Source organism: Oenanthe melanoleuca, chromosome 5, assembly GCF_029582105.1.
Source record: "Oenanthe melanoleuca isolate GR-GAL-2019-014 chromosome 5, OMel1.0, whole genome shotgun sequence".
Taxonomy (NCBI): domain Eukaryota; kingdom Metazoa; phylum Chordata; class Aves; order Passeriformes; family Muscicapidae; genus Oenanthe; species Oenanthe melanoleuca.
Window position 1 is genome coordinate 17545511 of NC_079339.1, and position 281487 is coordinate 17826997.

At 47.5% G+C, this 281487-nt stretch overlaps 10 protein-coding genes and 1 non-coding gene across 33 annotated transcripts; 3 read left to right on the forward strand and 8 right to left on the reverse strand.

Moving 5' to 3' along the window:
* Nucleotides 1-3029: 3029 nt before the first annotated feature.
* Nucleotides 3030-35080, reverse strand: CD151 (CD151 molecule (Raph blood group)). Of its 8 annotated transcripts, none has more exons than XM_056493440.1 (10): nt 34951-35056; nt 21571-21691; nt 18844-18943; nt 16220-16323; nt 15078-15269; nt 10518-10592; nt 7921-8025; nt 6905-7060; nt 5939-6025; nt 3030-5190 (listed from the first exon to the last, which is right to left on the reverse strand). In XM_056493440.1, the coding sequence occupies exons 4-10, from the start codon at nt 16301-16303 to the stop codon at nt 5131-5133; spliced, it is 759 nt and encodes a 252-aa protein (XP_056349415.1). In that variant the 5' UTR covers nt 16304-16323; nt 18844-18943; nt 21571-21691; nt 34951-35056; the 3' UTR covers nt 3030-5130. The 8 variants fall into 8 exon arrangements, with proteins under 8 accessions (XP_056349415.1, XP_056349416.1, XP_056349409.1 ...); XM_056493441.1 differs by having other exon boundaries at nt 21571-21666; nt 34951-35054; XM_056493434.1 differs by lacking the exon at nt 18844-18943 and having other exon boundaries at nt 21571-21669; nt 34951-35080.
* Nucleotides 35081-37990: 2910 nt separating this feature from the next.
* CRACR2B (calcium release activated channel regulator 2B) lies at nt 37991-83947 on the reverse strand. Its single transcript, XM_056492410.1, has 19 exons — nt 83797-83947; nt 83599-83752; nt 64424-64676; nt 62871-62982; nt 60151-60325; nt 57867-58013; nt 57474-57564; nt 57248-57340; nt 54202-54389; nt 53478-53549; nt 53015-53069; nt 49027-49106; nt 46480-46774; nt 46164-46305; nt 45855-45936; nt 43457-43571; nt 41878-41985; nt 41079-41155; nt 37991-40097 (listed from the first exon to the last, which is right to left on the reverse strand). Exons 1-19 carry the CDS (start codon nt 83945-83947, stop codon nt 40013-40015), a joined length of 2475 nt encoding a protein of 824 aa, XP_056348385.1. The 3' UTR covers nt 37991-40012.
* Nucleotides 83948-84644: 697 nt separating this feature from the next.
* Nucleotides 84645-113667, reverse strand: PNPLA2 (patatin like phospholipase domain containing 2). The gene is made up of 9 exons (XM_056491942.1): nt 113268-113667; nt 97634-97866; nt 97393-97458; nt 93274-93483; nt 92362-92422; nt 91542-91709; nt 90978-91110; nt 90436-90558; nt 84645-89906 (listed from the first exon to the last, which is right to left on the reverse strand). The coding sequence occupies exons 1-9, from the start codon at nt 113452-113454 to the stop codon at nt 89642-89644; spliced, it is 1446 nt and encodes a 481-aa protein (XP_056347917.1). The 5' UTR covers nt 113455-113667; the 3' UTR covers nt 84645-89641.
* Nucleotides 113668-119436: 5769 nt separating this feature from the next.
* Nucleotides 119437-124053, reverse strand: RPLP2 (ribosomal protein lateral stalk subunit P2). Its single transcript, XM_056493263.1, has 5 exons — nt 123923-124053; nt 123370-123493; nt 121656-121704; nt 119979-120077; nt 119437-119554 (listed from the first exon to the last, which is right to left on the reverse strand). Exons 2-5 carry the CDS (start codon nt 123490-123492, stop codon nt 119478-119480), a joined length of 348 nt encoding a protein of 115 aa, XP_056349238.1. The 5' UTR covers nt 123493; nt 123923-124053; the 3' UTR covers nt 119437-119477.
* Nucleotides 121393-121525, reverse strand: LOC130254570 (small nucleolar RNA SNORA52). Its single transcript, XR_008840759.1, has one exon. It is a non-coding gene; the product is annotated as a small nucleolar RNA SNORA52 (small nucleolar RNA).
* Nucleotides 124054-126460: 2407 nt separating the features above from the next.
* Nucleotides 126461-140503, forward strand: PIDD1 (p53-induced death domain protein 1). Its single transcript, XM_056493264.1, has 16 exons — nt 126461-126505; nt 127848-128218; nt 129878-130291; nt 130983-131186; nt 131987-132041; nt 132241-132442; nt 133102-133230; nt 133538-133717; nt 134293-134440; nt 135428-135563; nt 135794-135944; nt 137278-137401; nt 137750-137868; nt 138273-138380; nt 139332-139537; nt 140256-140503. Exons 2-16 carry the CDS (start codon nt 127945-127947, stop codon nt 140491-140493), a joined length of 2688 nt encoding a protein of 895 aa, XP_056349239.1. The 5' UTR covers nt 126461-126505; nt 127848-127944; the 3' UTR covers nt 140494-140503.
* Nucleotides 140504-151148: 10645 nt separating this feature from the next.
* SLC25A22 (solute carrier family 25 member 22) lies at nt 151149-201846 on the forward strand. Of its 9 annotated transcripts, none has more exons than XM_056492493.1 (13): nt 151681-151910; nt 155349-155409; nt 156015-156137; nt 157090-157146; nt 173995-174101; nt 178183-178308; nt 181464-181519; nt 187081-187171; nt 195227-195345; nt 196886-197054; nt 197807-197961; nt 198770-198845; nt 199704-201523. In XM_056492493.1, the coding sequence occupies exons 5-13, from the start codon at nt 174082-174084 to the stop codon at nt 199855-199857; spliced, it is 966 nt and encodes a 321-aa protein (XP_056348468.1). In that variant the 5' UTR covers nt 151681-151910; nt 155349-155409; nt 156015-156137; nt 157090-157146; nt 173995-174081; the 3' UTR covers nt 199858-201523. The 9 variants fall into 9 exon arrangements, with proteins under 9 accessions (XP_056348465.1, XP_056348464.1, XP_056348466.1 ...); XM_056492486.1 differs by having other exon boundaries at nt 151773-151910; nt 155280-155409; XM_056492485.1 differs by lacking the exon at nt 156015-156137 and having other exon boundaries at nt 151704-151910; nt 155280-155423.
* Nucleotides 201847-202376: 530 nt separating this feature from the next.
* Nucleotides 202377-210611, forward strand: IRF7 (interferon regulatory factor 7). Of its 3 annotated transcripts, none has more exons than XM_056492482.1 (11): nt 202377-207001; nt 207087-207249; nt 207478-207640; nt 207707-207846; nt 208002-208047; nt 208154-208258; nt 208332-208520; nt 208658-208783; nt 208901-209272; nt 209433-209551; nt 210222-210611. In XM_056492482.1, the coding sequence occupies exons 1-11, from the start codon at nt 206433-206435 to the stop codon at nt 210366-210368; spliced, it is 2139 nt and encodes a 712-aa protein (XP_056348457.1). In that variant the 5' UTR covers nt 202377-206432; the 3' UTR covers nt 210369-210611. The 3 variants fall into 3 exon arrangements, with proteins under 3 accessions (XP_056348457.1, XP_056348458.1, XP_056348459.1); XM_056492483.1 differs by having other exon boundaries at nt 204948-207001; nt 207722-207846; XM_056492484.1 differs by lacking the exon at nt 208658-208783 and having other exon boundaries at nt 206880-207001.
* Nucleotides 210612-210703: 92 nt separating this feature from the next.
* Nucleotides 210704-218859, reverse strand: LOC130253701 (malignant fibrous histiocytoma-amplified sequence 1 homolog). 2 transcript variants are annotated; one of them, XM_056492481.1, is made up of 11 exons: nt 218792-218859; nt 216937-217816; nt 216143-216434; nt 215542-215728; nt 214504-214694; nt 213932-214419; nt 212549-212706; nt 211899-212058; nt 211381-211451; nt 211174-211280; nt 210704-210962 (listed from the first exon to the last, which is right to left on the reverse strand). In XM_056492481.1, the coding sequence occupies exons 1-11, from the start codon at nt 218808-218810 to the stop codon at nt 210945-210947; spliced, it is 2571 nt and encodes an 856-aa protein (XP_056348456.1). In that variant the 5' UTR covers nt 218811-218859; the 3' UTR covers nt 210704-210944. The 2 variants fall into 2 exon arrangements, with proteins under 2 accessions (XP_056348456.1, XP_056348455.1); XM_056492480.1 differs by lacking the exon at nt 218792-218859 and having other exon boundaries at nt 216937-217883.
* Nucleotides 218860-220607: 1748 nt separating this feature from the next.
* On the reverse strand, nt 220608-248063 carry PHRF1 (PHD and ring finger domains 1). 2 transcript variants are annotated; one of them, XM_056493178.1, is made up of 18 exons: nt 247941-248063; nt 242021-242215; nt 241576-241698; nt 239901-240133; nt 238857-238940; nt 237790-237911; nt 236123-236220; nt 235408-235580; nt 233850-233979; nt 233399-233538; nt 232386-232573; nt 231130-231249; nt 229156-229310; nt 225534-228305; nt 224752-224828; nt 223946-224206; nt 222737-222865; nt 220608-221570 (listed from the first exon to the last, which is right to left on the reverse strand). In XM_056493178.1, exons 2-18 carry the CDS (start codon nt 242109-242111, stop codon nt 221436-221438), a joined length of 5031 nt encoding a protein of 1676 aa, XP_056349153.1. In that variant the 5' UTR covers nt 242112-242215; nt 247941-248063; the 3' UTR covers nt 220608-221435. The 2 variants fall into 2 exon arrangements, with proteins under 2 accessions (XP_056349153.1, XP_056349154.1); XM_056493179.1 differs by having other exon boundaries at nt 239901-240124; nt 247941-248051.
* Nucleotides 248064-257927: 9864 nt separating this feature from the next.
* Nucleotides 257928-274626, reverse strand: RASSF7 (Ras association domain family member 7). 4 transcript variants are annotated; one of them, XM_056493293.1, is made up of 6 exons: nt 274469-274626; nt 262278-262431; nt 261223-262127; nt 260010-260178; nt 259278-259388; nt 257928-258567 (listed from the first exon to the last, which is right to left on the reverse strand). In XM_056493293.1, the coding sequence occupies exons 2-6, from the start codon at nt 262378-262380 to the stop codon at nt 258536-258538; spliced, it is 1320 nt and encodes a 439-aa protein (XP_056349268.1). In that variant the 5' UTR covers nt 262381-262431; nt 274469-274626; the 3' UTR covers nt 257928-258535. The 4 variants fall into 4 exon arrangements, with proteins under 4 accessions (XP_056349268.1, XP_056349267.1, XP_056349266.1 ...); XM_056493292.1 differs by lacking the exon at nt 274469-274626 and adding an exon at nt 273637-273748; XM_056493291.1 differs by lacking the exon at nt 274469-274626 and adding an exon at nt 264109-264211.
* Between the last annotated feature and the right edge of the window lie 6861 nt (nt 274627-281487).

Sequence of the window (281487 nt, forward strand, 5' to 3'; positions counted from 1 at the left end):
CTGCAGTGTCAGTGCCTGCTTTGGTTGTCTCTGACCCCAGGGTGCAAGGGGCTCAGTGTGACCCTCACGCTGCCCCATGGCTGCCAGGGACACATGTGACAGCTGTCAAAGTCACATCTGGGACTGCAGAGGGGCAGGGTTGGCTGTTGCTCTCCCAATGTGGGGAGAGAGCAGCCAGAGGCAGGATCAGGCCCTGCCAGGGCACAGGGCTGTCCCTACACTCCATGTGGGTAGAAATTGCTCTTCTCTTCAGCAACACAGTTCACTACACAGAAAAATGAAACCTGGGAATGCCTTATGCTCAGCAGCTCATCTTTGCAGAGAGGAGCTATAATCAGAAGAGGAAAAACTGCTGATCCTGATGGCCTCCACCCATGCAGCTTCTTTTCTGTTAATGCAGGAGGAGCAGTGTCCTTTGAGGATGTTAAGAGGACTTCAGAACCCCAGAATGGGGCACTTGGAATGATGTTGGAATGAGTCACTGAATGCATTTGGGGGGCATAAGCATCCTTGCTGCTCGTGCGATTACAGCTCGTTTGAGAGCACTATGCTCCCTCCCCATAAGGAATTTGTCATCTTTGAAGGCACCACATGAATCTGCTCCCCATTGCCTCTGTGGCCTGCTGGGAAAGGAGAGAGCATTCCCCTTTGCCATTTCCCAAGCAGGATGTATTTGTCCTATCTCACCAGGGAGGAGAGTATCACTGCCTGAGCCTCAGCTTTCCACTGCTGCAGCCGTGCTCAGCCCCAGCCCATCAGGAGAACAAGGACAATACAATCACCACTGAAGGGAAGCTTCATAAATGGCAAAAGAAAGGGGCACCAAGGCCTCCCTAGGGAGAAAATTCCCCCCAGTTAAATGGCAAGAGAAGATAGGGCATATCTGTGAACTGGTTCGGGGTTAGAAGCAGCCTGGTAGGAGAGCATCAAACACTCATCTTCTTTGAAACGGCAGGAACAGAGTGACTGCCCAAAGCTGGACCCTGCAGAAGCTGCTTACCACTCCAGCTCTTTTGCCTGTCATTCCTGACAGCAAATTGTGCTGAGCACAGATCCTGGGCTGAGCTAACTGCTGCAAAGGGCAATTAGCACCGCTGAAATCCTCAGGTCCAAAGAGAGACAAGCCTGTGCTCCTGTCTCAAGAGAGACCTGAGGCTGTGGAGATGCTGTAGGATGGCAACTGCACCTTGATCACGAACTCCTCTCCAAAGAGAAAGGGAAATCGCCTTAAAGCAGTAGCTTCGTGCTTAGAAACACCGTGCTCCAGACGCCACAGACACTACCCCAGGACAGTATTGCAGAAAGGATGCTAATTTCCCTCTGGGGTGGGAAAAGGTGGCTGTGGCCTCACACAGGGAAACAGGACAGCCCCTCCTTCTCGGTTTGTGCTGCAACTCACTTCTCCTGGAAGTGGGGCTTGGGAGGAAATCTCATAAATGTACAGGGTCACATTCCTGTTTTACCCAACGCATCCCGAGCCAGCCGTGTCCGTGTTCCCGCACAGGCAAACGCGCCTGCGGGTGTTTTGGGCAGCAACCTGTGCTCAGAGCCGAGAGCGGGCCGGCTCAAGCTGCCAGCCTGTCCTGAGCAGTGCGGTGCCGCAGCCCGAGAAGCAGGCGGGTTGCCTGGGCTGGAGGCGCTTTGCTCCCTCCCGTGCGGGATTCCCGCTGCCGAGACACCGCTGTGTCCCCATCGCCGTGTCCGAGTCCCCATCGCCACTGCCGCTGTGTCCCCATCGCCACCGCCGTGTCCGGGTCCCCATCGCCACCGCCGCTGTGTCCCCATCGCCACCGCCGTGTCCGGGTCCCCATCGCCACCGCCGCTGTGTCCCCATCGCCACCGCCGTGTCCGGGTCCCCATCGCCACCGCCGCTGTGTCCCCATCGCCACCGCCGTGTCCGAGCCCCCATCGCCACCGCCGCTGTGTCCCCATGGCCACCGCCGCTGTGTCCCCATGGCCACCGCCGTGTCCGGGTCCCCATGGCCACCGCCGCTGTGTCCCCATCGCCACCGCGCGGCCGCGCCCCGCACTGCGGAGCGTGCCAATGGCATTCCCACCCGCATCCCCAAGCGTGGGCATGGAGAACGACATCGCTCTGCTCCCGCCCTGTACCTGCCCCTGCTCAGGTCAGGATCCCATGGAGGTTCCAACAGGACACACTGATACCCCTGTGTAATAATAATAATACACTAATAACTACCAATACTAATAAATCTGCTATTCATTCTAATAAATAATCAGAGCTTTAGGCTGCAATAGCTGTAGGTGATTATACTACTGGATCCTAAAACATGATATTGTAAATAGAATTTAATAGATCCCACCAGTAGAATTTTTGGTAATTGTATTATAGCTAATACCAGTACTATAAATGCTAATGTTTAAAGGAGATGATAATAAATACTAATAAAATAAACCAATCAGTACTAATTAATAATAAATATTAATAAAGCTAATAATCACCCCTCTCACTGCCCTGACAGGACAGAAGGCAAATGATGGGTGACACTGCAGGTCACTGGGTGACCCTGAGGCTTTGGGCTCTGGACTGCACTGGCAGGTTTTGATCCATCACACCAAACTGCCCCTTCTCATTAGGCCCAAACTCATAATTATTAACCCATGTCCTCATTTGATCCCTTCATCAATTATCAAAGCCTCAAATGCCCTCAAGTAAGCCCTACCAGGGACTCCAGTGACCCCAGGTAAGCCCAAATGATCTAAAGTATCCCCTCCTAGGGACTCCATGACCTCAAGTACCCCAAATGACTTTATGTAACCCCTGTGACCTCAAGAACCCCTGAGGTTCTGCACCCTGAGCCCTCAGGGGGAGCAGCCTGCAGCACCCACAGCAGCACATCATAACCAGAGGCAGGGGCAGGGATGTGAAGCAGACTCTCCCCCAGCTTCCTTCCTTCCCTGGTCCCTCCATTCATCTTCTCCAGGAGTTGGCTCCTCAGCAGCAGGATCTGAGCAAGCCAGAGAACCAACCTGGGAATGGAAGCCCTTCAGTTGTGCCACACAGTCAGTAGAGTCTTAAGCTTTATTTTTCTATTGGCCAGCAACTTAAACTGGGTTAAAAAAAAAACCAAAAGCAATGAATATTGTTACATAGAGAAAAAGTATAAAACAGCTCAGTGGACACAAGCCAACTTACTGTTCATGTCTCGTTCTTCCTGGCCTCTCCCAACCCTGTACAATGTGTTTGAAGGGAATGGGCAAAGGCTGCTGTGAAGATACGCTTAAGAAATCAGAAATATTGCTTCAAGCAACATGCTCAATATTTTCCTCTTAGTTAGTAGTCAATACTTGTTAAGGAACTTTACTATAAAACAAAAAATAATTTAGAGATTTCTCCTTTAGATCATTACAGAATAATTTAGATTTCTTTCCTCTCTTTCTTACTGTTGCAGAACCAAGGATACATCTCAGTTCCTACACCTCTCTTTCTGCATTAGCTGAGGATTATTTCATAGGACTGATAATGGAGGAGTTTCAGATTGACCTGCTCTCAATTTTAACATGTTGCCCTTTAGCTGCAGTCCACAATTTCTGCTCTGTGAACCAAAACTCCACAATGCTGCAAGACCCTTTCCTGGTCTGGATGATTCTGCTCATGTTGGCTGTCTGCTGCTGGGGACAGGGCTCAGCCAGCACTGCTAAAAGGCCAGAAGAGGGAAGAAATTCATTGAGGAAGGTCTGAGCTTTTCTTCACTGCTTAGAAACACCAAACTGCCTTTTCTGCTGCTTCATGAGTGTAACAGGCATACCAGGAAGGAGGGAACAAGACAAGAGGAACACAAGATCCTGTGAATTCAGGCTACAATCCTGAGGGCACCAAGTTTATGGCAATGTCTGTGTCCTGTATGTATCCAGGATTCCAATGCAGAGACAATATTTAATTAAAACCTATTCCTCAGCAGCAAATAGCTAACCTAGCACTATCAATTTACCAAGTACAGTGGGGCAACTGGTTGGAAGTGACTCTCCTGACTTTCTTGGCAGTAACCAGTAGTGAGGTGACCAGTAGTGAGCTTCCAGACAAAGCCAGAAAACCCTCAGCTGATTAACAAGCTCTTTGGAGGCTTAAAAAACATTGGTGTATAGTCATTTCCTGCCAAGGGAGGCAAACCTGGAGGTTTTAGTAAGGAAAATCAAACCAAGGGAACCTTTCAACATGTAACAGATGAAAAAGGTATTTCCACTAACTGAACAGTCCAAAGGTTAGCAAGATATGGCAGCCCACAAAAAGACCAGTTCTTCATCAAACCTCATCAGGGGATAGGGAGGTGGAAATAAGACTCCTCACTCATGCTGGAAACCAGTCAATAAAACAAATTTTTGGCTAGACCCAAAAAAGGCAGTCCATCATCTTTGCTCCAGAACTGCTGGGAAGCAAAAGGCCTCTTGTGGCTTCTAATGGCACTCTGTTAGAGGAGGCTTCGAGGAAGAGGAGGAAGAATTGTTGAGAAATCCTAAGGTACCCACAACATCTTGTCAACATCGGTGTCACAACTAGATTTCAGCTGCACCAAGTTGTGCTCCCAATCAGCTGGGCAAGTAGCTCCTGCCTCCAGGCAGTCCTCCTCTCTGGTGGAGAAGAGCTGTGCTAGGACACTGGTGCACACTTGGGAGTAGGGAGAGAGCAAAATCTTCTGTGTATGAGAAACTCAGCTCTGTCTCCAGCTCAGTGCAGAACCATCATCTGGCCTCACAGTCAATGCCTGAGCCACTTCTCAAGAGAGCAAACCATAATTCTTGTACAGCATCCTGATGGCTTCATGTTGGCCTGGGAAAGCCTCAAGGGAAGTGGCCTTGGATAAATCTGGCTTTGTAGTTATATCAAGGGACTGTTGTGATAAAGCTTCTAGCAGAAGATCCACAGCTCTTTTGTTTCTTCACACTGAAAAGGACCTGCTGAACTCCTGGCTGCCTTGTACACAACAAGGAGGGGGACTTTCCCCAGAGGGGCAGATAAGGCAGTGCATGGTTCTAAAGGCATTCAATTATAGAGCCAAGTCCTCAAGTTACAGACACTTTTGGTGGTGGTAGTGGTGGTGGTGGAGAGTGGTCAGGTTGGCAGGTGCTAAGGGAAGTGGCAGAGGGGGAGCAACAGAGCTCTCACAGCTATTAATACGGTTCTGATTTTAAACTCTTGTACAAGCAGCAGGTGAAAATCATCCCAAAGATCTACAGGGTGAAGACAAGAAAGAAATACATGAAAACCACAGAAAGGATGCAGTGGAGTCAGCAACTTGAAAACTAACAGTTCAGACCCACTCTGGAGTGTCAGCCAGCTCCTGCCTGGGGATAACATACTCCAGCTTGCAATAGGCAGCAGGAAAAAACAATCTGTGCTAATCCTTGTAATTAATCAGAAGCTTCCTGGGGTGTAATCTGGCTGCTTGCCAGAACAAAAGGGAAGATGAGGAACTCTCAGATACATCTGCATCATAAAAAAAGAATATCCTGTGCCCTCCCCTCTCCAAATGTGAGTGCAAGCCATTCCCATTCCACATCATTATTCATCACCCTCTTGCAAATCATCACAGACCCACAGGGCTGTTCCTCAACATGACACAGCTGAAGGTAAGATTCTGGGATAAGTGGGGATAATCCCTAGGATCCCGGGTGGGAAGGTCCCTGCTGAAGGGAGGGCAGTTACAGGACACAGCCACAGGAGGGCTTCCTCAGGCTGCCGAGCCACGGCCTCCCACAGCCCCGGAGCTCAACTCCTATCCCTGCTGGACACCCACTATCACCTGCAGGGAATTCACCACACTGCCACAAGGGCTTTTTGGACCTGGTCAATCTCAGGTCCCCGAAGTACCTGGCAACTTCTTGCCAGGCAGGGAAGAGCATTACCCCATCTATTTTCCATCCCTCAGCTCAGAAGTTCCTTTACTTTTACCCCAAAACTCCCCTCAACCCTTTTTACCTGCACACAAGCAATGCTGATGCCCACTGCCCCAATAATTTTCAGATGCTCTTGAATGAAGTTTTCCAGCTTGGTAATGCAACCACTCTGCAGGGTGAAAGGAGGGACATGGAAAATCAGCTTCATTTTAACCTCTTGTTCACTTTAATCCAATGTCTGTGACCCTTGAAAGCAGCACTTTAAAAAGTGGTGTATGTAAGCAATCTCTTCCCCTGACATCTCTGGAAAAGCTAAGCAGATGATGTGAACTGCATCATGTCTGGTATTGCTCAGGACCAGCTGGCTCAGGAACCTCTGAACAAGCCCAAGGTGGCTCCTGGTAGTGCAGGAAAAATGCAGAAGAACCGACCACATCACACACAGTGTCATTCTTCTCTCATGTGTGTGGAGAAAGATTCCCTCACTCACTGCCTAGCTCCTGCCTGGAGGGGATGTTTATTCCTGTGAGGCCAAAAGGCCAAGGAAATGCTGCTAAGTGCATCCAGTACCAACAACCCTAACATAACTGAAGCCTTTTAAGAGTAAATTCTTCCCACTATTATTTATTACAGCAGTGAGTTTTGGTGTGAACCTGGAAAGCCAGGCTCTATCTCTGCCTTGCAACTGTCTATCAAGGACCAGAAGTATCTCCAATTGCACCTCATGGAGTAATTCCAACCACAAGGAGCTGTGTCAAATGTAGGACTTGCATTCAAGTCTCTTGCCAGAACCAAACCCCTCCTGCTTCCTCCCATAATTAATGTACCCAGGGTAACAAACAATTAATTATTTTCCTTTATATCTACATATTAAATAACAGTCTACAGAGCTGAACACTCAGCTAAAGAAGTGAATTGTACATTCCAAGGAATGCTACTGACTTGGAAGCCTACTGACAGTTTGCAGTAATAACCCAACACCACCACTCCCTGCCCACCTCTTTACACAATTTGTGACAGGTGGCTCTGAAGCCCTCCTGCTCTTTACCTCCTTGTAGATGTTGGAAGGATGGTCTCTCCTGCCACACAGGTCAGTGATCGTCTTACAGCAGCTGTCTGGGACTTTCCTCCCACTGGCCTCAGAAGATTTGATCCACAGGCTGTCGGCCCAGTCCGTGTAGTTGTTGCTCCCACAGCACTTGAACTGCACACACAGAGAGCAAAGGCTGAGCCTGCAAGCACTGCAACTTTTTCCTCCCTCCAGCCTCCCACATCAAGCCCTGGGCTTCACCCTCCTTTGCAGACACTCCAGCTATCTCATGGGTTTGGTTTTTTTATAATTATTACTGACTTTTGTGTTAAGAGTTTCCCAAATGTCCATTTAAATATCAAGTTCATCCATCCTTCAGCAGCTGTGACTTTTGTTTACTGCTGGGACGAACTGTAACCAAAGTGCACCTGCAGCTGCCTCAGCTCATAACTGCATGTTAATGATGGCAACAGGATAAGTTTAATTACCAGTTACCATCACAAATGCACCTGCTATGGCATTTTGCAAAGAGTAGTCCCTGTGCTTTGAAAGTGCCTATGCACAAGGGCCTTTTCTGTGGGAAAACCTGTCAGAACTGTGGCAGCCCTAACCTAAACCACCCCTGAGCCAGGCACAGCAAGCAACAGGGGCAGAAGAGCTCTTCTTTCATTACATTTTGATCTCTAGGGTACTGAAAAGCTTAATGAAAAATGTCAGCAATTTCTCCCAAGCTTTGAACTGGGAAAGTAGAAGCAGCTGTCAGAGTGACTTGGCAGCTCCAGTTCACTGGGAGCAAGTTCAGATATCATTTCCCCAGTGCTACTGGTCATGCAGTTCAATGATCACAGCATGCAATTCTGCCAGTTGCATGGCTCAGACCCTGTACCTCACCCAACTCTGTCTTGAATCAGAACATACACTCAGCCTAGAGAAGAAATACCTGTAGGTTATTTCTTCATGAAGAGATGCCTTTCGTGTGCTTGGTTTTAAGCCCTGAGGTAGCATTAGATCTCTTTGCCTTCAGAGACACCCACCTCCTGCTGCAGTTTGTCCACTGCACTGGTAACACTCTCCTCTCCCTCCCCCCGGTACTTCTGGGTCATGGTGTTCTTCAGATTTTGCTTCAGCTCCAGGCTCAGCTGAATGGAAGAGACAAGTGGGATAAAATCACAAGGCAAACTCACTCCTCAGAACGACTCAAAGCCCTGCATATATTCCACTGTCTTTGCTCCAAGAGGAGGACAGAGAACCGAGTGGAAGCTACTGCTTCCTTCAAGATCCTCCTCCAAGACTGGACTGGACAGGCTTATTTCCAAATGATTACAGATCAGGCCTCTGTTTTAATAACTGCAGGGAGCTGATTTGGGATCAAATTTCAACCTGCATTACACATCCCCACATGGCTTCTCACCTTGAATATGCAAGATTGCCAAGACATGCCTGCAATGGAAGGGAATACAAAAGTGTGCCTGCTTAAACATGAATATGCCTGTGAGACCATGTGCAGTCTTCTCCCTCTAAAGCCTGTAAAAATAATAAAACTTTATTTTTGTAAAAAATACAAATCACTCTGTCCAGGAGCAGGAAGAAATCAGAGTCCTTGGCATGATGGACTGAAGCCACATAGACCAAACAGCTCTTGTATCATCTTGAAAAAGGATGCCACAGGAGGGAATTAAGTGTGTGATTGCAAAAATCACTGCAAGGCTTTTCTTGATATTAGAGAGACAAAGTCTGATTTTGCAAGAGCAGAATTTCTGAAAGCATCATCATAAACCACTGGCATGTTCAAGTGATTGGATTCAAACTCTTACTCCTATGGAGACTCTTTTAATCGAGCTGAATTCTTCTCACCCTTTGGTGACAGCCAAGGGCCAAAGAGCCACATCCTTTTTTGTTATCCTGGTTGCGTCTCTTTTTTTTTTTTTTTCATATTGGTTCATGCAGCAACACTGCTTTAGTCCAATGCCTTTGAAATTCCAAGTTTCCTATACCAATAGACAACGCCAACATGCATTTTAGATTAGGTCAGTGGAACAACAGCTGAGTAACCTCTTTATTTACCTTTTATTCTACATAGTAAGTAGTAAATGAGAGGTCAAAAACATCTGGTTATGCTAAACTGTGCAAAATACAGTCTGGAGTTTATTCTCCCTCTAAAAACACTGCTTTCTCCAATCCCATGTGTCAGATGGGGACAACACCTACCTCACAGAGATGATATGAGGTGTCATTCATGAATATTTGCAAAATGCTTTGAGATCTTGGGCTGGGAAACTCTATGGAAATGCAAAGGATTTAGCATAAAAGGAAGAAAGGAAAAGGTTCAGCAACTGGAAGGCAGAGGCAAATGAAGAGGAGAGTCCATTAGCAGAATTATTACTTGGGAGAAAAGCAGTTACCTGTGGGCTCACGGGGAAGAACTGCAGCATGGAACAGAGATAAAAACCAGTTTAGACACACACATGCAAGCCTTAAACTCCAAAGCAATGGCTGAAATAAAAACAGTGGCAAGCAGAGCAAACAGCCTGCAACCAAGAGAGAAGCGAGATTTATCAGCCAGAGGGTAAAGGGATGTGCAGCTGTTGATCAGAGTTATACTCAAGTGATCTAAAGCACTCAAGGGTACAGTTCTGAACATGCTGTCCCGTATTTCAACCCAGGGATCAGCTCCTCCTCATCCATTGTCACATATCAACCCCATGCCTTTGCACAGATGGATGGATAGATCCTGGCTTCCTGCCATGCCTGCCAGGATTGATCTTTTCCTGTTAAATATGCACATTCATACCCCAGCTCCCTCCTGGCAGGAGCCATTGCAGCTCTTTGGCTCCTTGCAAACCACTAGTGCCCATCCAAGGCAAAGCACAGAAGGTCCAAGAGAAAATGGAATGGCAAGGAGTCCTGGCAGTGAAGTCAACAAGATGGGATGTTCAGCTGCTTTTCAGGCAGCCATTTGATAACAATCCTAATTTGCCACTTCCAATCAATTTCCAGACATAGAGCAACTTTGCAGGCTGTTTGTGCCTTGGCGGTTAAACTCCCTTTGAAAGCAAAGTGATGAATTAAGCTCTGCTCTCAGCAACTGCAAGAAGTGCCAAGCCAGACCTGCAGCTGTTGGGAGCCTGTCCTGTTTCTCCAGCCCCTCAGCTGCACTGCTTAAGTAAAGCTCTCAAAAAGTTCTTGACCTGAAAGGACCTCTCAGCTGGTCCATTCATCACCTTTGCTGGATGCAGCAGGAACTGTTCCTGTGTCCTGAACACGCTAAAGTGCCACTAATGTGGTTTCAGTTGCTTGCACTATGCCTTGGAGGCTGTTAGGAGAGTTCCTCAAAACTGAGAGAGCCTCAAAACCTGTCTTCTGTAAGAGTCTGCAGAAAAACTGAGCACTAAGTGCACCACAGGAAGGAGCCGAGCAGTAGGGCTGTGCAGCCCGTTGGGGTAACGACCATCACTTTGTCAAAACCAGTAAATAATCCAAGGTCTTCTGTATATGGAGGGGAGTGAGTAGGTGAACCACAAAATAGACCTATGTCCCAAGCACCCAGGCCAAATTTTGGCTGGAGAAATGGGATGATAATGAGCTATCCTCTCTCCCTTGTCTGAGTCTCCAAGGACTAATGTCCACTCACCTGCTGGTAGTAGATATAGGCCAGGATTCCTGCAATGATCTCCAGAAGAAAGATGCATAGCAACAATATGAAGTACTGTAAAATAATAGGAAAAATATATTAGAACAGAACATAAGGAGATGCCAAGAGGCAGCTTTTCTTTACCTGGTAAAACGCCTGACTCTGTCTTCACCAATGCTTTTCTGCAGCAGTGTTCAAAAGCTAGGCCTGGGATTAAGACTTGAATAGGGTAGGAAAGGAACAATCCCACAGATTAATTAAAAAAAAAAACCACAGAATAACTGAAGACAAGCAGAAGCAAGTGTGAGTTTAACTCACAAAGCCAGAGGGATATAGAGAATGGAAAAGTGCAGGTAACCAAGATAAGATCACTGTACAAAAGAAAGTGGTTGCTAGATAACCTAATGAATACACTCAGTACCACGGAAAATATCTGATTCTGACATCAATACAAAAAAAATTAAACTTTTGCTTGTTTTGACATTGTTTAGGGCATTTCACCAAGTTACTAAGGAGCAATGTATGTTACAAAGATGATTCAATAAAGCCACAGAGGGCTTGTTTCACCAAATAGGCAGAACAGCAGCTAAGCATAAAGCTCCCAGTGACTTCTGCAGGGCTCAGCCACAGGCTAAGAAGCACTGTTGAAGTGGATGGATTCCAGCACTGATTCACACTCAGCACTGCATGTGCTCCTGAACTGGGATCTAGATGGAAAAACTCAGCATCTCAAAACCAAAGCGAGAACTCTTAGAACACTAATAGGAGAGCATGATTATTTCTTAAAAGAGCTTAGTGGCAATGAAGTGAAAAGGGTAAGCCTTGCTAAGCACAACAAGAATCAAATGGACAGTACAGAAAACTGTTTGGGATCCCTGTTCTATTCACAAACAAGTAAGAAAGCCAAACCCATGAAGAAACCATGCAGTAGATTGAAAGGACAAGGCAGGCCTGAAGAGCCTGGGTGAAGTGTCCACTTCTGCTTAGGATCCAAGAGAGCTTTTCAGGGAGAATCCCTCTCCTGACAAGCAGCCCCTGCCTTGCTCACAGTCAGCAACAAACAGTGTCTTTACAGATCCAGGCTCTCCTGTGGCTGATATTAAATTAATCTTTCTTTAGATAAAGCTGAAGAGACTCCAGCTCCAGTCATAACAAGGACCTCAAGCTAAGTTTCTGTAAGAGCTGGCTTCTCCAGGACAGAACAGACAAAATATCTTCCATTTACTGTTTTACCCTCAGCCTTAAGAATGGTCTGTTACCAAGACACGAGGAAGCAAATGGCTCCCTACAAATGTAACTGGACATCAAACCTGCACAAAAAAGGACAGTGAAGATCTGGACAGAGTAAGGATGCTTTCTGTTGCACAAGTGTTACACCCCCACTGTGCACTTTTCTCACTAGGTATTTCCCAGCCGCTTCCGCAGGAGTAAAATGACACACTCAGGCTTCCTCTTTCACCCCTGTTGGGCTTCAGCAGCTGCAAAGCATGGACAGCTGGGTTTTATCTGCAGACCAGGCTTTAATCTGAGCACACAATCTCAGCCTTTCACTCCCCTGCCCCAGGCTCTCCCCCACAGCGATCCCAACCATCTCCAAAGCTTGTACAAGGTACCCATTCATCCCTGGGCAATGAGTCACCCACTGGAGTGCAGGATAGCTAAAGGCTGCTCCCAACATTCCTAGGAGGTTGAAAAGGGGCAAGAAAGGGTTGGCAGGCCTTGACACACGGGCTGGCTCTCTTTTGTTGGGATTTTGTTGTGCCTTAACTGACCTTAACATCATTTCTCTGCCAAGGAGGGGCAGGAGGATGGCAGGATGCTGAGAACAACCAATGGACTGGAAAGCTTGTTTATTTTTCCTTGCTCTGTGTAATGTCAGATGCGTTCAGGTAGAGCTAGAGTTATGTCACTACAAGCTCTGTGCTCACTGTGCTGGCTTACAGTGGATAGAAACAAACATGTATCCAGCAGACCTTAACAAATCTGAGTCACAAGTAAAACCTTGTGAGGAAGGTTAGTGCATCCACCACCCATGAACCCAACCTGTCTCTGCTGATACACTCCACCATTATCTTATTCCCATCGCTCCCTCTGGGCCACTTGTATGTATCATGCTGATATAGGGGAGCAGCAGCTTTCACCCTGGACACACACAGAGCACAGGGCTGCTCTCCCTGCCCTTCAGCTTTAGCTGCAGGGCTTTCTTAGAGGTCTGCTATGGGAGGAGTGGAACTGTAAGGACATGCCCTACTTGTTTCCCAAGTCAGAAATGTGCGATCACCAGAAGCTCTCTAACAAGCACATGCCTGGACCTGGGTGGGCTCTAAGCAAAATTTACCCTGGCTTTGGCTCCAAGACTGAGTCAGGGCTATTGGGTGTCTCCTCAAGATCTACAGAGTTCGAATTGCTTCCATCCAGTTTTGAGTGAGGTACTAAGTGTTAAGTGTGTTTTCTTTGAATAACACAAAAAATGGCTCAACCCCCTACAACCCAAATAATTATCTGGAGACATCTTTCTACTGCCTGAAAAAGAGATAGATGATAGCAATGATACTCCTAAATCAGCAACCTCACTTCGGTGGGAGGGTTCCGGGCTGAAATGCAGTAGGAACAGAAATCCTAATCCACATGTGCTCCCTTCTCCCTGTCCAAGGTAGGTGACTAGAAAAAAGACTGTGAGGGGCCAGGCCTGAAGAAAGTCACCTCTTTTTACAAGCAAGATCTTCTATTTGACAGGTCTTTCCCTGGGACTGCATTTTGACTGAAGTATGATATAATTGCGGTCTGTGTCCTTCTAAAGAGCTGGACTGCAGCATCACAGCTGCAGATCCACTGCCTTGCCTGCTCATGGAGCCAGAGAAACTCCACCTCTGCTGCCCAGGCCTCAGCACAGCACATGGTTAAGGAAGGCCAGTAAGAAATGACAACAGAAGTAGCACAGCTGTGAGTGATGAGCAATGAAATACTATGAAAAGCCTTGAACTGGGCTCATAAAACTAACAGTTACATACAAGGCAGTAAAAAAGTTCACGGCTTCCAAACTTTTCAAGAGAAAAACAAACTAAAAACCAGATATACATTTGACAAAGTGCATCCAAAGCTGTCAGCAATCGGTTTTTAAAAGTACCAAAGCAGCACTGGGGAGAGCAGAGCTCTGTGCTGATTATACTGCTCCCTCCCATATTTACATGGGTCTCTTGTATAGAGGGAAAGTGGGACCGGCTGGCACAGCCCCTGGGGTGACTGTGAAGCTGCCAGGATTACTGTCTGAGCTCAGAGCTGGCAAATGCCCCCAGCCAGGCTCACCCAGCCCTGGCAAGCACAGCCCTGTCTCAGATTACTCAGGGCAACCAAAGCAGAGCACAAGCAAGAAGAGACAATAGGTCTGTCACAGCCAGCCACTCTGAAAGGACACTGGTGTAAGGAGACAGAGTGACCTTTTATTCCCAAGAGACAATTATTAGTTTTCTATGGCAGAATAACAAAGAAAACCCCACTGGATTTTCATACGTAGCTTCTGGCTGAGGGAAAAAGACAAAGGGGGATCTCTTTGGCATGGAGAGTCAGCGAAGCAAGGCCAAAACCAACTGCTACAGACCAGGAGCCTACTGAACAAGAATCAGCAATGCACTCACTGTGTCTCCCTCCATAGTTGCTCTCCCTCCCTGGCCCTACTCTGCCTCTCACAGGGATTATCAGGTCTGCACAGCAGTGAAGCATCAGGCTTGCTCACAACTCTTATTTCTTCTATCCAAACTAAAGAGGAAAAATGGGGTCAGTCAGGTGAATGAGGATTTGCAAAGGGAGGAGCTGGCAGCTGAAGTATCTTTTTCTGTACCTGTGAAAGCCAAGAGCCACTGATTGTTATTTCAATCACTGCACTCACCACTGCAGCCCAGACACTAAAACAGAGTGCTGCCACACTCCAGACTGAAAGGCAGATTTGAGCAGGAGTAAGCAAAATAGAAACCTCAGGGCTGGTAAAAAACTTCAGTGTAGGTGGGTGAGCAGGGAGCTCAGGAAGTAACACAGAGAAAGCTGTAAAAGAAGCAGCAGATTATCAAAACAGCATGGCTCTTTTTCGTGGAAGCAAAACTAAAGTAATTTTTTTGCAACTGAAGGAAATATTAGAAATGTTCTGACAACCAAGTGAAAAAGTGTATTAATCTGGCTTGAACTTAATGTCATTAAAAGCTAGTTTTATTACAGGTCTGTCATATTTTCCTCCCTCTTCCCATTTTCCAAAACAGTATATAGAATGGACAAGGAAGAAGGAAGAGACAAAAGCCACAAGGTTTTGTTTTGAATAGTTTCAAACAGACATTCTCACATGAAGCTTAGGTATTACAACTACACTTTTTACTCTTGAACCATGCAGCACATTCTTTGTGTGGATGGAAGAAAATGCTCTGCAGTAAAACCTGTCCCCTGGGACATGGACAGCACTGCTGTCAGGAGCTGGAGACCTTAATGATATTTGCTCTAGGACAAACAAGTAAGGCTGGTGCACAACACAACCAAGATGCTTCCCCCCAAATATAACAACCAAGCAAAACTCACCACTCTTAGCAAATTCCGCCGCTCTTTGAAGGTGGCACAGCACCCAAGGATGCCAGTGACCATGACCACCACCCCAGCCACCACCAGGATATAAGCAGTTGCAGAGTATGTGCTGGAGGAGAGCAGGCTGATGTAGTCACTCTTCTCAGCCAGGGTCCAGGTGCCCACTGCCATCACAGCCCCACCAGCCAGCTGGGGAGAGACAGAAGCAAACAAATGAAGGGTGTCGGAAGCATGAAGTTCCTCACCTCTCACAGCTACTGGACAGGGACAGGAGGATGTACTACAGCTCCATCAGCTAGCCAAAGATGATCTACACTAAAGGATGGACTCACTGGGACTGGAGCAGGTCCTGAGCTTCAAGGCATCCAGTTCAGCACTCCAGGCTGCCTGAGACAGAAGCTATCTAAACCATCTACCTATGTACAGCAGTTCATACTCAGACCAGACTCTTCCCAAATGTAGCCACACTGGGTTTTGGGCAAATAAAACATGTCAAATCTGTATCACCAACCTGGCTGGCTAACCTCTAAGCCTTGTGGCAAGTGAACACAGAGAACCCAACCACATCCCTAACAGTTCCCTCTCTTCTAAGCCTTCAGCTTCCAGAGGGTTTTAGGCAGCATCTGGTAAACTCAGCCTTCCTTAAAGGTCTGACTTGGACACTTCATTGCTCTGTCCCATGCACCAAAGTAAAACACAGCCCTTTGGCATCAGTAACTTTCCTGGTGGAAGTATGACTCTGAGAAGCTCTAAAGTGGATCAGCTGCAAGAAGGTGTGTGTCATCTGCCAGCACTCCCTCTGCCATTTTGAGAGGAGAAATGGCAAGACAGTGGAGCCCTCAGGCTCCTGGAAAAAGTAAACCAGGTGAAAAATCAAGGCTTATTTTCAGGCTTCCTGTAATTTTCTATATCTGGTAACATGACCTAGAAACAGCCACGTGCTACAGTGTCAAACCATAACTTCTGCAGCCTGGGCAGCCAAGCCTAAGGGGTGACCTTTCATCCAACAGGACAAAGGCTGTGTCCTATTGATGTCAGCACTTCTTCCCAAAGACTTCACCATGCCCAAGATTTCTGCACCCCAACACCAAAATTGCAGTGCCATCTCATTGCCTCTGACACAGACTGAGTTTTCTTACCCAGAAAAAGAAGTTGAAGATGAAGAGAAGGTACTTCAGACAGATGGTCCCACATGTTTCCTTCTTTTCAGTATACTCACGCATCTTTCTGGTTCACCAAGCTCCTAAAAAAAAAAACAAATCCAGAAAAGCTTGAGTGAGTCAGTCATCACACCACTTCTCCCAGAAGGCCAGCATTACTACTGTCCTTCTGCAACATCTAACACTTGCAATCTTTTGCTGAAGTAAGCTGGTGAACAAGCCATTCAGCTGACTTCAGGGACCCAAGACAGTGCTGGCTCAGATAAAGAGCTCTCATATCATTTGGGTGACCTACACACAAGATCTTGCACAATCCCAGGCCTGCTCTCCAGAAAATCCCAGTGTGGCTCCTGATTACAGCCTGTAGTGGCTGTTCTGAAGGCAGCAACAGAAATCTTGGTCTCTGATATTTATGGAATAATCTGTCTCCAAAGAATATTATTTTCTCTCTGGCATTAGTTACAACTGCCTTAAATAGATCCTTCTCTAAGTTTGGGCTATTTTTGATCTTTATAATTGTAACTGGGAACACACTTATTATATGTTCAGATGTCCTATCCTTTTTGAACCTCAGCAGTCTGCTGGAGTAATTAATTCTCTTCTTCACTGCTTACTTTCCATGGCCCTTCTCACAGGCTAGCTGTCCCTCAGGGCACTAAAAGACTGTCCCAGCTACTAAGAGGAAGAAACACAACCCTTGGCTTTAGATGATCTGACAGCATAAAATGCCCCTGCAGATATGTAAGGAATGGGGTTTTGTTGTGAGTCAGTCCCAGTGCAGTGTTACAGATCTGCTACACCCTAGAGCACGTTTCTCAGAAGTGGGTCTGCAGCAAGCACAGCTCCATGCTACTTCACTGCCTGTTGTTCAGAACTCAAAGTCTGAAACCCTCAAAAAAATATTCTCATCACTGCCTGACCAGGCAGACAGGACAAAAGCACTGCTCAGGGTATTGCTGCCAGCATCACCTGTGTGAGGCAGGATACAGAAGTACAACCAAATCCTCATCACTTGCATTTAATTAAAAAATCATCCCTTTCCTCCTACACCAGCCAGCAAGGAATGATGCAAACATTGTGCACCAACATCAGAGTGCAATGTGCTCCTACACCAGCAATTTCCCTGGAAGCAGGCAGGCAAACAGCCTCTACATTTTTCCAGAGGCATGGAGTCCACACTTAGTTAAATTACAAAATTTCTTCACACAAGTGATGCAAGCTCCCTCCAGGGACCCACTGCAGCTGCACACAGCCATGCAGTATAGACTCATCTTGGCAAAACACCTGACAGCAAAGAAAGTGAGAAACAGGTACACACAGCCAGGCTGCACATCAGGTGACTATCAGCATTATCTCTGCCACCACATTTCTAATGTCTGGCTTTAAACCAGATGAACCAAGGCTGGGAACAGCAGCTGCCCATTCTGCTGCATAATTGTATTTTATTTGCAGGAAACTATTTCCTTGTCCTTCATGCCAGCCCACTCAAAAGCCCCAGCCAGGCCTGCGCTTTAGAAACTAACAAACGAAGCTAACAAGGAAAGCAAGAGTGTGAACATGCCAACAGTCCCACCCATGCCCATTCCTGTCACCATTTCACAAGAAAACATTTTTCTCCAGAATAATATCTGGCAACAGCAGTTGGCAACAGCATGCTGCTTCACTGGCAAAAGGAGCAGATGAGATGGTGGCACAGATCAAGGAGAACAACTCCTCAGAGTTATCTCCAGAAGAGATCAGAACCTCCAGCAATGCTCAGATTAATTACCATGTTGCAGCACAAAAGGGCCCCGGGCTTTGGGAAGGAATGGATGCTGCTGGTACTGCATGCATTGACCAGGGCTTGCAGATTCTCCATGAGAAAATGCCCAAGAGCACAACATTCATGGAAGGTGACAGATTTACAGTTCCCAGAGGCTTCATTAAGCCACAGAAGAAGAATGGCAGCAGCAAGGCAGCCACACACGCAGCTGCTCAACTCAGAAGAGGCACCTCACCCCAGATCTGAGAGATGCCTTCTAGTAACAGGTCTTCTGCTCACCCCTTCTACTATCAGGGCTGTAGGTAGAGGAACATGAACTGCAGGCTTGCAGAGACTGACCAGGGGATGATAACCATGCTTTCTGTCCTTAGGCTCCTTGGCCCAGTTTCCCTCTTGCTCCCAAGGATTTTAGGAATCTTTCTTCCTTCCCCTACATATTGCCATAGAGCAGGTGCTGGGCCCTAGCAAGGGATATAATCTGTCCTTCCTTCTGATCCAAAAGCTCTGAAATCCCAGTCACAGTTCCATCTTGTCCAGGGTGAGGACTGGGCAGACTACACTTGCATCAGATGACAGGCAGTCTGAAATCCCCCAAGGCAGCAGGTCCTGCTCCACCCAGCACTGGGTACAGGCAGCCTGGCTTTGCTGCTGGCAGGAGAGGATACGCCTGTTTCCAGAAAGCTGGCAGGGAACAGCTGCAGGTTTATAAAGCAGGGTGAATCACCAGGGATGGCAGACCATGAATCAGAAAACAATCAGGGCTGTCTCCTGTTTGATCTATCCTTCCTAGCCAGGAGCAGAGCTGGTGGCACTGGCTGCCTCTGCATTCTAAATGACTCACCCAGCCAACTATTCAGGGAAAAGCAGCTCTCTAGGCCCTCTTTCTAGAAGTCATGTTGTGCTCCTTGCCTCACACAGGGTGATCTGCTGCCTCCCATCACCTGCAAAGACAGGTCAGCCTTCAGGGAACTATCCTGATCGTAGGGAAAGCAAGTGAGGGCAGGAGACTACACTGAAATGTCTTCCCCACGGAGCCCCAGCAGCAGGAGGGGGAACCACATCTGCTTCCCAGGTTTATGGTCACTTCAGGCTCTGAGCCCCACAGTCCCAAAAAGCACAGAGGTGTTGATCAGTGTCACAGCACCAGGATGAAAATGGGGGCCTCATCCTGAATTCACTGACATAACCATGGTCTCCTGCCTTCAGTCATCCTTATAACAAACCCTCAGAACTGATATGAATCACTCTTGAAACCGGACAAGAAGCAGCAACAGTAATTAACACACATAATTCTGTTCTATTTTAGACACTGAGGCAAAAACCTGTTCTGAATCATTATCAATAATTACAAATGAGCTCTCTGATGAATAGGAAATGGCAAGCTCTACCACAGGGCTATATTTACAAATACATAAAAACATATTAATTAAACATGAGCTTCATAATGGGAAATACTTTGTTAACTGAAAAAGTGGTTAGAAGACTAAAAGTACTTTCATAATGAAGTTTACTTGGTCAAGTCCAACAGACAGGAGCTTCATCTGCAAGTTAAATTTCAGCAAGCAATCAAGGAATACAGGCTGTGAAATTTAGTCACACAATGGAAAGAAGTATTTTAATGGAAGTCACGAGAATCAACAAGAGGTTCCTACTATGCCCACACACACTGCAACAGAAATGACAGAGAGAAATAATTCTCTAGGGAAAACAAAATGCATTAAGCTGAGAGGAAAAAACAAGTGACAGAAACCATAGATGAAAGGGAGGAGTAACAGTCTGAAGATTAATTCAAGAAACTGGGAGTTGAACAGCTTGAATCCAGCTTTCCACTCTGACACAGACTTTGTACATAGACTTGGGCAAGTCCTTCAGTCTGACCCTTGCCTCTCCCTTCCTCCCCCATGCAAGAGCTTCATTATTCTCTCAACCCAGCGACTTTATGAGGATCTGCACTGAGAAACTCTGCTGATGGAGGAATGCCAGCTGAGAGGCATGACAGGCTCCAGGTGACTGACAAACTGGCAAAAGCCCGACAGCAACATGATTTCACAGACTCAAAAGTGCTTTTGCCAGCAAAGATTATTTCAGCCAGTGAACTGGAACAACCTCGTTCATGATTAGTAAAATACATACTTATAATGAGAGGAATGCCTGGTAAAACAATTTTGGCAGTAATTTTTGACGCTTGCTGGTTCAAATACATCAGGGATTGAGAGATGCTAATAATGAAGTATATGAGTAACAGTGAATAACAGTGAATAACAGTAGAATAACAGTGAAGCAAGGAGGAACTTATGCAGACATCTCAAAAAGATAAAAAAGGTAAAGAGTGAGCTCATCCTGCCCCGTGTGACTGCAAGCCACAACCTCCTGGGAGGGTAAGAATATACAGTGCATGACTGCCAGGCAAGGCTGGGATCACGTCAAACATGAAACTGTTTCATGGTCTGATTTTCTTGGGCTCTCATCCTGCTGTGACTGAACCGTTGGGACAAACCAGACTAAAAGTCACCAGAAGTTGAACAGTATGGCTCCAGTTCTGGGTGTTAAGTATCTGGGAACACAAGCACTGCACAGACAACTGTGAAACCTAAAATTTCAATAGCAGGACTGGCTCTGCATGTTCCACACCACACCACTGTATTTTTCTTTGCAGACCCAAAGGCACACATAGGCATGCACACACAGCCCAGCTCAGAAAGCATATGCCATGCACACACACACATACACTCCTCTGGATAGACATTCATTTAGTCATCCCAGACACTGCCTGGTACATTTGCCTCAACTTGCACTGTAACAGCACTTAATTAAACAGCAAAGAAAGCCAGGCCTGCAGGCTTTTTCTGCACAACCTGCCCTAAAGCAGCATCTGACAGATGGGGAAGAAACAATGCCAAAGCAAATGAATAGCTCCCAGGCCATTAAAAGTATCATTATTTAAAAGTATCGATTTTTGAGTGATAGCAAGCAAATTGGGATCCAAAACATCAGTGACAACTCTTCCACAGATAACTCATACACCACAACTTTCATAACTTCTAACACCTTGGCCAAAGCACACAAGAAAGACTTGCTCCAGGAAATCCCACTGCACCCATGCTGTAACGAAAGTGCAACCACTGGGCACACTGCTGGCCTGGAGGGAAATATTCCACTGGAGACTATCTGAGCTGGGCCAGATAACCCTGGCAGCCATCAGCAAACAAAGCAGACGTCCTTCCCTTGGTATGTGCAGTGCAGGTGTGGGCCAATAACTTTAATCTTCAGCAAACTCACAGACATTCTTTGTCAAGGTTGAACTCCAGCCTTTGAAAGTATGACCCCTTGAGCTCCCTCTCTGTAAGATGAAAACATCACCACTGATGCTTTACCTACCCCACTGAACATCCTCAGAAAGGGCCTCCAGCTGCTTACTGCCTGCCAGAAAGCAGCTAAAAGTAATTTAAGCAAAGCCTTCCCAGGAGAGGAATTCTAAAGCTTGCAGGTAAAGAGCTCAAATTCACACTGTGTGCCATTATCCACCCCAAATTGATAGCCAACATGGATCAGCAGTCTTGACACTGACCTTTTACCACCAAAGCAGGTGACGGCACCAGTGCAAATGTTCAGTCCTCTTCAAAGGCTTTTTCCCACTCCCTCTCGTGTTGCTGGCTCTAGTCTGCTGCTGGATTTAAAAAAGCAGAAAGCTGAAGGAAAAAAGATGAGAGATGGAGAGAAGCACGAGCTATGCCAAAGACTATTCTGAAATCAATATATGATTATATACTTCGCCATCAAGTCCTTTAAGTAGAGAGCACATGATTTCATAATACACTTGTGAATGCATTTGATTAAACTGCAAACAATGCACTGGTAACAGGGAAGATCTAAACTACAGCAGTGGGAAACATGAACATCTTCTATTGGTAGAAAGCTGTCAGAACAGGTTTGTATTTACTGCTGCATCCTGCTAATGCTGCTATCAATTCTGTTAAGGTTGTGTACACAAAATGACAGCTCATTCTGGTGCAAAAGGCCTGAAAGCAACTCCATGAGAAAGCTCAGGAAGATCCTTCTGGTGCAGTGCGAAACCCTTCTTGGAGTTAGTGCCTTGAAGTGATTAAGTTTTCAATCTGATCATGGGCAACCCCACCCTCTCTCCTTCCTCAGCTCTCCCTTCTCACGAAGCCATGTAGCCACTGATAGCCACACTCCAGTCATGGGATTCAGCCTATCAAGACTCAGTCAAGGCAAGCAGATTGTGGCTTTCCAGCAGCACAGTGCCTTCCAGCTCCTCCCGTTTGTTGCCCACACTGAGTGTACCAGTGCAGACACTTCATCTGGGCTGTCAGTCACAACACCTTTTTAGAGAGATCCTCCAGTGTATCCAGTACAAGGCAGAGCAGCAGCCTCAGGGCCCTTGCTGGCACACCATTCCTCTAACCTTGGCATGTCATCCCAAGGCTTGTCATTTCTGTGGAGGCAGCTAGGCTGCATAAGGCTGCTGTACAGGAAATTGGCCTGTAGCATCCCCTCTTTTCCCTGCTTTCCCAAGGCAGAGGGCCCCAAACTTTTTGCGACCACTTGTACTGCCACAGCCTCATCCATCTCACCTTCATCCTAGAACAGGCAGGTCTGAATCTCCCTGCAAGGCTTTCACTGGCACTGCAGGCAGCAGGAAGGGGAAGAGAATAACAAGTATTCCTCCTTAGCCTGTTTGGATACTGAATTAATGATCCTTTGATATACACCACGACACCAACTTACTTCACAAAGTAAGCCTGAGGCTTAAGCTCCTATCTACTGCCCAAAGAGAGATATGGAAGTAGTAATACTTCCTGACTTGCCTGAGTGGGATAATGGAGTGTTTGAAAACCACCTAGGAAGAGGAAAAAAAAAGATACTTTTTACTAGCAGATCAAATTTAACAATCCCTAGCCATTTTAACTTTCTCTTATGTTCAAGTAGGGGGTTCCTGCAGGCCTTTACCTAGCCCAGTATGGATGACATACCTTCATTTATAACTAGCTTGAATTACTTCTGCTTCCACTCCCTATGAAAAATGATGCCAATAAGAGCCAGGAACTTGTTAATTCACATTACTACACAGCCTCTAGGCCATAAAAACATCTCTTCAGAGAAACAAGTGAAAATTCCATTTCTTGTGCCACTGGAAAGCAGGCCAAACAAAGTTCCTGGGTTCGTTAATTAAAGGTCAGATAAAGGAACTTTCTGAAGAAATAGGGCGAGGAGAAAAGGCACAGCAATAGTTCTTAAACATCCTCCTGAGGCTGGGCTCAAACTCTCCAACACCAGCCCTAGTGCCCTGCCCTTTATTCATCTGCTTCATGCAGTTCCCTAGCTCCTAGCTTTTCAGAAGGAAAGCTGACCCAGGACACAAAGCTCAGTACTTTGCTTTCCATCTCTGCATGTTAGAACGTGCTACAAAGTCAAAGTACTTGTGCCTAGAACTGGGGAGAATGCAGAACACAAGTCAGACACCCATCGAGGAGGAAAAGCTCATTCTAAGGAACTGTCATTTAAATCTGGGGGGAAGAGGTGGAGCAGGCACACAGAACAGATTTTGGTCAAAACCCCTCCTCCTTGACATCTCTGCTTGACCCTACTCTTGACTGGGAGCGCACTTTTCCAAAGAGCTGAGAGGGGGTAAGTTCCCATTCTGGGAGTCTGGGAGGATCTCATATCAACACTCTGTGATACGCAACATCTCCACGGGCATATGACAGCCCTGCTGTCACCCCTCAGGATCTTTGCCAAATCCCTCCTTTCTTCTGACCTGGCTCAAGCTGCTGTGTTTTCCCTCAAGAGAGATGTAGCCCCCAGATTCCTGCTAATTTTGATGAGAGCCAGGTATCCAGAGAGGAGCTGCATGTCTAATACACCTGAGCAGTCACCTGCTCTGAGACAAGAGCTGTCTCTCCAGAGAAGAGCACTCAGCCCGCTCACTCATATTTTCAAGACTGTTTACTCCCCAGCGGAGGGGCTTACTGAAGCATAAATAACAATAAGCACAGATTTCAAACTCAGCAAGGATTTACATGTTCAGCACCACCCACATACCTGCAAATTAAGTGTTTTATGAGGGGTTTAGCCAAACTGGGTGAGGGATCCTTGAGGATAACAAGGACCTTGGCATAAAACAAATTTTACAACCATTAAGAAAAGAAAGCGTGAGAGAGAAAGATAAGAGTGATTGAGCGTACTTGGGACTGTGTGTCTGTACCCTAGCACTGTTTCACTACAAAGCAAACAAAAAACCCTTCCCTGACAAAACATTCTCAGTCAGCCACAAGCTGAGAGCAGAAAGCCCATGTCTCCTGCTCCCAGAAGTGGGTAAGCAGGGAAGGAAACAGCCCCTCCAAGCACCTAGCTCCCATCAGGAGCTGGAAGGCAGGCAGAGACCGGCACCCACTGTGTGACCAAGGGAAACTCCTTCTGCGTCAAACAACATCCTCTTGTATCCCATAAGGCCTCCTTTATCCCGAAGGATCCCAAAGCACTTTACGCTATTTATACACAGGAACCACTTCACTAGTCATTGAGCTGAGGAGAGGGACAATAACCCTCTCTTTTCTGTCACTGGAGGCAGCAGAAATCAGTGCCTGGCTGTGTTTGCAGAGAGCTCATAGCAATGAGGGTTTGACACAACAAGGAGCAACAGTTCAGATAGGTCAGGATCAGCCAACAGACAAGGCAAACTCTTCACTGCAGCCTATTATTGCTATTTTAAATTCTCTTTTCCCAACTCTGTTAATAGGCATTGTGGGGTTTCTTTTGTATGGGGTTTTCTTTTTTTTTTTTTTTTTTTTTTCAAGCAGGGCTTTGTCCGCTGGAGAATTTACCAGTAGCATTAAACCACATTTCTAAACAAAACATTTTGTGCCGAATCAGCTTTCTGCCTGATCCCTTCCTATTCATCCCATTCATTTAGAGCCCAGTGCTCAGAAGCGAAGCCACTGGGTTCTCAGTGTTTTCAGAGAGTGCTCACAAAACCTCCCTGCCCTGTAGCCATGCCAGTACTAGAACCAAGTCAACAAGCACTAAAAGACCTGGGAAGACAGAAATCCTCCCAGCCTCCACAAAGCCTATTCAGGCAACTCTGTACGGGAATTCAAAGCGCTCTCCAAATAATGCAGCCGTGATAACAATTTTTTCGCTCTCTACAAAGAGCTGGGTTTTTACACAGTGGTTTGAGCTGAGGGCAAAGACTAACCAAAGAACACAGGCTGCATTGTAGCTACTACACAGTCACTCAAAATTTGGCTACAGTTCTCAGTGCAGTTTTGTTCCCTACAAATCTGTACATTAAAAAGGTGCTCAGGTAAAAGCCAGTAGACTTTCTACCTCCCCACAGTATCAGGTGCATATCCCATGGCAGACTGTCATTTTCACTGCACCAAACTCACAAACAAATCATGGGGCTTAAAATCCCACTGTCAAAAATGTATGTAGCAGTTTTTGGGAGAGAGGGCAGGCAATTGATGTGTCACCACAAGGTGCATTCCTAGCCTCTCAATCACATAGTGTTCTACAATCTCACTGCCTGAAAGATCCTCTGCCTCCTCAAAGCACCCCCAATAAAGAAAACAAGAGCAGGTTATAATGGGAGCACAGAGAGATTTAAGTGCCTCTCACAGCAGACAGAAGGGGTGAATTTGCCCTCCTCAACATCCATCCTCCAGCAGCCAAGCTGTCCTGTCTGCTGGAAGACCAATGCAGAACACAAAGCTATAAACCACACAGTTTGCACGTTATTTGTTACACTGCCTTGCCTGTGCCCAAGACACCTGACTGCAAACAGCACAAAGCAAGAGGTGCACAAAAACCAACACCAGCTTTAGCTTTTGTACAAAACTTGTTTTGTTTTGAGTGAGTTGTTCCTGTTCTCACTTTCTGTAGTGCAAACAAGCAAAGTAAGTCTCTGGAGTCATCCCACACATCTTTCCCAGGCAGCCTGCCTCACTGTGAATTCCACTAAAATAATATTTTAAAAGCAGTTGACAAGGGATTTGGCAGTGGAAACCAAGGTTAACATTCTTACTGCTTCAGAACTTTGCTGATTAGCTCAGGACTGGTGCCAGCCGTGCCAGAGAAAACCTCTGAGCATGTCAGCAGTGGAGCAGGTATCTGCAGTACCAGGAAGGGGTTGATGCACTTTGCAGTGCCCTGGCACACAGACAGAAAAGAGAACATCATGCAGACACAGAATGAAGCAACAGCAGCCACAGATGCCAGTGACAACTTCAGGAGCCTCCCTTTCTACCCAGAGTATCCTCATGTGGGAGCACTCCCACCTGGAAATACCCATTTTGCTAACAGCAGCATCAGGAATGGCCAAGAAATCTCTTCTGACCATCAGTCCTCATGACCATCAGTCATCAGGTGCTCTGAAGCAGTCACAGAACAATGTGAGGAGTTATATTCCTCTCCACAGCTAAAATCACTTTATTAGACTCAGATCAAATATCAAGCACAGTCAAGGGCAATTAAATGGCATTTCATTTCCCAGAGCTGTAAGTCGAAGTTCATAGGAGCTGTCTCTCTCCTGTTGCTATAGGAGCAGCACTGGAAACAATGCTCAATCCGAGCTGCCTTGAAAAGGATCGTTCTTCCAGTAAAATTAAACAACTCCCAGCCAAAAATAAAACATTCCTCCCCCTTCCGCCCAGCCCTTGTGTAGCACGTTTTAATGACTCCACCAAAACCATTTACGCAGCTGTTTTCGGAGCAGCCTGCGAACTTGACCGGGAGGCAGCAGCATGTGGATAAACAACCGGAGGCAAGGGCTGCCTGCAGGCAATTACTTGCTGGCCCTTCACCAGGCTGGCACCAGGAGACAAGACACAAAGAACTCCCTGGTTCCAAAGCACACACACCACGAAGCTCCAAAGAAATCCCCCAGCCCCATGCCAAAAAGGTTTCTCTGAAACACCGTGATCTGCCGGTGGCACAGGAGCTGGGCTTGCTCTGGGCAAGCAAAGGCACAGGCAAAGGGCAGCTCTCCATGAAGGGGACAGAGCCACGGTCACTACAGAAACTTTGGCAAGTCTGTCTCAGTGCACATCCTGGTTCTGGCTGGCACAGAGTCAGTGTTCTCCTTAGTAGCTGGTACAGTGCTGTGGTTTGGATTTAGTATGAAGAAAATGTTGATAACATGTTTTGGTTGTTGCTAAGTACTGCTTACTCTAGATCAAGGACTTGTCCATTTCCCACGCTCTGCCATTAAGGAGGTGCACAAGAAGGGAAGGAGCACGGCCAGGAGAGCTGATCCAAACTGGCCAGAGGGATGTTCCACACCACAGAATGTCAGGCTCAGGATTTAAACTGAGGGGAGTTGGCCTGGAGCTGCTGATCACCACTGGGGAACAGGCTACAGAGTTGTGTTGTGCATCATTTGTGCTTCTTGGGGTTTATTCCTCTCTCACTGTCCATTACTACTATTGTTATAATTAAAATTATAATATTGTTATAATTAAAATTATTACTACTATCATTATATTTCACATTGGTTCACTTGCTAAACTGCTCTTATCTCAATCCATAACTTTTAATTAAATTCTTTTACTGATTCTCCACCCCATCCCACCAGGGCAGGGACAGGGAGGGGTGGCTGCTTGGTACATAATTGCTGGCTGGGGTTAAACTATGACAGTGTAATCATTCATTTCATTTAGAACCGGCAAGGAAAAGGAAGTGGGAAATGGTTCTAACAGATGCCAGCACAAAACAGCTGGACTGCAAACGAAGTAGGAAAATGCTGCAGGGGATTTCTCCACCAAACCACCCTCCTGTTAACTTAGCATTCTACGAAGAAGCTTCAATAAAGGAAAGCCTAAAATTACTTTGAAACTTAATCCTCCCCACAACCACCCCATCCACCCTGGAAGTCAATTTTCAAGTCAAGAGGAACCATTATCATCTCATCTGATCTCCTGTTATTTTAAAGGTTAGCATTTAAAGGCCAAAAGTAGCTCACTCTATATTCTACAGTAGCACATTCTAGCCTGGAATAACCCTCATATACCAAGAACACTCAAGAGCACTTCAGGAGATGGGAGAAACCATACTTTGTTCTCTCAGGAGCCTCTAAAAACCTAACTGGCACATTCCCAGCATTCAGACTTCTTTGAGCTCAGCAGAAAGCAGCAGAGCACTTTGCTCTCCATTGCTGGGCAGACTCATTATCCATCTTTCAATTCATCTAATGCCATTAGTGAGCAGAAGAGGAAAAGCAGTCCACAGCAAGGCTCTCTTGTAGATTAAGACTCTCACTAAGTCCTTATGCATTAAAAGCAAAACATACCCAAGAGAAAATCCAAGAACAACACAGTCAGAAGTTTCTGAAGAAACTGAGTCACTACCTTCAATACGAAATGCCCACTGTGAAAATGAGGTCCCCTCTAAGACAATGCTAGGAACCCAAAAAACAAAACTCATCTTTGCTTTTGAAGAATTTAGAAAAAACTCTAAAATCCATGCAGGTCGGTTCTAGCATAGAAAATATTCCTCCTATTATTCACCTCAGCCAAAAGAGTGTTCTAGCTCTGACTGTCCAGAGCAGGTTAATCAAGAGAGAGGGACCAGAGCTGGCCACACATGGTTATCAGTGTCAAAGATTATAAGGATACTGCTGATCCACAGCAGTTGTGCCCTCATACACAGGGAAATCAGTTTCCCACTTATCCCCTTGTAAATCTTGTTATTGATAAGAATCACATGGATGTAACTACAATAATTTATTTTGGATACTCTCACTGCTCTCATCTAAGTTGGCTTCCCCCTCCCCTTTTTTTTTTTTTCTTAAAAGATTGTTAAAATTCCTGATGAAGTAGCAAACTATAAAATCCTTTTTTTTCTCCAAGGCGGTTCTCTTCCACATGGAGACAATTGCAGTCAGAGTAAAGCTCATGACCAGTGAAAGCAGAGGTTTCCCTCTGCAACTGTCTGCTTTTCCCTCCCCCCAGGCTTCCAGCAGCACACCTGTGAGTCAGGATCCACACTTCCACAGTGCCTGAGGGCAAACAGCCCAGTGAAGTCAGCAACTAGGATGTTGTCCAGGTCTAAGCACAGTGGTTTAAGTTCCCTTTTTAATTACTGTCTCGGACACACTGCATGCACCAGAGGTAAGCCCTGGAGGGTGCACAATGGACAGAACAGGCTTTTGTTTGGCTCTCCAGAGCCCACTTCGGAGGCTGAGCACAGCCTCATTCCTCAAACATGAGCTCAGCCCGACACCTGCACTCTTTCCCTGCTCAGGAGAAGTAAAAAACCCAGACAACTGGGACTCAAAGGTGCAGGAACCAGCGTGATAGCTCTTCCTCCCCAAATATAGGAAGAGGTCCATCCAATAACAAGAAGTATGTCTTTTTAGAAACCCTCCAAGTGGACAAGGGACATTGGAGACCACACCAAAAGTCTCCTCCTCTCCTCACCAGACCTCTCACCTTTAGCCAAGTCTCTCAGCAAAGACAGAGGAGGGCTACTCCACACAGCAAGTGGCAACCTGAAACCAACCACAGGTCAATTCCTCAGCAAGTGGTACTTCCACACAGAACTGGACTCACCCTTTCTATGCTTCAACAGCCAAAACCACAAGCATGAAGCCCAACACTTTCCCATCCATACACTCCTTGCACACAGCACTTGACAAGACTTTCCTGCTCCCACGTGTCCCCGTGCCTGGCTTCTACACCCACTGTACATCCCTGTGATGGCACACACAGCTCCCACCACCTCCCTGGGAGCTCTGCATGGAGCTTACAGTGACCTTGGGGAAAAAGAGCCAACCATCTCTGTTCCCAGGGCAGTGTGGGGGTGAGATGTGGGATATGAATTCCTCCCTTCTGGATTCCACCAAAGCTAAGAAGAAATACTGACATTCAAAAGTCATGACTCACGCCTGCCTTGACAGGCACCACAAAAGTTCTGCTCACTGGCTGGCATGCCAGAAATGTCAGCATGGCTGCCATCTGCCAGTTGGCTCTGATAGCAGATAAACTTGACCAAAACCATCCCTCCTCCTTATTTTCTTTATTGCTGCAGCATGGTGGACACTGAGGGTCAGAGTACTCCCAAAAAAACACAGAGACATTGTGGCTGCTACTGTAGCAGATAAGAGGTCAGCAACACACTCCAGACAAAACAGAAACCTCTCCCACAGTAATTCCTACCTCAAACCACTCTTGGTCTCAGTTTTAACTGAATGCCATTAGTGAAGGAGCCAACAAATCCATTGTTCATCCTCCAGCTATGCTGATAAGTCATATGCTTGTACTGAAAGAGCTGCCAAGGACTACTTTCAGTCTGTGTTGAGCTGACTCCACTCCTGTCTGAGATGCTCCTACTGAGCTGTACAGCACTTTTCTGGCTGGGACTGGAGAGTCCAGCAAGGTCAGCAAGATCCAAATGCAGCCCAGACTCCAAAACACACCTGTTATTTCGCCATTCAATGCCAATACTGCAAAAAAAGAATCATCTTGATCTTTCTTCTGTCCACTTCTTCCCCATAGGGGCAGAAGTGTTCCAGGGTGAGGTATCAGACACGTTTTCACCTCATCCAGCACAGCAGATCTTTCTCCCACAGCATCTCAAAAAAAGGTCTCTCTTCCTTTAAACCCATCCCTCTCCTACAGTGGCAAAGACAGCTGGGAAACATGCTGCAAATTTCAGCTCAACTCCAACGTTTCTTAAGAGAGTCCATCTTCCACATCACAGCTACAAGGACAGATTTCACCAAAGCACAGGTACTCACCCTTGTAACTCTTTCCACTGCCCCAGCTCCCCACCGTTGCTTTCTTTCTTATAGAAGTAAAGAAAACCTGGGTTGAACAAGTGAACTTTGCTCCTTTTGTATTCTGGCACCAGCCACAGATAACAAACAATGGTCAGTGCCAAATATTTCATGTCACCGACTTCTGCCTCGGCTTTTCTCTATGAAGCTTCATTACTGCCGCCAGGAACAACCCGTGGGTCTGAGCAACATCCTCTCTAGCACCTCCCCTCCCACACACCTCATTTCCACCTCTCTTAAGAGTCTGTGCCACACCCCACATCCTCCACCCTCCGTCTCTGGGATGCACTCACCTCAGCAGGTAGGAGAGGCAGCTCCATGGCAGCCTGTAGGGATGCAGGCAATGCAGCATCAGTCAAGAGCTGCACAGTGTGTATTTGCATGGCTGCATCCTGCAGACAGAGCCTGTAGATCAGCACCCAATTGAATTTAAACAGCTGCCAAGGACCCTCCCTCAACTGCTGCAGAAGAGAATTCCTGATGTCCCTTATCCCACTAAACCAGTATCCTGCCTCAAACAATGTCCACCACTACTGGCATCAAAAGCATGCATGAAATACACACATACACACACAGACACATATATATAACTCCATGAAAAGCCCAGCTGGCATGTCATGGCATCAATTCATGCTTACATCCTTCTAAGGAGATGGGCACACTTTCAGTCCCACATTGAGTGTATTGCACTCTGGCCCTACAGAGCTGCACAGCAGTTTTCCAGCTTGGACTGAGGTCATAGCAACCCAACCAGCACAAGAAACTCAGGCTAGAAACATGGACCAAGCTGGTCACACCCAAATACCCAGACCCCAAAACATACCACTTACTCAGCCATGAAATTCCAGGAGTGGAAAATAGTCATCATCCTCCTGCTCATCTTGCCAAGAGTTTTATTACTGCCAGCAGCCAGGACACGGGACACAGTAGGACTCCCTAAATCCATTCCCCAGGATCCCAGGGTGCTGAGATCACAACCAGAGGAGTCTGGCAGGCAGGACAGAAAGGAGCACTGAAGGGAGATGCCCAGCAGCAGTGCTGCTACTACAGGGCAGATCCCTGCCAAGAGGGCCTGGCAGCCAACAGCTTCTGTGCTGTGGGGAGGGACGGAATGAGGCATTTCCACAGAATTCACAGAACACCTCATCTCCATTCCACACACCTGCCATCCCTCATTTCTCCCTCCACACCCTGGCTTCAGACACAGGGTAGCAGGGAAAAGCACATTTCTCACAGACTGGGAAGATGGTCACCATCCCAGGGAAAAGTTCTGTTAAAATCTACCAAAAAGTACCAAAAAGGATGGGAAAATTATTTTACAGTGACATTGTTAATTTCATTTCAACTCTGCTGTAGTAAAAGAAAAATCACATTCAGGGTCTGAAAGGCAGGATGAGCAAGTGAGAAAGAAGGAGACCTGGTCTACACCCTTAGGATCTTGAATGTTTTAAACAACTAGGGAGATTTACACTTCTGCTCCTCAAAGCCAGAGAAGCTGAGATGAGCTGTCATTTCTAGGAGCTTCCCTCCCTCAGGCTTTCCATGGCCTCAGCTGTCAGTGCACATGCTCAGGGAGAGCTGGAGATAACCCAGTGTTGAGCACAAGAGCAGAAAGCAGAGTTGAGGGATAAAACATCCTCTCAGGAGGCTTAAGGAACAAGGCTGATGAGGCCACTGGGGATAGTAACAGTAAACTGAGATGTGAAAAAGTACAGCTACCCTTTTTGTTTTACAGAGCCTGTCAATTTTTTTCTTTCTGAGCTTCTGCCTTAAACAGAAGGCATAAGAAGAACAGAGGGGCAGTGTGATTGCTTTATAAATGACCAAATTACCTGGGAATGCCAGACAGGATAGTCTGCCACAAACAGGTACACATGGTAATAGAGATATCACACAAACACACATAAATACACATTTTCCTTCCATCCATAACCAATAGTTCAATGCATTCCTGAGATAAGAAGCCAAACTATGTAGAAGGAATAAGTGAATTTGCCAGTGGGATGACCCAGCTAGAAGAGACACAGCTCTCTAATCAACCCCCTCAGGGCTGTCTCAAGAGCAAGGGCATTGCTGCCTTCTCTGTGCACGTGTGATGGAAACAGTTCAAGCCATGATACAACTTTTATTTGCTGAGAATTATATGCCTGCTGGAAAGTTCCTACGAGGAAAGAGAGCCCTTCATCAGCCACTCCCACCTAGCATTTTTGCTTGACAAGGGAATACAAGCAGCTTTCTTCCACCCCCTTATTGAAGAATGTATCACACCCAAAGAGAGAAACCTTCGGAGGCTGCACTGGAAGTAGCAAATAAAACCCCTTTAACACACTGGCCTTGAGTTAGGAGAAATAAACCCATTTAACTCTTACAAAATGTACCACAAGAGGGACTAACCAGACTCCAGAATAAAATAAAGTGTCACACATGGGACATTATTTCAAGCACTCAGTAAGGTGTTTTCTCATTGTTCCCTGGAGCCAGCATACAGTAGGGAGTGCCAGGACTTCTACCAGGCAACTGGGGGAGTCCTTCTTCCTGCAGAAGCCACAGGGCAATGAGCACAAGCAACAGTTTGGAATGAAACATGCTTTTTGCAGAAATACAGCATATGACCAGAAGTAAATACAGGCCAAGAACTCAAAGACACCATCAGCAAACCACAGAGCAAGGATGTGATCCGAGGTGAGTTACATGGAGGAGCTCCAGAGCTGCCATCTCCTCCATCTTGCAGCTCAAAGTTTCCAGCGAGGGCATCTGACACAGAAGTGCTGGCACGGCAGAGCAGCTGCAGCAAGCCAGAGCCCTCGCCCACCTGTGCAAGCCAGTGCTGTGCCTCTGACAGGGACCTGTCACCAGATGTGTCACACAGAGCGTAAGTGATGCTGCCCCAGCTTCCAACAAGACTGGGAACCGCCTGTCCTAGGCACACAAAATGCTTCAGACAATATGAAAGCACTGAAACTTTTGCACTGACTTTCTAGTTACCACGAGCTCAGCAAGAGCTCAGCCAAGTCAGGCACTCTGCTCCCTCCACCACACATAGTCCTTTGCCAGCAATGAGAGTCACCCAGGAGGACTGGGATGGAAGGACTGGGATGGACATTTGTCTGATTCTGGCACGCTAAGAGGCTCTTCAGCCTCCACAGTACCAGCTGGTAAGACCAAAAGTTTCCCTAAGAACCTTAGCAATGGCCATGAAGGTCACAAAGGAAATGTACTTTCTCTAAAGGGAACTTCTTTCAAAACTGTTTGAACAAAACTGCCTCTGATGGGTGATGCTATGTCAATCAACCCTTGTTCTAGGAGGCACCACATGAACCCTCACAGAAAGCCAGGAAGTGCTGTAGGAGGACAAAGGAAGTGAAGCAGAGCAGAATTTAAGTGATGCTATAGAGTAGCCTGAAATAAAGACATATCATCGCTAAAATTCAACAGGATACTGCAACAAGTTGATTACAAAAGCCCTCAGGAAAAGTCAGACTTTAAAAAAAAAATTACTGCAGTTTATGTTCTTCATGAGAAGACAGGAAGAAGCAGCTACTTGTAAAGATTCCTCATGGCAAGCAACAGCACGGTGCAGCAATAACCCGCTGCCATCAGCTCCCCACCTGATGCAGCTTCCAGAAAAAGACGGGATCAGGACATCGCCCGTGTGGTAAACAAGCGCTCGCTCTCTCCCTCCTCCGCCTCCAAGGGTCCTACCAGCCCATCGCAAAGGCCAACACTTTATTTGTACTACGGGGAAATCTGACCGAACAAAAGGCGGAGGGGGTAATAATCGCTTCATTTACGGCAACGTTCATAACACCTTTACTAATTCCGCGGGCTGCGCGAAGTTTATGACACCACCCGCAACAGGTTAAAGCACTTTTCTAAGGAAAAAGAAAACAGCGAAGCATGCGAGGGCCGAGCCCCTGCGAGGCTGTGCAGTGCCATAGGGCGCTGGAGGGGAAGCAGAGCAGAGCTGCGGTAGGGCCGGGTCCCCACGGGTGCGGGTGCCGGCAGGGTGAGGGAGCGCCGGGCCCGCTGCCTCACACACGGGCCGGGGGCCGCGCTCTGCCCGGCTCTGCCCCAGCCCCGGCCCCGCTCCCTCAATCCCGCCGCTCCCCGCCGCCCCGTCCCGCCGGTGCCGCCATTTCGGGCGCTCCGCCTCACCCTCGGCCGCCGCTCCGCGCCGCCGCACGCCCCGACCTGCCGCGCCGCCGGGAGGGAGCGGGCGGGCGGCGACGGGAGCTCCTCCGGAGGGGCGGGAGGGAGGCGCGGCCGGCCCGGCCCAGCCCAGCCCAACCCGGCACAGCCCAGCCCGGCCCAGCCCGGGCCACCGCCCCCGCCCCCCGGCCGGCCCCGCTCGCCCCTCAGGCCGTGGCTGCCTGCGCTCCGGGCGCCGTCCGCGGCCTCGGCTCTCGGCTCCTGCGCCTCACGTCGCCCTTTGCATTGCCGCAGGCAACACGTTACAGCCAACTCCAGCTCCAACGGAGCGGCTTTTTTTTTTTTTTTTTTTTCTTTTAAGGCGCCAGACCTGCTTGTTAAAAGTGTTCTCCATGAAACACCCTGTAAATCGAGATCAAGCCCCGACTGGCACATTGCCTTATCCCCCCATTACCTCACTGGAGCCACAGCCCGCGTACTGCTGTGCTGAGCAGCAGCCCCGTGCGAGGGATGCTCCCACGAAAAGACCCGCGCCCTCTCCACGGCTGAGTGGCCTCACATGGTTTTTCAGGAGTGGGAGGAAGAGAGGAGATCTGGGCAGGTAAGGGAAAGGCCAGTTTAGAACCTCCTAGGTGTTTGCCTTAACCCCTCCATGTGCCCAACTCAGAAATCACTTCATCCTTCCCAAGGAGTAAGCTCGTTTTAGCTCAGAGCTGTCCGAGAACCAAGTGACCGAATAGAACCGTGGGGGATCAGCTTGTTTGCACACTGATAGATTTGTGGCAGGCAATATGTAGCAGAACCTGGAAGCCGCAAGAGACACCGGCCCCTGCCCAGGTCCTGCCCTCCTTGGTGGAGCCCGGGGTAGCTACCACACTGGGCCACTGCCTCCTTGCCATGTCCAGGGATTTCATGCCCAAACAGGAAACCACATAACCCCCCCACTCTGCAGATTTGGGTCAGCAAATGGGCATGACCCGGGCACAAAAGCTTTCTTATGCTTGGGAGAGCCTGCAAGTAAAGGCGAGATGCACCACAGGACCCCCGCCTCCCTGTCCTCAGTTTATTGCTAGAGTAATAGATTTTTTTTACTGTAGATACTTGTTTACCTTGAGGAGACTAATTTTATCTGGTCGGGTCTCCCATGGACTAGTATTTTCAGAAGTAGCACAGAGCTACATTTGTGTTTGCAGCATCATATATTCATATATAAACATGCCCTGCAGACTGGAGGGGCTGGAGCCGGGTTGTTGTAGCCATGCCAACTAAAATTTCCATGTGACTCATCAACAGCCAGATAAGTAATGAGCTGAGCGCCTGCTAACAAAGCTCTGAACTGCAGGGCTGTGGGTCTATTGGCACTGAACAGGAGATTGCTAAACAGAGCATTTGAAGGTGTATTATAGGCTGTGAGATACATTATAATTGGAGATAAAGTACTTGGTCAATGTATATGTTTATAGTCTAAGCAATCAACAAGTAAAAAGATCATGAAAAGACACAAACAGAGGACGATGACAGGACAAAAAATAATGTGTGACTGCATGATCTCCATAGCAGGAACTCATTAATTGTGTGCAAATGGAAATTCCCTTGGAGTTTAGGCTGCTGGAATAAAGAAGGCAGTAGAAAACATCTCAAACCTTTGCAATTCCTGCATTTGTCCTGTGGAAAAGCTTTAAAATCAACACCGTGGCTTAATGCTCTCTTTTCAGCCCTGTTTTGGCTTTTCAAAGAGATGCTGTCAGCCTAATCCTCTTATGCTTACCCTTAGCATATTGACATGAAACAGACAAGTGAAATCAAATCAGAGTGAGGTTCCTTTGCTGGCCTGCAGAGATTTGTGGGACCATGGCTACTTATCAGAGCAGCTGGCTTTTTTGCTTTTGCCCCTACACCTGACTGTGTACACAGGTGCATTATTGCATGTGCCAGGATTAGGCTTCCCAGGCTGTAAGAAGAGTACTTTCTTGTGATGTGATTCCAAAATACCTTACAGGTTATCTGCAAAAAGTCATTTATTCACTAAGAGGCTGGAGCCAATATGGTGAATGTATAAGCCCCCAGGCAGTCTTATTTTACATCCTCCCTCATCTTATGCCTCCTCAGGATATCCCATTATTTGCATTTATGCTGCAGTTTCCAGCAGTCACTTACAGAGGATGGCTGCTCCCAGAGCTTCCATTTAGAGGCAGGAGAGATTCTGACAAAAAAAAAGGGGGAATGTAGTAAAATGAAGAACTTTTTGGAAATTCTGATCTCAGTTAGGTCTGATATCAGACAGGCTTAAAAGCCAGCCACATGCCCCTTGAGACTGTGTCTGGGTCTTCCAACAGGACATTTAATTATTGTGCTGAGAGACAACAAAAGACCTTCCAGTAATAAACTCCACCCTGCTGCTTACTGTTGTCCAAGCTCAGCCTGCTCAAATTCTGTGCCATTTTGTCATCCTTTAAACAAAAATCCACCCTTTCCTCCTTACAAAAAATATATGTTACAATTAACTACTTGTGCTATCAGTTTATAGCAGGGGAAATGAGTAATAAATTGTTTGGTCAAAACTGCAGAGTGATTAGTCCTGTAATGCACGAACATCCAGCTGGAGCCATGCCAGGGCACAAGGATTAAAAGCAGCCAAATAGCAGCTCTAGGGAAAAGGATGCATGGGACATTAATAAAATAAAGCTTTAGTTCTATGAATACAGGTAACAAGGTGAGAACCTGTTTTCTCTGAAAGCACTACACCCCCAGACATTGGGCAAGTGTCTCCCCTTTTTCTCCTCCATGCCCTGCCTTCCCTAATCAGCTGGAGTCCAGCTTCTTAAAGGAGGTTAAAAAAGGGGGTGAATTTCTCCTGAGCTGTCTCCAAGGCATGGGTTCTTGGTTAAATCTTTCCCTGTTTGTAAAACTCCCTGTGTACCTCTATAGGGGACAGGCCCCTTCCTGAGCAGTGAAAAGGGAAGGTCACACTAGGATCATCAGTGATTGAAGATGGGAGGCTGAATGTCCTGCAGCACCTGAAAAAAAGTCTCTCACCATAACCACTTGTAAGACAGCGTTTCTTTATTGCCTATACTGTTTGCACACTGAGAAAGTGTATTTAAGGTTGTACATTAAAAGAACCTGATGGTTCTTGCCATTGCAGTATGACAGCACTGATAAGGGTAATACACAGAACTAGCCCATATTTGTGTGACAGCTGTATTTCACACCTTTGACTCGGGTGTGCTGTGTACAGAGCGTGGGAGGTGCACGTTCAGAACACCTTAGCACGGATTTCCCTTCCCAAACGTCGCTTCTTGGAAACAGGAGCAGCTCCCCTGGCACCATTGCAGGTCTTACTCCAGGCTCCACACCAGCTACCCTGGTTCCTTCAGGGCCTCTTGTAGCTTTCTGATTCCCAGTCTCTGGAAGGTGTTAGTGCAGTTAAACAGTGTGAGCCACAGCCAGCCAACAGTAAGGACTGAGCAGGATCTTACTACTTTTAGCTCTTCCTTTTAGTCAGAAATCCTGCTCTTCCAGAGAAAAACTTCCTCTTTCCCATCAGAAGTAAAGGGCACCAGGAGTAACTATGGAAATTCCATGTAATACTGATTGTCTGTAGGTGACTCAGAGCACTTTTCCTGCCTGGGATTGTCCCAGCAAAATTTGTGCAATAAATAGACTTTCAGAGCAATTGCCTCATCCCAAGAGATGAAAGACCATGGGCAAAGGCTTTCCCTATACTGCAAGGTTTGGGGGTTGCATCACAGCTGCTGTATCACATCTTGTGCCTGAAATGCCAGAGTCACATACAGAAACAGCCTCGAAGACAGAAGGGGAAAGGGCACTAACAAAAATCTCACTCAATCCCCACTGAGCTGCAAAACAGAAAGCATCACACTCCAGAAGATCCATGCCCAGGGACCATGGCAGCTTTGCCGACAGGAGCACTTTTGGGGACAGCTCCCACCTCTGTCCGTGCTCCTCCTTGCCCTGCTTTGCCCTGTCCCTTAGTGACAAGAAAGCCCTTCCCAATGGGAACAGGTTCAGTTCATCCCTTTCTCAGGCCCTTCACCAGTAAAGTGAGACTGTTGTTCAAAGTCTCTGAAAGAGAAAAAGGTACATTTCACACAGGCAGCTGCCTTGTACTCCAGCCCACGGGCATTTGAAAGCACTCTGGTGGGATCTTTCATGACAGTGGGTAAGGCAGGTCTGAGTTTCTGGAGATTCTTCAGGAAAGGATAAGAGAATGGGAGGAAACAGGCAGCATTCAGCCTTAAAACAGGCTATATATGGCTCCCCTGGTTTGGACAGCACAGCTCCTGCAATGGGCTATGAATCAGCAGCACATGCCAGCGCCTGCAGGTCCCAGGGCAACTGTTCTGTGTTCTGTAAACATACACTAGGACAGTGGAAAGGTCCACAAGGGTGACAAAGCAATGAAAGCCATTGGGATGACTGTCCTATCTGTTCATACTATAATCACATATGGAATCTACAATATTGACAAGTCCAACCAAATCCCACAGTAAATCCAGATCCAGATCTTGTAGGAAGTGGTGGAAGCATTCTCACTCACCACAGCAGACTCTCAGTTGAGCACTGCTGCTGCTGAACCAAGAGGAGATGCTTCTCTCTGAGACAGATGGATCACTACTTAGAGCTAGCCCAAATTTTCTTTCTCTCTTATACTGAAATTCAATCTAATACAGACCCATTGTGTCCTCTGCTCTCTGCTGCTAGGCCACTTTTTTGCCAGAAAGAACAGGAGCGAGACTTCATCCCTTTACAGGGAACCAACAACTCCAGACAGAAGGCCCAGTCTGTGTTGCTAAGACGAGACAAAATCCCCCAAAGAAGCAGAGCCCTGAGATACCAGGGCTGCATGCAGACTTGTGAAGTAGAACAGTGCAGATAATATGCACAGTTTGGTCTGATTTATGCCTCATATTCACAGAGTGGGAAAAGCTGCACCTTCCCCAAGTCTCTAGAGAACTGATACCATCAAATTCAGCTTGCTTGAAAGGAACCCCCAGCTTCATGATACAGCATTGGCACATGTCTCTTGCTTACACATTGGTGTGCTTTATGTGCAGCACCCTTTCTTCCTGATGATATCCTCCAGTTGCAGGGCATTCTCCCTCTGCCTGTCTTCTTGTGCTGTCAGCAACCTGGAAAGAGCAGCACAGATCAAGAACACAGCCTGGTTACTGAGCATTTGCCTCTGCCCTTTGCTCTCCACCAGCCATTTAGGATTTACATTTAGGATTGCAAGAAGTGACAGGCCCAAAGACTGGACTTCTCTGGAAGTTGGGCTAGATAAACCACACACAGAGATAAGCATGAATTTCCAGGGAACAGGGAAAGAAACTGGACACAGAAAAGGAAGAGGGACCATGGCTTAGTACCAGTTTGAGTGGCCTGTGCCTTATTCCCAAGATCCCCCACTGATGTCAGAATCCTGGGTTGTTTGCTCCAGCTGACTGGGCTGTCTTGGGCAGCACCATGGTAATAAAGCATGCTGAAGGCACGTGCTATGGGAGATGTGATTCACCTAGCTGATAAATCCTCCCAGTTAATGAACAGCTGTCCTGCTGTGGCTTTAACAGAGATGATGCAGAAGGAGGTGAAGAGATAAAAGAAAACAACAGGATAATTTCCTTGCGAGATTTGAAATACTTTTTTCCAAAAACTATCTGTTTGGGTTTTTTTAACTTAAAATTTTAAAGCTAATTTCTTTCAGCTGAACATCTTACCTCCTTTTAAAACTATTGCCACTGAAAAAACTCAGTCTGTACAGTGCTTATAAAGGTAGATATTAAGAACCCTTAAAGTAGCATGAAGAATTCAAACTCAAAACACCAACTTAAAATCTGGGACAGTATGCTAGGTTTTTGTGATGAAATATTCAAATTAAACTCCTATTCTTGCAACAGCCAGTCTACCAGGTGAAGCTTTCTGTGTTAAGAGTCCAGTCTACACTTGGTGCTCTCCAGGCACAAAAGACAAGGACCTGGAGTCAAGTCTTTTTTGGGATGTGACAAGAAGTCAGCCTCTGACACCCTCTTTTTCTTGCCCCTTCCCCAGCAGAGCCCATACCAGTCACCTCCAGCTGGAAAAGCGTCCCAGAGTGACTGCTGCTGTTCACTGACCTGGCCATGTGCAGCATGGGCTCCATGATGTTGTAGCCAGTCATTGCACTGCACTCATAGAACACAGCCTTGTACTCCTGCCAGAGAGCACAGCAAGCACCCACAGTGACTGCCAGCTCTCCACCATCACCGTTCACCCACAGCCTTGGGAGCTGGCCCACCCTCATCCCCAGGAACCCTGCCAAGAGCCACTGGAGCCAGGAAGGTGGCTCTTACCCTGGGGTGCACACCCTGCTCACCAACCCAGGAGAAGGAGATGCTTGTTCAGCATTGGGGACCAAGCCAGAGTGTCCAAAAGGGAGCACTGGGGGAGTTGTTTGGGAAGAGCAAACATCTGTCCAGGGTTATTTGATTCCCTTACCTTTTTGTTGTGAATCCAGAAGGCAGGAAACACCTTTGAAACCCTGTTTCTCCCCACCCAGGGGCCAGGGTGCCAGCAGGCAGGCAGACAAAGGAGTGAGGAAAGAAGCAGGTTGATGTTGCATTAGGGAGCCCTCAAATGGGAAACCAGCCATGCATGTTCCCCTCAGAAAGACTGTGATGAAGCATCAACCCCAAGACAAATACATGAGCCTGCTCAAGGGCCATTTTCTGCTACATGCAGGCCACCACCTCATCCTCCCTTGTATCAGAGGGACATGGGTACATGTCCACATTGGAGAAACTGGGGGTGGGAGGGAGAGGGAAGGTACCATACTGGGAAATGGCTCCAAGAAGGGCTTTCTGCCAGCCAGACTGCCCTGCTCACAGCTGGAGGGTGGCTGCAGAGCAGGTAAAGCAGCAGAACACTGAGTCACACCTTCGCCAGCCTTTCCCCCTCCATCCTGGGCACATTCCGGGTCTCTCTCTGCACAGCATCCAACTTATTTCCAAGCAGAAAGACCACAGCTCCATCCTCTATACCCTCCTGCAAAAGAAATAATGACCCCCAGAGACATAGGCACTCAGAGCAGATCCTTCCACCTCAAGCAAACAAAACCTTCAGTCGCATCAGGACCAGGCTCATTAGATCATTAGAGGGCCATTATTGCTTCAATAGTCCCAGGGATTTGTGAAAGGAAGCTTGAACTAGGGAAATATTCCAAATGTTTGGTGTGTTGAACTGGGATGGTGAGAGAGGGGAGACAGGACATAAGTGCCTCTCAGGAAAATAAGAAGCCTAAAGAAAAGCAGTTTTCCCCATAGGCATTTTGGAATTTGTGATCTGGCAGATCTTCTTAATAAGCTCAGTAATTTTTGTATGTGCAGTACTGTGTCTAATATGCTGTCCTAAACTCAATGATCCCTTGCTGAAAATCCACTGGCCAAGTAAGTTAAGCAACCTTCACCCTTGTAAGCTGCCTCTGTAGGAACTGTTATTCCTAGGCAATTCCTAGAGCCCTTTACCTCTGGTCAAACTCTTTATAGTTCCATTGGCTCACTAGAACATGGTCAGAGTAAGAATAGGACTCAAAGTTTTCTCCCCACTCAAGTGCCCTGGATGACATACAGAACCTGAACAGCTCCAAGCAAAATAAATAATGGGGAGAGGGAAAGAAGAGAAAAATTAAAATATATAGATTTCATGAGGTTTGATTTTCTGTGTGCTTAGTTTAACCTTCCTCCTGAAAGGAACCTGATTTTCAGAGGCTGGTTAGTTTTGAAAACCTTAACCTGATCTTTTAGAGTCCAAAGACATAAGTGGTTGTTTGTTTGTTGTTTGTTTATTTTTCCTCAAAAGGTTTGTGGAAATTAACAATATTAGAATCCTCTAACCTATACTTATTCATTCCACTGAGATCTTGGTTTTTTGAGACTCAGTACAATCAAAACCAAACTGCCCTTGAAAATTTCCCTTCACCTCCTGATCATCTACACACAACTAATTTAAATTATAAAGAGAGGTACTTTTGTATCCCCAAGAAGATATAAGCCACAGATAAATGTGTAACAGTGAGTGTTTGGAAATAAAATACAGGGGGAAACATGACAGTATTAATACATTATTACCAAGTTTTAAAATAGAAAGAAGAAATAAAAAGGACCACCTCCCTTTCCTATGCCAGACACCAGGAGATCTCCCTGCCTGAGCACCAGTGGGATGTGACCACGTTTAGGAGATGCACACAGTGCACATGGGCTGCTTACAAACCCACACTATTGTTTTCACAGGTTCTGCCACAGAAACCTCTCTCCTTGATTTAATGGGTTACCACTGGCTTTGTTACCTTCAACACAAAGCCTCTGGTTCCAAACCGACCACCACAGGCATCTGCTTTGATAATCCAGCTCACAAGTCCAATAGGACTTCCTGACTGAAACATGTCACTTGCAGACAGACTGGAGCTGGTTGCAGCAAGGGAGCAGCAGCAGTGCTGGAGCCCAGGTCGTGCTCTCACCTGGATGCTGCTCATCCAGTTGCGCACCGCCAGGAAGGAGCACTCGGCCGTGACGTCGTACATCACCAGGATCCCGTCGGCCTTCCGGAAGTACTGCTTGGTGATGCTCCGAAACCTGAGCCCAGACACAACCAAAGCACTCTCAGAACCTCTCTGCCCAGTGGGAAGTGCCAGAGTGGGATTGTCTGTCTGTCAGTGCAGGCTCTCTGCATGGCCTGGAATGGTGTGTCCCTCAGGGCTGGTGTTTACACACAGATCCCTGCACCTCTGAGACAGGCTAGGCAGCTGTGGGTAAGCAGGAATCTTCCCAAATGCATGGTGCTGAGACAGCAAGAAAGAACACCTTTGCAGGTCAGGAAGAAAGAAGCAGAAGAATCTCTTTGGTGGGATAAGAAAAGATAATTTCCTATTAAAAAGGAAACTGATGGGGAAAATATTGTCTTTCTCTATAGTCTGGAAGAATCTGCAGACTAAGCTGTACCACAGTACAAACAAGGCATGCATAATGTCTGCCCCAGGGCTGCCAAAACAGCAATTAAGAATTCAGCATCGATACATTCTGTTTCCACTATTGAATCTATAAATCAATGCCATTATACATAAAAAATCAGGAGCTAGACACAATTTCCAAGAAAAGCTCCTATCAGATATCTAGTTTTTCCTGTCTGTACCATTTAAAACTGCAGGCTTGTATTTCGGGAATAAATTCCAACCAAATCCAACCAAACAACAAACCTGAACCTTAGAATCTGTAAGCACTTTGTGACAGAGCCATGATATAACCACACTGATTGCAAACTGATGGAATTAACAATGTAATTTGGGAATTAATAAATGTAACAAAAGTCCTGAGATCTCAGTAGAGAGCTGTGTATTTCCTGCACAGGATAACAAACTCTCCTATTGCAAGCCAAGAAAACCTATAGCTGTTATCCTCCTGTACTCTTCAGATAGTTGCCTGAAGCTGTTCTTTCTCACTACAATAAGGACAAAACATTCTGGCACCTATCCAACCGAGAAAGCACAGAGAGTATCTTTGGCAGTCAAGGCACACCTCTGGACTGCCAGCCAGGCGAGATGCTCCAGAAGAAACATCACAGATATCATGCATCAGTCTCAGGGAAGTCACCAAGGAGTTCTCCTTGCATGCTCCAAGGGGTTCTTCCATCTCTTCCTTAGATATTTACAGTTGGACACCTCTAGTTAAAAGTAATTAACATTCCTCCAGATGAAGAAAAGGCTTTTTCTTCTTCCCAGGTCTCCTATTTGGTATCAGCACTGAGCCAAGCTCTCTCTTGTGGGTACACATCTAAGACCTGCTAGTGCTGCAGGGGCCTGTGCTAAAGGTCCTTCTGCAGACACAATATCTTGAATTTGGCCTCTGCTGCAATCTGGCCTCAGTAAAATGTCACATTTTATGTCATAGCAACTCCCCTTACTGCTCAGTTTCAGCATCAAAATAACCACAGGAGTCCCCTCAGAAATAATTATTTCTTCAGCATGAAGCCTAATTTTGGAAGAGAGAATTGGTTTTCATAGATACTCCTACTCAGTACATTCCCACCAGCTTTGCATGGTCTAGAGACAGACAGCATCATTGGCACAGTTTAGGATTAGAATATTCCCATGACCTTGGCTGCCCCCTGAAGGCCTGCCCCCATAACATATTTAGCTCAAAATACCCAGTGCTTATTTTTGTGAGGCCCTTGAGGTTCATGGTCCTTTTGAAATAGCTTTTCATCTTAAGCTTCGAATTATATCCTACATAAAATGTAATTTACATGAAGGCAGTGATGAGCCTTCATCTCTAGTAGCAGATGAGGGTCAAATGTGTCCTCTACTACTCAGATCTTCACCAAGACTGCTGGTAACATCTAAAGATATCCCGTGCTTTTGATGGGGAACCAGTGTTCAGTGTCACAAAAAGCTGCACAGTCCCTCTACCAAGGATTATCATTTCCACAAGTCTGTCAGCAGAAGGGACAGTGAAAGGGGCCAATAACCTCACTGACAGAGTCCAGCAGGGTAGTTCAAACTGCCTTCCCCACAGGCTTTGTTCAGCTTTGACAGCTGAATCAGATCTGGAAAGGTTCACAGTCCTTTCCACCCCTTGAACCCCATGACGTACATCTATGGACAGACTGCTTGGAGCCACAAGAATGCAAGTCAGACACATGGAAAACTACATTTCTGTCCACCCTCAGAGCAATCTCCCCAGGCCCTGCTTCACAGTCAGGGCTTCTAGAATCCCTGGAACACACCTTTACTGCAGATTCAGTGCTGGAATAGCTGTCATGACCTGTCTGGTCCTTCTGAAGCTGATAGTTTTCCCAGGGACAGAAACCAGCTGCATGCACTCTTTCCCTTTCCTCCACTAAGCCTGGCAGGAATTGCTTACCTCTCTTGTCCAGCTGTATCCCATAGCTGTAAGGCAACCTGGGTGTTATCCACCATTAGACTCTTCACCTGATAATCGATACCTGTCAGGAAGGTGACAATGATTATGAGGTAGGATGGGGAGAGCAGCTTGCCATTACTATGGCCAGACCAACTCCATTTAGTTCAGGGAAATTGCAATATTAATTTAATACTGGGAGAGGGACCATCTTTACCTTTAGCTGGGCTATAATACAGGCAAAAAAAGCATTTGCCCAGGCTGACTTTCCCACCTTCCTTATCCAGGTGAGCCAGGCACCCTATTACTTACCAATGGTTGCATTGAGCTCAGCCAAGAACCTGTCATAGCAGAAGCGGTGGATGAAGGAACTCTTCCCAACTCCAGAATTCCCTACAAACACCACTTTAAAGATGCGATCTGGGGAACAGCTGGCTGGTTCCAGTGCTGGGAGCTACAATGGAAAAAATGCACAAGGTTTTGAAGAGCCCAGCTGCAGGCAGTGCTTTGATTTAGGGGTTGGTCCCCTGCATTGTAAATCTGTGGAGCTGGAGTTTGATGGGAAGAGAGTCAGACCCTCAAGTCCCCAGCAGGTGTTTGAGGAATAACCCCAGGTAACTGCACTCACCCTGCTTTCGGTGCCAACGGGCTGGGCTCGAGGAGGCAGCGGAGCAGCATCTAAGCCATCTGCATTTCTTCTGCACTCAGAGTCACCCTTCAAAGTTATCTTAAACCACTCAGGATCTGCTGCCAAGGGCCACCTCTCCTCATCTCTGCTGTTCCCTCCAAAGTTTGTGTTGCCTCCTTCTCCTGTCTTCATCCACACCCCATTGCCTGGGAAGTATTTACAGTTCTTTCTGCTGGGTTCTTCCACTGCCATATCCACTGGGAAGGCGAAGGGAAGGTCCGCAGAGGCCAGTTGTCTGTATTAAAGTCCACAGGCAGCACAGATAGGGTGGGAGGGGGTGAGGAGATAGGAAAAGGAGGAGGTTGCAAATTCCCAACTAACCAATGCAATCCAATTAGTGTATATGAAGCTCTTGTAGGAACTCTGTATATTCCCTCCCCACACTCCCTGTGACTAAAGCATCAGTGGCTCCCCTAGGGAAAGAGAGAGCTCACCAGAGCTGTGCTGTACTAATATGTGCTGACAAATACTTCATTAATTTTTATTAAAATTGCCTCTTTGGTTTTTCAAGAATTCTTTGCCTACCACTTCCCCTAATAGTGAAAAAATGAGGTAAAACATACAGAACAAGAGCCCCTTTAAAAATAATATTAAAAAAAGAAGAAATAATTACCCCTGTATTTTTGCTACTAAATATCATGCAAAAAGAAATAACAGACTGTACCCATACAAGAGCAGCCTGATGCACTGGGGGCAGAGCTGATGTAGTAATTGGAGGAACAACCTTCAAAAGAACACCTAAAATAACCAATTTAATCTACTGGAATCACTGCTGAAGAGCAAGGCAGCATCACTGGTTTTCTATAGTTAAAGAACTAGAGAAGGAGTGAGAACACCTAGAATTAAGCTGAAGATATTTATCTACTACAGATGTGTCCATTGCTTTCACTGCTTAACAGACTGCATTTGGAAGCAAATTTGAGCACACTACAGTCAGTCCTTTCAGAGGCAGGACATCCCACCCTGCTCTGCAACATTCTTCTCCTTCTATTAGTACAGGAATCCAGACAATTCTCCTTTCTCACTCTAGCAAGTGCACTTCATCTGCGTTGCAAAATTCACCTGCTGCCATGTTTCTATGAAAGGGAGCTCCCATTCCTGGTTGCCCTCCCTGCATTTGCCTCAAATGCCAGTCCAGCTGGAACTTCTCCTTCTTAAAAATGGGCACATAGTCTCAGGCTCTTGGGAATGGTGCCCATCTCCCAGGGCTGGCAAAATCACACAATGAGGGGTCTCAAGACCCTCTTTAGTGGGAGCAAAGGGACAAACACAAAACTCTGAACAGTAACCCCAGATCTAATGGATTTCTTTTCATGTTTCTCAATCAACGTGGTGTGACACAGCACTGGGATAGAGACAGGGCCAACAACTACTCCCCTTCTTTCATCACCTTCATTGCCAAATTTCTCCAGCTGTTAAGCCTTTCCAGGAGGTTTATTCCAGTAGCAGCTAGAAGCATCTTTGCAATAAATAATTGGGGAAGAAGATGGGAGAACTTGGTTATCTGATTCAATAGATAGAATGTGCCAATCACACAACCATGAAAGCCTCAGAGCTCTGGGCTCAAGAATCAGCCCTCCTCCACAGACTACCATAAGTCCATGAACCAAGGAGCCTTGAGCTTAAATGCTACTACCAGAATTGCAAGCATTAAGGGTGAGTTGAAGCTGGAAGAAACTGTGCCCAGACCTATGTCTCTGGCTGGCACCAGGAGAAACTGGGGAACAATGGAACTTTGCAGAGACCTGGTAAGAAACAGGGGAGCATGCTTCCTTTAAAACCTGTTTGGGGCCAGCAGTTGCAGGTGACATCCAGCTCCAAGCCAGGTCACTGCATATTCTGCATATAGAGTGGGAAAAAAAGGCCTTGGCCACACAGATGTGCTGCCTGCCCTGGCTGAGGGGAGGCCTGGTGTGCCAGGTGAGCATCTGCATAGATGTAGAGAGAGATGAGCAGGATGAACCCACCTGGAGCCAGGCCCTCTTCTAGAGGCTTTCAGCTGCCAGAAAGAACCCAATCCTTGTGCGATTTCTGCCCTCTCCCCTGCCCCAGGGATATGGACTCTGGCATGTGGCACCAGCAGACAGGATTTGTGCCCAAGGATGAACTGGCACTCTTGGGAGTTGATCCAGTCCTTTCAACAGAGCTGTCTGACTCAGAAAGAGGCAGCCTTTGTGACTCCCATCCCGTTAACAGTCCCAGACCTTCTGGTTGATATTAAGATTTCTCCCCCATTGCTGCAGGCAAGAGCAGCTGCAGGGCCACCTCCCTGTGGAAATTAGTGAACAGTATCCTCAGCTTCATGCTGAGCCAACGCCACCTGATGCCAAGAGACAGCTAGAGCCACAAAAAAGCTGCACCCCACCATGCTCCCAAAACCAGCCAGCACCAAGGTGGGAGAACCAGACACAGGACACAGCTTGACTGACAGGGTACTGCAGTGGGCACGGACTGACACCATGGACATGACACAGACACCCATCTAACCGTTTGACAGGCTTGTCCTCCAGCAGGTAACTGCCTAGCACTGACCCTTTCTTCAACAGGGGCTTTTTGTTCTGAGGCACCTGGAAGTTGAAAAGAAAAGGAATGAAGAATGTGACTACAGCCCCAGTTCAACCACTCCCTACCTCTGTAGAGCACTTTGGGGAGGTGAGGCTGGAGCCCTGGCAGCCTCATATCGAGCAGTGGTAGTGCCTCACTGGAAGGCTCGAAGAGGTGAGCAGAGGGCTTGCTTTTCTCAGTTCAAATAATTTAATTCCTGCAAGAAGCCATCACTGCTGCTGCTTTCTCCTTCACTTTAAAATCCATCAAAGTGATGATGTCCCAAACTGAATTTTCCTCTAGCCAGCCAGAGTTTTTATTTCTGAGGCTTGTTCTCCACTTGGTCTCACAGCTGAATCTCTCTTTCCCCACTTGCCTCTTTCTTATGCTGATAGGACAAACTAATTGTCCCTTCCTCAGAAGAAACTAGTACCCTTCTTCAACCTGTACTCATCTAGACATGAACCTGCACATGAACCACACGAAAGGAAGGAGGCAACTCAGGAAAGGGTGATGTACATGCTATGCCTTACACCAACATCCCTCTCCATGCTTTCCTCCTGCTTGCCACAGACACTGAACACTTCCTATAGCCACTATTTACCAGCTCCTCAGAGAAGGAGAAAGCAGGACAACATCTCTCCAACCCTCTTCCCCCCATAAGCAGCTTTGCCATCCCCAGCAGAGTCACTGCTCTGGCCACACACACAAAACATGAAGTGAGAGACAGCATGGAAAGGTGCCCATCACATCAGCACTGGGGGAATATCCCACGAATACTGGGAGATGGATTCAGTCTGCAAATCTGAAGATTTCTAACATGCACTTACAAGTTATTTCTGGGGGAAAGGCGGAGGAAGAAGGGTTTGCAGTCTGCCAGATCTGCCTCTCACAGCAGTTTTGAACTGACCAAACATCTGCAGGCAGCTCTGGACAGGCCTTCCTTCATGCTTTTCACAGCCTGGACTACAAAAATTATTTCTTCAATAACTCTTACTGAAGACTTATTTTAAAAGGCAAAAAAATTAAGAAGCTGTTCTGTTGGTCAGAACTTCCAGACCACTTTTAATGCAATGCAGTCTGACAAAAGGAGACACTCTGGACTTCACAGAGGGCCTGACCCAACTAGGAACTTTGTGGGAAAACAAACAAACAAACAACATTTTTTACACATAAAACTGATGTTCAAGAGAACCTCCAGGTACAGAAACAATCCAGCACTCAAGAGGATCACAATTGTGGAGCACAAATTTTCCAAGGCAAATGATCCCCAAGTGCATAACAACACTCCAGTTGATATAGCCAGACTGTGGTACAGACTACCAGTGGTTCTCCAGTAGGGACAGAAGGGGAAGTTTTCAGTGTTTGAGCAGCTTCATTCGAGCCACACAGAAAGAAGGAAATTGTGTTATAGGCCACTGGAGCTGAGTCACAACATTCAAGTCACCTGCAGAGTAAAAGACTCCTACACAATCTGCTCTGCCACCACCTTACCTGGAGAGGGAACAGCCTGCAGAGCTGGGTAAGAAAGGAGGAACAATGGGGCATATTTTGCCATTGGTTCTGCCATGCTTTATTGGCCTGCTAGATTTGGGTAACATTTGGCTTTTCACCAGGATGATAAAGGGATAGATGTGACATCACAGCTATGTAAAACACAACGACAAGGATTCCACAACAGCACATGTACAAGCATTTTGAATGAGAAAGATTCTGGTTTACCAGTGAAATAAAAATGCATGTCAAATGTAGTCAAAGTACCAAAACACTCTTCACAATGAACAGACATGAAATTTGCTTTGTCAACATAAAACATGCAAGCATAACTCCATAGCCAGATGGGTCATGGCTGTGAAACTGAACCTGCAACCCCTGGGTCTTAAATATACCCATATTTTTTGCACATAGAAATAGCCAATATCTGTGACCCAGCCTCTCTTGCCTGGGATAAGAGAGTGCCCCATAGTGCAGTGGGGCCAGGGTCTGGCCACCAAGGCAAGGCCAGAAACTCTTATGAAGAGCAAAGTATTAAGCTGGGAAATGAGATGAGCAAAGGAGCAGTGGCTGGGTTGCTATCAGCCACATACAGCCCAACTCCTCCTTCCAACCACTTCAAAATCTTTGCTATGAAAGAACCTTTATTTACCACACCTTCATTTCACAGAAATAACTCTTCCCAGCACTAAGAGAGGGTATTAAGGCCCGGGGTTTCTTTTTAGCCTCTAAAAGCACTGATAGTCTCTGGCAGAAAGTGTGTTGCACACTAGGGATCCCCATCAGAAGGCTGGACTCTCCATTTTGCTTCTGCAAGGAAGTATTGCCATTTTCTCTCCCCCTTACTGTGAGACAGAGTGGGGAGCAGACCTTCTGCAGGTATGCGTATGATGATAGCAGCATCTCTGCAAGCCCTTGGAGCCCTGCTTCCCTGTGGACTGACATGAGAGCAGCCAAAGGAAAAAACCTTACTCCAGTACTTCAACTGCCCAGCAAAACATAGCCTTACCAGATGAGCAATGGTGGTAGGAGGAGTTCACCCTGTGCCTCATTCCCTACTGCCAGTGCTGGGAGAAGGGAGAAAGCAGCCCCCCTCTGTGCTGTGACTCTCTCTGCTGGGCTCTCCCTTGGGTCCACCTGCAGCAGCAGGTCTTAGCAGGGGAGCAGGAGAAGAGATTAGAGAAGCAGACAAGCTTTGCACACACAGAGGTACATATCTGAGCTGTGCTCTCCACAGGCCACCTGCCCACCCATAGGAACCCACAGGCTGATGAAGCACAACACATGGAAAGAGGAGAAGAAACCATTGTCTTTGCCTGCGTGCACTGGACTCTGCTACAGAGTGACTCTGTTCATGGCTTTTCCAAGAGGGAGCAGGAAGCTCTGGTGTACGTCCATGTAGTTAGCTGCATTAAAAATGAAGATGGAAGAAAAAAGACCTTCCAGATTTTAGAAAACACATACCTCACCTCTATCCAAAATTGTTACTGGCATTATTTTACATCAATAAAGCTCTCCAGGAGCTCTCCACCTGGAAAACTCCAACCTCTGGGTTGAGCAGGGCATTTTGTCTCCTATATGAGCACAATCCCTGTGTTTCCTTCCAGAATCCTTTACACACCAGTCAGACAGGCTCTCACAGCCTTTCCTCCCTGCATGTCACCTACTTCCAGATCTTTAGGTAGAGCATGATGGCAGAGCAGGCAAAGGCATGGTGGCAGGATGGGTCCAAGAGGGCAGAGCAGCTGTGTAAGTGACATTTGGGAACACAAAAACTTTTTAATGAAAAAATAATAAGAATTAAAAATAGACCACATATCTGTGCTTATCTTGGCAACTGGGAAAGGCCAGAGGTTGTGGCAGTTCCAGATGAGAGAGATCCTGCTTTCTCGTAATTCTCTGATGCAAGGCTCACTGATGCACCCAGCAGAATTCACAGGAATGGGGAGCTCCCTAAAGGAACCTCTGAAAACATCTGCTACAAACTCAGGGTGTCAGAAAAACTCCAAAACCTTCCTGTGCCACTCCACGCCCAGTCAGCAAGCAGCACATCTGAGATTCCATCTTCTTCCTCACCACCCAGCTCCAGGATGCATCCAGCTTCTCTCCCCTCCTTGCATGTGCCCAGTGCCTGGCACAACACACAGACCCCACATGTGCAGCAGGCAGCACCCACTGCAGCCCTGCACAGGGCTGTGTGACAGTCCCCAGCCAGTCTGCCTTGGGTTAAACCCAGGCAGTTGGCAGCAGCAACCAGCAGAGCTTGCCTCCAGCACGGACACAGAGGTGCTGCAAAGTCTGTATTAAGCACAACACCAGGCCCTGAGAGCTCTTGTCATTGTCCCCCGTGGAAGTGACAGGCCCCCGAGTGGTGACAGCAACAGCAGCAGATGAAAGGAGGGTGGTTGGGAATTAAGGTTTTCTTTCTTAGACTAACCAGCTTCTTGGCTTCAAAAGCATCTCGCTCATCTCGAAGTTTCTTGTTCATTTCTCTGCTCCAAAGGAAGACACAGGAAAGACACAATGAGATGCTTGCCAAAAATTAAGTAAACCCCAACATTTGAAAGTGAGAACAGAAAGAGAGCTTGGGAACAGAGATAAAGATGTTGTTTATAGCCAGGCATGTATCCCAGCTGAGGTCATGGGTTCTACACGGTTGCCTTAGCCAGCAGGAAAGACTAAATTCCTCCAGAGGAGGGATTACCTCATGAAATAACATAGCCTGCAATGTGCCAGAGCTGGCACAAATCTGTCTGGACCTAGAAAAACAAGCAGAGTCTAAACACTGCTTGAATACAATCCTGTAGCTTTCCATGGGAGAAATGAGCACAGTGCTGAAAACTCAGCCCTCTACAGGCATAAGAGCTCAGCAGTTCCCTCCAGCCTACACCAGTTCTCACCTGAGGAGCTCCAGCTGCCGAAGGAGGCTTTGTTTCTCTTTCTGCATGTTCTTGGAGACTCTAAACACATCCCTGGGCAAAAGGTATTTTAAAATAAGGGGAAATAAATTAATGGGAGAGAAAATACAAACATCCTTCTCTCAGCGGCACTCATGGTATTCTCAAAGACAAGGGCCTGCCTTATGCTAGGAGAATTCAGAGGAAGCAGCACTGTTCTGGGAGCTGTACCAGAGCTCTCCTGCTCTCTTCCAACATGAGAGCAGGCAACTCATCCTCTCCACTTCCTCAGCTGCTAGAAATAGGAAGGATGCTCACTGCATATGGATCTGAAACCTCTCAATGTTTTATATAGGTATTATTAGACTTAACCCAAAAATGGGAACAGAATTGATTAGAAGAAGATCTTTAACGAAAGTATTATAGAGGGGATGGTGAACTGGAAAATACACGGAGAAGTCTCCTTTAGGCTGAGGAACATCTGTATTTTTGTACTGATTTCCTGGAACATTTCCCACAAAAGGTAGGCAAGAGGTACCAATATCACTCTCTGTTTAGGCTCATAAGACCATTGGGATGTTTCTTCTTTTTCTCAAAAACAATCAGGCAGTATTCTAATGAGATCAAGGCTCCTAATTAGAGATACTTTGTCTTTAACTGCTTGCCCACCTTTCCTTCTCTATACATGTCTTTGCCCTAACTCCCCCCCTTTCCTGTTTTTTCCCACCTGTCCTTCTGCTCTTGCTCAAGCTGAGCCTCTTTCTGGAGCTTCTGTAATTGCCCCTTCACTGCCTCTAGCTCCCATTTGCTTTTCTCCAGCTCCTCCAGCAGGTTTTCATTCAGGTGCCGAAGCCTTTCGTTCTGCACTCGGGTCTCCAGCTGCTCCGAGTTCAGTGACTGTAGCTGATGCTCCAGCTGCAGTGGGAGAGGAGGAAGAGGAGGGGTTAAACACAGAGGACGGGTTTTGTGCTACAATCACAACTGTAAAAACAAGCTGAAAAAGCAGATGTAAACAATGAGGCAGAAGGATGAACTGGAAGGAATTCTCTCTCCTCATGCCAGCACTGGGGAACCAAGCAATGCAATTAGGCACAGCTGAGGAAGTGCTTCAGGCAACCTGAGGAGTCTGGTGCTGTCAGGCATTGTAGGACTCAGAGTGCAAATGGGGGTCAAAAGAGGACTAGAAAAATTTGGGTGGAAGCAGGGCTGTGTCTGTTGGGACTTATTAAGCAGAGTTATTGAAATGCATCCTCTAGTTCAGGGGATTCCTGAACCCATGGCAGCTGAAAGGAGGATATGTTGAGGTGCTAGGAGCATCTCACACTACACCTGGAAAGGGGTTGGCCTTTACTAGTGCTGGAGACAAGACCTTGGGCTAGAGATGTCATTTAAATGCCATCAGGGCACAGCTGCACTCTAGGCAGCATAAGCTCCCAGCACAACTAACAAACCTGATTTGGGAAATTCAAAGCCTGCTGCCATGTACTCAGCCAGTGACTCAATTCCTTACAAATGGCTGGCATAGTCTGGGAAAGAGTCTCAGACAGATGCAGCCCCAAAGCTGCCCATCTCAGATGACAAGCAGGGCATTCCAAGAGGGATCATAGGGGCACTGCAGTATCCAGCCAGCCACACCAGCTAACCAGGGCCCTCTGCTGAAGCTGCTGCTACACAGAAACTGCAATACCCATTTGAGAACTTATAGCCCAAAATAAAAGCATACAATCCCTGTTTATAACTAGAGAGAAACACCAGGAATCAGGTCTGATCAGGGTAGCAGGTGGCAGAGTCAGCCTCCGCATTTACACCTTCAGCTTGCCTTTTCTCTCAGCCTACTTTCTCCCCCTCTCAAAAGAAAAATAAAGCAACACACCATGGCAAAAGTTAAAATGTTTTTTTTCTTGCTACCCTTCTCTCTGCCAGCACACGTGTACGAGTGTCAAGAGCAGGAATGAATAGATGTGACCTTCCCTAGGTCCCTTGAAACACAAGCCTCACCTCTCTCCTCACTGAGGCTGGAAGGACAAGTCACACCCAGCTTTGTCTGGAGTCCTTCAGTTGTGTGGACACTGGGGAATATTTCAGCACGACTACATATGCTCAGCAGTGGAGTTTAGACTGAAAACCAGCAACTCCTGCTTACAGGATCAGATATTTTAAAAAGCCAAGGAACTGGCTTTAAATAAAGCACACCTGCCCCTCCCTCAAAAACCTCCATCACACACAACTCTCTGGTTTATGAATCTGTCCTTGGCAGAGATGCTGTGGAACAGCACCATCACAGTTCTGGTCTTAGGCCACAAGAGGGACCCGATCATCCACACAGCTCCATACAAGCCTCAGAGTTAAGAGCACCACAACTATTTGAGTACCAGTAAGTGTCCATGCAGCCCAAGTATTCTGCTCTGACCCCCAGCAAGAGCAGATGCTACCTAGGAAGAAAATGCCTGAGCTCCTAATTATGGTCCATTCCCCTCATATACCCCTCCCATCTATAGTCCCTGGACTAGGGATGCTAGAGGCCACATCTCTGACTATTCCTTTCAATGAATATTTGCAAGCCTATTGTCCATTTGTTTGTCCAATTAATTTTTGAACTGCTGATATTGTCTGCTTCTTGGGGCCAGAAGTCCAGCACTAATCTCTGACTAAAGTGTGTTCTTCTAAATAAAATTCATACGGTCTCGCTGAGTGTCCCTCACCTTTTCTGTTGCAGGACTTGGGGAATAACAGCTTTGTGGACCTTATCCATCACTTTTCTGAGCTCATAAAGCTCACATGTATCTTCCTTCAGTCTCCTTCTCTCCAAAACCTAAAAGTCTAGACTTTCCTGGTTTCTCTTCCTAAGGCAAATTTTTCATTTTCTTAATAATATTAGCACTCTGTACCTTCATACTCAAGAAGGACACAGAGCAATTAGAGAAGACCAGAACTGCACACACTGAGACACATCAAAGATGTGGGCAACAGGAAAAACACATCCTCTTTCTTATTCTCAATATCATTCCTGATGGCACCTCAGTTGTGCTGGCTTTTCCAGCTGCTGGACAATGAGCTGGTGATTTCAGAGAAGTGCTGTTTCATCCACACCACAGCTAGGTATCAAGCTGGAATACCCCCTATTCTCCAGCATCTTGCAGGTACCTCCCATGACTTGTTTCTGTGGGGTCACATCTCAGTTCTTCAGACACCAAAGAAAAAGCCATCTGGAATGGATCATCCCATACAAATGTCCATGCTGGGGATGGCAGGCTGAAGGAAAGCTTGTGCTTTGATCTTTTATGTGACTGATTATTCAGTATGTCATCAAGTGTCCAAATGCAAGTACACAATATGTATCTCTCTAAGTGTCACAGAGCTGTTCACTCCAGGTCATTTTGGAGTAGCCAGAATACAAAAACTAGAGAAATCTTGCTCTGTTATGTCCATAAACATCTTCCTTACACACCACAATGAGCTTCAAATTCACAACTTTCAAGTTTTTACCCCATCTTCCTTGCCAGCATTGTAAAACTGAAAGAAAGATTGTGCTAAGAGAACATAAAGCAGCTAAGAGAATGCATGAACAAAACATTCACAGAACAGCATTACAGCTGTAGACAAACTAACTAATTGACAAACCATCTCAACACCTTCAGAGACAGGAGAGGACTTCACTAGCTAGAGCCAAATTATCTAGCGCCAAATCCTCACCATTTTGCATCAGAAAACACCTGAGCAGAAGGACAGCAGAGGAGAATGTGCTGTGTTAGAAAGGATTTGGATGCCATTACCTTCTTCTGGCGGTAGAGGATTTTCTCAAGCTCCTGCTCTTTGTTGTGCAGTTCCTTCTGGAGCAGGTTGCTCCTGTCATGCCTCAGTGCTTCCTGCAGAGGTAAAGATACACAGCTGTGTACAATGCCCAGCACAGTAAGAGCTGTTCCTTGGCCAGAAGAGACACCACCTCTCCTTCAGAACAAAGGAAGGTTGCTCTCAAGCCAAGACAGAGAGAGAAGGTACCTGGCAGACCAGCCTCTCCCTTTCTGCTTTGATCTGTTGCTCCATTTCTTCATAAAGGCACCTGACTTCTCGATCATGATCTGACTCCTTCCTACAAAACACAAGTGCACACAAGTCAGGAGAGAAAAAGAGACTACAGAAAGGAAAGAGGAGCGTGGAAACAGCTACTAACAGCTGTGTGGCACTGAGTGGGATTTTAACCAGACTAAATGTAATGGGTGGGCACCACTGCAGAGTAAACCCATGGGAACAGACCAAGATAGAGTCATTTTATTACAGCAAGAAATATCTTTTTTACTGGGGCATCCTGTAACCCAGTCTCTCCTTGCACCTGAGGCAGGATCCAAGCATCAGCTGGCTCCTGGCAGCAAATAGTCATGATGTCCTCCTTACCTCTTCAATGCTTGTTCCATAGACTCCTTCTCATGATTCACCTCCTTTATGTACGACGAAACACGCAACAGAAACTCTTCAAAATTGGATAAGAGCTCTGGACGCTCCTTTCGTAGGCGAGCCCAGAGCTCCCGAATCTCATGTGGGCTGGAGCAAGCATACAAGAGAGAAGGAAAGCAAGAGTTACTGTGTCATCATCTTATGGACTGCTAGTCCAAATCCAACATGCACTCAGGACAAACTGCCATTCTCCTGTGATGATCTCTGTTACACCATTACAGCAGAGAGGGAAATTGGACAGTGACAGAGCATGCACGTGGAGTGGGATCTATTGTGAGGCCAAAATAAAGGAAGTCATCTGAAAGAAGAAAAGAAAAATAATCTAGGAAGCAAACATGGAATGATTGCTTTTCCAAGTATTTCCAAGACTTGGAGAAATGAATATTCAGCAAATTTGCTGTGTGTTATGCTCAAACTGCTATAGCACACAGAGCTTAGCACACATCACACATCATCGGTGTTTTTCTTACACTCAGACTGTACTGGTGGCTGCTACAGTCCTCTTTTTTTTACAGGTTTGGAAACCGAGGCACAAAAAAAGATGCAAATTTGCTGAAGTGTCACATCAGGATAACAATGGAGGAAGCCCTGGAAAAGCAAAGATGTCTTTTTCTAAACCTGCAATAACGATTACACTGTTTTGACATTGCAACTTGATCATAGCACTTACAAACTTCATTCCCAAAGTGTCCTGTAAGCCTGCAAACATCACTTCATGTTTCTTTTTAGGGAAGAGCTTTTTAAATTTCTTTTTTTAATCATTAAACACTTTGGAAAAGCTGCCTTGAAAGATACAGAATAATTATACCTATAGTCAGTATCCAAATAGCTATTTTTCTTTGCCTATGTATTTGTCTCCCTTAGTATTCTAAGCAAAGCAAAACAAACCAACCAAAAAGCCTTTGATTTCCTCTGCCAGTATTGCATGACTGCCTTCTTTCCCTGTCTCAAGTTTAAAAAGTTATAGCACTTCATCAGATCTTCATATTTGAAATAAAAGAACATATTGAGTCCTGATAGGAAATGAAACTATTTCTTTCTAGAGAAAGCAGTGAAAATATTTCAGATTCCTCTTCTCACCCCAGTTAGCTTCTGTTTTATATTACTGCTTTACAACAGCTGTTTTGGCACAAAGATGTGACATGAAGTAGCTACTGAACTCATTGCATAAAACTGCCAGTAAGTGGTCAAAATAAAACACAAGACAATTCCACTTTGGGACTTCTGCTACTCAAAGCAGAGTTATAAACAGTAGACTGTTTTCCCAGAATGGTAATATGGCCTTTCACAGTGTCTGTTTTGGCCTGTTTTTTGAAGCTTAACAGCTTTCCAGATTCTTTTCCAAACATAAGCTGTTTATTGCTAAAACATGCAGGTGCTTTGTATCACAACAAAAATAAGGGGGGAAAGTCTGTTTTGTGACAGATGTGCCTCTGAAAGCAGCAAACTCCATCACTCTCAGCTTCTGTCTCCAATCCTGTCCACCTCTTTTTCTAACCTGGACTGCTCCTTGCAAAATGGCAACACAGTTGGAGGACAAAGCCTGAAAAGAAGGACAGCGCAGAAGCAGCTGGGCACCCCAGGCCCTGCAGGTGTGCATCTGTAAGAACCAGTTCATAATGCCTCATGTTGGAAAGCCTAAAAAAAGGCTGGATAACACTGGGGCCAGCAGACTCTACTGGGGCTACGTGCAAGGGCACTAATACCAAGTTCCAAGGCTCACAGGAGCACCCTTTTGCCCAGTTTAGCCTTTCACACTCTTCAAGATCAGCACAGTCCCAAGCAGCTCCTCAAACACACATCCTTAAGAGACTCTCAGAACTGATTATCTGAAAATATGTGAACAGTCACACACCATTCTGGAACAGAGAGCACTCATCCTCCTTACCTCAACTAACCCTCACATGCTTCTTTTCATTTGCTGCCTGTGCTGGACTCGAATGCCACCAGCTGTTCCATTTTACAGCTGTGTTATGAACTTGAATTTGGGAAATTGTGAAAAGCACTGAGCTAAAAGTAATTGGCACCCGATGAGAAAACCCAGACCACACTACATTTGTTACCAAGCATATGAAAATCCAAGGCAGCAGTACAGAGAGCCCAAGCAGTGCTTCAGAGAACAAGCAGGTTGGTTCACCTTTTTGGTCTTTTCTGGTACTTTGAAGCTTTGGTACTGCAAGATCAAAACAGGGTAGAAGCAATGCCATGCGACTCCCCTACTTACTCTTCAAACAACTGGGCTGCTCCAAGCTGCTCCATCATGGAACAGAATCGTTTCTCTTCATCATCATCATCTGCAGGGTCCAAGTCATCTGACCAGCCTGACTCAAAGGTCTCCTCGTGTCTGGAGTGATCCATTCTCCCAGCCCCTTGACACAATTCAATGCCTATTAACTTTCCTGAAGGGAGGTGAAGAGAAGAAGAATAAATAAAGTCAAATTGGATGTCATTGGATAAGCTGCTGTTTACATGGCAGCCTGACAGAGCTCCAGGAGAAGCCTCGTGCATGCTGCGGCTGTAGGACACAGCTCCTGGTCAGTGAAGAGCCTCCGTTCTGACGTGCTGAGTGATGTCAGTGTCCGTTCCGCAGTGCTGGGACTGAGCCTGGCTCCCAGCCCAGCCACAGGCTGCCAGGGCTCTGCTCACACGTGTGCAGATGAGCCCCCACCCACGGCCTTGGGCTGCCAGCACGGAAAGCGTGGCATGAGCTCACTGCACTCCCACAGAGCTCCGGCTTCAGCCGCCAGTGATCCCACAAGCTCTCTCCGGGACTGTGTGCTCCATGCTGCAGTGCCTCAGCTTAAAACACGGAGAGGAGGGGCTCTTTAGCCCTCCCTCCTCATGTGCTCCCTGTCCTGAGTCAAGGACTGCCTCTTGCTAGCATTGTGCAGAACAGAATGAACTCGCCCTCCAAGCACCTCCTCCTGCCCTGTCCCACGTACAGATGGCTTCCAGCTATCTGGATTCTGTTTCATGCTGGGACACTAATGCCACGAGAACCTCCTGCTATGCAAGGCATGTGACAAATGCTGGTGCTGGGAACAAATCCTTCTCCAAGAAACAAATCAAACAATCCTATCCAAAACACAGCCCCTCATCTGTATACGGAGGTCAGGCCTTCAGCAGCAGCTATTCATCCTTTCCAAAATACATCTGCTTGGTTCAAAAGGCAGAAATGACATTCCAACTACAAGACCAGGAGTCAAGGATGTTCACAGACCACAGATGAGAACATGAAGCTATTCTAAAGGAAAAAATATCCATCGCTATTACACTTCAAAGGACTCAACTTTACCTCTTCTTATCTCCATAAATCCAGAACTTAGCTGCTCTCTCCCACTCTTAAATATGCTGTAAAAAAACTTGCAGTGTGGAGGTCCAGGCCCTACTTAGTTAAAACCTGATGATCAGACAGTTAATTAAGGAAAATTATCAAGATTAGGCACTTTTGATGTCTGCTTTTGAGAAAGGGTGATTATGTCTCATTATGTCTCTTTTACAGATAGAAAATTGAGATGGAGATGGGAAAATTGAGGTAGAGAATGATCTGAAGATCGTTTTGCTTTCCTAGAAGGAGCAAGGAGCCCTCACAAGAAGCAGCCTTGATTGCAGCTTGAACTGCTTTTCCTTGATTTGCTCCTCCACACTTGATAAGAAAGACAGCCAGGCCAAACTCTTGAGTTAGGGGCAAAGTCTGAAAAGGATTTCAGTGATGCCAGACATAAAGAATAACCATAAAGAAAAGAAATGCAGAAATCAAGTGTTTTGCCTAGACTGAAGCAAGTGCCATGGAGCCAGGCTGCCACCACAGGATGGCTCCTGACACAAAGTAAAAACTTCCCCACTTCTCCAAGCAATGGCACTGAGGCATGATGCCCATCTAAGGCTGTGCCTATGGGACAAATGCCTCATACAACAAGATTTGGGAGCAACCAGTCATAACACAGAGGGCACTGTGGATGCCAATGTGCCCAAATGGTGCCTATTCACCTGCTACATACAGTGCTGGACTGGAAAGCCCCCACTCCTGACAGGACTCTTGTTTCTGCCAAAGAAGTGGAACCAGATAACAAGGACAGAGGCACAGGGCAGGAACAGGTGTAGTCAGCAGGCACTCAGTGGGATAAAACAGTCCCTGTACAAGCTGGCACAAGACACAGTTTGCTGTGTTTGTTTAGAGGAATCTTTGCAACTTCTCCTCTCATGCTGGCTGTTTCTGAGCTTTCAAATTATAGCATTAAAAAGCCCTCCCTCCCAAGCTGTTAGAAAACCAGGAGCAAACACCATCTGGACAGTCAAGACAGCAAAATTCAGGAGCCTCTTCTATCACTTCTGAAAACCCTAGACCACCTGTGTTCACTTGCTTTGACCTGATTCACTTAACACCTCTGCATGTCCAAGGAAGGTGCTGACAGGTGCAGATTTTATAACACAGGTCAGATTTTCTGACAAGGCAGATGAGCACCTGTGCTGCTGGGTGAGGACTGGCCAAAGATTAGCATTCTCCTACTGTTTGGAAAAGACAGGAGTAAGAAGGCAATAAAGGCTCATTTGCCAGTGTTCTAGCCTACCAACAAGACTCCTGCTAATGCCCTTGAACAGCACTGCTACCAGCTGGGGACAGTTGCCAAGGGGCATATTTCCATGCAGATGAACAAATTATCAGACAGCCAGGCCCAGTTTGCTGCATGCACCCTCTCCAGAAGGAGATTTTCTGTAGCTGGCTCCACCAGGCAGGCAGGGAACAGTTGTGGGACAAGGCAGCACAAACCTCCAGGAGTGGGATACACATCCACCCTCTCCAATGATGTCCACATGAGCATGAGCCATTGTCCTGCATAGCTGCTGCAGCTTGAGCAAAATCACTGCACTTTCTTTCTTACCAACAAAAAACATCCTATCACAGGTGGTTTCTTCCTTCCTCTGCCTCTGTGCAGTTCTTACCTAGACCCATGCTGAACTCCACAGGTGTCAGGTATCCTTTATTATTCTGTTCCAAGCTGTCAAAAACAGTCTCCAGCTGCTCAGGGGTTAGTGGGAGTTCACTCTGGAGCCGCTGCAAAGACAAAAGGATGAACAAACTTGAGGCAAAGCTCAAGCCTTCCTTTTGACTGTCCCTGCCATCCTCAGCTCTGGCCCACAGCAATGTGCCCTTTCAGCACTGCATCCTGCCCAGGGTGTGACAGTCTGCCAGTAGAGCTGAGTGATGATACAAATACCTGTGTGGAGCCATTGATATGTTGACTTTTGCCATTACTGGATGATTCAACCAGGACTTCATAGAGGGAATTTCAGGTTATTTTGTTTGGAGAAAGCTCAACCTGCTTCCTCCCTCACTACAGAACCACAGTCTCTAGCTCACTGCCAGCCTCCCTCCATTCCTGCTCAGAGGTGGCACTGCCAGCCTCCAGTGACCACTGCTGCTCCCAGGAGAGCTCTGGGCACACCAGGAACCAGCTCCATCTCTTTGACCAGGGAGGGAGATCAGACTTGTGGGTATCTGGATGCAGTTCCTAGCTCTTGCAGATCCTAAAGGAAATGTTCAGTTCATAAAAGCAAGTCAGCTTTCCTCTGTCACCTTTTGCCTGCTGGGACTGTATCACTACTCCCACAACATGGACAAGAAGCAAAACAATTCCCCTTCATAATATACATCCAGAGCACCTAGTGTGGAGAGGCACTCAAAGTAACAAATAATAAAGGGGTGTAGACTAAAAACCTGGTAACTGCCCATTAAACATGCAGCTTTAGGTAAAAATTTAATAAAAATTTATTAATATAACTGTAAAAATTAGGCATCACACAACCCAAAGCAAAGTGAGTCAATATTTTAAGTGGCATGGACCTGTCAAGCATTTCTTATAGATGTGGGAAGAGATGGGGCTGGAGAAAAACAATTCACATATAACCTTCCTGATAAACCTTTAAAACAAAACTCACTAAGAACTACAGAGTTTTTGTTAACAAGTACTTTTTTAACTGAAATCAGCAAAGCACATAATTGTAGAGCAAAGTTGTAGTTCAGATCTAAGGTGAGTTTTTGGATTAGGCTTTAGCTATGGTTGTATCACTTTGTTGTCTCAACTTTTTTTTGAGAGGCTGATGGATTGCTCATCATGTAGGTTTCTTTGGGGGCTTGTTTTGGGTTTTGTTTTTTTTTTTTTTTTTAGAACAAAGATTTTTTTCCCTCCAGATTTCCCATCCACTGCATGCTTGATGTTTTTAAGAACAGTCACAACTTTTTATTTTACTCATTCCTTAAAAATTTTGAATTGCAGTCCCACTTGTCTCAGGAATTCCCTGGAGGTGCAAGGCCCTCCTGGGAGTTTTACTTCCCAGCAGCTGTTTGTGCCAGAGCTTGATTCTTAGAAATCTGAGTAAGACAGAGGCCACATGCATGCTTGCCAAGAGTGAAGGCATGCCACATTGTCTCCTGTTTTTGCCACCCATTACTTTACAGATCTTCTCAGTTCAGAGGAAGAATTTTTTTCCCTCACCTGCATGTCCACCTTGGTGATAAAACCCTTCTCATCCTTGTCACACAGCTGGAAGAGCTCCCTTGCCTTCTCAAGCATCTCCACCTGCACATCTTCCAGCCTGCTCATTTGGCTGGGAGGAGAAACATGAGGAGCCACCCCATCCTCATTCCCTTCCTCTTTTCCTTCCCAGTGGACGTATCCCAAGAGCACTCCACTCTGGTTCTCCATCTTCTCAAAATCTCTTTCCCCAAGGCAGGGCCAAACAGAAGAGCTGTAGGGCAGGAAACAGAAAACCCAGTCAAACATGACCCTCCACTTCCAATCCACACATGATACAGTTAAATGCCTCAATGGTTGAAAGAACAACATTCAGCATCCGTATCTGGACAAAATAACCTTTGAAATCCACTCCAGCCCAAAATATTCCATGGTTCTTGTATGAACTGTACAGAGGGGGGAAAGGCAATTTGTGTCAGAGACACATCACACCGAGATAAACCCTGTACACAACATGGGTGTAGCTAAGCCTTCACACATCTGTAACCCTCCACCCCGCACCCAGCATGGAGGCTCTGCTGCCTTCTCCTCTGCCTCAGACCCATAGTGCAGCCCAAGTTCTTTGCTGGTGAAAGCCAGGTGCCAAGGGAAGGTTGAAGAAGGGTTGAAGGGAAGCAGAGAAGAGAGTGGAAAGGGAATATAAAAGCACACAGGTAAATCTGCATGGGAGCACAGTGACAATCCCACATCAGCTAAGACGGGCTCAAATACTGTGAGCTGCTCCTCTCTGATCTTGGTTCCTCTGGGAATAACATGTACATTTCCTTCTCTTGTTACTTTTCTGCACCATACCTTTGAGCATCAAACCTGCATTAAAACTGCAAAAACCCAGAGCAGGATGAGAGCAGATAGGAGGATGATCTGTGCAAGTGATAGAAGAAAGAAAAGAAGAAATTCACTCCTAGCCAGCTCCTCTGTCTGGCCTTCCACCTCTGACATTTTCTTGTTAACGCTTTCCAAATAGTAGCTCCATATTTATTTTTTTTTTTACAATACAAAGAAAGGTCAGACAATTCCTACACTGGGAAAAATTTAATAAGCTGGGCACTCCTGACCCCTTGCCTTCAAGCCTCTGTTTTGAGAACTCATGAGCTGCCAAACAGAATTTTAATCTGAAACATTCACCTTCAAAGGAAGGAAACCACAAAACTATGGAGACATTTCAGAGGCCAAAGAAAATATTTCCCATCACTTACAACTACCTAAAGCAAAAAGGAATGGGAGCACCCATTTAAGCTGAACATTGTGACTGTAAAAATCCCTTCAATGCATCCCTACACCAAGCCACCTTCTGACTTACTGATCTCATGGAATCAGACACCTTCTCCAGGCAACTCCTCTTCAGCAATGCCACCACATTTTTGAAGCCTTGTTGCTCTGATTGCTTTAGATTTCTCTGTCTGCAGACCTGTTTTCTGCATTGCAGGGCAGAAGTGAGCTGTGCAAGCAGGCTGAGAGCAGATTTAAACAGCGCTGGACAAAGAGGGCTTGAGGGTTGGGTTGCTTGGGTTTATTTTAACCTCCAAGAAATTAAAAGCCACGTACCGATGCCATGATAACAAACTAATTCTGTTTGCACTCTTGGTACAATGGGAGGATAAAGAGCACGATGGCCAGGAAGAATGTCACATGTGAGAACGATATGAAGCTGACACAAAAGGAGAAGGCAATTATGCCCCACGCTCTTTGACTCCGTTTATTACTGCTGGTCCATGAGCCAGTGGGTGGTTCTGCTTCACAGAACAAGCAGAACGCTTCACTCCCCCTTTCAAATCTGTGTTTTTCCAGGACACCTCTGTTTCACATAAATATCTGCTCAAGTGACACTAAACTCTGCAGAAGACTACCTATAAATGGGTACTATTATATGTTTCTAGTCCCTGGTAAGCAATAGACTCAGAGTTGGACCCAAGCTTTGTGAAATACAGCAGAGGAAAGAAAGGGAGACAGCATAAGGAGGCAGACCATGTGTTTCTCTCTTGCTCTTTCTCAAAAAAACCCTTCTACCAAGCTTTTTTTTCTGTTATGGAGTCAACACAGCAAAATTTGGAGACTAAAGTTAGATTCTATGCATTAGCTGGACAGTCACCTTGCTTCTGATGACAAGTACATGTGTGTAAGTAGTAAAGAAGTCAGAAAGAACACGAGCTTACTTTTCATATTCAAGTGAAAGTGGCAAAGCTGGCCTTGAAAGAAAAACTAAAAGGACCCAAATATCTTATGCTTCCTAGATTTCACACTGATGAATGACTATTATTGGCTTCTACAGGCAACCTTCCTTAAGGTTTTTTCCAGACCCATTCCTTTTGCAAAGATACAGCTTCAGCATAAGCAGCACCCTGTTCCAGACAGCAGCAGGGATGGAAAGCAAAAGGGATTTCAAAGTAAGAGCCATGACAGGATTGTAGAAAATAGCCAGAATAAGAGAAGGCACAAGTAAGCAGTGTTTTCTAAAACATCCCTCTAGCTGCCTAAGAGACACTGAGGACCCCAGAAGTAAGGGTGACCTTACTTTCTTCTTACCAGCTTCATCAGTTCTAGAGCAGCCCACACAGTTGAGTCTCCCCAGCTTTGTGGCAGCAAACAAAAGGTGGTGCAAGCAGGATGTTCTGTTCTCTCTCAGAGACATTTTTTTGAAGCTGAAATCCAACCCATTACATCCCTACCTCCAGCATTTCCTCATTTTATCAAAAGCCCAGCTGCACTGCAGCTCCCAAACACTGGCTGAGTTAAAAGCCTCTTAATTAGGAGAGCTGGGAGCCTGACATGAACAAAAGTCTGAAAGGATTTCACTCGTGTAAAAGACCAAGCCCATTAATTCAATGTTCAGAGCAGGAAGTCTCTTGTCCAAGCTGCTTCAAGTGGCTTCAAGCCAGATGTGGCTTTTTCAATGGTGAGACAGCACTTGTAGAGGAACAAAGCAGCAAATAAGAGAGAGCCCCAGGAAGCAAAATGCATTGCAGCTTTAATGGACTTCTCTCCCAGAAGCCTGTGACTGAGAAATTCTTCCTCTCTGTCCCTGTTTGTAAGGGCACTGCATGGTGCAGGTGGGGCACAAAGCAGATCTCAGACCAAGAAGTGCTGTCATACCTTCCCTAGTTACACATCATCAGTGAAGAGGACTAGGGCAGCATCGCCATCAGCATAATGCATGACATCACAGAAGTACCACTTTGAAAGAGGCTGAGGTCTTCGAAGTGCCAGAACTGTGGACTGGTATCCAGAAGTGAGGCAAGCAGAGCTGGCTGGAAGATCAGCTTGGGAAGAACCATGCTTTCCTAACACAAGGGGCAAAAGCAGAGAAAATATGTACAGGCAGATAATGCTTTTGGTCAGGCAAACCTGCCAGGCTCTGCCAGAGAGATGAAGCCAAGCCACCTCCAGTGACAAAGCCAATGGGTGTTACCAAAACTTATTGCCAGGTTTAGTTTTCCCAGGTCCCTTCTGGTAGGAAGAGTCAATTTCCACACCTAACCTGAAGTCAGGACAATCTCTGCATCTTGAGCTGTTGATTTCCATTATAAAAAGGTGTGCCATGGGTCACAGCAGAGTTTGTCTAGCCCAGCATCCTGGCCTCAACAGTGGTTGTGAATGGCTGGTGAAGGAAGAGTTAAAGCAGGGCAAGCAAAGAGAAAACTTCCTTAAGACATCTGCCAACTGACAGCCATTGTCAGCCTGGGGCAATTCCTGAGCCACGTGGTTCCTTCCTTATCTTCCAAGACACTTGTCCAGCCTCCCTTTGAAACTGTGTGAAAACATTCACTGTTCCCATGAACATGCTGACAGAAATGAGCTGCCTCTGCAGCCAGTGGGTGCTGACAAAGCTTCATGGGACTATTTTTGGGGTAGATGGTTTGACCAGCATCAGCTCCACAAGAGATGGAGTCCCAGCTTCAGTCCAAACGAATTCTCAGCCACCTTCACCCCTGGCAACTGTGTGGGAGGCAAAAAACTTCTTTCCCATGGCCTGGGAGATCTAATGGAGGACGGAAGTGCCAGGGATCTAGAGGGCTCCAATACATGCTCAAATAGCTCTGGTGTGTAATGTTTTTCTTCAGCCCTATCTTCCCCCATCCCACAGGTTTGGCTGCCTATGCTCAAGGTCAGCTCTGTTACCACACAGTCCAGGTTTGGGCAGTGTCCAACACCTGAAAAACCTGATACAGAGCTATGGATTACACCAGGTAACTCCTGCCATAGGATGTGCTGGGGCTTAGCAAGCAAAAATTCACCTGCTGCTGCAAGACAACTTTCCCAGAGCCTGGAAAGCAAACACAAGTCTTCTCAGACACAGCTCAGAAAAGGAAATTGCCTGCCATAAAGACAGCTAGCACCAGCTCCTGGATTTCTACACTGAGGAAACTCAGACCAGTCTTACATGACTATTTTAACTACCTAAGGCATAAGCTGAGGTTTGACCTCTGCAAAGCTGTGGCAGTAAGTCAGCTGGCTCCCATGGGCTTGGCATTATTTAGGAAAATCATATGACTTGACTTTTAATCCTGACTCAGCTGGTCATATAGCCGTGGGTAAGTCACATCACCTGCCTATGCCTATGGACTGTCAGCTCCTCCAGTTTGGTTCCTGATGCTTGTGACAGCTGGGACTTTAAGACTCAATATCTAGAGACTGATAATTACATGTGAAACTCAAGCATCCAAGTAGTTTCAAAGCCTAGAAGCTGAAGAATGAAAAGTTTGAACACAGAAACTGCAAATTTCAACAACCAGAAAGAACAAACACAATTGCTTTTCCTGGAAAAGGGAGGTACTACTTTCAAGGTAGCATTACAAGGTCATCATTTCCAATTTATTGCCTCAAAAAGCTTCTCCTCTTGTAGCAGTGTTAGAGAGGCACAGGAAAGCCACAGATAAAATGCTATCAACAGCCAAGCCCTTATCTAGGTGACCCTGACCACCATGTGCACATGACAACTTTGGGGTGCTGGTTTTTTTTTGTTTTGTTTTTTCCACAGCCCAATGACAAGGAGGAAAGTGAGGAGTGCAGCCAAATTTCCACAGCTGGTCCTTAGATGACCCTAGTCACTGCAGGGCATTGTGCATGCACTGAAAACCAGGCATTCCTAGCAGTCCTCCCCAGTGCAAGACAATGAGCCAACAGTTAATGCAGGAGGGAAAAACTAAGCACAACTGGCTGAGTGGCTTACCCAGGATTACAGAACAAGGCCAGTGCTTGGGTGCTGTAGAGGGAACCTATAAGGGAAAGCTTCCCTGCACCACTGAATTTTTGGTGACAGAGTGGCAGAAGGGAATATTAAAGAAGAATCTTTATAGGTGTACCACAAACAGAAGTGTTCAGATACTTGCTGGGAGGTTTCCCAAGAGACATCCTCCTTTATCTCTGCCTAAGACAATATTATTAGAAACAACAAAGCCACCCCCATACTAAAGCTAAATATTTAAGCCATTTATTTAAACAAATCAGAATAACACACACCCTTTCCTTTCTACTCCTGATGCAGAAAAATAAGTCTTACAACTTCAATGGAAGGAATTCACCAGGTATTTAGGCACACAGTGATCACACTCCTGGTGCATACACTGGACAAGCCAGGTTTGATCCTATACATGAGAAAATATTACACAAAGAGGAGATGAAGGGCTGGGTAAGGGATCACTGCAGCACAAGGCTGTTGCTCCAGCACATTACAAATGCCCAACAAAAGCAGGCCAGGATGCAGTAGGTACAAAGCATTTGTTGCTTGGTCATGGAATGAAAGCATCACTAGGAGCAGGTGAGCAACAGGAAAGTTTTACAAGAAAAAAGCAATAAAAACTTCACAGGTCTTCATACCATTTTATATCAAACATATGCTACTTGCTCTGTTTGTTCTACCTACCTTTTACTATAAAAAATGCTTGTTGTAGGTCACAGTCACATCTATACATCCCAGATTTTATAGGACTGTGAGATTCAGTGATCAAATATAGGTATTTACAATTATTATCCTAGTTACAGGCAAAAAGCACATATGCATTGACAAAAATCACAGCCATGCAAAACTGACCAGGTGAAGGCAGAGCAGAGCTCTTGCCAGGGAAAGTCACTGACCCCTGTGACAAACTAGCTTCCACAGATGCTAATTTCCAAAAGCTGCTCAAAGGAACTGGGTACTCACTTGGTGAAAATTATTTTTAAAGGTTCTGCCAAAGCTCAGCCTGAAAAGGCTGGGAGAAGGGCAAAAAGAAAGTAGTTATTTCTCTAGTGTACTTTGTTCAAAATTAATTTTGCTCTTTCCCTTCTCTAGGAAATTTGTTTCCGTTGTTTGGAATTTGGGTGGTTGTTGGGTTCTCCCTTCCCCCAAAGGGAATGGCAGGAAAAGAAATACACTAAAAAATGAGAAAAACATCAATTGTTTTGTGCAAGTTTTTTCTTTAAGAAAACCTAAGAAACCCATACACACCCTGGGCAGAAAGCCTGAAATCAGGTGTTCATATCTAGAGCTACACTTTACTCTCTCTCTTTTAATTGCCTGCACTTGACTGTATGCCTTTAAGGAAACAGGAACAAATCCAGGAACCTTTGTGTTGTTTATTCAGCAGGGGATTAGCCCAGCCTGATAGCCCTGAGCTAACCCGTGCTGCCGTATCTTGGATGACTTCATCACGGGATATGGCAGTAGGACACCGAGGTCTATCCCAGAAACACTGACAGGTTCAAGAGCCTTCATCATTCTAAAGAGCAACTTAAAAAGAGGTTCTGCTGCAATTCACTATTTCCCTCACCAAAACTCATCAAAGAGGAGTTTACCATTATCAACTTCTTGATCTTTGCTAAAAAAAAACTTGCCATGGGGAAAGTAGTTTGATTCAGACTCTATGCTCTTATCACCAAGCAACCTGAGAGTGGTAATGGTTCTCTTTTTCCATTTCAAGAGGTGAACAAATAAACTTGTTAAATCTGCACTCACTCATGCTTCCCGATTCAACAGCACAACAGAAACCACCGACTGTGCCAACAACATAAGAGATCTGCAACACAGATAGGTATCTACAGTGTCCCAAAACAACACCCTTCACCCCAGAAATTGCCATAAATCCACCATCACACCCTCCTGCTGCTCCCCAGCTTTGGCATTGCCAGCTAGTGGCATTTTGCAGCTCTCTCACCCTGGCACAGAACTGGCACAGTAAACAGTGAGGGAGAGTTTGCACTGGATACTCTCCTACTAATTGGGCTTTTGGCTTTGTTAGGTTGTTTTGCTTCAGGAGTGGAGAGAGAAAGCATCAGTTTTTCCTCTAATAATATTTGGGCCAAGAGTTAATTCTCAGCAATTAAAAACAAAATCCAAACCACATTTTTTCCATAAACAGCTAATGGTCTTGGATCTGTCAGTATAACTAGCACACAGCGGATTTCTCAGAAAATAAAGAGCTTGCCTGCAATAAGACATGACAAATAACAACATCTAGTTTAAAAATAAGTAATTTTCATTACTTCCTTTGCTTTATAAAAGAACAGGTTTCCTAAAACTTTTCTTTAAGGAGACAGAACAGAGTATTACATCACATAAGGATTAATCTTATGTATTGCAGCATTAACTTACCACCACTAACAGTGCTGTGAACTTGGAGGTAGACACTGCTTGGAGTTGAGCAATCAGAAATTAGATCATGCCTAACACCAAGTATGTTGAAAACAGAATATGTGCTCTGCAGGGAATACCTACAGACCAGGCAGGGGGCAAAGAACCCTTATTTGCCAGCCCAGATGAAGGAAAAAGAGGATAGAAGACAGAGGACTTGGCACTTGATATCAGATCCAGCTTAGTACTGGATCATTTTTGATTCATAGTAAACATTGAGCACTGAGAGCCCAAGATAAGCAGATCCCTGCTCTCTTCTACTCCTCTTTTCCAGGGCTGTTGAGGCAGGTAGAAATGCCCCATAAGGAAAACAGGATCCAAACGTAATCTGGCATTTAAAGCTCTTCAGGAAATGACATAAATCCAGGACAAGTCCTCAGCTTGTTTAATGGAACATGAGTGGGAACTCCCTTCCACCTCACCTGTGCCTTTAGAGAAGGGAGCACTTGCATGCAAAGCAGGTGGTACCAGAGACAACAACCAGGATTCAGCACCCTTCTGCTGGGCTCATGCCACCTTTTACTGAACAGCTAAGGTGCCATCAAGCTAAAAAGGACCTCAGCTCCTGCAGCTCAGCAGGGACACATCAGGAGAAAGGCTGCTGAGGAGACTCCTTTCACACCCTGCAAGCAGCAGAGGCACCGGATACATGAGGCTCTTCCCCAGCCCAGAAATGCAACCACACTTGGTGTCCTGCAGACAAAAATTCAGGCTGAAAGCAGGCACACCTCAGTCCTCTGCTGGTGGAGGGCCAGATACATTTTGTCACTGTTCCTGAAGTATGTCAAAGGCAAAATTATGCAGAAACAGCTTTTTGTTAAATAAATGGACTCTAAAGGATACACGAAGCTTCAAGTGCTAAAGTTTGGGGGTTGCGGAATTGCCTGTGTAACCAATTCCCAAATGGCAGAGATGGTGAAGAATTGTCATCAGTCACTGCCTCCTTTAAGAAAAGAATCCAGGAGCCTCAGATTAAGCTGGTGATGGTATTTGCACATCAGACAGGAGGAAGCACTTCTCTACAAACCCTTCAAGTGTGTCATCTCACTGACATGAGATGCTGAGAATGTCACAGGCATTCATGAGCCGCAGAAGTGGCTGTTTTGTTCTGCTCCTAGTTTGTCCCTGAAGGACTATTACAAAAAATAGCTGTTTTGGTGAAAATATTCTTTTCCACAAATAGCAAGAAGACTGTCCTAGGAGAGTATCATCCCATTTTTATGCTGGGAAGATGAGGGTATCTGCCATTAGCTGCTGTAGGACACAGCACTGGTTCAGCCTGGCTGCTCCTCACTATGAATAGAGGCTGCTCTCTCACCTGCAGAAATCCCCCTCAAAGTACCTGGAATCTTTGACCAAAAGGACCAGAGAATTTGCTGCATTTTCACCAGCAAAAAGTCTAATGAACAGGACTTGGTACTCCAACAGCCAAAGGCCAGGCTTCTCCCCACAACTGTCCTGGACATCTACTAAAATTCACCTGGTTCTTCCTTTGAGTCCTCAGATTCTAGCTGCCTATGTCATACCAGAACAAAGATTCTCCTTTCCAATAAGAAGCTGAATCTCTCCATGACAGCCTCTTACCTTGTCTGGCCTCAGCAGGGTCCCTCCTGGACTGCTGTTATGTATGCCCACTCACCCAGCAGTCACTGTTTAAGTCAGTCACCCTCTCTAGGCTTCTTTTGAGTACCTTTATTGTGAGACAGAGAAATATCTGGTGTTGCTTCATGGAGGATGAACTTTCTGCCACCCAGCCTCAGGATGCTGAACAAGAAAAGTGTTCCTGGTGTCCGCCAGGTGATTCCCAATCTTGTTTTGCCACTTCTTCATTAAATTTCCCAACAGCCACCCACTGACTTGAGCACAAGTCCCACCTGGCCAGCTGAAAGTTTTCCTCAGCCACTTCAGTGCCGTCTTTGTACAAAGGCTAAAAATCCTGTGACAATGCCACCTCACCTGGAGTACCACAGGTGTGAGCTCAGAGAAGTGCGCAAGAGCCTCACCTTTGTTGATCAAGATCCTTTGCCTTGAAATCTGCCTCACAAAAACAAAGATTCATAGCCTTATGTTGTCCTCAGATTGCTCCTCCAGCACACACAGGCACATATAAAATATCAAACCACAACATCAGACTGCCCAACCCTTTTTCTCCTTTCCCCTTCCAAAGGAAAAACTTTTTTTTGGTAAAACATTCATACTGTTTACTGTATACATGTGGTAAACAGTGATTTCTTCTCCAGCTGAGCCAGTAAGTTCTCTGCAGCACCTGAAACATCCTTACCCAGAGGGCTGGATACAGCTGCCGGGGGTATGCAAGAAATTCAAGCATATTTTCCTCATCCCAAGAAGTTATCCTCCAATATTTTGAGGACTGGACACCACTATCTCACCCCCATAATATTTTCTAGTCTACATGTTAGCAATGGAATCAATGGGAGAAGCTTTACCTTGCTGTTCTGACCCTGCAGAATGTACTTAAAAAACAAGGTTTGCAAACATTAATAAGTATGAATGAGTATAGATAGGACTTCTAGGCACCACAGCTCCCTGTACAAGTATTTCTCTGGCTGATGCTGTATTTGTTTTGCCCAGGAGGGATGCATGGACAGTTTGACCTTTCAGCAAATGTTGTTAAAATAACAAACAGAGCCAAAGAAGGTGGGCGAAGCCAATTTCCAAGAAGATGGTTAACCCATTCTCTGCCTCCCAGAGAGGAAAATTACTTTGTACACAGGTGTGTGACACAGTTACCTCTCACCTCTTGATCCACCTGCCAAGAGTGAGCATAAAGGTAAAAATTCACTCCTTCCTGTGAGCTTAGGAGGTGTTGGCTATGCCATGTAAAAACCTTTCCTGAAATACCAGTGTAACCTATGCACTGGAAAAGGGTGAAGTCCATGCCCTGAGTAGAGACACCAATTGGCTGTCAGACCATTGAGGGGAACACAGGTAGTCTCGAATCCAAAAACCACCACTACTCATTCCAAAAGAAGAAAGGATGGGTTTTTATGTTCAAGAATTCCAGGCTCTAGTACAAGGCATTAGAAATACCCTCTCCTTTTCTCATTCAGAGGGGACAATCACAACAAAATGCTAAAAGCCTCGGACTTCTACAAGACAGAAAACTAGAGAATGTTTTGAGCAGCCACAAGCCTTGAGCTTCTTCTCCACACATCAGGATAACACTGGCACATTAAGGGTACCTGTTCCTGGCATACCAGGCACAGCTTAGTGAAACCAGAGCAAACAACAGCATTTGAGGCAAAGTTGGAAGCAGATGCTGTTTGAGAGGTGCTTTTGTTTAGCATGTACAACTGTTCTAGGCAAAGTAAAATTACTGCGGTGTTGGAAGGATATTCCTCTCTTTGACAAAAGCTGTCACTGAGCGAGAAGCCCACAGCAGGAACAATGAATGATGTGGGATTACAAAATAGGGTGGAGGAGAATAGGAGAATAGCTATGTTCATGAGAGATAGTGGGAAATTTCCTGCCAAATGTTTCTAAAGAAAAATTTCTAGTTGCCTTCAGAAAGCATACAGTGGAAAAACCTTAGTTTTTAATCAGACTAGCTCAAGACATCCATTTCTTAAAAAAAAAAAAAAAAAAAAAAAAAAAAAATCACAATTTCACACATTCTAATATTCATCTGTTGCTCCAAATCAGCAGTTTCCCAAATCAGTAAGTCACTAGAATCAGTTAAGCATCTTGCAGAACCACATCAGAACTGAGAGCAAGTTTCTTGAATTCAACATTTGCAAAGATCTTGAGTGATCCAAACTGAAGCATTAATTAAGAACCCCCAGCTCTTGAAAACCAATCAACAAATTTTCCTCCTCTGTCACAAGAATAACAGCTGTTTTTTGCAGTGATATACAATGCCACTGCACTCAGTGAGCTCCAATCTGCTGCTTTAAAGCAAAAGCAGGAAGTCGGAACAGAAAATTCCTAGGGAGAAACTACTGAGACACAGCAACTCACAAACTCGTCCAGACTTCCTGCTAAAATAATTCTTTGCCCAAATGAGAGAGTTCTTCCCTCCCCTCCACCCCATTTTGTCTCTCTGCAGGTGTCCCCAAATACCTGGAGCAGCAGGCCAGTGTTGCTTCCCTTCCCTGGAAGCAGCAGTATATTCCACAGCAAAAATCTAGCGGGGGAGGAACACTGCCACTGTAAATAGAGGATCAGAGCCGGTCCAAGCCAGGAGGTGTGGTCTGCACTGCTCCCTACGCATCCCAGCCCCTTTCCAACACAGCCTAGTAGCCCTCAGCTCAGAAGGCAGCACAAGAAAACCTGCCCTTCAGCTGCCAAGGTACTTTCCTTGTAATCCTGCCTTGTGCACAGCTGTGAGGGAGAAGGGTTTGTTTCTGAGCTGCCTTAGGCAAGAGGGGAAAAGGGGTAAGAAAGCAGATGATCCTTCATCTCACGTTGAACTTACCTTCCCTGAGAAACTCTAGCTGTGTTCGTACTTAGCTTGCTGCCTCACTCCCAAGCAATTTCCACCAGGCAAGGGCTGGAAACTACTCCTGTGAATCCTGACTCAAGTTCAACTCCAGTTTTACAAGGCTGGCAACCTGTTTCACAAAGAGAAGCACAGAAAACTCAGGAAAAAGAGAGAAGCAAAGCATAAGGTAACAGGGCAAGGAGCATCAAAAGCATCATAAAACATCCACCAGGGGTGGGGTGCACACCCCAGGACTGTCTCACTAAAGCAGCCAGAAATGCCACCCTCTATCCTGCCACTGACAGAGCACCACTTTATCCACAGCATCCCCAAAAGGAAGAAAAGCTATCCCTGCCTGCTGACAGCTGGTGATGCTGATGAGGATTTGTCACTCAGTGACAGCTCCAGAGTCTCCAGGCAGGACAAAAGATGCTCTCAGCTGTGTTAAGCCTGAGGTCTTCTCAGGAAAGGTGACAAAGGAAAGAAAAAAAAGTGAATGTTGAGACCCTGCCAGGCTGGCTCTTCATCACCTGGTAAGGTTTTGTGCCCTTTTCTCAACCCTACCCCAAATACCTCTTTTGCCCAGAAAACTAGCTTTGCCATACAAGTCACGAGCAGGAAAGCCTACTCTCTACAGAGAAGAAAACCCTCTCTTCCACCAAGTTTCCACTGAGAAGACTCCAGCTGGTGCCTGAACAGCAGAGACCTCACCAATCTGCGAAGAGAGGAGCTCCAAACAGCCCCATTCCCCCAGCAACAAGCAAATGGGACCTGCAGAAGGCAAAGACGGGTCCTTCCCTACTATTTTAAGATGGTTATTTCAAAACCCAGACTAAAAAATGGACATGAAGCCTACTACAAACAATTACAACTGTTTTTAATAGAGATTTAAGAGGGTCAGTGAGCTCCCCTGAGATATCTGGGAGGTCTCTGTGCTTTCATAGGGCACAATCACCTTTCCATTCCTCACAGGCTCAGCTTTGCCTCAACTGAAGGACCCCAAAACCCCTGGGGCAGGCTCTAACAGTGCAGCTGTGGCAAAAAAACCAATAAAACCAAACAAACCCATACCAAGTGAGGTGTCTGCCTCCAAGCAGGAGAGTTTACTCACCATTTTGTTCACCTGCTACAGAAGTCTTGCTTGACACTGACCCATGGTCTTGCTTGGGATGCTGCTAGAACAGCACAAAAAAAAGAGAGCAAACTGCTTTCCTGCACCTTGCACCCTCTCCTGTCTCTAATCTCTTCCTGGGGTTCTTTATAAAGGTTCTCTTAGTACTGACCACAACAAAAAAGCTTATAAAACACACACAAAAAACGCCCAAAACCCCACACTTCGGAGGCACATTAATGAATCCTTAGTGTTATATGGATAAAGGTCAGGAAATACAAAAAAGTTATGGTTCCCATAGTAATGCTAATTCAACCATACTGCACATCCTGTGTATTTAGTGCTACACACTGAAAAGAAAAAGGCTTCATCTACCAATGCTTAAAAGGTTTTTGATTTAGTGAAGACACTTGAATACCACCCCCAACACACAACATTTATTGTTCAGAGCAGTGGATTTTCAGATCAAATTGGATTAAGCCAATCTAAGCATCACTCCAGCTCCCCATATCTAGGGCAATAGCAAGAGCTCTCAAGCATGATTACAGACTGAACATTATTTGCCCAACCTGAATAGAGGAAAGAGATCCAGGCGTCAGAGCAGCTTGAGTCACCAAATCACAGATTTGCACTGGGAGGCAGCAGAGCCTTGGCAAGGAGAGAGGTGAGACAAAAACCAACCAAGCCCCCCACACCCATAACTAGCAGGTGTCAATCTATTCCTATAAACACTCATTTATTCAATGCTGACAGCTTGGAATATCCTGCCTGGTGTCCCACCTTCCAAGTCTGGGATCAGGTAAACTACAGCCACGCTGACCTTTCTCTGACACAAATCCTTATATTGCTCTGCTCTCCCAGCTCCTGAGCATCTCCATGCTTTGCATAAAGCCCACACCACTCTTGGAGAGGGAACAGCTACAAGTGGTCCATTTGCATTTAGTGGCTTGAGCAGCCCGATTTGCATAGGAAGCAAAATACTCTTTGTGCCATAGGAAATCCATTTAATCAAAGGGGTTCAAGCACCTCTACTGGAGCACAGGATTATCCCTCTGGCAACATGTCTGTGAGAAAGGAAAGGTAGATCAGGCACCTTTCAAACTCCTTAAAGAGGCAAAGAGGATAAGGAAGAAGGAAGACAGCTCTCAAGCACAGGAGAAAAGTATGCAACAGAAGAAACACTTGTGTGGGCACCCACACGTCCCTTCTCCCTCCAATAAATCTGAATCTTTTTCCTGGTTCCCATGATCTCAGACAGAAGGACACAGTTCAGGACAACAGATACCTCAGAACTTCAAAAACCAAAGGAGAGAGACACTGCTGCTGAAGAGGTTCTCAGCCCTGCTCAGAGGGCACCAAGCTGAGGAGCCGCCATGGGGTGACATCCACACCAGAGTCTGCACAGGACACAGGCACAGGGACACACAGCAGATGTCCTTCTGCCCACAGGGTTACTGGCTGGCTGTTCCTTCACTCACACCCCTCAGATCCTTGCACTCACCTTCCCTGTTGGGCTCCAGCATTGATTTTGCCACCCTCCCTGCAGCTGAAGAGCCTGGCTATTCCTCTGAGCTGCACAAATTCCAGTCAGCATCTAGCCACACCTGCCAAGGGTAACAAGGTTTTGGTCATGCTTTATCTTATCTAAGCAATGATGATGCTTGTCTTTCTTCTTGGGCAAAGCTCAGCACCTGCTGAGGCTGGGAGCTGGGCAGGGGCCAGGAGCTTCAGCCTGCAGCAATTCACCCCAGAGCTGGATGGCTCTGCTGGCCTGCCTGTCCCACCCCACAAAAAATGGGCATTTAATCCACAAACTAGGGCTGTGAGGAAAATAAGGCTCAGCAATATGAACATTTCTCATCCCACCTTCAGCTCAGGTACTGGCACAGGCAGACAGCTCACCTTCCCTAGGAACAACACAGCCCCACTAGAACTTGCCAGGAGACAAAGCAGTACTTTACAGGGAGATAAGACTTCAACATCTGTCATGCTGTCAACCTATAGGACACCTACCACTTCAATTCCCAGCTGGAGATGAGCTTGGTTTCCTCCTCTTCATTTTCCAGGGGGAAGAAGAGGGCAAAATGAGGCAGATAAAAGCATTACTCTTACAAACGTTATGCTGAATGAAACGTAGAGGAATTCAGCTACTGTAACAACGAAGACCACCAAGTTCCTGTAGGATGTGTCAGATCTGCCTCCCTGCACTTGCACCTCTGCCCAGCTACCACATGCTCAGCCAAGGGTTTACAGCTAGCCTGCAAGATTTTTGTCTCCTTTTCCAGACACTTGACTCACCTAACTATATCCAAACATAGCTGAAATTTTCCCAAAAGGTTTGCTTTCCATAGCCTAAATTACATACTTAGACATTCTGCAACTTTATTTTTAACACCACGTGGCTACTCTTCCAAAGGTCTGCAGATATCCTGCCTGTTATTCATTGGGGGAGCTTGAAGTAGGAAGCAATAAACAGGTAGATACGTTACCTTTATAGGACAGTTACAATAATTAGGCTTTTTTCAAGCCTTCACTGCACTGCTTTACTTTCACCCAGCACATATGCTAAAGGCTAACTCTTTCAAAAAGCTGTAGGCTAGATCTTCAGAGCTTTGCCCTTATTCATAGTCTCATCTCTCCAGAAGCACAGGTTGCCTCAGCCCATGATACATTCATCACCTGCTGTGAGTAGGGACACCTTTACATCTGCCAGGATCTTGCCAAAAAAACAAGCTCAAGTCAGCCCCAAGCTGGAGCACCACAGCAAATCTTGGGAAGCTCACAGCTCCCAGGAACATTCACAGAGCTCTCCTGCCATCCCCAGAACAATACAAGCCTCTCCTGCAGGGTTTCCAGGTATGTGTAATCCTCAGGCATCCTTCTGAGGCAGGCAGTCCCTTCCACACAGATGGGGCAGTAACTGGTGCAGAAGAGTGATACAGTCTCGTACAGGAGAGACTGAAGGTACAGAAGCAGAGGCAAGAGCTCCTCCTTCAGATGACAACTCTGCTAAATTAACTGCAATCACACACTTCACTGGATAGAAAGCAGAGATGTTACAAGCCTCCTTGCTCTCACTCTTTTTACTTGACAGATTTTCTTCCAGTTATGCCAAGCAGATAAGAACACTGCACCGTTCCAAAGCCTTGCACCATATCTCATTTCCTCCAAAACAAACCTATGATTAAAGCCACAGTCTCTGAGAACACAAGACATCATTTGTTGCTGCTTTAGTGCTCTGTCACACAAGGTTAAGAGAAAAACATTTGGTTAAAGAGTCCACAGGGCTTCCCAGCCATATTACCTCAACCTGAACTAAGCACAGGAAAGCCCAGCATGGCTCCAGCCTTTATTTGAAAGTCCAAAGTACCACAACCCACGACTAAAATGGGTGTTATTTTCTCCCAAAGCTCACGATATTTGTTATCCCACTTGAGACACCTAGGTGGTCCTGCAGTCAGGTGAAATACTGAGATTCAAGCATTCCTGACAGCTTTTACAAACATGCAGAAATCTCCAAGACAATCAGAAATTAGCAAGTAAAAGAGAATAAAGAACACAATTTAAAAGAAAAAAAAATATGTTATTCCATGGTTTGGTTTTTTTAATGTGTGGCTGGTAGCATTCAAAATCTTAGGGTTGGCAAAACTTATGATCATATGGCAGAGAGGAGCACATGGTGCTCCTTGACACAGCAGAAGCCCATGGGAATACTTAGTAGATACAACCCAGAGCTCCTTGAACAGCTGCAGAGGTCAGGTTTGCTTAGCAAAATGTGCATTAGGGCCATGTGCAGGGAAATTCTTTTCAGCATCAGCCAAGAAATTAAAGTCTTGGGTGCAGGATGAGGAAAGGAGAACATTGCCAGGAAAATATTCAGAGGGTCAATGAGGACATCCACAATGTCTCTCCTTCAAGCTGCTGGGCTATGGATACCTCCAAGGACACACAGTGACAAAGGACAGAAGCTCTTACTAATTGTTGCAATTCTGCTGTTCTGGTAGGACAACAAATGAATCATGACACACTCAGACATACAGAGTAAACCGAGTATTTCCCTCTCAGACTTTACACGGACAGCAAGCCAAGGCATCTGGCAGGAAGGAGGGAGACACTGCTCCACTCAGTGGAAGATGACACATTTGCTACAGCCGAAGTTTCTCATCACTGTCCTTAAATCCAAGAGGAGCTCCTGCAAGCAGGGGAGGAGAAGAGTGAGGATTCAGTCCCCAGAGCAGCCTTGTGAAATCAAAAATATTTAGACAGCGAGTTAGCTGCATTACAGAAACAAACCTAGTTTTCTATACATGGGAATCGATTTTCCTAAAGCTCTCTGACCATGAAGAGCATTGTGCATGCAGCTGAGCCCATGTGATTTCTGTTGCTGTCAATTGTCCTCATCCCATTAGTTAATTTTCTGAGGCTGCCTGGCAAAGTCACGAGGAGCAGCAGTTCCCCAGCACCGTCTGTGTGCTGCTAAAGACAGCCCCACGTGGAGCCCTCCTTTGCAGCACCATCTTCAGGTCAGCAGACAGGATGGTCTTGATTCAGCACATGCATCAAACTGGGGTGAGGGAGAAATTCTCCTATCTGATGGTGACAAAATAACCAAGCAGACTTTCCAATTGAATCGTTCGTACTCCCCACAAGAAGCTAAGAGAAGAGTGATGCTCCAGGAAATGAGAATATTTTTTGCCCACCAAGTTAGCTTCAAAGGCATTTTATACCATTTTATGAACGATTCTAAAATTTTATATCTCAGGCTTCACATCACTCTCTGTGGTGCAGGGTGTCCTGGCAAAGAGGATTCTTCCACCGCAGCTCACTGCAGTTTTTCAGAACCTCCTCTGGACCACCTGAACCCACCAGAGAAAGGACAGACCAAACTGATTATCTGTTTGATCAAGAAAAGCAATTTCCATAGCCCTCAGGAGATGCATATGTATATATATAATATTAATCTACATATAGCTCCTTAGATGATCCTCAGGAATAAACGTAGCTCTAGAACATGAAAAATAATATACAATTGCCCTTGAGCCTGCATAAGGCAAAGCTAGAAATTAAGGTTTTCTGAGCCCCCTCTGATGCAGAACAACTATCAGAATAAGCAAGAACCCAACAGATCAGGACTAAACAAGCAAGCTGTGTTTGGATTACCCTGCCTCCTCAGGATATTCCTAGCACAGCCATCTCCCTGCATCTGAGGCTAACCTCTTTCCCCCTCAGCTGTTTTCAGGAAATCCTACAGGAAGGACTCGGGTTCAACACAAAAGTTCACCGAAGTGCATCCCGTGAGTGCAAGATATTAAAGAGAAAGACGCCGCAATCTTAGGAGAGGGAAAGCTCTGCTATTTTTTTCGTTCCAGAAAGGAGAAGCAGCACTGTAGGAACCTGCAGTATATTTATATGGTGCAGTGTCATCTGCATCTGGACCACGGCAAAAAAGAATAGTCCCTGAACAAACGATGTTGGAAAAAGGAAAAGAGAAAATACCAAGGTCTCCAGTCAGGCTCAACAAGAAAGACCGAAGTTCCGTGACCTTATATCAAAGGAGCCTGCAGACTTCACAGCGACAGAGGAGGAGAGACGGCGAAAGAGGCAGCGCTCCCCCTGCCTGTCCCCACCGGGCAGCGCTCCCCCCCTGCGGGCCGCAGCTCCGCCTCAGGAGCGCCGTGTGAGGGAGAAGGCGGCGCTGCACAGGAACGTGGATGCTCCGGACCCGTCCGGCACCGGCGGGGGACCCCGACAGCCGGGACGGGGCAGGTGTGTGGCGGTGGATCCCGCAGCACCAGGGCCCCCCGCCCTCCGCTGCCCTCTGCCCACAGCCCGGCGGGCCCTCGCTGGGGCAGCCGCTCCCCAACACCTCGGCTGCGGCTCCCGGCCGGGCAGAACCGGCAGCTGCCCCGGGGCCGGCACCGGCCCCCAGCACCGCCCCTCGCCCCGCTGCCGCCCCGGACTCCCCTCACAGCGCTTACCCGGCCCGGCGGGACCCGCGGCACCTGCGGCCGCCCTGACGGGAGCGGAGCCGCCGCTGGCGCCGCGCGGCCCCGGCCGGAAATGAGCGGGGCCGCGGCCGGGCCGGGCCCTCCGGGCGGGCGGCAGCGGGAGCCGGGCCGAGCCGGGCCGCTCCTGCCCCGGGGTGAGCGGAGTGCCCCCGCCCCGAGCGCCAGCACCGTCAGGGCCCGGCGAGCCGCGCACCCAGCCGCGCTCACGGCCACTCCCCCGGGAAAGGATCCCCTTCGCTGAGTAACAGCACCGCGCCGCCGGTTTTGCTGTTTTGCAGTCATTAGAGGTTAGGAAAGCTGTTTGCTTTACCAGCGGCATCCTGTAATGCTAATTACAGCACTTGTCCCCATCACGTGGCAGCACATAACAAAGTCTCTTCCTAAAGTTTTCGGCTGTCAAAAGCCGGGACAGAGGAGCCCGAGCTCTGCAGCGCCCAGCCCAGCCTGTGTGAGGCTCTTGTCCCGGCTCCGGGACAGCCCGTGCCCACAGCCCTGGGCTGGCACCAAGGAGAGCCCCGGCCTGCCCACAGCTGGTGCGTTCGTGCACTCCAGCTGGAGTAACCGGGCAGACCTCCGTATCTGCTGTAATAGGCAGAGACACAGCAGCCAGTGCCACCTATTGCACCAGCAAGGAAACAGACTCGCTAGAATGACGGGTCAGTTTCCTCAAGAGGTGGTCCCGTAATGGAGACGTTTCAAATTTATGAATAACTTCTTACTAATCCTTTCACAGGTGCCAAACACCTGCTATTCCCACAAGAGGGTACTTAATTTCTCCTGGAAACCTTAGTCCAATAAACTTGGGGCATTTAGGCTTGAATAAATCAGAACTGGATCAAAATGCACCCCCCTTTTCCACATCCAGATAAATGCCCCCTTTATTGTGTACTGATAAATGCTGACCCTAAGAGGAACTTGAATGGGCTTGGGCCTAGCAAAACAAACCCCCATAATCCAGCACATCCAAAAAATATTTAATAAGCCTTTAAACAGCAAGAGAAACAGAGCCAGGTAAATATATTGAGAAAGTTTTTATTAGAAGATATATTTCTGCCAAAATAAATAGTTACATTTTCTTCAGCAAAACATTAGAAAATAGAAACAGGAGGGGAAAAAGCATCAACATTTTAATACTGAACTTTTAAAGTGACTGTGAACACTACTTAGTGACATTGCCATGTAAATACATAACTTGTGTATGCTATTGCTGGTCTAGTTGCTGCTCTGACACCAGTAATTTCCACAGGACCTCCACATGTGTTGTGTGCTTAAGGGTCTTCTCAAACTCAGTGGCAACAGTGGAGTCCCAGGACACACAAAGCTCTTTGAGCTTTAGATGCTGTTTTCAAGAACAAGAGAAAACCCCAGAAATGAGAGGTATTTATTTCAAAGTTACATTTCCAAGTCTTCTGTTTGGAACTAGAGTTCCATCCTCCCTATGCAGGAGGGCTGGTCTGGATCCACAGAGAGGATGGGTGCAGTTAGGGGCTGCCCCAGTGGAACCTGCAGGCTGGAAAAGGAGCAATGTCCCACCAGCAGGCAAGGGAAGGAGGGAGACAAGAGGGGAGTGAGTCCTGCTGCAGTCAGAGGAGTGCAGACACCAGAGGGACAGGAGGCCAGAGCCCACTGTAAAGGCACAGCATGTGTTTGGCACAAACAAGCTGGCTGACATGGCAGCCAGGTGAGGTGGTCCATTCTCCCACTGATTTAAGAAGACAGAAACAAAGCTTGAGAAAACTGTTGGCAAGGCCCCCTGACTTCAGTTGCCCTGCCACCCATCACATCTAGCATATGTTTAGCAGAAATGGATCCCCCCTAAGGAATAAACACAAATAGAGTTTCAGGTATTTCTCCCACAACTGCTTTGGTGAAAATGAGAGCTCTTTTCCACAGGGAAGTAGTGAATTACTAGATAATTTTTTATAAATTAATTAAACCACTGGGGAATATAGAAGTACTAGGGATACCCCAGTGCTAGCAGACAGCAGATTCTCTTCTATTCTCTGGTCTGAGTGTTGCAGGTACACAGTCTGCCAAGAAGCCATGAGAAGACAATTCCTAGGTCCTACACATAGTGGTCAGTATTTTCTCTTATCCCTTGAAAATCAGCTTGCATCAATATTAGCAGTAGGGCAGGCAGCAAACCAAACCAATTATACTACACACTAATTGTAGGTTATAGAGTGTGCCATAGGCACAGACTGTTGTACATAGAACAACTCCACAGTGTTGTACAGGTTAGGGGCTGGTTAGATGCACAACAAGGTCACCATTAGCCTTGTTAAAAGCAGCAAGTAATAACACAGGAAGAAGAAAAAAAGTGGATTCCTGAATGCACAGACCCTTTATGTGAAAGACTGGAAATGGCAAGGGTTGGGACTCCTGCAGGAATCCAATGAATGCTGTAAGGACCATTGGACATGGACTACAAGATGAATTTTTAGCCAGGAACCTGACCTCTCACTCACCATATACTGGAGAGCAGACAGGCCCTGCTGGGCTGCCCAGCCACAAACATTTAGGAGAAGAAAGGACTGACTGCCACAGATGACCTTGCTCCTTTGGACTTGGCAGTGAGCAATGGCTGCCCAGAATATAACTTTGCACGCCATGAGGTACACACAGAACAAGGGGCTGAACAGTTCCAGTGAGCACTATCATAATAAACCCCTCCATATCCAACCCAGAGATTTCAAAAACACTGGGGTCTCATCTAGACAAGGCAGCACTGCATAACAAAAAGCTGTTCACAAGCTGACACAGCCCTTTTTCTATATCAGTGGGAAAGGTGATCTTCTTTAATTCCTTCATCCTTTGACATGTGATGGATGAGCAGCAAGAATTTCAAGCAAATGGGTGAAACTTTTTAAAAGGAAAATGAGGCTGGTTTGAGGTATTTTTAACAGATCTGCAGCTCCTTTATCAGAGCTCAAATCTATAAAGCCAACAAGCTATCACACAGTAGCCATTCTAACACTTGGGGAATAAAAACAGGGAAAAAAAGGGTTAATACAGAGTGGTATTTTATCCATTCACACCCTGCATATTAGCATAGGAAAAAAAGGAATTTCCTTGTGAAGAGTTAGACCTTTATTTTTAAAGCCAGGCTTTGATTTGTGGTTATATTTTGAAGTGTACAAAAGTTTCTCATTGAGAAGTTAATATAATAAATTAAACTACAGATGAGGTGAAACACAGAACAAAACTCAGGCCTTTTACCAGGCACAGCTGTTGGTCTCTTGAAATGCATGAACCAGAATCCCCAAGCCTTCTGGATCAGAGCAGTAGAAGACAGTGGCATCAGCCCAGTCAGCACCAGATCAGTCAGTTCTGAGGCAAAAGGCAAGGGATAAGGGTGCCAAGCTGCAACTTCTTAGCATGCTCTGTTGCCAAGAGTATTTTGTTTCATAGTTTAGTGGTTTACATAATCACTCAGTGGTTTTACCAGTCCAGGAAGAAGGGATAAAAAAAACACTTCTGTAATTTTCTCCACCCATATATTAACTCAAAAAAAAGAAGCAGAATCAAAAGGGCAGCAGCTTCTAAACACAAGATTTTCTTTATGCAGTTCTGCCTCTCTCAGATGTTTTGCTTCTGGATAAAATGCCTTAATTTGTTGCCCCTAAACAGCTCTATGTTCTTGCCAATTGCTCTGTGTGCACTAGGAATAAGAGATACGCATTTAGCAATCTAAGTAGCTGTGCATGTGCCATTCCCCCCCAAGTCCAAAACAGTGGAAGAAATCCCATACCAAACCACAAAGTGAACACCTTTTCTCAGTTCCAATTTTCATCAAATTCATCCTGCTCCCACTAAGTGACAGTAGCTTGTTGCTGGTTCACTTCCACAAGCATCTGGCATTTTTTTTCTGTGGGCTTTAAACAGTCACTAGATTGACTTGTTTTGTAATTGAATGTTCTATTCTGATTTCAGAATCCTCCAATTTTTTCTCTTCCTGTAGTGACTTCCCTGTTCCCTAACTGACTATATTATGCAAAGCTTAAGACTAAATCTGACTGCATAAGTGCAGGCCTGCTTTTTAAGCTACACAGGCCCTTGTGTTAGGTAAGTTACATTCAGCAAGGGCAGTGGGGTGACAATCTAAGTCACAAGTTCATTCTTGTGCTGGCATCTCCTGGGCAGAGGCCCACTCCATAGCCTCCCAGCTTGGCACAGCCACTGCAGGAAAATCCTGATGCTTATCAGTCTCCACACAAACACCAAACCCATGCCCAGTGCAAACTGTGCTCGTAGGAAACAGCACCCACCCTGTCACCCACACTGCTCATGCAGATTTATTACTTTCTCCAGTTATTAGCACAACTTCTGGGCTTATTTTCCTTTTCTAAATCTAAGGTGCAAAACAGAGTCTATTAAAAAAAAAAAAAAAATCACTACTCCACGTATAGGCTACAAAATCAGCTTCAGATACCCTGTCCTGCTCCCCAGCAAAGACAGCATATGTTTGCTTTGGCCATTGCACACTGTGTTAGGAGAGGTAGAAGATGCCTCATGTAGCAAGACAGGCAGCAGAAAAAGATACCTGGAGATGGGTTTGTCAGAGTGTGAAGACCTAAGCTTAAGTCTGCAATCCCCACAGGAAGCCATGTCTCACCCTGTGAAGAACTTCATACTTCTTACACAAAGCCACAACCAGATCACGCTGAGAAGGCAGTGTCTCAAGGCAGAGTCCTGCTCTGCCACAGACCCACTAGCTCTGGTCTTTTGAAGGGCAAGACAAAGAGGAGACAGTTCCAAGTGCCTGCATGTGCATCAACAGTCTTCACCTCCCATGCTCCTGCTACTGCTGGCTGCAGAACAGGACCTGTGAGCTGCAACACCAGACAGGCAAGCTGTGATGCTGATGTAGCTACAAACCTAAATCCTTCTCACTCCAAAGCCTCAACAACCAAACTTTCTGAGCAAAAGAGAGACAGAAGCCTCAGTTTGGCAGGAGATCCATTCTATATTGCCCACTTGGAATTTGCCTCAGTTGTACAGCCCCTTAAGGAGCAAAGCCCGACTGACCCTTGTTAGAGGCAGCCACTTCCCCAGCACTTGCTGTGACACTCCACCACAAGCCTCTCAAGAATAACATGCCCTGCACAATTCTCATCTTCCTAAAAGCACTTCATATTGCTTCAGCTGCTAAGCTGATCCTGAGATAGCCAGGCTGAGCTTTTTTCAGGGCAACCCCACACCAATTCCATTCACAGAGTCAGGAATAGGGCCTCAAATTCAACATTTCCCTGGAAAAAAAAAAATCCATCAAAATTACTTCTTTAAATAAGCTCTATCACTTAACATTCAGAGTTCAAGTCACAGCAGTTCCCTGAGGACCCCAATCAAATAGGGAGTGATGAGGGCAACATGAATCAGGGAAAACATGTAACTATTCTACACTTCTGCAGTTCCAGTGTAGTCTGCTGCAGGACCAGCTCTGGCTTCCAGTGTGGATGCAATTCAGGGAGAGAGGATTTCATGGTTTCAGCAAAGAAGAAAGCCAAGAAGAGATTTGAAAGCCATGAGAAAAATTGTTTTGGCAAAAGGCTACTTCATCTTTCAGTAGCACAAAGAGCTAAGGGTTGTCAGATGATTTAAGGAGAGGAATGAAGACACATGCTCTGAAAAACCAAGGGAGGTAAAAGCTGTATGAACTTGAGAGCATCATCTACATCCTGGTTATTTGGCGGTAAAAAGCCAGTGGCAATTCAAAGTGCACTATCTGGGAGAGCCCAGCTGGGTCAGCATCAGCCTGGCCACAGGCAATGGCCAGGCCTCACCACAAGTCTAGAGCAAGGAATCAGCCTGTGTGTGTCTGTGAACACAAAGGTCCCTTGCTTGGCCCAGTGGGCAACAAATGGCTACAGTCAATTCCACCAGTCTCCATCGTGGGGAAATCCCCTTTGCAACATTCAGGAGCAGGGGGCAGCCTGCTGCTGAGGGATGAGACTGGTCCCACCCTATGTCCATACCCCCTCCCACCCACCCTCATCCCTTCACAGCAGCAGGCTCAGAAGAGTGGCAGGCACTCTTTTGCACAGTCTAGAGGTGGAAGCTTTAACTGAAACCCTTCCCGAGGGAAGAGGGAAGCTTGCATGTCCACGTTGATGCAGAGCAAGCCCAGCATGAGCTGGCGCTGGTACTCCTCCCACTTCATCATGACATCAGAAACCGAGCGGTTGCTCCTAATCCACATGGGCAGTGCTTCACCACAAGGGGGCGGGGGAGAAATGGGCAGCTTCTGGGGCCCTCCGAGCTCGAGGTGGTAGTAAAGCCTGAAAGGCAAATACACACAAACTCAGTACATGGGAAGACTTTAGCAGGTCACCAGACTAGAGCTCCAGTACCACAGTCCTGTTCTGCACTAAATTGACTACATGATTTTAGTGAGAAGTCTCTGTGTGCTCATTTCTCCCCCTTACATCGCTCAGGTATTCAGACCATGAACTCTTTTGGGTAAGATTCACATCTTTGTACTAGGTTCAAATCACAGCTGGGACCCCCTGACTACTACTGAAATAAACTGGTATACTGTTTTAATCAGACTTGCATGTTCTAACCTAGAGCTATAGTGACAGCTTCATTACAGGATCTGTCCTACAATGGGACAAAGGAAGGGTACCATGTGCTGAGTCTATCCAACAGTTAAGGAAGCCACGAAACCATGGACCAGATTTGCATTTCAGCCTAAGTGGTAAATTCTTCAATTTGCTCTGCTCCAGTGGAATAGTCTCTAGAATTCAAGGGTATAAGGGGAAACAAAGGGCTCCCCCAGAACAGTGCTGTGAAGAAAAGCAGCCATACCTGGCTGAAAGATGGCTGCCCAGTTTCTTCTTGGCTTTCTTCACAAGATAGCTGCAGATTTCTGTCATCTGCTCCCTCATCCATCTTATATCCTCAGGGATATCTGGGAGCCATTCCAGCAACCTGTAAAGAGACAGGAGACAACCATTTGCTGGGCCACACAAGGGAATATGATGAAAAGAACACCAGTTCCAAAGTCTCAGAAGTCTTAAGGCTGAGTCTTAAGGCTCAGAAATTTATCACCATTTTCTGGGGCAAGTTCTAGCACACAGCAATCTTCCTTCAAGCTGGAAGTAGAGACTGTAACTAAATGACATAGGAAGATAGGAAACATTTTAGGTTCTTAATTTTTCTGGTTTTGTGGGGGTTTGTTCAGTTGTTTTTTTAATTCATGTCTGCTAATTGTCAGGAGCTCCTTTCCCAGGAACACCAGCAGTGCAGAATTAGAGAGAATCCCACCCTCTGTCCATTCAAACACCACAGCTACATCAAACTTGTCTGCACTGGGAAAAGCACCACTGAGGGATAAGCCAAAGACTTACCTGACAGTGAAGGAAACTGCAGACTCCAGAGGCAGCATGTAGGGGACCATCATGGCCGTGGCCACACGCACAGGCAGCATGTTGCTGAGGCCAGTTAAGAAACTTCTTCTTTCAGCACAAGCCTCCAGGAGAGCTGAAGGCACAAGAAAACATGGTTGAATATACCCAGTGGGACTCTCTTTTCTTGTCATACCTCAGAAGTTAGTTAGCCTGAGGCAGCTACCTCCCACTTCTTAGGAAGTGTTGCTCAGGTTAGTAATTCCCTGAGCACAGCTAAAACCCGCAGCTTTCAGCTTTATCAGACTCTAAAGGAGTGACCAGCAAGACCCCCTCCTCTCCTTACCATGCAGAACACTGTCAAATGAATCAACCTCTCCCAATCCAGCCTCCACAGTATAAGCCACAACTTTATCTGAGATCCCCAATCCATCTAACCCTCAGCAGGTGTCATTTCAATCCCTGGGCATGACCAACCCCAACTATACAAAATAACACATCCCAGTAATCTGAGGGAGACCAGGCAGCACAGGAAGATTACCTGTGATCTCTCCCTTTGAATCATACCTTGGTTCAGTCTGGGAGGCAAGTGTTCAAAGATGTGCTCTTCAACAACAGCAAGGGCAGTGTTGTCCTCTAGTTGGTCCTCAGCTTCTGTTTCTTCCTCTTTCTTCTCTCCTGGTGGTGCTTCTATAGCAAGGAGAGGACGGGCAGGACTTGGACGATGAAGGAGACCTGAGAAGAGAAGTTATACTGTGAGGATGACACAAACCAGCTGCCCTGCCTGACCTTTAGAGTGTAAGTCCTTGCTTCACCCTAACTCCCCCCTCAGTCTGAGGTCATGCCCAGCCTCTTTAGCTTACACCTCTTGTAAGACTTACCACAAGGAGATACAAACCTTGCTGGTTTAAATTCATTCTCTCCTTCCCCATCAGAAGTTCTCACATTTCCCCTTTAAGTTCTGCAAGGTGCTGTTTTGCAGAGTTTTGTTACTATAACCTGCCAGTCACCCATCATGCAGTGCAATCCCAGTTATCCCGGTCTGCATCACTGTCCATGGACACGAGGTGGCAGCAAGTGCACACCCAGCACTGCAGCGGATGGAGGCAGGAGAGCAGCGCCCAAGTGCCTGGCACAGGGGCTCTGAGCAGCAGGGTGTCTGCAGGAGGTCCAAAAGGCACTGCTGCCCAGCAACTGTGTTGGTAACTGCAAAGGTCACCTCTCCTTCCTGAAGTGCTCGAGTACACTTACTGAGAATTCCATACTCTAGTATCTGAGGCACAGTTCAGTTCCCCCCTTCCTCCTTTCATATGCACCATCAACTAATCTCAAAGCCAAGGCACAGAAGAGGCAAGTCAGTGCACCCTACAAATAGCCAGTGCCTTACCATTCTTCTTCAGGAAGTGCAGTGCATCTCGATAGCCCTGCTTGCACATATCCCGCAGCACCTGTGGCAGAGGAAGGAAATTCCATGTGGAAACTGGCTGAGCAAACATCTACCACAATGCTGGCTTCAGAGGAATTCTCCTGACTCTTGAGCTATCTCAAGAACAAGTCACATTCTTGCTAGCCTTGCTCAGGCTTTGAGCAGGAATGGGAGGTATAGCATCAATATATTGGCTATGGGAATCACAGGAAATCTAGATTGGAAGGGACACCTAGAATCCCACCGAAGTGTGGGCATAGAGTTGCAGCTACCTCATTGCCCCATCTACAGCTGATGCTGCTATGGGCAGCCTTCAGGCAGTCACTCTGACAATCAGCAGGTTCCAGGAAGGGCCATTGTATTTATAGGTAAAACCAGCTAGGACTAGAGAGGGGGTGGGAAGAAACTTGCCCAAGTAATTCAGCACATGGATGTGTGCTTATTATGTCCAAATGTCAGGGCTATCTGACACTTGCATCTTCTCAGAAGTACACAAAGTTTGCAATGCTTCACACTGGCAGCTCCATCCATACCATAAAACACTGAAGTGCACATTGGTTCTGATGGCCAATACATCTTTGTTTACAGTGAGCCTGATTTCAAGGCAGAGTGCCCTACAGAGAGCAACAAGGGAATACTTTCCAACCAACTGCTACCACTTAAATTCCAGATGTTCAAGTAGAAAAAGAAGACAAACCCTTGCGCAGGTGCTCAAGGTTTTGCGAGTCACTGGGTTGATAATGTCAGGATTAAAGCCAAAGCACAAGATACAAAACTAACAGTGTCTGCAATCTTCTCCTGCCAAAGTACACACAGTATAGCCAGTGCCTGAGATCTGTGGTCCCCAAGTTCTGGTGTGGCCAGGAAACTCACCTGTGGCTCTGGAGGAAACAGGGCCTTTGAGAGGCGGTAGAGGTTGCGAAGGTTGAACTGGATGCTTGTATTGGTGACTCTCAGCTCATGCATGTTTGTGGAACTGTCCCGTGGGCAGATATCGCTCTCTCCCGAGAAAGGAGACACCGTGATTGTGTTCTTCAGCTCATATTGGGGCAAATTGTCAGAAATCCCTCCATCAACATATCTCTGAAATCAAGACAAATGCAGCAATCTTCATTCTCGCAACTGATCAAGCAGCTTTTTTACTCTGTGTCCCTTCTCCTGCTTGTGCCAACAACTTGGGAAGAGAAAGGAATACATACACCAGCACTGGAGGAGCAAAAACTAGTGATAGCACAGTTGTGTTGTTTATAACAACTCCTTTTGCTATGTGCTTTTTCTTGGTTGAGTGCAATGCTCATAAGTGTTCAACAAGAAAGGCACATTCAGTTGTGTGACTGCTGACTTACATCTCCTATGTGGTCTGACTGCTGTCCAATTAAATAATAATACACACCAATAACCACCTGCAGTGCAAATTAGCACTGATCTAAGCTATCACGCTGTGACATTGTGCTATTTTTCACTTGTGTTTAAAATGAATAAGCTCAGACACAAGTCCCCACTGGCAGAAGGTTTGTTACCTTTGAGTAAAACCAGCTGACTTGTTGCTAGCAGACTTATTGAGCAGCAATCCCAACATATGCATATACATTGGGAATCAACTTGCTGTGGTGTGATAACAGAGCACAAGGGACTTGGGTTTTGCTATTAACAGGCACCCTCTTATCAAGAGAATGTTCTGTACTTCAGTACCATAAACACATTTTTGTTACCTTTGCAGGAATGGCAACCCCAGTAGTAAGTTCTCAAAACATTTGTTGAATACTATAATTGCACAAGGAGCTGAGCAAGAGGATCCCTATCACAGGTTTTAGCAGAGTAAGCAACATGCAAAAGATAAAAGGAAAAGAATGTTAGTCAAGCCAAAAGAAAAGAAAGCTGGGGATCTTAGCAGAGCAACAATTCCAGCTCTCGTGAACCTCAGTTACAGAAGAGTTCTGCTGATTTTGTATCAGGGTTGATCCTGCAATTTGCTGGCTGGATCCATTTCCTTCCTACTCAAATACAAATCATGATACAGGGGCTATGCAGCCTCACAACTAGCAGCTGTAAACATCTTTCAGCTCTCTGCTGGGTGAGAAGCTGAGCCATTAGAGGCTAAACCCAGGCAGAGAACAGAACTGCTGATTGAAGGAGGAGGTGCCCCATTCTGCATCCTGCTTCTTCTTGTCTCACAGGCAGACTGACCACCAACATCGTTCTTTTGCTGTGCAGTGCCTAGGAGAACACCAGATGTGTTGCCTGGAGGGTGCTTTGCACTTTCTCTTGCTCTGGATGGCAGACAAGACAGAGACCTCAAGCAGCTTCTCTGAGCCTAGGGAACAGTTGACAGGTTCACGGGCTAAAAGCAATTAAATTCAGCTATAGCAATCCAGCTGCAATTGATGCAACAGGGTCAGGGTGGACTGCACACTCCCTTCTTGGGAGGCAAACTAAACCTCAGGACTACCTTTGCATAGAGCCTACAGCTTTATGGGAGACAACTTGTGATTACAGTTGTAGGCTACAGCAGCCCAAACTCAGAGCACAGGATGTTTTACTTTCATGGCAGCCCTTGCTCACCAAACACTATGTCAAGACAAGCACTAAGAGACTCCAACACCACCTGAATTTGGACAGTGAGGAAAGTGAAAGGACAAGATAGATTAAACTCAAAGATAAGTACACCCTCTCAGAACCAGTAACACAGGTTGCTCACAAGATGTTTTCCAATAACAGAGCTGCCAGCAATCAACTGAACCCTCTCCCCCTTCTAAAGCAGGCATCAGTGTTCCCTAAGCTTAAAGCAACCACAGCAAACTCCATTTCATCCTCTTCCCAAAGCTCCTCCACTGAGAGCCAGACTAGGCACAGCTAGAGCTGGAGATATCTGCCTGACTCCCTTTGAAAGGATGAGATTCCAACACGCTGGGTGGGATGAGAACAGAGCAAAGCAGGCAACATGCACTTTAAAGGAGGTAAGCTTTAGTGCTGGATGACACTAGTTATGCAGTAAGGATGCAGAAGACACGTTTCCCTGAGGGTGGCAGCACAACTACATAGATGCCATTAGAAAAAAGGCTCAACTACAACAGACTTGACAGGCAAAGCCTTCTGACTCCATAGAAATCCAGGAGTACATGTGCACACCCCACTCTCTGGTCCACTGCTTCTAAGCAATGCTGATTAACATTCCTCTGAAAAGCTCAGCTGCCACTTCTTTGGATTTGCTTGAACCTCCAGTTACCCAAGTGTAACCACTCTCCAGCCTCCTGCAAAGCCCACAACAGCCCAAAGCCACAGGCTGGAGCCACCAGCTGCCTGCACAAGCAGCAGCAGCTTTAGGGGATGGTTCATAGACTGGGGTGCCCATTTCCATTCCCTTATCATGTCCTCCCATGCACAGGGCACCTCACTCACGTGATTTGACAATCAGCTTTGTGACCCTTGCCAGGGATTCTCTCATCCACAGGCTGCAGACAATTCACAACTATAGTGTGTGACAGGTCAGTTACTGACTTTTCCATTTCTCAATATTTAAGTTGTTGGGGGTTTTTTAACTTCCTTGCCCATCTCCATCATCTACTCTATGAGGCTACCAGGTCTTAGAGAAGTGAACAGTGGAAAAAATTTAGGAGTAAGGCAAAATATGAATTTTGCACCTTGCACAAAGTAACATGGCCTTGAAAACCAGTCCTTGTGCCAGGCCTGTCAGTTTATCCTGTGGCAAATACTGTCACCACAGGCATGCTAGGAACCATGCCCCAAGCTCATACCAACCTAGTTTAACCTCTCGCCTCATCAGCAATCCCCCTTCACAGCCATGCTTTTCTGGGGAAGAGGTAGGAATTAAATTTCCTCATCTCATATTTCCTCCCCACCTCTTCCCATGAGAAGTTATCCCTCAGTGTGCCAGGACAGCTGCACATTCCAGAAACCCTGATGTTGTACACAGTTTTGGAATTGTGAGATTTTTTCCTGATGCACACTGACCTCAATTAGCCCCAAAGAGATGTAAGGCAAAAGCCACTGCTATGGTCCCACCAGCTGAGGAGAAAAAGCCCTGCCTGCAGTTGCTGAGCAAATACCAAACCATTATTGATTCTGTCACTTTTCTGAAGGGCTTGATAACCCTGGACATCTCCTCCAGGTCATTTCCCTCAGCAACATGCTTGCACAAGACAAAACCAACCAAGTTGGGTATTATGCAGGAGCAAAACTGACCTCACTTTCAGGACAGAGGTAGCAATCAGAGCAGATTTGATGCTATGCTCTGACAGACAAAGGCACTTTGGTGAGATCACTTATGGTAAATCAGGGCACATATTTTATAAGTTCTCCCTTCTCACTTGACTGTGTAGTTTGCAAAACCTCTGCCTTTTAACATTAACCTGTGTAGCACAAGGGAGGCCAAACTCAACCAGGAGACCCTTAAAGCATGACTGCAATATCCAGAAAAGCTGCAGCTCTGCACAGCTTTCACGTTTTCATTTCTAACATGCAAACACAGAGGGATAAATTGCTCTTGAACAGCTTTGAACACAATTTAAAGAAAGATGTGGTGTGCAGCACAACATTATTCTCAGAGAAAGGACAGGAAGAACTCCATGGAAAAGAGGGCCAGTATCCACACCATTAGTTAAAGCCCAGCAGAAAGTGTCAGGCACATGTGAGAGGGACTATACTCATGACTTTTATCCTGGGCCCAACTTCTTTCCACATGCAGACAGCTGGAGCCTCAGTGATGGAAAGTGCTGTACATGCAGCCATGAGAACACTCTGTTAATCCAGACTGCTATGTATTATGATATGTTAAATCCACTGGTCTTCAGGACATTTACAGTCAGCTGCAGGCAGCAGTGGAAAGGAGGCCTATCCACTGCTGGAAGTTGTTTATTTGGGAATTTCTTGTGGCTCTTCAGTTAAATGCTGCCAGCAGGCATGCAATAATATTGTCAAAACCTTCTCATTAGTATGCAATTTAATGAAGGACCATCTTAGAATCTAACTTACCACTCCACGCAAGGTTGGAGGTATCAACCCACAGTAGACAGGGATAAAGGTGCTGCAGATACAGGCCTGAGGGAGAAATCGAAGAATCAGATCAAAGCCTACAGAAACTATTACTGTTCTCAGAACACCATGCTGGCATGTGCTGACAATTATACTCCAATACTAAGGACATCTGGAGACTAAAGCAAAACAAAACTGCATGCAGTTCCTGCCCAGCCCAATATAGTAAGAGTCCATTCACCTGGATCAGCTCCTCCTTGGAATTGAAGTCTGACAGTATCACATTTTCTCCATCAGACACCCGTGTCAGGGAAATACCCAAACGTCCTGCTGCAACCTCGTGCCCATTATCTGGCACCATCTTGGACAGGGACATCCGAATGGTCTTCACCAAGTTGAAAGAGGGGTGGAGTGGGCCCAAGAACCTCTTCCGAGCTTCTTTTGACACCCGAATAATGCTGGCACCAGCCTCACCTGCAACAAGAGAAAGACCAATGAACCATGAAATGCTACCAGAACTTGTCTTCTTTACAAAACTAGGCACAGAAAAGCCTCATACCCAGCTTTCCCCAGAGGTTTCTCCCCTGGCTAATACACAACTCAAACCAAGAGATTATTTACAGGGGGTGTTATAGAAGTCATGGAAGTTTGCTGTCTTGGCCCTCACACACCCTCATCACAAAGAGTTATCCTCCTCTAACTTATGTTTTATGTACTCAAGGAAGATCATGTGCATCTGACTAAGGCCTCACACTTTTTTTTTAGATCCTGTTGCACTGGCCAGTGCTGGGCTGGTGAAAACAGACTAAGAAAACAAGGCTGATACTTTGACAGTTTTGATCTTATGGATAAATCCACTTCAAAACATATTCCACTACCACTCTTCTAGTAAGCATCTTTTTCGTGACAGGAGAAAGAATTATCAGTCAGGAAGCAAAAGTGCCAGAACAGGAAAGCTGGTGCTTTCCAGCTAAGTGATCCCAGCTCTGCTGTGAATGTCAGCCACACCTCAAGTGAGCAAGTGGGACTAACGCTCCATCAGGGAATCAGAGACTTAGTTCTTCCTGCAGAGCCTCTGGTATCCCACCCCTTCCATGTCCAGTTCCACAGCACTAAACTAGGCCCTGATGGCAAGCAGGACTTGTGAAGGAATGCTTGCTTTACCCTTTCACAGTGACCCAGCTGGGTTTGAGGAGACATCACAGCTGCACAAAAGGGAAGGTATCTGCTAAGCCCATTATCTCAGTCACTAGGAGCTCCATCTGGCAAGCACATCAGAGCTCTCCAGTAGGAAAAAAGGGATGGGAGGAAACAAAAATACAAAATACATCTAGCATGTTGCACACACGAATGGCTGCTTCCACATACATCCAGCCATGGTGGGATACAACAGTTCCTCTAAGTACCAGCTAATCACAGCATTTCAAGGAGTGTCAGGAACATACATGTGATAAGACTGTGAGGGGAAGAATTAGAGAAGCCAGGAAAAAAGAAACATGCTCATACAAATGAAAACTCCTCTCCAATCAAACTGAAGGTCATTTTCTGGAAAAGGATGAAAGACTACCAGTTTAAGCCAACTGAAGTCCCCTCATTTCGCTCTCCCACTGAAATTTTTAACTGCACAAACAAGGCAGCAGAATGAAAGAACTCAAGTTAGACCTAGGTTAATAAATACAGTGGAGATAAGAGCAACAACCCTCAATGCTATGTTGACATCCCAATCTTTTGCAATACACGTGTGCCAGCAACATGTTTTCCATCAATGCAGCCTGGAAACGTGATTCTGGGCTTAGGAAACCCACCAACACCAGTAGCTCAAGCACGCAGAGAACTGGACCCTTGACCATGACCAGAGACTCTGAGGTCAGGATTTTAGGCACTGTGAGGTAGCAACTTAGCAGAAAAGCCAAAGTTCCCCCTCTGAAGCAATTTTTAGCCCTGTAATCCCAGTCTCCTGTCCTAGAGCAATGTTTAGCAGTCTAATTCTGATCTTACTTACTCAATTAGCAGTAAGCCATTGAGCCAGCCTGTTCCAGATAGTAGCCACATGGTTCAATATCCTTCCCAACATGAAAGAAGCTGCCCCACAGAAATACACTTTATAATCACTGTGACATTAGCACTCAAAACTCTCCCTAAGACACCTTCATGTCTACCAAGGGGAGGAAGGACACACAAACTGTGATTGAGCAAAAAATTGAAGGAATCCCAGCCCAACACCTTGGTCACACGACCCCATAATGGAAAATCTTCTGCACTGAGTGCCTTGCAGGGAAATGTTGGCTTGGTTGAAACCCCCAGTGGGAGGGTGGGTGTTGAGCATGCAGCTGAGGGGAGACCCCTGTGAGCAACAGCCGTGCTGGGGAGAGTGTGGGTTATCCAAGAAATGGTGCTTACAGAATGATGCTTTCAGGCTGGGCATCTCAGTGTGCAGAAAGACATGACAGCAATACTGAAAACAACTGTAACTAAATGGAGCTTATGACTGTTCGAACAAAAAAGTGAGCTGGAAGAGGTTTGGGTTTTTTTAAGAAAAACAGGAGAGCTAAGTCCTGACTATGTTAGGCAACAGCATTTGAGGGGATCCCCGACTTGCAGCTGCCTGCTCTTCAGTGTTTCATACCCAAGAGGGCAAAGTGAGATTATTGCTAATTACCAAGTTCATTCTTTGAATACTTTCTTGGTGTTTTTTTGGTTTGTGTTCCTTTTATACACATGTGCATATGTGCATACCCACAGGAGCTTTGAGGCACTTCTGTTTAAAGACATCTGTGATTCTGTTGGACTGGCTGAATCACGTGCACTGAAGCTTCTGTGGGAAGGCATGGGCATAGGGTGACCTGCAGTACCACTAGCTTTCTGGGAAAAAAGACCAGCTGAGGGGACAGCCAGAGAAGACAGGCTTATGTAGAAAGATCCATAATAGATGGCCAGTCCTCTTGGAAATACATCTCAGAGGAGAGAAAAGAAGTGACAGTGTCTTAATCCTGTTACTACCAGAAGTGCTATTCCAGGAAAACCAGCTCAAATTCTGCTTGCAGCCTCTCAGAGGGAGCAGCTGAATTAGAGGCAGTCAAGAGAGACAACTCCTACAGGGGTCAGCCAATAGCTCTCGATTATTTCTAGGACTAGTCCAGTGCCAAATGCAGCCCTTAGGAAAGCTTATCTTTTTTTTTTTTTTGTGATTCAGGACACAGAGTCATGTGAAAAAGCTGAACTAAATTTATATTTCCTTACTGAGGAACATACCACAGGGCAGAGGCTATCCCTAATAGTTAGCAGTGTTTGCTGTGAAAATGTTTCATTCTTCTCACACCAACCAATTAATACAACACCTTTCCCTACACAGATTTATCAATATTCCAAGCCAATATTCCTCAAAAATGTTGCATTAATATATGCAAAATATTTCATTTTCATTAGAAAACCCACATTCCCCTTTACCCCCACCCCCATCACTGCCTCACTGGGTGTTGTTATACATAAACCCAGTACTGCAGGGCTATTGTCCTTATCTAAATTTCAGCTGTGATGACGCAAAGGAGCATCATACAGCTGTGTCCTGAAACACCCCAACTTGTCCCTTGCCAGAAAAGGGGGGCGGGCAGCTGCTCTCCCCCTGCTGATTTGTCATCTGCTACAAGGGGCAAGATAGTGGCACCCATGGGAAAAGCCTGAAGGCAGCTACTAGCTCACATTTCATTTTTAAGCTGTATCAATCCAGCTTCACATGAGCTTATTGACATAGGGTTAGATTGTTCCCTTTAACAACTGACTTCCACCTCTATCAGCCATGCCCAACTCCAAAATAATCCAGTAAGTCATTCTGTACTGCTTGGCATCCCTAACCTCTAACCTGAAAAGCATTCAAGCAGCACGTGCTATTTATAACTGTAAACAAACAACCCAGCAGAGCAGCCTGCTGTTACTCTGCCTCTGGAACTGCAGAGCTGAAGATGGATCACCTAAAACTGATGTTAGCTAGGCAGTTGGGAAGACCCTTAGCTGCTGTTAAGGGCTCTGGGATGAAACAGAAAGGCTACTCCAAACCTGTGTAGTGCACAAGGGCCATCACAAAGCTTAAACACTACACAACATGAGGGGTGACAAGTGGAGAAAAAGGGGCCTCTTCAGACCCACATCTGCAGCAGCAAGGCTTTCGCACCAAGGGTGCCGTGAACCACATGTTACACCATACTGGTATCCATTTGCCAGCCAGTAAAATGACAAGATGACCCATGAAGTATCTCAAATGGAAAAAAGCACCTGAGACACAGACAAAAATAGGAGCAAGCTAAATAGGGGGAAGGGCATTCTGAATATTCAACCCTGCAGCTCACCCATGACACTGCAGGCTCCTTTGGGAGACCTCTGTGTCAGCACAAAGATCATCCTCTATGCCAGGGACATTCCCTCTCCCTGCCTAGTGCAACAGTAAACAGGATACAGACTTCAAGGAACAGTTCTCCAACAGGAATGGAGTGCAGAGAACAGCACAGAAAGCTGGTGGATACAGGGACAGCACTCTCTGTCCCTGCTGGCGGGAAGCACAGAGGTCACACCCCAGAGAGCAGATGCCATAACTTGCCTGGACTAGTGGGGCAGGCAGGAAACTGCAGATCCTCACTAAACCTGCTTCTCATTCAACACCTACAAATGGACTCCTTCTTACACATCAGCAACACTCCTCCCTCCTCATTCTCATTACCCAGTTACCCAGACTGGGCCAGCACACCAACAGCTTTGAGAGGAAGCCAACTAGCAGGAGGAAGCACAGGTACTTTTATTCTCCCCCAGGACCTTGACAGCACTATGCCTTGTTACTTTGGGATCACATGATCAAGCTATTTTGACTGTAATATTTTGAGGACAGGAGTCCTGCCAGCCCTGTGTACTATAACCAAGGACCTCATTCCAGAACTCCTTAAGTTCTGCTCAGCTCTCTGTTCCAGGGAGGTTTGTGTGATACTCAGGATAGATGTCCCTTTTAAGGGTCCCCAGCTAAAATCTTCACACTTTGCTTTCAATACAGCTGGTTGCTGAACACTGCTGGAATTGTCATTATTCCACTGATAGATCCCAGTCTGGATATGATTTCAGCATGAGTCAGAAGGGATTTATTAGCGTGATCTTCCCCAACATTAATTTATCTTGGTTGCCCATCTCTTGCCATTTCAGTTGTTCTGTGCCACATACATGGAAGAGCTAAAAGTCTCTGACAATGAACAGAGGTTTCAGGAGAGCTGCTCCATGTTCTTCCAGGGCTCAAATCCTCAAGCTGCTCCAGCTCAGCATGCACAGCTCCTGCACTTGCCTCTTTTCTAAGTACTGAGAGTAAGCAATGCACATGCTTTCCTGCCTAGCCTCTCCCAGGAGACGATATAGTCCTAATTATAACACAGTCCTGTCACCAGCCCAAAAGAAACCCACAAAGCTGTAAACAAGAGGCACCAAAAGTTCTCAAAGTGACATCTAGAAAATAATTAACAGAGAACTTTATTGGATATTTCCTCATGGGTAGCTCAGATCAAAGTGATGATCATCTTTTTGTTCATCTCAAGCAGCAGTGCACAGTAATGTGCCTGTGACCAAAGGACAACCCCAACTCTTGTGGGCAACGACAAGTTTGTGAAAAATCCCACTGCTTGTGTAGACTTCTGTTCCACTTTCCATGCTCATGCTGAAGCAACCTGATTTCCACTTACTGTCCCAAAAGAGCAAAAACCAGCCAACATTTCAGCTAAGCTGAACAAGGGCAGCTTGTCCTGAATGGGAACCAGTCCCAAGATGTTCTCTGATGGTTCATCAGAGAGGCTGAAGAGATGTCAAAGGGGGCCCCAAAGACAAATCCATGCCAGCAGGAAATAAAGAGCAATGTTTTACAACCTGCCTGTTTAAGACATGTTCAGGTGATAGAAATTAAAGAGCTATCACCAGCAGCGGAGTACACCTATCTGAAATCCTGGACAGAGACCTAAAAGCACTGATCATGGAAAGAATATCCCTCACTGGCCAGCAGTTGTAAAACACACAAACAAAAACCACCCATTTTTAAACATTTGAGGCTGAGGGGCAGCAGCTAGCAGTGAAGTCTTTAAAAGCACCAACCCTTTTCACATCTGTGCACATCTTGCTGTAAGCCAGTTTGATTGAGAAACACCATGTACCAGAACAAGCTGTTCTTCTAGGACTTCCCTAATTTTTGTTGTTCTGATATATATTTTTTATTTTATTTAAGGTTTTCACTCAATCCTCCTCTCCAACTATTCTACCATCAGGTAAGAAATTCACTTGGCTCCAGTTAAGAGATACAGGAAGGAAATTTTTTATTTTTGGTGATACATTGAGGTAAACACAACTCCCCTTGCAACCACACCCACTCCATTTGCGGACAGTTCTACTGCTTGACCAGCTGTTCCCCGTGGCAAGATTAGGGGCTCTGTGCAGGGATTTAACCTCGGTTCAACAAACAGTTTTGTAAAGGAGAGTTCTTAGAAAGCCTGGCCACCAGCTGTACATAATGGTGTTTCTCCCCCTTTGCTCGGGAATGAGAGGCACTGACACCCTGCTGGAGCAACTCCTAGGGATCCCTGCTACACTACAGTCAGCAACACCTATTCTGACCTTACAGTGAGGGAAGTGCAAACACCAGGAGAGAAAGCTTTTCAAGTAAGCCAGCTCTTGCAGTTAGAGGCAGATGCTAAAAGAAGGGCTTAGCCCACAATAATTTCAGGTTCTTCCTGCTCAGCGTTGCTTACACTAGCCACAAACTGTTTAGCCCAAGACACAGTGTGCAGCAGGAGGGCTACATAAATTCAGTTCATTTGCAACTGTTTCAGAACCAGAAGCCTCCCTCTTAACTTGTTTGTCCCAGGATGTTTGCTTTTCTATTTCAACTGGGGGGGGGGGGGGGGGCGGGAAGCTGTCAGTTACATTACCTGTTCAAATAAAGCCAAACCAAAAGGAGACATTTTTCCCGTTTGAGCCAAAAGATATGGCTAGTGTGCTCTAGATACCAGTTAATAGATGAACCAGAACTATTGCCACATGCCAGATATGAGGAACATAAGAGGAAGATCTGCTTTTAATTTGCCAGGGTTTTTACCTCTCGCACACAGCAGCTCACGAGGCAGACCCCAGTGACTGCCACATGCCCATCCATCAGCTGGTAGCTGCAGGGTAGGACCCTCGTGCAAGCCCAAGTGCTGATGCATCACTTGTACCTCCCCTTAAGACCTAGTGTTCTACTTTGTACAGAAGCAAACAGGGAGAGCAGGCATAAGAACTCAAGAGCTTGATGATGTCTTTAGCTACATTTTTGCACTGGACTTAATGAAGTGTTGGCAAACCAAAGCCTTACTAGAACTGCTGTTCTGCAAGCTGAGACTTGCATTGTTTCTGTGGTCAGGACAGGAGCACTTATTTTTGCAACACAAATCCGAAAAGAGCCAGCTGCCACTGTGAAACGATCGACAGGAAGGGCAGGAGGCAGCTCAGTGCAGGCAGCCAGCCAGGATCACTCTGTCACAATCACAACAGCAACACCCACTAGTCTAACCTTTCTCTACCATGATGCCCTAACATGGGGCTTAATGCTGCATTCCTGTTCATAGCATTAGAGAAATTAAATGATGTAACAGTGCATGAAAAGGAAAAGTTGCTCAGGACCCCCAACAAGCTGAACTGAAAACCATGTTCCATCTACATCCATGCATCAATCTCTGTCAATGCTACAGTGCAATTCAGACAACATGGGACGACAAGAAAAGTGGATTCACAGGGTAGACAAGATCAGATCCCTGCTACTCACTTGGACCAGGTAATACTGAGTTTGAAGCAATTTTTTTAAAAACAAGTACTCATTCAGAGAAAGCTAGTGGAGGGGAGAAACACGTTGTAATGAGAAATTATTTTTCTCCTCTGGTCTGTACAGAGGCAGAAGTGCAACCACATCCAAATCTCACTTTATTCACCTGTGTGAAAATGACTAACACAAAGTCTCCAGTCGCTGTTATTCTGAGAGGGAACTAGTGCAGAAAGATCAAGCTTCACCCACATGCACAATGTTGCACACACAGTTCATTTTCACTTCTCAGGTCAGTTTCCAGGATGGCATCACACACACACCACTAGGGAAAACGGAACTGTTTCCACTTCACAGGGGAGGCATTACTAGAAGAAAAATGTTTTAGAAAGAAATCAGGGCAGGAGAGTAGATAGCTTTGCCAGGCACCACAGATCCACAGAGCAAATAGCTGGAGTTAGCAGTCATGATTTCTATTTCCAGTCTGAAGAAATAGCTGTCACTCCAGCACCTTCAGCTTTATCACATACCAGCCATTACCCTCAACTGGTTCACCAACACCAGAACAAAGCCCACACACAGCTTTTGGTGGCTATCAGCCTAAGCCCTGCAAAAAGCTTTCCTGTGTGCTTACAGGTGGCAATTGTTTCATGTTCAGAGATGATACCAGAGACATGGCTGGCTCTGTCACACAGCAGCCTGCCTTTCTCCCTGTCCTTTCCATTGTACACTTGTATGACTGCTAAAATCCTGACACAGATGAGAGGAGCAGCCCTGACACCCTCCACTAGCTCTCAGCCTGCATCATGCCCAGCTCTCATGCTCACAAGGCTCACCAACTGCTCCAATCCATGCCAAGCCCCTCCCTGTGCACCTGTGAGTGCACTGCCTGCTGGGCCTGCTTTGCCCTCCCTTCTCAAGCAGGTCAAGTGTCATCTTACAGCCCAAACTCTTCCCCACCGGCCCTGGCATAAGCAGGGCAGACTCCAGCAAGGAAATGAGAATCAAAAGCTTAGTTTTCAAAGCAGTCCTCTGGATCACAAGGTTAGGCCGCATACCTTGGGAACCATGGCAAGGAAATCTAGGAACTGCTGCTACCTTTCTTCCAAAGACATCAGCAGTGGGCCCCAAGCCAAAACATGACTGGGTTCTGAAAACAACTGTGTGAGAGGACAGGAGCTGCTCACAGAGGGTTGCACAGAGCCCTGCAGGGGAAAAGCCTCTGCTCAACCCTTCCTGCAGGGCTGAGCACACAAACAAGAACAGCAACACATGCTCAGATGAACATTTGACACATGAACTCTTCTGTGTGCAAAAATAGGGCTAGTAGTTAAATACTTCCCTTAAGGAGTATTTTACCAATCCTGCTATGTAAGAACACTATAGGATAAATAAATCAATGTAAGCCTCTGAGCTGACAGCCCACTCCGAAACAGGACTCCAAGTTTTTCCATGCATAGCATAGCTATGGCAGCCTCCATAATACACTGGATTTTTATTCTTTTTTGCCAGGCCCAGCACTGAATCAGCAGCATTCAATGCAGCCAGCAAGACTGGTCCTTGTAATTAACATATCTAAAGGGATTCCTGATTCATTTACACCCTCAGCTGTCACCTGAGCTGTCATCTACTCCAGGATGCTAAACAAGATAATCCACAGGAGTGGCAAGCTCAGAGATTGCTAAAACCTCCAACGCAAAAATGATATTCAATCCTTAAGCCTAAAAAAGGCCTCCAAAACCAACATCCATCCAAACAAACTTCAGTGTATGAAGAGGAAGAGAATGGTTCATCCTCAGAAGAAAGCAGGCACAGCACACCTAAAAGCCTGGGAAACAGTGGCAGAAGATATTCCATGAAGCTTGCAGACCCCAAAGGTCTTGTCAGGCAGAAGTCATCACTGGGGATTGGGACTTCATCTGCACCACAAAGCATGACCAGTTCAGTTCTGGGAGAGTGCCAGAGGGCAGCACAAAGCCCTGGGTTCTAATAAAGTTACCAGCTCCCACACCTGATGTAACACACTGCACAGCAGAGCAGCACAACCCCAGGGACAGGATCAGGCCTGCACAAGCAGCTGTTGTATCACAGGTGACAAAAACTCTCCCTCCATTCCTCTGGCCTTTGTAGCTACAAATGGCAGGGCTACAACAATCTCCAGCAACTTTTCTACACTCCCAAGCTCACTAATTCCCTCTCTCCTATGTGCTTCTTGGAAGGGATTTTCCACTGCCTCAGACTTTACCACTTTTAGGACACATTCTGCCTTTTCCCAGGGACATGGACTTATTTAGAGGCTTCTACATGGAATCATTTCCTCTACCTCTCCTTTTCACTAGCTCTCACTCTACTTGCTTGACAAGGCACACAGCACAAGGTAAATACATATACATAGCTCTGCTGACTCCCACATAATTGAAGACACATCCTGACTTTCACTTCAAGTCCCAAGAACACTTAGCAGAAAGGAAGAGGACAAGTCTTAGAGCTTGGCAATAAAAGTGTAGAAGTGCAGAGAATTCAATGGAAAAGTGGTGGCCACTTTAGAATTCAGCCACAAGTAGGGTTTGTATTGCAAAGAGCAAGGTGAACAGGAGTCACCCACTCACACTGCTCCTTGGAGTAAGATTTCTGAGGTTTTGCAAAGGCCCTATAATTAGAAGTCCTGCCCATTCTCACCTCCAGAAAGAAGGAATGCTGACTAATTACCATTTCCAGCCCTTGCATGGTCAAATACAGTGGAAACCAAGCACAGAAGAGGTGGAAATCCTCTCCAGCCAAGTCAGGGAGTATTTCATATGTGCTTCATGGAGGGCACAGAGAGAAACATGGAGAAACCCAGAGTGAGCAGGGGCCCAACATCTGAGTACAGCCCCAAACTCACTGCACTGGAAGGTAACACAGCCTCCCTGACAGACAGGCAACAAGCACCACCAGCTACTGGACATGCAGGCAGAGCTGCTGTAACCATTGCAGCAGCAGGAGTTTGGAATTGAACAATACAGCAAGAAATTTGAGGAAGGCTTTTTGATTTATCAGGACTAAACTTCCAAACACAATCAGTAAAAGAACACAGGACACTGAAGAATTTACAACAGCTTCTCCTATTTTACAGGAAGGCCTTGCAGTTGCTTTGAAGAGTTTGGGGAGCTAAGAGGCAGGGAGAAGTGGAATAGCTCAGACATACTGCAAGTTCAAGAGATGTGCTGAGCCTATGGGTCAGAAGAATGACCAAAGATCTGTTGCCAGTGACACTGCACAGCTGCTGCCACGGCTGACAGCAAGGCTGTGCACCAAGCTGCTCTGCACACCTGCTGTCTATGTGGGGTGCCAGAAGAATAAACACATGCCTTGCTAGGACTGTTTTTTGCTAGAAGTGGCTCCTTGGCTTCCCTTGCACTCATCCAATGAGATGCCTACAAGAGCACCTTTCCTTACAGAAGCTTTCTTATTAGAGCCAGACAGACAGCAGGAACAAGCTCCTTTCCTCCCATCAAAAGGTATTGCAGAGTGCTCTGGCTGCCAGCTTACTCCTCCAGACACCTGATCCCACAGCCCTGTGACTGCTGAGGGCACTGATCCAGGCTCAGCAGCTTCTCCGCCAAGCCAGCAAACATTTCTGACTACGTCAGCACAGAACATCTCCCCTCCACCTCTATTTCCACACAGAAAAAACCTTTACCACTTCCAAGAAACACCAGAAGGTTCCCCATGAATTATATCCATATCTCCATATATGTACACAAAGGTGTCTCTCCTTCCTGGCTGGGACTATTGACCAACTTTTTCTCCAAGGAGGGCCTCTGCAGGAAGTACGAGTGCCCATCTCCTGTGTAGGAGGGACCTGACTACTGAGACACCACAGATGCTACAAAACTTTCCTTTGTGTCCCTGTGGAGATCCACAGCTCTCTTCACACAGCCACAGAAGACAGCATCACATATACTTCCCCTAGGAGAAGCATCCTGATTCATGCTTTGGCCAGCATAAACTGGCATTGATCTGAGGATTCCATAAGCTGCTTTATTTCCGTCAATCTGGGATTTGGTGCTATGATTATACAAACACAGAGAAAGTAAATCTCCACAACCAGTTCTTAAGCCTTTGCATGCAAATAATCAAATTGCAGAAGCACAACATTAAAATTCTGATATTGGTAATTATTTCAGTTTCAAAAGGTTTTGATCATTGGGCCTTTTTTTTTTTTTCTTTGCTCCTGCTATCCAATAGAAAATGTCTCTACAGTTCAGCGGCACATTTTCTGGTTGTCACATGGTGACAGCTGACAAGCAAACCCAATGTGAAATAATTGATATTTCATCTCATGTCAAGCCTGAGACAGAGTCCTGGTTAAGACAGCAATTTAAAATAATTAAATAATAAAATGCTGTAAACAACCCAGGAAGGGCTCTCCAAAGAGCATTCCCAACAATGCTACTCAATCTAGCAGATACACAGCCTCCTTTCTGTTTTGTTAGTACTAAAAGCATCTCCTCAGCTTGCTTTTTCATTTTCTGTCAACCTTGTCATGCTGTAGGAGAACAGCTAACTTCCACAGATGGGGTTTGATAGCCAGCTTTGCATTTGACAGCAGAACTTACCCCTTCCTCCCAAAATAGAAGCAATTCAGCAGTTCCAACCCATCCACAGATAGGGCTGTCTAGGACAACATTCACATGCCACGCAGACAATTGGGATGCTGTTGGTTAACTATGAGTCAGAGGGACCTTAGTACCAGCTCAAAGACAGCTTTTCAGTGATTACAGCTTCACATCTCATCACTTACTCAGGCTGCTATGTTCCAAAAGCAGGCACAAAAAAGTGAGATGATTCCAGACCTTACCAAAAATAAATTCCCCACTCAGTATCAGGGATAAATCCTACAGTAATCCTACAGTAGCTGCACTTTATCATTCCTCATGACTGAAAAAGAATGGTCTCACCATGTTGAATAAGACAGTTTTTCTCATCCAGGCCAGTGACTTTCAGATTAACACAAACAGGTAAACTCCTCAAACTTCACACCTAGAATTTGTGAAAAGCTGCAGGATTTGAGGTATGCATAAAGAGGAGACTGCAATGCCAGCATGAAAACTTTTCACTTGCTTGGCATATAAAGGTGCATTTCCTGGTGTGCTGGACTCCAAGAGCCCCAAGAGACAGTACAGGAATGACAGAGGCTGTTTTCCAGAACACCCTTGGGGGAAGAAGCTATTCATGCCACAACACTGCACTATGCACAATCAAGTAACTTGTAAACACAGGAGACTGCCCAATGCACCTTGATAGCCATACAGATTATTCTAGTGGAAAAACTGCACTGCTTTTTCCTGCCAGCAAACAGAAGAACCTCAAAACTGGAGAGAGAGCACTTCAGATGCAGGGCAAAATCACTGCTGTAACCTTGAACAATAAATCCAAGATCCCTACAACTTAATGGTAAAGTGCTTAACTAGAGTTAGGCAAGGTCATATCAGACTATAAATACCTCCTGATCTCTTATATAAATGTAAGGTGCCCTGCCTAAGTAATATGCACGCCCAATGTTGTTTTCTTTGGTATTCTCAAACACACCTTTGAAGCCCACACTGTGCTCTAAAGGCTGCAGATCACTTGGTCAGGGCTTTCAGTTCAGTGCCAGCCCATAGCAAAGTCTTCCAGTCCTACACAAATTATGACAGTGACTAGCAGAGAGGGTAGAATGAGCTCACAGACAAGCTGAACAGATGCAAAGGCCAGAGAGAAAAAGCTGGAAAAGAAACCACTAAGTGGGATCTTAAGTCTCTGAAGTCAAGGAAGATTTCTGCTCTCTCTGATTAGGATCTCAAAAGATTGGACTCAAAGAAAAACCCACAAGAGGTTTTTCCACTCCTGCCCAGCAAGTATTTGTCTCTGCACAGTGGAGTCTTCTTGCATTCACAGGAACAAGGACACTGACTTTATCTACACACAGTCAAATTAGCAAGGCTTCTGCAAAATTCCATTTGTCATTCATCATGAGACACTATTTAGCATTCCAGTTTCATGGACAACAGACAGTGCAGAGTAGCAGTTGCCATAAGATTCAAAGCCCACGGGCTACCACCTGCTCTCAGCAGCACAGCAAACACAGGTGCTCAGGACCCTACAAGAGCCTATATGAGAAAGAACCGCTCTCCTAGTTCAGGCTTAGCTGCACTTTCTGCCCTGTCCTCCTTTACCTCTATGATTTCATTCTAACCTCTGGACCTCTGCCTGGCAGCTGCACTGTCAGGAGGGTTTATGACATGGACAAGGTACGGCGATACCACAGCCCAGCCACGCACTCCGTGTGCTTTTACTTTCAGAAGTCAACTCTGTTGCCTTAGAGCTGCTCTCTACCCAAGATACATGTCAGTCACACAGGTGAGTCAGAAGAAAACAATTCCAGAGAAGTCGAACACAAGACAGAACTGGAACACTCAAGACCCAAGCCTTGGTTAGTTTCAAAGAGCATGGTTTGCCCTCCTTCAGGAGGTAGGTGAACGCTTCCCAGAAGGTGACCCCTAACCCAGTCCTCTTAATAATGCCTCCCACTGTACCTCACAGGGAGTGGGAAAACCTATTCTGATTCACAGAAAGTTCTCTATCAGGCTGGATGCCTCCCTCAGGGCAGTGCCTGGCACACCATGGATGCTCTGGACATATAAATAGCAAGGACAAAGCAGACATAATAACGGGATTGCTCAGCACTCAGGATGGCATCTGAGTAAGGCAAACGATTTGGGGACTACCGTCAGCCTGTCTCACACTTGTGCCACACCTTCCAGTGGCAGAGGGATCACCCAGTTAGGGAACTAATTGGGGAGTCAGGTTTTCAACAGAAGCAACAGCAATCAAACGACTAAATCCCTGGCAGCTACCTACAAATGGATCCCTATACAGGAAGAGATTAGGGATTTTTATCCCTTGTCCACAGTAAAAGTTGGCACCAGGGCACCACTACAACCTTTGAGATCTCAGATTGGGGTCTGAACAGCTTTTAAGAGCTCCAGAAGTTACATCTGCACTTCACTGGGCATTTCTGTAAACAAAATGCTTAGGAAGGGAAACTTCAAACCTAACTACACAGAAAATGCTAACTTTTGCTGCATCAGGGCTACATCTCAAAAAAGAGTGCTGTGGGAAAATGCCTGTCCAGGTGAGAGAACTTCAAGCAGTAAACAGCTCTGGCTGCCCTTGGCTCTCAGAGAGGCTCATAATTCTCTGAGACTAAATAGATATACCTGATTCTCTCATATCACATTCCCCTTTCAAGCTTAAGAAACTTTTCTGCATTTGTTATTCTCAACATAAAAGGTTCCAAATACAGACCCTAACACGTGTTTGTTTACTTCCTCCCATATGCAAAACGGTAAAAATCCAGGAGGCACCACAGACTGTTTTCTTCAGCTGTTCCCTAGGCATAGGGACATACTACATTATGTGCTTGCTTCATAGATAACTTTTTAAAGTTATTCCTTAACTTGAAAGCAGAGATAAAATCTAGCTAAACTGGAGCTCTTGCACAGGGCAAGAGAATTCTTCAGCACCCAAGACTCCAAGGAATAACTCTCCTCCAGAAATAAATATGCAGATTGAAGGCTGTGCTACTCCGAGATGCTGCCCAGCTCCCATCCGCACACACAAACTCAGTGTCTCCATCTCCAGCCGCTTCACCTCCATCACAGCCACCAAGGGCCGGTGCACACACGGCCTCCTTTCCTCACCCAGAGCCCCAGCAGACCTACACCCAAGCAAGGTAAACCCACACACCGAGCCCAGCAAGTCCCCGTTATGTGTGTCTGTGTGGGTGGGTGTCAGAACCAGGGCCCTGTGCTGACCTCCCGATGGTTCAGGGCCTCCTTGACCTCAGCCACCCGTCAGGGACCGGGGCGGGGGGAAAGGCCTTAAAAACAACGCGCTGCTCGCACTTCGGCAGGAGGAGGGCGCAGCGCTATTTACATGCACTTATGTATATACACCCACATCCCCTCGCTGTTGCTCCAATTAACAAATTAGCAGTAACGAAGGAACAAGCGAAGCAGCGCCGAGCCCGGCCCGCGCTTACCGAGGCAGGCGCCGCTGACGAGGGCGGTGGCGGTGAGCGCCCCGGCCGAGGCGCCGTACACCTTCTTGGCGTTGGCCACCAGGAACGGGGCATGTTCCTGCAGGCAGCTGGCCACGCCGATGTGGTAGACCCCCAGGAAGCCGCAGCCGGCGAAGGAGATATTCCAGGTGGAGTCCAGCGGGAACATGGCCTCCGCGCCCCGCTGGAGGCGGAGGGCGCCGGGGGGAAGCAGCAGCGGCCGCGGCGGAGAGCTGCAGCCGCGGGTCTGTTCTCGCACCGCCTCGGGACGGGCGGGACAGCCGGGCAGCGCTGCTGCCGAGCAGAGGCTCAGGAAACACGGCAAGACTTGCCGCTGGCAGAGCCGTGCCGGTCGCCGAGTTTATATGCGGCGGCCCGGCCCTCGGGCCCGCCCCTCGGCAGCCCCGGCCCCTCCTGCCAACCCTTCCTCCGGTGAACCCCTCTCCTCCCGGGCATTGCGGCTGCCGCAGCTACCGAGCCACTGCAGCGGCAAGGGCCCAGCCAGCTTCTCGGGGGAGAGGGCTGCTCGCTGCACCCCGCAGCTCGCCCTGTCCCGCGGCAGCAGGCTGTGCTTCCCTCACGGAACATCCCGATTCTCGGAGTCTGCTCCTTGGGGTTGCCTGTGTTTTTCAGGGATCGGGCAAGAAACGTGAGAGAACGGGGAAAGCTCTCCCCTTTCACAAAAAGGAGTCAGAAGGAGGCAGGTCGTGTGACAGCAACAGGACAAGAACTGGGAAAAAGGCAATCCTCCGTCCAGTCCCAAACAGCTTTCTCTGCCTCTTAACTCATAGAATCGTTGGAAGGGACGCACAAGAATCATGGAGTCCAGCTCGTGCTGCACAGGACGTCCCCAAGAGTCACACCTTGTGCCCAAGAGTATTGTCCAAACACTTCTTGAACTCTTGTTAAGGCTTGTGTTGTGACCACTTCCCTGAGAAACCTGTTCCAGTCCTCAACCAACCTCTGGGGGAAGAAACTTTTTCTAACACCCAGCCTAAACCTGCCCAGACACAGTTTCAGGCCATTCCCTCAAGTCCTGTCACTGGTCACCAGAGAGAGGAGATCAGTGTCTGCCCCTTCCCTTCACAAGGAAGTTGTAGACTGTTGTATGCTAATCACCAAAACACACAGAGTTATTTACCTTTGCTAAACTTTTCTCAACATTTTTTGCTCCACGTGTCTCTAAGCTCACCAAAATGTTTATATTTAATCAGGGCAACTGTGATTTTCAGCAGTACTTCTGCATAAGGTCACCACAGAGCACCACTAGGTGAGAGGCCAGTGCTAGTAGATCATCAAAATAGATTTCAGAAGTTGTAAAGATCCCCTTGCCATAAACAGTACAGACTACTATTATCCAAGTCATAAGGTAAGCATGAGAAGCTAGGAAGCAAGATCAGCAGGAGGGATGTTTGGGGGATACAAAATAAAAGGCATAAATTTTTAATGGAGCAACATAGGGTGAAAAGCACTTTCTATCAAAGTTTAAAAAACAGCTTAATTGATCTTGGCATAAAGCAATTTTAATTAGTTTTCTTGGACCTGGTCAGAAGTTTCTCACTTGGGATTGTGTTATACCTGTTCTTAACAGCTCTTTCACCTTTTATGCTAGTGGAGGTCATCCAAGTAGCCCCTCTTCCTGTTCCTTCCACTCCAAATATCCTTTCAAATTATATGAGGGAGGCTAATACCCTCCCTAAGGAGTGGCCATCCAGGTTGCAAGAACAGCTGTTTAATGCCTCACAGTCAGGTGATGGAAGCAACTAAATTCAGCAGGTAACCTTAGCATAAGTCCAATATTTGAGCTCAAGTTAGACATCATACTCCAACCTCTACAGACAGAGCACTTTTTCATTAAGTGTTTGCACTTTGCTTTCATCAGACAGGTAGGAGTACAGCTTCAGCTTTCTTTCAGGTCCTGCCCCCAAGCCCACCACCTTACCTAGCTGCCACAAACTACCCTTTTTACATATTAACATCCTGGTGTACATAAAGAATTCACCCTGCTTACATTAATCCTCTCTTTATACCCACTCTTCTCTCCCTTCCTCTCATACCTCTAGTTGCTTTTGTAATTTACTTCCTCCCTTGCATTTGTTGTGGTTACGTAACCCCTGTCAGTCCTCCACCAGGAGAGGTGAGCCTGCCTGAGCCTTGACTCTCTTACAGGCCCTTACCACCAAGGCCATCATGGAGCTTCCACCCCATGCTTCTGATGACTCAGAAAGGTATTTTCATGTACTCAAACCCAAAGGAAATATCCTGTCTCACCTTTTCCGGAACAGGGATGGTTCTACAGAAGAACTGGTCACTGGGCTGTAACTTTAGCAGAAGTCTGTGGCAAAACTGACCACTGAGCCTTGTCTGCAGATATCTCCAAACACTTGTAACTACAAGAACATCTTCATTTTGGAGCCAATGCTGCTCCCTCTTTTTCCAGCATTTCACAAGCCTTAACGTTCCTAGCACGTCTGGATAACAGAAACAACAATACTGCGACAATGTTGGAGTTAGTTTCACTTGATTTCCCAAGAGCAATCTCATCCTGAGTTGTTTACATCAGTCTCCCTTGGCCCTCAAGGTTACTTATTTGAGGAGGTTAATGCTGCCCTGTTGAAACAGGTCCATGAAACGAACCATGTGAACACTAATCTCTTGTGGAGTGCTGCCTGGGTACTGGCACTAGCAAGCTGACAAACAATTGTGCTTTTCTCAAAAATAAATTAACCCACAAAACTAATCTCTTTCCCCCCAGTAAAAAAGTGCTGTATTTCTGCTATTGCTCACAGTGCAGCAGTCAGCCAGATCAGCAAGATTTACAAGGCAGCTTTTCCTATGTGTCAAACTCCAACTGAAACTCTTCAAGTCCACTCGTGGTCCTACAAGTTGAGATGCCATGGGAGACAGCTTCACATGTAATCTCTCCTTGTTGTGTTTTTGTTTTCTAGCCTAATGAATGCTGAGCTGTTAGTACCTACGAGACAATAAGATACAAGCAATCTCTGCTTTTTCAGCCAATACCTTGTGTTTTTGCTGGCCACTGGGAATTCAAGGAAAGATGAAAGGCAGCCTGTTACCATGCTGATTCCAGAATGTTACTTTCGTGTTGTTGTCCATAGTCAGTTAGAAAGGCACGCCAGCCATGAACTGAACCCAAGTGCTTTTAACATCACTGGAAAGCTGGAGTTATATGTCTTCTTCTTACCTGTGATGTTTGTGTACTGTCATTCCATAGCAGACTCTTGGCACTTGCTTCATAGGAGCATCTCCTGAGGCAGAGGAGCGGTCCTGCCCTCTTGGGACTGGATTTTTCTTCTAGGAAAAGAAAATTAGCCATCCCTGCCCCTACATAAGTCAAACCTACTGAGTTCAGCAGGCCTGCCTGCATGTAGCAGCTTGCAAAACTGGGCCTTGGTAGTAAGAGTGAAACCAGTTGAGAGTGGCCCCAGGGAGCCATTTGTTACTGCTTTAGTGTCCAGGACATCCCCTCTGCTTTCCAAGTAGTGGAGCTGTCTCCTCCCTCTCCTTGCCCCACGATGTTTATAAGAAATGATTTTCACTGAGAGCTGATTTGAAATGGCACGGCATTTGTGCACCACTGAGGAAAGCCTCACGTTTCAACGTCAAACCTATGACTAAATCACTCTCCCCTGCTGTCAACTTGGTAATGATCAGTTACCATTGTAATCTCTAGGCACAAGATGATCCCTCCCTTTCACCTCAATGCCCTTGAGCATATCTTTTATGAAGAATTCAGGAAAAAAATCTTCTCTTGGTAAAATTTATTCTGTAAGGGGAACTAGGGACTAGGCCACAAGTCCAAGTATTAGCAGGCACTAGTCTTCTCTGAGAGAATCATGGACTACAGTGCACCCACCTCACTAGTACCCTTGCCTTTGGAAATCATTGGTAAGTCTGAAAGGGCATCACTGAGACTTGAAAATTCAGATCAGTGACTCCAGAGGAGAAGCAGGGATCCCATCTCCTTCACAGCTGAAGCTCATAGAAATCAGAATAATAGTGGTGAACTCCATGCAGAGCACCAAACAAGTGTGCAACTGATTTCCAGGCACATCACTGCTCATGTACAAAGCCATCAGGTGGCCAGTTTCATAAATAGGTAAGGAAGGGGGAAGTAAGCTTAATAGGTTTGATTTTGTATTCAGAAGAAATGTTCGCTCTGCAGGTTTTAGCAAATTCTGCAAAATGTGCATGAAATCTCAGAGCAGAGCTGAGCCATGCCCTGACCTTCTCAAGGAAAACCTACGAGGTGGTTATGTTACACTGTCTCCTTGTGGCACTGTGATGAGAGCTCTATTTTCAGTGCTTTCCCTGAGAGGTGCCCCTAGAAGTTTCTTCTCAGAACAGCTTACCAATTAGTTGTCCTCTTCCCCAGAGCAGGCTGAGTTTTCATAAAATTATGCACTTTCACAAAGGAATTTAAAGGTTTTAAGAAGACACCCACCACATATCAGGTCCATAATCCAAGGTTAAAAGGTCATATGGAGAAGATAGAGAAAAACACAGTGAAAAAAGTAGTTACTCCAGATTTAGTTGTATTCCTCCCCTATCACAGTAGCCAGCAGCTGGCACCACAGCTTTCATCCCACAAGTCTAGGCACAGCAAACTCATCAAATAACTCTGTGCCATTCAAACAAATTCCTTTGTGCATGGAAAAACCCTGAGTGGTGTGCCAGGGCAGTCCCTTCCTGTGTAAACACTGCTGGTGCTCTAGAAGCAGCAAAGCAAGGCACTACTGGGGAGGAGGAGAGGCACCTCTCAATAAAACCACATCCAAGAGACATTTTTTTTCCATGACCTGAACTGCAGAAATCTCCAAAAGCAACACAGCCCCCACCTCTCCCCGATTCCAGGGCTGAACCACTGCCACTACGAGTCTAACAGAGAACTAGAGTGAACAATGAGTGGTTTTCATTACTATCAGATCACCAGGCTGGCACTTAACAAAGTAGATGAAAGGTATTGGCACTGTTACCTCCTGTACATTTTTCTTGCAGCAGGGACAGAGGGGCAGCAAGTGTTAGTTGCTTAAATCATGGCCATTTTGAGGCTCCAGCTTCTAACTGCTCTTGCTTGACTGTCAAGTATTGGGTGTTTTCTTTCAGTACACCACAGAGTTTTTCCTACTTGGATTTCACCCACCTCTACTCCCAGAAGTACTTGCCATGCTTTGTCCAATGACTCATTTAAACACAGCTGTATCAGCCATCACTTTTCTCCAGAAACAACTACACTAGAAAAGCTCCTCAGTACAGTAGGCTGCAGGAATAGCTTTTTGACTACTTCCACAAACCTAGCACACATGCAATTTCTACTCTACCTATGTACACTGACAGATGACTTCCACAAGTCAGGGTAACCATCTTCTAGCAGAAGACACTTTATCAAACAAAGCAAAACTTACCTTCCTCTCAAGCTGATACGTTCTTCTTGGCATGCCAGAGAGGTTTCAGTTCTCCAAAAACATCATTCTCACGTTTCTTTGTTTAGATAAAGGTGCAATTTATGTCCTGATAGCGCAGAACAGCCATTCAGCTGCCAGGAAAGGCAGCTCTGCATTGATCTGTGTCCCATGAAAGCAGGATGCAGTCAGGGTTTGGTTTTTTTTTATATGCTGTTAAGCATATGGATGTAACAGGAAACCTTAACAACTCTATTGGTGTTGTCCCTAGATCTTAGAAATCTGACAGTAATGAAATTGGTGTTTTTAAATACTTAAACACCAAATTACTATAAATCTGAAATCGTGCTTCTGGACTAATTCAGGCCTGCCGTTCATTCAGTTCACATTTTGGAACTGAATAAATAGATCCTGGAAAACTAAGTCCTTTTATTGCTGAATAGATGAGCCACCTCACTGAGAAACCATGAACAAAATACTGTGGAAAAGGCTAATATCAGTAAGATTCAGTTTCCACACAATGTTCAAGAAACAGCAGTGTCAAAACAAGCATCCAGGTTTACACAAGCTTTGCCATTTCCTCAGTACTCAGAACTGAGTTCTGTGGTCTGTCAGAAAATACACACACTTACTACAGACAGAGATAAAAATCAAAGCTGTGTCAGAGCTATTTTAAGAACAGCTGAATCCAAGCTGAATCCAATGGTAATAATAACAAACACAAAAACTTTAAAACAAAGAATTTTAATAACTTCTCTATAACAAATAATTAATCAAAGAGGCCAAATCCCATGTCATCATCAGATTCTTCTGATTCCTCCTTCTTCTCTTCTTTCTTCTCCTCAGCTGAAGAAAAAAACCAAAAAACAGGAAACAAGTGAATGGTCAGTATTAACACTGCACCACAGATTTTCAAGATACAAGTTTTGGTGTTCTCAGTTCCCCTGTGTACTGGTATTGGACCCGACAGGGTTCATCATTCATTTTTCTCCAGCAACCAAATACACTGAACAGGTACAGACACTACTGTTGCAGGGATGTGCTTTATACTACCAAGTCTCTTTGATTCTCGGTTCTAAGCAAGAATCCTGAGGCAGATAAAGAGCAAATGCCTCTCACTGTCCCAAGGAAAAGTAACCTCCAAGTTGACATTTCCATCATATACTGTACTGCCAAAGTGGGGAAGCCCTGAAAGGTGGACTCAGTTGCTGAGCTGTTACCAGAGACAAAAGGAATTGCCCTGTAGCCACACCTCTCCACTCATACTCACCAGCAGCAGGGGCAGCAGCTGCAGCAGGAGCAGCAGAGCCCCCTCCAGCAGAGACTGCTACTGCTCCCCCAGCCGGCATGCTGGCAAGTTTTCCATTACCTGAATGGGACACAAGAGAAGGTATTTATTTACATGCTCATCCCAAGCACAAATACTAGGGGAAATGGAAGAGTGCAGAAAAAACAGATCCTGTCTCATGGATTGAACCTGTCACTATTTGCTCTAAGGAACAAGAGGCTGTATCCATGGTACATAAAAACTGCTCTGTGGAAAACACTCAGGCGTTGTAAGATTCACAAAGACTTATCCCAAGAATACTGGCAGCATATTATTAAGTTTTCTTCTGTACACAAAGTCTGTCTTTTTTCCAAAAGCTGTCATAAAAATAGCAGCAAACACATCCAATTTTGCACACCCACATTGTTCTCTAAATACCACATAGTAGCCCAGAAAGTGATAATGTACCTCAAAAGTAACATATCAGGAGCACTGCTCCTTTTTTGTTCCCCTTTAAGGGTAAAGAGAACTCAGAGCATAACTGGATCACACTTACAGGAGAGAAAGGGAAAGATTGATTTATTTTCTGGCAAAGAGTACAGTTTTTTAAACAAATTTCTCAGCGCTCTACGAACCCTATTGCATCTCCTTTGAGACTTCTGATTTCTGCTCATATTTGGAAAGCCAGCTAGCTCTCTGGCCTCTTGTCTTTCACATACCAAGGCTCCCTTGGCATTCAAAGGTGACGTACCCACTATGTTTGCCTGTATTCCAGTTTCTGGGAATCAGTTTCTAAATAATTCCCTGTTACTTCATGATCTAATTAAACTAGCAAAGTAAACAAACATGTTTCATATGCATGTATGTTCTAAGAAACAATTTATTTAAAGTATTACAGAAAGAGACAGTGTGTGTTGCAACCTCGTGTATAATAGCTCTCTTAGGTCTTTCAAACCACAGATAGAAATGTCCAGTGCCTGCTCCTGACCACAAGGCCAGGCAAAGTCCTGGCAACCTTTGAGCAAAAATATGCCTGCCAATTCCCTTGTGCCTATACACTTTAAAAAATTAAATAAATAATTATTCAGAAACCTTTGCACAACCTCAGTTCTGCTTTACTTCAGCCCTATGACCCAGTCAATTCATGTGAAAAGTTCCAGCTTCAGTAAGAGCACAAGTTTCTGTGGAAATTAGCCCTTAAGAGTTCTGTCTCAGGGAAAAGGAAATGCTGGACTCTGAGAGCTCTACAAGAGCTCTCAAGGATATGCACTGGAGAGGCTTGTGCTCATTGCAGAGGGTGGAGCTGCACCCCAGTGCCAACGGTCTGTTCTTCATGCTTTACATCACTGGTGCACACAAGTGGGTAAAACACAAAACATCTCCTAGAGAACCCGAAGGACAGCTCAGTCTCTTATCAACATGTCCAGAAAACTAGGTCATGAGCAGACTATCAGTAAGCTCATACATGCTTAAGTTCTCTGGTTTAATGTGGTCCACAAGCGAAACCCAGCAGGTACTGGCACTGGCCTGCAGGGAATTAGAATGGACCTGATTCCACTCAATTCAGCTGTGATCCATGATGCTGAACAGTCAGTGACTTGGCAGCAATTCTACACTCTCAGGTCTAGGTTATCCAAGAAACAGAGGCAATTACCTGGGTCACTCAGAGACTCTACTTACCCTGGGCAATTACATCTTCAATGTTTTTTCCATTCAGCTCACTAATAACCTGTAAAATTTAGAATGTTAGAGTTCCCAAATATGAGAATAAGCTACACATAATCATCATATGCAGCACCCCCATCCTGCTGCTTATATAGCCCCAAAATTCCCTACTTCTCAGTGCCAGGAACAGAACACTGACATGAAAACTTCAGTTAAGTTTTAAGCATTTGTACTTTAAACATTTTCATGAAATCTGTTACTGAATTCATAATTAATCCAACGACCTTGAAAAAAATAGGATACAGAGATGTTGTGGAACCAATTAAGAAGCCCCACCAACAGTGTAAGCCACTGAGGGACTGTTTACATTTCTTGCTTAATGCCCCCTGGGAGGCTCTGAGTTCTGAACCCAAAACCACTGTCCCATTCCTAGCCCTACTAAATGTTAAAAGCCAAGCTATTATAACCTTGCCCTGGAACACAGAGTTTCAACTTTAATTTTACTACCAGTGTTATATAAACAGGGATGACAAAAGCAAAACACAAACCCCAAAATTTCTAAAGCACTTAAAAATAATGCTCCAGAACTTACTGGCAAGTCCCAGCTATCAGGAGTCAGTGGCCAAAGCCAAAGGACTTTAGTCAAGAGCTTTTTAACAGGCACCTTCTGCTTACACAGAGCACAGGATGTGTGAAACTATGTGCCTGCATGACTGCTCCATCCAGGAGAAAGGTGCTTTTAAGACCTCACTACATTTAAACAGGCTTAAGATAAGACAATGCAAAAATGAATTACGACCAAAACAGATTCCAGAACATCTTTCCAAATACTGAAGGATCAGAGAAAGCAATCCATTCATTAAGATATTAAACCTAAAGGAGCAAAAGGCCTGGCTCTTAAACAGGAGCACCAAGAGTTCAAACCAATATCCCAAACCACAGTAAGGATGCTGTCAGCTCAGCCAACCCGCTGTCACATTGGGCCTACAGTAAAACACTGGGGAAGCAGTTTCTCTTACCTCTCTGGAAACACTTCACATACGAGTAGGGGACAGGCGGTAGGATCATTTTATTGGCTCTTGGATTTTTCCCCGCCATGCCTAATTATTTTTAGGTCCACAAGGCTAAACACTTATTGTATCACAATAAAATATTCTAATTAAGATACTCTTAAAAGTCTGTTGTTCAACACAACCACTTTGATATTAATTTCCAAGATCTTCTTATATATTATCCTCAAATACCTTTAATCTCGATGTTAGCATTTGCCTACACTTCTTGGTGAGGAAACAAATGCTCCTTTGCAGCATACTAAATAAGAATGTATTACTGAGTATCAAGCCTTCAAAAGTATTAGGTCTGAATTGATACTGATCAAAAATAAGAAGTGAACCTTCAGTGCAGACTGTACATGATGTTCAAACATTTTCAATGTATCCTTACATGCAGCCACCATCTCAATGAGGATGATTAGACTGAACTACCAGAAGTCAGCAACAAATGAGAGAGATCTTTGCAGAGGATAGGTGTTGAATGACAAAGACTTTTAACAAAAGTAAAAACTTATGACTGGCTCAGCAATATTTAGAAATCACACTGGTAAGAATCAGCAAATGTCTGAACAACGTAAGAGAAGATCAACAGGGAGCCACCGGGAACATTGAAGCCAAGGAAACAGCTCCAATGTCTGATGCTGGCTGGAACACCTGGAATTAAGAAACAACACCACCTTGTTCATGCGTTCATCGTCCGTCTCGATGCCGACACTGTCGAGGATCTTTTTCAAGTCCTTGGACGTGGGGGACTCATTGCCTCCGAGCACAGCGAGCAAATAAGCTGCGACGTAACGCATCCTGCAGACAGGAGCAGAGTTTCAGCATAGCCAAGTTACATATGCTTGGAGGGAGCTCATCCCTTCTCCCTCCGAGCCGTAATTCTTTGACTCCGCTTCTAAACGAGAGCCCGCGGCCCGCGAGGCCACGCTCCCCAGACTGTGCCAGCGCGGGGCCCGCATGCGGCGGCCCGGGCCACGCTCCCGCCCGCGCCGGCACCGCGCCCCTCTCCCGAAGCAAAGCGACACCGCGGCATTGCCGCCCAGGCGTTCGCGTCAGCCCGCCCAGCGCAGGCCGCGAAAGCACATGGCCGCCATTCTCCCCTCCTGCCCCCCCGCCCCGAATGATCTCGCCCGAGCCCCGCGGGCGGCGGCGGCCTGGCGCGAGTGGGCCGGACGCCACCATTCCCGCACAGGGGGGGAAAGCGGGGAGGGCGCAGCGCGCGCTTACTTGGGCGGCGGCGGCGGCGCGGGACAGCGGCCTGGGACGTGCGCTCGCGAGGGACGGCGGCGGCGAAAGGAAGAGGCGGGACCTCGGCAACGCCTTCTTCCCGCCACCCCTCAACAACGAGCGCTGCCATTGGGCCGGACCGGCGGGCAGCGCGCAAGCCAATGGGGAGCCGCGCGTGGGGCCCCCGTCAGGGCGGCCCGTGGCGCATGCGCACAGCGTGGGCTTGACGTTTGTGTTGGGGTGGTTGTGATTCCCCAGAATCACGAGTCACAGAGTGAATGAGATTAGAAAACACCTCTGAGATCATCGAGTCCAACCTGTGACCGAATATCGTTCTGTCAACTAGAACATGGCACTGAGTGCCACATTCAGGCTTTCCTTAGACACCTCCAGGAACGGTGACTGCACCACCAGTCCGGGCAGCCTGTTCCAACGCCTGACCACTCTTTCTGTGGAGAAATTGCTCCTGATGTTCAACCTAAACCTCCCTTGGCACAGCTTAATACTGTCCTCCAGCTCTGGAATCCTGCCCTGCCTTGCCCTGGCCTGGTAGGGTCAGCACAGTCCCCTCCGCTTGTCCCATAAGTTTAGTTGTGCCACCAGGTGCGTGTGAGGCAGATCCACACACAGAGTCCTCATATTTGTTAATTTTGTATCAGTACAGAGATGGGCAGTGGGTGATGAATCCAGAAAGCCAGAGTCTGTGCATTTCTTCGTGGAAAGGGTGGTCAGCCATTGGAACAAGCTCAGGGAGGTGGTGGAATCACCGTCCCTGGAGGTGTTCTGGGAACAACTGGACATATCAAAACTTTGGTCTAGCTGTCATGGTGGTGTTTGGTCAGTGGTAGAACTCGATGATCTTGGAGTGGCAGGCAGGGAAGTGATTGTCCCTTGTACTTGGCCCAAGTGAGGCCAAACCTCAAGCCCTGTGTCCACTTCTGAGCCACTCACTTCAATACTGATATTGAGGTGCTGGAATGTGTCCAGAGAACGGCAATGGAACTGGTGAAGGGTCTGGAGCACAAGCCTTGTGAGGAGTAGCTGAGGGAGCTGGGGATTCAGCCTGGGGAAAAGGAGGCTCAGCAGTGACCTTACTGCTCTCTACAACCAGGGGCAGGGGTTGGCCTCTTCTCCCAGGCAATTAGCAACAGGACAAGAGGACATAGCCTCAAACTGTGTCAGGGAAGGTTCAGCTTATACATTTCTGTGAATTTGTTCACAGAAAGGGTGATTAGACATTGGAATGGACTGCCCAAGGCAATGGTGGAGTCACTCTCCCTAGAAAGTGTTTAAGGAAAAACAGGATGTGGTACTTAGAGCCATGTCTAGTTGACATGGTGGTGTTTGGTTATGGGTTGGACTGAATGACCTGGGAGGTCTTTTCCAACCCAAATAACTTTGTGGTTCTGTGAAATATCTCACCTCCATGTGTGGATTAGCTTCTTGCACGCTGGGTGACAGAACCCACTTGTGGAACAGCACACTGAGGCAAGGGTCTCTGCAGGAGGGACAGGGCTGCTCTCCTGTGCTGGGAGGCTGGGACGTGGTAATCCTGTGGCAAGGTCTAGCCATGGGATTATGGGAGTCACCACCTATGCTTGTTCACTTGATTTCCTGCATTAGGGAAATTAATAGAAGTAAAAAGCTAAGATTGGACCCATAAACCCATTGGACACAAACAAGCCAGGAGTGCTGGTTCAGCAGCAGGGCTGTGTGTGGGCTGTGGCTATCCTTGCCTCCTGCCCTGGGGGTGCCCCAGACACCCCCAGTGTGATGTGGCTTCTGTGGTAGCTCAGTTGCTCCCAGAAAACAACCAGGCTCACAGTGAGCCAGAGCTTGGAGCAGTAGTCAGTGGTTACTGTCTACTCTCTACCTGAGAGAATTTCCCTCAGGGCCTTGTGCAGCTTGCATCCAGAGTCCCAGAATCAATTAGGTTGGGAAAGACTTCTGAGATCATCAAGTCCAACCTGTGATCACACACCACCCTGTCAACTAGACCTTAGCACTAAGTGCGACATCCAGTCTTTCCTTAAGCGCTTCCAGAGACTCCACCACTTCCCTGGGCATCTCATTCCAATGCCTGACCACCCTTTCTGCTAAGAAATTCTTCCCGATGTCCAGCCCGAAACTGGACATCAGCTGGCGATCATGTCCTCTTGTCCTGTCACTTGTTGCCTGGGAGAAGAGGCTGTCCCCCACCTGGCTACAAACTCCTTTCAGGGCAGTCGCAGCCCCGCGTCCTCTTTGGCTCGCAGCCCCTGCTCCATTTCTCTCCCTGGATCTGTATGGAATGCGCACGGAGCTGCCCGTGCCTCCCGCTCCCTTGGAGCCCAGGGGAGCCGCACCGGGCCCGGCTGCGGTGCCGTGACCATGTCGGGTAAATCTTTCGTGCCCTTGCTGCGGCAGCAGGACCCTGGCTGCGGCTCCCCACGGCATCCGGCCCATGTCCCGCTGCCGCTGGCACCTCCCCGTCCCGTCCCGCCCCGGATCGCGGCGCAGCTCCCGACAACTTTTCAGGAAGTGGCGGCAGAGCCCTGCCCTGCCCAGCCCCGGCTGCCGAGCGCCCGGGGCCGGTGCGGAGCGGTGAGACCGGCGGGGCCGTGCTGGGCCGGGCACGGGGCGCGGCGTGGGGTGTCGGGGCCAGGGCACAGGGGACAGCCCGGGCCCGGCTGTGTGTGTGTGTGTGTGTGTGTGTGTGTGCGTGTGTGTGTGTGTGTGTGAGACTGAGTGTGCGTGCGTGTGTCCGTATGCGGGGCTGTGCGTCCATGTGCAGGTGTGTGTCCATGTGAAGGGCTGTATGTCCGTGTACTGGTGTGTGTTTCGGAGTGTCAGTGCCGCCACAGGTCTGTCCGTGTCTGTTCGCCCCGAGGCTGCCTCTGTGGCTTCCGGAGTTGCCCTCTGGTTCCTTCACCACTGAGTTTTACAAAGCTGTAGCAGATGGACTTTTTTCTTACACGTGTGTAAGGGGGCTGTGTACATGTGCACAATGTCTTTGTAAGGAGTGCTCACTTTTATACTAAAGCAGTAGTTTCACTTTTATCCCATTGGCACTCAGTTTCAGGTTCAGCGAGGACCCAGCACAGTTTGTGAGCTGCCTCTGGGCTCTGCTTCCTGTTCTTGTCCTGACATTTCTGTTCTTTCAGAGTGAAGCATTCCTGCTCTTGCGGGGGGTGACACCTCCCCCAGACTGTTCCTTGGGAACATCAGTGCTGCCATGTCTCACAGGCTAGCAATAAAAGCACTGCTCCCTTAGGGTGTTGCTGGGGCACTCGCTTGTTTCTGCTGACCTCAGACAGCAGCCAAGTTTGTTCTAATTCTGCATCAATCAAAAGAAACTTCTATTTACCAGCTTGATCCAGGGGAGTTTACAAAGAGCTCCTGATGTTCACACCATGAGCTAGTATAATTGCCAAACTCAGGAGGTGTTGCTCCTGCACCACTTTTCCCTGTCCCTGACATATTTTCTTTGTTGCCCTTTGTCCACTTGCTTTTATCCCATTTGACACTGGGTTTCACAACCAGGTTTGATGAGGGCCTGTCACAGCCTGTGAGCCACCTCTGGGCTCTGCTTCTGGCTCAGGTCTCCCTGGCCCAGTTTTCTTCTCCACTTGTAATGCTTCCCACTAGGACACTTTGAAATCTGCATCAGGCAGTAGGCATTTAAATTTGTATCTTTTAAAGTTAATATTGGTCTTTATTTTGATGGTGTGTAATTGCTCCATTCTCTGCTGAGAAATTCAGAGGTTTCCCCTAGGAGGAGAAGCCTCTATGATATGTGTCACACTGCATTTCTGTGCTCTCTGCCTCCAAAGCTTTCAGTAACATGCATGTAATCTTTCCTACCATCTTACTGTGATTATGAACTGTTTCCAGCCACTCTGGACTGGGGCAGGAGCCTTCATCATGCACCTGTGTTCTTTTTCAGAGCCGTCTTTCCTCCTCTCCTTGTCCCAGCTGCCTTGTGGTGCTGCCAGTGCCTGCCTGCCTGGCAAGTCAGAGCATGTCTGGACCCTGTGGATGAGATGCAGAAGATGGCAGAGCTGCTGGGGCTCAGGGATGAGTGTGGGGAGGGGACTTCAGGGGCTCCTGCCCTCGCTGGCTCCTGCCTTGCAGACAACAGACTGAACCTGGATGTTTATCCTGACGGCTGCCTCCGTTTCCTCCAGCTGTTCAAGGAGCAACAGGGAGAGGTGGTCCAGGTGGAGTTCCTCCGGCTCAGCAGCAACGATTGCCTCCTTGACACCACACTGGGCAGCCTTCCTCATCTGAAGCACCTGAAATCCCTTGTGCTTAAAGGTAAATCCCAGGACCTATCACCATTTAGTTTTCCTAGGCTCAGCTTTTTGTTAATCCTTCTATCCACATCTGCAGGACAAACTGCCCTTGGAAGTGTTTTGTTCCAGTGCTCCTTACCTCAGCTTTGGCTCAGCTTTGTTCAGAGCTGAATGCAGATTTCAACAAGATACAGCTTCTGGACTCTTATTTCCTCCCTTTGTTTCTACAGCTGCCTGGGGACTGGGTTTTTGGAGTCTAGTTGGGTTGATGCTGCAGCATTTTCTATAGCATTCTCTAGACAAAGAGCATTTTTTTGCAGTTATGCAAGAAGAGAGGGATTGAAAGATGTTGAATCTTTTGGTGAATGTTCAGCCCTTTTCATTTTTGAGAGTATAATAAGCTGTCTTTGCTGTGTTTCTATCTGAATCAATCCATGCTTAATCCTTGCTTACCGTCAGTGACTGCAGGTTTAGCAAAGTTCAAGACAGACCAAAAGAGGTTGTTCAACATTTTATCTAAAGTAGGACACAGGGTGTACATGCAATTTGGCAAAGCATAATAAGTTTTAGGGCTATAAATATTAGATCATTCTTGACTGTCTCATCTATTTATTGTGGGAGGATCTCAATACAATTTGTATAATTTCTATATCAGCCTGAATAATTTGCTCTTTGTGAGGTAGAATTTTAAAAATAAATGAGAAAGAAGGGAGTTTGGGAGCAGAATTCAGGGTTCCAGCTGAAAACTGAAAAGTCTGAAGTTTGTTTCTATATCTGTCACAAATTTCTCATGTGAATAATTTGATTTGTCTTTTCCTTCTTTAGTAAGGTGGCAATAACAGCAGTACCTTTTATCAGTCTTGTTTTATGAGATGTACACGCACTCGGAACATCCTGGACTGCAATAAAGTAGTTCACCAAGATCTTACGTAAAAAGTGCAAGGTGCACTGTTAGTTTGGTTGTTCTCATTTTGTACCATTATGCAGCATAAAAAACTATTTGGTGCCCTCTGCTGTATATGGGTATAAATAGAAAACAGTGGAGAGTGAGTATGAAACAATCAACAAGTGGAAAAATTTGAAGGTTTCGTTTTGTTTGCTCAAGTTGTTTTCCAGGCGTGCAGCCCTTCTCCAATTTGAGTATCACAAGCTGGGATATGGAACTTTCATTCTTCCCTCTCTGTCCTGTCTGCCCTACCAAATACTGAATTGTCTACTTTTCCCCCCACATTTTCACTGCTTTCCTCACACCTGCCTACAAAATACTGAATTACCTACTTTTTCCTCTCACATTTTCACTGCTCTTTTCTCATGTGTGCCCTCCAGTCTTGCAAGGGCAGATTTCAGTTCTCAGGGCTGTTTGCTTCTCAGTAGCATGGATAAAGCCTTGAGGGCAAGGACTATTTCCTTCGTTCTGAGCTTTGACTCCAGATGTGTTTAGCAGAGCTGCATTGGTTCACTGTGGCATCTCCTGATTTTCTCTTCACTGTTATACCACTTTCACTGATCGGGAAACTGAGGCATGGAACAGAAAACTCACTTCTCTAGGTACTTTGTGATTAGTGCTGCTCATTGTGGTCAGTAACTCCCAGTTTTGTGGATCTCTGTGTCAAGTCTCACATGAGGCTGGTGAGGTCTCCTGGTGGCATTCTGACCTCTTCCTCTGCTTCCTTCCACCCAGGTGGCCATGCTAGGGATGAGTTTGGTTCCTGTCAGCATGGGTCCCTGACAAGCTTGCCACCAGATTTTGGGAACCTCAGCTGTCTCACTCACCTGGATCTCAGCTTCAACAGACTCTCCACCTTGCCCAGCTGCATTCTCCACCTCCCCAGCCTCAGTGTGCTCCTGGTGAGCCACAACAGCCTGGTGACACTTCCTGAGGACTTTGGCCGTCTGAGCAAACTGACTTTCTTCTCTGCAATGAAAAATCAGCTCAAAGACTTACCTCAGAGCATTGGGGAGCTGTCAATGCTGCAGGACCTGGATGTCTCAGAAAATGCTTTGGAATTGCTCCCTGAAGAAGTTGGGAATCTGCACAACTGCACAGAGCTGGATCTCTCTGGGAATCGCTTATTGAGCATCCCTGACTCCCTAGGTATGTATTTTATTGAGGAAGAGAAGGACATGGGCCTGCCAAGCATTTGGTGCAACCTCTGAGACCCTTGGTCTCTACCCTCAGAGTTGTTAGTATAAACCATGTTATACAGGAGCCAAATGGAAGGGGTGTCTAGAAGGATCGTGCTTGGTTCAGTCAGTGCCTTTGAGCATTAACAGCTCTCTAGACCACACTTTGTGTTTCTGTGAATCAGCGACTGAGGATATGGCCTGGCTGGTTTTGGGTAGCACCTGGGACTGGTAGCAGAAGAGCTGAGGTTTGATGGGATACAAATCTGGGCTTGAAATCACACTGCCACTGTGGACCAGTCCATAGAACCGGGCTCTGACTTCAGCCGCCCAGCTTCCTGGGTCCTGTATTACTTTGTGACCGAGGTTGCTTTTGATGCTGTTACAGCAGTGTTACTTGTAGCTGAAAAGCAGAGGTTGTTTCTGATGCTGTTACAGAAGTGTTACTTGTAGCTGAAAAGCAGAGGACAGAGGAGATTGCATTGCCTCCCAGCTAGTTCCTAGCACTCCTTTATTTTGTGAGCTAAAGGGATGCTAAGCTTTTGTGCTTTTCCCTCATTATGTGTGTGTTTACATGGGCTAAGGAGAGAGGAAGGGCTGGAGCTGATGTGCAATGCAATTAACAGCACGGATGGGGGGCCACTTCTTGTTCTAACCTGCAGCCAATTTGAAGTCTCTGCGTCGGCTGCATCTCCACAGCAATCTCCTGGTGACAGTCCCTGCCTCACTTGCCAGCCTGCCCAACTTGTCCAGACTTGATCTGCAGAACAACTGCCTCCGTGCTATCCCTGCTGAGATCCAGACCTTGCCATTCGTTCACATCCGAGGCAATCCCTTGGGAGAAACTGAGCCATCCCCGCAGGCTGGTAATTGCAAGGCTTCTGCTGCTGTGTGTTCTGCCCAGCTGTTCCCTCACTCAGCCCAGCATGGTGTAGATGGGTTTGGATTAGAGAAGGCAAGCAGGGGGGAATCAGATCAGCATTTGTTTCTCTGGAATAATTATTAAGTTGTATGATACAGAGAGTACTAGTTATGTTTTTGTGAGGCCTATCCCAGTCTGAAGGGCTCACTGGTCCCTGTAATTGGGTTTTACAGTGGAAGTGAAAATGGGACTCCGGGGAAACAAATCAGGAGAGGTCCCTAAAGGGGTCCGGCCTTTTTAGCAGAGGCCACCACCAGTTCGTGGACTTGCTGCATGGCCTAAGGCTGTGGTGACTCATGCTAGAACCTCAGAGAGCAGCCATGCTCCTGTGCACTTACCTCCCACTTTTCTGAGGTTCACAGGCTGCAGAGGAGCAGCTCTTTGTCCAAGAGGAAGGTGATGAAATGAGCAGGAATCTGAGCAGGGTTTCTCAGTGGTGCTCACGTTCACAAGAGCAAGCGCAGAGGGTCCTGGGAGCTGCAGGGGTAAACTGAAATATTTTCTAATTCCCTCTGCTTCTGAATTTCCCTGGGGGAGAGTCAGCATTTTCAGTATATCTTGGAACCTCAAGGCCTCATGCCATCCTCTTGCTGCAGTGTTTTCTGGAGCCCATTGCAGTGTGACCAGGATTCCATTAGTGACTTCTGTCAGATTAGGATTAAGCCAAAACTGTTCAGCCTTTCTTGTGTACCTTGGTTTAAGTAACCTCTGTCTCCTTCCCCTACCCAAATCTTACTGACACAGATAAATCCGGTACCAGAAGGCTAAAAAGACTCTTCCTTGCATCAGGAGAGGGCAGGTAAGCCTCTGTTACTAAGAATTTCTACTAGTGTGGTGTAAAAAGGCCCCAGACAAGGTGCATGGTGGGTATTGCAGGAATGTATAGGAACCTATAGCCTCAGTACGCCAGTCAAACACAAGTATGAGATTCTTCTGTTGATTTTTGGAGGGCTGAAGTCACTGCATAATGTATTAACTTCATGCATTTCTTCTGGAAGCTTTACTGTGACCTCTGAAGGCTGCAGAGTGGTCCTGGCCTGTGGCATCCATTTCTACTTTCCGCCGGGGGCTGCCTCTGATCCCCTGCACATCCACTTCCGATCCCTCCCACCGGATCCTCAGTGGGTAAAGCTGAGACACCACGATGTCCTGCTGAGCAGAGTCCTGGAGCTGCAGCCTCATGGGGTCCAATTCCAGCAGGTGAGGATACACCCAGGTCACCTCCTGAAGAATCTGCTTTGCAGTAGCTCAGTAGAGTCTTCTGAGAGCGCCTTTTGGGGCCTGTGAGACAGTTATACCTATCCCTGGTGTATCCACTAGCTGCAGGACCGCCTCTCAAGGAGGCCCTTCTGCAGAGAATTAGGAAGGACACAGCCAGCTTCTCTGATGCTGTGCTGGCCTGGCATCTTTGCCTTCACCACTGCTCCTGATTGAGCTGAGCTATAGCCTTTCTCACTCACAACCCCCCTGCTCTACCGGAGGTTAAGTCCAGCATTTGGCCTTAGCCTGAAAGGAGAATGGTTTGCATCCTTCTCTAAAAGTCTGATTGTGTGGTTTTCATTCAAGCTGGGGAGTGTCATACCACTTACCAGCCCCGTCATGGCTGACAGCAGCTCACTGCAAAAGTTGCTTTGCCCTTTCTGCTCAGAAGCTGCTGAACTTTTCCTGCCATCAGAGTCCATAGCAGACGTGACACTTCCTGTCACCTCCCCAGAGACTGCAGGGCAGAGCAGGTTCTTTGATTCCCTGAAAAGAGGCCATGCTCTGCCCTCCCTCTTCTTGTGTGCAGAAGTCACAGAGCAGAGCTGGGCTTGGTTTTATCCTTTCAATTGGTGTCTCATGGGAATGCTTTTTGCCAGGAGGTGCAGATCTGGATGCCGTATACTTCACCTCAAACCCCTCACCAGCATGAGGTGGTAGTTCGCACCTTCAGTGGGCAGAGCTGGAGTGATCTGAAAACAAGAGTGAAGTGGAAGAGAAAATCAAAGGTGAGCAGATTGAAATGACCAGTGACACACTTTATTCTTGTTCCCCTCTTTGGTTGTGCCCAGCCAAGAGTGAACCTATTTGAAACATCTCATGAGCTGTGTTTTGACTGGCTGCTATAAAATGTAGTGGATTTCAGCTCCAGGTTTCCTCTCTCATGGAGGGGTGTCTCCTGAAGCTGATGAGTCACAGCCTGCCATGCTTCATCCCTGATCTAGTACTTTCTTCTGCTTGGCTGGTACTCATTTTCCTGCCTTTATTGCATTAAGTTACATGCCTCTATATTTTCTTCTTTGTCCTCTGTTACAGAAGTGTGTGGCCCACTGTTGTGTCCTTCACTTCTCTTGGTTCCTTGTTGTGTCGCGACTTGTGCAAAATGAATGCAGAGTGCCAGCAGAGGGGACATTGCTCTTTTCCAGTGTGGATCCAAATATCAAAGTGATCTTTCCTCCTGGAGTCACCAAAGAGCCTCGTAGTGTCAAGCTGCAGGTATGCATGCTTTTTGGTGGGCTCTGGTGCAGCTGTTTTCTCGTGTTCAGTACAGGACCAAACAGAGATGTCTGCCCTAGGGTAATTCATGTCTAGCCATGGTTGCTTCATGGGCTGCCCCATCTCAGATCACCTTCTCTCTTGACTCCTCTGCCTGCAACATGGGCTGTGCTCTGTGCTGCCCTGTGTGGGAAAGGGATTTCCAGAAGATCAGTGGATAGCTGCTGTGAAGGGAACACAAGAAGGTTTTGCTGCTTTTTCCCTTGCAAAACTGACCCTAGCAAAACAGCTCAGTGAGAATTAGAGGTGGTGGGGGAATCTAATATGGATCTAATTGTAAAATCACCCCACTAAAATGAGTTATTCCATAAAGCTGCTAGATGCATTTGTAATACTTTAAGTCTATTCCAGCCTGACAGGTTGCCAGACTTCAGCCAAAGTTCACTGTGCTTTATTTCTCAATGAACCCTGCAGCTAGAGCAGCATTTTCCTGCTGGGTGCTGGAGGAACTGAGTGAGCAGTGTGGGAATTTGGTGCCTGACTGCTCTGCTCACTTTGCTATCTGCCACATCCAGGTGCTGCCAGTCTCTGCAGAAGACATACAGGAAATCACAGCCAATGCAGGGTGCAGAGCCAGTCCCCTGCTCTACCTCTCCCAGGACTCCACAGTGGATTTTCTCAAGCCAGTGAGAATTCAGCTGCCTCTTCCACCTGGGATCACAGGTCAGCTTATTCCCAAAATTGACAAAAGGAAATACCGTATTTGGAAAACCACAAATGGCAAGAGAGAATTTTGCCTCTCCTGTTGTTAATAAAGCTTGATGCTTTTCATGCAGGAAACAGCAGGTGTGTCTGCTGACCATGTGGTGGTGCAGAGTGGTGGGAGCTGAAGGTAGTTCAGGTCCATCGGATCAGGGCTGGGGTTCACAGACTACACAAGCTGGAAAAATGATCTTAGCAAAAGGATTTCTTTGCCAAGCCACATGTGTATTTAAATTGCTGGTTTTACTGTTGGATTGGAAAGGCACTCCTGCCCACTGAGGAGATGCATTGTAAAAGGGCTTTGATTCATGACTTGGAATAGCTTGAAGCAGGAAATTAGCATGCTGCCTCCAAGGGTCTGCCTTCTCATTTCCTTGCATATGAATCAGCTCCTGAGCCACTGCATTAAAAAATGTATGATTGTATGCTAAGCCACATCCCACACTGAAAGCTGCTAAAACCAGCCTCAGCCGTGCCAGAGATTCCTCTGTTTGCTGAGTTTCCTTAATCCTATTTTCTTTGACCTCTCCTGGTTTTCTGGTGAAGAAATACATGACCTTCTTATAACACTACCTGATATTTGTATGCCTGAAGTGCATCAGGATTGAAAAAATCTGTGAGATGTACATTAGAAAGAGATAGAACTTAATTAATAACCTTAGATTTTAGAGATGAGTATCATCTAATGAATCTGTTGGTAAGAATGACCACACTATCATTTTAACTCTGCATATTTTGCCAGAATATCCCAAAAGCAATGGGGTAGCCTGGTCCTTTTATTGCTGGTCTTCTTTGACTAAAGTTCAGTCCTGGAGGCCAAAGAGAAGGCCATGAACCCTTATTTGGTGGCTTCAAAAAGTAAATCACCCAAACCTGTGGCTGGTTTTGTAAAGCCATTAATAAAGACTTCTGCTGCATATAGCATCTCTTGATCATTGGTGTCTTTAGGGCTAAATTTGGATCAGTCAAGGCTGCATATTCTCCATGGTGACCTGGAGGGCCAAACCTGGAATGACATTACCAGTGAGGTGATGCTGGAATTCACCCATCTTTATGCAGTGTTTGAAGTCACTCACTTCTCCTGGTAAGTATGGGATTTGTCCTGAGAAAAAGATGGGAGGTTCCTCTGCCTTGCTTTTCCCACACTCTGACCAAAGCCCATGACATTAAATCTATCTGTTCCCTTTTCCTTTTGCAATTCAGGCCCAGCGTAGCACTTTGTCTCTACCTGTCATTCTTTCCAGTCAGGTGGGTGTGACACTGGCACCTTTCTCTGGGCAGGGTCTCTCCTTTTTTAAAATTCCTTGTCTCCAGGTACTGGCTGTGGTACACCACCAAGACCTACATTGGAGGCATTGCCAAGAAGGTCTATGAGCGGCTGCGCCTGTACCAGGTGAACTTCATTGCACTGCAGAGGAAGAAGGATCCCGAGCAAGTCCTGCTACAGTGTGTCCCCAAGCACAAGGTCTGATCTGGGTTGCACTGCCTTGCTCCTGAGCTTCCCAGACTTCCCTTTGTAGGATGTAAAGGCAGCAGTGCACCAAATGGTCCTGTTCACCACCCCAGAGTCATGGCTGGGGTGTGCTGTCACCAGATCGTTGGTGGTGTGATAGGGACTCACAGGGAGCTGGGGGAAGAAAAAAACCTCATTCTGTGCAGTGATAGATGCCATGTACTGATTTCCTTTCCTGCAAACCCTGAGGACTGGGCTGCTAAAACCAGCTGAACTACAGTTACTGGCCATGTATATGCTATTATCATCCAGCAAATATGAGGCAAAACATGTTGGCTTGAATTTAAGTCAAAGTTTGTACATCACTTGTCTGACATGGGCTAAGGGTGTGGGCAGCAGCACTGCCTTGTTTTCAGCTGGTGTGGTTAGAAATGGTGCTTTTCCTTATCTTCCTTGATGTTTTCAGTTCAAGCACTGGAATAGAACATATGAGCACTCCTTAATCTGCTTCAGTGCAAATCAGATTAGTTTGTGCTATGAGTGTGAGCTAATCTGGCTGACTTTGTAAAGAAGGAGATGGGAAGTGCTCACACATTCTCTTCTGCTGCCTCTTCCTAGGAGTATCAGCCCTCAGCAGTGTTGTTTCAGATTAGTGTGAGTATGAGTGTGCAGCTGTGGAGAACATGTCCCTTGGCAGGCAGTGCAGCTTGGTGAGGTGAGGGTTATTTTATCAGACTGCCACTACTGGGCTGCATATCCTGCTCTGCATAATTCTCTGCTCTGGTTGCTCCTTCTCGTGCCTGTGCTCCTGTATTAAAGTGATCTGTGGATACAAATATCTGCAAGGATTTTTTATATTGGGTTCTGGGCTAAAACTGTCTCTAGATGAGATAGCAATGACACTCAGAGTGAGATTATTGTCTGGGTGTGTCTGTAATCCTGCTGGGAATGGTCATGGAGTGAGAGAGGTTTACTGTTAACCAATAGAAAGAAGAATCTAACCTGACTCTTGCACTGTGATCACATGCTACAAAGTCAAAATGAGCTTTCTGGTGTCCTCGGCTGTGTGCTATTGTAGCATGTGTCTTTTTGCAGAGAAAATGTATTTGAATAGTGGGTGGTATATGGGAGCAAGTAAATCCCTCCTCGTCTTTGAAGTTAAAAAGACTTGTTAAAAAGATAGAGACACTGCTGAAAATGTTTTTTAATGGGTATTTGTTCATTTGTTTACATCCTTTTCATGTAAAATAGTTTTCCATGTTGAAGGTGAGTGGAACTTCATGGGTATAGAAACATGGGTCAGGGGACAGATGTGCTTCAGACCAAACACTGTTGTCCTTGTCAGGTTGACCCAGTGCTGAAGAAGCTGCAGGACCGCTATCGAGGACCTGAGCCATCCGACATGGTGGAGATGTTTGAGGGGGAGCAATTTTTTGCAGCTTTTGAGCGAGGCATCAGCATTGATATGGGTATGGCAGTACTGGGCTTGTTCTGCTCCTATCTACCTACCTCTTGTCCTGCTCTGGCCCTAGACATGTTTCTGCTATGTGTTGTACTCCTCCATGGCATTCTTTTCTGTCTCCAGCTTGCCCACTACTCACAGCAGCCAACCCCTGGACATTGAACTTGTCACATTCTCTGGTCACACAACTTTTCTGTCTACTTTTTCTTGTGAAAGTGCTGTTTGCAGACTTTAATTTCTTCTCATGCTCTTGTAAACCTGCAGAAGGCAATAGCCAGGTGGGTTTATTTTTATGACTGATCTGCTTCTGCACACTTTTCTCCACAACTTGAATTCTTCCTGCTTCTCTGCGCAGATCGCCCTGACTGTGTGGGTGGACGTCTCTCATTTATTTTTTACTCCCACTTGAAGAACATGAAGGAAATCTATGTGACCTCCCCTGTGGACAGAAAAGGCCAAGCTGTCAAAGGCCAGGTGAACAACCAGTTACACTGACTTCTTGTTTCCTCCTTCATTGTTGCTTTTACAGTACTCATCATAATAATCTCTGAGTGCTGGGCACGACTCTTTTCCTACCCTCTTTCTCTGGCTTTGCATTTCACTGACTAAACTCTGAATAATCAAGAAGTGTAATCTTGAAGGATCACTCATCACTAACTGACTTACATTCCTGCTATTAATTTTTGGGGTGCTGGCAGAAAGTCCAGCCTTTATGGCAGAACCTCAGTGCTCCTTCCAGTTACACGTAATTGAGAGGCCATATTTATAGGCTGAGGATAGGTGAGAATGCTGAATTCATTCTTTCCCAAGTGGAAAAGACATGGGCTGGGCCACTGTGCTTGAATCAGAGCCTCACTGCATGCTTTCTCTTTGCAAAGGTCTCTTTCTACCGAGGGGCAGTTCCAGACAGCATCCCTGAAGATGCCAGCAGGAGGAGAAAAGGTCCAGACTCCCTCTGGCTTGCTACTCTGCCCATCAAACTGCCTGTGAGTTATCTCCTATAGAAAAATTAATCTAGATGGTGCAAGAGCATGGCATTCCTGCTCAGCTAATTTTAATGAGAAGGCACACAATGAATGACCACAAGAAATAGCTGCCCAGCCATGTCATGGTGGAGATTTTATACTCCCTGTGAGGGAGCTCTTCTGAAACAAGAACCTGAGGAGCTGGGAGTGGTCTCCACCTCTCCTGCTCATCTTGCCTGTCAAGCACAGGCTTGTTGGATGGGTGGTCAGAAAGTCAGAGAGGGTGGATCCTTTGAATAAATGAGAAAGTAGTATGCAAGGAAGCTCACTGTAATTAAGGGAAGTGTCTGTTTATAAATTTCTTAGTCACACAGCTCATGCAGCAGGAAAAAAGAAAGGAATAGGATGAGGTAGTTATGCTGGATTTGAACATAGACCTTGAGTGTAGGTATTCTGATGTTAGCTTTAAAGACTAGGCTCTATGTTACACTGAGAAATGCAACTTTTGCTTATGGAATTTAAGTGACATTTGAGAAGCCTAAAACAATAAATACCTTGGTAGGCTGAATGCTTCCCTTCCGATCACGTGTGATGATCTCACATCCCTTCCTGACACATGCAACCTCAACTACAAACCTAGACTAAGTGCTCTTACTGCTGAGGCAAACTATGCTCCAGGGATGTGGCTTATTTTAAGCTGCTCAGTAAATGCAAGAAAGGAAATTTTCCAAGTGAGCTATGACTGTGAGCACTACGATTCGATATTTTCCTGGGGCAGTGAGCATTGCTGGCCACTGCCAGTGTGAGTCCTCTTTGCTTCTTACAGCCTGACCCTTCAGCCCCAAGAACTTCCTTTCTCCCCAGTAGAAGGAAGGAGATTTCACAGTGGAGACTGAATGGGCAGACACTGTCCTCTGTGTAAACAGATGGTAGAGGAAAGAATGTTCTTTCTGTCTCTTCTTTGTGACACAGCAACTGAAACCCCGCTGGGATGAGAACCCAGGTCCCCTGTATGGCTTCTCCTTCCCTCCCTTGAACCTGGGCAACGCTGAGACTGGGTACCTGACACAGGCAAACCTGCTGAGCATTGCCAGACGCGTGGGAGCCGACTGGCAGAGCATCGGCCTCAACCTGGGCCTGACCTACCAGCAGATTGAGCGCATAGGATACAATAACAGGTGAGATAGGACACAGTAATCAACAGGGATGCATTATATCTCTCTGTCCATCTGTCTGCAGTGTCATAGTATAAATCAATACTTGGCTGCTTGAAAGTTCTTCCACTGTAATTGTTTCACTGGATTAATGGTTCTTCTGAAAATAATACCTTTTATAATGGGAAACTGATTATTTTCCTTTGCCATTATAAAATAAAGCTTTTTTTTTGTTTGAAAAAAAAAAAAGAAGTGGGAAATAACAAACCTGATGAGCTTTGTAATTCAGCTGAGTTGCATTCCTGTTTTGTTCTATGATCGGATTCCTGGCCAGACTCCATCTCTTACAAAGAGAAATGATCTATGGCTTTAATTGTGAATATCATCGTTATTCAAAAAGAGCTTGTGGTACATCATGGGACATGCAGCCTGACCAAAAAGCCAAAGCAGTAGGAGAGAATTAGACTTGTTATGATCAAACTAGTGTTCCTGTAAGGAAATGATATTCAAAAGCAGGATGCCTTAATTTGATACTTTTATTAGGAAAATATTTTATAGAGAAATGTTCATGCAGGAACTGCAGCTCCCCTATGCTGGGTGGGGAAGAGGCAGGCCCACTGAGTGCTTTGTGTGTCTGGATGGCTTCTTTAAGGCTCTAGCCATGGCTGGGACTTAGGTAAGGTCTCTTGGTTTGCTGCTCTGGAGAGCATGTGGGTTATTCTGTCTTCCCTCCTTTCTTCAGAGAGGACCTCAATAAGCAGATCCTGGACATGCTTTTCTCGTGGGCTCAGCAGAACTCAGAGGATCCTGGCTGTGTGAGCAAGCTGATTACAGCCATGAAGGAGAGTGGCCGCCAGGACATCGCTGATGAGGTGGAAGCCATCATTGAGCTGGGGCGGCAGAAATACAGCGAGTCCATCCGCAGGGTGGGGCTGGAGCAGGAGAGCAGCACTGAGGACTCTGCAATAGCCATGATGTAGCACCCAGCAGGGGTTTGTATGGGACCCCTCTGTGTACCCAGAGTGATGGTGCCTGGGGGCTGCTCCCTCCTCAAGGACCAGTGTGTTCCTGGGGAGCTGGGCATTGATTCTCTTGGGTCTGTACTCACATGCCGTTTCTGCCAGTCCCAGGAAGTTTAGAGTGCATTTGTGAACCCTTTTTTCTACTTCCACTTTGTGAGCTTCAGCTTTAGCTTTCAGAAATGTGGAGAAATTTAGAGACTGAAGTGAATGTCTGTCAGCTGAGTAGTGGCTTATGTAGTGTTTGATGAATTAATACTCGTGTTGCATGTATTTATTCATAACTTATTCCTGAAACTGGAAACACTGCTGGAAACACTGGGTGTAAGCATTTGGGTTCATTTGTGCTCCAGTGCTTGATAGGAGAGTGGAGGTGCAGTCATGTTATGAAGGCCTGTGATGTGATGAAGATTGTTCAGCCATTTCTGTTAATGATGTGTTCTGCTCACATGAAAATGTGAACTGTATCCCCCATGAAAATGTTTTCTTTCTTTTTCCAAATCTCTTCCAGTTCCCTTAAGTCCAAACAAAACCTAAGCATTTGTGGGGAAGAAAGAAGAAACTGATTTCTAGAAAAATTTATCTATTTTTTGTTTTGTTTTGCTCCAAAAGCTATCATGAAACAAATAGCCTGCTGCACCTGCAAGCACCTTTTCAGATGACACCTACACACTGCTGATCTTTGACGAAGTCCCAGTTTTAATTTATTTAAAAAAAAAAAAAGTAAAAATCCATGACCTATTCTGGGAGAGATTCTGATTTAAGTGAAATTAAAATTTACCTTGCAGTTTCCAAGGGGTAGTCCTCACATTCCCCCAGTGAAATGTGACTGTGTAGCAGTGAAGGTGTGACCCCTCCTGAAGTTTGGTGAAAAGCATGGCTTAAATTTGGATTTTATAAACTGGTCTGACCAGCTGTGAAATAAGGCACTGTTGTGGGTTTGGCATGAACCATGCTGAGCTAATTTCTCAGTTTTTCAGCCTGAGTATCTTGTGTAAGGCTGGAAGCACTTACTGCTTCTCTAACTGCTCAATCATTTATTATTGAGGTGCCTTTCTCTTCCTGTTCCCCGTCTCATCATGGCCCTCAGTTAATGACCCACTAATGACAGTAGAAAATTACATGCTAGCTTTTGGGAAGACTACTGTCATTTAAGTAAATTCAAGTCTTTCAAGACAGGTTTATTCAGCCTAACTCAACATTATTTAAAGGGCTGCTCTTAGTCTGAAAAAACAGAAGTGTGTTTAAAAATGCCAGGTTGCACCACCTGAAGTCAACAGGCAGTTGGAGGTTGGATAAATCCTGGCTTTCTTCCCCTTGTGAAGAATCATTGGTGGCTTCCCTGATGCTGCTGCAGACCTGCCATCAGTATTATTGAAGGAGAGGCATAAAATTGTTCTGCTTTTTCTCTCATTTAAGGCTGTTCTAACATCTCAGGCTACAGACTGCTTACTATTCAGTCCAGAGCACTGGACAAGGACTTGAGACAAGGACAACACATTTGAGTTGTCACCTTGAGCCTAGGGACTTCCACAGATCTGATTTCTTAGGTTGTGGTGCCCCAAGTCTCATGTTATGTTCCAGTCAGTTCAAGCAGTGCTCTTTTGAATGTACATTTTCTCTTGTATTGTGTCATGTGTTATTGTTTGTAATTTTCATGGATACCAGCTAGGTATTTGTTCTTTCCTCCAGTTTTGGAGAGATGCATTTGAGCATATTGCTCTCACTGGGAATAAAATCAGCACTTAACTGTTTCACAGCCTGGTCTGCTATTCCATAAACGCCTTGAGTTAGATGGAGACTGGTGCCTTTAAACCTGCTGGCAAGAGAACACAGGTGAGCTTGGCTGTGCGGTGCAGAAGTGAGACAAGACCTCCTGTTTGGATACTGCTGGTTGCAAAGCACAGGACAGACTGCAGCTGAGCTAATGGTGTCCCTGGAGGATGGCTTTGCTGCAGTGGGGCTAAGCCAGGAAACACAAGGTTCAGGGAATGAACTGGGGCTCAGGTGGAGCAAATCTAGAGACCAATAAGGCTAATCTAGAAGGGACACTGTGTAGGGTAAGCCTGTCCATTGGTGAAGGTGAGGGAGAAGTCTACAGGAAGCACAAGGTAGCATCCACAGCCACAACAGGATGAAGCTCGGCTGCACTTAGCTTTCTGTTTGTGATTGTCAGGCCAGACCTGAGCTAGGCAATGCTGGAACAAAGGATAGGTAGGCTGGACCCTGTGGAGGGATCATCCAGTCATCAGCAGAGCTACAGGTCTTCCAGAAAGCAGCTTGGTGCCAAGAGAGAGAAAGGTTAGTGCCAAGAGTTCAGGTTACTCTCGTAATGGACTGCAGCCAGGCCAGGGGACAGCAGATACCAAAGCCCAAAGAGTTTCATCAGTAGAACAGCTCTTCAGGATTTGGGCTGATAACTTAGGGAAAGGTAAGTACTGTACCCCAGACAAGGACTGTTATCTCCCTGCTGAGTCATAGCCACTGGGCTGGGCCTCCTTGCATGGGTTCAGCTTTCTCCTTGAAGTGACACCAAAGCAAGCACCCAGCTGGGGCCACCGAGGTGCTGGCGGGGAATCAGAGCAACTGTTCAACGGCTCTTTCCTCAGCTGACTTGGCAACAAATATTTGAGCTGGATGAGAGTCAATGGAAAACATTATTTTGAGGTGTGTTATCTTTATCAATAATCTCTTTGAGGCACAGTAAGTCTTTTATAAGCCTGTAGCTGCTATGGCTGATAACAGTTGCAGGAGGTGGCTGAAACAGAAAAATAACTAAACTGGCATTTATATTTTGAATCAAAATATGGCATTCCTTTCTGACTTCTGTCATGAATTCATCACATACTGGAGTAGTATCTTTCCCTTTCCAGCTATCTGTCTTTTCCTGGTGCCTAATATGCACCTTATAGTGTCCTACAGATGATCTGGCAGATTTTATGGTTTTTACTGTGCATGATCCTGTTGTGTCCAAAATTCTCCCAGATAAGTTTTTACCAGGAAAACTGGGGAAAAAAAAAAAAAAAAAAAAAAAAAAAAAAAAAAGCCTACTTACAAAAAATTTTAAAAGTAAAACAATAAATTGTCTGAGAGTACAAACTTTTTTTCTCCTTTTTTTTTTGGCTGAAACATTTATAGCTCTTTAACTCTCATAATTAAGCCCTTTTCTACTTTGTAAACTTGCAGATCCTCAGCAAAATGACCTGGGTGTTTCCCAGATACCACTTTAAGTTTCTTCTTACCATGATAGTCCTCTAGCTACCAGGAGACAGATCCAAGTAAGATGCTTCCAGCTCCTACAGATATTAATAAAAAAAAACCCGCTGAGAAGTGAAAAAATGAAAACCCAGGCAAAGCTCAAATCAGTTTATTAATTCCATAAAAAAATACAAGGGAAAGCCTGATTATGTTCTGCAGGGGGTTAAACTGTTTACACAGTCCTGTGAGTAAAATGCTCTATAATTCCCAGTAAAAGACCTGACTGAAATACGAAATTAAGAGTGAACCCACAGGGGCTGTATTCAGCTTCTCTGTTTACTGTGGCCAGGCACCAATACTAAAACTCAGCACATCTGTAGGATTGCTCTGATAAGGGAAAGGAGATTGCTGTGCACAGAAGTGCACTGAGGACTGGATGGTTCAGCCATGAACCTACTGAGCTTGACGCCAAAACTGAAAGAGTGTTAGAAGATACCCAGTTTGTAAGATTTCCTGCTGCTTGTGACACATCTATGTCCATACTTGACAATGTCATACTGCTATTTTTTTTTTAAAGAGAAAGAAAACATGATGGCCCTTAAATTCACTGTTTCCCTCCCAAGGCAGGATCACCCCATGTTTTCAGCCTTTAAAGCAAGAGTAGCTTTCACTAGGAAAGGGAGTGAGAGTTCCAGTCACTGATGCATCAGGACCCCAGCCCAGGGCTGTGTCAAAGTGAGCCCACCATGCTCATCAGTTGGTATTGTTAAAAGGAAGAAAACAGCATTCTCTGCAGTTAAGTGTGTGTTCATTTCCTGAACTCTGCAGAAATGAACTGTGTATCCTTAAAGCACCATTTTTCTGTAAATCTGTGTCTTGAAAATCCATGAGGAGAGTTTGACCCTTGTTCCAGTTTCCAGCTTCCTCGAAAGAATTCAGTGACTGGGAAATATAGAAACTTGATAGGTAATATGACCATGCCTTTATTTTTCCTACCTCACAGTAGGTTGAACCCATCCAGAAGTTAGTTTTGGGAGGCTGGAGCTAAGATCCTTCTGCTTGGTTTGCTCATTGAACACCAGTGCAGTTCTTATCTTTTCTAGACAGGAGATGGTAGAACAGGAAAATGTGCAAGGGGCAGGAGGGATGCTCAGAGATGAGTCCTGAGAGCATTTTAAACTCTTTTCTTACAGCAAAGTATTGCATTTCCTGGGAAAGAACAAAGACTGTGAATACGTGGTTGCCATCCACTGTTTCTCAACTAGGTGGCACCAAACGAAATAGTCCAGTATCACCTGCAAATCAGCAAAAGTGGGTACTTTTTTCCCCCACTATGTGTAGTTCTACTGCTGACTCTTTGCTGTGAGATGTTTGAGGACAAAACATAAATGTTGTGTTCAAAAAGTGATTGGTGGGGAAGCAAATCCTCTAAAAAGCAAACAAATACATAAAGCTGAATGCATTCCCACATAGAAGAACCAAGAGATTTGGGGCTGCCTTTCTCAGGCAAAAGTTGAATCAGAAGCAGCAGCTGAGCATGTGGAGAAACAGAGCAGGTGGAGGAAGCTGATCAGACATCCCTACCTGCTTTCTCTAGAAAAGCAAGATGGCTGGAGATTGTTTTTCTGCTGAAGCCCTGTGGATAAGAGGAGATCACACTTGAAAGGGTCAGAGGAGGCAGCTGTTGCTTGAATCTCTCCTCAGAGCCATGTGGCTGAGCTTCACTCCTGGGCTGAGAATTCCAGTTGTGACCCAAAACAAACCAGGAAGCACAGTTCAAAGGGGAGACAGGATTTCTAATCTGGACATGTCAAGCTTGAAAACATCTGCTCTGCCCTGTTTTCACTCTGTCTCAGGCTGAGTACACAAAGATCCATGTGCTGGGTCACCTGGTGGAGCCACATCTTGGGGCAGGCCCTGCAAGGTCACCCTGCTGGGTTGCAGGAGGCCAGGGAAGATAGATTGAGCACAACCCAGAACAGCCTGGTCAGCTGGAAGGTGTTCCTGCTCATGCTGGGTGAGTTGGATCTTTAAAGTCCCTTCTAACCCAAACCATTGTATGATTCCATGAAGCTGAGCAGGTTTGATTAAGCTAACAGGACACAGAGCTTAAGGGAGGCTGTCTGCAGACATTTAGTGAGTGACTTGGGGAAACAGCAAGATAATATTCATCATCTCTTAGCTGTCATGCTGTCCTAAGTTTCCATGCTTCTACAACCCTGTCAGCCCTCTGCTTGAAGTAGCAAGAGTAAGGCTTGGAATTTCTAAAAGACCCTTCAAATAGCTTAAGAAATTATTTGAGTTTTCCATTCTTATGCATTCTTTTTCCTGATCAAATGAGGTACAGGGCAGGCCCATGTGTAGCAACAAGGTTCCAAGGCAACAGCAAGAACCTAAAGCTTTGGGTATGAACAGGAGCACACAGTGATCTGAGTAACCCCAGATATGTCCCAGCCACATTGTCTCTGCCAGGTTTCTGCCACAGGCCAGGCCTGGTATTCTGATGATTGTTAGCATCACCAGGTTTAGAAACAGCAAATCTGCACACCCTGAAGAGAGCAGGATTTTTGCAGAGGGTGGCTGCAACCTCTGTGGGGCCACCCATCTCTCCCTATCATGTGAAGAAGAGACCTGGCTGATGAGCCTAGCTGGTTAGGCTTTTAATTCTGCTTTGTTGGGCTGATGGAGAGAAGCTTTAGATTACAGTGAGAAGTAGGACAGGAAAACTGGATGAGGGAGGTAGTAACAGGATAGCTCAGGGAGGACATGAGCTTAGGTATGACTCTTCACCTTGCTGCTTCTTCAGCCACATCCTCAGAAGATTTTATTTTCTCTGGAAGCAGCAATGGCACAGGACAAATGTTTTTGGGTTTTTTCCCGCCAGGTTGGAGAAGAATGGAAATCCTTGTGATTCTTAGCATCTCCCCAAGACCAGAGTTGAGAACAAGCATGGCTTGTGGTATTGATTGTAGCTGCTCCCTCTCAACATAGCAAGTTTCTACTCCTTGTGCCTGCACAGTCTTCATGTGTTGCAGGAGCATCAGGTCGTGTGACAGTCCTGGTGAGGCTTTCATCCTGATTCATTGAGAGGAGCAAGAACACATGGTGTCTCCCCCTCAAAAGTCCCTCACAAGAGACAATTTCTTTGCAGTCTGGGCAGAGTAAAGAAAATCCTGCTGCTTAAACAGGCTATTTTGTGACAACTGCAGTGCACGAATGATGGCTGGAAGGCAGAGGCAGTCACAAATGGATCCATCAGCTTTTTTGGGGTCCTAAAATAACATGGCCCTGGAGGAGCTGGCTGCAGCTCTTGGTGAGGCAGCAAGTCTGGGAACTGTGTCTCTCCCTGAGGTGCAGCTGTTTCATGTGTAGCAGGGTGACAGTGTCCTCAGCATCCACCTCATCCTCCATCCTGGCAGCACAGAGCCATCTCAACTTTCTGCCCCCAAGAAACAGCCAATGCAGATTCTACACAATTGTCAGCTGCTGAGAGGGGAGACAAACAAACAAGCTGTGGAGAGTAAGGAATATTGAAAAATTCTGGAGCAAACTGATTCTGTGGCACTCATCTGCACTCTTGGGCCATACACCCCAGGGAAAGGAGTGACCAGTTCCCCAGAAATATGATGCTACCTCTGCATAGGGACAGATGCATATAGTGGGATGCTGTGGGTCATTTTCTCCCTGGGTTGAGGGGAATGCCCTGCTGAAAGGTTCCCAAGGCAATAGGTGGCTGCAGCTGCAGGCTCCCTGCCAGCAGCTGTGCCCAGAGTGGGATCTGAAGGCCGATCTCACAGCCAAGACAGCGCCATTCATCGGCACTCAATAAACAAAAGTGCCTCACTGTTTTATCCTGGAGATAAGCATGGAGGGCATGAGATTGCTTTCCCTTGTGCTGTCTGTGCTGAGCGTGGGAGCCTGGGTTGGCTGCCAAGGGAGCAGAGGCACTGCTGCTGTGGCACACATTGGGGACAGGCAGGGAATGGGGCTGCGGATGTCAGACAGCCCCAAGGCTGGAGCCTCACAGGCACTGGGCACTGTGAGATGCTGGTGCTCACTGGAGGCAGCCAGCCCTGCAGGATGTGTTGCATGAGCTGGGCCATTGTTTAAGCCAGCTCATGACATATTAGTCATTAGAATTCCAGGTCAACCCAGCTGCTTTAAAAGTCACTTTAAAAAGGAAGAAAATTATTATTTTATTTATTTATTTAATGTTTTTTTTTTTACACACACTTGTGTGCTTTGAGCATCCAGGACTTTATTCCCACTTATTGTTCAGCATTTGAATCAAATAGGTACTAAGAAGATGTCTGCAGCTTCTTTTCAAGGAATAATGGGCAGGGAGGACAGACAGACCACATACACTGCGTTCAGCAGTGTGGTTTTTCAGCTTTGAGCTCTTGGGGACAACAGAGCTGGGTTTGGGATTAAGCTGCCCCCTTCTCGCACTCTCCAGCTGCATCCACATCCTCTCTCACTTCTGTAATGTCAAGTATCTGCACAGAAAATGAAACCAGATCTGCTGGGTCAGAGGTATCTGGGTGCTTCCTGCCATCCAAGCTGATGGCCAGCTGTGAATCTGCTCATTTTACTCATTCTATTTGACTATGCCTCTCCTAACATCTCTGTGCTGTTACCTTTGGCAACACATCCCATGGTCTCAGTGGAGAACAAGATCAGGCTTGGTTGGGATTGATTTTTCCAGAAAATAATGTTGACTGGTGGTAATTACATTACTGCCTCTTCAATATTTATCAGTTAAATTGTCTGCCAGTGCTCTGAGAATCATGTCCAGAATGCCCACCAGGCCAAGGGAGCAGTGACCAAGCTTGCCCAATTTTGCTTTTTTAAGCATTGGTTTAATAACCACACTCATCAGGCACTTGGGAATTCACTGGCAGTCCACAATTTATTAACAGAAAAAAATACAAATGGGGAAGGAAACTGCAAAGCGAGACCTCGTGAAAAGCTCTTGCTCTGCAGCTGACTGAACTTGACCCATGTCCTTACAGGGCTGAAGCAGCCCACAGCCCTTCTGGGAGGCAGGCTGAAAGCAGTGCAGGATTTTGAGCCTCACACAGGACAAGCCTTGCAACAAGCCTAGCACAGACCTGGTACAATGCTCTCATGAGCACCATGATGACAACAACGTTGCCTTGTACAGGAGATCCTGCGCTGTGCTCTTCACCTTGTATCAGACACAGACAGTGCTACTTTTGAAGCTCCATTTTGTACCAAACAGTTTTCAATCTCTTTTGTGTCTGTCAGGAAAAAAAAAATTTCAGGTCTGAGAGCAGAGGAAACCTTGACAACCTGGCACTCACTGAATGCGAACTTTCTTCCTCTGCTTCTTTTTTTTATCCCGTCTCTTAAATGCTGCCGGAAGAAACAGGTCCTTTGTGCCATGCAGGTTACAAAGAGCAGTTGTTCTAATGCAGCAGAACCAAAAATAAAAATGTGTGCTTGCAGTCCTCCTGAGAGGCAGCACAAAGATGGGCAGTGTTAACCTCTTCTTTGCCAGGGGATGGTAATGTCCTGCTAGCACATCTACACTGTGATAAACTGTAGCATCTATACTTCAAGCCACACTGAGTTCAGTTCAGCTTTTGAGAGGCTACAGCACAGTAAAACCCACTGTTGCCTTTACAAAACAGGGCAGAGTGGGGATATGCCACAACCAAGGAGAGGAGTGGGAAGCAGTTTTGCAGCTGGGGAGTGAGAAGATCACAGTTCCCCCACACTGTTTTGCTGTTCCCCAAACTGGGAATTCCCACAGCAGTGCCTACCACAGCAGCATGCCTGCAATCCAGGCCTTGCTGCCTGTTTTTCCAAGGACATGATGGAGATAAGACTGTGGGATTGGATAGACTATTCTGGCATCTCCCTGCTCACTGCACTTGCATTTTTCTCTTGTGCTGGATGCTCATCGAATATACGCCCATAAAATGGCCACAGTGCACAGGTCTCCTTCCTTTGCCAGGCACCACCCTTCTGGAGGGAGTTTCCACCTCCTCATCTTCTCATGTTTTGCTCAGCCCAGGTTGAAAAGCCCATGAGAAAAACTGATCCCCTTTTCACCTGTAGCCAACTCATTAGCAGTGGCATCTGATGCTTTACTGGCCTCTGGTTTACATCTTCTCACCTTGGGTTCCAGGTCCCTGACTGTGATAACAAGCTCCTCTTGTTTTCAGGTGTCTGAACAACTGTGATGTTTCTGGACTGTTAGCACCTGACTCCATATAATTGTCACTCTCCTGTGTGCACAATGTCCTCATTAGCCCTACACACTCTTGGGAGCATCCTCATAAGCACTCTTTTCTAGTCACCTCTGATTCATTGCACAGGATAACTGTGCACTGATGCTCTGCTGGTTTCCAGGGGCCCTTGGTACAAACTGGTAATCCCACACTCACCTAGGGCCTGGCGTGTGTGAGCAATGAGGGAGGCTCTTAGAGATGTATTCCCCTGGAGACCTTGCCCTCTTACCTGGGCAGTATCACACCTGTGGATGTTACAGAATCACAGAATGGTTTGGGTTGGAAGAGACCTTAAAAATTATCTCATTCTAACCTCCTCTAGTGGACACCTTCCTGTAGACCAGGCTGCTCAGAGCCCCATCCAGCCTGGTCCTGAGTACTGCTGGGGATGCTTCTCTGGGCAACCTGTCCCAGTGCCTCTACACAAAGAACTTGGTCATCCTAAGAGGCACAGAGATGTCTGGCTGCTGCTTTTCTCCTCACCTTCATGCTTAATTTCCAAGGCCTGATGAAACAGCCTCTGTGGATGTTTTGTCTCAGCAAGGACTTATGTACCATGCTACTGAGAACTCCAGGTCCACAGCGGAGCCTGCTAACCCCAAAAATCAGTGCCCGCCAGTGGTATGGTGGCTTTCCTGAGGGGTTGCAGGCAGCACAGCATGGTGACCCAATGGGTACAGTGGGCCTGGTATCCTGGAGGGAATTACAGAATCACAGAATATGCTGAGTTGGAAGGGCCCCCAAGGATTACGGAATCCAGCTCCTTGCCCTGCACAGGACACCCTCTGCCTCAGAGCATTGTCCAAACACTTCTTGTGCTCTGTGAGGCTTGGTGCTGTGACCCTTCCCCGGGGAGCCTGTTCCAGTGCCCAGGCACCCTTTGGGTGAAGAACCTTCTCCTTATGCCCAACCTAAAGCTGCCCTGTCAGCCTCAGGCCGTTCCCTCGGGTACAGCCTCAGACACATTATTCGTGCCCCGCTGTGGCTCGGCCCGTGCCCTGCCGTGTGCGGGCCCGGGGTGCTCGGGGCCCGGCGGGGCTCTCGGGGGAGCGGCGGCGGCGATCCCGGCGCCCCGGCCCCGTTGCCATGGGGACGCGGCGGCCGCCCCGGCGGGGAGGGCCGGGCGCGGCGGTTCCTGCGCCGAGCGCGGCCGGAGGGGGCAGAGCTGAGCCGGGCCGGGCCGCGCCGCGCCAGGAGCTCCGCACCCCGCGCCGCACCGTCCCCGGCCCCGGCGGGAGCCGCCGCCGCCGCCGCCGCCGCCCGGTAAGTGTGGGCACGGCCCCTCTCCGGCCGCCCGGAGGCGCCGCTGGGGGTGCCGACACCCCTCCTGCCGCCGGGATGCAGCTCTCGTACCCCGGCCTGGCTCCTGCTGCTCCGGCCCCGCCGCCGCTCCCCCGGCCCCTCATCCCGGGGGTGCGCCGCCGCCTTTGCTGCGCCCCCGGGCCCTGCAGGGCCGTCCCCTCCCCCCGGAGGGCTGCGGGCTCCCCATGTACCCCGACCCGGGGCTGCGGGCTCCCGTACCCGCCGCCTCTTCCCTCCTCACCCTGGGGGTTTTATCTCTCCCCAGCCCCTCCCCTGCTCCCCGGGCCGGTCCCTGTGCCTGCGTGGGGCCGAGCCGATGCCCGCTTGCCGCGGTGCGGGGCTGTGCTCGCCGGCGCGGGGGCTGCAGCCGCGGCGCGCCTTCCCCTGCCCTGCCCGCGCCGGGGAAAGCGCTGGCGACACGTGTGCGGCTCCGCCGAGCCCTTCAGTGCCCCGCAGCTGCAGCTTTTTATCTCGAAAGCGATTTCAGAGTTTCTCCGGGCTTCTGATTGCTGGGGCGATTCCTAGGATTCCCTGACCGCCCTGCCTGCAGCGCAGGTCCTCCATCTAAGCCCCTCTGAGCTCCTTCCAGACTCTCCTAAGCCAGATCCTTGCCTCTTTGAGGTAGGTCAAGGTTATTGTGCTCTTCATACAGTGGATGGGGAAAGTGGAAATGTGGATAGACTGGGATTTCCTCAAGGTCACCCTGGGAATTGGACCCTAAGCATCCTCTCTCTTGCTGTACCCTGTGCAGCTGCTGGGTGACGGTGAAGTTGTGGAAATCGGATTTTCCAGTGCCCCAGCCTCTTTCCTGAAAGGCTTCTCAGCTTTTAGTTTATACACCTTGCCAGGTGTCAGGGCAGGATCCCAGCTATGTTTATTTTGCCTAATGTCTTTTAGCTATTAGATGTTTACAGTTAAATAGTGGGTGTTTTTACCATAGTATGTTAATCTCTGCCAGTCTCGCTGTTATTAGGATCTGACTTCGTGTTGCTGCTGTTGGGATGGTATCTGCAGTGATTTTGATCACTGCAAGTAACTGTGGCTTTGCTTCTCAAGAACTCACTTCTTGGCAATGCCAAGCAAAAGGCAGCTGAACTAGAGTGGTACTGATAAGGATGTATCATGAAGGACTTGGGTGGTGATTGTCTTCTTGTCTTCTATTTTGCTTTGCTGGCTGTTATAAACAAAGGAGTAGGCAAGATTTAATAGGAGGAGTTCCTCTAACCTCTTCCTCAGAAAATAAACACCAGGATTTAATGAGGGTTTACCCCTTTGAATGTCTTGCCTGTAGGATTTTTAACTGCGTGCTACTACTTGTAGTGGTTGATACAGGTGCAGTTTTTCTCCTGGTGCTGTGCCCTTGGGCTCATCTGTTCACCGAGTGCCTGTCGTAGTAAGGAGGGTTATGTTTTGAGGATAGTGGTGATCTCTGGCACAGATGGATGGCTGAGATGGAAAAGGGATCAAATCTGTGTTGTAAACTGAAGCCCTGCTCTGCTCTGAAAGAAGGTCTGCAGTCCTGTTTGATGCCCAGCAATCTTGTTAATGTCTTACTGGGATGCCAGAGCACATTGAGCATCTTCCTGCTGCTGTTTTGGGAAGGGGTTGTGTGCTGTATTAAGTTACTAAAAGGTAGAAATCACTGACAGCCTGTCAAGGCCATTTGCTCCCCTTTTCCTGCCAAGATTTAAATTTAGTGGGTAAGATGGGGAAAATAGCTACCTGGCTGGCCAAGGTGACAGCAGCATGTCCGTGTGGAAGCAGCTCCCTGCTTGCTTGTGCGTCATGTTTTGTCTTGTAGGTCTCTGGCAGGGCAGAGGTGTGATGGAGAGAAGGGATGGTGGCACAGTGACTGCTGGTTGGTGTGCCTTGAAACCTGGGAGCCACAGGATTTGGAGCTGTGCTCTGATAAGGGAAATTTGGGGAAAGTCTTGCTTAGAAGCTGTAAGCATTTCATGTATCTCTACAGCTGTTCTTGCATAACTGTTGTCATCCTGAGAATTGTGAAATAGTAGGAGGGAAAATTTCCTGAGTAGGGCAGCTTTGTTTCCAGGTGAATAAATGTTGTGCTGTGTTTAGCTAGAATAAAATCTGTGTCTAGAGTCAACATCCCTAACCAGGGGCCTAATTCTGCAGATTCCCTTGAGAACAGCTTTTCCTTGAAGGTTAAAGCCAGATCTAGGGAACATCATTGTTGCAGGGTGTGTGATGACCATGCAATGCTGTGAAAATAGTTAAATATCTTTGGCACTTCCTGAGGAATACACCCAGTGTTGATAGCTGGGTGTGCATCTGTAGTGTGAACTACAGGTTGTGCCCTGGATGGAGGAAATGTCAGGAACCCCAGGAAAGGGGCTGTGACCTGGTGCTGACCCTTTGGACAGCAAAGGGCACAGAGATACAGCACGAGCTGATGACTCAGCAAGAAGACCCCAGGTTGTCTGGGTGCACAAACTGTAAAAGTATAAAAGCCCAGGAATGCTTTTGTTAGGGATCCTTCCCCAGAGGCATCAGGTCAAGCTGTTTTAGTGCACCACGATTAAATTACTTAGAGGATCCAGATATCTGAGACTGCTGTGGGAAGCCCAGGGCTGAGCCAGTAAGGAAACCCTGTCTGAGTGTGAGTGTGGGGTGTGCAGGGAGCCAAGAGGGGCACCCAGGGGTCACTGGAGTCACCCGCTGTGAAGGGACTTGGGTCCCTGCAGTGATAGTCTTGCAATGGGGGGGAGTGTGACTGCCAGAGTGGCTCCTGGGTGGTCAGGCAGGAAAGTTTCCTTAACACACTCTGGATTTTATCTGAAAAATCTGCAGCCAGGAGGCTGTAAGATGGGTGACTGATGAGTTGTTCCTTCTTCCTCAGCAAGAAGTACCTGGGTGTGGAGTAAGTATATCTGGTCTCCATCTCCAATCCTCCAAAGGGTCAGGCCTTGGGTTTGTTTTACAGATGCTGGCAAGCCTCTGGACTTAGCCCACTGCAGAAATAAAATCTCCTGGAGGGTAATTGCTCAGTTCACAGTAGCTACTGGAAGGTGGGATGTCCTTGTGAAATCCGAGGGATGAAAGGCTTGTGCACTGGGAAGGAAAGTTCAGCAGCATTGACCATAACTGCAGAGGGACTCATGTCCCCTGGTGCTGACTAGCAGCAGGTCTGCCTTGTTCCACATGATGCTTGCTTTTGTCACTTAATCCCTGGTCACATTTGCAGGCAGGGAATTGCAAATCTTTTGCACTGCCAACTTTACAGTGCCAGCAAGATGTCTTGCACAGGGTGTATCTCTTAATGGGCTGGGTTTGTCTGCCTAAAATCATATTGTGCTGTCAGAATGACATAAAACAGCTTTGAACTAGGCCCCAAGGGGAAAGGAAAAGGGTTGGAAAAATGCAAAATATTTTTGTTCCGTTGTTAGGAAAGCCTGGGCTGGGGAGATGATGTGTAACCAAACCAGGTTTAGAGTGGCTGGGACAAATGATCCTGAGTGCTGCAGTTCATGTGTGTCACGATAGGATGCTAATTCACTGTGGAGGGAGTTTCTACAGTTTTCCCCTTTTCTAGGCTGTTTCAGAACAGAGAGGTAATTCTTCCTAAGCCTGCATTTCCCTTTCCTTTTTCACAGTGTTTTTTCCCCTCTTGTTTTGTTGCAGGGTTTTGTTGTTGTTGTTTTGGGGGTTTTTTGTTTGCTTGGTTGGGTTTTTTTCTTTGTTTCTGTTTTTCCCTAGAATGAAATTTCTACCCTGCTGATGGTCTGTCAGTGGTGTCCTGGTGGCCCATCAGTAGTGTCCCAGAGCTGAGCACCTTCACCCTTTACTGGAGTAAGTTGATACAGCTCTGGCAGACAGTGGAGCAAATTCAATTTGCACCAGCTGAGTTTCAACATCATGTGGGAGCCCTTGAGCAGGAGGAAGAGTCTGGTCCCACAGCCTGTTTAGCTTGTCACTTACAAGTTTGTCAATGGCCTGATAGGCTTCCAGTTGGATATGTCTTTCTCCCAGCTGCCTCTGCTCTCCTGTAAAAATCTGCAATACTGTGTAGGACAAACGTCTGTACTGCTCCTTCTACAGCAACAGTGCAGGATGGGGAAGAATCTGCCTGTTCACAGCATTCTGCCTTCTGCTACTGCAGGTACATAAGGACTGGTAATTATTCCTTTTAAATTATGCATTCTCCTAAATCCTTAAGTATGTTTTCAGGAAATGCAAAAAAAAAAAAAAAAGCTTTAATGCCCATGTTTGCATATTCAGGCTCTCTTAGAGGTGACCAAACCTCTACTCTACTACAGGTTGGGAGGGATGGAATTGTCAATTACTTATCATGGCAAATGAGCAGGACATGCTGCCTTTCATAACCAGTGTAGGAAGTTTTTGTTACTCTTGAACATGTTGAACACCATTCCAGTGGTCCATGGTGCTTTCCTCACAAATGGCTGCATGGACTCCAGCCTTGCTGGAGATGGTTGACTTGTCTGTCTACAGTGAGACAGCAGGGATGTGACTGCGAGTGCCTATTCTCTGCCAGAGGTCTGACAGGCTCCTCTTGCACATGGTTTAATGAAGCCATCCTCCTTCAGCAAGGCTGAATCCTCTGGCTGTACCTGCTTGGTTTGGGGACTGTCACTTGGCCATATCTAGCTAACAGTGGCAGCTTGTTAGAGCTAACACTGTGTTGCTCCAGCTAATCCTAACAGCAGATAAATATTTTATTCTTGTCCTCTTCTGTTTGCCTTCCAGCACACAGATAGCAGGAAGGAGGAGGTGGATTGAGCTGTCCAATACCAAACTGGGATGTTGCTTTAACCTTGCAGTATTGATTGCCTGGTAGTTCGAGTTTGTGTGAAGATAAAGTAACAGGAGGTACAAAAGCTTTAGGAAACAAGGCAAAATCCCAGACAAACCTAATGAAAAGACCCTGTCACTCTGGGTGGTTTGGATTTCTGTCTGGCAGTTTCCTCTTACATCTGCAAATATAAAAGCTTTGAACATTTTCTGTTTTAGGTGGGCTATGTACATGGAGGTTATATGCTTGGGGAAGGGAGAGGCACCTGGGCAGCAATGCTTGTTTTGTATCAGAAGGAATATGATAGTTTGCTGTTTATTTAATTTATGGGGTCTCTGTTGATCTTAATTTAGTACAGCCTGTGGTAAGCTGCTCACAGGAATGAAGTCTTATTTTATTTTGTTAAACTTCTTTGTAACCAACACTTGTTCTCATTTTTATAATCCCATTGTGGGTGGGTGGCTGCATCTTGTCAAACCTTCCTGTGCCCTGTGCCTTCATTTGCCACTGATGCTGGTGTATGGCAAATCAGGAGAGCCGTCTGGATATTTTTTTTTCCTGTGTCTGAGGCATTTATCCAGAAGCCAGAAGGAGAGAGATTTGTTTTGACCCAGCTAAGTTTCCCCAAATAGTATGAGATGACTAAGTCACATCAAAGACTGTGCCTGCCCCACCTGGAGTTTTGACTGTGTGTTTTGGGCTCCTGCTTTCAGTTTAAAAGCTAACCCAGCTATGAGGAGCTTTGTGGACAGGGTAGGGAGAGGCAAGGAGAAAGAAATCTTCCCCTCTTATATAGGACAGTGATGCTTCTGCATTGAGTGAGTAACTGGCTTGGAGGAGGTGTTTGGGAGGAGAGCTATGTGCTTTTCTTTTTTAATTAGAGCACAAGGATAGGGGACTTTTAGCAAATGATTTTAGTAGAAGAGAGATTCTGTGCAAGGGAGCAATTGATTTGGATCAAGCCAGAAAGAAGTCCAGTAGCCATGATCCTTCATTTCTGAATTCAACTGCAGCTTTTTGCTTTGACAGGGGTTTGTGCTGTGTGGTGTGAGAGCGCTGAGCTGGACAGTGCTGGCTTTTGTGTGGGTAAGTGCCTGGAATAAAGCTGTGGCTTCATTGTGTGGTGTGCTTAGTCTGGGCCAGCCCATCTTCACTGCTACTGCATCTTTGTCCTTGTCACTGTGGTATTTGACACCTTACTGTCCTTAATGGGTGTGCTGCCTGCATGCTTTGACAAAGAAAAGGGAGGTTCCCTGTTGCCTGATGAGTCTGAAGGGATGGAAACATGTTCTTCAAGGCCATGTGCCTACTGGGAGCATGTTTGGTGCCTTATTCAGTGCTGTTCTCTTTGCTCTGTGATAGGTAGGGATTTATAAAAAAAAGAAATGTTATTTTAGGGACAGGCTGTGTGAAGGACTTACTGTGAATTCGGGTGCTGCTTTCTTCTTCTCTAAATTCTACAGATTTAGAGCATGACCTGGGGTAAGCAATAAGATGTCTCTGATCCTGTCCCTTACAATCCAATGGGTACAGCAGCACTCCAGGGGTTTGCCACTTACACACAATGGCTGTGGCAGCTGAAAGCATGATCTGATCTAATAAATGGTTTCTTCTTCTAGGTGTTTCATCTCCCTTTTTCAATTTGTGTTGGCTTTCTCAAAGGTAGTGGTACCAGCTTCCTTTTCCATGCCCTGAGCAAGACAAGCTCTTCTCTGTAAGGCAACAGGAACACTTGTTGTTTATGAAGGCTATTTTGTAAGTGTAGTAGTTTTTTTAAAGGACAAAATTCATTGTGTTGGCCCGACCCCCTTCTCCTGAACTATCCCATTTGCTTTATTAGCAGCTAAATATGTGCATGACCTGAGCAGCTGTGGTCTTTTTGATGCCCTTTTTTATTTTTTGCAGGAACTTACAATGTAGATTCATTTACTGGTGTCTCACACTGGTTCTTCAAAACTAATGGAGAGCTTGAAGGAAATAGCTTGGGTACTGAAGTGATAAGCACTGCAGAAATGCCAGACACTATATAAACAACTAAACTCAGCCCCCGGCCCTTCCCGAAAGAGAGATGATTTGCAGAAATACTTCAGCAGATGGTCTGAATTTGGCTTTGGGAAGGGGGGAAGAAATGCCAGGTCTGTGCTGAGCTGTGTGGGCGCGTGCGCCGTGCAGCGCGTTCCCTGGCAGCACGCTCCGGGAGGCTGAGCAGGCTGCGCCACAGCCTCCTGCGCTCAGCAGGCATCTGCACACCGCTGACTCCGTCTCCGTGGCTCTGCAGGGCCCTGTGCAGAGCAGGCTCCCATTTTCCCTGTGGTGAGTTCAGCTGTGCCCGCTCCTCTGGCTGCTCTGGCGGAGCTGAGCCATGGGCAGTTTGCAGACACACAGAGCCAGCTTGTGGCAGAGAGGCTGCAGAGCTGCTGTGCAGCTTGTGGAATCTTGCTTGGCACACAGCTGAGCTGAAGACCCTGTAGGGTCATCTGACACTGGGTTGTCCCTAGTGCTGGTGCAGCGGCCTACATCAGTGCAAACTGAAGTGGTGTGGAGCTGGAAGCAAATGGATCTGCTGTGGTAAAGGGCATGTGCTGTTTGGACACACCTGTGCATACATGTGAGCTGGCAAACTTGCTGGCAGCTTAAAAGGGCATGGGAAGGAGTTTGCATGTCATGGTTGGGAGCCCTGATGAACTCTGGCAGAGCTGGCTGCTGTGGCCAGTCTGCCCTCTTCCTCTCCCTGAGGATATTAACTGCTCTTGCAGGGGAGGGAGAGCTCGTTTCTCCCAGAGTGCTGCATCATGTCTTGAGTGGGCTCTGCTCTGGGGCAGGCAGGTTCCCATGTCAGTGGTCACAGCTGATTCCAGCTGTGTTGTGGATTGGGCCCAGAAGTCCTTGTCCAAGGCCCTCTGGAGCAGAGCAGCGTGTCTAGCTCCTGCATTGCCAAACTGTTGCTGGTATTCCAAGGCAATGTGCCTGTTCCACTGCTCAGTGGCATGACAATTCCTTGTGTCTACTGCTGCCTGCTGTTGCTGCCATGCACTCACTCTTTGTGAGACAGAGCTGGTAATTAGAGCAGAGTTGTGAGGTGCTCTTCAGGAGTGTTTTTCATTTGGAAACTTTTTGAAAACAGGTCTTATTCTTAAGCAATGCAAGATGAATTGCTTCCGTGAGGATGTGTTGGGTAAATTCTTGTGGATACATCTATTGGGTAGCAGCATTGCACTACGCGTATGGAGTAGCCAGGTGAGACATCTGATGTTCAGAGAATAACTTTCCAAGTTTGATTACTTCACTTTTTACTCTTTTTCTGTTCTTGTGTTACTCATGTCCCTGCACTCTGTTTAGGTAAGCAGGACTGGATGTGTTTTCATTTGCCTGTAGCCTCCAAAATACATTGTCTTCTTGCTGGGAATGCCTTGCCTGCCTTGCAGCCTGCTGATTCACACTCTGGGTGAGCAGGGAGCTGGTGAATGGTTTATGCCACAAATTCCTGAGCCATCCGGTGGTGGTTGCAGTCCCCTTGACAGTTCCTCTCTTTGTCACAGAGTGTGTATGAGTTTCCCTGGAGGAGCTGCTAACCTCTTCAGAAGCAGCATGACCCATGTGTGGTTGCTGATGTGCATTTAGCAAGGAACCATTTTGCTGTGATCTGAACAGTTTTGATGTGAGCAAAACAGCTGAGATGGGAGGCAAGAAGGGCTCTTGGCAATGCAGGAGTGGAGCAGTTGTGTTCACATACCCCCACAGCAAAGGGACTGGCAACAGCAGTGTCCTGTGGCTGAAAGGCAAGGAATATTGACTAACTTGACATTTAAGTGGCATTTCAGTGCACAGGGAGCATTAGTGAAGTTCTGCCTTTGGCACGGAGAAATAATGAGATAAACTTTGTTCTTCAGAGAGGTCTCTACCTGCTGTTGCAAAGTGTTTGGAAGGCTGGGAAATGTCTTTTTGTTATCCTGTCAATCCTCCATGGTCTCTTGTACAAAAGGCACCTGAAATACAGCCTTGGCTCTATTGGGTAGCTGAGCTTGCAGCCTGTACACCAGTGTGGGCATGCTTACATGGTGCCTCCTGCTCAATGCTTCTCTGTCACCTTGCCTTAGGTGGAGCCTACCTCCTGGCTCCAAAGGGTGATGCAGAAAGGATCCACCCTTTCACACCCTGAGGTCTTGTTTCATTAACCTGCAGTATTTTAGTGTTGGTTCCCATGCTGGTGGCTGATGCTCTCGGTGCACTGTGTCTTTGCTACAGGGACAGGATGTGGGGTTTGTGGGATGCTCTGCAGCTCCAGCTAGGCCCAACAGTCCCTCTTTGGGACTCTTGAGTGACACCTATCAGTTGACATACAGACCCACAGGGCTCTGGGTTACTTGGCCTTTAAAATAATTTTGTTAAGGGTTCAGAAATTCTCATCTCCCAGGCTTCCCTGGAGGGATTCTTGTTCTGTTTTATTGTTGTGTATTGGTTTACTTTATCAGTGCACTCAGCAGGCTGCTGCAGGCCATTGCCAAGAGGAACAGCCCTGCTTCCACTCCTGCCTCTCTGCTTATGTCAACACAAGCATTTGTGTGTTCACAGCTACACATGACCTGGGAATAGGCCTGGTCCAAAATGAGTTCTTTGAATTGCTGGGGAAAGGAGGAGCAGTAGTCTGAAGTTAGGCTGGACAAGTGGCTAAGTAACCACAGTCTTTGCTGGGAAAGTAAATCATGTGGCATTTTCCAGGGGCTAAAAATCCCTGGTACTGTTCCCTTCATGAAAATCTTTCGACCTTCTCTGCCAACACACTGTCAAGACTGCATCGATCCTGTACCAGTACCTCTTTGTGCAGAAAAAAAGGGTTGTGCTGCCCTTCCACAGCACTGGCTCTCGCCTGGTGCCTGGTTGTAGATTCTGTCTGATGCAGAGAGACCTTTGATGCATCATGCCTTTATAACACTTAAAATTCACCTAGCCTAGCAGCCAGAGGAAGGTGGTGGCTTTTCACATCTGGTAGGCATGGCCCTGTGTACCACCAGATACATGCAGTATAGGAAGAAGTGGGAAGAGAGGAAGAAAAAAACTAACACCTTTGCTTTGCTCCAGCACAGTCCCCTGGTGCTTACAGGAAAAGCACATCCTCCAGAAAGTATTTGGTGAGCATGTGTCCTTGGAGGTGCCAAGAAATATGACCAACTTCCTTTTCTCTTCCTTTCCTTCCCTTGCATGCCAGGAAGTGGTAACAGTTCCTAGCAGACTCCTCAGTGTGAACTCAGCTGATGCTGAGCCTTCCTCTCTAGGGGTGACAGAGGTTAGGGATTTGCTTACCCTTGGGCTGGAGAGATGGGATGCTCCTCTCTGAGCATATCTGAACCTTGCTGGGATTGTGTCTCTTTCCTTCTGTCCTGTTGCTTCTCCCTACTGCAGCCTGTTCTGTTTGTGAAGGCTCTGTTGCCATTTTGACATGGTCCAGCCACTTCTGCCTGCCTCCATTGCCATATAGGTTTAGGGAGTGTGTTGGGATTGCCTAACTTGGTTAAGGTCCCTCTGCACACTGTGCATGCTGCCTGTCTGGCTGAGCTGTCTTTGGGGATGGGGAGGAGATGGGACTGTACGAGGAGCATCACATGGCTGGATATGGGTGACTTGCAGCCCTTGGTGCTGCTCCAGGGCTTGAGGCTGCAGGTGCCATGTGGTACTGTGGGAAGGGGGCTGCCAGCAGGGTCCCAGGCTCACAGTCCCAAAGCAGCAGGATATCATCCCAAAGGCTTGCAGTGTGCTCTGTGCCACAGAGATAGGAAGAGATAAACTGGCCCTTCAGAGAGAGGACCCTGTGCCTGTCATTGCACCAAGGGCTGGGTGAATGAGCAGGGATTTTGCACATGAACCAGGCAGTAGCTGGGCTGAGTGAGCCGTAGAGTGCCAGCAACAGCGCTCCTGTGCTTCTCCAAAAGCTGTGTCAAGGCAAGTACTTTCCGCTCTCTCACAGCTATTATGAAACAGCCGGGCTTTGCTGCACCCTTCTCTCCCTTTGCCCTCAGGGCATGCTGGGCTTGTTTGAATTAATGTAATTAGCACATGCCTTATTAGCTCACTAAGGCACAAAGAACTTATGTATATTTGTAGCCAGGTTAAGCAGCCCTATTAATTTAATAACCGTGTCCTCCTCAATGCATGGCAACAGTTAATCACTGGTGCTGACTCAGGACCAGCGAGTGTGGAGGAAATTTGGGCGAGGTATGTATGTGTGCGGTTCTCTTTTATTGTGTTGTAGTTTTGTTAATGAGCAGAGCTGTGAAGGGAATTAGCAGCAGGCGCAGTAGATGGAAGGGAACTTTCAGTGCAGGTTTACTAAACAACCAGCCCTGGATATTTCCTATGCTCTCCGCTGTCGGTAGAAAAGGATTTGTAGAATGAATCAGCGAAATATGACACAGACTAGGAGGCGGAAATTTACAGAAATAAACTTTAGCAACCCACGCTTGAACTCTGCTCCAATCAGGTTATATGCTAGGTACTGCTAGTAATTTTGCTTCATTGTCTACCCTATTTCCCCTTGGTGATTTTGAGGCAGAGGAAGTGGCTAGTGTATTCTGGTGCTGCTCGTATTTGAGACTGCAAAAGAGCAAGGTTCTTGTAAAAGGACAAAAATAGTTGGAAGCAATTTCATTTGCTGCAGCACTGTGGTCCTTGGTTCCTTTCACTGTTCTGGGACTTGCCATGCTGCCAGGATGTTTTCCACCAGGTGTTTGTGGGGTTTGTTTTGGTTTTGTTGTTTGGTTCTTTTTTTTTTTTGCTTCCTTTTTCCACAGAAGCTGCAGGTTATGGTTTGTGCTCCATCACACTGGAGTGATGCAGTCTGTGAGTCCAGGATGGTGACGTGTAGATCTATTCCAGTAGTTCTGCATGTGGGATAGTAAAGTCCCACACTGATTCTAAAACTAGTGAGTTAAGCATTTTGGGGGCTTTTTTCAGCCAAGACCACTATGCATGCACAGGAGACTTCCTGCATTTCTTCTCTTCTCTCCCCTTCTTCAGTAATCACAGGTTGTGCTCTTTGTGGTGAGCATAAGCTCGAAGGAGGAGCAGGAAGAATGCTACTGGAAAGCTGTTGATGTGCTTGCAGTGTTTTGGTCAGGTTTTCTACAAGTAACAGGGTGAGATGCAGGTGTCCTGCCTGCTCCTACTCCCTCTTCTTATTTTACCTGTTTGCTGTTTCTACCTAGTAAGCTTGGGCTTGCAAGGCCTGGACTGTTCTTTGCCATCATGAGCCTGTGCAGGAGCATCATTGAGAAGATGAAGTTGTTACAATCAAAGGGACAAGGAAACCCCCATGAAAAGGGACCAAGGTGTATATGTACTTGTAATAATGTGTCCTCTTGCTTTATCTGGCAAGGGACCAAGTCCCAGGCTCCAGCAGAGATGGCGAGTTCTTCTGGCTTGCATCTCTGCTGAGAACCTGGACCTCCTGGGAGACATAGAAGGAAAACAAATCTGAGATCTCCATGGAGTGACCAGGGATGTACACAAGTATTGCTGCAGCAGGTTGAAGTAGATAAATTTAATTTCTACTTTCTTAGAGTCTGTTCTCAGGAGAGCTCAATGTTTTAATGAAAGCTCTGTGAATGGTGCATGAGGTTAGGAGATGCAATGGGTGAGGATCTGCAGGGGTGTCCATATGCAGTTCCTCAAAGGCGTATTGCAGGGGGGAGAAAAAACTAAAGAAAGTCTGGGGGAAGATGAATACCTGCTGGAGTACCTCAGATGCTGCCCAGAGATGATGATTTCCCTCCCCTCCTCCTCTTTCCTTTGTTTCAGGAGCAGGAAGGGACACTGCTTAGCTCATCCTGGCTCAAAGCTGTGGAATGCTTGGTATACACCAAGACAGGAGGTTTTTTCCATGACAGCTTTTTTAGCCAATGTTGTGGCTTTGTCTGGGATAGACGTATTCTTCTTCCTAGTAGCTGGTACAGTGCTGTGTTTTGAATTTAGTATGAGAACAATGTTGATAAGACACTGATATCTTAGTTGCTGCTAAGTACTGTTCACTCTAAATCAAGGACTTTGCAGTTTCCCACGCTCTGCCAGTGAGGAGGTGCACAAGAAGCTGTGAGGGAGCGTGGCAGCAGGAAAGCTATCATGGAAACGTGGTGGGATGACTGCCATGACTGGAGTGCTGCAGTGGATATGCTCTTCAGAAGAGAACAGTCAAGGAGGGAGAGGCATTGACTGTCTATTAGGGGATGTTTTGGCTGCTGAGAACTCAAGGGTTGTGATGATAAGGTTGAGTGCCTGTGGGTGAGAATCAGGGGGAGTCTAACAAGGCAGACCACCCAACCAGGATGAAGAGCCAGCTGAATTAGTCTATAAGCAACTGCTTCATGATCGCCAGTTCTTGTTCTTGTGGGAGCCTTGTTGGATGTCTGCTGGAAGCTTGACACAGCAGAGAGAAGACAGTCTAGGAGATTCCTGGACTGTGTGGAAGATTACTTCTGACACAGCTGGTCAGAGAGCCAAGCAGGGCTGCTGCCCCCAGACCTGACTATGAAGGAAATTTTAAAGATGCAGGATGTCCCTATGTGCCAAAAGATGAACCAGTGGGAAAGAAGACTGGCCTGGTAGAACAGGGAGCTTTTGCAGGAACCAAGGAGGACAAAAAAAGGATTTGCAACATTTGAAAGAAGAGGCAGGTGACTCAGGAAGAGTAAAAGGACATTGCTAGGTCATGTAGAGAGAAAACTAGAAAGGTGAAAGCTCAGCTAGAGCTCAATCTGGCCAGTGCTGTGAAAGGTAATAAAAAGTGTTTTCATAAATATGCTAACAACAAAAAAGAAGGCCAGAAGGAATCCCCATCCTTTATTGGATGCAGAGGAAACAGCAATGAAGGCCAAGGAAAAGACTGAGTTGCTAATGCCTTCTTTGTCTCAGTCTTTACCAATAAAACTAAATATCCTTAGGGCAGCCAGCCCCCTGAGCTGGTAGACAGGGATGGAGAGAGCAGAAAAGATCCCCTGCCATCCAGGAGGAAGTAGTCAGTGGCAGATGGGAGAACAGCTCACCAAGCCAGTCTCCATGCTAGCCCCAGGGCAGGGCTGCCAGGAGTCCACTGCGGGCACAGCAGTGACCTGAGCTGTCAGTGACCTTCCCCTGTGCAGCCTCCGGTTTGGCCGCAATGAGCCAGCACCATCCCAGACTACACACTTTAAGGCATCCAGCAGGAACAGCTCTGTGGTGGGTTGAGCGTTGCTCTGGTGAGGTACTGCTGCAATTTGGCTTGAAAAGATGCTTATTCCTCCCAGCAGGGTCACTGGCACCCCTTTCTTTCAGCAGAGAAAGCTGAGAGCCAAGATCCCTGGTTTCATTGCTGGTGGGGAATGAATGGTCCCTTTCAGGCCCCAGGACTTCAGCTCAGTGCTCTACCTCATTCCTACTGGATGAGATAGAATCCAGCCCTTAACTTCCTTTTGGGCTTCTTGGTTGGTTTTTTTTAATTACCACTTTGTACATGGTGATTATTTTAAAATGGGAGGGGGGAACTCTCTTTTACTCAGCCTCTTAGCAGAACACCCAAGAGAAGGATTGGCACCATTTATTTTCTCCACGTATGTCCTTCCAGTTCGAAGGGTTGGTCTCTCTGTCACTGTCAGCTGGCTCTGGCTTTTTGTTGACCACCACAGATTATTGAAAAGACGTGCTTTATGTAAGTTCTTAATTGTTCTCCTTGTTCTCTCTCCCATCTGTCAGACTCCCAAAAGCTCAGCAAAGTTGTCCTCTATCCAGCTAATGCTGCATGTCTCTGAAAATGTAGTTTCATGAAACCTGGTACTGAGAACAGATCAAGAGGAAGGTGGATTTAAAAATATTTAAAATTGCATCAGTTTAACATGTGACTACATGATTTCTCAGGTGGCACTTGGAAAGGAACATTACTTGCAATAAGCACCCGCTTACATTTGTCCACTAACATCCAAGGTGCACTTTCTTGTACACCAGCATGATCATATGCAGGCCATTTTGCTGTCTCTCTGTTAGCTTGTGCTTCTACTGCTGGCTCTGCAGCTGCAGAATAACCTAGCCCATTATAATCTTAATTTGAATAACCATTTTATGTAGAAGTTTATATTTATATATATGTGTGTGTGTGTGTGTATAGTTCATTGTGTTTGCATATGGATTACCTGTTCTGTAGCTACTTCTTTCTGATTCTTTTGAATTGGTGGAGAGACTTGCAGGTTTCTACACACTGAGGATTGGAATCCATCACTATTTTCAAGCAAGTGCTGGGCCTGAATTTTTGCAATCACCATGCCCTAGCCTTGTATGACCACATCACTGCAGATTTTAAGATAAGATGCATGGAAAGGGTTTTCAGCCCTCTGGCACCTACTCCAAGACAGTTTGCATTGAGCATGAGTAGTTGTCCTAAATTTAGAGGCTTGTTACTTGTGTTGTAAGTGTTCATAGGAGTGACAGGGCATCAGGGCAGCATGCTTGATGTGGCATTTGTGCAGAGCAGAAGAGCCAGGTCTTTTGAGACTTGACCCAATTGCCTTTTTGAGCACTTTGAGAGGAGGCAGGTTGAGGTGGGAAGAGCGCCAGCAGCTCCCATGGGTTTCCTTTGCTCCTTTCAGTCTTCCCAGGGGTGCTGTGAGCACTTTTAGACCTGTTGTCTGTCTCCTGTGAGGGAAGATACTGCCTTAAGAGTTTTTTAATGTGTTGTCCTTCAGTGGAGCAGGACTCTATGTGTTCTCAATAAGATGACTGTAAGCTCATTTGTCCTGCTGAAACCTTCTCTTGATTCCTTCAGCTAACATCTCCAATGTCTTTGATATCAATACTTCCCATGTGAGCCCTGGGTGAGTCACTTTTCCTAAGGGCTGTCCTTACTCATCCTATCTTGCAGCTCGGTTGCAAAACCTCCAGGACAGGGACTTTCCTTGACTGAAGGTCAGAGCAGCCCCTAAAATGAGAGATCCCAGGTAGGCACTGGGGGCCTTCTGGTGTGCTGCAGTACTGATACCCGTGCCCAGCTTCAAGATGATCTTTAGCTGGCTGTCTCTTGATCCAGGGCAGTTACTCAAGACATGCAAAGTTGAAGGGTATATCTGGTGTGTGTTCCAGACCAGCACAGGCCTGTTCCCCAAGTCTTTCTGTCTTGGCAGATGGCTTGGCATGTCTTTGTTAAAGGGGTCATGCTGATGCAAGAAGAGGCCTCCATGGGACTCCTTTTGTTAAGCAATAGGACAAATGGCTTCTGCTAATCTAAGTAAATTGCTGGGTTTTTTTGGCCTGGAGAAGCTCTTCAGGTCAGGAAGGCACTTCTTTTTCTTCTCACAATGCCTTTTGGAGGCCTTGCTCCAAGCCTTAGCTCTCAAGAGGAAACAGCAGGTTCTTTTTGTATTCTTGTCTTACTGTGAAAGATTTCTCAGCAAAGGAGGGAAAGTTGCATGATGCTGTACTGGGAGTGAGGGGGGCCTTCCTATTCTTCCAGCAGGATGGAGAGCCCAAAGGGGAAGGAGTAGGAAAACTGGGTGTGTTCCTCCTACTCTTACTGCCTGGAGGCAGGAAGTTCCCCACCTGGTTCCCTGCTGTTTGTCCCCTTGCTTTCAGTGATACCTGCTGCTCCATGCACTTTAATCCTTGCTTTGGAGTCAGCAGCTGTGCTGGCTTTTCCTGGTGTGGCTGAGACCAGGCAGACAGAGGGGCAATTGCCAGGAGCAGTCAAGGCTCTGCCTGATGTCTTTGGTAACTCCTTTGCTTTGCAAGGAGGTGACCCTGGTGGCTGAGGTCAGTAGGCAAATCTTGCTACTGTTGTGTGAATCTCCTGTAGTCTCAAGTAAATCCTGGTGGAGAGGATAGTTGCAACAGTGTGTGTGCAGTATCAGAATATAGGATATTGCTGTAGTCCCACGAGTTTGCAGGATTGTCCCCTGAGACACTTCCCTGTTGTGAATCTTCTTGTGTTGCAACATTATGGGTGACTGCACTGGTTTGGATGTGGTAAGTAAGTATGTCTGCTAAGATGTTGGTTTGTTTTTGTTCGAGGCTTGTTTTTTTCATAAGCTGGAATGTTGTCATAGACACAGAGTGTTTCTCAGGCTGCCAGCTGTGGTTTGAAATCCTTCTGTAGGTGAAGGGCAAGTCAGTGATGGAGCTGGAATGCGAGCTCAGGAGTCCTCATTGCTAACTGAGAGTTTTGTTCCTCTTTTTCCCCCCTGTGGGCATTCAGGTAAATCTATACTGCCACCACCTGCAGCTGCAATGCCAAACACCTCTACGACATGCCCTCAGCCAGGGAGCTCACCTGTTCCTTTGTGGCATACAGGAGATATTTTGAGGCATTCTCTCATCATGAGGTGTCTCAGCATGAAGTTAAGGCTGCCCAGTGTGCAGGGATAGTGGAGTTGAATATGGAGGCAAAGTTTGCCTGGCTGTTCTCACTGTGATAAGAGGGTGTGGAGGGGGACACGACGATCCTGACCAGCCTGAGGGAAGCTGCACGAGACAGAGCTCAGTTGTGGAGGATGGGAAAGGACTGCTGGAGCTGAGAGTCCTTGAAGGGGCTGTCAGGGAGGAGTGCCCTGTATGCTGAGGCTCTGTGTCCCGTGCCTTGCCAGCTGAGTGGGTGCCTTGGCTCTGAGCCTGTCCCCAGAGGGTGTGAGCGGCCAATGGTGCAGGCGGCAGGCATGGCACCTCCCCGCTGGTACTTTGGCCTTTCATCTCCTAGGCAGGGGGAAGGCTGCCTTTGGCTTGTACTTCCACAGCCCAGTGTGCTGCAGGTACAGCTGGCTGCTGACCACAAGGCAGGTGAGTGTGCGTGTGCAGCCACGGGGCTTCTGTCTTCTTCATTCTGGCAGAGTGGTGTGAAGGGGCCGTGCTGTCCCCTCTGCAGCTGGGGAGGTGACACTGTGATGGTGGGGAGCATTCACCTGCATGTTTGAGAGTTGCCTTGTTTTCTTGAGGGCTAGTGCCTTGCCAGGTTCTGCAAGGAAGTTCATGGCAGTCCCTGCTTTCAGGGGCCTAAAGGCAAGCAGGGAGCAGATTAAACTGCCACCTATTTTCTTCTCCAATCGCTCTGTCCCAAAATGTCCTGAGCAGGCAAGAGCAGGCAAATTGACAGCTTCTCCCCAGGTGACATTACCTGGTGCCAGCTCCCTTGTACACTTTGTGACTGTCATGTATTTAGAAAGCAGCTTCTCTCAGGAAATATTTGCAGTTTTATTTTGCACTTCTTAAACCTTATTGTGATGACAGCTTTGCTCCAGTCATTAACAAAATTTGGCAGTGCCCACACCTTCAGATGCATTTGTGCTGTGAAGGAAAGTGTGCTGATCCCAGGGAGTTTCTCCTCTCCCAGCAGGTACTCACTGCTGATTGCTTCCCCATGACATCCCTGATGGTTATGTGGCTATGTCCTTTGACACAGTGGATGCTGGTTCAGCTTTGCTTCCTCTGCTCACCTTCTGAGCCCTGCTTCTTGATACCAGCTTCTCTCACTGGGGCTTTGAGTTTGTTTGCTCTCAAGACAAATAGAAATATGTGGGAGTCCTGACTTCCCCTCCTCTTGTTTATTCTAAAGTCAAGGTTGTAGTTTGGATATTGGCTTTCAGTGACAGCTCCAGCATGTGCTGGCCTCCAGGTCTATCTCATTCCTGTCTGACTGCCCAACACAAATATTTGTGCTGGCATGAAATCAGGGATGGGAACACATTTGGGTGTAGGGAAAAGACAGATTTGTTTTCTTCGGCCACAGCACTAGCTGACATTTGCTAAAGGTTTTCTGTCAAACCGGCAGCCTGTGTGTGCTCAGATAAATCAGTATGTGCAGCAGTCTGAGCCTGAGAGGATGTGCTGAGCTGCACTGGGGCTGCTGGGGAGGAGATCTGGAAATGGGAGTGCTGGCAGAAGTGAGGAGCTGGCCTCTGGGAGGGGTGGGGTGCTGCTGGCAGGACTGGGGGAGCTGGTGGACTGGGAGCCCACAGCTGGCTTGGAGGATGCCAGTGTGGCTCTGGCAGCCTGGTAGGTGCACAGCAGGAGGAGGAGGGTGCTGTACTCGGCTCAGACTGGAGGTAGAGGTGGCAACCCACATCTCCAGGGCAGTGTGGTGGCACTAAATGCAATGAGCAAGGTCAGAGACATGTTGGTAAGTTTAACCTGTTTCTTCTCCTGTGATGTCCTGGCTTGTGGAGATCTTGGGTGCCTGTATCTCCAATCCAAGCTTGCTGGTGTGATGCATTAATGAGACCTGGTGAGGTCTCTGTGCTCCCCTCCATGCCTCACGCTGGACTGTGATGCTCTAGTAAGCACTTTCCCTTCAGGTGATAAGGCAAAAACCAAAGGTTGAAAGTTCATGCCCCATGGGATGAGGAGAGCAGATACAAAGGTTGGCCTTCCTGGAGAAAGCCTCATTGTCTGATTTGTGTGGGAGATGTGTGGCAAGGCAGGGGAGAAAAATAGCCCTACTTCTCCAGTGGCTTAGGCTGTGAGGACCAGATACATGCGGAGCTATCCAGGATTGCATTGTGGTACTTCTAGTGTGGTTGTTCTGTCACTGTCTGGAGCTGACCTTTGGGAGGTGAGAAAAGGGAAAGGCAGGACTGGGGAGGCTCCTGGTCTATTTATGTGTCAGCAGGAGCTTCGGGCCATTCGCACCACTTCGGTGTGCGTGTGGCTCTGAAACTAATTTGCCTGATCATTTTAATAAATGTAAAAGGGATGTCCTGGTGTGCAAGTAATGGGGCATTAATCCATGCCTAGCTGTGTAAAAGCACTCTAGGAAGGAAATATTCCCATGCTGTTCTCACTCGCTTAATTATGGGATGTTCAATTTCAGATCCCCTTCCATGAAGGCTGCTCAGGCTCTGTGGCTTTCAGGTGGCTCTCTGATGACTCTTGTTTCACCTACTACCAGTTTCCTCCCAGTGCCTCAGCTCCTTTTACTGTGCAGGTTCCCACTTCCCGCAGTGGCATTGTCCTGAAGTTTAACCATACGAAGACTTTCTGAGGCAGCATCACCTTTTTGGTGCTGGCTTGTCCCTGTGCAGGTCCTGATGGTAGATTTGCTAGGAAGATGCAAAACCTGCTCCCTGACACTTCTCCCACAGGAAGCCTTGGAGCTACACCCTGCCTGGCTGCAGATGCTTGCCTGCTTTTATGTGCAGTTTTTGGCTTCTGAGAGCACTTGTTCCTGGGAAGATGTACTTAGGTCTTTATTTAATCTCTTTCCTTTCTAAGTTAAATGTATAGTGTTGTTTGTTCTGGATTTGTTTTATAAATGTCCTATAAAATTCCCATCATTCTCTTCCCAGTCTGTTTTTCCCCCTCTTAGACTGCAGAACGGTAGAAGCTATTTTCCTACCCTGGGAGCACCTGGGGTCTGGCTCAGCTCAGAAACTCCTTGACCAGGCCCCTGGAGGCTCCATCATTCACCTTCTTTTAAGGAACTCAGGGAGTTCTGTAGATCACAGCAAAGTGGTCAGATTGAGCTTGGGGTGACTTAGGGTTTGTTTTGCAAATGATCATTGGTTGGAGCTCTGTTTAAACAAACAGAGCTCAAATAAGCTTTCCACTTCATTGCATTAAAATCCCTTAATTCATTAAAATCCCCTGGCCACAGACATTCAGGCCTCTGCTGTGCCAGGTGCTGTTTAAACAGTTATCAAGTGCTGGTGTCTGCTGTAAAATGATCGCATTGTTCGCTTCCCATCGCTCGTCCGCGAGTTGAGTGGCTTTTGTTAGGGGTGATGATACTAGTCCTGGTATTTGCTGGTACAGCCAGCACCAAGGAAACCTGTACCTTTGCCCAGTTTTAAACCCAGGAGGGTTGTTTTCACCCTGTCTTGCTGTGCAGCTGCAGCAGGAGCATCTGTTCCCTGGTGGGAAGCAGCAGTAGTTTTCCAGCTGGATCAGACAGCTGCAGAGGACTCTGTAGTTACTGGGCAGGTGGGGAGCTGAAGGCAAAAGTCAAAAGGAAAAAAGACAAGAGAGAACTAAACTCAGCTGTCCCAAGTCCCTCTTGGTGCAGAGGGACTCCATTGCCCTACTTGTGCCAGCAGGTAAGAAACAGCCCTGTGATGTATTTGTGTGTCCATTTTGGTCTCTCACTCTTTTGGCTACCTGGCTGTGGTGAATATTGGCAGCCTTGCTATCTTTTCTTGCTGTTGGCCTATTGTGGTGAATCCCTGTCCTCTTGAATGCCCCTCTGCATGGAAGGGTGCAGCAGAGGCAACAAGGGGGGCATTTTGCCAGAGCTTGGAGCAGGCTATCAGGACCACTTGGTGCATGTATTTTATCAGGCCTGTTTCAATAAACACAAGTTTATTGAGGGTATAGACATTATCAAGTGAGTTTTCATGATTCACAGCTTGTTTATGGCAGTGTTATAGGCTTTCAGGTACTGGTCTTCCTGGATTTTTATATTTTTATCTTATTCAAGCTAATTTGATAGAAAATTAAATTAACCTAAACTAAGCTGCTCTTGTGGACATGCATATGAAAGCACATGTAATGAAGGGTGTAAGTGATTTTCACTTGTAAAGTATAGACTTAGCTGATCTGGAGCTTTTTAAGGTCTGCAGCCGCAGATCAGTTGAGATGAGGTAAGCTGTCTGAAGAGGGCTCACAGAAGGTATAACAGCATAGTGCAGTGGGTGAGGTTGGTGTGCAGTGTTTGAGGAGGAGTGCCTTTCCTTAGGGAGCTCCATGTGCTGATCTCTCACGGCTCTAGTTGAATGTGGGGCTGCAGAAAAGGCAGTTTCAGTCTCCTGTTGTCCAAGTGTGGGACTGTACAAATGGTTTCATGCTGTCCTGACCTTGACACTTGCTGTAACTGGAGGGGGAACTGAACTCCTTCCCATACCCATTTGCACCATCACTAGCTCTTCACACTTTCAGGGACCTTTTGTTCTCAGGAATGCACTGGGAGCCAGAGGCATCTCCAGAGCAGAAGTGTTGCCCATAAACCACTGTGTTGGATGTGAGATTCTGTGTGGCTTTGGAAATCTGCTGTAAAGGAGCAAATTTCATTTCAGAGGCTAAGGGCAAAGGTACCTTCTTTGCTGTGGCTCAGCATCCAGGTTTCATCCAGCAGGTGAAAGGGAAGAGGAAAGAAGCTGGCTGAATACTGGCTGAGACACCTGCAGAAAACATAGGGCATCTGATTCCCAGGCTGGAGGTCAGGAGATGAAGACATCTTCAGAAAGCTGAAAGTTGTGGCCACTTCTGAAATTTTCTCTGGTGTTCAGATTTCTTTGTGTGGTGTTTTTTTAACAGCTCTCATTAAACAGTAACAATGAAGAGTCTTAGAGAGAACTGGTTCCTGCAGTCTGACACTGAGCTGAGAGGAATAGTCCAAAGGGCAAAGTGGCATCAGTAGCTTGGGGAGGGAGAGGCATTGCTGAAAAGACAGTTTTGGCACAAGACTGAACATGGACTGTCAAACTGTTTAAGCTTGGAAATAGGGGAAGGATAGTAACCTCTGAAAGAGCAGTTTTTTGAAGGCTGTCCTTTGGACACAGCATGTGTGTGAAGGGAAGTGCTGAAAGTCTTGTGATGACACTTTACTATCTTGGGCTTGCTGGGTGGACCTGCAGTGGCTTGGGGATGCACATGCTATGGTGTGAATTGCTCTCTGAAGTTTAAGAGAAGTGACAGACACGGCTGTCCTGGCTGCTGGGCAGAGCTTTTGCCCTGTCTGGCTGCTGTCCTTGCTCGCATGCTGCTAGAACCTGATGACCCTGGCAACTCTTCCTTCCATATGCCCTTGTATATTTATATTTACACACATACATTTATAAGACTCCCTCTGGAGCTCAGTCTCCTCTTTGAGGAGATCAGGTGCTCCCTTAAGTCACTTGTCCCCCAGCTGTCCTAACTGCACAGCCTGCCTGCCAAGTAGCCCCTGAGCTTTAAGAAGTGTGTGTCTCAACTTTGTTTTCTTGGTGTCTTTCTGTCCTTTCCCAGGAAGAAACTGAAGTGAGAAAGAAGCGACTGGAAAAGAACGAGTTGAAGGAACAGATTCATTTCTTAACAAGATCAATTTTGAATTAAATGGCTGATAAACAGATCAGGTAACTTTTAAATTTTTGTTTTTAAATTGTGCTTTAAGTTTTTATTTTAAAATCTTTTAGACTTTTTCATTTTGAATCCAGGAGATTGGAGGAAATCACCTGATCGTCTCTTCTGGCTTTAAACAGTTTTGATTCTTTCTCTGTTCCTTTCTCACCTGCTTTTTTTGAACCTTCTCTTATTTTCTGTCTCTGCCATGTTGTCACATCTCTGCTTTCTTCAGTTATTTTTTCTCATTGCCTTTTCTTTCTACCCTGCATGAGTCCATTCCTTTTTGTTTCTTCTTTCAAAGGTCATCCTGACCTGCTGACTTCAGCTGCTGGCATCAAGGGAGCAAAGCCAGGTCCTTGCCCGGGATGCAGTACTTGTAATGACAAAGTCCATACTGCCTTGTGCCCTTACTCTACAGTCAAGGCTTGAGTGATAGCAGGAACATGAAGTACCAACAATGATTAATGACAGTGTGCATGGTGGAAGCTTAAGAGTATTGGTTCTGGTAAAGGCTGGATTTGAGTCTTCTCTGGAAATGAGCTGGGATTCATTTCCTGGAAGGACACAGTTCTACCTATTCCTTCCTAAGAGCTGTGTCAGGTGGATCTGCACAGTCCTCCATGTGGGTTTAACTTTTTGCTGCTTTTGAAGTTGCCACAGCTAAGTGACTCCTGCATGCTGTGGGACTCCTGTGGGATTTTTCATGTTGCTTTTCTAACATCTACTTTTCCAGGTTACCAGCTCAGGACAGGTGGGGTGAGTGGGTAAAGGAAACATGATGACAGAGGGACAGGACTTGGCAGTGTCTCAATGCTGCAGGCAAGAGAGCTGCCCCTTCTTGGCTTTTGTCATGATTAGGATATCTTCCTGTACGCCTGTCTTCTGCAAATGTAAACAGTCCTGAACTGTGCTGATAAAAATACAGCATTGTGGAGTGTTTGTGTGCCTAGATTTGGCCATCATCCACTACCCAATTTGGAAAGCACTTGAAACTCTTCCAACACATCCATGAAGGGCATGCTGAGATTCACCTCCGTGGAGCCTGGCAGGTCTATGTTCCTGATAATCTCAGCAGAGCAAAATGATCAGACGTCTGTAACTGTTTGAAGCTTGGTATTTTGAAGAAAGAAGAGACACATCCTACAAGAAGAGGCATGTCCTACAAGATGTGGCCTGGCTCCTCCAGTGTGCTCTTGGCAGTGTGAGCAGGAGCTTGCTGGCAACAAGGACTACTTAAAAGAACTGAGGAGGAACACTAGAAGAGGAGAACTGGGATGCATTTGTATTCCTTCTTGTATTAAACTGAGCAAATGGCTTAATTTGCATGCTAGCCTGCATTGTCCCCATTTCACTAAGCCCTGCACACGTAGGTAGTGAGAGGCAGTAGCTGTGCAGAAGCTAAATAGGACAGAGAGACCAGGCATGGAGGATTCTTATCCCTTGAGTGAGCAGAAAGCACTGACATGTGAAGTGGGATGACTCAGCCACAGGGGAAAAAGTTTTTGATTCAAGTGCAACGGTCTTTGTCTCATGTTCCTCTCTGTGCCTCAAATCCCTCACCTCTCCTGCTCTGGTCATCTCTCCAGTCGATGGGACCACATGTCTGCAGTGGTCACTGGCAGCCAAGCCAAGGAGATTTATTTCTGTCACTCCTTAGTAGAACAAAATTGATAGCAAAAGACTAAAATCAACAGCAGTGCTTTGCTGCAAGGTGAGATTCATTGCATTTCTGCAACAGTACCTGTGGAACTTAATCTTGATGTCTTGCTGATATTGCTCCATAGTCCATCTGTACTGGTTTTCCCCTGTAGTTTTCAAGGGGAAATCTGGATGCTTAGATTCGGGTGTGATGGGAGTATTGAGCAAGGCTTTCTCCCCCACAGGCAGAGGAAGAGGCTGTCTGCAGCCTTAAATTTTTGGCTTGCCCAGGCACGTCAGACCATTCCCATTTACTGCTGGGGTCTGGGCTGAAATTGGGAAATCTCTTGCACTTACAGTAGCAGCAGGCAGGACTTTTGTGTCTGTGTATCAGTCCCACCTGATATAAACCCTGTGATGATTTCACTGTTGGAACAGGTTGAGAAAGGCAAGTGTTGGCCAGTCCCAGGTGTTTCAGGGACACTTAGAGAAGTGATGACAATGCTGAGGCTGGAAGAGGGCACTGGTTGTGTCTCACAGTCTGTGACCTGCCAACAGTGACTTCAGAGCTGAATTTTGGGAGGCTGAGGTGATCCTGTCTTCAAACACCTTCCTTCTCTGTGGTGTTGCCATCTTGGCACACTTTTATTTGGTCTCTAACTTCCTCCTTCAGTGTGACTGTGGGTTAAATAAGAAGAGCACGGTGAAGTGAAGCTTACTGTTTGAAATTTTCCCATGTCCTGAGAACAAGTTGAGTGTAGAAATTTGCAGGCAAATCTATTCCATTCTCAGACTGTGGCACAAAGATCCCCGAGGCAACAGTCGAGGTGATGAGGTCTAAAAGCCTGGCTCTGCACTGAGCTTGTGCACTGATTTGGGCCTGTGCTGATTTAATCTCAGTCTAGTCTAGCACTGTCTAGTTCGGAGCTGTACGCTGAGCTCAGATCTGTCTGCCTGTCCTTGGCACCTCTCCTTCCAGCTGTGCCAGCCCTGGAGCTGTGTATGTGTTGTATTGGCAGGTGTTGAGGAGGAAGGAGCTTTAGGTGCAGGACAGCAGAGGTGTCAAGGTGTGTCAGTATGTCAGTCCTGAGGTGTCAAGACCATGCTTAGGACTTATGGACAAAGTCTTTTATATTTTTTCCATCCCTCATTTGTCTGCTTCCCTCAGGGACCCTTCAAGTTGAAACCTTGAGTTTCGATATCCTGCCTTTCCCTCAAGCATGGCTGGTTGCTTATTGATCCTTTCTGCATTTTCCCTTTGATGCAGAGTGCCCTGGAGGGCTGTTGGGGGGAAGGTTTGCAGAGCTTCACCCCACCATGCCTCAGCCAGCCTCAGCACTGCTGTTTCCAGAGGATAATGTAGTCTGTCCCCCCATCCAGAGCATCAAGTCACCATCATGGAAGGCAGTGTGCTGATTCCCTCAGTGGGAGGATAGGCCTTGCACACTCACCCAGCTGCAGTCTAGGACTGCTGTCAGCCACCAGGGTAATATCTGACACATCCTGTGTTCAGGGAGCCGTATCCTGTGCTTTACTGGAGGGAGCTGACTCAAACAGGCTTTCTTTGTCTCTGTCTGCAGTGGTTTATTGAGCATGTAAGTGCAGGACATTTTTCTTAATTGAATTTGCTGGGAACCCATGTTTAGCTGATGTGGCTTACATTCAGTGCCACTTGTAAGAACTCTCTGGGAGCACAGAGGGGAGTGGAAAAAGCCCCGTGCTTCAGATGCACATGCAGCGAGCCAGGTTTTGATTTCCCCCAGAGGTATGAGCTCACGTCTCTGCATCTGCGGCCGTGTGGGCTGCCAGCCTGGTGGTTTCCCAGGCTCCTGCTTTGTGTGTGTTCCCCTGGCCCTGGGCAGTGGCTCTGGAAGCAGTTTCCCGTGGCTGTGGCCATCTGCTCCGTGGCTGCCAGCTGGGTGCTTCTGCTGGGCCCATTCCCACATGATGGTAGCAGCTGATGTGTCACGAACCTCTCATTAGCTGCGGGTCCAATTGTGGTGCAGGAAAGTATTTGTCAGTAAACCTGCTGAAGGCTGCCCACATGGTAGATGGTCCAGCACTCAGTCTTTTCTCCTCTAGGGACAACAGAAATCCCCAGGTCTTGGGCAACAGGACTTTTTTACTGCTCCTGTAATGTAGTGTGTGTAGTTGGGGTGTAGTAATGTGTGTAGTAATGTGTGGGTTAGGTGTTTGGCTCTACTCCCCTCATCAGTGTTTTGTCCTGGTGATGGTATGTGCTGCTTTCTCTGCTTCCTCATATACACAGTAGGAACCAAGCTTTGCTTTGTGGAAGAGCTTCCTTTGTGCTGGGGAGGACAGCCTTGTCTCACAGTGTGATGGATTATCTCTGGTCACGCAAAAGAGCTCAGCTCTTTCCTCTTTCCCTTCCCTGGTATTACCCAGTGCTAAGACACTAAGACATCTGTTTCTCTCTATCTCATGCCCTTACAGTTTACCTGCCAAGCTGATCAATGGAGGGATAGCTGGACTGATCGGGGTCACCTGTGTATTTCCTATTGACCTGGCAAAAACTCGCCTGCAGAACCAGCAGAATGGTCAACGCATGTACAGCAGCCTGTGAGTACTGCCCACACGGGCACCATCCCTCAGGGCTTTCCACGGGGAGTCCTTCCACTTTGTTACCTCTTTCAAGTGAGCTCAGCATCTCTAGGAACTGGGCTGTCCTCAGGAAAGCCAGGGGACAGTCTGGAGCCAAGCTGTGCTGGAGCAGATAAAGCAAATAGAGCAGCTCTTGAGGCTGCTGAGCTGAGCAGAGGAGTCCTCTGCAGTGGGTACATCTGTTTGCATCCCTTGCTTGGGAGCAACCTGTTCACTGCTGCCTGAGCTCAGAACCAAAACACAAGGAATCCTAATCAGCTGATCCTGAACACAGGGAGTCTGCTGAGCTTGTCAGTGCCTGAGGGAATTTCTGCCTCAGTTCTGTTTCCATTGCTCTGATATTGGAGATCCTTCCTTTGCTGTGTCAGTTTTAAAAAGAGGAAGCAGTTGCTCCTTCCCAGCCTAGATCATTGCATGTGGACCTTTTAAAGGATCACAGGCTGACACATGCTGTAGTTAGACTGGCTGCCCTGTGTCCAAAAAACCCCAGATACTGCACCTGTAAGAAAAGAAGGCCTGAGTGTATCCAGCCTTCCAATTCACTTGGAGTTCGTGTTGAGTGCTTAGGGCTGCATATTTGCTGTGGGAATGTGTACCACACTCAGCACATGATGCTTTATCCTGGGAACCAGAGACAGGCCTTAGTTTTCCAAAAGAATTGGTGGTATTGAGGGGAAGAAGGGACTGGGACTGATGAGGTATGTCCTGTCCTCCTACCACTTTGTTTCAAACTAGTGTAACCTGATCCCTGCTCCTCCACACCATCTTTTCCTCTTACCTGCTCAGGAGAATTTGAGGCAGAGGGGGAAATGGAAGGAAATGCTCTCTGTGCTGATGGCTTTAATCTGTGTGCCTCCTTGCTCTAGCTGATGACATGAGCTTAGGCTGTAAGCTCTGGTGCTTCCCTTGACAGTTCCTGTGCTCTTTGCTCCCTGCACTGTCAGTGTGCCCTGGCCTGTTGGCAGGATGTGGCCTGTGGCCACCCACCTTGCTTTGCATCTCCTTTTGTTTTGTCCTGCTCCTGCTGTAGATGGCTTAATCTCCCTGAGGATCACTTATCCTCCTAACCTGACATGTGACAGCAGCAAGGATTTGGGCAGGTTGAAGAACTTGTAGGCACCCCTTGGGGCTGCCTGCCAGGATGTCTCATGCCTGGAAGGGAGCTCAGTAGGAGAGAGGCTTTTAACCTCCTGCAGTGAAGTGTAAGTCAGCTCTGTAGCCAGGAATTGCTGTGAGATGAGGAGCTGTTAAGGAATATGTAAGATTTACCCTGTATATTTGAACTGGCTGCTTCTAAGAATGGCAAGGGCTGAGCTTTTGTAAGAAAGTTTCCCCTGCTACAGGGGCTTATTTTTCTGGAAATGCTATATGCCCATCAAAACTAGATTTCCTCATTACACCAATTACTTGGTGTCTGCTGAACACCCAGGAAGGCAGCAAGTTCCTTAAAAATGTTGGATCTCTTACTTTAGGATAGCCTTACCTGTGCTTGGCTCAAGAGATTTTGGCATCAGGGGAAGCTTTCACTTGAAAAGACAAAGGTACTGGAGGACTTCTGACAGCTGGAGGTAGCTTGGCTTTTGGTCTGTGTAGCCCCAGGTATATTATATATAATTTTAATTGGCTGTTGGCTCCCTTTTTCCAGGGAGAGAAGGAAGCTGGATGTGGCCTTGGCTGCATCTTATTTTGTTGCAGCTTGAGGGGCTTTAAGTGACATGCAAGCTCTATCCTGTTGCAGCAGGGCTGTGTGAATATGGTGGGAGCAGCTCTTCTCACTCCTCTCACTGCTGTGGCTTGTTCAAAGCAGCATCACTGGCTCAGGGAAAATGTATTCCCTCCAGCACTGCAGTGTGAGGGATAGGAGAAAGGTGCACCAAGATTTCTGAAACTTTGAGATGTGTTGGAGGGGCTGCTTGGAGAAGGAGATGAGTATGTGCAAGTTGCAAGGGCTGGGCTGGAATGATGAAATGCCAAAGGATTCAGGGAGTCCCAGCAGAGGGGAAACTCATTGCCATCACTGGCAGTAATGCAGGATGGGCTGTTCACAAATAACTTTAAAACAGCCTTGACCTAGGCAGGGCCATAAAGCCCTCAAGGAAGCTCTGTATTTCCTTCTCCTCCACCTCAGCACTACTGCAGAGCTGGGAAGAAGTTTACTCCTTGTGTTGCCAAATCTCTTAAGAATGTATTTGTGTTTGCATCAGCCACACTTCTCTTATTACTGCTTTAAAGAGCCTTTTATTCCTTAAATCATGTACACATACATGCATGTGCACCTCTCCCTCTGTGGCTACAGCAAGTACCTGTCTCTTCCCAAAGGCTATAAAGGCAGCATCCCAGCTTCATGCAGCTATGGTCCAGAGAGGGAGACTCTGCCAGGGAGTCTGTGCAGCCTTCCTGAACTGTGACTTTGGATTTGTTAGGTGTGTGTGCCTGTGCCTTCAAAAGCCTTTGAGCCATTCCAGTGCTCTGCAGGGTTTTCCCATTTGTAGTAAATGTGTTTGCAATGAGGAAGGTGACAGTTTCCCCTTGGAGCACAGTACCCTGCCGTGCTCTCCTCAGGGCAAGAGCCTGAGTGCTTGCTGCCTGCTGTGGGACTTGATGTGTTAAAAGTGCGTGCTTTAATCTGCGTGGGAGGCCACAGATGACTGAGTGTTCAGGTCATCTAGTGCTTGTGTGCCTTGTGTCAAATTTCACTGAGTAAGTCAAACAAGTTAGCATGGGGGGCGGTTTTGCCCCCCTTATTTCCCTTCCAGACCTGGATTTAAAAATGCATACACAAGGATCTGCTTGTTAGAGCATCTCATGTGCATTTGCCACATTGGACCCTGCATAAACAGCCCTTGCATGACACTTTTCCCTGTTATGTTTCTGGAAAGCAGACAGAGTGTGCAGGGTGAGCCTGGGGTTTCAAAGCTCCTGTGAGTTAGGGGTTGAAATTGGACTCAGACCTCAACAACGGCACATTCAGAGGCTGACACATTCCCATCTCAGCTGAGGGTTTTGCTGAGAGAATGTAAATGGAAAATCACTCCAAGAAATTTGCTTTGTTTTTCTCTGCACTCACCCACCTTTGAAGTCCTGTGGTTCATCTCCCTCTGTTCTGTTTGCAGGTCTGACTGCCTCATTAAAACAATTCGGTCGGAAGGCTACTTTGGCATGTACAGAGGTAAGTACAGCTGACTCAGGCACAGCACAGCTTTTGCGTTGGAGGCACTGGTGCATAAGTAGGAGGAAAAGTTCTGTTCTCTGGCATATAAAGCAATAACCTGGCAATATCCTAGGAGGTTGAACAGTGCAGCTGTTTCTAAAAAAAAACTCCTCCATGCAGGTGTCTATTCAGATATCTGCCACTGAGGACTTGAGTTCTCCTCATGACTGTTTTGGTGTTAAACCTTACCACTTAGTGAAGTTCATCTTTACTGCAGTTTAAGTGAAGCTGCTGAATTTTGTTTCAGGACTGTATGTTATGTTTCCCACCTTGGGCATGGGCAGAGGGGCAGTAGCAAATCAGCTCTTAAAGTTCTGTGGTTAATGACTGAATTTATGTCAAATCCCTCCATCAGCAGGGTCAGGCCTGCTGTCTCAGGCATGCCCAAGTGCCTTGTTCAAGCATTAAGATAAGGTGCAATTAAAAAAAAAAAAATTGAAAATAACCTGCCCTCCAAAAAAACTCCCTTGGGATGTTAAGAAAATCAGAGGTTGGCTCAGGGTGAAGCTTCAGCTGTTCAGTTGTTGTGTGCTGACCTGCTAGAAATCCCTTGGCTCAGGCTGTCTGTTACAGCAGTGAGTTCTTCAGCTGACATTGTACCTTTTCTAGTTTAAACACAAAATCCCTGTAAGTTTTTTAAAATTTTGAGGAGAGGAGGCCAGCAGGCCACATTCTGGCATTACTTGTAGCAGAGGAAAATGTGGAATACCTCCTTGACTTGCAGCACAGTCCAACTGATTTCATTGACACTGAGGTCTGGTTCATTTTGTGTCCTGATAGTCACTTGCTTGCATATGCAGTTTTTATCTGGGCTGCTCAAACAGCATTCTTGGTGGCACTCAGTCACTGATAAAGCCTGATTAAAGTTATGCTACTATGATTGAGTCCTTGCTCTTTGTTTTCAAATGGAAGTCCAGAGATGCTGGCGCCTTGCTCTTGGCATGTGCAGTGTCTCTTGCTGCTTCTTCCCTGCTCCTAAGGAAACACAGGCATTGTGGCTGGCCAGCCTGGGAGCAGCACTGGATGTTCAAGCAGCGTCTCTTGCCCAACTTCCTGGTGGGCGTTTCAGGGGAGTGTGGTGGATGGCAGGGATGGATTGGCTGCTTTGCATCAGCTTTCCTGGGAGCAGGCACCAAGACAAATAACCTCGAGGAACCCTGGCAAGCTCCATCTTTGATGCTAGCAGTGACGTGTTCCCCTTTGATTTTTTCTAGAAGCTGGCTGCTTCTGTGTTCCTGGCCAGGAATTCGAGTTTGTGTTAACTTTGGCTGTAAATGTGCCATGGCAGGCTGCTTGGTGGGAGGCAGAGGGAAGAAGCTCTTGGGGGAAACTTACAGGAGAGACTGTTGGAACACAGTAGGAGTTTTTGTGAGAATCAGGACTTTTGGAATAGACAGCTTAGTCCTTTAAGGCATAGAGTGGTAGAGAGGATGTGGATCTCCAGGCTGCTTGTCAGCCCCAAGCAGAAGGGTGCTGAGGGTTTTGCATACTTCTTTCTTTTCCCAACTTTTCCCAAGTCTGGTCAGCCTGGTACATGTCCCTAACTCTGTTCAGGGTGCTGATAGTTGCTTGAAATTACTTCTGACTATTCAATAGGAAGCTGGGTTGGTGAGGCCTTTTTTTAATAACTCCAGCTCCTTACAGAAAATTATAGATACTCCAGCATGGCCAGGGTGCAAATCCTGGTCTCTGTGCCTCAGTTTTGTGAGCTGACATGAACAGCCCTTCCCTCCCTCTCTGGGTCATCCAAGGTCCATGAAGATTGTGTGAGTACTTTTCTGGAAAGAAGGTAAAGAAATGTCTGAGCCTTGCAGAGAAAGGTGGAAATCAGGTGGTGGGATTGGTTCCTGCTCCCTCCAGCTGTCCTAGTTCCCCAGCAGAGTTTGCTGAATGACTCACAAGATCTTATTTGCAGGCTTTAAGCTGAAATTGGGAGGATTATATGTTAATGTGCTAAAGTAACAGCTGCTGCTCCCCATGGAGGAGTCACAAGCACGTCAGTTGTCCCTGCAGATCCTTTGGTCTCTGTCAGAGGACAGGAAGGGTCTGTTTGGGCACAGCCATTCCTGCTGTGTGACTTCAGGGCTCCTTAATGTGTAAATCAAATCTCCTCAGTGCAGACAGGATAGTGACTTGTGCTTGTAGGATGCTTTTCTGCAAATCACCTCTTAAGGTGTTTGTGTGGGCAAACATTATTTGCTTTGTATGAGTAGCCTATAGCAAAGTGTGTGATTTATAAGGCAATCCCAACATTTCTCTCAAATTCTTCACCAAAAGTTACAGGGATTTGTTTGGAGCAGGAAGAAGAGGAGTTCCCTTGTGTTTTTTCTCATAACATTGTATAACAGCAGTGCCTCGAAGCTGGATGGTGCTGTCTCGCCCTGTCTGAGCTCAAGGAATTGATGGTGTGCAGCCTTAAAACATGATGCCAAGTGGATGAATCCATGGAGCCTGTGGACTCCTCATTCCCATGGGCATCAGTAATAGGGGACCTTGTAGAGATGCTCTCTCAGCTTCCTACTGCAGTCCAGCCAAAAGCCACATAAAGATCCCAGCACATGTTCTGAGCAATCCCAGTGCTGTTTGCAGACCAAGTGTTTAGCCAAGCTGGCAGGAGCCAAAGGCGCAGATCAGGCTGAGGAAGTGCCCTTTGCTGTTGGTGACATTTGGAGGGTAGCACTTCAGCTGCAGTAGTGTGGCAGCCCTCCCTGGCCTCTGCTAATAATGCCTCCCATTGCCACACTGGGGATGACTCAATCCCCCTGTTATGTGAGTTACTGGTGATGTATAAGGGCTTCTGTGAGAAATGGGTTTTCATAAAAAAACCAGGGCTTGGTGAGAAGAGGGTGCCTACAAGTTTAGTTGGCAAACAACTGGTTTTGACCCTGGTTGATTTTTGTTCTTTGTAGTGCTTACTTCTTTTTGAAATGCTTTGTTTTTTAATGATTGTGTTTTATTTTTCCATTCTGTTTGTCTGTCTTTGTTTGTGGTACATGTAGCATTGCCTGTAGGCCAAGGTTGCCTTTAGTTAGAGAAGTACTCATTGGTGTGGGCAGAATTGAGGAGACTTTACCAAAAGAAGAAGATGCTGTGAAAAGCATACAGCCAGCAGCTGGAGTATCTAATTTCTCCTCCTCCAGTAAATTGAAGCTGTTATGGATTATTCAGGGCAGGGATTATCCATTCTCTGCTAAGCAGCTTTACTGAAAATATCAAAGATGTAGGAGAAAACCCAGGTTCATTAACTTTTTTTACCCTCTGCTTTATTTGCAATTGAAGAGAAACTTCCATGAAAGCCTCTTGGTTCCTGAAGGTCAGCATGTGGAAGTGTACTTCTTTTGTACTTTTCTTGCTTGATAGTTTGGAGTTTGTTTGTTTTCTTTCTGTGAACCCTTTTCAGGGGAGTTAAGAGTTTATGCTATTTTGTTTCTCTTCTTTTTTTTCCAAGGAAAGGGTTATTCATGCTGCATGTCGGTGAACAGGTGTTTCACTTCACAGCCATTGGGAGTGTCATTGAAGTTGTCTTCAACTTGGCATTTGAGGAAACACTTTTTGGGTAGCCACTTCCACTTACAATTAGGCTGTGTAGATTTGCCTTGTAGATCCTGATGTGATTGGCATTAGAAGGTGGATGTGGAGTGTGAAGGTAATTTCTGTGTGGCTTCTCTTTGTGTGCAAGAGCCATGGCAGAGTGGACATGATATGTAAGAAGAATATCAAACTGAAGCAGCACAGTCACTGGTGCCCTTAAAAGTTTGCAAAGAACCAGAGGTGTGAGAGACCTGCCCTACTCCCTGCTAGTTGATTTGTTTACTGTAAAAGATGATTTGTTGGATAGTGTGGCCAGTGTGGAATGAATGCACTGCTTTGGCTTGTTATGAGGCAGCATTGCTCTGTATTTTCTGCAAAATCTGAACATGGGAGTTGAAAGGTGGAAAAAAGTGTTGGACTGCCCAGCCCTGAGCAGCTGTTTCTTCTTGCTGCAATTTTCTGAATGGTGGAGGTGTATCTTCTGAGTAGAGAATGTAAGGCCAAGGATTCCTGTGTCCCACTTCCTGTTGTAGTAGTCCCAGAAGTCCCACTGTGACTTTGCTTCCTAATCTGAGGAAGGTCCCCCTAATATATGTCCTCCAATTTTTGAAGAGAGGAGAGTCCATTCCGAGGAGTAAAGGACTGAGCTGACTTTCTCTGCGTGTGTTTACCCCTCCTGTCAACTTGGGTTCAAAGGTTTTGAAAATAAACCCCACCATGTCTTTGGAGCCTAGTGGGGGTACAGGTTTCTCTGGCTGGTTCTCTTTGGAATATGAATCTTTGGGATAAATTGTTTAAATCTCAAAGACAAACACAAATGCCTGTGTTTGTGTTTGTTCTTACAAAGATGATCTAGGCCATTAACAAGTCTGAGGTGTAGCTCCTTTGGAGGGCTTGGAGCTCAATACATTTCAGTGCAGGTAGGCAGAGCTTGAGGCTATCCACTGGAGGATTTTTTGAGCCTAGGTTTTAAATGGAGGAGAATGTTCTGGAGTGTTAATCTAATGGTGCAAACCTCACTCTGCTGGGAAGGGACTGGCCCTTCCCTCACCCCATTTCCCCCAGGCAGTTCAAAAGCTGCTCCCAGCCACTGTGCTGCACTAATGTTACACTAATACCAGTGTTCATGACCCACAGCAGCCAGCCAGGTCATTCAGGCCTTTCATTGTGACAGGCACAATACAGGGATTTTCTATTTGTTGCTCCTGACAAAGGGGCACTCCAGCGGGTGGGGGATGCAGGGAGCCAAGGCTTGTTTACTCCCCAAGTCCCCCAGCAAGCCTTGCCATGGAGCTGAGAGGGGAATTTCTTTGTGGTGGGCAAAAAGCCACTTCAGCGGTGGCTGTTCTGGGGGTGACACCCAGTGGTGATTCACAGGGGAAGCCACTTTGCTCTAAGGACTGTTCTAGAGCTGGTTCTGTGCAGATGAGCCAGGTGACTTCAGCCAGCCTCCAGGTCTTTCAATGGCTCTGTCTTTTCTGAGCTGTTTGGTAATCAAGCTGCTCTGGTGTTTTTTGAGGAGGAAGCAGGGAAGGGATGCCAATGGATGCCAAGGCAGGGCATGGATATCTCAGCATCACAAAATATTTGCAAAGGATTTGGGACTGGTTGTTAAACTATCTTGTACTCCTTTTCTGAAAGTTTGATCTGCATTCTTCTGAATTCGTAGGAATGCATCCTTGGATGAGTTACAAGGATGCATGTATACATGGTGGGAGGTAGTAGTAAAGCTGAGGAAATTACAAAACACATGGCAAATGAAGTAGAAACACATCTGGGGATGTTTTCACAAACCCAAGGTGTTGGGAGGCAGAAACACTGTTAATTTTCAGTGGTGTTTTGTATTTCTAAATCCCTTTGGTGCACTGCAAGCTCTCCTTCATCTGTCTTTGGTTTTGTGCAGAAGTTAGAACACATTCCTGAAAGATCCCGTTAACATTTCCTTTATTCTCATTACCCAATGGCCTTTTTCTCTTTTCCTTGCCCAGGGGCTGCAGTGAACCTGACTCTAGTGACACCAGAAAAGGCTATCAAACTGGCAGCCAATGACTTCTTCCGGCATCACCTCTCCAAAGATGGGTGAGTAGGGAATTGACCTTTTGCAGTCACTTGAAGGACACTGACTCCTGGAACATGTCTGGTGAGACATCAGAAAAAGGTGGAATGGAAGAGTGCAGTGACTGAAATATGAGTTGACCTTGAACAGCTCAGCTGGTGATTACGTTCAGGCTAAGGATGCAATGTCTAAAATGGGAAGCGTGAAGCACTCCACTGGATGACTGCTCTTTATTCAAGCTTCTAAAAATAGTCCCAGACTTAAGCCAAGGTTAGCAGATCCAGAATGTGTAGTCTAAGTATTCGAGAGGAACCCAATGTCACTGATCATTGCTTAAACAGCTGCTGGGAGGACTCTTGTCTTCAGCATTTTTTTGGATCCTCTTATGCTCCTTCTGGCTCGAAAAGGTATCAAGTGAAATTCTGTAGACCTCAAACTTAGCACCCCTCTTCTCCTTTTGTACCTTTAAAATAGTTTTAGAGAGGTGGTAAATCTGAATTGACTAAGGACACTTGGAGCAGCTGACCTTCAAATAAATGCTGAAGGAATAAAATTACTCGTTCAGCTTGCAAGTGGAGTTTGTTTCGTGTCAAATAAATGTGAGTGAAAGGCGTAAGCTGGAGCAGTTGAGAGGAGCTGGATCCTGAATATTTAATGCTGCTTTCACCAAGATGTTTTCCAAATTGCATGGGAAATAACCGTGTCTCCCATCAGAGAGAGGCCTTTTCCCAGAGGCAGACAAGGGCATTGTCTCCAGTCCTCAGTGACAGTAGCTAGAATGACAGCCTGCTTGGGATATGATCCCAACAATTCTCATCAGTTATGGGGTGGGGCCTCAGTGAAAATACAAAGCTCCGGCACAATTACTGGGCTTAACAACTTCCCAAAACATATCAGAGTCTCAACAACTTCAGTGGAGATTGTGGACTGACACAGACTGAGAATCCATTTTTTTCTTGTGCCTTTTCTTTTTTTTTTCCTTTTGTTTTGGAGTCCTTTGAAGTAGCAGCTAACATATGTCTGCGTGACTCATCGGCTCACAGTTCTTCGTGATTTTGTGACTCAGGTCTTTGAATAGCCTGTATTCTGTGCTCTGCTCAGACAGTGGGAGGTAATGATGTCCTCTACCAAGCAGTGTGTCTCATCCCTGCAGCAGACAGCCTGGCACACCTTGGTGTGCTGCAGTAAACAGCAGCACAGCTCTTTGGCACCACCTACAAAGTGGGGGCTTAGTAGCTTGTACAGCCCAAGAGGGTGCCAACCTGCCACACCTTGTACTGCCCCTAAGGGAGTGGTTCCATGGAAGAACTCAGTCTAGCATTGCAACATATTTGGCATTCTAGGAGAGCAATCACTGCTATGATGTTTCAGCCATTAAAATGGGACATGCCTGTCTGTTGTACTGCACCATGAGAGGTAAAGGCTTCCTCAGAGGACAAGTGTGTGTGTCTGCCTCAGTGCTGAGTCCAGCTTTGAATAGGTCTTTGGGCAAGTGGGATGCAGCTGTTTCCATGAGCAGCTGAGGTTTTCACTCAGACCTCTTCCAGTTTGACTTTTGGGTCACAGGGTGGTGCACACATGACATAGATGATGTGCTGCACTTAATTCAGAAGAGAGGAGCTAGAGAATTTTTCCAAGAGCAAGACACCCTGTTCTCCTAAATCTTACATACTGATGGGTCTGGCACTACAGTGACCTGGATGTCACCCAGGTAGTGGGAGTTCTTGCAGGTTTGGTGTGGCTGGTATAGGCTATGAATGTGGCAGTTTTCTCCCTTGGGCTGCCTCTGTCCTGTCCTCCCCAGCTGCCTTAGTAAGATGTGGCAGGATTAACAGTGCTGGAATTTAAAGGCTTCTCCTACCCAGTACCCAGCCCAGGGTGCTTACCTGCTAGCACATCACAAGGCTGGGTCACCTATTTCACAATTCCAGCCAAAGCCTAGTTGTGAATAGCAAAATAGCTTGGGGTTAGAAAGATGAAGCCTGGAGCTGCCTGACACATGGATGTGGTTTCTTTTCTTGATATGTAATTGCATCAGTCAAGGTGTTACACTGGGCAAAGCACAGTGAGGGGGTTAGGATCAGTGTAAGGCTGGATCAGCAAGATCTTGGTTCAGCTTCACCAAAGTCCTTTTTGCACAAGCCAGTCTGTCTGCTGTGTATATTCATAGGTGCTGTGCCCTTAGGTCAGTATTCCAAAGGATGTTCTGACTCAAAGCTGCAGAAGGCTGCTAGACCTGCTTACATTGAATGCCTTTGTGCTAAGCATCTAGCACTTGTCTTGCTTGAAATATGTTGCATGAGTTGGTAATCCTTTTCTGATAAAATGTGCATGTTCTGCCAGTATTTGCTGATGAAAATATGTGGTATTAAAATAGACCTCAGCAGACCAGAGAGAGTGTGGCAAATCCAGCATGACTCAAAGCAAACTCCAGTTAAACAACAGCTTTCAGTGTGCATTAATGTATATATTTTTATCCTTTGAAAAAACTTAGTGTTGAAATTGCTTTTAAACTAGGATGAAAAAGTGGCATAAAGCCTATTTTTGAAAGGCCAGACTGAAAACAGCACCTGTGGTGTAGGAAGCTCCTGACTGCAAATTGCTGGAAGAGTATTTTAGGGATGTTATCTCTACAGGTTTGTCCTAGACTCCCTTTTCCCTGACTCTGCTCTTGGACACTGCTGGAGGTAGAGCAGTGGGGCAGCATCCTCCCAAGGGATGTCATGTCCTTGATGGTGCAGCTCTCTCCCTGAGTGTGCAGCTGTGTGCTCCTGCAGCTCTCTCTACCCTGAGACTAGCTCCTGCCTGTACCATGCTTTTTCCCTCCTTTTGGTGCAGGCAGCATGTGTGCTTACAGGCTGAGGGTGTAATTTCTGGCTGTCCTGGTCATTTAGAAATGAGGGAGGCCTGAGTGAGTTGTGTGAGTGCTGAAAAATGCTTGCTCTGCTATGGAGGAGAGGAATGAGACCAAGATACTGAAAAACCTGAAGGGCACCCCATGACTATGAAAAAGGCAATAAGGGTCAAGTGATTTTCTGTGGTGATTTTGACCTAAGAGCCTCAGCAGTTCCCAGGAGAAGAAGGTGACCCACAGAGTCTCCAGGCAGTCTTTGTTCCTGTGTCATTCTGTGGGGAAAAGTTTTCACTAGGCTGGGGAAGGCAGAAGGTGGAGAGAGGGAAAGCTTCCAGTCTTCAGGCTGCTGGAAACAGATGGGATTTTTTTTTAACTCTGGCTTTTTGAAGCTGCATGTGTTGAGAGACTCAGTCTCATGGCTGCTGTCTGGCTTCTTTGTCCAGAACAGAGGATGTAAGAAGTTACCAGGGCTAAGTGAAGAACTTGGGTATGAAGTTGAGAAGGCAGTTTAGATTGATAGTACACCAGCATGTAAAGTACATCATTGATTATTGGGTGCTCAGTGTATGAGGCCTCTTTGATTTATTTAATTATTCCCAGCTTTTTATATCCTTTTTTAATCTGGGCGTTAAACACTTAATAAAATAATTTCCTTTGAAATGTCCTGCAAGATTTCATGTTTATCTCCAAAGTGTGGAGTCCCAAATAGCTGTTTTGTTGGGCGTGTTTGCCAGGTTTTGTTCATTTTTCAGGTTCTTGGTTAAATATTCTGCCTTGGCTGCAGTAAAAGGTGTCTCATGCCTTCTTACATAAGCAATTTTTTGGTCATAAAAATTTTCCAGTGTCCCTGGATGAATTTCCTGCTGCTCTTCTTCAAGGTGTTATTCCCTTACTTATCCTGTCCTACTTAATCCTGACCTTTATTTTGTTTGTTGTTTTGAAGCAAAGGCTGGCAATCTGCTGTCTTAGCAGCTCGGATTCCTAGGAAGACCAGCATGACTGACTTAACTCTGCCTTTGCTGATGCTAGCAAATTTTCTTTTATTCTGCCTCCTCCTGTCTTATATATTTGCAAAGGGAAGAGAAATAGCCAACTGGTAATCCTGGGACAAGCAAGGTACTTTTCCTTTAGTCTTATGCAGATGTGGAGACTGGAGTTTGTTTGGAGATTGCCTTCCCAGCTGATATACCTCCCCAGGGCTCTTTCCTTCATCTGCTTTTCTTTCAGGCTCTCGTAAAAATACTTGGATCATCTATTCTGTGGCATGAGTTTAAGTATCAATTGCATGGCCTGGTTGTCCTTGAGCTGCAGAACACTCTTAGTTGGGCTGTAAAGTGAGGCTTTCAATTTAGGAAGAGGGAGTGCTGCTGCTAGTCCTGGTGCTGAGCTGCTGTATCACCCAGCTGCACACACTGTGCTTGGTCTTTCTTTGGTGCTTGTGTTTCCAGACAGCCTCTCCTGCAGATACTCAGACACTTCTTTAATGTAGGTAGTCCTCATCTAACTCACTGAGTCTTGGAAGTGGGGAAATCTCTCCCTTCCCCTTGAGAAAGAGACAGGAGCTGATAATGTCACTGTGCCAATTCAGAAACAGCTTGGGGAGAGCTCTTTTATTTAGCACACAGGCAGTTGCAGTGGGTTGAAGCTGTTGACATCTAAGGTCAGCCAAAAAGTAAATGCACTTCCAACTGTTAATCTGGAGGGCAATGTGCTGTCTAATCACAGAGTGCACCCATGGAAGGAGCATTGTCCTTGTCATCATTCCAGGCACAGGTCTTGAGATGAAATGTGAGTCATGTTCAACATGCTCAGTCATGTTACCCTGTCCATTGTTCACTTCCACAAATGTTCAGATTGGAACAAAACACTTGGAATTTCCTGCCAGGGCAAACCTGATGCAGATACAGAGTCAGCCTCCTCTTGACTTAGTGTGAACACTCAACACAGAGCTCCTGCACATACCTGGAATAATGATTTCCAGATCAATATTTAATCTGGCAATATTACTTTGAGATGTATCTGTTCCACATCGGTACTTTATTTGGCTTGTCTGAGGCATTTTTGAGCTGGCACTAGAAGTGAGAGGGATCTTGTAGTGGGAACTGTATTGCTTTTCCATTTCCAGCATCATAGCTCCAGCTTTTCTGAAGTGCAATTGCAGTAGCTTGTTGTTCCCCTTTGGAAAATCAGGGGTTGGATTAAAGGCACATGTTTGTGTGCACAATCCCCCATGACTGTGGCAGAGAGGGTGCTCTTCCTATGTGCTGGTTTTCTAATCCATGTTAAAGACCCCCTATTTAAATTGTTTGAGAGGAACTGGCTCTGTCTGCTTTGAAACTCCTGGGGAGCTTTCTACAACCTCTTGGGCAGACAGACAGAGGCAGAGGTTACTTTAGAGTGAGGAAGGTTACGTCCAAGCTGGGACAGTAGCCTCTTGGGTAGGAAGTAGAAATGGATTGCTTTGTATGGATGTTTCTTTAGCTCAAGGATTTCCTTTCTGTTTATATCATCCTTCTTCCAGAATGGCTGGTTCTGGTCCCTGCCCAAACACAGTAAATTCCCACATGGCCAAGATTTTTCAGAAACTTGAAAAATTCCTACACTGCTCCCATGTGGCATCAATATACCAATGTTGTCAGAGATCCTAACTTTGAACTGATTGCTCCAAAAAGCCTTCCATAAACCTCTAGTTTCTGCTTTTTAACTTTATTTTTCAGCTCTAGTTTGAAACTCTAAATTAAATCAAGCATGAATCTCCTCCCCTTCCAATTTGACATTTTTGATTTGTCACAAATCAATAGTATATCAGTAAAAAATGTGGAACAACTGATTTCTGCCAATGCAGAATTTGAGGCTATTTGGTATATGTTATATTTAACACTCTTGCTGTGATAAAAGAGTTGCTGCATTTGTAGAACCAGATCTTTGCTTGTGTTGCAGCTTTTGAAGTTAGTTGAGATGTGCCAGTTTTTAAATCACTGAGGATAAGGCCAGTGGTGCCTTAAATATTTAAACCCCTTTGTTGTCTAGAGATGAACAGTTTTCAAACTTTCCTTTTATGTCCAGACTGGTAAGGATTTGCAAAGGCAGTTTGACCCCTGTATGGCAGCTTTTAAACCTCCTGTCAAAAGCTTTACTTATCTTAAGCTACCTTTTTTTTTCTTGACTCTCCCCAGTTCCCAGGATGTGCAAACCAAAAGCTGAAAGCCCATGTTCTAGGTGCTTTTGATGTACCTGTTTGACATCTCTAAAATACACCCACATGCATAAATCCTTCCTTGGGTCCTACTGGCATAGCTCCATAGAGTTCAGTCAAATCAAGGCTGACTTTAGTTGGCTGGGATAATGGTCCAAGATGAATATGTAGGCCAAATCTTCCTGATCCTTTGAACTGGTTATCAAAGCAGTCGCCCTGGATGAAAGCCAGAAGATATGTACTCCAGGGATGCTCCAGGGCTCTTGCTAAAGTGGGAGGTGCTCTGCTGTGCCAAAGAGAGATTCTGGCAGCCAGCTCCTTTGGGTGGTTTGCTTCCTTCCACAGCCAGGCTGGGGACTGTGCAGCCTTGCTGCTGACTGTATTGAGCCACTCAGAGACTGCTGCTGTGCTTCAGGCCACCCAAAAGGCACGTTGGCCACCTCCAAGTGGCATTGGCAGTGAGAACCTCTGGATTTACACATCCTAGTACCCCCATACCTCCAGGAAGTCCTGCTGTGCACACTTAAGCACCCGTGTGGCTAACTCCGTGGGAGGGATTGTTCTTCGCAGCTCTTCATCTGTGGGGAAATTTGGAAAGGGAAGACTGAAATTTTCCTTCTTTCAGCCTTATAGGAGAGCTCTATATTTAGTCACTGGTAATCTCTGTTGTGGCTCTGTGCCTCTAATCCCCTGCTCTCATATCCTCCCTGGAGAAGATGAGAGGTGGAGAAATCAGCCCAGCTTACGTGGTGGGCCAGCAGGATTACAGTGCATGTGCCCTCCCTTTCCTGTAGGCTTGGCATTGAAACTGCTGTGCTGGCCCACTGCCCCACAGCTGTGCTGTGTGCCTGTGAAACCCCTGGCAGGGGAGGGTGCCTGTGCTGTGCAGTGGAATGGGGAATATCGCTGTGGGACTGCTTCTGCCACAGCGTGGGGATGTGCTGTGAGCAGGTTAAGATGAGGTATTGCTGCAGAGGCAGGGCTGGGGGAGGTAAAAATAGTACTTGCATTTAGAACAGAAAAAAGAGGAGGCTGTTTCGCTCTGGCTGTGTGAGTTATACACACTTCTTTTTTAAACCCTTTTAGAAAAGAGCAGGTCAGACATACTTTTTAATCAAGTCAGTGTTTTCTGGTGCCAAGGTTTGAGGTTTTTTTACGGGGCAGAAACATATTACTTTCTGAAAATTGAAGCTTTATGAGGTTTTGCATCCTGAGTTCATCTTTTTAGTCTTAGCTGGGCTTTTTCATAGCTTTGGAATGGAGGCATCAATGGAATGCTGCATTTTGCTGGGTGAGAATATGTTGCTGATAGTCCCTGCTCTGTAGTGCAGAGAATGCACAAATTTTCATTGCTGAAGGTCCATCCCATCCCTTGTCTCTTAGGGTGGACCAGTTTAGTGCAAAGGCTATTTGTTCTGGTTTGGAAGACCTGGTAAGGTGAAGCAGCTCCTAACCACAGAGGAGCTGCCTCCCTGATTTATATTCACTGTTTATTTACTTTGCTTTTCTCAAATAAGTCCAAAGCAGCAAGTGGAATATTTTCTCTCCTTGCTCCATGTCCTGTGATCTGTGTTTGTTGACAATTTTTAAAGGACTAGACTGGCAGGAGGAAAGCTGCTTATCCCTCTTAATGCTCAGGTCCTCTGGTGCCCTCTGAAGTGATACCCTTTCTGAAAGCTGTGCCCTGACCAGGGGCACCAGCAGGCTGGAAGAGAGCTGCAGTGCTCTGGCTGTGGGTGGAAGGGGCTGTGTGCTCCTGCCTGGGGCTGTTCTGACAGGGCTTGTGGCTTTTCTGAATGTTCTGTTTCTGGGGACAAAATGAATCTGTTCTGCAGGTCAGGTGGTGCTGGCAGAGATGCCATACCTGGGCTGTGCTGAACTGTCAGGCCTAGCAGGTTCTGCTACCCCTTGGCTGCCTTTTCTATAACCTCCAGGGTCAGAGATGTGCCCCAAGCCTTGTACCCAGCTGCCCAAATGTTATCCAGGCCACCCCCTCTGATGGACTCTTTCTCTCTTTTCTTTGGGCAGGAAAAAGCTGACACTTCTGAGGGAGATGCTGGCGGGCTGTGGCGCGGGTACCTGCCAGGTGATTGTCACCACTCCCATGGAGATGCTCAAAATCCAGCTGCAGGATGCGGGACGCATTGGTACGTGGACTTTTCTTCCCTGTGCCCTGAGCAGGGAAAGGGGAAGGAGCTGGGACTGGGCTTTCAAGGCAGAGCTGAGAGGATGAGTGGAGAATCCCCTTTTCCCTCCCCCTGCTCTGCCATGTCAGAGATACCACAGTGGTAGCAGAAGTTTCTCCTCCTCCTCCAGCTTGCTTTCCCCCACACTTTACTCAGCTGGCTTTGCAGAGGCCCTTGCAGTTACAAAAGCTGGTGGGGTTTTTGCTCAAAGCAATAGGCTTGGCAAGCAAAACAGCAAATGCTGTTAGTGGATGGAAAGACAGGAGAGATGACTGGATGGTCAGCTTGTGAGTGATTCAAACTTAGTAGATCCTGTGCACCCAAGAAGGGTTTAGCATCCTCCAGTGCCTTTCCTGTGCTGCTTCCTCCATCTTCATGTTTTCTGATGTCTATATTTTTTCCTTTCTACCCTCCTGTACCACCTCCCTAAACAGCTTCCCAAGGGGATGTTTTATTTCCAAATGACTTGTCTCCCCTTGTACTCTTTTTTTCTCCCTGACAAAAACAGCAGTTGTTTTGGTTGAAACAGTAAATAAAATTCTCCCAGTGCACTGGATTTGAACGAGGTTTGGGATCAGGCTCTTGGGACTGTGGGCGTGAGCTGGCAGGCAGAGGCAGGAGGGAGTGTGAGCCCTTTGGCTGAGACACTGTGGAGTGTTTCTGGTGAGAACAGAGACCAGAGTCTGACACGGAGACTCTGGGGGAAAGAGTTTCCTTAGTTTCTTCCAGAGGTCAATCTGGGCTATGGCCTCACTTCCCAGGAGCCCTGCATGACACTGTTAGATACCGTGTTTATGGCCCTTCCTGGAAAATGGGCCAATTTGTCCTTTAATCTCTCATTTGATGTGGTGTTCCTGAATAATCACGGATTTACTTTTTCTTTTCTCTCTTCACTGGTTTTACTGCAGACCTTATCCTCTTTGTGCGTATTATTTTAAAATGTTGGAAGGATTTAAGCTGTGGTTTGAGGGTTCAGGAGAGGTTTTGGATGCTGTGAACAGCCTGTTCTCTGTGTGCCAGGGATTACTTATAGATTGAAGTGCTCTCCATCTTCTGGCCAAAGGGCTGAAGTGCATCAGTTGGAAAAGTGGGAGAAACCAGGATGTGTTTATAAACGTGACTGAGAAACTCCCCAGGTTAATGATTGCTTTCAGGGGAGGAAGGCAAAGAACAGAACCTGGGAAGTGTCTCGTTTATGAACATCTTGTTTGTGATACTGGCAGTTCAGGGGCACACCTGCCTGCTCACAGCAGCTCCTGGCGTGTGACAGGATGCTCCTGCTTGGGCAAACCAGCTGGTGGGAGAGCACAGCCACCAGCGTGGCAGTGTGGCAGCACTGGGACAGTGAGGGACATGGGCAGAGTTGGGAAGGCTTGCAGTGCCCTTGCAGGCCATTTTGTTATGCTGTGCTGCCTGGAGGTGTGGCTGTCCTGCCTGCCTGTGGCAGGGGCAGTCGAGGCTGCTGTGGGCCCCTGCAGACCAGCACTGGCTCTCTCCACAGCGGCACAGAAGAAGCTCATGGCGGCGCAGGCCCAGCTCTCCTCCTCGCCCGCGGGAGCGGCCGAGCCAGCGGTGGAGACGCGTCCCACGGCCACCCAGATCACCAGGGAGCTGCTGCGGAGCAAAGGCATCGCTGGACTCTACAAGGGCCTGGGAGCCACGCTGCTGAGGTAGGATGGCCTTCAGCACAGGGCACTGCTTCCCAGGCTTGGAGCTAGGGCAGCTCCCCTCCCAGGATTGGGCCTGCAAAGGATGTGTGGGCTTCAGCTTGGTTTGGTTCTGTTTCCACGCACAGATTTTGCACATTAGGGAAGGGAAGGTCAGGGCAGTGAGGGAGGGTATCTTTTTGTTCTTGGGAGATTTGATTCTTTGGCTTTCTGTGTAAGGTTTTTGTCTGCCCCATGGTCTGTGTTTTCACACTGTACAGAAGTCCTAGTGAACTGGCAGAGTAAAACTGTCAGCCCGAGACCCCAGAGTGTGCAGTGGGAGCACATTGGTGCCTGCTCTGGCACTCTTTGCCTGGGCTTTCGCAATGTGACTCTCCTTTGGCTTTAGCAAAGGTAGAGCTGAAGCAGCACCCAGGGGGATGGACGGCAGGATGGAACCTCTCGTAATTAACAAAAGTGGTCAAAACAATTGACCTCTGAATGTGCTGATGTCTTTTGTTTGAGTGTTGAAAAAGGGGAGCCCATCCTGCAGGGCTGCATGCCTCCCATGGGCCTGTTGTCCTCTGTGCAGTCAGTTTTGCCCCCCCTGAGTTTCAGCTCCTGTGTGCATTGCAATCACAGAGCCAGGATATCTGCATTGCACTCATGGCTGTGGTGCCAATGTGCAATGCTTGCAGTTTGCTTAGTTTGTTGGGGTCCTGTGCTGACTTGGCTCATCCTTGTTCTTTCTTCCTTTTGTTCCTGCCCCCCTGCAGGGATGTCCCATTCTCCATTGTTTACTTCCCCCTGTTTGCAAACCTGAACAAGCTGGGCCAGAAGGACCCCAATGTCAAGGCTCCGTTCTACGTGTCCTTCCTCTCGGGATGTGTGGCCGGCAGTACGGCCGCAGTGGCTGTCAATCCTTGTGATGGTGAGTCCTGAGTAGCCTGTGGTGGTGGCCTGGTGCCAAGTGACAGGAGTCAGAGGCCCAGGCTGGGCCAGGTGAGGAGGAGGGTGACTGTGCCAGCCCTTTGGCAGCATCAGCAGACAGAAAGCGACAGCTCTGCTGCCTCCAGTCATGATGGTGTGAGTTCAGCTGAGCTACAGTTTGGCCACAGTTTACACAGAGGTTTGCAGTACTTGCTAGGTATGTCAGGAACAAGGTGTCATTCATTTCAGTTATTCTTGACAGGAAAGGACACATTTCCATGTGGAGTCATTATATGCAGACCACTTATAACTATATGGTCTGGGACAAACAGGGGGAGCCTCAGATCTGTGGCCTGCTGTTTTACAACATCTGCTGTAAACGCCACATTGGTTTCTCTCCTGTGAAAAACACCAGAAGGTAACTGCTCTCTCCCCAGCACTGCACATGCTCCAAGAAGAAATGTAAGAGCAGAATTGTGTATTTTAGATACCTCTTCCTGAAGGAGTTGAGCTCTTGAAAATAAGTTCCCACTTTGCAGAGAGATACCTGGATTTGGAAGGTCTAAAGCTTAAGTCAGCATTTGAAACCTTGATGACAGTGAGGGAGGGAGGGGTTGGGTTTTGGGTGACTTTATGTTTCTTTTATCCATTTGGAAAGGAATGGGTTCGTTTTCCCTGGTAAATGTATGAAAATGGTCTGTATTCTTGGTAATTTTGTTCTGACCATTTCAAAGGCATTACTCTTAGGGTGGCTCTTGCCTGCTATGTCCCCAGTGCTCACCAGTGTCTCCCTTCTCTTTCCCTCCCAGTGATCAAAACGCGGCTGCAGTCCTTGCAGAGAGGAGTGAATGAGGACACCTACTCGGGGATCCTGGACTGCACTAAGTAAGAATTCTCATGACAGAGGCACCACATCAGATGTTTGGCAGTGGCTGCTGCCTGCTGCCAGGCAGGCAGTGCAGCTTCGATACCAACTAGCAGCTATGCTTCATGTTCCCTCTGTCCCTGTGCTTTTATAAATGAATCTGTCTAGCTGGAGATAGGTATATAGATATATGAGCAGAGGTATATATATGGTTTTATAAAAGAGAACTTATTCCCATATTGAGCACAAAAAATATAGCATTTATATTTAAATACTTCTGTCCAAACCCCAGTAGTCATACCACTGAGATTTTATTTCTGCAGAGGGAGGCAATGCTGTGGTAGTCTCTCCCAAGGCCCCTGCTGTTGGAAAATCCTACAGTATTGAGTCTGAGAGCTCTCCTGGGACTGCTCTGCACAATGTCTGCAGGAGCACTGGCAGAGTGAGCTGTCTCCAGCTGCATTATCCTCTGATCCTCTGCTAAACTATGGTCTGGCTGCTTGACAACACGAAGGGACTTTTTCTGCTTTTGTATTTCTGTGGTAGCCAGAATCTGGTCCATCTGGCTCTGTCCTGTGCTGAGGGTGGAGCTTTTGAGCAGGGGGACCTCTTGATGCAAGCATGGGGCTGTCTTAGCTGTACTTGCAGACAGAGGCAGCCACTCCTGCTTCTAGCCAGATGTTGGGATGGGACAAGTTTCTGCATGGCCCCTTGCAGAGCACTTGGGCAGTGATGGGTGATTTGCTGTGGAGGCTGTGCCAGGCAACAGAGCTTGCCTGGGTTTAGTCTCTGGAGGGAGGCAGAAAGGCAGGGCATGGCCAGGGGCTCTCCTGGAGGGGTGGGATGGACACTTAGCTGTCTGTGCCATTTCTCCCCAGGAAGATCTGGCAGAGGGAAGGGCCCACGGCCTTCTTCAAAGGGGCCTACTGCCGAGCCCTGGTCATCGCTCCTCTCTTCGGCATCGCACAAGTCGTCTACTTCGTGGGCATCGCGGAGTTCCTGCTGGACCTGCTCCCCAAGCACCGGGCCTAGCCCCGGGCTGGCTGTGTGTGCCCTCCTGCCCTCCGCAGCGCTGGATCCATCCCCTGCCCGCCATCCCTGTCGGTCGTGTCCGAGCTACAGCACAAAGGGTTCGCGCGGGGACGCGGAGGGACGCGGTGCCCAGACGGGCCCACGCGGGCAGGGAGAGTCCCTCTGCCTCTGCCGCCGTCTGGAGCCTGCCCCCTCTCGCTCCTTCCACGGACAGTACTTCATTATTCCTCTCTCTGTCTCTTTTTAATTTCCTGGTTTTTGGTTTTTAATTGTCATTCTTAAGGACACTGGTAAGCACAGACTGGGCTTGCAGACCCAGAAGTCTCCTCTCAGTCTTGGGGAGGAGGAGAGATGGGAAAGAAATAACTTTCAACCCTCATCCACCTCAGTTTCCCTTTCCACCTGGAGCTGCCAGCCACCTGAGGAGGAGCTGGAAGGGCAGCTGTGTCCCCTAGCACCTCCTTGGCTCTGCTGACCTCGGGTCAAGAGTGAATGCTGCACAAAGGGGGCTAATCTCATTGCTGCTGGAGGCAGGGGTGGGATGCTGGATCTGGCAAGTTCCTTGGCCTGGAAACCTTCAGTCCTCCCTTCTCCCTTTTTAAAAACTAGCTGGACTTAAATGAATTCTGATTGTTCCTATTGATTTTGTAATTATTTTTGTTTTAAAGCAAAGGGATATCCCTCCTAACTAGGTGTCACAGGCACATCGGGTGAGGTGCAGAAATAAGGTGTCTGCTCTGTAGGGAACATGTCTGTGGGATCACATGAATGTCCAAAGGTGCTTCCCTGCTTCAGGCACGGAAGTGAGAGGAACTTGGGATCAAGCTATTTTTGGTTTGGGTTTTTTTTGTTGTAGTTTTATTTGGTTTCTTGGGCGTTTATTTTTTGGTTTTGCTTTTTGTTTTTTGGTTGTTTTGTTTTGTTTTGTGGGAGTTTTTTTTAGTTCTGTTTTGGTTTGTTTTTTTTTTGTTTTTTTGTTTTTTTTTTTTTGGGTTTTGGTTTATTTTTTTTTTTTATTCAGGGTTGTGGGGAGGGAAAACCAAACAACAAGAAGCCACTTACATTCCTTCAGCCGGCCCACCCCTAGAGTGATAAAGCTGTGGCTGCAGGTGTAGATCAGCTGATCTGATTTTTTCCCAGCCTGACCCCAAGTGTGTGGAAGGAGGCACTGGCTCCAGTACTGGCACTGCCCAACCTCATGGAGCTGCAGCAGAAATGCTGCACCTGTGGGCTCACCCTGCCAGTTGAGGGCACAAGGTCTTGTTGTGTTCAGATGTTTGCCTTGGGTGTGACTGGAGCCAGCAGGTATGGAAGAGGCAGAGGGCCACATTCTCAGAGCAAGGAGCTGTTTGTGTGTCCATCACTCAGGGGGTGAGTCCTGTGCATCACAAGAACATCCTGTTTGCTCCTGGGGTGGGGATCGGTGGTGGGTGGCAGGGGGCAAACACACACCTACAACCCTGCTCTGCCAAAGGGACACTGCCCCAGCTAATATCACTTGTCAGAGGAATTCCTCATTCAGTGCTCTCTTGGGCTGTGTAATTAATTCTAGTTTAAATGATCTTAAGTGTGAGATCTACCCAACCCAGTGTGATCTTCTCCGTTATTTATTCCATTTGGTGCGACCCACCCAACTTTGGTGTTGAAATTAAACTGGTTGAATTCACTTTTCATTCCTTCTTTTTGCTTTATTCTCCAGGCGCCTGCTTGGTGTTTGTGTTTTGAATGTGTATTTAAATTAATTTTAAAAATATCCTTGTTTTTAATGTTTAAAAGAAAACCACCTCTGTTTAACCACTCTTGGATTAGGTTTTTGTGAAACTTGTATGTTGAGGGCCTTCTTCCTTGATGCATCCTTTTTCTCTTTGAAAAAGTTGTTTTGTGGCTGATTTGTTACTTGTCACTTCTCATATGTGAATAATTTTCTTTTTTTTTTCTTCTTCTCCGTGTATCTGGGAATGAATCTGTGCAAAGGCAATGATAGATGTCTGTTCTGTGTGTAGTGCTGTGATGCTGCTCTTGCTCTTGGATTTCCCTTGGGTGGATTAAAAGAGAAAGGTTTATTTTATTTCTTTCTTTAAGGTGCCCCATTCCTTGCTGTTTTTTGATTTACAGGGAGGGTCCCCAAAAGAGACCTTGCTGATAAAACTTGTGGGGTTTCAGCTTGCCCTTCTTCCTGCAAAGATTGTCTCCTGAAAGTGGGTGACTTGTGGCTGCAGGGGTGTGTGTTAGGTGCAGGTTTGTGTGGTGGGGTTAAGTTTGAAGGAAAACTTGGTGCAGTGAAGGGCTGAGGTTCAGGGAAAGCTCTCCTCATCCTTTGGGATGCTTTTAAAAACTTCTTTGTAAAACTGACTGTTCCTCCTGAAATCTCCAGCTCTTCTTCCTCTGTGCAGGAGCTGGTGACCTAAATGAGGCTGATTTCTAGCTTCCTGGACATGTCTCTGAGCCAGCAGGACCTGGGGAGGTGGCAGGGGTAACAGCTGTGGCTCTGCAGGACAGGTATCTCCCTCTCCAGACAGGCAAGACAAAAAAAAAAAAAAAAAAAAAGTTTAAAATGGGGGAATTCCCATCAGTTTAATTAATCACCTATTAACTGAAACCACTCTGCATTGCTAGAAGCATTGAGGAATGAAAGTAAATAAACACACCTCTGCTCCCCTCCTGCAGGTGCTGCTTGTTCCTGGGGCAGGAGCCAGCAGCCAGCACCACTCCTTGTTGTTCCCACCTGTTCTTCTGACAGAGGGTCCTCCACCCACCCTGGGTCCTGGCAACAAAGAGGGGAATTCCTGGGACACAAAAGGAAGCCATCCTAGAAAGCTAAATATCCTGGATAACAAGGGGGAAATTTGCTGTAAGACAATGCAGGAATTTCTGTGTGAAGACTAGGGGCAAGTCCTTGAAAGCAAAGGGGAAAATATTCAGGGAATTTCCAGAAAGCAATGGGGGAATTTCTTACAAGGCTATAAGGGGGGGATAGCCTAGAAATAAAAGGAGGGAAATTCCGTGAAAGCAAGGAGGAAATTGCCTCAAAAACCTGGGAAATTCCTGAAAAGCAGAAGTGACATTGTTTAAGAAAGTAACAGTGAAATTCCCCAGAATGCAAAGGGGGAATTGCCTGGAGAGGATGAACGGTATTTCTTGGGGAATAATTTCTTGCTTTCCAGTGTCAGGAAATTCCACGAACACCAGAAGTTTATACCCAGAAATGAGACAGAGGAATCCTTCAGCTTTATTCAGATAGAGGTACAGACTCCACCAGGACACACACCTGTAGGGTTTTCTCAAGCTTCACCATTTTCAGTCCTTCAGATGTGGCTGAGCCCACACGATCTGGAAGTTTGGGTCTTTGCTCACCTTGCTGCACAGATTCACTCTTGGGTCTCTCATGAGGCTCTGCCACATTCTCTCCACACTGTGTGGAGCTCAGCTCCTCCTTAGGGAAGGCCTCACTCTCCTTCACCTCCTGAGGCACTTCCAGGCAGACCCTTTGCTCCTGTGCAGTGCTTGGGGATGCTTTTTGCCCCATCCCCATCCACCTCCCCTTCACACATCTCTTCTGCTTCCATCTCCTCAGCACAGGTTTCCCATTTTTGACTTTTGGCATGAGATCCCCTTTAAGGAGCTCTGCTGCCTCTGGGGTTGGAAGAGCCTGGTCAGTGACAGTCAGGTCCTTCCCAGCTTTCCAAAGCTTGTAAAGCTCTGGCTGCTGCTGCTTCCTCCCAAACACATCCATGGAGATCTTCACTGTGTCCTTCTGCCATGAGAACAGACTGCTTCCCACACTCCATCCACTGAAGAGGAGCAGAATTGGTAGATCCAGCACAGTTAAAGGCATGGTTAAAGCAGCATGAGAGATACAAGGAAAGGTTATCATGGACTCTCCAGCCTCCTGTGTCACCTTATCAAATGGAATTCAGTATTTCTTCAGAACTAATGGAGAGATGAGAGTCATCTTGTGACAGAGAAGTGCTTCACAGCTTTGGCCACTTCCTGGGAAAAAACCTTTTCAAGTCTTTCCAGCTGCTTCCCACACTGGAGGGACTTCCCTCTGGAGGGATGGAATACCATGACTTGGGTTCCCCAAAATGCAAGTAATTCCACATGACCTCAAATATCCCCTACTAGGGACTCAGTAACTTCAAGTATCCCAAAATTACTTCAAATAGACCCCTCTCAGTGACTCCATGACCTCAAGTACCCCAAATGACTTTATGTAACCCCTGTGACCTCAAGAACCCCTGAGGTTCTGCACCCTGAGCCCTCAGGGGGAGCAGCCTGCAGCACCCACAGCAGCACATCATAACCAGAGGCAGGGGCAGGGATGTGAAGCAGACTCTCCCCCAGCTTCCTTCCTTCCCTGGTCCCTCCATTCATCTTCTCCAGGAGTTGGCTCCTCAGCAGCAGGATCTGAGCAAGCCAGAGAACCAACCTGGGAATGGAAGCCCTTCAGTTGTGCCACACAGTCAGTAGAGTCTTAAGCTTTATTTTTCTATTGGCCAGCAACTTAAACTGGGTTAAAAAACCCAAAAGCAATGAATATTGTTACATAGAGAAAAATTATAAAACAGCTCAGTGGACACAAGCCAACTTACTGTTCATGTCTCATTATCCCTGTCCTCTCCCAGCCCTGTACAATGTGTTTGAAGGGAATGGGCAAAGGCAGCTGTGAAGATCACACACAGTGGTAATTCACATACACCCAGATTCACCAATAGTGGTTGGATAAAATGCACCTGTTCATCTTTCCTACCTATCAAAAGAAAATTTGAACAACTGTTCTCCCTTTGGCACAAAATTCAAATCAGACAGAGAAGTTCCCATGTCCACTGGGAAACACTTCTCAGTTCAGCAAGGGCTCTGGGTGTGAGCACCTGGTACAAGAGCAGATCCTGAACACCCCTAATAATCCATTTCTAATGTTCTTTGTTACAAATGGCACTTTGATTCCTTCACAATCGCTGTCCTGGTGGCCACCCCTTCCCTTTGGTCCTGGGGCTCCCTACACTTTTTCCCAATGGGGGTGGTAAAAGCTGTGTCATTATCATTGCCTGTACCTCCACCTTTTCTTCATCCCTTTTTTCATATCTTTTAATATACCTGACATGCCTTTCTAAATAATTCCTGGAAGGGCCCACTCAGCCTCCTCTCCAGCCCCTGTTTCTGCTGCCTTTGGGCTCTTACCCCCCACAGCTGCCAAATCCTTTGCAAAATCACTCTCCTCCCAGTGACTCAAACAAAATCCCTTCTTGTATCATTCCAGGCTTTGGTGACCCTGTCTCTTACACTGCATACCAGTCAGTCCCTGTACCTTTCACTGCACCAAAGCTGCATCCGTATCCTTAACTACCTCTAGGAGAATGTGCAAACCGTCTCAGCTTCTCCCAGAGGACCCTCTGGAGGTATTTTGGGATCCCTGTAGTCGAAGCCCTTTTTGACTTTCCTTTGTTGCCCGCCCTGAGCATCCTGCCATGTTTTATCTCCCAAAGTTGTACTCACCGGTGAGATTTGCCGAGATCCTCCTCAGCTTTCCCTCACTGCCCCTTCTGGGCATCCATGTCCACTGGTCCTTCCCTGTGGAGCCTTCACGGCCGCCCCTGTTCCCCTCTCCTGTCCCTGGACAGTCTCGGGTGCCCCATCAATCTCCTGTGCTGGCCAGCGCCGAGGGGAGCTGCTCCCCAAAACCGGGGCAGGCGCCTCCAGCTCCTCCTGCCCGACCCAGACGCGGGAAGGAGCCTGGACGAGTCACCAATTGTTGGGAAAATTCCACAAACACCAGAAGTTTATGCCCAAAAAGGAGACAGAGGAATTCTTCAGCTTTATTTGAATAGAGGTACAGACTCCACCAGGACACACACCTGTGGGGTTTTCTCCCTCCAGGTTTCAGAGGGCGCAGCCTCCTTTTATCCTGAACTCCCAGCCACATGTTGCCCTCTTCCTTTTCCCAGTGCTGAGGCACTGGGAAGGCACAGCCCTCCCCAACCTGCTACCACAAATTCCCCCCTTGAACCTGCTGTGTTACCCCAAAGCTCAGAACCTCAGGCTATGCAGTCCCTTGTCTGTGTCAGGAGCCAGGCTCTGCAACAAACCTGCTGCCCAAAGCCAGCAGAGTCACTGGGACCCATTTCAAACACATCAACACCCACACGTTCACCCAGCAAATTGTTTGTAAAGACATCAGCTTTCCTCTCACCGGGGAGCTAAAGTCGTGGGAAAATTTCCCAGGAAAGCAGTGGAGATCCTCTAAGCAGAAGGAAAAATCGTAGACAGCCATGGAGGACTCTAAAAAGCAACAAAGACATTTCCCAGGAAACGAGGAGGAAATAGCCTGCAAAGTGACTGGGAAATTTCCTAGAGAACAACGGGGGAATTTTTAGGAAGGAAGTGGGAAATTTCCTGGGAAACAAAAGGCAGCGTTCAAAAAACCCATGTAGAGTGCCTAGCAGGCAGAAGGCGAGTTCCTGGAAAAGAAAAATTTCCTCAAAAACAAGCGGCACATTGTGAAAAAAGCTGCAGTCCCGTGTTTCAGCCCCAGTGACCCCTCCACCCTTGGCTGGTCCTCGGGTAAGGAAGTGGAGATGCCTCTCAGGGAGCCGTGGTTGGTCTCTGCTCCGGGCAGAGCCGGGCGGGCGCTGGGGCCCCCCTGGAGCCGCCGCTGCCGGGGACCGGCGCTGGTTCCCCTCCGCCTCGGTGCCGAGCGCTGCCCGCCGCACTTTGGCCCTTGGTTTGTCATTTCGCCATGGCAGCACGGCTTAGCCCGCAAGCCAAGGCAGCCGGGAGCAGAAGGATTAAAGCAAACATCTGTACACAACGCGGGGGTTTCCAGCCCCGGGAAGCCCGGCCGCCCCCCTGCGCTCCGGGAGCCCCAGGCTCAGCTTCAGGTGCGGTGTATTTATTCGGGGCTTGAGCGGGGCCGGAGCATCCCGCGGGCGCTCCGGGAGCGGCGGCGCCGCCCCGAGAGAGCTGGGCAGTTTCACTTTCGGAAGGCACACGTGATTTCCAGGAAAACGGGAGGGCGGATAAAGAATCGGGCAGGAGGCGGCCGCCCCCCGCGCCGAGGTCACCGCCCGGCTCGGCACGGACCGGACCGGACCGGCTCGGCTCGGCTCTGCGCACCCGGCACCATGGCAGCGCCGGAGAAGGAGGGGTAAGCGGAGCCCAGCGCCCCTGGTCCCCCCCGGTCGCAGTTTCGGGGTGGCCCCGGTGCCCGCGGTGACGGTCCCGCCCCGCAGGGAAGCCCAGAAGCTGCGGTTCGGACCGTGGCTGCTGAACGCCATCGACAGCGGGAGCTACCGCGGGCTGCGCTGGCTCGACTCTGCCCGCACCCTCTTCCGCGTCCCCTGGAAGCACAACGCCAGGAAGGACATCACCATCAGTGACCTGGAGGTCTTCAAGGTGGGTGGGACGAGTGTCACCAGCAGCGACATGGAGATCCTCAGGGGTCGCCTGCAGCAGCCTCGGGGTCTTCAAGGTGTGTGGGATGGGATGGTGACCAGCAGCAAGCTGAGTTCTTCAAGGTGGGTGGGATGTGGGAGCTAGGAAGGTGGGAGAACAGCAGTCATCCCTGGAAGCCTCTACGCTCATGGAGCCAGGGACCCCCTGCTCACCTCCCTGCACCCCCAGGCTTGGGCGAAGGTCAGTGGGCGCTATGAGGAAGGCTCCGAGGACCCGGCCAAGTGGAAGACCAACTTCCGCTGTGCCCTGAGCAGCACCCACATGTTCAGGCTGGAACATGACCATTCCAAGCGTGGTGATGACCCCCACAAGGTCTTCTCCGTTGTCTCAGGTGAGCCTCGCCCCATGGAGGAGTTGTGTTGGGTGGGGTGGGCAATCTCTGGACCTCCCATTCCAGGTACTCTCCTTTCAGCCACCCTCCAGGACAGCAAGGAGGGAGATTCCAGCATCCTGAACCCTGTGGTGGCCCAGCAGGAGGGAGATTCCAGCATCCCGAACCCTGTGGTGGCCCAGCAGTTGGCACAAGAGCAGCTGCAGGTAGCTGGGCACAGGAGACCAGGGGGGTTCCCTGCTGCCACTCCACAAGCATTGCTCCCAAGCTGCAGCCCTGCACCTGGCCAAAATATGGGCTGGGGGAGGCTGGGTGCCCTGGGAACCACAGCAGTAAGATCCCACTCTCCTTCCCTTTCCAGCTGGAGCTCCATCCCCAACACATGGCATCGGCAATCACTGTCCCAGGTAAGCACTAGTCCCACAATTTTTTTCTGGGGGAGGACACCCACTGTACTCAGCTGGGCCTGATTTTGTGGCTGTGAGACATCCTACCCACTGTGCTCCTCCTTAGAAAGCACGGACCCCACGCAGCTCTCGATCCTGGAGGAGCTGCTGCAGCAGTGTGACATCTCTCCCCGCGACTTTGGCTCGCAGGCTGCGTCCTGGGTGCCTGCAGGTGAGACCAGCTCTGCTCCCGTGCTGCAGAGTTGGTGACTGCCTGGGTGAGTGACCCCAGCACCTGCCCACAGGTGGGTACCCTGCAGGGGACACTCCCCACCAGGACACCCTGCTCCAGCCTCACCAGGACGCCCTGCTCCAGCCTTACCCAGACACCAGCCAAAACAGCTGCTTCCCTGCCACGACATTTCCACAGTGGGTGGCCACGGTGGAGCAGCCCACCTTCCAGCCAGTGGGCCTCATGCCACCAGAGCAGACAGGTGGGTGCCTTGGGGCAGGATGTGGCCCTGGCTGTGTGAATGCCATAATGGGGTGGGAAGAGGCCAGGTGGTGCCATGGGCACCCCATGCCTGCTGTGTCTGGAACGGGGGTGCCAATGCCACCATCTGCCCTGCAGGGGCAGTGCCATGGCCGTGTCACCTGGCAGAGGGCTCGGTGCCCGTGCAGTACGCGGCCGAGGCCACGCTGTTCGTGCCTGCCACCAGCTCTGTGCCACAGCCACGGCTGCTGCGGGCTGACTCAGGTGAGGTCACTCATCATTAATGGCTATGAGCTGCTGCTCCAGTCGTTAACAGCAAACGCGCCTGGGGGTGCTTTGGGGAGGGGGAACATTCCGGCTGCTGATCACTCCCTGGTGCAGATGGCATCCTGGATGTCACCATCTACTACCGGGGGAAGGAGTTCCACCGGGAGGTGGTCGGGGGCAGCCACTGCCTGCTGACCTACCAGCCCCCCGGCCTGGCGGAGGCGCCGTGCCCCTGGCACGTGGTGCACTTCCCCAGCCCCGCCAGCGTGGCCGACGGCAAGCAGCGCCGCATCACCGAGGAGCTGCTGGGCGTGGCGGGGCTGCAGCTGGAGATCCGCGCCTCCAAGGTCTTTGCCACCCGCCGGAAGAAGTGCAAGGTGTTCTGGGCCTTGTCCCAGCAGCTGGAAGGGGGCGAGGAGCCCCCGCCCAACCTGCTCTGCCGGGACCAGGAAACGCCCATCTTTGACTTCAAGGAGTTTTGCACGGGTGCGTAGGGGTGTCCCGTAGTTCCCCACGTGCTGTGTCCTGCCCAGCCTGGTTTGGGGCTCATGGGAGTCAGGCCCAGGATGCTACAAGCATCCAAACCCTCCCAGCCCCTCTGTTCACCCGGGCTCACCCCAAAACTGAGCCCTGCTTTGCCTCACAGAGCTGAGGGACTTCCACAACGGCCAGAGGCGGCGATCCCCTGATTTCACCATCTACCTCTGCTTTGGGCAGGCCTTCTCCAAGGCCAAGCCTAAGGAATCCAAGCTCATCCTGGTCAAGGTGCAGTAGCCAAAACCCACTGCTGCCCAGGGAAGGGGAGAGACTGTGGAGCCAGGGGAGCTGGGATGTTGTGTGTTTGAGGAGGGGGATCCTCGGGGTCGAGCTGGGTGGGAGATGGAGGGTCTGGGTGCCTGAAGAGGGACCCCTGGGGACTGAGGCCAGTGCTATTCTGGGTGCCCAGGGATGGGGACTCCTAGGTGATGGAGTTTCCTCAGGGACTGGGCAGTGGGAGCCTCAGGGGTCAGGGAGGTGAGTGCTTGGGTACACAAGGAGGGAAACCCTCAGTGTGCAGTAGAGATGGGGATTTGGGAGCCCTCAGGATCTGGGGCAGATGGACATCTGGATACCCAAGGAGGGGGTACCTTGGTGGCTAAGAGAGGTGGGGGAATTGAGTGACAGGGGAGGGGGACCCTTGGAGGCATGAGGGGTGCATGACCAGGGAGGGAACCCTTGGGGATCAGGGAAAACATGGGGTGAGGGTGGGCCAGAGAACACTCAGGGACTGGGTGGGATGGTGTGGAAGGCAGCTGCCCAAGGACAGGGACCCTCAGGGGCTGGGGGAGACAAAGGGTGTCCCAGACATCTCCCTGCACTGCAGGAGGACAGGGCCTTGCAGGTGTTGCAGCCCTATCAGGCAGCTGCCCCTAACCCCAATGTTTTGCTGCTGCAGCTGGTGCCCAAGGCCTGTGAGTTATACTACGAGCAGTGTCTGCAGGCAGGAGCCTCCTCCTTGGACAGCCACACCATCAGCCTGCAGCTCTCCAACTCCTTAGACCTCATGGAGCTCATTGAGCAGTACAACATGCAGCTGGGCTGAGCCCACCTGCCCCGCTCCCCACAGCCCTGGCCAGGCAGCAGGACCCAGCAGGACCACTGCATCCCAGCCTCTGCAAACCAGCACCCCCCAGCCCAAGGACAGCTTCACCAAGGACCAGTTCTGGAGCTCACACATTGCTTTTCCCCTCTGTCAGCTTCTAGTGTGTGTTTTTGTGGAATGTGGTAATCTACTGATTTCTTTTTTGAATTTTTACAAGTTGAAATATATATGTATAGAAATGTAGTTCTCTCTTGCTGCTGTTGTCTGAATATCTGCCTCTGCTATCAATCTGAAATCTTCACCACCCCCTTCTACCCCCAAAACCACAGTGGTGTGTCCAGCCTTGTCTCAGCAAAGTCCCTGTTGGCAGGAGTGAGCTGGTATCAGAGAGCTTTATCAACATCTTCTTCCCCTTAAGTGTGAGTAGGTGAGATGACTTCCCAGTGTGAAGGGATGCATTTATTAATGCCTTTATTTCCATGCATTAAGGGTGCAAACATGACTTGCAAGCAGAATGTATTGACAGCTTGGCTTGGGCTAAACAAAAGTAATTCTTCGTTGAGCACTGGCCCAGGGTTACTCACTGGAGATGTTCTGGAAAAATAAGGCAGTAACTACAACATGGAACACCCAGACCACCAGCTCACAGGTGCAGAGGGGGTATCTCAGGGAGGAGTGTGGAAACCAGAGGACTGCCTGAAGATGGGCTGTGCCCTCCCCAGGCTGAAAACAACTGCCCCCCCTCACTTCAGGAGCCTGACCATCACTGTTGGTCCCTGGGAAGGGGAGGTAGCAGTGTCCTTACCTGCCTAGTGACCTGGATGCTGCTGGGCCCAAAGGTGGTGGTTCCATAACTTGTCACATAATAGTGAGCAGAGGGCTGTGCTGGGGGCTCCTCCAGTGGCTTGGGTACTGTGTGAATGGGACACCCTTAGCACCTCAGCTCCATGAAACCCTCAGCCCCCTTTCCCCTGAGCACAGTTGCAGCACAAACTCGGGACACTGGGCTCACCTTTGGGCAGGAGCAGCTCTGCACCAAAACGGTGCCCACATGTCCCACAGGTTTTAACGTCTTCCTTTGTCCTGTGGAGGAAAAAGCCCAGGAAAGAAGGAGCAGGAGCTGCCCTCAGCATTTCCCATGGAATGTGATGCCAAGGCAATGGAAGAGGCTTGCTCTCCCCCCCTGACCTGGGGTGCAGCTGTTGATGGGACAGCCACCCACCTCCCAGGTGCCTGAGCACCTTCAGCTCTTCATGCAACAGGGACACGTGGGCACATGTCCAGAGAGAACATGATGTGCCTGAGCCCGAGTCCCAGCTTCCTCACCTCTCCCTCCATGCTCCAGTTCCCCACAGCAGAAGTGCTGGCACCACAAGGACACGAGCTGCTGTGGTGGGGAGAAGGGCACTGGTAGTGCCTGGCGAGTTCCTGACTAATTTCACATGGCTTTTAGAAGCTGGCCAGCTGCACCAGCGCTGAGTAGTGACCACCCAGGTCCCTGCCTTGCTCAGGGGCACAGTGTGTACGTACGTGGCCCCCGTGCTGTCCATGTCTGGCCAGAGGAGCTCTGCGGGACAGCCGGGCGTTCGGCAGGGAGACTTCACACACACGTGCAGCCCCGGCCACTCCTCTGCCAGCTTCTGGATGGTGAGCACCACTGCCACCAGGAAGTCCCAGGCAAACTGGAACCCTTCCAAGCAAAAGGAGAATGTCTGGCTTTCTCACAGCCCCCAGCCACGGCAGCCCAGGAGACTCTGTTGTGACCCGCACATCACTTCCAGCCCACAGCCTCAGCTGTCAGACCAGCTCCATTCCTCCAGTTAACCAAACCTCTATAAGGAATTTAAAGTATGTTGGAAGAGCTCCCCAACTTGGGTGGCTCTTTTGCTTATCATTTGAGGACACAGCCTTACACGCTACTCTGCTGGGGCCTTCTGGGGAAGGACAATCCATTTGCTTCATGACAAGAATGAAAACTTGACTTTCCACTTTCATGTGATACCTCTAGAGGAGTCCTGAACAGAGTTGCATGGAGAAAGGGGAAGCCTTAAAGTGGGCTGCTGGTGGACCCAGGCCAGACTAGGGCATGTGGCAGAGGCTTCTTGGGACTCTTCCCATAGGGCTGGAGGTGGCAGGGGCAGAGTTAAGGAGAGACTCGAAATATGAACCAGGGATCTTACCTGTCCTTTCTGATGGCTTTCTGCAGCGGAGCTCCAGGTAGCTGTAGGCCCTCTGGTTATTCTCTTTGATCAGCAGAGGTTTGCCATTGCATACAAGCAGGCAGGTCACCTTGGCCACCCAGTGCGTGGAATAGAAGGAGCAAGCTTTCACCAGGAGCCTGCAAGGAGATTGCCCATGGCTTTTACCACTTTTCTCCTAGCTTATCCCTAATGCTGGGAGAAAGCTGGCACCAGATGGACTTGAAAATATGAACAGAGCTTCAGAAAGAGCAGACACCAAATGAGGACCTTCTCCTACTGAAAGCTCAAGCAGCAGGTGCAGCCTCTTAAACCAAGAGATCCTTCCAGAGTTGGTCATATTGTCCTGGTTTTGTCTGGGATGGAGTTAATTTTCTTCATAGTTGCTGGTCCAGTGCTGTGCTTTGGATTTAGGATGAGAATGATGTGGATTATATACTGATATTTTAGTTGCTGCTGAGCAGTGCTTACATGGAGTCAAGGATTTTTCAGGTTCTCATGCTGCTCTGCCAGTGAGGGGGTTGGGAGTGCACAAGGAGCTGGGAGGGGACAGCCAGGACAGCTGACCCCAAATGACCAAAGGGTTATCCCATAACCAGTGGCATCACACTCTGCATATAAACCTAGGGAAGAGCTGGCTGGGGGACCATTGCTTGGGAACAGGCTGGGCATCAGTTGGTCAGTGCTGAGCAATTGTTTTTTATTTGCATCACCTGTCCTTGGGTTTTATTTCTCTCTTTGCTGTTTTCATTTTCCTTACAATATTATTATTGCTATTATTGTTATATATATATATATATATATAGTTATAATTATATTGTTATAATTTATTTTAAAATTGTCTTTGTCTCAACACATGGGTTTTCTCACTTTCCTGATTCTCTCCCCAGTCCGGCTGGGGAGAGTGAGCGAGTGGCTCTGTGGTGTTTGGTTGTTGGTTGGGGTTTAACCACACCACCATCAGATAAAACTCTAGACACAAGTCAGAAAGCCAGGAGAAGTTCCAAAAACTGGTAGGGTTCCAACACTCATAGAAACTAGAACATTCTTGGGTAAGACTGTGAGACCTCTGCCTGCCTGGATGGGCACAGATTAGCCAAACACCCCCTAGATGAAAGGTGAGCCAGAAGGAGCATGGTCTTTGCTCACATCCAGGCAGGGAACATCACAAGGAGTTCACCCAGGGCCCACACATGTGTGGTGCAGCTGAGAAGCCACCCTAGTATCCTGACCTGGATATCCCATCCTATCCTGGCCTCAGCAGGTACAGTCTCAACAGGCAAGGGCTTGCTGAGAGTCACCCTGGCACTGCACGGAGCAACCTCAGTCCCACAACATCACTGATGGCCAGAAAGCAGTGCTTACCTCTGGAAGAAGCCCTCAGGTATTTCAGGTGAGAAGTAGGCACGGATGTGGAGGTCCTCAGGGTGGTCTCCTCCCCACACCTCAGACACTTCCTCTGTCTGGTTCAGGTAGGTTGGGAACAAGTACCAGGACTCGCCTTGGCTCTGTGTTGTCTCCCAAGGCTTCCCAGGCACAAACTCCCTGGCCTGTGGGTTGAGTGCTTCCGTGTGCTTCACCTCCAGGCAGAGCTCAAAGTGCTCCAGGAGGCTGAAGAGCTTCCCTCTCCCTCTGTGAGGCCTGTGTCCCATGATTTCTTCAAAGACATCCCGCATCCCTTCCGAGCAGAGCTGGTGCTTCACCAAGGCACGCACAGCCTGGTGGCACAGCATGGCCTTTGCCTTGAAGGTGCACACCCAGTTGGCCCTGTCCCTGATGGTGGCATGTTCCCCAATCAGGGTCTCTGCAGGGATGCTCTCCAGCTGCTGCACCAGGTGGTGCCGCACCAGCAGCTGCACGGGGAGACAGGGAGACATGAGGTGCCAGTGAAAGGAGCCCAGCAAAGCTGCAGAGATGGCCCTGATCCCCACACTCACCTTGAACATGGTTATTAGGAATGTGGGCTGGAGGAACACAGTGCTCTCCAAGGGCTTGATCTCCTCGTACCACACAATGAGCCCGACGCGGTGCAGGTACCGCAGGATGTCCTGGAGGAGATCCCTGCCCAGGCTGGCCAGGTGCTCACGCTGGGACAGCTTGCTGACCAAGTACTGGAGGTCCATCATTCCTAGAGGGATATGCAGGAGCTCAGCATGCATCTATCAGACACAGCATCCCAAGGCAGATGCCTCAGAGAGTCAACAAACACCAGCAGCATCCCACGGCACCTATGCCATCCCTGGGGAAGCAGCTGGGATCAGAGTGATGCTCAGTGACTGTGACCAAAAATGTTCTGTCTCTCCTCAGCTCTCCAACTGCCACTCTGAAGCTCCCACAGCCTTGCCTCAGCAGTGCCAACAACCTGCCAGGACTTTCTGAAAAACAAGGCTAACTCTGGGGGTTTTTTGTTATTGTTTGAGGAAGCAGGTTTTTTTCAGCCAGAAAACCTCAGATTGCCAGTTAAACCTCAGACTGTCATTCAGCAGTGCAGAGAGACAGGCAACAAAATCTGGCTTACCTCCTCAAAAGAAAAAAATTTGCTCCTCGCTCTCTAATCCTACAGTAGCCAGAGATGTCACAGGGAACTGGTGGTGCTTTAGGTATATAAGCAAGGGGCTGGAGCTGCCTGCTAGTCCTGCTAAGTCACAGGACAAATGGAAAAATGGTCTAGGGGAGGGTAGGGGCCATTAAATAAAGTCAGCAGGATACAGATTTGAAAACCACTTAATTGCATTAAAGCTGTGGAGCTCCTTCCTGCAAGATGTGTTTAATTTCTTATACAGGGAAAAGGGGAGAAAGAAAAACATCACTGGAAAGCAAGAAACCAGACAAGGTGGCACTGCAAGGTCTTCAGCAGTGACCCCACTGTCACACAAACCAAGCACTGGAGAGCCCATGCACAGTTCAGAAAGCTCTGGAGACAGCCTGGGACAGAAGCTCCTCTCAGGAAGGCGTGGCAGGGTGACAGCACTCACCATGGCCTGCCATCTCCTCACTCTGTGCCATATCCACGATGGCAGCTTCCACCTGCCTGTAGATGGGCGGCAGCACCCGGACAACCTCGGGGAAGAGCTCCTCCTTCTTCACATGCTTCAAAATGATGGCCTCCAGCTTCTTGATGTCACAGTGATCCGTGCAGTTGACAGTAACTAAGTTTAAGATCTGGAAAAGAGGAAGCACATACCTGACAAGAGCACATCCAGAGGAGTTTTCTAGCCTGTAGGTAAAGGAAGGACCTAATGCCCATGAGGTCACCCAGGGTGAGGCACACTGGCTCAGCTTCAGAGGGCACCTCCTTCACACCTCTGCTCTGCAGCAGTTCCTGAAAATCACCTGGTGATGGTAATGACCCCTCACACTCCTCCTCAGGCACTTGCTATGAGCCACAGGAGGAGATGCCCATCACCGATGACCCTGCAGGTCACAGCCAGGGGTTACCACATCCACTCCAGCCTGGGGAGAGGCTGCAGTAGTGGCCTGATGCATTTGCACCAGGTCACCTTAGCCAGTAGCACATTGTGCTGCCAGAGAGAGCAGGTCTCAGCCAGCCAGAACCCAGGATAACCTCAGCCCTACAGTTAAAGTGCAGCTCTCCATCTCTGTCAGCTTCTCCCACTGGTCCATGTAAATCTTGGGCTCCTCGCTGCCCTCCAGGTTGTCGATGAAGTGAGTGAGGTTGCTCTTCCTCTCTGCCAGCATGGCTGTGATCCTGCCCATGATGTCATGTGTCTTCTCTGCTACCTCCTGCTCCTGGCAGCAGTCCACATGGGTTCCCACAGGAAGCACCACCGAGTTTGGGACTCGCATGGACAGGTTTTTGATCCAGAAACCAACGAGCTCCTTGAAAGTTTTGTCGTTGGTTTGGTACCTGGGGAGGGAGAAGAAGAAAATCCCAAATTCACATTCACTGACATGGGCTGTATCCAAGCTCATCCTTCAGTTCCTCATCCTTAAGCTGTGGGGTGTAGCAGAGTCAAACCCAGCTGTGGATAAGAGCCTCCCTCTGCAGCACCAAACCTAAGCCTGATGCTCCCTCCTTGTTCAGGGAACACCACAGGATACAGAAGGGATCAAAGGGATTTGCTTCTTACAGAAAGCATGTCCATTTAGAAGGGGTTCAGATGTCAGGTAAGAAGTTGATGCTTATTCAACCCCTCCAAACAGAGGACTTTGGCAAGGTGATGACAGAGCTGGTGGATTAAAAGGCTGATCTCCAAAAAGGGGGAGAGGGAGAGCCATCTGTGCCAATGGTGAGAAGACCAAGCCTCAAGGTCCAATGGAAATGGTGTGAATTTGTGCAGTGCAAAGCTTCACCAGCTCCTTTTCAGTTTCCCCACTCTACCTGGGATCCAAACCAGCTGAGCACTTACATGTGAAGATTGATGACGAGGATGACGAGCGCCTGTGGGGTGATGAACACGTGGTGAGTCATGTAGTATTCCAGCTGGCCAGCAAAATCCCAGAAGAGAAACGTGAAGTCCTCGATCTGGAACTCACTGATCTCTATCCCAACTGTTCGCTCTTCCTTGGGCACCAGTTTGGATTGCCCTTGCTTCAGGCTCCTGCAGATGGTGGATTTCCCTGCCAGTGATGCCCCCAGGAACATGGTCTTGACCCTCTTGTCCTCCTGCCCCAAACCATGCTGCAGCTGGTTGAAGTAATTGCGGACCTGCTGAATGCCACCAGCACACACCTCACTGGGCGGCTCCCGGAGGGGGTTCCCACCAGCCTTCACCATTCTCAGGGACTGTCCCTGGAAGAGCTCCCTGGGCAGCTGGCGAAGGGCATTGTTCTGCACATGGAACTCCTGCAGGCGTGCCAGCTGCAGCACCGGCTGAGGGAAGGCCCGGAACAGGTTGTTGGAGATGTTGAGGTACTGCAGGCTGCCTTGACAAGCTGCCAGGTCCCCGGGGAGGGCACAGAGACGGTTGCTGTTCAGCCGCAGGTGTTTAAGCCTGGGGAGACGGGAGAAAACTCCCTCCGGGATGGTCCGGATTTGGTTCTGATTCAGCTCAAGCCTCTCCAAACAGACCAGGCTCTGGATTTCATTGGGAAAGTCCACAAACTCATTCTTGGACAGTATCAGCTTCTTGAGGTTGCAAAGCTTAGATATGCCAGTAATGGTCCTGAGCTTGTTCCTGTCGAGGTCAAGGCTCTCCAGCATGGAATTGCTCAGGACTGCGGGAGGGAGCACACGCAGCCTCTGCGTAGAGAGATTCACTTCATGCAATCTGTCCTCCTGCTCCTGACCTGGACACATGGGACAGGGAAGGTGGTTAAGAGACTTTGACTCTTTGGAATTGCAGACCATTTTCTCTTTTCTTATTAATGACTTTGGGTAATTTTGGTCAGCAAGGAAAAGCAGAGAAGCTTGTTGAACAGTGTGACCACAATCACTGCTTGAACAGCTCCTGTGTCCTCTCAAGAGAGGAACTGAAGCCGAGGATCTTGGCTGGGACTGAAGATGTAGGAACAGTTCCCACCAGATGTTGACCTGCAGCCCAAGTATCACATGAACAATTTGCTGTCATGCATTGAGCCCCGGAAGAGCTCCAACCACAGATGCATCTACCCCAAAACTGGGAGTTTTCCAACCCCAGCAGCAGGCTGCGGGGGCAGATCTGATGTCAGGACAGCTGCTCCCCAAATAACTCGCCCAGCCCACTTGCAGCTCTTGACCACAGCTAGGGGGATGCACTGAGGCCAGGGCCAGCGAGTTCAGACACTTCCTTTTTCACATGCTCCCCCCTCCAGCTGCGGCTGTGATTCCCTGCAGGGATGCTCCCAGCCCTGGGAGGCTGGGGAAATAACGCAAGGACGGTGGGGTTCCCCAAAGGACAGGGCACACAGGCAGGGACTCAGTGATGGCTGAGAACATCCCCAAATAAAGGGTGTTTAGAGAAGAGAGATTTGCAGGAGAGGAGAGTGCCAGCAGGATGGGAATCACACGATACCAGAGCAAAACATGGTTAATTTGCTTTCCTCTCCCTCGTTTCACTTCCTCCTGTGACGCCAAGCATGGCATCCCCTTATGCAATGCACCCAGCTCAGGACTGACTCATCATCGTTTCTCAGCATCACCACTGAAATGTGGGACAAGCTCCAAGCCCAGCAGAAAGCAAGCCTTCACCCTCTCCCAAACAGCCAGTCTCTCCCTCAGGGACAAGCCAAAGAAGTCCCAGCAGCACTGAGCCAGAGCAGCGAAGAGCCAGGGCAGCTACTCACAGGCTCTGTGCTGGGCCATGGCCCCGCAGCGCGGCACCAGCTGGATCCTCCGGGCACTGCCTCCCCTCTCGCTTCCTCCTCTTGTGTCACTCCCACTCCCGACCTCTGCCAGGGAACCCCACCCTCTTTTTCTCCATCCAACCTCAGAGCAGCTCTCAAGAGCCCGAGCACCTCTGGCCAGATGTTCCAAAAGCAGAACTGGAGGTCACCCATGAGACAAACATGGGGAAGAGTATGTTCCAAGTCAAATTCCTAGTGCAGCATCCCTCCGTGCCTGTGCTGGATGAGCTTTTGGCATCACCACTCTTGCACAGGAATGAAAGACACTAAAAAGAGGTTATACTGTTACCAAATCTCCATGTATTAAATAAGATTTCTTCCCTTTAACGGGCGGCAGCATCTGATCCAAGAGGGTCAACCAGAAAGGTAAAAAAAAAAAGAAAAAAGCAGTATACAATAGTATACACAGTATACTAGAAAAACTGCTTTCTAGATAATGGCAGAAGAGGCACTTTTAAGTATGTTTCTCATTGTCTTTCCCAGAAGGCAGTTTACAATTCGATAATCTAATTTTAATGGCAGACAGAATGAAAGCAGCAGCATTCTTGCTCATGTAACTTCAGCAGAAAGCACATGCAGAAGGTGCAGTTTCCAGTCTCAGTGCTCCTCAGGCAATGGCAGGTGCAGAGGTAACAAATTTAACAGGCTCTGCAGTGCAGGCACTCCTAATACACCCTGCAACAGGCTATCTTTACTGCCAGTTCAAGGGTAGCATTAAACAATTTAAAGTACTGAAATAGCCTGAGGAATGAAACAGACTGACACTGTCCTCCTGGTAAAGAGTGTAGCTGCTTCTATTATTTGGTCAAGCCTTGTTTTTCACACCACCTACCCTTTTACACTCATACAGATTACAGCAGAATTGCTTCTCTGAGATACTCAGAGGTGTCCAACTTCCAGCCTAAGTGTATGCACTAGATCACATTCTCTCATTCTTGTGCCAACAGTGCCATTCAAGTTTCTGAATTTTTATTTTGTCAAGAAATCTATCGGCAATGTTTGTATTTACAACTCCCACACCCATGTTACAGGTATATATTCTAGCTACAAGTTTAGCTTGAAACTATACCTTCTCTGCCAGCTGTTCTTCTGCAGTCAGTACTGTCTTTTCCATAAGTCTTCAAAGCAACTCCGAAGTTATCACTTCCTTATTGTCCATCCAGGCTGCACTTCCAAAGAGGAAGCATACACAACCAAGGAAGATTAACTCAAAAATGCTCAGGGTTCATCCATAAACACTCCCCTAGCACAATGAGTGACAGGAATGAAGCATTGTGCCTGTCCATACACTAGTGGTGTAGACTTGTTTTGTTTAAATAGCAAAAAAATAAACTCCCCAAATCCCGTAAAGGGAAAGCCAGTTTCGAACTTGTAACTTACTGGCTTTCTCTTCAATTTCTCTGTGAAACATCTCCCTAGCAGGATTCGATAGGGAATGATTCAAGTCAGGTTCAAGGGTGCTGAATATAATTTAAGGGCCTGTATTTTGGACAGTCACTTAAAAGACCTGTTGCTCTGCAGTACCTGCAGGCAAGGAGTTTTGCTAAAGCAATCAAGATGAAGTCAGAATGTGTGCTGGCCTCCTCTGATTCTTGCTAGAAAGACCAGTTCTTCTGCAGAGGAGGAGGGACAATTATTAATCCAACTCCAATCCTCTTCCACAAACACAGTACTCCTTATGCAAGAGCTAAGCACGCAGGTTTACACAGAACAGCCAGGCCAAGAGGCAGATGCAAGACAAACAAATGACACCTGCTATAGGACAAAAACCTTTCAAAATAACTTTATAAACTCTGTCACATTTCTGCTTTGTACATCAGTTCAACCTTATCCTTTGAACTTGTTACAGAAAATTGACAATGCTTGCTTTTTGTTTCACTTTTTCCTGAAAGGCAGACACAAAACCAGCCATCAGTGCATTATTTACACAAGTGCAACACAATCTCCCTCCCCAAAATTAAATTTTTTCACTAACAAAGTACTTCCAACAGAATGTAAATAAACACCACAGCTTGAGCAGTGTTTCTGAAGTCAGTTTATAAAGGTCAGCTCATTTCTGCAATCCCCAAATGCCAGAGCGAGTAAAGCTTCGCTCACCATCCAACAGGCTAAAAATACAACATTTCAAGTATTAAATCAGATATTTCTAAAGACAATCTGTATTTTGATAAATAAACACATGGGAAACAGTATACAGCTCTCAATATACTGTATGAAAAGTGGTGTCCAGTTTCAAACTTTAGCAAGACAAGTGCACAGCCCAAAAATGTGATCAAAGTAACCCTGAAAACTGCAGCAATCCAGGAGTTCCAAACATTAATCTCTTCAGTGTTTTCCCTTGAATTACTCTGCTGGTCTGAGGCATTTGATTGTTATGTAGTTCTACAGCTGTAGGTAATCCAAAAAAATCCCAAATTCATTCCCATATGGAAACAATTCAAGAGAAGGTTCCACAGATAAAGTCTGTCATCATCTTGTTTCTCTGCACTCTGCTTACAATGAGGTGCAACTGCAGGTCTGTAATTCCCACAGTGTCCACAGCCAGGACAAGTTCAGTCCAAGTCACGCTGGCTGAGGCTTGCTCTCAGTTTTCCACTTCATGTGTGTCTTCACCATCAGTTTTCTTATGTTTCCTCATGTGTTTGTATTTTTCCACATATGCCTTCACCAGGTTAGCCACCTTCATAGGGTTGATCTCCCCACTTTTGCTGTGGCAGATCTGCAGGGGATCAGAAAGGGCACTTGGTCAGTAACAGGCAAGTGGCAGAGAGACCCTAAGCTGTCCAGGGGATCCAATTCCTGCACAGACCCCCAAAGATCATAGCAGGGTACATAAAGCAGAAAACAAATACAAGAGTAGTATTTTCCTTCAAGCATTTCAGGAATGGCCAAGAGCTTATCTACAGAGCACCAACTGAATGCAGAAGCATCTCAAAGCAAAATTACTCATTTTTACTACAGGCTTTCCCACCCATCCATCCAATTTTACACAACACGTGGTAACCAAGGAAGTATTGATATAATATTTTTGGGATGTTTTTGAGGAAGCAATGCTCAGATTAAAAGAATCTGGCAGTTTTGAGAACCCATTTTGAGATGGGAAAAAAGAACAGACCCTACACAAGTTACTTTATCTCTCTTCAGAGAGAAGTGCACAGTGACTTCAGTAACAATGGGCACTGCTCAGCTCTCCTGCAAACACTTATGGTTCAAATGGGTCACGTGAAGATGTGAAATTGCAGCCATTACCTTGGGAATTTTTATTTATCATGCAATTTCTCAGTGATGGCAAGAATAGAGAGCAGGGAGAAAATACTGTTCTCTGAGGTATCAATTAACTGCCTTGACCACAGGAGCATTACTTCCCCTCGTGAGACATTTACTTGCTGATTGTGTCTTTCGTAGCCATGATTTACTCAGCACTAAGATTTGAGACAAAAGTCAGTATCAGCAAAATTGCAACGCCCTCTTCCAAGGTCCAGGGACACCACAGATGCTTAAGGACTTAATGCACAAAGTATTTTCTCACTTTATCAGAAACAGAATTCTGGCTGAAGGTCCTAGTGAGGAGGATTTGACCTTTCTCACCCGGGGCAGATACCATGTAACATTTCAGCACAGGCAACTGAAGCTTTGCAATGTTCTCGTCTGCTGAAAACATGACCTCATTAAAGGAACAGACTGACAGCTCTCCTCAATGGCAGCAATCAGTCTTGCTTAAAGCAACTACTGCTTCACCACAGAACTGCAGAGTATGAGTCAGGGTTCAAAGATCTGCTAGCCCAGTTATGGCATGTATTTGCTGAAATAGTGCAATCTAAAGCACTGTCCCTAATGTAATGATCTGCCCAGCTCCTCCTCTCCACCTCCTTTCTGGGACCTCACCTTTTGCACTGCTTTCCGAAGGATGCTCTTGTACTCCTCCTTTGTAATCTCCCTCTTCTGGTAAAAAGGTTTGATGGCAAGTTTCACTTCTTCCACAGCCCTTTCCTGCATGTGAAGCTTCTTCATGTACTGCACAGGAAAGAGAACTTCATTACTTTGTGCTGTCTTGGGAATGGTTTCTGAACCTGTTTTTCTTAGAAACGCTAAACCAACAAAAATTCCCATTTCACAATTTCAACAACCTAAGTAATCACCTAGAAGTGATTTCCTTTACTGTCAACTACTGTCTTGAAACAAGTATCAGTTTGCACTATGAGGAGCCCTTGCTTTATGTAACATTTATTCCCTGTCTTAAAAAATGTGCTTTAAGCAAGTGACTACAATGTGGACTTCCTGATTTTAGTCTCCTCCTTCCCTTCCAACAGCTCTGAAGTAAATACACATCCAGCAAAAGGCACCAGATTCTAAAAGCAGCAAACCACAACTGTGAATATAAAGCTTCAGACAGCTCTAAAGACAATCTGAAAGCTACAGAGTTGCCTATGAAGTAATGATTACAGGTGCCACCAAAACAAGTTCATAAAAACTGCTGCTCATAAATGGAGGCTCAGTGGGAAATGCATCTTACTGTTTGGTTTTATGGCATGAAGCAAAATAATGGACTAAGTTGTTTTCATTCTTGTGTTAACATCCACTGTGCCTAGACCGGATGATCTGTGCAGCAAACCCAAAACTCAGCAGCAAGGGACTTGCACTGAAAGATCTCCAAAGTGTTTTACTATCTCTGCATTTTCAGTACTGATAAGCAAAAGATAAAATCCTACCTCTCTACAAGATTGTTGTGAGAATTAACATTCATTTCAAAGCTGGAAGGGAAATGAGAAAACCAGGTATTTAGAGAAACTTGGACATAGTGGTTTCTGGAAAGTCCCTTCCAAATACTCATGCAAGAAAGTTTCAGAACTTTAAGAATGTACTTCAGATGTTTTAATCCCTCTCTGTCCTATTGTGATGAACCAATAGAAAGCAGATCCCTGAAATGGAATAAATCCCAAATGAATTCAAAGAGAGGACTGCCTGCTGCTCCTGGGTTAGCAGAGTCAATCACTAAAACCAGCAGGGTTGGGAAAATACAGTACAGAAAGTTTAAAATAACCCCAAATTAAAAAGTTCATATAAACAGCTCACTAATTTTCTGCATTCACTCACTTCCTCGTTTTTTGTTTTATCCACTGCAGGTTTGGGTGTTTTGATCTTCTCCTCCGCACTTCCAACAGAAGCAGCTTGGATCCCTGGCTCAGATGCCGTGGCCAGGCTGCCAGGCTCTGGGGTGAGGCTCTGTCCTGCCACGCAGCCAAGGGCTGGAAGACTTCCCTGCATGATGAACTGGACTGTGGGCTGGCTCACCGGGGCGTAGGGGGGCAGGCTGGAGGGCAGGGCTGGCGCCAGGGGCATGTTCTGACAGTACACCTGGGAAACAGACACCACTCTGTAAACTCCTATGCTGACAAGACACAACATCAGAGCAGGATTTTCAGAGCACCTTTTATCCACCAGGAGCTACCACCAGCCCAATGCCCTTTTAACTGGTGGACAGCACAGACTGATGGCTCAGACCAAGGTTATCAAGCCAACATTTACAGCCTGATCACAGTCAGGAAGGAGCTCCCAGCTTCTCAGGCAGCACCATCTTTCTGCAAGCTACTGCTGAAAGCAGAAGCTGCATGTACAGAGCAGAATTAAAAAATAATACATTTCTTCAATTGTAAGGAGCACCTGAGAGATTAAATGATTGGAGGACTGCTGAGGTGTATGGGCTACATGAAATGTACCACACGCAGAGGAAGGCAAACTGCCATGAGAGGAGGGTGTTGCACAACGAGGGCACAGATGAGATGGGATGCCTTCCAGGACACTTGGGTGCTGGAATAGGAACCAACCTGAGAGGAACCTAGATCAGGAAACATAGGCTCAGGAATCATATAATTGGTTGGAGGAGGCTCATTTAACTGCACCTGATTTAACGTTTGGTTCAAGTCCTCTGCTTTCCAGGTCCCTTCTTTTGCTCGCTGAAGTTTGTAAAATGGCATCCCTAGGTATGCCAAGAGAAAGAAAAGAAAACATCTTAAGAACAAAATAATCTGTCAAAGATTCAAACCCAATTCTATTTTAAAAACTAAAATAAAAAGCATCTAACAAAAAAAATAGCTATAAAAGGATTTTTTTAGCAGTCATTCATATTTTAAAGTTTCTGATAATAGAGAACTTCTCATTCCCTTGAGCAATTGCTTTCTACCAGATTTATCTGGTGAGAGTAACCAACAAAAAAAAAATAGAGGCAACTCTGTCAACATACATAGCACAGGTTCCCAAGCCGAACTATTTCTGGCAGCTTTGGTTTAGCAGCATTCAGAGGAGTGAGTTAAGAGACTTGTCATGCTCCTTGGTTTTGAGAAACACTTATAAATTCTGAAGGCAAAGCAACCATTCTAGTTAAGTGCAGAAAGGGTGGGACATGGGCTGCCAGTTCAGAGATGGGGTTGTTGCACGCGCTTCACGAGCAAACAAGCTGCCACTGGCTAAGCTGTGCTGACAGCACGTCCTCTCTAATTCATTAACACAACTCACCTCGTGATTTCAACCAGTGCAAAATGCCAGCTCTCAGGATTGCAAACCACAGCATCATCCCAGCTCTGACGACAGAGCTCTTACACTACAACCAGGTTTGGCCAGGCACCAAAATCCTAAACCTTATACAGCCTGTGTCAACTGCTGTTTGTTTTCCAAAAAGACTTACTTGGAGCTTTTCCAGCAGACAACGTGCTGCTTTCCTCCTCTTGAAGATTCCAGGTAACTCTTTTCACTGGTGCTTTTGATTTCAAGGCAGGACCCTGAGGTACCACTTCCAGTTCAGGCTTAGTGAAATTACTTGTATTTTCATTTGAGACAAGGCACTCCTCCTTAACCTCCCTCACACAATCTGCAAGTTTGCTTTTGGATGAGCTTTGAATTGGTGCAGCCTCAGCTGGAACATGCAAGATAACTTCCTTTTTCGGGGGTTGTTCCATCAGAGATGGACATAATGCAGTATTTTCTATTTTAACCGTAATCTCTAGGTTTGTATTGCTACAGCCACCGAGCACTGCTGCATCAGTACTATTCATTAAGTCTGTTTCAGCAAAAGAATCCACATCGCCAACTGGGACACAAATGTTTGTGATCTCTGGTGCAGGGAATGTGGTTTCACTGCTCACTTCCTGACAAATGGGCTCTACCTTTATAGTTTCTTGGACCTCTCTCAGCTGAACTGGGGTCTCAGTCTGTATCTCCTCAAGTTTGACATTTGGTTGGATGGTTATGGAAAGCCCTTCCAGTACTAGCTCCTCTTTTGGCTCCTGTTTTAGAGAATGGGGTTGTTCCAAACACCTGGCCACATTTTCTGCTGGAGGCTTTTGATCCTTTTCTGGTGCAGGAGGAAGCAAGGTCTCTTTTGATCTGTGTTTCCTTTCTTTGGAACGTGATCGGGATCGCTGTCTTTTTTCCTTTGATTTGCTGCTTTTGTGCTCCCGAGATCGAGACGCAGACCGAGAGCGAGATCTCCACTTTCTCCTCTCCCGCGATCTGGATCTCTTTCTGTCCCTTGACTTCAAACTACTTTCTTTATCATACCTGTCGTAGCTTTTGTCCCTCCTGTGCTTCCTCCTTTTAGTCCTCTCAGTGCTGTTCGACCGGGAGCGATCCCTCCGCCTGGATCTTGAGCGAGACCTTCTTTTCTTTTTCCTATTTTCATAAAAATCAGAAGGACTTCCAGGACTACCTGAATGTGACCTGGATTTCCTTCTGTCCCTAGACCAAGAAGTTTTTGCCTTTTTATCCTTGGTTTTATCCTTGGTTTTCTTTTTTTTAGATCGCTCATGACTGCTAGAACGGTCAGTAGAAGACCGCCTGCTCTTGGATTTTAACGCGTGTGATTTGCTGTGCTCTTCCCCACCTGACCAAGAGGTAGATCTGGAGCTTCGGTCCCTTGAGTGTGCTCTGTCTCTTGACCCTGAACGTGATCTCTTATGCTCTTTGACAAGTGCCTTTTTCCTTTTCACCTTCTTCTTGCTTCGGGAGCTGGAGTTTGAACAGGATCTGGAACGTGATCGCCTCTCTGCTTGTTCTACCTGTTGGACTTTCTGCTGCCCATCACTCTTTGAGGGACTATCTGGTTCTATTTTCACATTAATACTAGGTCTAATCAATTCCTCAGCATTAAAGAACACATTAGGTCCTTCTCTGCCTTCCTCCTTTAAACACTTTGTATTAGAAACTTCCTTAACAGCAGATGAAGTGCAAGGACTGCTTAGGACGTCATCCTCATCCACATTGTCTCGCTCCTCTGTATCAGAGATCTGTTCTACAATCCTGCTTGCTACTGCCCCATCATCACGAGACTCTGTGTTACTAGATGGCACGTCAGAATCAGTCCCAGATCCAAATACATTTCCTGCCCTGTAAGGGGTGAAACGACGGACAGTTTGAAATGTTTGAACTTTTGGATTTTCAATGGAAATAGTCCTGGTGATATTAGTTAGTGGGATCCCTGAGCCAAGTCTTTCAGGACTGCTGTTTGCTGAACTCGAGTCCGACCCCGTTGGCTCAAAGGGATCATAGATTTCACTTTTGACCTGCTTTTTCTTTACTGAGAAAAGAGGTGAAGGATTCTCCTTCTGCTGCACTTCATCATCCACAGGGCGGAAGGTGTTACAAAATCCTGGGTTAGACAGCCTGCTGGGTTGTCCTGTGTTCCCGGGAATATTGATTTTAAAACTCTCAAAAGAGCCTGGGCCTTTGCCCCTCGAAGTGCCCAGCAGCGAAGAACTGCTAGAGCCGCTGGGATGGGTGGAGAAAGACGCCCCACTCGGACGCTGCTGCTGCGGTTCCTTGGAATTTGACTTCTGACTTTCCACCCTGCTACCCTTTCCTGGCTGACTAGTGCTGTCTTTGCCAGTCAGCTGGGTGATACAGGAGCTGGGGATATCACAGCTTTGGCTTCCTGCAGGTTCTGGCTCCACCTGCTTGTTGCTGGTTTCTTTTTTAATCTTTGGTATCCTGGGAAGCTCAAAGATGTCAATTCTCTGGGAAGGTGGTTTTACTGGCTGCCTCAGAGTTACAGCTTTTGAGCCAGAATTCAAGTTACAGCTCAGGGGCTTTGAAGACGAAACAGTGGGTACAAAGTTTTTAGATTTTCCATTAAATCTGGGCATTTCATCTAACTTTGAGCCATGCCTGCTCAAAGTTGCTGCACTCTGAGTCTGGACAGACCTAGGTGTCACTGAATACTCTGATTTTACAGTTGCCTTTTCAGGTGCAGTCTGTGCAGGGCTGGCTGCAGACTCGCTCCTGCTCAGTGAGGGTGGAGACGAGGAGAACAAGGGTCTGGAGCGAGCACTCAGCCCCGAGGAAACAGAAGGTCCAGCCATGGAGCAGCCTGCTGTGGTCCCTGAGAGAGCTGTACTTGGGTGGGGGTCATGCCCTGAACCATCCTCCACTCTCGAGTCACTCGCTGATTTTCTGTGAAATGGAGCTACGGCACACAAACAGACAATTCAGCTTTTCAGGACATATCTCAACATTTTCTGCCAATGTCAACAGAAGTACTGAGCTAATTATTTCAAGTTCCACTGTGATTTGTAGACATGCCACACAGTAATAAGGAAGTCCAACAGTTCATTTAGTCAGATACTTGCAGTTTAGTGCCAGACAACCACATCTTTGAGGCAAACACTAACATTTAGGAAATAAATGATTCTGTTCTGTAGGTATCACCTGATTAGTGCTTATTATCCTGTAGTTGCTGATTGACAGAAATGACTGTAACAGAGGACGTCAGAGGTACTTATTTTAAGAATAAAGCTCTGAGTTTCAATTTGAACAGATTCTTTTCAAGTAATGCCATCCAAGGGAAGACACAGCTGGAGATGATAGCACATATTTAGAGCTCTACTTCTACAAAGAAATTTCTTGCTAAGGTCCTTCACCTTGCTCTTCAAACTGAAGTACAGACCACAGCATGGCAGCAATGCGTGACACATGCCAGAAAAACTGAGTACTGAGATAACTCTGGTCTATCCAGTCCTACATTTTGTAACAAAGCAAAGCATGAAACCACTGTGCAGTTCTTCTGAAAAAAGAAAACTGTGTATTAAAACTAAAATCCTCCAGCAACATCTCAGGTCTGCATTTAAACATAGACAAGCAACACTATTTCAGAATATCCATCTCATAAAAACAGATTACTGTTGGCAGCTACTTAATCTACCCTACATATTCCAGTGATCAGTAAGAGTAAGCTTACAGCTGTGCAGCCTGTAGGATCAGGGCAGATGTGGATGAAACAAGGAGGCAAAGAGCACTATGAGGTGTCAAGTTTTTACCTTCCTTCTTCACTGTTAGTGAACCATCTCTGTTGATGACCACATCTGAACTGCTCATCATGAGAAGGCTCTGTCCAGACAGGATACTGCCCAACAGATCAGGCACAGGAGCAGCTTCTGGTTCTTGATCAGGACTCAAGGCAGGCACACTGCTTCTGTATGTTCAGAGGGGTTACATTTCCTTTACTCTTACAGCACTTGTTCTATACACACACATTACATTAAAAAGAAATCAAAGTCAAGGGCATAAACAGAGATTAGCCAGGGAAGTTCACTTGTAGTTTTGGCTTCACTAGAGTCATTCAGTCCCCATCTTTCTCTGACAAACAGAAGGTGAAGCTTTTACTGACTTCCCACAGGAATAACACAAGATAAGGAAGTAATCATATCTGAGACTTTTGGCTAGCAAATGCTGGTGCTCAGTGTGTTGTATATCAAGATTAACTTTCCAGTGCATTTAAAATGCATTTTTGGAGGATAAACCACTGATTACCACTTCAGAGATATTTCTATCCTAGCTGCTCTCTTGCCCCCACTAAATCACAAACACAAATGTATTCCTCAGGCTTACACTTCTGTTTAAAAAAAACTGACAGAACTTAAACCAGTGTTTAAGCACAAGATGCCGCTGGCAGGGGCAGCTAAGAGCATGGCATAGAGAAAATACACTGAAGAACAACTGCAATTCTCCCACACATGGGACAGCACAGACACTTTCCTTTATGCTCTGCTCAATCTTACCAAGATGGTTTAAGTTCTCAGTTCTTGAAATATGGACTGATAAGGTGTTTCTGGTGTTGGGTGTTTTAGTTTTTCTTTCTTCGCTTTTGTGTTGATGGGATCTGGGGGGTTCTTTTATTTGAGTTCGCTAAAAAAAAAAAAAACCTTCCAAATGGACCCAGCTCTTTGAGGGAGCTAGATTTCATTTCTGTATGACAACAAAGCAAACTTTATTCACATAATGTACATCAAACACCTGTAATAACATACAACAGAAAGACAAAATGGGAACACTAAAGGAATCAGCTGCTAAGGCCAGACCAAGAAAATCAGTGTAGCCCAGGACAATGGAGCTTTTAGAAGAGCTGAGTATCAGCTAAACAGTTCTATCTTCTAATCAATATGCTACTCAAATAACTCTGAGCACATGGAAAGCTTCCTGAAAGGCTCCCTTCAGGATTGAAATGGGAAAGATAGACAAATTAATCCAAGTAATCATAGACTACCTTTATCCTGGCAAACCAAGCTTCACCATAAGTCAGATGCACTAGAGGACAGCTATGCAAACCTTTCACACCTTTAACCACTTAAGCTGAGCTCCCTTCATTTCTCTTCAGCTCTCTCAGCCTGGCAGTTTTCTCTGACTCTGTTGCTATCTGCCTCAGTGACTTTCCTCATCCCTTTTCCTTTCATCATGCTCCCAATTCCCTGTGTCCTACCTCTCAGTCCTGAAAATTCCAATGGGGGGGCAAGCCAGTGCTCCCTGACCTTGGCAGGCTTGCAACACACAGACAGCAAAGCAACTGTCAAACTGCAGGACCAAAAAAGCTTTTCCTCCATTTTCTGAGCTCCAACAAGCAGCAGCAGAACTCAGTGAGGTGGGTACAGCCCTCTTGAAAAAGCAAGAGGTTTTTTAAAGGTTTGTGAGTCTGGGACTTAAAATATACTAATGGGGTTACTAAACAGTCAAAAATCAGAAAATAAGAAGAGTTAGATTAGGTTGGAAATACCAATTTTAAATTTCAATGGAAATATTAAAGGTATGATGAAAGAGTGTATCTGTTCAAGATAAAAAAATTCTTGCACAAATTGATGTGGTTATTTATCTACACTTGTGCAGGTATGCATGTACACACACATGCACTTTTTAGAAGACAGGGTATGAAAAGGGTTAAACAAGGATGATCACCAGGTTTACTCTGTTTTCAGGGTCATTAGACAACTAAGAATAATAAAATAACAATGGACTTTTACCTGGGAAGTCCCACAGAAATGGGTCTAGCTACAGGACGGTGAGATCTCAGTGCTGACTGGGAGAGAACTCTCCTTTTGGCACTCACTGGTGAATCTGGATTTGCTGGAACCTCTTCATTACTGTGATAAAACACACACACATGAACCCTGAAATTGTCTGAAATGTTTTTCACATCACAGAGATGATACTGCTATGACAGATATGCTTAGAGAGCACCACATGTTTTATTATGATATATTAAAAAATACTTGTACAATATACTTATTTTCTATTCTGCCTAAATAGAACAGCTTGATTCAAACAGCAGAGACTCACATGCGTATTTTCAGATCTAAAATATTAAATGGACAATTTTCTTTTACAAAAGGATCAAAAAGAAGTATTCAATTGTGGACATTGCTGAAGGCTCAGGGAAAATTCTAACTCAGATTTTTCCCAGGCTAGAGGCTTTCTCATCTCCAGCTCAGATCTTTCCAGGCTGGAGACTTTCTCAAAGATAAACAAGAAAAGGAAGAATAAATAACATAGATGAACACCTGTTGCTGATCACGGAATAGTGCATGAGAGACATGATGAGAGGTGTTTCTTTCTCTTGACCAATGATCTATGTCCTGCTTCTATTCTATGATCCTGTCTATAAATAAGAGATGAATTTGTAATAAAGTGCTTCTTCTTGCTGCCTCAGGAAGAAGTTTTGTGTGTGTGTTGCTATATTATTCGCCATTCCTAATCTGATAGTGACATTCAGTGGAAAACTAAATTTCACCAATAATAATTTCAGATGTCCTCTCCCCAAAAAGTCAAAGCTTATGAATAACATGAAGTATGGCATAGTAAGATTTCTCCTGAATTTGAAGGGTCTGGAAAAGTGAAGGTAAGGAGAAACATGGAAGATTCCAGAGGTCCATTTAATTTTGTGTTTACTGTATGCCAACTATGTCAGCTGTCTTCATCTAAAATAAATAAACAAAAAGCAAAGGACCAGACTCCTTCAGATTCTAACCTTTCAAGAGACACACAGATCTTACTGAAAGTTTTCATGAGGCTGATTATTTCAGAAAAACACTTTAGAGAAGGCTGATTCCTTACAAGTTTACCAACTCAGCCCAGAAGGAAAGAGAGAACGTGCTATTGTGTTGTGTACCCAAAGCTGCCTTCAGATGTGAGGTTCACACTCTGCATGGAGCTGCATGTAAAAACAACCCAACACCTGTTAAATTACCAGGTCCCTGATCACAATCCAGAGATCTCTCACCTTTCATAAGGATCCAACTCATATGGATCTCCAAACACAGAGAGAGAAGCTGCACCAATATCTGCTCTCATCAGCCCAAGTGAGGGCTCTGTTGGTTTGTACATGGAAGGAAGTGAGGCCCCACGCACAGGTTTACTGAGACCAAGGGTTCTTGCAATACGGGAGCGAGTTGTAACCTCATTTTTCCCCTGCACAAAGAAAGAGATTGGGTTATTTATATATTAGGTAAATTTGTGTTTTAAGCCCCAAATTCTCAACTTAGGCTGTGTACAGTCATCAGGCTACTACCATCAGCAGCACAAGTGGTGTGCGTTTATTGTCTATGCTTGTTTCAAAGTATTTATGAAACTTTTAACTATGACCTATATGTCACTTCAAGCAGAGACTGCGTGTATCAGATATAAATGACCAGATAAATTAAACTTCTAAAAATTTTAATAAGGTAAATTCAAAATTGTTGTTTCCTTATGCTGGCATTCTGGCTGTAAGATGTAGACTCTAGTTATTGTAGCTGACAAAAAGAATCAAGTCGATGCAGAGTGTTCTGCAGAGTAATTTACAAGAGAACACAACCCACAGCTGAAAGGCATTTTGAGAGCTGTTACAACTCATAAGCTGGGTTTGCAACAACATAGCCACAAACACCCACAGCCTATTAAAAAGAATAGGTGCTGGCAATTTTAACTGAGCTTGAGCATCAGTACCAAGTAAACACTACAGCTGAATGGCAAGGCAGGGCACAAAGCCTGAAGGACATGCCTTACAGTTTGATCCCTACAGTCCAGGTAACAGGATTTGCTAGCAAAGCCAGCAAGCCTGTCTGGAAGTTGCAATTCACTTCCACACACAGCATCTTTCTGGAGCACACTGGACACATCCTGAACAGACTCCTGCCAGAAAGAAAGGTGCCTGCTATCATTGTAAGGTGGCATTTCTTCCAAGTGAATCCCATGTTACAGTGCTTTCACAGAGGGCTGAAAATGGCAGATACTGACTGGCAGAAAATCACTCACATGTGATCTTACTCTTGTCTTTTTCCCCCTCCTCTTCTTTGTCAGGCGCTTCCGTCTCTTCAGCTGTGCCCCTGAACTCTTCTTCCCAGCTGCAGATTTTGTCTGAGTTCTTTTCTTGCCTCCTATTTTCTTTCGCCTTCCTGATGGGACAAGAACCAACGATCTGGCTAAGTGCTGGCACTGTATTGTATACTGTACTCCCCCCTTTTCATCCCCCCAGACACATAAAGCAGCTCAGAGAGACATACAGTGTGCCACCAACAGCACAGCAGAAAAAGCAACACCACTAGGATTCATCTAAAAACAACCTTCATGACACTTCTGGGCAGAGGTGGTATAAGGAAAGAAGAAAAAGCACATGGGATACCCTGTAGCTGCACAGGTGTGGCAGCACACACAGCTGATATATTTTGTAGGATTCAGGCTCCCCTAAGGTGCCTGATGTCCTTACCAGTTTTCCTCTTCTGCCTGGTAGGAGCACGTGGTGCCAGAGGACGCTGGTAGATGGCTGTGTTCAGGCCTGCCACAACTGCCTCAATGGTTTCATCCAGAAGAGAGGACATGAGGTACCCTGGCACGTGCTGTGGGGAGGATTAGAAGTTACATGATACAGGTACCTAAAGCTCAGCAACATTTACTGATAAAAGCATTTCATAAAAAATGGATTTGAGATTCAAATGAGAAAACCCCTCGCATCACCAAGCTGCCAGTTAAGCAATTATGTCACTTTCTAAATCTACTGACAGGCATATTAAGGACCTTGCTCTTCAGCCTCCTTCGGAGTTCCATGCTCCCAGCTTCTCACTGTGCTTGGAGGACAACAGCTTACACTCCCTCAACCAGTACAATTATGCTTCAGTCAACTCAAGGTATGAGCCAAAGTAAGATGCACTTCTATTCAGAGACAAAGGCAATAAATAACAGTGCCTTTCTATGTATAGTTTGTAATCATCCCTGCACATTGAGAAGTAGAGCTAGGAACAGCTTCTTGAATGGGAAGTGCTGGGTTCCCAGGATTACACTACCATGGAATAGTAAAGTCCCCAGCCCTCTCATCCACAGGAGATGACTCCACTCTGTTTCTAAAACAACAAGTAGGTAAAGAAGGAAAAAAAAAACAACTGTTACCTTGCAGAGTCTTTCACTTCAAACAGCACCTTCTCTTTATTTTTTTTTCAACATATAGCCCTGACTATTCAGTTGTAATTGCTTAACAAAATACATCAAATAATTAATCAATTTTTTCTATTTTATTGATTCTTCTAAAGTTAAAACTGAAACATCTGGGTTTGGAGACAATGGGGTTTCGCAATCAAATAAGATCTTCTCCGTGATGGAGGACATAATGAATTTAACAACTGCTAAAACATTCTGGAAAGTCCTTCAATCAAGGGAAAATGTGATAAAAACTTAAGGTGAGCTGGATTTTGTTTATGGCAGCTATCTCAAACTATACTTAATACAGCAAGAGAGGGACCCAGCGTATTTGGGATAATCTCCTGCATAGATTCTCTAGTACTGTTAATGTGTTTGAACTCATTTGGCCATGTTATTGAGAACACTAACATCTGGTTTTTGACTCTTTCAACAAGAGACTGATTTTCACAAATAGAGGAATACAAAATTTTTCTGTTCAATTGGGTTGAAGGTAGTCAAAATGTTCTACTGCTATGGGCAAGGAGGTAGGATGACAAAGGAAAATAAACAATTGTCAAATAAAAATGCTAAATAAACAGAAGTGGTGCACAAACTTTGTATTATTAGCCACTAGGAATAAAAACATAATGTTGCTCACACCAGGGGTGATAAAAATGTAGGTTAAGAGAGGAAGTTGCTGCAGCATTTCAAAATAGAGCATCTCGGTCATGTGCTGTACTCCATTTGCACATGTTGTACATCTCAGAGTAGAAGAGCCCACAACCATTGTGCTATGGACAGTGAACACAGACAGTTGAGCTACTGCAACGGGGTCCTATTTCAGTGAGCTGCCCCAGAACCCCTGTGGGTACCCGAATTTGCTGCGCCGTTGTTATGCGGTTCCTGTTCACCGTGGCCCGGACGCGCTCGCTCTGCCGCGTCCTGGCGATGGCTCGCGTCCGCACGTGAGGCCGGAGCCTGCTGGTGGTGGGGACAACATCAGCCATGAGGGCAGCCACCTCCTCCTCACTGACATGATCTGCATCTTGAACGACAACAGGCTCAGGTTACTCGTCTTTCTACAGGAGAAATCACTTAAAGAATTTCAGACAAAAAAAAAATAAAAAAAAATCAGCATTGCCTTTCTTAAACAATCACCTCAGCAGGCAGCCATTGCCCTCTGGAATGGAAATGACACAGACACCACTGCTCCGCACTGTTACACAGCGTAACACTTTTCTAGGTAACAGAAATTGCAGCTATCTTGGCGGTCTGAGGTCAGGACACTCATAAATTCTTTCCAATGTAACACTACCGTGCTGGGATTGCCATGGAAAGGTTAAAGAATGCTTACAAGAAGCAGCTCCACAGGTTGTAACTGCAGATGAAAATCTTCATAAACAAGATCCTCCCACCAGTCAAGAGTTCAAGTCTAATCTTAAGGTTCAAGAGAGAATGCTTATCAAAACAATTATTTGAAACAGATAAAACCAGGAGGTTAAACATGTCTTCAAAACACCACATGATTCACATTATCTAACTTGGGAGAAAAATATTTACTTTGACTGGTTACCACAAAACCCTTACCTGCAGCACCACTGGCACCCATGGGGGCACAGGCAGGACAGAACCATTCATCTACAGGGACTTCACTCAGAGGAGGATTAAGGCATTCCATGTGATACCTGGAGGGAAAAAAGAAGAAAAACAATATGCTCCTTACCAAGGGAAGACATATTTTACCTCTAACCACATGCTACATAAGGCAGACTCATTTTCTTGAACCTGAAATGCAGGTTAAGAGATGTTTAGGCACGCACTTTTACCAAGATCCAGAGAAACGATGGATGCTACCTGATAGTGATATAAGTGGTGTTCAGTTCTAGATGGTATTTTCATCACTTTAGACTAAAAAAAAATACAGAAAAACTAAGCATTTTTTCCTCACTGTGTGGTGAATCAGTTGCCACTTTGAATCTGAGCTGCAAAAAATGTGCAGAGTCAAAACTGATGGTGGCAAGAGAAGGACAGAGGTGCTGGGGAGACAGGCAATCAGGAAACAACATCAGCTTCCTGAGAGTCAACACAGTATTAAAGTACTCATAAGCACTTGAAGCAGACTATTCTACATTTTTCTGGAGTTCATCTCAGCCATGGAGAGCTAGTAAAAACTGCAAGTTCTTTTTTAAGGAAGTGCTAACTCTAGAAATTTAGGAAAATAAGACAACAATCAACTGTATCAAACTAGAAATAACAATGTATTTTAAAAATTAGAGTAACTATTAGGAGATCACAAAGTAAAATGTGAAGCAGCACCCTGAGTTGAGACAGACTTATGGAAAATCAAAAAGAACTTAAAGATGAGACTTCAGGTAAGATCTATGAAACACTGTTTTGGCTTATTATTTGAAACTCAGTGTTCTGCTAATACTCTTAACAATTTTTAGTGCTCCTGATTTTGTCTTTTTCCCATAAGGTTAATCAGTGTATCAGTGTGTATGGACAGTGTGTATGCACAGAACACTAAGGAAAAACTAGACTTACCAGATGCCTAGTTAGCTGGCTAGAAGTAATTTTTGAAAGGTTATTTTACATACTCATTGCTAGCATGTCTCTTTGTTCAGTGGGTAACTTTTCACATCTTCAAACTGACAATGCTGGAAGACTGATTAAGTAGCCCAAGGGCTTTAAATTCTAGCAGAAAACTAGGGCCAAAGTTGTGTTCAAGTACATTCATGACTCTACTTAAACGTTCATTTTATTAATCGAGGAGGAGGCAGAGACAGAAGTAAGAAAGAGTAAGAGACTCATTTAAGAGTTGAGGCTGTAAAGAAAATCCTCAACATTTCATAAAACTGTGAATCTTAAGCATTTCTCCTGCACAGCACTAATGCCCAGTCACTTTGGACAAGTCATGCATCCTCTCCTCAAGGAGACATAAAGGATGTAAGGTTCTACCCTTCATACACCCAGATGTTGCATGGATGAGCACAAACACCATCCCTTGAAGGCATGGTCGTCTGTTTTGGTGGCTTGCAGCCTTGATATGTGCAGGACTCTCCACATATACATTGCTAAATGACCAGAGACGGATCCATCACATCACGGGGATGGGTGTCTGCACTATAACACATGGATACACGGCTGAGCCTGAAGGGAGCAGCAAGGGGCAGCCTGCAAACCAGACAGTGCCTGTGGACCAAACTCTGGCCATGTGCAATCATGCAGGTGCTCCATTCACCTCAGCCCCTTACCCTGCATCACAGCCGTCGCAGAGCAGCAGGCGATCCTCGCGGTCACTTCTGCCACACACCTCACAGAAGGTTGGATCATCCTCTCCATCAGTACCCTGAGTTTTTGTGTTCTCAACAGGAATCTAAATGAAACAGGAATTCACAGATCATGCAGAACACGGCACTTTTTAAAATCCAGCATCACACTTATGGTAGTACCTGCAGCAAAATCTAAAAGTGAAGGAGCCAAAATGGCTGTTACACACCAGAACCTTCACTTAGTTCATTCAGCACACCTAGGGCACAATCAAATGCCTGACAACATCTACTTAACTTGGCTACTGTAAGGCACCAATGACTATAGAAAACAGCATTTTAAGAATAGCCAAAACAAAAATCCACAAATAAGATCAAAAGTAGTCAAACAAACAAAAAGATGCCAAAAACAAGATTAAAGAAGAGAGTAAAGTTTGCTGCCTCCCATATTACTTCAATGTTAACTCCCGCTTCTGTTAAAATGCAAGCCATCAGTTTATGGAAACCCTTAAATGTCCTCTGGAGACCAACATCCTTCTGATATCAATTAAGAGCAATGACAACTCCTCAGTGTTCTTTTGTGAGCAACTACCAGCACACTCAACCAAAGCTTTTCAGGGCTCTCCTACTGCCTGTGCCTCTCTCCCTTACAAACCCAACTGCTACACAGCATTCCTAGGAAGAGATCATAGATAATCTAGAATATTCCTATTCATCCTATAACAGCACTTGAAGAACGCAGGGCACTTTCCACATGTGGACAGGCTTATCTGTGCAAAACAGTTTTCAGTCAAATGTCCATTATACAAAATAGGCAGTTAGGAAAAATACCCTCTTGCTGCCACAACAAATGATACCACAGTATTGCAGGAAGTAAGGTTAAGGAGGAAGAAAATTTGACACTCCTTAAAAGGCAAATTCAAAATAGAAAAAATAAAGAAAGAAATAATTCATTCAGATAGCAAGTATTACATGAACACCCTAAAAGTGTAAATTTTTGAATAACAATTTTGTGCCAAAGGCCTGGTTGTTTGCTACAGTAAAAGGCTTACCTTTTTTAAGATTTTACCACCAAAATGTGCCCGAATGTTAATGTAATTAAAGAGGATTCGATCCACTGGACAGGAGTTTGCATTCTAGGAAAAAAAAATTCCCAACACAGTTAATAAGTGCATTACTTTAATCAATTTTTAAAAAGAAAACTTAAATAATTAATGTAATAAGCATTAAATTAATGTAGTAGTCATTTTAACAGCTATTGATCTTGACATTTAAAGTCCTTAAAAACTGACTTATCTGGTTTACAAACAACATGTTCTATCAGAGAAAACAAGCATTTTTAGAGAAGCATTTATTTTACTGAGGCAATTTAATTATTATGCAATTGCCAAAGCAACATCAAAGTTCTTCCAAACACTGCCTTGAAATAGAGCTCATGTTTTAAGGCACTTACTTTCCTTTCGACAAATGAGCAACCAGAAATGGTTTACAAATATATTCAGTAAGAGTGATTTATTTGCTTTTTAAAAATTTTAATTGCTACTACTGCATGCACTGCAAGTTTTGTTGTAATTCTCACCCTGGATTATGACTATGGAAGCTACACAGGTGGCAAAGAATTCTGACTGAAAACTGAATTCAGAGCAACCTGCTGATTGTCAGTATTCTTTTACATCTTTTCTATGCTTGGATGTTCAGGGGTGCAACAGATCCAAATCCAATGGTCACAATACAGAATTCAAGAAAAGATAAAGACAGATATACAGAGAAATATGTATGTATCCAAGCATAGAGAAAAAATAGTATCTCAGCTTGAAAAAACAAAAGAATTGTAGATGGCTACAAACACACTTGCTCATGACCTTAGAGCTTGCAGAGAACAGAACAAATCAGGATGGGAACCAGAAAAACAGATCCAAACTTCAAACATGAATCCTGACAAACAGAACAGTAACCCAAGCCTGTTTAAAAAAGCTTAAGAAAGCAAATACCAATATTACAGTGTTTTGTTCTCATTACAGCCCAACAGCAGGATCACAGGAAATGGAGCAGAGCACACCAGAAGGCCACAGGACATCACAGATGAAACAACTCACCTTAGACCACTCCACGATGCAGTCCAAGCAGAAGTAATGGGAGCAGCTCTCAGGAGTCCCAACAGCCTGATCCCTAAATGTGTTGAGGCAAATGGGGCAGTTTTCACCATCCTCATCAGAGGAGATGCTCACTCCATTCAAATGTGGCTCTGATTTCAAAGAATCAGTCATTCCTTCCATAGTGGCCTCACTTTCTTCCTCCTCTTCCTCCTCTTCATCATCATCTTCACAATCTTAGGAAAAGAAAGATAAAAAACAGCTTGTATGTGCTGCAGGGCTTCAGCAATGAGGGCAAACAGGGTGGGCAGGACAGGGTTCCAGTTCCCAGAAAGTTCCAAGTAAGTTTATTTTATGAGGCTGCAAGTGTCAAGCACAGCCTCCCCAGTTTAAGGCAATAATTTTTGCTGTTTTCTTGCTTCCTAAATCCCTTCACTAAAAAGCAATGGATTACTCTGGTGAAAAGTAAAGCCTGATAATGTGAATAGTCTTGCAAGAGATTAAAAGTACAGACACCAGAAAAGCAAAAGATTATCTAAACAAGACAGTTAAGATATGTCAAGCTACCACTGAACAATTAAGTTAAAAAATAAAGTTATAATAATGTTACCATGTACCAAACTTTTGGTTTTTTAGGAGACTTTCCAGAGGAAAAGCAGCAGCAACACACTCTACTGCAGAACAGCAAATGAAAGATTTCACCAGTAAAATATGATTTTGTGAGCCAAGGGATCTAAGTGCCTTAGAGACCGCTTAAAGAAGCCTGGCTTTGAGTAAAATTAAACACTCAGCACACATTGTTGAGAGGTATTTTTATTTTTAGTACAAAATATAAAGACGTGTTAGTCTTTCCCTAAAACCTGTGAATTAAGCTGATATTTTCAAGAAGCAACAAAATATACCTAAAACCCCACTCACTTTGAGGGGGCTCTGGGGGTGATTGCTGTTGGGCTACTAATTTTTCTTTAGGAGAATGGAGCTCTTGTCTTTTCTACTGAATTCTCCTGTCTGGACATAACAGAGAATACTCTGAATGATGGATTAATAAAGCTTTTTGGCACATGGCTGTGTTCAAATGAGTCTAACTAGTAACTTGGAAAACTGTGATCTTGCCTTCACAACAAGCTTTAAGATCTGATATTTTCATCTATCCTGATATTAATTTAAGTGTAGCAGTTTAAGAAGTACATGTATCTCCAGAGAATGTTTTCAGTAAAATTAACAAATTCAAATAACATCCACACTCCTTTTTCAAAGAAAAATTAGTCAAGTGTTCTTCCATCCTCCCTAGGTATTACAGCAATAATTTATTTCCAGAATTCCCACCATAACATTCACTTTAGAGCTGCATGCCAAAGCAAACTAACAAACATGCTTTTCACAAGTGAAAAAATATCATGAGCCATTGCTGCAATTTTGACTTTTTTTCCTCCTCATGCTGGGGCAGAGTTCACTCCTGCTTTGGTTAGCAGATAGTCTTCAAACATGCAAATGCTTTACAGGCTTAGAAATTGAGGACTATTACTTGTTTGCTTATTACTGTCAAATTTTGGCATCGGCCTGACACAGCAGCATCTGTGGATTTACACTTCACTGTTAGCTTCTGGAAGAACAGCTTTCATCTCGCTCTTCCTCAGTTATTAAAAAATGCCTGTTAAGGCACATGAACAGACCTTACCTTCTAATTCTTCATCTTCACTTTCCTCCTTGCCCTCCTCACCTCCCTCTTCCTCAGTGTCATTATCTTCCTCTTCACTACCAGTATCATCTTCTGAATCCCAGCTATTTCCACCATTGCTTTCTTAAAAATAGAAGAGAAGAGTAGAGGAAATATTTATTTGAGACAGACAGGCAGAATACGTACCAGAGCCCCTGATCAGGCCATTATGGATGAAGTGAACTCCCAGATTTCCACAGTGGTATCAAAGCTGCCTATCTGGAGAAACTCCAGGGAAGCATGCCAGTCTGATACACACAAACAATGAAGTGAAGCAAAACCAGAAGACTGACAGGGAGAAGGTGATCAATGGTCACAAACACATCTTTACCAGCCTTTTGAGGGTAAATCAGTAGGTTTGCAAGCTCAGAGCAGAAAGGTGCACGTGCACAGAGGCAGCACTCACCTGTTTCACTGAGGAGCGCCAGACGCTGCCTTTTGCCCTTTCCCAGAGCAGCATTCATGTTGATCAGCTCATCCTGGCTGTCCTCATCCATGGCAGGACATGGGAGTGGCACAGGCAGGGAGGCAGCACAGCAGCACCTACAGCAGCAGGGCAGGCACCAGGCGGGCACGGAGCATCCAGCACATCTGCAGAGACCTGAGGGGACAAGGGACATTGCTCTCCTACACCACTGACAGTGTTCCCACTCTCAGCTCAGAGGTGGCTGCAGGGAAGCAGCTATTGCTCTGTGAGCTTTCATAGCCCTGCTGAGCTGGATGAAACCAGCTCTTGTGAAAATCAGTGCAGGTGAGAGATGCAGCTTTATCCTGGGCTCCTGGATGACAGCAAAAGGTAAAACCAGAACTCCCCATTGAAAATAGCAATAGAAAACCTACAAACACTAAAACCATCCCATGGACCAGCAATTCACTGCAAAACTGAAAGGACCAGAGGCCCTTCGAACAAAGCCCAACAGGATGACAACATGTATTTTAAATCAAAAAACTTCATCTTGCCTGATGAAAAAGAAGAATAAAGATTATTCTAAAAGATTAGTTTAGGTCCTTTATACAATAAAAAAAGGCCTTTGCACAGCTCTGACATGAAATAGAAATGCTGGAGACCCCACTATCATTATTTCATGGAAAAGATAAGACCTGATTTAATGCATATTAATGCAATCACATTAATTGCTGTGCATCAGCAGAGATTGGCAGTAAAACTGACAGATACTGGGAGATGTTGCATGATCCAAATTCATAATGACAATTAAATCAAAGCTTTCAACATATAATGCTACAAATCATTAAGGCAGACAGACCCCTGGCAAGCTTCTATAAGCAAGTCATGAAAATATATAATTAACAGACACTTAAAGCTAGGTGTCATACCTCAATATGAAAAAAAGGATTCTTTTATGAGAGTGGTAACGAAGTTTCAGTCAGGTGCTCTTCTCCCACTCTCCCTGCTCCCCATTACGTATCTTGCATATTAAGGGATTTTTTGGAACAAAACACTAAGTTTTATTCAAGTGCTCTTGATCTGTACATTTTATTGCACACTCCCTCTTTAAGCTACACAGCACAGCTCTGCACCAGAGAGCCTTAAAAATGAAGGTTCTACTAAACTAAACCAAACTACAAATGGAGTTTTCAGTGCTCAGGGGAAAAAAACCAAAACAACAAAACGATAAATTAAACAGAAAGAAGACTGAGCTTCAACACAACCAAGTTCTTGTAAAGATTTCTCCTTTAGGAGATCCTTTAGGCAAGGATCTTGCCTAAACAGAAGTTTACATTTTTAACTAAATTTGTGGCTGTTAACAGGAGTGTTTAAAAAACTGTTTAAAAACAATTGATGCTGGCTGAAAATACAAAGACTCATCAAAAGCCAGTCACTCCATGATGCAACTAAAAAAATACAAAGAAATACCCAAAATTTTTCAAGTTTCAGCAGTGCGTATGTATGAATTATTCAAACTGAAACTCAATTATGTAATATCCTCCCAGAAGCTCAGTTAGCTACAGCAATGCAAAATTAGTGGTGATGTGACAGGCAGGACACACAAAGGGAAGGATGGCAGCAGCAGTCCCCCAGCAGGGCAGTGGCAGGCACGTGTTCCACTCGTGTATTTGGATGCTGTGCAGAACCTGGGCTGCTTCTCCTTGGGCACCTTGTGAGAACAGAGCAGGCTCCTGCTGACCTGCCACTGCCACACCCAGCCAGCCATGGCACTCCTGAGCCACTGAGGATGATGCAGGCCAACCAAAGCCATGGCAAGTAAAAACCATAGATAAGCCTGCATTTCACTATGGCCATTATCTTCATTCCCTGCTCTCCAGTCTTCCTTAAAGCAAAGCAATGAGCACACACACGGCAGAAAAGATCATTGTTTCAAAAAGTGATTCCTACAAGCCACAGCTCTGAGCAGCATACACTTAGCTACATTTCCAACCAGCATGCATTTCTTCACTGTAGTGGAATAAAACCACTACCCGTGTTATTTTTGCCTTGCTACCCCATGGAAAGCTATCCTTTAGGCACAGAGGCGAACAAATCAGCACTTGTGACTTGACAATCTAAACTGACATATTTATGCTGCAAATGCAAGCTTGTACTTTGCTCAGAGGCAAAACTCCGAGTTAAAGAAAATCTGGTATTGCAGCAAACAATCAAGTCTTCAAATCCCGTCAGTAGAAAAAGTCTGTTTTGTGGATAGCTGGAAACTGACAAGGAGAAACCAAGCGATGAAGAGATGAAGTGAATTTGAGGTTTCCAAGTACATCACAAATATTACTTTACAAACAACCTTTTCTAAACTGGGCAGCTGCTCTTAAGAAATAAAGTATACACCTAATATGAGAGCCTCTTTCTATTTTTAAAGAGCAATAAGCAGCATTTTTAAGTTATTGGGGTTTTTTTTTGGGAGACTTTTCAAACAAATAGTCACTGTGAAACACAAACACATTCATGATACACTTCAGAGAGTTCACTCACCTGTACAAAAGCCCTGTTTTCTCCAGTACTTACCACATCAAATTTTCCTAACCCCCCAGAGCCAGAACTAGCAAATACAAAATGGATGGAAAGCAATTTTACTATTATATTAACCAAGAAGTTTGGTTAAGGAGGGAATGGCAGTCATTCCTCCAAGGAAAACCTTAACTCTGCACCTCTGTAACACAAAAGGCCAGACTGCTAAAAAGCAACCAGTTATCCCTGAAGGCCTTTTGACTCAGAAAATTACAACTGCTTTTAGTTTTGGGGGTCTGAAGGATATGCCCTCATGGCTGTCCCCAACCTCTCACTGCTTGGTCACTTGGAAAATCCCATGGTGTGCAGTACTCTCCATACAGCCCTTCGGCTGCAAGCAGCTCTCACATGTACCAATCCTCCCTTCTGCATCCCACTTTCTGAGTCTGTTCAGAGGAATTTAGGATGGAACACAGATGCAGGGTAATCCGGCCAGAGATCCCTTGTCCTGTACTCAATACCACTGATGCTTATAGCACGCCCCACTTCAGCTCCTTGGGCAGGTGCTTCATCCACTCGCACAGCATATCTGCCCAGTGTCTGGATAACAGCTTCCACACAAGGCTGGCTGAAGGCAGGCACCCTCCTCCTCCTTAACATCCCCTTGTTTTCAAATTCTCATTCAGAATACCCTAAACAAACATTAAACCTCAGAAGCAACGACTGCATGGCAGGTGTTTGATCACTTTACTAGCACCAGTGCCTTAGGTTTCCTTCCCCAAGACACAGCCTCAGTATGGCCAAACCAGGTTTGCTTGCAGTGCTGTGTCCCTATGGCAGCACAGACTCTGCTGCAGAACAAGCTGTAAGCCCAGGCTTTGCTATTAAGACAGATTACATTTTCACACAGAGATGCCTTAAGTCATTTTAACAGTACAAGCAAAGAGCAATTACAAATACTTTCTTCAAGCTGTATGAGCAACAGGGCTTTCTGTTGGCTTCAACAAAAGAGAAGATTAAGTGTTTCCTCCAGAACAAGTGTTTATCAAACAAGCACTTCAGCAAACATTCAGCTTTTTGAACTGAAGTCCTTATGCATTACCACAAATCAGTATTTTAATGTACTGTGAGTATGTTCCAGCAAGAAGGCAAGCACAGGTTTCCAGCCATGAGGGAAGCACAGTCTGCAAAGGATGCCGGAGCTCCATCTCACCTTTGGGACACAAATCCCACAGAGCTGCTACACCAGTGAGCCCCTGTCCCAGCCACAGGCACTTTCCCTCCTAGCACCAGCCCATCTCCTCCTCCACCAACTTCCACATGTCTCTACATTATTTAGAAACAGAAGAGCTACTACAGAAGGCATTTACTTTCATCTGCTTGGGTAGTGCTCAGGATGATTCACAGGCGAAGAAAAGTTTCTCACAGAATTTTCTCACAGGGTGGTTTTGAATGCTGATCTAATTTCATGGGCTGCAAGACCACTTACAACCAGATTGAAGCCTATTAAATTTTCAAACATATGGGCTTTCAGTTCTCATTTGCACATCTGCTTCGTTGGGGGGAGGGGTTTGGGTTGTGGTTTTTTCTTGGTTTTGTTTTTTTTTTTCCCCCAATCAACTTCAATTCGGTTCTCTCCAGAAAAGCAATGTCACACATCAGAAATCATGTAACTTTTTTTCCAATTTCATATGTTACATTTGACAAAAAGAAAATAAGAGTTGGCAAAATCATTGTTGTACCCAGCTGGAAAAAATCTGGTTATGGTGTGACTACTATCTGCCATCACCACATTCCAAAGGTAAATTAAGATAACTTGGGAGGGAAATAATTCAGATTAACAAGACACTCCTACAGCCCAGATCGTGCACTGCCAATCCAGCATGCATAGGCAGCTTTAAAAAAAGTACCTGAAATCTAAATTTTGATCCCTGTTTAAATTACAAAAAAAAAAAACCAAAAAAAACCCTCTTAAATACCACTATCAGAACTGCCTATGCAATAATTTAAGTGGAAGCACCTAAGAACCTAATAGATAAACCACAGAAAATTCATCCTGGGGTAGGTAAGGAAGTGCTTATCTCCCAGTCATCCTAGCCCTGCCCTAAATTTAGCCACCCTGAATTCCAGAATGAAAACTGTCCACCAAAGCGTCCCCAGGAGTTGACATTAGACTCTTTGGGGAGTTGGTAATGCAAACAAAGCAACGCACTGGCTTTGCAAAAGCACTTTGAAAACAGAGCATCTTACCCCCAGGAGCAGCCAAGCATTTTGTACCTCTGTATTCAAAGCAGCAGCCAAGCTCAATGGAATTCCCAGCCTCCAAGTCCTTGCAGCCACTGGCTCTGCTTCCAGCTGCAAATTAACTACTCTCCAACTCTGCACATCCTCCTCTTTCTTAACAGGCTTCTTTTCTTGGGAAGAGTCTCCCTTACTGGCAAGTTCCCTTTCAGCATCAGTCTTTCACACCAGTCCCATTTCTAGCTACAGCTTCCCCTGCTGTTCATGGGCATGACTGTGGAAAAAGAAAAAACCACAACAAAAGGCAACAAACCCAAACAAACAAGAAAACCCAAACAAAAAGCTCACAAACTTTTATATTCTGTGCACAGCCCTACAGAGAAGGCCCACCGACCTACAGGAAAGGAAATAACACAACAGACACCCCTGAAACATACCAGCAACACACTAGTGGCAACAACCTGCGGGAAAAACATTAAATGAAACTCCAAAAATCCCACCCACCCCACTGTCACCAAGCGGGGCGGCACCACTGACACAACTCAGAACTTCTCCTAAGCACAGCTATGTCAAGGCTAAGTTCTTAAGCCTAAACGTGGCGTTGTGATAAGCTAACAAACGATTAAAAAAAATGAAAAAGCTCGCACGCAGCTCCTCATTTTTCCTTGTCAGCCGAGCTGTCTGAAATAGCCGGTAACTTCTCCAACACCCGTGTGCACCACACACAGCGGGAATGGGTGGGAAGAGGGAGGGGGGAAAGGGGAGAGGCGCGGACACAACACGTCGCAAGATTTTGGGGTTTTGTTGAGTACCCTCGCTGTATTTACACACGCACTCAGTACATTTATTTCGGTCTTTGCCGCAGCAGAGGCAGCGGGAGGGCTCCAAGCCGAGGTGCTGCAGAGCCCGCTCGGCCCTCCCGCATCCCCGGGACGCTCCCACAGGAACCCCGGGAGCACGGCAACCCCGACCCGGGGCTGTCCCCCGCGGAGGTGTCGGACAACAACCCCACAAACACGCTGTCGTCGCTGTTTATAGGAACAACACTAAAGGAGAGACCGGGGCAGTTCCCCGCCGGGGCGGGGGGGGCTGCCGCTCCGCCTACTCCCACAGCCCGGCCCCCGGCCGCGCAGGCCCCGGCCGCCCCCCGGCCGCCCCGGGCACTCACCGAGGAGCAGCCCCGGCGCTCACATCCCGTGGGGAGCAGCCCGGCACCCGCTCTCGCCCAGGACCCGCGGCCGCCGCTGCCCCGGAAGCGCTGCGCAAACACTGGCGGGTCACGGCGCGGCGGCGGGCGGAACCACCGCTGTGGCGGCGGGGGGGGCGGGCCGAACCACTCGGGTGACGGGGGGAAAAGCGGCCGCCGGGATGAACCATTGCGGAGGGGGCGCGCGGACTGTACCACTGCGGGAGGACGGGGCCGCGGCGCTCGGTACCCGTGGGCAGCGCCGGTCCCGCTCCGGCCGCTCCATGGAAACAGTGGGTGGCCGGCATCCCTCCGCCGGTGTCTCCAGGCTTTGTGGGTGGAAAGCGGGGCGCAAAGGCCACCGTGCTGCGAGGCCGGGGATGCTCCGTCCCGCTCCGTCGGGCGCTGCCTCCCGGCGCTGGGAGCATCCTGGCGCGGCCGTGAGGACACGGATCAGTGCTAAAGCCTCTCGCAGACCGCCGTGGTTTTTTTTCCCCTCTAAGTACTCGCGTCTGGGCCCGACCCAAATGTTCCCGCGGCGCTGGGTGAGCGCACGCACGTAGAGGAGGCAGAGCTGGTTTCGCGCTGTTCCATCAGCCGTGGGGCTCTGCCCGGGCTGTCCTCGGCTGTCCGCCGGCAAGGGGAGCGCAGCCCAGGCTCTGCTTGCAGGCGGACGTGACCCAGAGCTAACGTGCGTGTCCTCGCAGACACTCGGGGCATTGTCAGCAATCAGACGGAGGCCGGGGAGAAAACAAGGTCCTTTTCCAGAGAACACAGAGCGGAGCAGAACCTGCGCCAGCCGTGCTGCTGCCTTGCCCGCTCGAGGCCCGAAAGAGGGGTGAAGCGGGAGGGAACGGGGCGAAAGCCCTGGTGATGCCCCAGCCGGTGAGCACGCACTGCCTCGTGTTGGAAAAGGCAAGATCTGCGTGCAGAGAGGCAACTTCTTGTTTGCACGTTTGTCCGTGCGGGGTTTGCCAGTCTCCAGGGATAAGACTGGAGGCATGTTCCCCGTTTGGATTCCTCCCGAGTCCATGGGCGCGGCACAGCGGCACTGGCGCGGCACCGAGGCGGGCACGGAGCGCAGCCCGGAGCTCTCCCGCCATCCGCGAATGCGCTTCCCTGTCACTGCACACAGCGTGGCTCTGGCACCGCCGCGGGGACTGGGAGCCAGCTGCGAACAAAGGGAAGAGCTGCAGGGCTGGGATAAGCTGGAGCTCTCCCCGGGACAGCACCGGCCGTGTCAGCAGGACATTTCATCCCAGAGATTAAGAGCTGAGCCACGAACTCGTTTGGAGCTGGAGGGGAGCGGGGGCTGAGGGCAAACCCTCCACCGCTGTAGCGAAGCCCCGGGCCCCGGGCCTTGCCAGGGCAATGGTAACCCTCCATCCTGCGAGCCGGGCGGTCTCGCCCTTCCTTTACACACTCGGACAGTGGCACCTCCGGAGCGAGGGCCCGGGGCGCCTTCGCTCGGACTACAGGCGAGCATCCTGTGGCCGCCGTGCGCTCGGCTGGCTCCGGCCGGCCCTGCTCCATGAACACAGCCGTCAGGGAGGTCCGAGCAGCATCCAGAGCTTGGCTGTGCCGTCAGCCAGCTGTGCAAGCACCACTTCAAAACACACTCCTTCCCTGTGTGCCTACAGTCAGGAGGAGGATTGAAGGATTTTTTTTTTTTTTAAACCTGGAATGTACAGTACTGCCTGGAAGAAGAGGGACTTAGTGGAGCACAGGAGCCAACAGCACGTGTGTCCTGTACCCTGTAGAGCAGCTGGCAGAAGCAGCAGTGCTGGCTGGGAGGTGTCAGGGCAGTACTCAGCCATGTTACTCCCCACAAAAATACCTATTTTTAAAAAAAGAAAGAGTATTTTCCATGGCTGTGCCTTCTTTTGTGTTGACTCACGCCTGGAGGGTGGAGGGGTCGGTGTGCTCTATCCAATCCAGGCACCAGCCCTGTGCTGGGGAAGATATAAAATACGTGACTTTTCCCCTACGGCTGCTGGGTGAAAACAAAAACCCCCCACATAGCATGCACACAAAATGACAACAGAGACAGCCTGTCATTGTGCGGGCTGTCACGCAGAAGAGGGGCTGTCCCCCCATCCCCCCTCCACACCGGCAATGGGAGAGTAGAGCCACGGATGACTGTTAAAGTGCTCCAGCAAAACACGTAAGGAAATCCTTTCGATGAGGAATTGCCACCAGCCACCAGGGAGCCCGCGCTGGGTTTTGCTTCCAAATCTTGCTCCAGACTGCAAAACACCGGTCGGAGCCGGGACAGCTGATGCCGAGGAAGTTTGCAGGAGGGATGCAGAGCTCGTGCCTTTTGCCGGACAGCATGCATTATCAGTTCACCAGGGACGAGGCGTGTGGCTGCTGCTTGGCCAGTGGCCACATCCGCACCCGAAGTGTTTTTTCTTGCCCAACAGCAGTAAGAATGGACCGGGGGGTCACAGCAAACGTGCCCGCTCCCCCAGACGCGCTGTGGTTTCCGATCTGTTCGAGGAGGGCCCGTGTGTGACTTCGGGCAGATGGGAGCCAGCCTGCAGACTCGACGCCTGGCTCTCTGAGTCTCCAAACAAGGCTTTTCCCACTACGGGACAGCGCTGCGCCCATCCATAAAGCTCTGTCTCTGGTGCTTGGCAAGTCCTCCCTGAGGTGCGCTAAAATTTTCAGCATTCCAGCCGTTTGCTTGGCTGCGGCTTGTAGGGTGATGGGCGGGAGCGAGCTCGCCCCAGGAGAAGGTGAGCGCTGTTACACTGAGGATGTACAGAAAGCCTCCAACTGCACGTCCCTTTTTTGTGGGGAAGTTGCTGGAAGCAGATTGGGGGCCCGAGGGACCACCTCCACCCCCTGGCACTGCGAGGGGCACTCGGGCTCGCCACACGCCCAACCCAGCGGAGAACAACGGAGGGGGGAAAACGTAGAAAAGATGAATGTGACACCGTAACATTTGATGTAGCGAAGGGAGAGGGGCAGCGGCGGGGGCGGCCGGGGACACCCCGACTCTCCCCCCGCCCCCTCGCCCCGTCCCTCCCGCACCGCCTACGTGCGCCCCGACACTGCCCTGATGGCACGGCCCCGGCGGGCCGTACCATGGGCCGGGCTGCGGCGGGGGCGGAGAGGGGACGGAGGGGAAAGGGGGAGACGAGCGGCGGGGCCATGGGGGTCCGGCGGGGAAGGGGCTCCCCGCGCGCAGCGGCGGCGGGGCAGGGGGGCGCCGCCGGCAGCCACCGGCCCCAGCGGAGCGGCGAGGGCGGGGAGGGCGGGGGTCGGCGGGGCGGGGTGAGCGGGAGGCGGGCGGCGGCTCAACAGGTACAAATGGTTCCTCCCCGCAGCAGCAGCGACGTGCAGAAGCGAACGCGCCGCGCCCGCCGCTGTCACCGCCGGGGGGGCGGGGGGGCGCCTGCCCGCTCGGCCCCGCCCCCCAGCGGCCGTCGGCGGGCGGTGGCGGCGCCGCCATTGGCCGGAGCGGCGCAGGGGCGGGGCCGGCGGGCGGGCGCGCGGCGTTGCTATTGGCCGGAGCGGCGCGGGGGGCGGGGCGAGGGGCCGCGGCGCGCGGCGTGGGCCGGGCCGGGGCAGAGCGAGAAGTTGGCGGCGGCGGCGGCGGCGGGAGCGCAGGTGAGCGGCGGCCGCGCCGGGGAGGGACCCCCCGTTCCGGAGCTGCGGGGCGCCGCCGGCCCCGGGGCCGCACGGGCCAGCGCGTCCCGGGGGTGGGAGCGCGGAGCTGCAGCCCCACGCGCCGCGGAGCCCGGGCACGGCGCGGCTCCCCCTCCCGCGCCCCATCCTTCGCGCTGCCCGCTGTCTCCTGTGCTGCAGGCGGGCCCCGCCGCCCCCCGTCACCCTCCAGGAGCAGGTGAGCCACTGACTAACGCACATTGTGCTCTCGGCGACTCCACTGTGCGTGTGACAGCGGCTAACCTGCTCCTCGGACATCACTGTGCGGCCGCCTCGCCTCCCGGACCCGCGCCTCGAAGGCTCGACGCCCTCCTGCCCTCTCGGCCCCGCGGTGAGGGGCTCCGGCGTGCCGAGGAGCCGGCTCCTCCTCCATCGCCACTGTCCTGCCTCCGGCGGCTCTCCATCCTCGGCTCTGCGGACCCCCGTGCGCTGCCGGGAGCGCTCCAGGATCGGCCGCACTTGCACCGGGGAGCGCCGAAAGATTCCTGCGGCGGGGCTCGGTGTGTCCGGAGATGGAGGGAACGGGCCTTGTCGGCATGTGGGCGCCGGTAGTTGGTGGTAAAGTTGTTCAGGAGGGATGGCGTGCCCTCGTCTCAGTTCTCTTGCTCTTCTCCAAAGTAAATAAGTGCTAGCGGACTCCGTACCAAGTTAGAGACGCAGCATCCCGGCCGGTGACGTCTGGAGAGCCGGTCAGTGACTAACTGAACTGCTATTGCCAAGGGTGTGTTAATAGAAGAAACTCTGCCTAGTATTGCCCTGGATGAGTCACATTTAAAGAGAGACTCTCTAGTCCGTTAAAGGAAAAGCAGAAATGAGCCTCACTTTCCTTTTTTGTTGCTATTTTTTTTTCCATCCCACCCCTCACCTTTGCTTGCTGTTTTCTTCATCTTGTGCCAGGGCTCTATTGGCACCCCGGCCCTGGCTGGGCATTTTTGCAGAGCTGCCTTTGCCTGATGTACTGTGATGTCATGTAGGGGACTCTGACTTCATGGCCCTGAGGAACAGGAAGGCGAGCCAGGCAGGGACTTTTCCAGCCACCCAGGATGGCTGTCACCAAAAACAGAGGAAGTGACAAAACCAAATGGTTTCTCCTACAAAGTTATCTCTTGTGATTTTTCGGCTGGTGAAGAAGCTGGGTAGTTGAAAAGTGTGTTTTCTGAAGAGCAGCTTAGCTTCATTCTCAGCTGAAGTTCCTAATAACCAGCTAGGATTCACTGTAGCTGCTGAGGTTCCCTGAAAGGGCTCAGGTACTCCTCCTACTCCTGGGGCTGCTCTCATGTAGCCCTGGCTGTTGTAACGGGTTGATCCGAAGGAATTGCGAGTGCTGTGGTCAATAAGTAGTTAATTGCACGAAAGGCAGAGCAAGGTCCTTTGTTGGTAAAGTGTCTCTCTGAGAAATTTTGCCTGTCCCTATCTCTCATCCATGCTCCTGTCATTTCTGCCTCTGGGTCCCAGAGGAACATCTGTTCTTCACAAGGAAGCTCAGCTCCTCCTGTGCTCTGTGTTTCCTTAGCGCTCAAACACCCTGGGAAGATGGGAAAACCAACTGAATTTACCCAAGAATCTTTCATGTTTGTTCAGAAGCTGAATGGGCCTTTTTTTTTTAATGGGGGGCAGATTTGGGAGGCAGGCAAGTTCACAGCAATCTCAGCCCCAGATTGCTTTTTTTCTTCCCTAGCTGCACCTACAGCATCTTCCCACTGCTGATCGCAAGCAGGCAGGAGCAGTGTAGCCACTGAGATAAATGGAGGGAAGGGAAACCTACTGCAAAATCCATCCTTGTACAAGTGTGTCTGAAGGCCACAGTCCCCTGCCACCCCATTTTCTAGGTGACCATGCATGTAACAAACCTGTGTCTGAAAATGAAGGTGCTTTGTTTCTCTTTGAATAAAAAGCCCTGCGTTTGGGACTGTGCTGGCTGATGAATTAACCCCAGGAGATGCTGCTGGCAGAAGCAGCTCTGCAGGTCGCCTGGCAAGACCTGTCCCATTTCCCATGAGCAGCACTATGGTATGAACACTTCCTGCTACCAATGGAACCATCCTCTTCAGCTCCAGTAAGCAAAAGGAAGGGGTTGAAGTGAAGTTTGTTTGGTTTTTTTGGTTTGCCCTTTTTGTGTGTCTCTCCAGTAAGTGGGGGGAACATCCAGCTCAATTCCTGTTTTTAGCATTCTTCTGGCATGGTTCAAAACTAACCTGCTGTGCTGTCACTTCAAGTCTTCAATAAATGTGCAAAACCAGTGTTTGAGTGCTGATTACTGTAATCCAGGGCATCAGACCAGGTGAAGAGGAAAGCTGTGCCTTCTCAGTGATGTATCTGATTGCACTGCATGCCTGGTTCTTCCCATCTCTTGCTTTGCCTCTGTGGCCAGTGAAGGTGGCTTGAAAAGGAGAACAGAAGGGTGCAACCTTGTTGTCCCTCAAGCAGAAAACCCAACATCAGCCCTTCTGTCCTGGCCTGGCTGCAGGGTACTCCTGAGCAATGAGAGAATACACCAGGGCTGCAGTGCCCCTTGATTTCATGTTTTTCAGTAGCTAGTGAACAGATTTGTACTAAGCTTGGTTAGAAGAGTAGTCATGTGCTTTCACTCAGAGCTGTGAGATTTTTGGTGAGAGGCAGGAGAGTGCCTTACAGGAGGGGAAGATGCTGAATATCAGGCCTGTTGAGCTGAAGGGACTCTTTTGTGCTCCTCAAAGATTTTGTTCTTGTTTCAGCTCCTCCTGGAGGGAAGGGAACAGGCCTTACCCTTCAAGCACCGTGTTAAGAAGCGCCTGTTGTGTTCTGTCTGTAACACGTCCCAGTGTCAGGTGAGCCTCACTGAAGGAGCAAGCTGCCCTATGAGGAATAGAAGGAGTACATGAATTGTTTAAGAGGAAGTCAGTTAGTTAAATGCAAGCAGAGACTTATATAATACATCCTAAAAAAAAAAAAAAAAAATTCTGCTGGCAGGAGGTTCCGTTGGGAGAGAAACTTGCTCATCCATAAACAAGAAAATTTCCCAGCCTCCTCTAGTGCTTTATGACTTTTTTATTTTTTTTTTCCAGGGCAAGGTAGAATGCAGTCAGTCTCCACTCTGAGATGGAGAAAGAAAAATCATCATAGGAAGCAGACAATGCTCCCTGCATGGACACACACACCAGTTCAAACAGCTCTTCTTCATCTGCAATGAACTATGCTGGTAGAAGCTATGCAGCCAAGAGCAAGCAGCAGAGCATCTGTACACCACTTGGGGAGCAAAACCAACAGGCATTTTCTCCTCCAGACATTCACACCTTTTCTTATGTAACTGGTGCTGAAGTGTGTGCTTTAAAAGCTGCTTGCCAAATCCAGGGGCTGGGAGGCAGCACAAATGCTTCTAGCACTCTAGATTAAATTGAGGGGGAAAAAAAAAATCCAAACCCAAACACCCAGGAACTCCCAGGAACTGTACAAATACATCACTGCAACTTGGGGATGGTTCAAGTGTCTGCAGCAGTGTTGCCCTGAAGAAATTGCACTGGCCTGGGGCATGGGACTGATGAGGATGGTGAGGAGCTGACCGTCCAGGATAGAGGGGTGAGGAGCTGGGGGCCATTTTTCTTACGCAATACTAAAAAAAAAAACAAAACAAAAACAACAAAACTAAAAAAAAAATCAGGTAGTGCAGCCAGGAAAAGGGCGCCAGGAAGGCTGGAGATGGCTGAAATACTCTTCTGAATGGTGCCTTGTGCTGACAGAACCTGCAGATTTATTAAAAAAACCCCAACAAACAACAAAAAAGCGTGGCCGCTTAGCAGTGAAAAACAGGTATATCCTTCACTTTGTGATTTTTGGGTGGCACTGGAGCTAGCCAGGAGAAGCATCTGAGGAGAGAGAAGCTCTGAAGTCCATTCCCACCCACTCCAGGGAAGGAAGAAGCTGCCCACAGCGCCTGAGGGACATGGGGACACGAGCAGGCAGGCGGGCACAGCATCCTGGAGCCACCCTGCACGCTTGGATCCCTGCCTTGCCCGCCAGCCAGTTGTTCCCTCTCCAGTACGCGCCGTACGCAGGGCTCTGGGCTTGTTTTTTAAGGGAGAAAACAATAATTTATTTGCTTTGTTTTAATCTCATAACAATGGGTAATGGTAATTTCTTCCTACCACTCTGTAGTGGCCTAGAAAAGGACAGCATCATCTCCACTGTAGCAAGAAGGCTTGTCCCAGGGCATAAAATTTTAATTAGGAACAATCACGCAGCCTTGAAATGGGAATTGCGAGCAGCAAAAAAAAAGTCAAACCATCAATAAAATATTCAATGGCAGAAATGTATTATTGACACAGGCTTTAGAGCAGATGAAAGGGGGAGGCGGGGCAGCGGGTGCCGAGCCTCGCTGCGTTAAATAACAGGCGGGGACCCGGCCGGGCGCGCCCCCCGAGCCCGCAGGAATATAGGTCACCCTGGGCCGGGGGGCTCCCGAGGTAACACACCAGCTTGGTTACAGCCCCCCTCGTGCACCCAGCGGGGCAGAGGTGTTCAAAGTCATTTATTACCTGGCCAAACACCGCTGGCCCCGGCAGCAGCTGGGTGATGGCTTGTGAGACGCAAAATGAAGAAAATCTGCAAAGAGCCACAGTCCTGAGCTGAAAACAGTCCCTGGTCACAGCACTCTGCCTAACCCCATGCCTGGTTATCAGACCTCTGCGGGGGACACAGTGGAGCTACTCTGTCTCCCACCATGCAACAGTTCCAAATCCCGAATGCCAGCCAAGGGGCATCAGCTGAAGGGCCAAATCTGCTGTGATGTATTTTAAATCCTTATTTTCCACACCCTCCCACACCTGCCTCCAGGAAAGACTGGTGCTGGTTTGGCCTATGTGATTATGACTGAACCTGCAAAACCAAAAAATAATATATAGTTGTAACATAGGGGGAAAATAATCCCCCCCAGACATCCAAATTAATTTTCTGTCCCCATTTGGAAGTACCGTGATGACCCTTTTCTCTTTATTCCTGTTTATTTTGCAGAAGGCAAGGCTACAAATGTATCCCCAAAAATGAAAGAACAAGTTTTAAACCTGCAGAAGTGAGTTTTTTGGGATATGCAGAGGATATCCCATAACACACTTAAATCCAGCCATGTCCAAGGCAAGCAGGTTTTCTAAATCTGCTTTCCCTCCCCCAGGCAGCACTGAAATGCTCTTTACTATGTTCATCACCCACTTTTTAGCGAGGCAGAATCTTTAAAAGTAAGAGTCCAAAAAAAAAAAAAAAAACAAACAACCACACAAAGGCCAAAAACCAAACAAGCAGGGGATAAACTAAATGCAGCTGTGTAGAACAAACACGTTTTTAACTAATTTTCCTTGAGACACATGATTTAAGGAGGAGGTAAGGAGGAGTTTGAAAAACAACCCGCCCAAAAAACCCCAAAAGCCCCAATTCAAAAAAGGCAACTTTGAAACTGCATCTCCCTACTGTGGCAGCTCTCCAGTCATAACCTAAGACACAGCAGTACCAGTGGATCTCCCAACAAAGCAAACTTGAATCCTTTAATATTACTTGATCAGCCTGCTGAGCTGTGGTAGCACCTTGAAAATCAGCTTTGAGAGGGGAAGGTGTCCCAAGGGACCAGAGCCCAGCAGAAGCTCAGGGGAGATGGTGATGGAGAGCAAGAGCTGACATTCCTGGCTGCTGTTATCCAGGTGCAGACAAAGGGGCTTGGAGGGAAACGGGAAATTTCCCTTTACCTGCTCCTATCTGCAGCCGAGCACCACCCCCTTTGCCTCCTGTCCTAAAATGCTCTGAGCTGCTGCTGTGCATTATTAAAATGTTGCCATGTTTCATCCCAGAGATGGCCACATCTCACCGGAGACAAGCTGCATCCCCTCATCTCCTGGTTGTAAAGCACTTCACTATTTAAAAAAAAAAAAAAAAAAAAAAAAAAAAGAGTGCTTTGCTCAAATCCTTTCCCAAAGATTCAAAGATTTATTGAAAAGGGGATCTGCGGCGCACAGGGTTTACATTCGCACGGGGGAAGCAGTTTTGCACTGAACGCTGTGCCCAAGTCACATTTTTCGCATACAACACGTTGAAAACAGGCTCAGGGATCTCCCAGACAAACTCATCCCCTCCCCAAACTGCTTTGGTTTTGCAGTTAAAATACGAGGCGACCCACCAGGACAGATGAACAGAATGGTAACTACTGGCCATCAAATTAAAGAAAAATAATAAAAATTTAAAAATATCAGGGAAATGTCACCAAGAGTATTTTGGTCCTGTTGCCCACTCACACCACCACTAGGGAAGGGCTCATTCTGCAATTTTTTACTTTAAAAAAAAGTTGAAAGATTAAATGAATTTAAGTAAAACAAGCTCCTGCTGTGTGCTTCCTTGAAGCATGGTCTGTGGCACCATGGAAAGTGGGTTTCTCCTACAGGTTTCTTATACATAAAAAAGAGGGGCCAGAAATTTAAAGCTGCTTTTGGGTCTCCCCTGCCATCAGTGAAGAGGCTGTTTGTTCTGGCCCCACTTGATGTGATGAGTTGCTGTAAAATCTGTTAACTTGCTCCATCAGGTGAGCCTCCATGCAGGTCTCCACTGCAGCTTCACTCCCCTAGTCAAAGGAACAAGGACTTCTCCAAATGCACGATGGTCTTTGGAGGAGGCTATGCAGAATGGGTGCACCGCTGTTTTCTGTTCAATATAGAAACTGCTTTAAAAAAAAATAGAAGGGAGTCGCTTTCATCCTCAGGGGACGAGGGTTGCTTTGTGTTGTCAGTCTCTAGTTTTACTTTACAGTCTGTAAAAATATTCTGTCTGGCCATACACATCCATTCACAATATAAAGCAGTAAAAAAAAATATAAAATATATATATATATATAATATGGTTTATTTATACAGTTACACTTTGAAGGCAATTGATCCTCCACTGCCTGGGCCCTTCTACCTCCAGATGCTTTGCCTGGTTGATACAACTGCAAGAGAAGAGAAAAAAAATCACCTGAGCAATTCCACCATGGTGGGTGAGCACTTGCAAAAAGGGGAGTGGAAAACAGGATGTATGTGAGCACAAAGCCTGGACCAGGAGATGGAAAGGCAGTTGCTGCAGTGTCCTGAAGGATGGGAGTGGATGTATTGGGCTGTGAGAAGAATGGCAGTAGGGCTTTGCTGAGGCAAATGTGGCATGGGTGGGAGCAGGATGCCCGGATGGAGGCAGCATCACCACAGCAGGTAGGTGTCTCTACCACAGCTCTCTTTTGCTGCACCCAAAAAACAGGCACAAGGTGACAAAAGAGTCATAGGAGGTAAAAGGGGTTTTGGGATAAACTGGCCACTAAGATGGAGCAAAACCAGCTCCTGTAAAAGACAGGAGACAAGTTCTCCCTATGCTAACTGAGCCAGGTCTTAACCCTGAGGGATACAGAGAGGCAGGAGAGGAAATGGGAACCATCCTCCACAGCTCCTGGCAGGGCAGCGAGCGTGTGAGCCCCTGGCAGCAGAGCAGAGGCTGCCGGAGTGTGAGCTTTGCGCTTCCTAATGGCATCTATAAATAGCTCTGGCCTCCCACCACCAGCACACGCTTGCTCTCTGCAGCCCATTTTGGGCAGCAAAAGCCTCTCCCCTCTTCCCACCCATCCTCAGTAGACCAGCTCACGTTCTCAGGGCCCTGCTGGGACATACACACCCTCGGGGTTTAGGCTGGACACCAGGGGCTCCGGCAGGGTCCTGGGATGGCCGAGGAGCTGCTTGCTGCTGACCTGGGCAGGCAAGTCAGTAACAGTGGTGGGAGAAAAACCTGCAGGGTGGGGAAAAACACCCAGCTGAAGCAGGGCTCGAGCCTCCCATGCTCGCTGGGCACAGCCGCTGCAGTGCCGCAGGGCAGGAACATCACCCACTCCGGATGCTCCGGAGGAGAAAGGACCAGGTCCCTTTCCCGGAGACCCCCTCGCCACCTCCTCATGCCTGTGAGGATGCAGGCAAGGCCCTGGGCACCACCCTTCCCTCACCAAGCACAGAAAGGCTGTTTGTGGCCAGAGCATGTCCCCACCAGCCCACAGCCCCCGGGACTGGTGCTGGCCTTCAGCCACCTGCCTTTTGCTGCAGCCGCTGTGGTGACATGAGCAAGGCTGCACAGGAAAGCTCCCTGCAGCCACCTCGGCCCCAAAAGCAGCAATGCAGGAACCAACTCCTGTGCATGTCTACAAGCAGCCCCCAGGCTTCAACAGGGAGGAGGAAGGAGCCCCGGGAATGACAAACCACTGAAAGCCCCTGGAGTGGCGGGTGACTGCCATGCCAGCACACAAACCCCCACCTGCCTAAGCTCAGGGCCCAGGGGAGAGCTGTGGGGCTGACCCCGGAGGAGGCAGGCAGCGGGCAGGGAGCAGCCCCCTGGCCGAGCCAGCAGCAGCGTGCTGACCTCCGTTTCTCCGGTAGGCTGGCAGCTCGCACGGGCTCAGCTCCGGCTGGGCGTCCTCCTCGGGCCTGGCCTGCAGGACGGTCACCGTGGCCCCCGTCTGCTGGATAAACTGCTGCAGATTACACTGCCTCAGCTCCTTATTTAACTCCTCCAGCTCTTGGGTCTGAGCCTGCAAAACACACACCGAGGGGGGACACGGTGAGCCACATGCTTCCCCCATGCCCCAAGCCAGCTGGCAATCATCATCCCCTGGGGCTGCTCCCCACTGGGGCTCACCCTGCCAGGGCCAGCAGAGGGGATCTCAGGGCTACTGTGGCTCAGCTGCCCCTCTCTGAGGGCCTGCAGCAAGGAGGTGCCCAGGCAATGGGGACGAGGAAGGTGCTAGTTTGGGAAGAGCCCTGCTTTGCTGCATCTCCACAAGAGGGTGCGAGCAGCCATCAAACGGCGGCGCTGGGAGATGCCAAATGCAAATGAGCTGCTCAATGAAAGATGCTGAAAGCATGGACAGTCTGGGGAAGGCCTGGCTGGATAAAAGCTTCCTCATTCTGCTCCACCAAAGGAAATATGGTGGGTGGAAGGCAGGAGTCACGCAGCCCCTTGACCCCTGATGCTGGGAGGCTGCAACAGGCAAGCAGTGGAGCATCACAGCTCAACCCCAGAGCTGCCATCCCCACACTGCACAGCCCCCCCACCATGAGCAGTGGGGTATCACAGCTCATCCCCAGAGCTGCCATCTCCACACTGCATAGAGCCTCACCATGAGCTCAAGCCCTGCACGGTCAAAAGACCTCGTGTACAGGCACCATAGGGACCTGTGCTATCCCCCTTTGTGACTCCTTCATCCAAGACAACATCGACCCTTGTGCCAATGCCACCAACCCCACATGTGAACCACTTGCTCCAGCACCATAGTCTGTGCTGGAGCAGGGTGATGCTGTGCTCCCATTGCACCAGTCAGGAAGAACATTAGCCCAGATGTAGCTTGCACACAGAGCAATAGGTGTGGGACCCTGTGCCAGTGGGGCAAGAGTGGTGGTGTCCCTCAGTCAGTGATCAGTGCTGCTGAGAGCTGTGCACCCAGCCCCAAGTTCACTGGGCAGCTGGAGTAACCAAGCCCAGTCAACCCATTGGTCCAATGTGTCTGGAAAGCTGCTCCCAGCCCCCGCTGAAGGTCTTACTTATGCATGGGATGGCTCAACCCAGTCCTATCTACCTGCAGGTTCTTTTCAGCTTCCTCCAGGGCCTTCTCCACACTGGCCAGGTTGCTCTCCAGTTGGGTGCCTTGCTTGACCTTGGCCTCCAGGTCCCTTTTCATTTTGGTGGCCATGTCCTCCAGCTCTATGGGGCTGGGCATAGAGATCTCCTTCCCCCTCTTGGCCCTCTCGGCCATCTCCCACTGGATCTCCTCCTGCAGGGCTTCAGTCCGGACACTGAGCTCATAGATCCTCTGGGTGTACTCCTCCAGGCTGGCCCGCAGGCTCCTGACCCGCTCCTGCCGCTCCCGCTCGCACTCCTTTTCCAGCCGGAGCTCACTCTGCCAAAACTCCTCCTCCCCCAGCTCCGTCTCGTTCCTCCGCACCAGTTGCTCCAGATACAGGATCTCGTTCTCCTGGCCGGCGAGCCGGCTGCGCTCCCAGAGCCGCAGGTCCATTTCCAGGGTGTCCCCGTGGGCCTCCAAGGAGTGCAGCTGCTCCTGCTGCTGCAGCACTCTCCTAAAAAGCTCCTCCTTGGAGGGCTGGATAACACCACCGCCCTCCAAGTCCAGCCCGTCCCGAGTCTGGTGCCTCCATCGGCTCACGGTGAACAGGTCGCCGGAGCCTGTAGGACCCAGGTTGAAGGTCATGGATTTTCTGGGCTCCCTGGAGCGGGGCCCGTCCATGGCGGCGAGCCTGGGCTTGATGGGCAGGCTGGCCCGGATGAACGTCCTCTCGGGAGCCTGGGGCGCGCCCTCGGAGGAGGGCCGCTCGGCCATGCTGGGGCCCGTGCGCCGCAGGACGAACTGCACGTCGTTGGCATACTGCCCGCACTTGGCCAGCGACTCCAGGGGACACTCCAGCGGCAGCAGCTGCCGCTCCTTCTCCCGCAGCTTCTGCACCAGCACGTAGCGGCCCGTCTGACCTGCCGGGAGGAGAGCGCGTCACACGGGAAAGCAGAGCCAGCAGGGCTGTGCTGGGGCTGCTGCATCCCCACCTCCGCCCACCCGCGGGCTCCTCTTCCCAGGAACAGCCTGCAGATGGGGCATCCCCCCAGCAGGTGGAGATGGCTCACCAATGGCCCGTGCTAGGGCGATGACCACTTCTTGGCACGTGGTTTGCTCGGACACTCCGCACACGACCCTCTGGATGCCATCCACCCAGACCTTCAGCTCCATCCCCACGGCTGCCGGGGCTCAGGTGCTCTGGGTCATTGCAGGACAGGCTGCCTGTGGGGAGAAAAGAAACCAGGTTTCCATCCCAAGCCACTAACAAGGAGTACAAGAGACTTTAAAAGCAGTGTCATTAAATCACCATCCCATGGGGTGAATCCCAGACCAAGAAGTTGTTTGCTGCTGGCCTCTGCACAGATTGCATGTTTGCTGATGTTATTAAACACTGATATTCATCTGCAAAAAAATATTTTTTTTCTCCTCATGTCTGGACAGTGGGTCTAAATCTTCCTGTGGTGGGAAATCATGGGGTTTGTGTGCCTGTGTGGTGCCCAAAAGATGCCCAGGTTATTTTTTTGAGAGCACAGACTTTTAATGGGTTTGCTGGACCTTCACTGCAATTTCTCTGAACATTTGACATTTGGGATTTTCTAAACAACATTGGAAAAGGCAGATGAACCGCTGGCTGCCCACTTTTCAATGATATAGAGGGAAGGTGCAGATTATGCACATTTTAATCTTTTCATATTTACATCCATCTCAATTTATCAGAGAGGGATTAAGAAATTAAAATAAAGCCTCTTTCTGAACAAAAGCATGACCAAAGGTAGGGTTTGGGAGCGATAGCCAGGCATAAACACCCATGACAAAGCCCAGATTCTGACTAACACCAGGGTCCAGCTCAACTCCCATCCAGTGGGTACTATTACCTTAAAACAACACCTGTTAGCCTAGGCACACCCAACTCCTGTCTCTTCCAGCAGCTCAGCAACTGCAACTATCATAAATTTAAAAAAATTAAGCACAAGCTATAAAGAACTCAAATATTTGATTTTACAGTGTTTTCAAACACTGTCCAAAGATGTATCTATTTTCCCTGCTTTAACACTGGCTTCAACAGTGCCAGTCATGTCTGAAAGCCCTGGATGGAGTAACATATAAGAAATTTTTGGGCCCTCTATCCAGCGGGTCACAAAGTGCTTTCCCAGCCCCACCTGGCTGGTGGCAGCCTCTCCCTCTGCTCCAGCTATCCCAAGTCAGCAGCCAGGCTGTGAGAAAGATTGACCTTAGGTTACACTTCACTTCTTCATTATTTTTTGTTGCCTACTTGAGTAATCAAAGGGAGGGCTTGAAGGGTCCTGTCTCTGGTGACGAGGAATTTTAATCACGGTGTGAGAAAGGCAAGGAGGAACCAGGGAAGACACGGCTGGGTGAGGACACTGCGCAGGTGCTGGGTCCTGCTGGTGCCACCTCCAAAACACAGCCTCACAAATACCTCAGCGCTGAGCTCATGTTTGCCTTGGCCGAGTGACCGGGGAAAACCGTGGGGCTGAAGGACACCTCAGCTTCAGCCCACCTCCCTCTAAGCCCCAAACCACCAAAACTTGCGAGACACAAATTCCAAGCTGCGTTTTGGCACCGCTCCCCAATCCTGTGTATTCAAGGCTGCCACTGTCCCCCGGCATGGAGCAAAGTCCAAGTGCCACTGCGGCACCACCCAAATCACCTGAAACCATTGCTGTTCACCACCCCCAAACCTCCCCCTCAGCAGCGCCCTAACACCAAAACTGGAGTGCCACACATCCCACAGAGCACTCCCTATCCCCCCCTCTCCCCTGGCAGTGACCAAGCTAGTCTTAAATCCAGCTTCTTGTGCCACCACCCAGTAAGGGGGCCAGGAGCTTAAGAATAAACAAGAAAAATAACCCAGCTTGTCACACCAAACAGTCTCACCTTGCTGGCAAAATCCAGTGGCTGCTGAGTGCTGTGGGCAGTGGGAGCAGGAGGGCTGCTGGCACACGGGTCCCGGGCACCTGTCTGGGTTCAAACCAGGCTCCAGCCTCTGGCCCCGCCTCTGCCAGCCTCCCAGGCAATCATTTACCAGCAGCCCAGCACGCTGCCAAAAAGCTGGGAGAGAGGCACACAGCTTTGCTCCTCATGTCAGAGAAACCCCCCCAAAAAGCAGCCAGGGCATAATGGCCACCACGTTCTCCAGCACCCAAAAATCCAATGATTCTTTGGCTACCTTAAAACCTTGCAAGCACAGGGGGTCCTATAATCTCTGGGGTTTTTTCTCCACTTGCTGCCAGATTCAGGATGTTATCTATCCCCTTGGACAAGGCTGGGGCTGCTCCCTTCTCTGCCTGCCCTCCCTCTGCCTTCTGGGGAGGATCAGCTTCCACTCAAAACCAGCCTGGCTGCCCCTCTTCCCCCAAATCCCTGGCTTCACAAGGGAGCTGACAGAATGAAGGCTCATCCTTATCTCAGGGGACCTGCAATGCTCTCCAAACCCCTCAGGTCCTGCTTGGGAGGGACATCACAGGCTGCACTCAGCATCTCATCCCCAATACTCCACCATGACAGCACCTGCCTAGTTAAAAAGAACCACCACCATGAAACCCCATTAGGCAATAAACCTAAAAACATTCACCTTGCCCCAAGCATCACCTTTGCTGTAAGCCACTCAGTACTTTACCATCACTCAAAACCACACCAGTCTCATTGCTTCACTTGCAATTAGACCCCTCCTAATGAGTTTCTCTGCTGACCCCTGCATTAATAGTGGGTGCCTTCGTTACACCACCAGGTAGAAGAAATAATGAGCTTTTCTTTGGGCAAGAATTACTTTGCTTGGGGAAGGGCAGCTTCTCAGCAGAAGGCAGGTTTCCAGCTGCCTTTATTTGTATTTGCCCCAGGAGGTTGCTTTGATCATGAACCAGAAGTGCAGGCAGCTGCCAGGCCCTGCCCCAAAACAGCACCAGGGAAGGCAGCAGGTGGCTGTGGGTACCACGACACATGATGGCTGCTCCCAAAGGCCACTCATTTTTCTCTTACCCCTCCCCACTATGGATTTCTAAATAATTTTCATTGGAAGCAGATTAACAAAATGACTAATTTTCTGTTCCCTTTCCCCATGTGATGGGTCCTAAAATTGAGGGTAGGGATGATTCATACCATTACTTCAACAGATTTCCTGACTGGAAGTCAGAATTTCAAATGCTGACACTAAAAAAAAATTTTTAAAAAATTAAAAATCTTAGATCTTGCAGTTTTATTTTGATTTCTGGCACTGCTGTCTCCCAGCCTCCCTGAAATTGTCTGGCTAAAGGAAGTGGAGATGAAGGAGTATTTCTGCACGTGCAGGAGGATGCACATCTTGCTCCTGCAAACTGCCATCCTGATGGCTGCTGGGATTTACAAGGACCTGAAATAATATAAAATTGGCCAGTCACCTTCCTCACAGAAGTAAGGACCACTCCTGATTTGCAGGGTCACCTGCAGTGTCTCCTACAGGGTCGCTCAGAATCTGAGACAGCAACTTCCAGCCAAGGACTGCAAGCACTTTGAAAGAGTCTTTCTACTATATTTTGCCACACAGAGGAATAATAATAGTAATAAAAAAATCTGGTTTTCTCCCATTTTGCAACCAACAGCAAGGCCTGCTGCAACTCAAATACCAAAGCACCCCAAACATCTCTACCACAGCTCCTAGAAAGGACCATCTGGGGCCAGCACGAAGGTTTGGAGATGGGCAACCCGCCAGCACAAAGGTTTCGCCCATTTTTGCAGGTTCACTCACCTCCCTCCCTATGTCCACCCCCTGGCAGGGAGCTGGGTACAGGGCCAGGTGGCAGGAGAGCAGTGCCACAGGGAAGGCTTCCAAGAAAGCCTAATTAAAAGTGAAAGGAATCCAGGAGACCAGCCTTTCGTGTCAGGGTTTGGGCTCAGAGTAGGGTCATAAAGACTCACAGTTAATCAACTGCATTAGTACTTGAGAGTAGGCTGTGATGAGCCAGCCATCCATGAAGCACCAAGGTGTCCATAGGGACCAGCAGCTTTGCATCCCTTTGGATGCAGTCCAGGAAAATGCTGGGGTGCTCTCAGTTGTTTTATTTCTACTTTGAACCTGACCCTCTGGCTCCTCTCCCACCCAGTGCCAGGGGGATGGATGCTCATCCCAGCCAGACACACCAATAAAAAACCCCAACCCAATACATGAGTAAGCAGCAAGTGGGGAGGGAGGGGTGGCCCTGTGCTGCTATCTTCCATGCTGGGGCTGGCTCTGACTCACTGCCCTGGATCAACTGCTGACACATCCAGCAGCTATTTCATACTTCCTCAAGTCTCTCCCTGCTCCAGCACCAGCTCCTGCACCAAAGGGAAGAGATGGTACTTGCCCACCTGCTGAAACCTCTGGTGGGGCAGAAGCCTCCTTATTACTCTGGTGACCAACAGAGGAGATCTATAAATACTGAGGCTGCCTGACAGCACTTGCAGTAGGCTGGAGGGGATGGGACACAGTCCAGGTTTCCCTCCGGACCACAAACTGTGCCCTCCTGCCTTGGGACCCTTTTTTGGAGTGACACCACCTGCCCTTGGCTGAGCTGTCACTGGGACTGGGCAGTTCTGCTGGGAATTCCATGCCATGTCCATCCCAGGACAAAGGCAATGCCGTGATCAGGGCTGGCTGCTGGCCAGTCCAACACTGAGCACTGATCAGCTGTGGCAAGGTTTGATGCTGTGGCACATCCCAGGCTGGCAGCTCCCTTGCTGGGCAGAGATGACCATTCACATCTCTGAACAAGCTGTTTGTGCAGCAGTCTGCCAATCACCCATGGTCACTGCCACCACACCTGGGAGCACCAGGCAAAGCCCCAGCATGACCTTTCCACCATTCCAGCTTGTCCTGAGGATCCTGAAGGAACACATCCCCTGGCCTGGCAAGGCAGGCAAGAAGTCACCTGCCAAGGACAGCAGTGTCCTGTCCTACAGTGCAGGGGCCATCAGGGTGGGACACTCGCACAGAGCTCCAAACTGGAGCAGCAAATGGGTGACTTCATCCCAGCACAAAGAGTTGACAGGGGTTAAACAAGCTCAAGAGGTGACAAACGAGTCCTACCAGAGTGGTCACAGCCCAGAGAGGCAGCTCTTCACCCTTCCACCGTCACAGGGAGGGTGTGCAAGTACTTCTCAGCCCCAGGCCTAAGGAAGGCACCAGCTCTTACTCAAGGCAGCCACAAGTACCCAAGGAGCAAGGAAGCAGCATGTGGGGCTCTAATTCACACCCAAGCAGCTTACTTAGGAGTGGTCATAATAGCACCATATCCTCAGTTCACCCATCATCCCCCATCCAGCTCCCTACTCGGACATGTTATGCCTGACAGAAAGCCCTAAAAATTGGCAAAGTACCAAAACCAGTAATTTAACCTGAAGGTGCACTTTAACCAGAGATGTGTGGATCTCACACACCCCGCCAAGGTGCTTGCCTTTCAACAGCAAGCAGCTTCTTCTGGGGCATCCTACAGTGCATAATGCACACTTGGCATCAGCAGAAGTTACATCCATATTTCAAGGGCTTTCTGCACTAAAGGAGATCAAAGGAAAACTATGTCCTGTGGCATTTGCATACTTTAGAGCTAAAGCATGAATTGAGCCAGAAATCACAGACCACCACCAAAATCCTCTGGCAATCCAAGGGGGTAAATGTACCACACAAAGATCTTGCAACCTTGCAGGAACTGCCCAAAGAGACATATTTCTGGAGAGCCATAAGCACCACACCAGCAACCCGCCTTAAGAGAAAAACAGAGGCTTAGGGATTTTCTGCTCCACTTCCTCCCAAAAACTACAGACCCATGCAAACATGCCTGGGGAGGCTGGCCAATGTTGAGCAGGGCAGGAAGAATCAGGGACAAATCCTGCCCAGGGCTGAGATGCAGAATGGGGACAGTCCTCAAGGTGATGGCCTTTGGCAGGGATTTAGGGGAGGGAGGCTCACATCATGACTGGTGTCAGAGACACTCACTCACTCCATGCCACCCTCACCTGCCAGGATTTCTGGTTTTTAACCCAAGCTTTTGGGTTACAGCATCAGACCCACACAGAAACAGAAGAAACAGAAACAGCATTGTGAAGAAGCTGGGAAACATTTTCTCCCTCTTAGACAAGATTAAGATTTGTGGCCATGGCAGGTCAGCACCGAGAGTCATAGGAAAACATCAAGAATCACAGCCAGTGACATTTTAGGGATTATTGCTAGTCAGTCCACCCCACAGATGAGCCACCAACCAAAAGCTCATTATAAATTAAAAGCAGCAGAAACACCCTCCTGCCCCTGCTGCACACACTCAGATTACAGTGTTTCAGCCTGGAAGCGGAAGGATCATCTTTCACATCTCCACGCATCGTGTTTCACCTTGCAGCACTAATGGCTACTGTCCATGGGGGAGAGCTGGCAGGGCTGGCTAGCAAAGTCTGCCCTAAACACCAAGGTTTGCAAGGGAACCATTACCATCACCCCCAGCCCCACTTGTGAAGAGTGACTTCATGAAAGCAGCTGGAAGTAAATCCATAGATTCTTCCCAATGGGGAGAAGCAAAACTAGCAAGAGTGTGTAGATTAGAGGAGAAAGAGGAAAGGCTTTTGCATTGCCATGCTCCTTTCTTCTTGTGCAATTGAGTGCACGCTGATGCCACATCCAGGATAGATCTAGCTTTGCCCCAGTACAGGGGCAAGACTAGGTCTAGGCATCTTGAGGCTCTAGGCTGATCTAGATCAGGTTCATCATCTTTAGGGGATGACTCACAATCCTGCTCCTAAGACAAGCTCTGAGGGGTATTTGCCAACACATCCACACAAACATAACCATGGCACTCATATGCCAGCAGGTCCAGAATCCCTGCTGTGTTAATCTTCCACAGCAGTCATCAGTGAAAGCACGATGCAATTTGTGAGCATTTCCCTGTTATTACACACTGTCCATTCCCCATGTCAGAACACAGCTTGTGTCTCTCACCATGCAGAACACAGGAGGAATCTTGAGAGGCAAGAGCCTGCTCAAGCCTTGGAAATACTCCTCCCCAGCCAAAGAAGAGAACTTCCATTCCCCCGCACCTTCAAGGGTGAGACCAAAACAGGGAAAACCCAGGAAATGAGGTCTCTCCCTCCAGAAGAGCCAGATAGGACCCTTAAAGTGCAGCTTCCATGAGATACCTGCCCAGTCAAGCCCAGAGGATGAGATGAGCCTTGACCACCTATAATGCAAGAAGAGACACACACACTCCCTGTCTCCTGTCAAATTAATCAAGATTTTCATCCCCATAGGATTACAGGAAAATTCAGGTTCTGCAGCTGCAAGTAGGACCAGGTCATAAAAAACACCAAATGACCTACAAATACTGTCCCTCCAACCTGCCTTACAGCCTCCTTTAGAAGTGCTGGTGTCAGCCATCAGCAATTCTCTTTCCATTCCAATTCTCCTCCTACAGGAGAGGGTAATTAACAAACTAGCAAATGCACAACCAGGGATAAACCTTCCAGATTTTATTCTCCATTTCCAGAATAACTTGCAGTTTCCTACCCTGCTTCAGAAAGCAGCCACCTGTCAAGGACACACTGCTGAGTGTCCAGAGGAGAGGACGCACAGATGAACATGCAGGTGCATGCTGCCATGGATATTTATTTATAACTTTTTAGGATTAAAAAGGATTTTAATGACCCTTTGTAGATAGCTGAATAGGCTCCCTTTTCTCACATGCTCAGACACAAAGACAAATAAACAATGAATCCTGGCTGAAACCTTTGATAAGACCCTTGGGTATTTTAGAAGTCTGCTTTCACACTACCTGGCACATGACTAATTAGGTAGAGGTGGTATCAATCACTGCCTGAACCCACCCAGAGACAATGAGCTCTTTAAAGCAGTAAAATCATGGCATATCTCTGGAGAGGCAAGTGCATCTGGCACATCCATCCAGGGCTACAAATCACAGTTCTACAAGTGATGGAAATCACGGCTGCATGACCGTGCAACTCTAATCCCCCAGCAAAGGGCTCCATCTCCTGCTCCATACATAGATCCAGCACTTAATGACACCTGAAGGACCAAAATGGGATAGGAACTTGTGCTGGGGACTCGGCCAGCACTCCTGCCTGCATACAGTGGGAGACTCAGTAAAAATACATTGTTTCTTCTGGAGCATTTAGGTGCTTAATCCTCACAGCTAATGCACAAATACCTACATTTGAAATTCATTGCCCAACTTCTTTGTACTCCCAGCAAGTCATTAAAAAAAGCCAAATGAATTCAAAGAGGACAATGCCAAATCCAACGTCTCAGCCTAGGCAATCCTCAAACCGCATTAAGACACTCCAAAAAACACTTGAGGAGGAGTTTTGAGAGACAGCTAGTCCTCAGCATGCAGCATCTCAAAGATTCAAGGCCACGTTTCTAGCACCTCCACTTCTGGGTCCCAATGATGCTTCTCTTCCACAGCGGAGAGCAAATGTCCTTTTCCAACATATGGTGCTGAGTTTGTAAGATTTTCAAAAGACTAGAAAGAGCAATAGAAAAGGTATTTAAGAAAAAACAAAACACAAAAACACTCAAAAAAGTACAGAAATCCTTCATACACAAACATCTATGCAGACACAGCTTTTCTTCCCCACTGATGGCGGACAAGTGGGAATACCTTGAATCATGTATGATATTGTAGAACCTTGTGCCAAGGCTGGGTTAGCCCTGGGAAAGCCTTGCAGAGCCACTCCTTTGGGATGGGAACCCGAGGACGTGACAAGCTGCCCTGAGAAAGTCCCATCCCAGAGGAATCAGAGGAAGAGGAAGGAGAGATGACCTCAGAGCAAGCCTGGGAAACACCTAACTTTCTACAGGCACAAACCACCAGCAAAGACCTGGACATACTGGTCAAGAGAACAGGGAGACCACGAGCTGCTTTCTGACAATTAAGCTGTTCCTCAGAGAAGAGTGTGTGTGTATTTGTGGGGCAGGAACCAGCCAGCAGCAATCACAAAATGCAAAGAGGTGCACCCAGCATTCTCAGTGCAGGTATGTTTGGCTCTTAGCAGAATGGAGTGCTGACACCTCCAAACATTGCCAGAGCTGGGAAAAGAAAATAAAAATTGGCAAGTGAAAACAGCAACCACAAAGCCTCCAAAACAACCAACACAACCCATCTTTATTCTTATCTAGAGACGCCTGTGTTGTTTATCCAACCTGCTGCACACCACCAGCTGCCTCAGGCAGGCATCCAGAGGGAGAGACCAGCTCCCTGCTGCACACTCACGTTTCCTGGGGAAAGCAATGTTCACAGCAGGAATCATTAAAACAGCAAGAGCCCTACAAGTGCTCTCCCTGTCAGACAGCTTCACAACACCATCTAGGTGCCAGTGATTTACCTGGGCTGGCAGGAATAACAAGGAGCAAAGGGGAGGCTGCCACTCACAGGGCTTCTCTGTCAACACAGCAAATCTCCTGTAGGATGCTCTAGGTGTCTCCTGTCCTAGGCAGCCCCTGCTGTGCTCAGGAGCACAATGGGTCTAACACCACATGGACATCCATGGGAGGCTCTGGACCCCAAAGGGCTGTTGAGAGCACTGTGACATTCCACTGTCATGCAGGAGGCACCTGAAGGGACACAGGAAGGACTGAGCATGAGGTTCCAGAGATGAAGAGCTCCAGCAGGTTCTGTGTGCTGCAGAAGGGCTAGGAAGTAGCAGCAAAGGAAGCAGCAGCAGAAGAAGACTTCATGGCTCAATTGCCCTGAAGTTTCCACCTCTGTGTTTGGTTAAAAAGTGTAATGTCAGGTTTGGTTTCAGGTTATTTCCCCCCATGCCCTCCCCCTCCTTTTCTTTTTCCTTGTTAGTTAAAGCAACAAGTTATTCTAGATGACTAGCCTGGGGCAGCTGGAAGCACCCCAACCCTCAAGAAAGTGCTGGCTCCAGCCCACAAAAAGCCAGATAATCAGCTGCTTTTAGGAGCTCCTGAACTTGGCATCTGAAAAATGGAAGGACATAAAAATGTTAGCAATCCTTCACAACAACAGGATTCTGTTAAAAACCTTCAGTGGAGCCACGCTTAAGCTTTGATTTGAATACATAGGTTTACAAGGGCATAGACAAGTTGGGACAGATGGAAGAACATCCTTTAAAAAGATGCCCTTGAAAACAATGCATACACACAAAGCTGACACTTAAAGTGTCCCTCATGCCTTTGTTTAATCTTGGGCACAGAGCAACCCATTGTCAAACAGCACCTGGATTTCTCCCCAGCTCACCACAGCACCCAACCTCACATGACTCCAGAAAACACTCTGCTCTGAATCCTTGGCACACACATCACTGCCTCCTAGCCAGGAAGGATTAACTCTTTGTCTGGAATGGGTCCCAAAGCATTCCCTCCCCAGCACATGGAGAAACAACAGACCAACAGAACATGGGTGTAGGTCAATTCTGAACCACCACTGGAGGTTTTTCCTATAGAAGATGACATAGGGAAGACAGGACAGAGAGAGATGATGAAAAACATGGAAGGGAAGGATCAGTGTGGACCATGCAGATGCACTCAAGCAATATTTCCCTGCTGCACCTGGTGACAGTGAAGGCAACCACAGGACACATCTCCACTATGGAGGTGGACAACACACACATTGCCAGATTATTGCTCGGGCCTGCCTCTTTAAGACCTGGGTAAAACTAATTTCCATGTCCCTCTCACACTCATTTGCAAGGAGTTTTTTATATTTTACAGCAACTGACATGCCCTTGCTAGGAAATAGTGCAGGATCCTGGCAGCCCTTGTGCTCAATGCTGAGTGCTGGGCATCCACAGGTGCTGCAAGCAGCTCTCCCTGGACTCACAGCTTTGTATGACATGGTGGAAGAAAGGTTTCAGGAAGATGTGAGCAGCTCCTGATTTCCATGCCATTTCTTTCAAGAGGGCATGGGGAAGAGATATGCTGAGAGGAGTCCAGGCACAGTGCTCAGGCTCTCCCCCAGCAGATAACTGGGATGTGGGAGGATTCCTGGCATTCCAACAGCACCAACAGAAGGTAAGAACATCCCCCCTTCCCCACAGCCCCTTTCTGAGAAGGCACCACCAGCACTGCCTGATAAGGAAAACAAGCAGCGTTGGGAAAACGCTTCCCACTCCTACCCACGGCAGATACAGAGTGTGCTCACGGTTTGCTCTCCTCTCCATAAGAGGGGCTGCAATTCCTGCCTCGTGAGGAGTACAGCTGTCCCTGAGGTGAGCTGACAGGTGTGTGCAGCACCGCTGCCCCGTTCCGGCAGTCGTGCTCCCACCGTCACAGCGGAGCTCCGGCAGTCGTGCTCCCACACGCTCCGGGGCCGGTGCCTGCCCGGCAAGTCCCGGCACAGCACGGTGCCGGCATCCCGGGCAGCTGGCCCCGGCTCACGGCCAGCAGCAGCCAAAGCCCCCGTCTCGCCTCTTTCCACCCTTTCTCACCCGTTTTCGCCTAATTTCTCCTGAAATCTGCCACCCCAAGGGGAGGTGCCATGGGCTGCGCCTGAGGCAGCCGCTCTAGTGAGAGGTGCACGGCTCTGACCCTTTCTTCTGTACCATACCCTTGAACCCGCGTTTGGGTTTTTAACCTGCAATTACAAAGCGCTGTTGCAGGGCAGGGAAAAAAAGCAGGAGAGGAGTTGGGTGTCCCGTCCCCCCGCCCCTCCTCCCCGCAGCAGGCCACAAGTGGAGTTACGAAACAACCTGCCAACCTACCGGCAGAGTTCACGGAAGGCATCAGAAGTATGCGGCTGGAGCCTGGCTCTTATCGAGGAATTTAACCCCTCTCCTCGGGGAGACGGAGACGTCTCTGAAGGGAGAAAGGACGGGCGGCTCTGCCGCACGGATGCGAGGGGAGGAGGCGCCTGGCACGGGCAGCCGAGACCCCCGGACAGCGATCGCCGCTCGGAGCGCCTCGGGCAGGGGGAGGCAGAGCCACCGCCGCTCCACCGACCGGGACACGGCCGGGGCCGCACTGGCAGGTGCCAGCGGGGCTCGGGCTCTCGCCAGCCCGGGCTGTCCCTGCGGGATCCGCGGCTCCTGCGGCGCCCTGCCCCAAGCCAGCTGCTCGCCGCCCCTGCCCCACTTTACAGCCCCGGTGGGCCCTGCCCGCAGGGACGACTCTCTCCGCGGACCCCGGGGCAGCAGCCCCCTGCTCGGGGCGGTACCGGCGGTACCGGCCCAGCTGCGGCACGGCAGGGCCGCGCCCGGTGCTGCAGAGCACCGGCAGCCGCTGCCCGGGAGGCCCGGCCCGGCCGCTCCCGTGCGCACTCACCTGCCGCCGGCCCGGCCACGGCAGCGCTGCTCCGGCTCCAGCGCTGACTCCAGCTCCAGCTCCAGCTCCAGCTCCAGCTCCTCTGCTGGGGGCGGCGGCCGCTCCGCTCCGCTCCCAGCGCTCCGCAGCGCGGAGCCGCGCCGGCCCCAGCCCCGCCCTCCGCGCCCCGCCCCGCCAGGTGAGCGCCGCCCCCGCCAGGTGAGCCCCGCCCCAAGCACCAAACTCCCCCGCAGCACCTCCGCTGCTAAAAAAAAAAAAAAAGAAAAAAAAAAAAGAAGTCTGAAATTCTCCTTAAAAAAAAAAAAAAAAGCTTTAAATTCTCCTTTCAAAAACTCCCCCCAGCGACCTTAAATTCTTCTCTTTTAGAAAAAGTCATAAAACCTCTAAAAAAGTAATAAATTAAAATTCTCCTTTTAAAATAAAGTCTTACATTCTCCTGTTTGTTTGTTTATAAAATAACTCATAAATTCCACCTTTTCTCCCTAAACTCTTAAACTCTCCAATAAAAATAATATTAAAAAAAAAAACTTTGAAAAAGTATTGAATTCTCCTTTTATTTAAAAAGGCTATTAACTTATCTTAAAAAAAAAAAATCTGAAAACACTATCATGTTTTTTAAAAGAAGACTTAAAAACTCCTTTCCTAAAAATAAACCAAGCAAAACCACCCTGTACTTCCCTATCTCTGGCTCCTGGCTCTGTGGGGACCATATGAGCAGCTCTTTCCTGCCTGGAAGTGCTCTGTCTGTCTGACAGCAGGTCCCTGAGTAGAACAGAGAAAACAAGCCCTTTTCAGAGAGGAAGAGCTTGGCCTGGTGCATGAGCAGGGTGCAGCCCTCCAGCCCTGTGCCCTTCAGCCAGCTGGGGGCTCAGAACGCCCTAAAACCGCAGAAGATGATGGCAGGGAAACAGGTTGAGCCGGTTTTGGAAGAAGCAGGTGTCTGCTGCCATGCTGGAGGCTTTGGAAACTTCTCACCTCCTCCCTCTGTCAGCTTTTCCCATCCTAACTCTCAAAAAACTCGCCTGAAAGCTCTCCCCACCCTGCATGCCAATGTCCTTCCTTCATGGCCCTCCAAGCAATGGGGATGGCTGTGATGGCATCAGCATCCCATCCTCGAGGTGTCTGCTGGTGAAGATGCTCCAGCAAGGCCTGTGCTGGCACAACCCCAGTGCCAGATGCACAGTTACCTTTTTATTTCTTTACCCAGAATTTCTGGTGAAATGTCCTACTACTCACAAGAAAGGATAACCCACCCATCAGACTCTGGATCCTGAGGTGTCTGCCCCCAAACAGATCTCAGGTTTGCTGCTCCACCACAAAATGTGTGCTAATTCCAAATTATGGTCAGAAAAAATCCCCATCTCATGTGGGCCTTATGATATCCTTGTCTAAGGTTTATGATATCTTTAAGTACTCCCTTCTCTACATGGAAGCTGCTGGGATTAGGAGGTGATGCAACACACAAGTCCATAGCTGTCACTCGGCAGCTTTAATTGGGTTTTTAAATGAAGTTTTCTGTTGTTCTGACATATTCCTCATAATTACGTTCTCCTAAAATCAGATAGTACATCTGGCACTCTGTAACACAGGCCATGCCCTGGGGACCTTACAGCACAGGAGGAACAAAGATCTATAAAAGAAAACAACAAAGGCTGTTCTCAGGAGATACATATCTTATTTAATAGGTTGGATACTCTTCTGAGATCCCAATCGGACACACAAGCTGAGCAGAGGTTCATTTGCCACTAGCAAGGATGGTTGCCTTTCTTTTAAGAAAAAGATTTTGAGTTTTAAATCTTTCTACCTTTAGCAGGTTGTAAAAACATTGGATGTCTCTTTTCACTTGTAAAATTATTACTGTGAAAAATAAATAAACTAACTCTGACTCACATATCTGCATGATCCCTTGCTTCCTCACCCTAGGAAGAGTTCTCCACACCTTCCATCAACTAAGATGGATAAAAGTGTCCAATATAGAATTTCACACTGGTGAGCTTTTCCAGACTGGCTCATGGACCATGTTCTCCAGCCATAGCTCTGTCTCAGCCCACCTTCAGATTTATTTTTAAAGCTCCTGTGATGTTGAGGCCATATTCAGGAACTGACCAGGAACAGTGACTGAGTTGATTTCTGGGTTTGTGACACTGGTTCCTTGCTAGATTTTCTACAGGTGTACCTTAGAGTTTTGAAAAGCCATGTCCTCACTGTACAGTGAGCAGCCAGGCTGCTTTAGGGAGGAGAACAATGCTGTCTCAGCATCCTGAACAGCTGAATCATTACCAAGCAGGTTCTTTGGTCTCTCCAGCAGCAGATGAGATAGTAATCCTATCTGAGTTTCCTCAAAGATGATGCTGTCTTAGTGCTGTGCTCAGGAGCACAAGAAGTGTCCTGGTTCTGAGGCTTCTTAAGATACAGAATATGTTTGCACAAACCCCCATCCTGAGTACAAATGTACTGTGGGTGAGCAGCAGGTCACCAGCTATAGCCTCTCTTAGCAGAGCACATCTTCCCTGGGACCCACCCAAGCCCAGCAGCATTAGACCATGCTACAGTCCATGGGCAGTGTGGGGCATGAGGGAAAAACGGGTATTTGAGGCACCAGGACCTGCAGAGCTGCTGGGTTTTGGCTTTTGGCACAAACCAAATACCCCCTGGGCTGTGGTTGGGAGGGAAAAGTGGGCAGCAGCATGGCTGTCAAACCTTCCTGCCTGCTTTCCTCTCCTTCTCCCCTTGCCATGGACTTCTTGAGGTCTGGAAATGTGCCTCCAGATCCTGCAAGCCTCAGGAAATTTGTCAGTCACTATCCTTTCCTGACACATCTAGAACATTTCATGTACCCCAGAGAAATTACCCAGTGCATCCCTTGCCTGGCTGAGCACACAGAAGGGCACATTTTCCCCAGAAGATGAGCTTCCCTCTCAAACAAAGACAATCAACCCCAAAATCCCAGCATTTCCAGGAAAGCCCTGGCCCCAGGAGAGAAAAGTGGCCAGTACCAAATGGCATGTTGACTTTTTCCTCTACCTCAAAAGCTGTAATCCAAAGCTAGAAGCGAGGACCTTTCTCTCTCTCAACAATGTATGTAAATAATACGTATAATTACTTCTATAAATACATATATATATATACACATATATATATATACACACACACACACACAGGAGAGTACTGCCTTCTGTTGCCCAACACACATTTGTAGCAGTGTTACAAAGTGCCCATTGACCTTTCAGTACTCTTAGGGTTTTTGGAAGGTTTGGAGGGGATTAAGTTTTTCCAGGTTTCTTTGTAAGATTTTGAACTGACCATATATTTGCTGGCAAGGGTTTTATTTTGTGACCATACACCGTTTTGGTGAGAGACAGAAGATGCTGCCTCAAGTGTAACAAAAGGGCTTCTCTGGAAGAATTTCTTCCTCTGTTTCTAGGACAACAAGAGACATAAGAAAAGATCCTGCAGCATCACAGCAAAGCCAAATCAGGGCTTGGCACTGCAGAGCCCTGCAGCTGACTGCCAGGGTACTACAGACTGTACCCCCTCATTTCCACCCACAGCCCTGCCTGGGCTCGGGCTTGCAAGGTCTGGTGGGGAGATGAGCCATTCTCCTTCAAGGGCAGGCCTTGTGGGCTCTGAAATGTGATGTATTTCCCATTCTCCTGTTTTATTCAAGGGAGTATTCCTTCCACCTCTGCAGCAAGCCTGGAAAAGTTGCTGGGCACTTGTCTGCTGTGGCTGCAAGGAATGGGGATGCTGACCAGCAGCAGGATTGCAGTGTCAATCATTGGTCTGATGGCTTTGGATTGCCCTGTATAGGCACACAGCCCATTCCCAAAGGCACTGACAGCCACCACAGGGTCTGCACATGCCTTTCTGCTTTCCACACTCTGGAGGTGGGAGCTGAGAAGTGAGACCTGCAAAGGGTCTCATGACAATGGTGCTCAGCACACTCACAGCACAAGATGAATGCAAAATATCTGACCCCTATAGAGTCAGAGCCAAACATTCCAGGTCTCTACATCCTCCAGAAATCTGCATTACCTGGTCTTTGCTAGAACAGTTCTTGCAAAAGATCCAAACAAGCAAAATCTACCTTCAAAGTGGAAGTGAATAACTCAAAACGAGGAGGAGGGCTCTTACATATCCCTTTTGCAATAAAAAGTAAGAAAAAATGTGATTGAGTTAGGTTGGAGCTCCTGCATTCCCATTCAGCAACCCTGGGGGAGCGCAGGCTGGATCATTGCAACTTCATTGCCATTCCCCACTTCAAACAGCAAGCTGAGCTGTGTGACACTGGGAGCAGGGGAGGAAAGAACAGCTGAAACAGCGGGGGATGGAACTGAGAGAGAGAAAATGGATGGGAGAAACAGAAAGGGGAAAAGGCAACAGTATCAGAAGAAGAAAAGAGGTCCGGGACACATTCCTCAAGGTTTCGTTTCCTGTCCAGGTGCTGGGCAGAAGACCTGCTTTTCGCCTAGGAAATAGCCTCATTAATTATGGCTGTTGAGTATGGGAATGCAGCAGCTCTTTGCCATTCTGCTGCTCGGGTAGCCTGTGACCCGAGCCGTTCAGGTTTCCCAAGCATTTAGCAGTGTGGTCATGCTAATTTAGTTCGGTTTTTCAAAGGCTTGTGGGGAAAAGTCCTCTTCTTCCCAGAGGCATTGAAAGTTTTGACCTCCTGACCCTCCCTTTTACTAGCAGGTTCAAAAGCAGCATTGCAGCTGTTAAAGTTTTTCTTCATGCCTCAATGATTCTCTGATGGGGGGCCAAGCTGGTGTTTATCTAGGCTTGACCTCTCTTCTTTGAGCCCGGAGATGTCTCTTTCGTTCAGTGCTACAGGCAGGGCAATGCTGGAAACCTCCTTGCCTTGCCATTCACTCCCTCCCTGTGTGCACAGGCACCAGTACCCATTACTAATCCATCCCCCACAGGAGCTGGGGATCCCGGCACTGATCCCATTTGTCCATCACACTGCAGATTCATTCACATTTAATCCACCATGGTTTGTCTATGAAACACGACCCTCCTCCTGCTCTGATGCTGGAACCCATTGGGTTCCAAAAGTCAACTGCTGGTTTTAGGGGAAGAAAAATGTCCCCTTCCAACAGGCTGGCCTGGCATGGACCTTTGGTGTCTCATCCTTCCCTCCACTGCCAAGACTCATTATTTGCAGGGGACATCCACCCACTAATTTACATCTTTGTCACCACATCCAGGGTGACAGGTTCCCTCTTTCTCAAGGGCTGAGATCCATCAAGGCACTTGAGCACAGGTTTAACATCAAGCATCTTGTTTCAGGATGTCGCTCACACGTCACATCCCTTAGCTGGGACATTGGAGAGAGATGACCTGATTTGTAAGTGTTGTATCCTGGATATTTACTCACAGCAGCCCGATTTTCAAGCCAGGACAGGGGCGGTGCCTTCTGCTTTACCACAGGTCTCACCAGCTCATCTCAGTGCTGAAGCATTAGGTTAGGATGCAAAGTGAGGTGAGAGAAGGCAGGAAGGGAAACATCTCTGAACTACTCGTCCCTAGAGCTGTGGGATTAACCACATTCACACCGGCAGATTAGGGTCATTAACGCAGTCATTAAAAAAAGGGAGAGTCCTACTGTGAATAATGGCAGGTGCTTCACACACTGGCAGGTGCCTGGTCCCTGTGGTGGAGGCTTGAAGGTGATGAGACGGTGATGAGTGTGAGGCACATCTTAAGGCAGGAGAAACGCTCACCCTTTTCACACCTCTCCCGCCATCTGAAAATGGTGGCAAGCATAGGAATGCATGGATGAAGGACTGAACTACCCTGGATCATGCCCCCAGTGCCCATTATGCATAGAACTCTGCAGAAAGGTGCTTCTGGTTGAAGCTGGGATAGGGGCCTGGGCTCTGGGCTCTTGCACCCCTGCTCAGTTATTATCTCTTTAGGTGAGCTCAGCTTCTCGAGCTGCAAAATTGGGATAATGTTTACTTTGCTCCCAGGGGTGTGGAGGAATAATTAATTAATGTTTATGAGATGCTTTCAGATCCCTGAACAAGAGAGGTGAGATAAGCAGCAAGGGTTCATGAGGTAGGTGGGAAGCGTTATGATGAATTATTGCGATTCAAAGGTAAATTACTGTTATTGCTGCCTAATAAGCAGACACAGCCATTAGCCTCTGACAATCTGATTTCTAACTCTGTTAGCTCCTTTTCCCCTCCTTCTTCCCAACAAAAATGTGGTTTCACCTTTGCTACTCACACCCAGTTGAAATTGACTATAATAAGCTGATAAATCATGTGAGGCTGACCCTGGTGCTTGTGGATGAGACCTGCTGCAGGACAGCGTGCACCACTTCCACGAGCTTCTCACCTCTGATAGTATCTGGGGGAGGCAGACCACTCTTCCTTTGCAATGGGGAGCATCCCCAGATGTAGTCTCCCATCCAGCTTTCAAGCAGCAAAATTGCTGTGTGAGCTCCAAAGCTTGTGGCAGGTCAGGATATGAGAGTGCCTGGATGTGATCCCACCGCTCATGGTTACCACCCCTCAGGTGAGCTGGGAAACACATCCTTGTGCAGCCTGTAGCCCAGCCTTTGCTCAGAAAGGCTTAAATCCCAGGAAGGGCCTTGTACTGGTATTGGGTAGGAGGGCATGGGGGCAGACACAGTGAGCAGGCACAGGGAGCTCAGAACTGCTCTGAGCTGAGCTGAAAACAGTCCTTAGGCACTTTGGCCATCTTTGTCTGGAAACCAAAGCAAACCTGACCTGTTTTAAAGCAGTGTGAGTAAAGTGAATCTCGGGCTGGTGTGAGCAGGTTTTTCTGGTTCTTGCTCCAGCTATTCCCCCTCCTTCCCTGCCTGGGCTCCTAGTTTCGAGCTGGGAGGGCACCTGAGCCTGGCACAGCTTCCACCCTTTAGGACACCTTTTCCTGCTCTCTACCTGTGCCATTCCTATTGGCCCCTAATTGCTTTCCCAGCACCATGCCCCAGAAGGCACGTGCCTGGCTGTGCTCTCAGAATGCCCCCATTACACAGCCAGCCCCCA

Bases quoted from the DNA above. Each gene is read 5' to 3' on its own strand.
- CD151 (XM_056493434.1), bottom strand. From the start codon at position 16,303: ATGCGTGAGTATACTGAAAAGAAGGAAACATGTGGGACCATCTGTCTG. The intron at 15,270-16,219 runs GTAAGAAAACTC...GTCTCTCCCCAG, and splicing joins TCTTCAACTTCTTTTTCTGG to CTGGCTGGTGGGGCTGTGAT. The intron at 10,593-15,077 runs GTGAGTTTTGCT...ATTATTTTACAG, and splicing joins GGCGGAATTTGCTAAGAGTG to TACTTCATATTGTTGCTATG.
- CRACR2B (XM_056492410.1), bottom strand. From the start codon at position 83,947: ATGCCGCTGGTAAAGCAAACAGCTTTCCTAACCTCTAATGACTGCAAA. The intron at 54,390-57,247 runs GTAATGGCATCC...CTCCCACTGCAG, and splicing joins TCCTCTACCGCCAGAAGAAG to CTGGAGCATCAGCTACAGTC. The intron at 53,550-54,201 runs GTGGGAAAAAAC...CCTTTTGCCCAG, and splicing joins GAGCAAGAGCAGAAGGACAG to GGATGTGTTTAGAGTCTCCA.
- PNPLA2 (XM_056491942.1), bottom strand. From the start codon at position 113,454: ATGTTCCCGCTGGACTCCACCTGGAATATCTCCTTCGCCGGCTGCGGC. The intron at 97,867-113,267 runs GTAAGCGCGGGC...CTCTTGTTGCAG, and splicing joins CGTCAGCGGCGCCTGCCTCG to GTGAGGCTGGTGCCAGCATT. The intron at 97,459-97,633 runs GTGAATGGACTC...TTTCTCCCTCAG, and splicing joins CCAAGGAGGAGCTGATCCAG to GCCTGTATCTGCAGCACCTT.
- RPLP2 (XM_056493263.1), bottom strand. From the start codon at position 123,492: ATGCGTTACGTCGCAGCTTATTTGCTCGCTGTGCTCGGAGGCAATGAG. The intron at 120,078-121,655 runs GTAAGTAGAGTC...TGTCCCATTCAG, and splicing joins TGAAGATGTAATTGCCCAGG to GTAATGGAAAACTTGCCAGC. The intron at 119,555-119,978 runs GTGAGTATGAGT...TTTTTTCTTCAG, and splicing joins AGCTGCTGCCCCTGCTGCTG to CTGAGGAGAAGAAAGAAGAG.
- PIDD1 (XM_056493264.1), top strand. From the start codon at position 127,945: ATGCAGAAGATGGCAGAGCTGCTGGGGCTCAGGGATGAGTGTGGGGAG. The intron at 131,187-131,986 runs GTAATTGCAAGG...TTACTGACACAG, and splicing joins TGAGCCATCCCCGCAGGCTG to ATAAATCCGGTACCAGAAGG. The intron at 134,441-135,427 runs GTCAGCTTATTC...TGGTGTCTTTAG, and splicing joins TCTTCCACCTGGGATCACAG to GGCTAAATTTGGATCAGTCA.
- SLC25A22 (XM_056492490.1), top strand. From the start codon at position 174,082: ATGGCTGATAAACAGATCAG. The intron at 178,309-181,463 runs GTGAGTACTGCC...TTCTGTTTGCAG, and splicing joins CAACGCATGTACAGCAGCCT to GTCTGACTGCCTCATTAAAA. The intron at 197,055-197,806 runs GTAGGATGGCCT...GCCCCCCTGCAG, and splicing joins CTGGGAGCCACGCTGCTGAG to GGATGTCCCATTCTCCATTG.
- IRF7 (XM_056492482.1), top strand. From the start codon at position 206,433: ATGCCTCTCAGGGAGCCGTGGTTGGTCTCTGCTCCGGGCAGAGCCGGG. The intron at 207,641-207,706 runs GTGAGCCTCGCC...CTCCCATTCCAG, and splicing joins GGTCTTCTCCGTTGTCTCAG to GTACTCTCCTTTCAGCCACC. The intron at 209,552-210,221 runs GTGCAGTAGCCA...TTGCTGCTGCAG, and splicing joins CCAAGCTCATCCTGGTCAAG to CTGGTGCCCAAGGCCTGTGA.
- LOC130253701 (XM_056492480.1), bottom strand. From the start codon at position 217,877: ATGGTCTGCAATTCCAAAGAGTCAAAGTCTCTTAACCACCTTCCCTGT. The intron at 214,695-215,541 runs GTGAGTGCTGTC...ATATCCCTCTAG, and splicing joins TGAGGAGATGGCAGGCCATG to GAATGATGGACCTCCAGTAC. The intron at 211,281-211,380 runs GTGAGCCCAGTG...CCATTCACACAG, and splicing joins AGAGCTGCTCCTGCCCAAAG to TACCCAAGCCACTGGAGGAG.
- PHRF1 (XM_056493178.1), bottom strand. From the start codon at position 242,111: ATGGATGAGGACAGCCAGGATGAGCTGATCAACATGAATGCTGCTCTG. The intron at 235,581-236,122 runs GTAAGGGTTTTG...TTGTCGTTCAAG, and splicing joins GGGTGCCAGTGGTGCTGCAG to ATGCAGATCATGTCAGTGAG. The intron at 231,250-232,385 runs GTGAGAGATCTC...GTTTTATCACAG, and splicing joins GAGTTGGATCCTTATGAAAG to TAATGAAGAGGTTCCAGCAA.
- RASSF7 (XM_056493293.1), bottom strand. From the start codon at position 262,380: ATGGAGCTGAAGGTCTGGGTGGATGGCATCCAGAGGGTCGTGTGCGGA. The intron at 259,389-260,009 runs GTCAGCACGCTG...CCCACCCTGCAG, and splicing joins AGCCTACCGGAGAAACGGAG to GTTTTTCTCCCACCACTGTT. The intron at 258,568-259,277 runs GTGTGTATGTCC...CTTCTCTTGCAG, and splicing joins GTCCAGCCTAAACCCCGAGG to TTGTATCAACCAGGCAAAGC.